Here is a 288358-nt window from a genome sequence, read left to right as displayed (position 1 = left end):
TTATTAGCTCATAGTGATATTAAGATAATTCATTAGCTCAAGCAATCCTATACTAGAGTGCGGTTTGGCTGTCGAAAAAAGCAGGGTAATTCATAGAATTTCGCAGAAAAGTGTCGCAAGCGGCTGGCGCAGAGTGTCCGCGTGCGATTGACTGCGCCAGGCACGTGCGCTAAAACCGATTTCCGCGCACAGCGTATTCATGGATTTCAGGCTTCCAAACCAGCCGTGGCGCAGAGAATCGCAACGACCTTGCAGCAGCGCCAGTAACGCCCCCAAGAACGCCCTCGCGCAAGGAAAAGCCGTCAAAATCGCTAAATCATCGCAAAGGGCTGCGCTAACCCTGGACCAGTTCACCGGGCTGGCAAACAGCAAACGCCAAGCGGGGAACGTGTATTGCAGGGGTGCGCGGGAAGTTCCACACGCGACTGGCCCCGTGCAAGCAGGGTACGTGAATTTCAGGGGTGCGCGGGAAGTTGCACACGCGATTTCAGCAGGGTCCGTGTATTTCAGGGGTGTGCGGCAAGTTCCACACGCGATTTCTGCAGGGTACGTGCATTTCAGGGGTGCGCGGGAAGTTCCACACGCGAATGGGCCAGTGCGAGCAGGGTACGTGTATTTCAGGGGTGCGCGGGAAGTTCCACACGCGATAGTCCTAGTGCGAGCAGGGTACGTGTATTTCAGGGGTGCGCGGGAAGTTCCACACGCGATTGTCCCAGTGCGAGCAGGGTACGTGTATTTCAGGGGTGCGCGGGAAGTTGCACACGCGATACCAGCAGGGAATGTGTATTTCAGGGGTTCTGGGGAGTACTACACGTGAATTGGCCGTGTGGGTCCTCCCAGGTGTACGCTCCACAACCTCCACGGCCCCTGCAGGCAGCCCACACCACGGGGGACTACCCTGCACCCCTGCTCATGTCCCGCAGGCAGCCCATCCACCATGGGCATGCCCCCCAGCCAACCCACATGTCACCTTGCACTACTGATCAACAATGCATGTCTACCACCACCCCCACCCCCCAGCACTGTGGGGCACCTGCCAGCAGGCCCCCACCCATGTCTCCCACCACCCCCACCCCCCAGCCACGAGGGGCAGCCTCCACCAGGCCCCCACTCATGTCTCCCACCACCCCCACCCCCCAGCATCCAGGGTCACCCTCCACCAGGCACCCACTCATGTCTCCCACCACCCCCACCCCCCAGCCACCAGGGGCAGCCTCCACCAGGCCCCCACCCATGTCTCCCACCACCCCCACCCCCCAGCAGTGCAGGGGCAGCCTCCACCAGGCCCCCACTCATGTCTCCCACCACCCCCACCCCCCTGCCACCATGGGCAGACTCCACCAGGCCCCCACTCATGTCTCCCACCACCCCCACCCCCCAGCCACCAGGGGCAGCCTCCAGCAGGCCCCCACTCATGTCCCCCTGCACCCCCACCCCCTGCCACCATGGGCATCCTCCACCAGGCCCCCACTCATGTCTCCCACCACCCCCACCCCCAGCCACCAGGGGCAGCCCCCACCAGGCCCCCACCCATGTCTCCCACCACCCCCACCCCCCAGCAGTGCAGGGGCAGCCTCCACCAGGCCCCCACTCATGTCTCCCACCACCCCCACCCCCAGCATCCAGGGTCACCCTCCACCAGTCACCCACTCATGTCTCCCACCACCCCCACCCCCCAGCCACCAGGGGCAGCCCCCACCAGGCCCCCACCCATGTCTCCCACCACCCCCACCGCCCAGCAGTGCAGGGGCAGCCTCCACCAGGCCCCCACTCATGTCTCCCACCACCCCCACCCCCCAGCAGTGCAGGGGCAGCCTCCACCAGGCCCCCACTCATGTTTCCCACCACCCCCACCCCCCAGCATCCAGGGTCACCCTCCACCAGGCACCCACTCATGTCTCCCACCACCCCCACCCCCCAGGCACCAGGGGCAGACTCCACCAGGCCCACACTCATGTCTCCCAACACCCCCACCCCCCAGCCACCAGGGGCAGCCTCCAGCAGGCCCCCACTCATGTCCCCCTGCACCCCCACCCCCCTGCCACCATGGGCATCCTCCACCAGGCCCCCACTCATGTCTCCCACCACCCCCACCCCCCAGCCACCAGGGGCAGCCCCCACCAGGCCCCCACCCATGTCTCCCACCACCCCCACCCCCCAGCAGTGCAGGGGCAGCCTCCACCAGGCCCCCACTCATGTCTCCCACCACCCCCACCCCCCAGCATCCAGGGTCACCCTCCACCAGGCACCCACTCATGTCTCCCACCACCCCCACCCCCCAGCCACCAGGGGCAGCCTCCACCAGGCCCCCACCCATGTCTCCCACCACCCCCACCCCCCAGCAGTGCAGGGGCAGCCTCCACCAGGCCCCCACTCATGTCTCCCACCACCCCCACCCCCCAGCCACCAGGGGCAGCCTCCACCAGGCCCCCACCCATGTCTCCCACCACCCCCACCCCCCAGCAGTGCAGGGTCACCCTCCACCAGGCCCCCACTCATGTCTCCCACCACCCCCACCCCCCAGCATCCAGGGTCACCCTCCACCAGGCCCCCACTCATGTCTCCCACCACCCCCACCCCCCAGCAGTGCAGGGGCAGCCTCCACCAGGGCCCCACTCATGTCTCCCACCACCCCCACCCCCCAGCCACCAGGGGCAGCCCCCACCAGGCCCCCACCCATGTCTCCCACCACCCCCACCCCCCAGCAGTGCAGGGGCAGCCTCCACCAGGCCCCCACTCATGTCTCCCACCACCCCCAACCCCCAGCAGTGGAGGGGCAGCCTCCACCAGGCCCCCACTCATGTTTCCCACCACCCCCACCCCCCAGCATCCAGGGTCACCCTCCACCAGGCACCCACTCATGTCTCCCACCACCCCCACCCCCCAGCCACCAGGGGCAGACTCCACCAGGCCCCCACTCATGTCTCCCAACACCCCCATCCCCCAGCCACCAGGGACAGCCTCCAGCAGGCCCCCACTCATGTCCCCCTGCACCCCCACCCCCCTGCCACCATGGGCATCCTCCACCAGGCCCCCACTCATGTCTCCCACCACCCCCACCCCCCAGCCACCAGGGGCAGCTCCCACCAGGCCCCCACCCATGTCTCCCACCACCCCCACCCCCCAGCAGTGCAGGGGCAGCCTCCACCAGGCCCCCACTCATGTCTCCCACCACCCCCACCCCCCAGCATCCAGGGTCACCCTCCACCAGGCACCCACTCATGTCTCCCACCACCCCCACCCCCCAGCCACCAGGGGCAGCCTCCACCAGGCCCCCACCCATGTCTCCCACCACCCCCACCCCCCAGCAGTGCAGGGGCAGCCTCCACCAGGCCCCCACTCATGTCTCCCACCACCCCCACCCCCCAGCCACCAGGGGCAGCCTCCACCAGGCCCCCGCCCATGTTTCCCACCACCCCCACCCCCCAGCCACCAGGGGCAGACTCCACCAGGCCCCCACTCATGTCTCCCTACACCCCCACCCCCCAGCCACCAGGGACAGCCTCCAGCAGGCCCCCACTCATGTCCCCCTGCACCCCCACCGCCCTGCCACCATGGGCATCCTCCACCAGGCCCCCACTCATGTCTCCCACCACCCCCACCCCCCAGCCACCAGGGGCAGCCCCCACCAGGCCCCCACCCATGTCTCCCACCACCCCCACCCCCCAGCAGTGCAGGGGCAGCCTCCACCAGGCCCCCACTCATGTCTCCCACCACCCCCACCCCCCAGCATCCAGGGTCACCCTCCACCAGGCACCCACTCATGTCTCCCACCACCCCCATCCCCCAGCCACCAGGGGCAGCCTCCACCAGGCCCCCACCCATGTCTCCCACCACCCCCACCCCCCAGCAGTGCAGGGGCAGCCTCCACCAGGCCCCCACTCATGTCTCCCACCACCCCCACCCCCCAGCCACCAGGGGCAGCCTCCACCAGGCCCCCACCCATGTTTCCCACCACCCCCACCCCCCAGCAGTGCAGGGTCACCCTCCACCAGGCCCCCACTCATGTCTCCCACCACCCCCACCCCCCAGCATCCAGGGTCACCCTCCACCAGGCCCCCACTCATGTCTCCCACCACCCCCACCCCCCAGCAGTGCAGGGGCAGCCTCCACCAGGCCCCCAATCATGTCTCCCACCATCCCCACCTCCCAGCCAGCATGGGCAGACTCCACCAGGCCCCCACTCATGTCTCCCACCACCCCCACCCCCCAGCCACCAGGGGCAGCCTCCATCAGGCCCCCACTCATGTCCCCCTGCACCCCCACCCCCCTGCCACCATGGGCATCCTCCACCAGGCCCCCACTCATGTCTCCCAACACCCCCACCCCCCAGCCACCAGGGGCAGCCCCCGCCAGGCCCCCACTCATGTCCCCCTGCACCCCCACCCCCCTGCCACCATGGGCATCCTCCACCAGGCCCCCACTCATGTCTCCCACCACCCCCACCCCCCAGCCACCAGGGGCAGCCCACACTAGGCCCCCACCCATGTCTCCCACCACCCCCACCCCCCAGCAGTGCAGGGGCAGCCTCCACCAGGCCCCCACTCATGTCTCCCACCACCCCCACCCCCCAGCATCCAGGGTCACCCTCCACCAGGCACCCACTCATGTCTCCCACCAGCCCCACCCCCCAGCCACCAGGGGCAGCCTCCACCAGGCCCCCACCCATGTCTCCCACCACCCCCACCCCCCAGCAGTACAGGGGCAGCCTCCACCAGGCCCCCACTCATGTCTCCCACCACCCCCACCCCCCAGCCACCAGGGGCAGCCTCCACCAGGCCCCCACCCATGTCTCCCACCACCCCCACCCCCCAGCAGTGCAGGGTCACCCTCCACCAGGCCCCCACTCATGTCTCCCACCACCCCCACCCCCCAGCATCCAGGGTCACCCTCCACCAGGCCCCCACTCATGTCTCCCACCACCCCCACCCCCCAGCAGTGCAGGGGCAGCCTCCACCAGGCCCCCACTCATGTCTCCCACCACCCCCACCCCCCTGCCACCATGGGCAGACTCCACCAGGCCCACACTCATGTCTCCCACCACCCCCACCCCCCTGCCACCATGGGCAGACTCCACCCAGCCCCCACACATGTCTCCCACCACCCCCACCCCCCAGCCACCAGGGGCAGCCTCCAGCAGGCCCCCACTCATGTCCCCCTGCACCCCCACCCCCCTGCCACCATGGGCATCCTCCACCAGGCCCCCACTCATGTCTCCCACCACCCTCACCCCCCAGCCACCAGGGGCAGCCCCCACCAGGCCCCCACCCATGTCTCCCACCACCCCCACCCCCCAGCAGTGCAGGGGCACCCTCCACCAAGCCCCCACTCATGTCTCCCACCACCCCCACCCCCCAGCCACCAGGGGCAGCCCCCACCAGGCCCCCACCCATGTCTCCCACCACCCCCACCCCCCAGCAGTGCAGGGGCAGCCTCCACCAGGCCCCCACTCATGTCTCCCACCACCCCCACCCCCCAGCCACCAGGGGCAGCCTCCACCAGGCCCCCACCCATGTCCCCCACCACCCCCACCCCCCAGCAGTGCAGGGTCACCCTCCACCAGGCCCCCACTCATGTCTCCCACCACCCCCACCCCCCAGCATCCAGGGTCACCCTCCACCAGGCCCCCACCCAGGTCTCCCACCACCCCCACCCCCCAGCAGGGCAGGGGCAGCCTCCACCAGGCCCCCACTCATGTCTCCCACCACCCCCACCCCCCAGCATCCAGGGTCACCCTCCACCAGGCCCCCACTCATGTCTCCCACCACCCCCACCCCCCAGCAGTGCAGGGTCACCCTCCACCAGGCCCCCACTCATGTCTCCCACCACCCCCACCCCCCAGCAGTGCAGGGGCAGCCTCCACAAGGCCCCCACTCATGTCTACCACCACCCCCACCCCCCAGCAGTGCAGGGGCAGCCTCCACCAGGCCCCCGCTCATGTCTCCCACCACCCCCACCCCCCAGCAGTGCAGGGGCAGCCTCCACCAGGCCCCCACTCATGTCTCCCACCACCCCCATCCCCCTGCCACCATGGGCAGCCCCCACCAGGTCCTCACAATCCCCAATCATGTGCGTAATGGTCAGCCTCCACAGCCAAAAAGCCCTACCAAGTAACTCATTCAGCCACATGGAAATGGAAATCACATGTTACACCCCCAATGTTCATGAAGCTAATGAACCCATGTCCGTCACACACAATGGTTGCAATTGAATGGGAAAACACACAACATGACATGCATGAAACCAATGAGATGATACCACACAGTGAAGTATGGAAACAAAATTGTATTGGAAAAAATAAAGAATGCTAAAGAAAGAAAACAAACTACAATGTGAATGAGAAAAAAAAAGCTGCATGTCCGTATAAAAACACAAAACTGCAAATCAGAATCCCAAAAATTTTTGTCCAAAGTCAAATGTAAAAAAATCTCCATGCAATAAAGAACTATGAACAAAACTACCAAGGGTCCATGAGCCCAACTGAACAAAGGAAACCTACTAAAAAACCTACCTAAAAATCAACTATATACAAAAAGTGGAGCAGTGTCCGTCGACTCCAAATCATAATAAGAAAGAAAGGAAACCTAAAACTAAAGAACTATATACAAAGGCGGCGGGCAAGTCCAGCGGCTCACTCCGTGGTGTCCCGGACCAGGGCATCATCGAACTCCTGTTCGATGTCCCAGAGGCGGTCCAGTTCCATGGCCCCGAGGGTCCGCAGGGACGACGCCGTGTCCTCCTCCAACCCCCTGCGGATTGCCTCGAGGCACTCGGCCTGCCTCAGGGCCCTCCGCATGGAGTTCTCCGCCCTGACCATTGTGACCCGCGCCTCTTCCGCCCGCCGCCGCTCCGCACCTATGGCGTGGCCCAACCTCTGCCACACGGAAGACACTCTCTGTCCTGGGTCCCCCTGCCCTCCAGCTGATGCCTGCCCCTCCGATGTCGAAAGCCCCGAGCCTTCATGTCTCCCACCATGTTGCTGCTGCTGCTGCTCTGCCTCTGCACGTGCACTGCCTCCTGCTGCCTGCACATCCTCCGCCGGCTGGGGTGCAGTTGTTGATGTGGCCACCCCTGCTGGACCTCCGACTCCCGACTGTGGCAGGGATGCCTCCTCCACCAGCCTGGCCGCACCGTCAGAGACAGCTCCACAGAGCACCCAGGTGACTGATGGGTGGGAAGATGGCACAGAGGATGACTGGCGCGTAGGGGGTCCAGTTGAGGAGGGGGTCGAAGCAAGCCCCATCAGACAGCGGAATCCGGCCTGGGTGACCTGTCCCAGCAGGCTTACGTGGTCAACGAGCCATTCGAGATGACGTGCAGTCTCTCCATGAAAAGACTGCAGGTCACCTCGCATGGCCCGTTGACGCAACGCCACACCAGCCAGGACAGGCTCAACCCGGACCTGAATGGCCACGTCCGCAGGCAGAGGAAGGCCAGTTGACGTCAGCTCATCCCCTGCCTGAAAACGGGTCTGGACGTAGGCATCCCTGCTGGTGCAAGATGATGCAGGGACAGGATCGGGGACAGGATTGCACACAGGCACCTCCGCGGCCGCCTGTGCTGCCTCCTGTCCCTGGTTCTGCACTGCACCACTAGCACCAGTGGGATCCCCACCTCCAGACCCCGTCTCTGGTGCTTGCACGGCCTCCTCCTCCACCAAACCCCCACCAACCTGGATGACTCCGTGCCATCTTCCCCTGTTGGGCCCTGTGGGGTCCCAGCTGCCCCTTCTGCTGACGAGGAGTCCAACTGCAACCTCCGCCTCTTGGACCTCCCCCTGGCAGCTGCGGCCTGGGACGCGGCACCGGACTCCTCACTCCCCGACGAGATGACAACACGGGAGGGGAGCCGGGCCTTGCGTCTCCGGCTGGCGGTCGGATCCCCGCCGCTGTGCTCCACAGCACCTTCTCCGCCCTCTTCATCAGTTGACGCTGCAGACAGGGAAAAACAAAACACAGGCATCAGGGCACTGTACAATGGACACATACACGCATAACAGTTGCACATGAGTGGCATTGGCAAACCTCAGACATGTCATCACAATCCCCAACACACATGTCACTGCAACTCGCACACATGAGCCATACCACAGCCATATCGCAACTGCCACCACCATCCATACACATACAACAGCATGAGCAGCCAAAGGGGAGCCAGACATCACATGCAACACAGGAAGTGCACCACACATGTACACACACCACCACACTTGCATGCATGTCTACACCTCTGCCAAGTGTCGCACTGTTCAGACGGGCATCCATGTCACATCTGCCAATCAGGCTTCCACATACCGCTGTCACATGCATCCATGTTGCATCACTGTTGCACCCTTGTCAAATACACACACATGCACATGTACACAGTGCTCATACATGCAGCCGAAAACAACATACATGCCTGACATGACGGACATGTCTACTTACATACACATTCATCCAAACATGTGTGCACGCACAACTGCATTTGCCATGCAAGTCCACACACACAAGCACCATCCATGTCTCACACATTACAGCCCTGGCATGTGTCAGCCCCACGGCCCTGTACACCCCCACCCATACTCAACCCCATACAAACAGAGGTGCAACCGGCACAATGCCGAATAATCACCACACGCACTGCTCACAATCAGGATGCATGTACACTCACCGCTCGACTCCAGACGGGTCTGCTTCTCTAGGACCTGGACGTGGAGCGCTGGGGATATGCGTTCCAGGACCCCCATCTGTTCTTCCGACAAGTGGCCCCGGCGCCCCTTGGCATCCGCTGCCTTCAAGAGGCGCCGGGCCTTGTTCAGGGTCCTGGACCTGAAGTCCTCCCAGCGCTTCCTGACATGTTGTAAGTCCCGGACTGCCACCCCCTCCGCGTTGATGGCAGTCACGATGTAGGTCCAGATCCGAGTCCGTCCTTCCTTGTCGGCGTGGAAACTTCCGAAGAGGGCATCATACTGCCCCAGGACTTGCTCCACCAGGACACCAACTTCGGTGGCACTGAAGCTGGTGCCCCTCTGCCTCTCTGGCCGGGGGTTGTCAGTGGTCACAGATGGTGTTTGCCCCGACATGACAACCCCAGAGGCAGGAGTGGGTGGGCAACTGGGTCCTGGGGCTGGGCTGTGGAGCGATGGAATTCCAGTCGGGAGTCTTCGGTTCCAGCAGGGGTGGTCACAGCAACAGCACCCCTGGCTGATGTGCAGGCAGCAAATGGCAGTGCACGTGGGCAGCAGGCAGTCAGGCAGCAGCAGATGGCAGGTGGGAGCGTGCTCGGGGCTCTGGGGGGCAGTAGTTCGGCCTTCTGGGCAGGAGCGTGGTCTTCCGTGTGCTTACGCGTGGCCAGCTTGGTACGGAGTGATTTGGCACGTGAAAATCCTGCACGTCAGCGTGAAAACCGAGGAAAGGCCCTTAGCGCGTAAGCGCGTCAGCACGCATACGCGATTCTATTGGACCAAAGGCCCTCAGCGCGTAAGCGCGTCTGTGACGTGACCCGCACGGGTGTTTCCCACACAGCACGTGATGACAGAGCACACGTGGAAAGACTGCACGTCAGAGTGTCATCGCGTGTGATTGGTGGAAATGGCCCTACACGCAGAAGTGACAAAGCGTGTAATTGTGTGAAATGGCCCTACACGCATAAGTGACAAAGCGTGTAATTGGTGGAAATGGCCCTACACGCCTAAGTGACAAAGCGTGTAATTGGTGGAAATGGCCCTAGCGCGTACACGCTGCGTAAGTAATGCTGGATGTGTGGGCCTGTATAAAAGGTACGCGTAGAACACCATTTCCTTGTACGTGCTTTTCGTGGAGAGCGAGTGGGTGAATTCTGTACTTCTTGTCGTTTCACACGCGATTTACCTCACTGCGTTTCAAGTTCGTATTCCCTGTTACCTCTGACAGCTTTTTCTCATTTTTCTCTTTTACTGGTTTACCTGGGCCTGTTCCCTCAAACAGTGTTCCCTTCTACTGTTGTCCTGTCTCCTCAGACAGCGTACAAATCTTCTTTTGGCGGGGGTGTTGCCAACCAAACGCGCTCCTTTTTCACGCTCTTTTACCTGGCAGACGGTGAGTCACGCACGTATCTAACATCTGTGCTTGCCCCGTGTGTAGCCTACCCCTTCAGAGGTCATTCTAGGCTGCGTGTGACACGCATACGTTCATTCTTGTGTTACTGGGTGCCACAGCGTAGTGCAGGTTTTTCTTTCTGCACACGTGGTCTAGGAGGGGTTGCGTGCACGTCATCTCCCTTTTTTGGGGCTCCTGTGCGTAGCGTGACCCGTCATCTTTCCCCAGGGGTTACAATCAGCCTTGCAAGAGCACTAGGGTACAATTACCATCTGGTACCCAACCCCTTTGACCCCCAATTGCCCAGGACAATATTTTACAGCCACTCCCATACGCACATTAACATCAGTGCCATGGCTGGGAGGCGAGGATTCCGTAAGGGTGGCAAAGGTGGAAGAGCCACAAGTGGTGGCCGTGGTGGATCCGGTAGGGGACGTGGTCGTTACTTGCAGGGTGAGCCTGTCCCCCCATGTGTGGAGGACCAGTCAAGGGCACCCATAATCCCCCCCCTCCCGTTGAGGCTGATGTGGCTGACACCATCCATGCTCAGCCCTTGTTGGACCAGCCCATTGTGGCACCAGACCTGGCTGACTCCATGGCTGACTTCCAGGTCAGCAGGCCTATGACACGTGCGCTGGTGCACGTTGATGTCACCATGCCACGTGCATCTGGGGCAGCAAGGTCATCTGCTGCACCAAGTAGGCAGGGCGGAGAGGCTGCAGGGGCAGCTGCGGCTCCATCCACCCCAGCCCTCACACACCCAGCCCGGACAGTGTCGGTCCTAGTCCATGCTGCTGACATTCCCCCTGTCACCATCACACTAGAGCCAATGCCTGCACCAACTCCCATGCTGAGTGTGCAATCCCACACTCCTGATACAGAGTCCACCAGGGCTCCTGCCCCTAGTGTCCAGAGCGGCGCAGGACACTCAGGATCACCACCACCTTCCAAGCGGAAGAGGAAGAGTGCTCGTCCGGCACAGGCTGATGCCCCAGACACGGCTACACAGTTCGGCCCATCCAGGAAGCCCAGCGTCACGGATGACGAACTGAATGCACTTGTCGAGTATGTGTCCGCACATCACAACGAGATGGTCATTGTTGCAGGATCCAAGACCACACCTGCACAACGCCAGGCACACTGGCAGACCATTGCGGACATCGTAAGTGCCCTTGGATTCGTGAGGCGCACAGCCAATGATTGCTATAAGCGCTGGAATGACCTAAAGCGCAGGGCAAAGAGTAAGCTGGCCTCAAGTCATGCCTCAACTCTAGTGACTGGAGGTGGGTCTCCAGTAGTAGACATGGAACTCACTCCACATGAGTCAGTCGCTGGGACCTACGTCACGGAGGAACAGATCCAAGGCGTGGGAGATTTGGCTGATTACGAGGCATTGTCCGGTGAGTGCACATGCATGTGTGTGTCATCCATGTGCATGGTGTGTGTGAGGGCTTCTGTTTGTGTGCCAGGTGAGAGTGTGTGCGCCTGAGTCGTATGGGTCAGCCATGTGCTTCATGCAATACATCCTGCGCAGCTGCATTTGGCCATAGCAGTATCCCTTCTGCCAACAGTAGACATCTAGCCCAACTGCACGCCAGTTGCCCTTGAAGTGTCACCTTGCCACAACATTGTTGCTTAATTTTTCACTGTTCATTTAGTCAGATTGTTTGCATTCCACCACTTTTACTAGGCATGTCGCAGTCCTCTAATCACATGTCTGACATGGCTATGGTAAAGTGGAGTGACTTTGTTACCTGGATATCATTTGTTCAAACATGTCCCTGTGCAATTGCACCATTTCGGACTGACAGCTCCAGGTGAAGAATCTGACCTGTTTGAATTAGAAAAGCTATTACATGCGGGAACTGGACTGAATGAATAGGTGCTGCCCTCCTCTCCATCTTCACTCAATAGCAATGGTACATGCCATCTGTGTGATGGCATGTGTGTTTCACCTGCCAATCACAGGCCAATGTGTGATGCCACTGCCAGGCAGCATGCAGAAAATGTGTTTATCTTCCATCTTGGTGTCATCAGTGTGTGCCATTTGCCTGCCCTTCATACGCAGTGAGGGTGCATGCATGGGAGGGTTTTAGTCATGTGGGACATGTCTCAAACAAGTACTGGTTCTCTTGCTTCTCAGCCCTCATTGTGTGCCATGGTGCTAATGCCTGTTTCCATTTCATTGTTTTTATGTCTTTGCAGGGGAAGACACACCTGATACTGCTGGGGTTGTGGAGATGGTGCAGACCCAGGAGGGGTCCGAGGGCCGACCAACCACCAGTGAGGGACGTGGTGTGGTGGTGGGTGAGAACCCACAAGTGCTGCAGGTCCTGCTCTCAAGGGGTGTCTCTGGCTGCACCTCCCCCGAGCTGTACTCAGGTGTTGATTCGGATGAGACCTACGTGCCGTCGCAGGTGAGTGTTCCAGGGAGGGATTCTGTTCTGTCTCACCCACCTGCACCAGGGTCAGAACCCTCAATGGGGATGTCAGTGTTGGCAGCTACGCCTTTGGTTGTTACGGATGCAGGGTCACACTCCGCGACATCTGATCCTGTTCCTGGGCCAGCAGATCAGAGGGGGAATGCAGTCCTGCAGCCTCAGGCAGTGCCGGCACAGCAAGGCGCAGTTCGCCTTGCCCCAGACAGGTGTGGTGCCCGCCGACGTGGTGGCCGTACGCCACCTGGCAATACCACATGGGAGCAATCCATTTACGGTATGGCAACCCAACAGGCAGCATCATCCGAGATGATGGCTCAGGCCATGGATAGGGTGGCCACTTCCATTGTCCCCCCTGAAAGGCTGATGGAGCGACTAGAGCAGGCAACCGACTCCATCTGCCAGTCACACAGGGAGGACATGTTGGGGTCCAACAGGGACAGGCGGGCGGCACTGGCGACTCTGCAGGAGGCCATCTCCATTGAGTCCCAGGGCCACAGGGAAGCCCTGAGGCAGGAGCTCCTTCACCTCAGGACGACTCTTGTTGAGCTTGAGGCTTCAACACACCAAAGGACAGAACAGCAGCTGGAGCGTCTCACCCGTACGCTCTCAGCTGAGATGCAGGCAACGAGGGCGGAGGTCCGGGCATCCCGTGAGTTGTTGCATGGTGACCTCCGCACACTCATCCTCCAGAACCAGACCTACCACACCCGCATGCTTGCAGCCATGGAGGAGCAGACTAGGGCCTTGCGTGGGCTGCCTCTCATAGTGCAACCACCTCCGGATGCAGCTGCAGAGGGTGATAATAGCGACAGCAGTGATACTCCCACAATAGGGTAGCCGTGTGGGCCATGAGCCCATGGAGGTGTTTTATTTTCCCAGGATCCACGCAGGTGGGTTCTGGTGTGCATCCTGTCCTCGGACCTCCTGGGTGGCCTCCCCAACCCCCCCGGGCCCTTCAATGGCCATTTTTTATTTTTTTTTATTTTTATTTTTATTTTTATTTTTATTTATTTTATTCCCAATATTTTTGGGACGATTTGTTGGCTTCCGTGGTTCCTGTGGGCATACGCTGCATTGTGGCTGGGCACATGCAGGCTTGTAATGTATTTGGTTCAGATGCTTGGGTTTGAGTCACACACATCCCTCCTGCTTCCCGTTTCCATGGGCTTGCAAAGGGTGTGCCCAAGTGACAGTGAATTACACAGTGACGTTGGACTCCCATGAGCTGTGTGGGCAGTCTGTAGTCAATACTGTGTATACATTCCTAGTGCATATTGCTGTTGTGTTGTACACTGCATGTTGCATTGATGTGTAACTCATCTTCTGTGTCTACCTCCCAATTTGCAGGTCCCTTCCTCATGTCTACACAAGGACCTCTAGTCTGGAGATGTGGTCCATGTTGGCAGCAGTGCACCTACAACTCTACATGGCGCCAACACTGCACAGTTGGTAGTGGTGGGAGTGCAGGCATTTCCAGGTGGTGAGACTACTAATATTTAACATTAGTGATGTCATGTTAATGGTAGTACGTGCTCAAGTTTGTTGTTGGTCCGGCATTACTGTGAGCATTTCAGGTGTTGCAAGTTTCTAAAAGGGACACTGTACATTGTGACACTAGTGTCATGTTGTGGGGATTACTTTGTTGACCTGCAAATAGCATGACATGGCACGGTGTGTCGTGTGGCGGTGCTGGGGTTGGGTTGGCTGACATGGCACTGTCCTCTTGTTGCATTTTGCAAGTGGGTATTCATTTTAGCTGCTTGAATGTGTAACTTCACAAAACTGCATTGGTGGTGTCTGTGTGGGTAGGGATGCACACATTGTGACACTTCCAGGTGAACAATCTCAGGCTGATATGGTTTTCACGGTTCTTTCTCCAGACATTCAGGATCAGTGTCAGGTTGAGTCATCATTGATTGTCAGATGGAATGTGCCAGGGCAGTGTGCACTCCACAGGGGTGTGATTTCTATGTGAAGTAATTAGCCACTAGCTGTGTACGGGCTGCCTCCCCCCGTGCCCTTTCCCCTCCCATGCGCAGCGGCTGTGCATGTGGTTGGGGATGGGGGGGCACCACCATGTCCACGGCCAGGCCCCGGCGTGTTGCAACGTTGTGCAGGACACATGCTGCCACTATGATCCTGCACACTACTGGGGGAGCGTACAACAGCTGCCCGCCAGAACGGTCAAGGGAGCGAAAGCGTGACTTCAGCACTCCGAATGTGCGCTCCACTATGCCACGGGTTGTAATGTGGGCTGCGTTATATCTTACCTGGGGTGGCGTGGTGGGGTTCCGAATTGGCGTCATCATGTGGGGGCTGAGAGGGTAGGCACTGTCCCCTGTGGAGGTGGTGATTGGTATCATTGGTGGGGTTGTGACCTTGCTCAGTATCTGACATGCATGCATGTGCAGTGGCATTCATACTCACCAAGCAGCCATGTATCGCCATGCCGCCCAGCTTCTAGGTCCCGGCTTAGGATGGACATTCGGTAAATGAAGCTGTCGTGGGTTGACCCGGGATAGTTGGCATATACTGAGGTGATGATTCCCTTGGCATTACATACTACCTGCACGTTGATGGAATGCCAGTGCTTGCGGTTCCTATAGATGTGCTCAGATGCCCTGGGGGGACGTAGAGCCACATGGGTGCAGTCGATGGCACCTAGCACTTTGGGGAATCGTGCCACAGCGTAAAAATCCAGGGCGGCAGCATGCCTTTCTGCAGGGGTTCTGGGCAGGTATATGTGCCTGCGGACTGATGGGCGTGCAGTGATGATGTTCAAGACCTGGTGTAGGCAGCGTGACTGGGTGGCCTGTGATACACCACCCACAATGGCACTTGTCCGCTGAAATGATCCAGTGGCTAAGAAGTGCAGTACATTGAGGACCTTCTCCAGGGGGCTGAGTGCTTGGGAGCACAGGGTGGGTGATGTGAGGTCATCCTCCCACTCACTCACCAGGTCCAGTATGATGTGTGGTGGAAACCTGTACCTCCCATGCACCTGGTCATCAGGCATCCCGAAAAGGCTGGTTCTGGGTGTGAGTATTCTGGCCCTGACTATCCTCCTCCTCCTCCTTTGGTAGGCCACGCCCACTGCTGCTAGGAACGGTATGTTCATCCTGGGTCTGAGCATGTTAATTTGTTAGCGTGCAAATTAATGCATTGCGCGTGTTGTAGGCGAGCGTGTGACCCGCGCACCCCTGAAATCCAGTACCCAGTCCAATAGCGTGTGGAAATTCCCGCGCACACCGGGATACAGGTGCGCTGACGTACTTGCGTGTGTAAGTGTCCGCGCACACTTGATATACACGTACATAGGCCAATCGCGTGTACGCGCACTTTTGTCCAATTACACGCGATGACACCCTGACGTGCTGTCCAATTACACGCGATGAGACTCTGCCGTGCTGTCCAATTACACGCGATGAGACTCTGACGTGCTGTCCAATTACACGCGATGAGACTCTGACGTGATGTCCAATTACACGCGATGACACTCTGACGTGCAGTCTTTCCACGTGTGCTCTGTCATCACGTGCTGTGTGGGAAACACCCGTGCGGGTCACGTCACAGATGCTCTTACGCTCTGAGGGCCTTTGGTCCAATAGATTCGCGTATGCGTGCTGACGCGCTTACGCGCTAAGGGCCTTTCCTCGGTTTTCACGCTGACCTGCAGGATTTTCACGTGCCAAATCACTCCGTATCAAGCTGGCCACGCGTAAGCACACGGAAGACTACGCTCCTGCCCAGAAGGCCGAACTACTGACCCCCAGAGCCCCGAGCACGCTCCCACCTGCCATCTGCTGCTGCCTGACTGCCTGCTGCCCACGTGCACTGCCATTTGCTGCCTGCACATCAGCCAGGGGTGCTGTTGCTGTGACCACCCCTGCTGGAACCGAAGACTCCCGACTGGAATTCCATCGCTCCACAGCCCAGCCCCAGGACCCAGTTGCCCACCCACTCCTGCCTCTGGGGTTGTCATGTCGGGGCAAACACCATCTGTGACCACTGACAACCCCCGGCCAGAGAGGCAGAGGGGCACCAGCTTCAGTGCCACCAAAGTTGGTGTCCTGGTGGAGCAAGTCCTGGGGCAGTATGATGCCCTCTTCGGAAGTTCCCGCGCTGACAAGGAAGGACGGACTCGGATCTGGACTGACATCGTGACTGCCATCAACGCGGAGGGGGTGGCAGTCCGGGACTTACAACATGTCAGGAAGCGCTGGGAGGACTTCAGGTCCAGGACCCTGAACAAGGCCCGGCGCCTCTTGAAGGCAGCGGATGCCAAGGGGCGCCGGGGCCACTTGTCGGAAGAACAGATGGGGGTCCTGGAATGCATATCCCCAGTGCTCCACGTCCAGGTCCTAGAGAAGCAGACCCGTCTGGAGTCGAGCGGTGAGTGTACATGCATCCTGATTGTGAGCAGTGCGTGTGGTGATTATTCGGTATTGTGCCGGTTGCACATCTGTTTGTATGGGGTCGAGTATGGGTGGGGGTGTACAGGGCCGTGGGTCTGACACATGCGAGGGCTGTAATGTGTGAGACATGGATGGTGCTTGTGTGTGTGGGCTTGCATGGCAAATGCAGTTGTGCGTGCACACATGTTTGGATGAATGTGTATGTAAGTAGACATGTCCGTGATGTCAGGCATGTATGTTGTTTTCGGCTGCATGTATGAGCACTGTGTACATGTGCATGTGTGTGTATTTGTCAAGGGTGCAACAGTGATGCAACATGGATGCATGTGACAGCGGTATGTGGAAGCCTGATTGGCAGATGTGACATGGATGCCCGTCTGAACAGTGCGACACTTGGCAGAGGTGTAGACATGCATGCAAGTGTGTTGGTGTGTATACATGTGTGGTGCACTTCCTGTGTTGCATGTGATGTCTGGCTCCCCTTTGGCTGCTGATGCTGTTGTATGTGTAGGGATGGTGGTGGCAGTTGCGATATGGCTGTGGTATGGCTCATGTGTGCGAGTTGCAATGACATGTGTGTTGGGGATTGTGATGACATGTCTGAGGTTTGCCAATGCCACTCATGTGCAACTGTCATGCGTGTATGTGTCCATTGTACAGTGCCCTGATGCCTGTGTTTTGTTTCTCCCTGTCTGCAGCGTCAACTGATGAAGAGGGCGGAGAAGGTGCTGTGGAGCACAGCGGCGGGGATCCGACCGCCAGCCGGAGACGCAAGGCCCGGCTCCCCTCCCGTGTTGTCATCTCTTCGGGGAGTGAGGAGTCCGGTGCCGCGTCCCAGGCCGCAGCTGCCGGGAGGAGGTCCAAGAGGCGGAGGTTGCAGTTGGACTCCTCGGCAGCAGAAGGGGCAGCTGGGACCCCACAGGGCCCAACAGGGGAAGATGGCACGGAGTCATCCAGGTTGGTGGGGGGTTTGGTGGAGGAGGGGGCCGTGCAAGCACCAGAGACGGGGTCTGGAGGTGGGGATCCCACTGGTGCTAGTGGTGCAGTGCAGGACCAGGGACAGGAGGCAGCACAGGCGGCCGCGGAGGTGCCTGTGTGCAATCCTGTCCCCGATCCTGTCCCTACATCATCTTGCACCAGCAGGGATGCCTACGTCCAGACCCGTTTTCAGGCAGGGGATGAGCTGACGTCAACTGGCCTTCCTCTGCCTGCAGACGTGGCCATCCAGGTCCAGGTTGAGCCTGTCCTGGCTGGTGTGGCGTTGCGTCAACGGGCCATGCGAGGTGACCTGCAGTCTTTTCATGGAGAGACTGCACGTCATCTTGAATGGCTCGTTGACCACGTCAGCCTGCTGGGACAGGTCACCCAGGCCGGATTCCTCCGTCTGATGGGGCTTGCTCCGACCCCCTCCTCAACTGGACCCCCTACGCGCCAGTCGTCCTCTGTGCCATCTTCCCACCCATCAGTCACCTGGGTGCCCTGTGGAGCTGCCTCTGACGGTGCGGCCAGGCTGGTGGAGGAGGCATCCCTGCCACAGTCGGGAGTCGGAGGACCAGCAGGGGTGGCCACATCAACAACTGCACCCCAGCCGGCGGAGGATGTGCAGGCAGCAGGAGGCAGTGCACGGGCAGAGGCAGAGCAGCAGCAGCAGCAACATGGTGGGAGACATGAAGGCTCAGGGCTTTCGACATCGGAGGGGCAGGCATCGGCCGGAGGGCAGGGGGACCCAGGACAGAGAGTGTCTTCCGTGTGGCAGCGGTTGGGCCACGCCATAGGTGCGGAGCGGCGGCGGGCGGAAGAGGCGCGGCTCACAATGGTCAGGGCGGAGAACTCCATGCGGAGGGCCCTGAGGCTGGCCGAGTGCCTCGAGGCAATCCGCAGGGGGTTGGAGGAGGACACGCCGTCGTCCCTGCGGACCCTCGGGGCCATGGAACTGGACCGCCTCCGGGACATCGAACAGGAGTTCGATGATGCCCTGGCCCGGGACACCACGGAGTGAGCCGCTGGACTTGCCCGCCGCCTTTGTATATAGTTCTTTAGTTTTAGGTTTCCTTTCTTTCTTATTATGATTTGGAGTCGACGGACACTGCTCCACTTTTTGTATATAGTTGATTTTTAGGTAGGTTTTTTAGTAGGTTTCCTTTGTTCAGTTGGGCTCATGGACCCTTGGTAGTTTTTTACATAGTTCTTTATTGCATGGAGATTTTTTTACTTTTGACTTTGGCCAAATATTTTTTGAATTCTGATTTGCAGTTTTGTGTTTTTATACGGACATGCAGCTTTTTTTTCTCATTCACATTGTAGTTTGTTTTCTTTCTTTAGCATTCTTTATTTTTTTCAATACAATTTTGATTCCATACTTCACTGTGTGGTATCATCTCATTGGTTTCATGCATGTCATGTTGTGTGTTTTCCCATTCAATTGCAACCATTGTGTGTGACGGACATGGGTTCATTAGCTTCATGAACATTGGGGGTGTAACATGTGATTTCCATTTCCATGTGGGTGAATGGGTTACTTGGTAGGGCTTTTTGGCTGTGGAGGCTGTCCATTACGCACATGATTGGGGATTGTAAGGACCTGGTGGAGGGTGACCCTGGATGCTGGGGGGTGGGGGTGGTGGGAGACATGAGTGGGGGCCTGGTGGAGGGTGACCCTGGATGCTGGGGGGTGGGGGTGGTGGTAGACATGAGTGGGGGCCTGGTGGAGGGTGACCCTGGATGCTGGGGGGTGGGGGTGGTGGTAGACATGAGTGGGGGCCTGGTGGAGGGTGACCCTGGATGCTGGGGGGTGGGGGTGCAGGGGGACATGAGTGGGGGCCTGGTGGAGGGTGGCCATGGTGGCAGGGGGGTGGGGGTGGTGGTAGACATGAGTGGGGGCCTGGTGGAGGCTGCCCCTGCCCTGCTGGGGGGTGGGGGTGGTGGGAGACATGAGTGGGGGCCTGGTGGAGGCTGCCCCTGGTGGCTGGGGGGTGGGGGTGGTGGGACACATGAGTGGGGGCCTGGTGGAGGCTGCCCATGGTGGCAGGGGGGTGGGGGTGGTGGGAGACATGAGTGGGGGCCTGGTGGAGGCTGCCCATGGTGGCAGGGGGGTGGGGGTGGTGGTAGACATGAGTGGGGGCCTGGTGGAGGGTGACCCTGGATGCTGGGGGGTGGGGGTGGTGGTAGACATGAGTGGGGGCCTGGTGGAGGCTGCCCCTGCACTGCTGGTGGGTGGGGGTGGTGGGAGACATGAGTGGGGGCCTGGTGGAGGGTGACCCCGGATGCTGGGGGGTGGGGGTGGTGGTAGACATGAGTGGGGGCCTGGTGGAGGCTGCCCCTGCACTGCTGGGGGGTGGGGGTGGTGGGAGACATGAGTGGGGGCCTGGTGGAGGGTGACCCTGGATGCTGGGGGGTGGGGGTGGTGGTAGACATGAGTGGGGGCCTGGTGGAGGCTGCCCCTGCACTGCTGGGGGGTGGGGGTGGTGGGAGACATGAGTGGGGGCCTGGTTGAGGGTGACCCTGGATGCTGGGGGGTGGGGTTGGTGGTAGACATGAGTGGGGGCCTGGTGGAGGGTGACCCTGGATGCTGGGGGGTGGGGGTGCAGGGGGACATGAGTGGGGGCCTGGTGGAGGGTGGCCATGGTGGCAGGGGGTTGGGGGTGGTGGTAGACATGAGTGGGGGCCTGGTGGAGGCTGCCCCTGCACTGCTGGGGGGTGGGGGTGGTGGGAGACATGAATGGGGGCCTGGTGGAGGCTGCCCCTGGTGGCTGGGGGGTGGGGATGGTGGGAGACATGAGTGGGGGCCTGGTGGAGGCTGCCCATGGTGGCAGGGGGATGGGGGTGGTGGGAGACATGAGTGGGGGCCTGGTGGAGGCTGCTCATGGTGGCAGGGGGGTGGGGGTTGTGGTAGACATGAGTGGGGGCCTGGTGGAGGGTGACCCTGGATGCTGGGGGTGGTGGTAGACATGAGTGGGGGCCTGGTGTAGGCTGTCCCTGCACTGCTGGGGGGTGGGGGTGGTGGGAGACATGAGTGGGGGCCTGGTGGAGGGTGACCCTGGATGCTGGGTGGTGGGGGTGGTGGTAGACATGAGTGGGGGCCTGGTGGAGGCTGCCCCTGCACTGCTGGGGGGTGGGGGTGGTGGGAGACATGAGTGGGGGCCTGGTGGAGGGTGACCCTGGATGCTGGGGGGTGGGGGTGGTGGTAGACATGAGTGGGGGCCTGGTGGAGGCTGCCCCTGCACTGCTGGGGGGTGGGGGTGGTGGGAGACATGAGTAGGGGCCTGGTGGAGGGTGACCCTGGATGCTGGGGGGTGGGGGTGGTGGTAGACATGAGTGGGGTCCTGGTGGAGGCTGCCCCTGCACTGCTGGGGGGTGGGGGTGGTGGGAGACATGAGTGGGGGCCTGGTGGAGGGTGACCCTGGATGCTGGGGGGTGGGGGTGGTGGTAGACATGAGTGGGGGCCTGGTGGAGGCTGCCCCTGCACTGCTGGGGGGTGGGGGTGGTGGGAGACATGAGTGGGGGCCTGGTGGAGGCTGCCCCTGGTGGCTGGGGGGTGGGGGTGGTGGGAGACATGAGTGGGGGCCTGGTGGAGGCTGCCCCTGCACTGCTGGGGGTGGGGGTGGTGGGAAACATGAGTGGGGGCCTGGTGGAGGGTGACCCTGGATGCTGGGGGGTGGGGTGTGGTGGTAGACATGAGTGGGGGCCTGGTGGAGGCTGCCCCTGCACTGCTGGGGGGTGGGGGTGGTGGGAGACATGAGTGGGGGCCTGGTGGAGGGTGACCCTGGATGCTGGGGGGTGGGGGTGGTGGTAGACATGAGTGGGGGCCTGGTGGAGGGTGACCCTGGATGCTGGGGGGTGGGGGTGCAGGGGGACATGAGTGGGGGCCTGGTGGAGGGTGGCCATGGTGGCAGGGGGTGGGGGTGGTGGTAGACATGAGTGGGGGCCTGGTGGAGGCTGCCCCTGCACTGCTGGGGGGTGGGGGTGGTGGGAGACATGAGTGGGGGCCTGGTGGAGGCTGCCCCTGGTGACTGGGGGGTGGGGGTGGTGGGAGACATGAGTGGTGGCCTGGTGGAGGCTGCCCATGGTGGCAGGGGGGTGGGGTGGTGGGAGACATGAGTGGGGGCCTGGTGGAGGCTGCCCCTGGTGGCTGGGGGGTGGGGGTGGTGGGAGACATGAGTGGGGGCCTGGTGGAGGCTACCCATGGTGGCAGGGGGGTGGGGGTGGTGGTAGACATGAGTGGGGGCCTGGTGGAGGGTGACCCTGGATGCTGGGGGGTGGGGGTGGTGGTAGACATGAGTGGGGGCCTGGTGGAGGCTGCCCCTGCACTGCTGGGGGGTGGGGGTGGTGGGAGACATGAGTGGGGGCCTGGTGGAGGGTGACCCTGGATGCTGGGGGGTGGGGGTGGTGGTAGACATGAGTGGGGGCCTGGTGGAGGCTGCCCCTGTACTGCTGGGGGGTGGGGGTGGTGGGAGACATGAGTGGGGGCTTGGTGGAGGCTGCCCCTGCACTGCTGGGGGGTGGGGGTGGTGGGAGACATGAGTGGGGGCCTGGTGGAGGGTGACCCTGGATGCTGGGGGGTGGGGGTGGTGTTAGACATGAGTGGGGGCCTGGTGGAGGCTGCCCATGTTGGCAGGGGGGTGGGGGTGGTGGTAGACATGAGTGGGGGCCTGGTGGAGGATGCCCATGGTGGCAGGGGGGTGGGGGTGATGGTAGACATGCATTGTTGATCAGTAGTGCAAGGTGACATGTGGGTTGGCTGGGGGGCATGCCCATGGTGGATGTGCTGCCTGCGGGACATGAGCATGGGTGCAGGGTAGTCCCCCGTGGTGTGGGCTGCCTGCAGGGTCCGTGGAGGTTGTGGAGCGTACACCTGGGAGGGCCCACACGGCCAATTCACATGTGGTACTCCCCAGAACCCCTGAAATACACATACCCTGCTGAAATCGCGTGTGGAACTTCCCGCGCACCCCTGAAATACACATACCTTGCTGAAATCGCGTGTGGAACTTCCCGCGCACCCCTGAAATACACGTACCCTGCTCGCACTGGGCCAATCGCGTGTGTAACTTCCCGCGCACCCCTGAAATACACGTACCCTGCTGAAATCGCGTGTGGAACTTCCCGCGCACCCCTGAAATACACATACCTTGCTCGCACTGGGCCAATCGCGTGTGTAACTTCCCGCGCACCCCTGAAATACACGTACCCTGCTGAAATTGCGTGTGGAACTTCCCGCGCACCCCTGAAATACACATACCTTGCTGAAATCGCGTGTGGGACTTCCCGCGCACCCCTGAAATACAGGTACCCTGCTCGCACTGGGCCAATCGCGTGTGGAACTTCCCGCGCACCCCTCAATACACGTACCCTGATGAAATCGCGTGTGAAACTTCCCGCGCACCCCTGAAATACACATACCTTGCTCGCACTCGGCCAATCGCGTGTGTAACTTCCCGCACACCCCTGAAATACACGTACCCTGCTGAAATCGCGTGTGGAACTTCCCGCGCACCCCTGAAATACACATACCTTGCTGAAATCGCGTGTGGAACTTCCCGCGCACCCCTGAAATACACGTACCCTGCTCGCACTGGGCCAATCGCGTGTGGAACTTCCCGCGCACCCCTGCAATACACGTACCCTGATGAAATCGCGTGTGGAACTTCCCGCCCACCCCTGAAATACACATACCTTGCTCGCACTGGGCCAATCGCGTGTGTAACTTCCCGCGCACCCCTGAAATACACGTACCCTGCTGAAATCACGTGTGGAACTTCCCGCGCACCCCTGAAATACACATACCTTGCTGAAACCGCGTGTGGAACTTCCTGCGCACCCCTGAAATACACGTACTCTGCTCGCACTGGGCCAATCGCGTGTGGAACTTCCCGCGCACCCCTGCAATACACGTACCCTGATGAAATTGCGTGTGGAACTTCCCGCGCACCCCTGAAATACACATACCTTGCTGAAATCGCGTGTGGAAATTCCCGCGCACCCCTGAAATACACGTACCCTGCTCGCACTGGGCCAATCGCGTGTGGAACTTCCCGCGCACCCATGAAATACACATACCTTGCTGAAATCGCGTGTGGAAATTCCCGCGCATCCCTGAAATACACGTACCCTGCTCGCACTGGGCCAATCGAGTGTGGAACTTCCCGCGCACCCCTGAAATACACGTACCCTGACGAAATCGCGTGTGGAACTTCCTGCGCACCCCTGAAATACACGTACCCTGCTGAAATCGCGTGTGGAAATTCCCGCGCACCCCTGAAATACACGTACCCTGATGAAATCGCGTGTGGAACTTCCCGCGTACCCCCTGAAATACACGTACCCTGCTAAAATCGCGTGTGGAACTTCCCGCGCACCCCTGAAATCCACGTACCCGGCCAAATCGCGTGTGAGACTTCCCGCGCACCCCGGTATACACGCACACGTATTTTTTGTCAGCGGGTGTCCGTGTTTGTGGGTACCCCTTTGCACGTCATTTGTCCTGGAGGGCCACAGTATAGGACATTCATCCTGGCAGTATATAGGTGCTATTTGTTGGCGCACCTTTTGGCGCACATTTCTTACAGCCGCAGAGACGCTACCGCCTGCTTTCTTGTGGCGGTCGTGTTTGTGCCTGTGCGCTGGTTTGAGCGTGCGCTTTTTTGCCCTATTCTATTCCATGAATACGTGTTGTAGGCGAGCGTGTGGGCGTTCCGCGCACTTGTGCCCTGTACTTCCCCCGTGACGCCCACGTTTTGGCAAGTTGTTCCCCATTCCGAGTGTTACGCCCGTGTTCCGCCTACTTTTGTTGCGTGCGCCGCGCTATGTGCGAATTTCGCTGTGGCCTGTGCGATTTTCGCTGTGACCTGGCGCACGCTGTTAGATGGCCTGTGCGCCAACGTGCGCCGCACACTTTTTTATCGCACATCCGCTGGTTTTTTCGCGCACGGACTTCCATGAATCGATGTGCGCTGCTTTTCGTGCGATTTTCGCACTTGCACTGCGATTTTCGCTATTCCACTGCGATTCGCACGTTTTTGCCCACTTGCGCCGCGCTAATTATACCATGAATCGGCCTGAAAGTTGCTGATGTTTATAAGGGGACATGCTGCCTTTTATTTTATATGAAAACGCTCTCTGTCACTTGTTACTCTGTGAAATTTTGACTGTTTGGGCTCCATTTCTCCCACAGCCTAGTGCCCGGATAATGCTTGTTGCCAACTTTGTCAGCAACATTCTGGATACCATTTCTCACTGAACTCTGCTGCACCTCATCAGACAGTGAGAATTGTGTTCCAAAATTCTAGAGTGGTAGTCAGAGGGAAGATTGACCATACATGGTGTCCCTTATTGTGGTTCACTGAGGGAACTGTATTGGTATGAAGTCACAAATGAATATGCAGAATGTGGTCTGGAAAATGGGGGGTTGGGCTGGGATTTGTAGTTTGGGGCTGTGTAATATGTTTCTAAATTAAAGGGGTCAGAAAGGAAATCTGTTATTTTGTTTTTTTTTATTTTAAAAGAGTTTATTTTTTTAAATTCCACAATTGCACATTTACAATCTGAGTGTATATGAGCTGTCAATTGTGTGACATAACATTTAAAAACCTTCACAATACTTTCTATAACATAATAACTAAAAACTAATATAGCATGAATTTATTTACACATGAATGAGTTACTCAGATGCATTGAATAGAGGACTGAATAGAGGGAAGGGTGAATAAGAAGGGTGGAGAGGGAGAAAAAAACTGAAAAAAACAGATGAGTAACAAAATAAAGCGAAAAACAATAGAGATACCAGTACAACAATAAATATTGTCAACAATATATCAGTTATATAAGCTAAACATTTGTATTACAGAAATAATTAATAAAAATATGCCATCTTTTGTCATGTTTGAAAAAGAGAGAGGGTGAATTAGCAATACATTATTCCTGTCGATGAACATGACATACATTATTCCACAAGCCTTTTATGGCGATTTTATCAAAATCTTTCCTATTAGATATAATTAAATGTATTGCAAGAAGTATAAACCGGTCGAAAATAACAGATTTAATCTTACCCGCATTGAAAGCAAGGCTACCAAGTAGGATTTTGGTTATATTTAAGGGCATAGAGACTTTAAAAATCTGTCGTATGAAAGTCCAGATGTGGTTTCAAAAAGTGTTTACCAAGAGGCAATCAAAAAACATAGGTCTAAAGGACCCAGTGGTTGAATGACAGGACCAGCATAAATCAGTATCTGCCAATTTAGATGAAAAGAGCTTCTTGAGAGTAATAAATGCTCCATGTGTAAAAAAGTAAAGGGTCTGGGTTAGATTCACAGATGTGGATATAACTTTAATCTTGGACCATATCATGTCATGGACCACAGTTCATCCCCAAAGTGTATTCCACAGTCTTCTTCTCGTTGCAATTCAGACAAATAGAAAATATTGGGGATCTTTCTGACAATATAACTTTATAAAAGATTAATTATTTGATGGTGTCAGGAGATTCTATGATATGCATTCTAAGAAGGGTCCACAAGTAATTGCTAGGAATCGATTCTACTGCTAGCATTTAAAAACACACCAATTAGATTAAGATATTGACAGAGAGGAAATGTTAGCAATGAGAATTTGGGTTTAAATTATTCTGCAGAAAGGATATTGCCTCCCACAATTATTTGATCAATACATTTAACACCTTTTTTAATCCAGACTTTGCGGAGTATAGATCTGTCATAAATAGTTATATATTTATTGCACCACATAAAGGGATAGAAAGCCTTAGCCGACTTATTGATTTGATGAAACAAAAGGTCCTTCAAATAAGAGCTAGCAAGACAACTTGTTTTTAGAAAAGCCTATCTTGGATCAATTGAAAAGATAGATCATGTCCTTGATATCAAATGGTGAAACAAGACACTTTTCTACAGTTAGCCAAGTAGGTGGGTTTATGTCATCATTAATGGGGAATCGATTTTTGGCTTGTTTGAGAAAGAAGGCTCTATGATATATTTTAAGATTCCAAAAATTGACACCACCTTTGGCATATTGATATTTTAGTTTACTAGAAGCAATTATTTGATTTTTCCTTAGGACCCCATAAAAAATCAATATGTGTCTTGTCAATAGATGTAAAAAAATGAGTGTGGTAAAGGAATGTGAAGCATTTGTAAGTAGCATTAAATCACAGGTGTGAACATTACTATAATTGCCTCTAATCTTCTCACCATGACAGGTCTAGGGGGAACCACATGGTTACAAATTCATTTAATTTTGATTGTTGTTTTTGTAGGTTAATTTTAATCATTTGAGGAAGTGAAGAGGCAATTGAGATACCTAGATACTTAATGTAGACAGGATTACAATGGAGATCAAAGTGGGTGGGATCTTCTTTAACACAGTAAGCCTTAAGTGGAAGCATTGCTGATTTATCTTTGTTCCACCTATAACCCGAAAACTGGGAGACAAGGTTAATCATTCTAGTAGATGGTAAGTGTTGCAGTCGGATTGTCAAGGGAGATCATTATGTCATCCACATAGGCAGCTAACTTAAACTCAGATCTCCTGCATCTAATAGCAACAATGTCTCTATTATTTCTGATTAGTTCTAATGGTGGTTCAAGGGCCAATTTAAATATAATAGATGAAAGGGGACATCCTTGTCTATGGAGGGAGAAACTAAGAGAAAATTGATTATTGATCAAGATTGAAGTTTTTGGATCTGAGTATAAAAGCTGAACTAATTGAATTAACCATCTCCAATACCATGCCATTTTAAGGCTTGAAACAACAATCCCATTCCACGTGGTCAAAAGCTTTTTCTGCATATAGTGCAATTGACAAATAGGGTTATTTAAGGTGATTCTTCCTATTTATACCGGGCAAGAGGTTCATAAACAGTCTGGAATTCACTGATATAATTCTGCCTTTAATAAAGCCTACTTGATCAGGGTTAATTCATTTATACATAGAGGATTCTATTCTATTGGCCAAAATCTTTGCAAAAATCTTACAGTCAGAGTTAATTACCGAAATTGGCCTATAGGTCTTGGGTCATTCGCTATCTTTATTATGTTTTGGAAAGAGGGTCAGAATGGCTTCCGTAAAGGAGCCCGATGACTTTCCTATTTTAGAGAAAAATGTGTAAAGATATTCTAGCTTAGGTGAAGGGTAGAAGAGAAATGTGCAAAAAAATCCATAGAAAAAAGTTCCCGCCCAGGGGCTTTGCCTTTCTTAAGAACATTTATGACCTTAGTGATTTCATTGATATGAACAGGACCATCCAAGCTACTTAAATCAATATTAATAGGGTGGTTGTGTTCCAGCAGCTGAAGAAATCATTGAAGTGAATATTAGATAGAGTGTGATCCGAGGCATATACATTTTCATAGAATTTGGTGAAGACACCAAGGATATCTGCATTGGAGGATAGTATTTTGCCTGAGTCGTTTTTGACAGCAGATATCCAAGATCTTTTATTTGAGATGCAAGGCTAAAGCTTTACCAGCTTTATTTAATGATTGATATATTTTGGATTTAAATTTAAGCACTTCACCGCAAGCTTGCTCAGTGAATTCTCTGTTTATAGAGAAACAAAGAGTCAGAATTTGTTTAAGCAAAGCATCACTCGTTTTAGCATTGTATCCTTTCTCCAAGGCACCTAAATCTTTTTTGGCCTCTTTCTTTCTTTTAACTGCAAATTAGATAATATGTCCCATAGGGCTGCTTTTAAGTATCCCAATTGTTGGCTGGAGAGGTGTTATCATCTTTATTAATATGAAGGAAAAAGTGATGAAATTTGAGAAAGGATTTTTGAAAGTAGACGTCCTGAATTAGTGAGTTGTTAAATCTCCATCTGCATATGCAATTTTTAACGCAACCCAATTCTATGTTAGCAATTACAGGAGAATGTTCTGATATTAGTGAGCATTCAATAGTGGAGTAAATTATTGAGCAATCTAAGAATTTTGCGACACAAATGTAATCAATGCGCGAAAGTGAGCTATGTGAGGAGGAGTAAAAGGTGAAGTCAAGATCTGTAGGATGTGAGAACCTCCATGTGTCAACAACTCCAATTTTCACTAAACATTTTGTAAATTCAGTATGTGGTTTGCTGTATTTGAATTGACATGGGGACCTTCTATCTAGAAAGGGACTGATCACATTATTAAAGTCCTCACATATTATCACATTGGAAAGATCTGATTGTAAAATTATTTGTTTCAACTCCCTCCAGAACTTGGGGTCAGGGTTAGTGGGCCCATACTCATTAGGAATTGAGACAATTTGACAATTAATTGATAATTTAACTAAAAATCATCTATCATAGGTATATGTGTCCTTATGTAGGACCTGACAATTAGTACCCCTTTTGAATAAAATTGCCACACTGCTATGTTTACCATCTGCCTGACTAGCCAATACATTGTCTACCCAAAATCTCTTCAATTTCATGGATTCCTGTAATCATATATGCATTTCTTGCAGGCAAGCAACAGTTGGCTTACATCTATTAATGTGAGCTAGGACCCTTTGTCTTTTAATTAGGCTATTAAGACCTTTAGCATTCCATGTCATACACTTCAAAGCCACAATCTAGGAAGGGATAAGAGTAGTAATATTAACAAAAAGTAAACATTCACAACTTGCATACTCCGGAGCAAAAGGAAAGAACCAAAAGTTGTTATAAAATGCTAAAAATGGGTATAAAAAATAAAAATAAAAAGAGCAACATTGCAACATCTGACAATAGGGTGTTGTCGAGTATGAACTTGTGGCTTGGTGGTGCTTGAAACATTCACACTCGGCGAATATGAGGAAGTGAGATAGAGCAAAAATAAAAGGCTCCAAGATCAGAGTCACAATGCAAAGTACCATACGGGGGTGTAGGCGCATCCTGCAAAGGGTGAAACAGCGAACAAAAAAACAGAGAAAAAGACCAATCCAGAAAATCCATAGATTGACAGTTCCAGAAGGGTGAATATTCCAAGAGAAGTTCCTTTTAAGGTGAATCATAAGAGAGAAACTGGTGAGGAAAGAATGAAGATCATATGTTACTGGCATTGCCTGTGTCCATCGCTTCCATCTTTTGCAGTCGTATGTATTTCTTTATTTATTTTTTATTTTATATGTGGCTTTACATTGTTATGCATTATAGCAAAAACTTTTGCCATTTCTTCCTTTACATTTAAAATACTTTAACTGAAATCCAGTATTATTCGTTAAGAATGTCATCCAAAAAAACCATTAAGACATTTTCATCTGTTTGCAACATCAATCCTCTTGAAAATTTGGTAAGTGCCAGAGTTATTGAGATTCTATCTCCGGCCAAAAGTGTTGGCCAACAGTCGTCCACCGACCTAGGTCCATGCTTTCTAATCACTTTGTCGGGGGGAAAATTCTCCCGGGGGTCGGCTGGGCCGCCTGCGGACCTCCGGGCAGGGAGGCCCCAACTCCTCCCGCGTATCCCAAAAATGAGCATGAGGCACACACAAGAAGCAAGGTGGTTCTGCTGTTTATTGAACAACGGCAGGGATGGGTCTAGGATCGTACGCGTCCGTCCTGACTCTCGAAATTCGTGGGGCTCGCAGGCCCCTTTTTGCTTCAGTATGACGCGCTACTTGCGTCACCTGGGAAAGTTAGCAAAAAACCTATCGCCACTCTGGATTGGTTCCTCGAGTGGTAGGGTTAGTATAGCATACGTATAGAGGAGATTGTTAGTGGTTAAGGGTCAGTCAGGTGGTATACTTGGGTTGTCCCTTCTATTAGATACATGAAAATTATTACACAAAGACCCCTGATGATTGGCTAATGTTAGTGGCGTCAGTGATGAGTGCCCCATGTTCTGATTGGTCCACTCGCGAGCCCCCCAGCCTGGGACCATCGTTGTTCCCAGCTCGCGGTGTACCTGTCATTCGCAACAATATGTGACTAAATGTTTATGCAGACAATGCGTGGATGTGCTCATATGCCTGAGAGCAGACTATTCCCACCGCTGTAGGTGTCCATCGGGTCATTTCATTGTTGCAGTCTGTGTCTGAAACGTGGGACCCAGGCGACTTCTCTCTCCTGGGCTGGCACCCTGTCAGGTTCGGCTTGGTCACGTGAGGAGAGACCGTGATTGAGGCAGAATTCTGCACATTTAATGTTGTATTTTCCACTGTGTGTCTGGCTTAGTTTGCAGGTGTGACCTTGGCTTTGGCTTGTGGCATGCGAGTTGCAACATTGCCCCCTTGGCTGTCAGTTCTCGCTGGGCTCATTCTGCAGGGTCAGCAATTGTACTCTTGCTCGTTCAATGTTCGTGGTGGCTCTTGCTTGCGGCCTACTTGGGCCTGGTGCATAGGTGGGGATGTTCAATGTACGGCACTTTAAGTTACGGTATCATATTGCTTCATATCCAGTATCATGTCTTCGTTGCATTTCTCATCACAATGCATGGGTTAGGAGAAGCGTCAGCAAGCATTTTAGATGAGTTCTTTGTGCGTCCTGCGTTTCTGCATTTTGAAAAACCTATGTGAAAAATAATAAAGATGCGCGTCAGTGGGTGTGTCCGTCACCTACGTCATAGCACTGAATATGTTCTTCGTGTGGATTGGTGTGGGAGTGTCCAGTGTGCATGGTTGCACGGGTGTTCTGACCGTTGGCTAGGTCGTCATGGCATCTCTAACGATGTGTTTATTTACTGTTGAATGGTTCAGTCGAGTTCATCCATGCCGCAGGTGTCGGCTTGAGCAGGGCAGGATGGTGGGCAGGCTGGTGGGCACATCCGTATGTTCCTGTACCAGGGTATTTGGTCGTCTGGTAAATAGGCAAATTCCTCTCGTGGCGGGTGTCTGGGCCGCGATCCTCTAGGCCAGGGGCGCGAGGGGATTGGGGGGAGTCTTTTGTCCCATTCTCCCACTTCAGTCCCCCCTCTGGTCGACTTGTCGACCACAAACATATCTTTTTCCTTATCTCCTCGTACTCTCCATATTTTAGTTACTCCTCCCAGGTGTCCATAGTGGTTGACATGGTCTTCAAATGACCAATACATATACACACAACTTCCTCCAGGTGTGCAGTATACCCATTTCCCTATATAGCTCCTCGGGTTTCTTGGGTTTTCGAGCTTCACGGATGGCGGGTCCAGGTGGTTGGTGATGATTTGTTTGCGTAGTTTTTCTCTTTCTTTTATTATTGTGTCTGTGTGCTGGCCATCATCAGTCGGCATCAAGGGGTGCATACCAACCATTTCGATCATTTCGTCTGTAGTGCGTGCTTTCCGGGCTTTCCAAAACCTTATCATTATCAGTGCAGCTCCAGCCAGTATTATGCATCCAACTATAATCTTCAGTCCGTCCGACAGCCATGATGGCATCATGACCATAACATTGAAAACCAGCTGTCATCCTTCTTCACTCCTTTACTTTCTTCCATCATTTTGGAGTGCATCTGGGCCAGTTGTGATACTGCTTCGGTGAGTGTACCATTGTCAGCATCATTAGCAGGAATAAATGTGCAGCATGATTGTCCTATCTTTGCGCAAACTCCTCCTTCCATTGCTGTAAGGAGATCTAATACGTATCTGTTCTGCAGTGCTACCATGCTCACTGCTCGCAGTTCCTCTTTTATCGCGTTGAATCCATTTACTGTACAATTAATTGTCATCATCAGCTCCCATCGGGTTATCTGAAGCCATTTTGCGTTTGCGTAAGCTTGTAGTCCCGGATGTATTATTGACGAGAAAAACATTGCTGCTCTGCTGAATAGTCTGTGTTCTGGTGGGATTGAAGTGAGTGCTGTTTCCGACCTTCCCCATAGGTAATTTCCTGTCAGAGGTTCTCCTTGTCTCTTTTTTCTATTCAGGACATTATTGTTGTTGTTGTTTTCGTTCTCTGACTCCTTCTGAGGTTGTACAGATCTCTTCTTCCTCTTGTTTCCTTCATCCATTTTGGGGAAGTTCGCCATGTTCACGTGTTTCTGGGGCACCACTAGTGATGGTACATTAATTTGTACCATTGTGCATATACCGTTCCACAGAGGGAGCAGTGTGTGGTATGCCTTGTTTCCGCAGGCCCAGTAGTGGTCCATTAGTACTGCTGTTCCTGCTCCCCCCTCAGGTAACTCTATCACACTGGCACAGTTGGTGTTGTTCCCACGTCCACTTCTCCTCTATGTTGGTAGCATATCTTAGGTGCAGACAGCGGCAGTATGCTCATTGGGTCTTCATCCTTCTCCATCCACGTCAGCATGGGTACGTACTTGCCCCAAATCGTCCAACATCTGTTATTGTGTTCATCAATAGTGGTCATATTTTCTCTTGTTACCATGTTGCTGCCAATCACCCCTATGTCCCATTTGTTGTCCATGTACACCTTCCCTGTTATTGTTACCAGTGGTCTTTCCCAACATCCTTGTGTACTAGGTACTTCAGTGGCGTACCAGTCACATGGTAGGTATTGTAGTGTTACTTTCTTCGTTTCTCCCTTTTCAGGACCACTTGTCATGTATCTGAATGCTTCGGCATGCAAACTGCTCTTGTGGTAACTCAAATAAGTCTTGAGGAAGTTGTTTTCGTATGGATATGTGTCTCGCGTTTTCCACACCAGTCTCACCACAGTCCCTTGAAATCGCCCTCTCGTTTGGAATAGTGCCAGGTATATTATACATCGTGCTGTCTTTTCATCTATTTCCGTGGCAACGAATGTTCGAGAAGCGCCTATGGCGTATGGGATCAATGAGCAGACGTAGCAGCTGTCTTCTGTTGTCTGCTTACCTATTTGGGTCATGTGTTGGTACCACATGTTGTTCGAGACGTGTGCTGAATCTGTTATGTAATTATCAATGCCTTTATTATCTGAGTGTGTGCTGCGTTTAACTCTATTTCCCTTATGTGGAGGTTTGCTAGTACCACCTGACGTAACACCTGTTGCAGCCGTGGGTGGGGGTACATTAGGTTTGGGTGCAGCCAAAATATTGATAGCGTAACTTTTCTGCCATACAGAGGCAGCTAAAAAACCAGTGATCATCAAAACCCCTATCATCTTTATTGCAAAAGCTAGTCTCACCGGCATTTTGTTCTTACCTTGCTGCAGTCCGGCAGCTTATTCTTGCGACGTTAAAGTTGCCCGCCTGAAAATTCTCAATAAGCTTCTTATTATTGTTAGTTGTTGTTGTCAAGCCCTCCCTATCAAGCAGTCGTTCAGTGCCCAGGCGAAGAGCTGTTCTCACGCCAATCTAAGCGATCTGTCTCTTAGGGCAGGTAAGTGCTCGTGAAGGTGGGGCATTGATTGTTCTATGGCCAAGATAAATGCGGTGTAGTAAACACGTATCCTCCTTCTTTTTAGGTACTTTGGCCTTTTTATGTAATATACAAATTGGTGTGATAGGGCTTCAGGGTAATTATCGTCTGAGGGTAGCAGCTACTCCTGGGCAATGTACGCTGTTAGTTATCTATTTCCTTAGCAATACAATAATACACGGTACCTGCATGTGCGAGAAAGAAAAAAAAGAACATACAAGTGTTTACATGTGTATATGTGCAAAAACAATGTCCTTCAATTGGGTGGTGGCCGTAGTGGGTAGGGGGTTTGTGGGCAGAAGGTTTGGGGCTCAACTGCCGGAAGTCTCTTTGCTCTTTGATCGTGTGACCATGGGGTGGGCACTATGGGAATTACCAGTTTTTATTTCAGTACTTGTCTCTGGGTATTCTTGGGGGTTACAGGGTATGGAGACACTGAGGTCGTCAGCTGTGGTAGACGTCTCTTTCTCCGTAGGTGACGCTGTCGTTGTTCTTCCAATTGCCCTGTCGTTGACGCTAGGGCGGGCCTGGAGTTTGCAGATCTTCACGTCGTGTAGGTGATTCCAAGCACGTTTATCCTGCAACTTTACTGCTCTCGTAGATACCTCCTCTACCAGGTGGGGGCCAGTGAAGCGTGGGCTGTTCCACTTTCTATTTAAATTGCGGAGTAGCACGTGGTCACCTTTAGCAATTTTGCACAGTTTTTCCTTTTCCACTTCTTTATCCGCGTCTTCTTGTTGATCACTCTTAGACCCGCCCCGCGTGCGCTCGAGCTGTTGGGACACAAACACTACACTAGTAATCAAAGAAGACACATATTGGTACATTTCATCACCAAGAACAGTTGCAGTGTTTTCATGGTCTATGAATGCTCTTGATGTTGGCGTTAGAGGAAGGCACATTTGACGTCCGGTCACCACCTCGTGAGGATTGAGGTGGTGGTCGGAGCCTGGTCTATTCCTTAGCTCAAATAGAGCCAGTGGAAGACAATACAACCAACTCTTTTTTGTCATTTGCTGTATCTTTGCAATTGCCTCCTTCAATAGGCCATTCAGGCGTTCGCATATACCGTTGGCCTGCGGGTGATATGCACACGCAAATTTATGCTTGATGTTCAATAAGGATGTGATGTGCTAGAACATTTCATTAGCGAAATGCGGGCCGTTATCCGACCGCAGTATCTCACATACTCCCCACCTGGGGAAAACTTCCCTCACTAGAAATTTAGCTGCTCTAAATGCATCTGGATGTGAGCAGGGTCCTGCTTCAATCCACCTGGAGAATGGGCATACCACTACGATCATATACCTATTTCCTTGACATACGTTGATCATATCAACGTAATCGATATGGATGTGCAGGAAGGGTCCCTCTGGCCGGGGTATAGTACCTTTTATCACTTTCAGCCTGTGACCGGCCGTAAACTGTTGACATGTGAGACAATTGCTGATAAAATTTGTCACATGGGAATTTAACTCGGGACAGAACCAATCTTCCCTAATTCGTGCTGCAATAACTTCCTTGCCTGTGTGGGCTGGGTGGTGGAGTTGGCTCAGGGCAGTGTTCAATAGTGCCAACGGCATTACCGTCTTTCCAGTGTTACCCTGGTGCCATAGTGCGTCAGTTGGCGACATCGTACATCCTCTTTTTACCCATATTTCTTTTTCTGCCATTGGTGCAGCCGCTTGTAACTCCATTATTTGTGTGGCTGGGAGATGAGTGTACCCTTCTCTCATCAACATCTCCTTAGCTATCCCCCTCCCTCTCCCTCTCTCTGACTCTGGGGGGTTCCATATCTCACCAAAATATGCGGCATACTTCGCATGTGCGTCTGCTGCCGCATTACCTTTTGAGATATGATCTTCTCCGTTAGTGTGTGCGAGACATTTTACTAAAGCCAGTTCTTGGGGATCATTTATTACTTCAATTAACTCAGCTAATAAGAGAGCATGTTGCACTGGGGTGCCGTCAGCTCTCCTAAACCCTCTTCTCCTCCATTTTGTCAATCCTGAGTGGACAGTAGACGTGACATATGCGCTATCAGAATATATAGTAACTCTTTTGTCAAAGCTTTCCTTCAATGCCAAGATCAATGCAACCAATTCTGCTGCTTGAGCAGAGTAATGTTGTGGTAATTGTACACATTTCACTGCCACACACACCAATTCCTCTGTCATTTTTACAACTGCTGCCCCAGTTCTCCTTATCCCATCACTCTGGTCTATTGTTGATGACCCATCAATGAACAAGAGCTCTCCTCCATTCAGCGCATCCTCTTCAACTTTTCTAGTACATGAGTACATTTCGATAGTCTGCGTACAATCATGTGCATAGTCGCCTTCCTCAATAACTTCCGCTATAAACCTTGCAGGATTAACTGTGCTGCATCTAACAATGGATAATTCTGGTCTAGATAAGATGATCTCATAACCTGACGCCCTCTGTGTGGTTAGTGTGGACTTTGGCTTGTTCAATATTGCAAATAGGGCATGTTCCACAAATAGTGTCGTTGGGCACCCCATTGTAATTGATGATGCTTTCTCTACCGCGAAGGCAGCTGCGGCGAGACCTTGTTCGCAAGGGAAATGACTTAACATAACAGGATCCAAGTGACCGCTGTAAAATGCTACTGGTTTGTATCCCATGCTTGTCTTTTGAGCCAACACTGCTTTCATTACTGCTGAGTCGCAATGTGAAAATATAAAGAATTGTCGTTCATAATCTGGGGTGGCCAGCACCGGAGCAGTTGATATTGCGTCTTTCAGTTCATCAAAGGCCTCTTTCATTTCCCTTGTCCACCCCAATTTTTTCTCCCCTTTGTTAGCCTCTCGCAATGCTTCAAGTAGGGGTCCTATGTATGAGCTGTAATCAAATACCCATGCTCTACAGTAGTTGCACAATCCCAGGAACTGCTGCAGCTCCCTCACTGTTTGTGGCAATGGCGATTTTGATATAGCCTGTGCTCTTTGTGGTGCAATCTTTCTTCCATGTTGGGATATCAGCTGACCAATGTATAATACCTGTTCCTGACAGTACTGTAACTTTTCTTTGTCTACCTTGTAACCCTTTTCAGCCAATATTGTCAGCATTTTCAATGAGTCCTCCCTGCATTTATTTTCGCTTGTGCTGCAAATTATTATGTCATCAACATATTGCAACACTGTGCTTTCCAATTCAATGTTTCCCAAGTCCATCTGTATTATTCTGTTGAAAATTGAGGGTGACTCGCAGTACCCTTGTGGCAATCTGGTGTGCTTCCATTTTGTGTTTCTGTACGTGAAGCTTGTCAGATCTTGTGAATCTGGATGCAGGGGTATTGAGAAAAAGGCATTTTTGAGGTCAATCACTGTAAATCGTGATGCCTCTGCTGGAATTCCACACAATATTGTGGCCGGGTTTGCTGCTATGGGGTATTCTGCTTCCACTATGTTGTTCAAGGGCCTGAGGCCCTGGATGAAACGCCAAGACCGCCCTTTAGCTTTGCGCACTGGATATACGGCTGTGTTACATGGTGGTTCTGATGGTACCAATATGCCATTATTTATAAGGGCCGTTATTGTTTCATATATGCCCTCATCTGCCTCTTTTGATAGTGGGTATCATTTCACTCTAGGGAGTATTGCACCTTTTTTCAATTTAATTCTTACTCCCCCTATACTTTTTATACATCCCACGTCATAGGGACTAGTAGTCCACAATGACGTTGGAACTTTTGCCATATCCTCTTCAAAAAAGGGAACTGGGGTGGATGTGGGTGCTTCAAGTGCCATTGCAATTTTCTGTGCCACTTGTTTGTATGTCACTCTTAGCCATACATCTACACTCATCATAAATACCATTTCTCCTTCTTCCTTTTCTTCAGAAAAGAGCTCCTCGTCTGACACCTGGGTGAGCCTGCATCCCTCAGCTAGGGCTATTACTGCCCTCCATGCTCTGCCTTCCCTATCTTGGGCATGTACTGCGATGTAATCAGCAGTCGCTATAATGCTCTCCATGCTCACTGAAATCACCTTTCATTCTGGTTCATTGGCTGGTGTTTCTGGTCTAAACAAATAGGCTGTCGGCCTCCTCCAGACCTTTCCTTCTATTCCTGGCATCCATGCGAATGCCATGTCTGTTCCGTACTGGAACAGTTCGCCATCTACTGGCTCGGCCCTAATTACTGTCTGTCCACAGTATGCTTGCATAATTTGCCGTGCAGTGAGCATGTTGATTCCAGGAGTGGAACAAATTATGCCGTCCTCCGTGAAGGAGATCGTCATATTCAACCTGCTCATTATGTCTCTCCCGAGTATGTTTACTGGCGAGTCCCTTGAATATAAAAGCGGGACGGACATGTCATAATCCCCTATCGATAAGGGGATGTTATCAGTAAAGGAAACCAACCCCCTAGCCCCAGAGAATCCTTGGGTGTTCATGGCCTCACCTGACATCTTAAATTTACCTTCCCTTATGCAAGACCGGGTCGCCCCGGTGTCAACAAGGAAAGATAATTTTTTGTCACCTATCGTTACCTCTATGCGTGGTTCCTCCGCACTATTAGGTGTTACCGACAGGATGGGACACACCAAGGTCGTCTGTGGGCTGTCCTATTGTGGGTATAATGATTGACCACTTCCGGTGTAAGGGTTGTGTCCCAGGACCGTCACCCTTCCCAGTTGTGTTTGCTGTAACTGTGTATTGGTAGATGTTATTTTATGGTCTTGAATTTGAACGGGTTGCTGTACTTGCTGCACTTGAGGTTGTTGTGTGATCGCTACCTGTTGTTGTGGTAGTGAATATGTCTGTGGCTGTGGTTGTGTTACTAGTTGTTGCTGCACATTTCCCTGCAGCAGTGCCTGCTGTTGTTGCTGGCCCTGCTGTTCCCTTGTAGGCCCTTGTTGTCCCTGTTCTGCCCATGCTGGTGTGCCGGGTCTCATTCTACATGTGCGTGACATGTGTCCCAATAATCCACAAATCCAACATACCGGTGGTTCCCTGGTCTGCCATGGGAAACTTCCTGAATTGTCCTGGTATACTGGTTGCCCAGTGGGGTAGAAATTTCTGAATCCTCCCCCTTGCTGTTGTGTGTTATAGCCGTATCCCCTCCCCCTCATCATTCCTCCCCTTCCCCTGATATAATTATAATATCCAGCTCCTGATGTTGGGTATCCTCCTCCCATGTTAGTCGTGTATGGTGGGGGTGGTGGCAGCTGTTGTGCTACAATCTGTGGTGATTGTATTTGGGATGGATCTTGTGCAGCAACTACTTGCGTGGGGTTTTGTGTCATTGTTGTAGGTGTAGTTATTAGTGCACCTTCCATCGTGTATTTAGTAAGTTTTTTCTGCACCAATTTAGCCTCTTCTGCTTTTCTATCCTCTTCCTTTTGTTTCATCTTTTCTTGCCATGTCCTACAATGATGTACTATCGTCAGTTGTATTTCCGGCCATGCTTTTGCTTCCATCCCCACTACTTTCTTCAGTTGTTTCTGCACTCCTTCTGGGAGCCCTTGTATTAGTATATGATAGAATATTGCTGGTGTTTTGTCCCATTGTTCTCTGGTTTCCATACGCCACTTCTCTTGAATTTCCTGGATATAATCAACAGGATCTTCGTTCTCACGCATCTTGCGTGATGTAATCGCTCCTATGTCTGATGTGTCTGGGTACTGTACCCTCAGCGCTTGCCATAATGCATGTCTGCAGTTTGCGAATGGTGCCCCATCGTGTGATGTGTTTGTTATTGTGACCCCGGGGAAGCCTGCTCTCTTCCAGATGTCATCTGCTGCATCCCCCAATATTGATATTAGGAGGCCCTTTACATCTCCTACTGCCAGTTTCTGTCCTGCGGTGTGTTTTTCCATTTCATATATCCATTTCCCCGCACCCCCACTTAATGATGGGAGCCTGCACTTTATGTTTTCTTTGTCTGCATGCTTCCAAGGGACGTATTGTGGTCTAACCCCTCCCCTCTCCAAAAGTGGCATTAGGTTGTGTCCTGTCTGACCCACTGGGTTCCCCAGAGTCGAGTCCGTGTACCCCTCCTCTTCTTCCGTGTCGTCTACATCGTCTGTTGTGTCCATATTTCCCCTGCTCGTAACTGTTTCTCCTCCATCTCTTCCCCTTCTTTTATCATTTCCTTTATTTAATGTGGGCGTGTGTATTCGTTCTTCCTGCCTGCGTCCAGGGAGGTCTCTAAGCCTGCCTGCATAGGGTGTGTGTTCGTGAGGGGCGGGTGCGGGTGTAGGTGGGCATGTTGCACGGGATGAGCGTGGGGTGGTGGAGCATGTTGGACGGGATGATGAGGGTGTAGCTGCACGTGTCTGCCTTCCCGCCATTCCTTGCTCTTCCTCCTCACTTCCCCCCAGTTCTTCCTTTCTTCTGCAGGCCCATGGTGATTCCCTGTTTGTCCGGGTGATGTACAATTTATCTAAGCTTTCCCTTTCCCTATTTCTTCCTTCCTTCTCCATTCCTCCTTCTTCCTCACTACAAAAGTCATCCAGGAGCGACAATCCCCAATCTGTCTTTTTCCCCCTAATCGTTACTGTTTTTAAGTCTATTAAATCCGTTCCTCCCGTTTCTTCTTTACCAATTGCTCCCCTTTGTGCTGATGTTGTTGCTACTTCTGTGTCTCTGCGTACATATCTCCTTACTTCTCTCTCCCCTTCTTCTTTCTCCGCTATCTCTCTACCAATTTCCTCTCTTTTCTTTATTAATTCCTCCATTACTTCACTACTCATCTTTTCCAATATCCTTTCCTCTTCTCTCTTCCTCTCCCATCTCTCTCTTTCCCGCTCTAATATGCTTTCTATCATCCTCCCTTCTTCGTATTTCTTGGTCGTTTCTGATAGTATTCTCCTCTTCCATATTTCCATTTCTTTTTCTTTCTCTTCTTCCTCTCTTTTCTTGTCGCGCTGTGCTGCTCGGGATACCCTTTCTGCTACTGCCTTTACTCTTTCAGCTTCTCTCTTTCGCTCTTCTGTTCGTTCCCTCATTTTTTCCAACTCGTTCTTACTTTCTTTCCTTTCCCGTGCTCTCTCTCTTTCCTCTCTCTCAAACTGCTTGATCAGGGCATTTTGCTCATTTCTTAATTCTGCTAATCGTTCCTCCAAAATCTCTTCTTTTCCTCGTGATAGCTCTTCCTCCTTTCTTTTTCCCCCTTCCCCTTTCATCTCGTTCTTTCTCTCATTATCCTCGTCCATTTTCCTTACTACCTCCTTTTCTTCTCCTGTTAATGAACCTTGTAATTTTAATAATACCTGCGCAGCTACCCACTCATCATGTCCTATTGCTGCTATTTGTTCCTCGCTAGTCCTCCCCTCCCCTGCGGGCATCTTCGTATAATTTGGCTGCGCCGTACTTGTCTGCTCCCCTCCCGTGTGGCCACCTGTAGCTGTATATGGTGGTGGGCTGTATGCCGGGTTCGAGTACCCCTCAGCCGCCCTTAATTGTTCTCTCACTATTTCTCGTAGTTCCGTTAAAGGATATAACCCCCCTTCCTCTTTTGTCACTACCTTCGCTAGGGGCATGTCATTGCTCGGTTCCTTTTTTATTTCTTTTTCATTTAGGTTGCTACTCTTTTCTCCTCCCTCTTGTCCGTTCCCCGTGCACTGTGTGCCTTCACTCTCCTTTTCCCCATTCTCTTCTTCCTCCTTAATCTTCTTCTCTTCCTTTGTTTCCCCCACAGTGAACATTCCGTTTGGTCCTGGTCGGGACCCCTGGAACATTCTCCATAAGTTAAACACCTCCACGTGGTGTGTCAACTTCTTTCCCTTGTATGTGTTATGCAGATGGGTTAATAGTGAGTGTTGGGTATATGGGTCGAAACTGCCATTAGGCGGCCATGGTGTCGTCATTTTGTTGTCCGTCCCCTGTGTCCATTCTATGCTGTATTTGATCAGTTTCTCCCTATGGGGTGACAGTGTTTTACATATGTGCTGTAGCGGGGTAGTGAGGGTGTTCCCCCACCCCTCCCGACCCTGTCCCGTATGACATAGTAGCACTAACTTGTTATCCTCCCTCTATACGGTAGCGGTTATCTTGCTAATAATGTACGCTATACAATTTCAGATGTTTTACCTGGCCCCGTAATTTTGGGGACTTGCGATTGTCCGCTAAAAGAAAATAGTAAAATATAGCATTTGTATATTCTTTTCTCTCTTTTTCTTCCTTCTCCTAACACCGTTACGGCCCCCTACGGCCGAGGCGCACGTAGCCCCCTGCGGCTGCGTGCCCCGTGTGACGTTCTTATATAGCCGTCCCACTTTATTTCACCCCTCCTCCTCTTTCTTCACTTTTCGTGGCCGGCGTTCTCCGTGCGTCCTTCTCTTCACCTTGCCCCGAACTAATCGTTACCGTTCATCTCCGTCTCCACTCCCTCACCATTACTCTCCTTCCCACCACTCTCCAAAAAATGCCTTATGCTCGAGATATCCTATGAAAGCCCTACTGGTGACGTCACCGACCTCTTCCAAAACTACCGGTAAGTTCTTTACAAGATTTTTTTTTTTTTTAAAGTTTGAAATAAGTTTGCAATCTACCCCCATTAACCCCACAGCTGTCCTCTTGTCACGCCTGGAACAAGGTAATCAACAATATAATCAGACTGCGCACGCTGCGTCGCCTCGCGTGTGATACGCCCCTCGACAGGAGGGCTTAACCAGCCAATTATCTTCCATATTAGGCAACCAGCTAGTTACCGCCTACAGGGAAACGTCATCTATCTATTGAGTTTTTTGCTCGAACAATAGGGATCCTCATCTACTCATTGATCAATAATCACCAATTCGTAGGAAACCGCACACACACACACCCTTACAGGTGGTCACGACCTAGGCCAATCCGTGTCTGCAAGCGGCCGCACGTGATGTTTTTGTGCTCCGCCCCCTCCTTCTTCGTAACGTAGCGGACTGCTCTCGCACTTGTCCAGCTACCATTCACTTCACCGTCAACACTAATTTATCAAACCTTTGCCGCGCACCTGTGTAAAACCTCCCACCTCCCGTATTCTATTCCTCCCCCCTCCCTCACAATTTCACATTGCTTGTTGGGCGTGGCATACTCACCAAGTTCTCTTGATGCGGGGCCGCTCGACTGCGTGCACCCCTCCAAGCGGCTCGCCACCTCCCCTCGTCTGGACCACGCCTGGACACTCGCCAACCGCGGGCGGGATACTTCTCTACCGGCTCCCGAAGGCCAATATCCAGATTGCGCTGTCCGGTCTTCTCGCAGTTCCGCAATGGTCCTGTAGTCCTCAAAAGGGGGCAGCGGCAGAGGGGGCAGCGCCGCCGGGCCTCCTCGCAACCAGAGCACTCGGAAAAATAAAATAAAAAGCAGATCTTAAACAGATCTCAGCAGTGCCTCCAACTTGTCGGGGGGAAAATTCTCCCGGGGGTCGGCTGGGCCGCCTGCGGACCTCCGGGCAGGGAGGCCCCAACTCCTCTTGCGTATCCCAAAAATGAGTATGAGGCACACACAAGAAGCAAGGTGGTTCTGCTGTTTATTGAACAACGGCAGGGATGGGTCTAGGATCGTACGCTTCCGTCCTGACTCTCAAAATTCGTGGGGCTCGCAGGCCCCTTTTTGCTTCAGTATGACGCGCTACTTGCGTCACCTGGGAAAGTTAGCAAAAAACCTATCGCCACTCTGGATTGGTTCCTCGAGTGGTAGGGTTAGTATAGCATACGTATAGAGGAGATTGTTAGTGGTTAAGGGTCAGTCAGGTGGTATACTTGGGTTGTCCCTTTTATTAGATACATGAAAATTGTTACACGAAGACCCCTGATGATTGGCTAATGTTAGTGGCGTCAGTGATGAGTGCCCCATGTTCTGATTGGTCCACTCGGGAGCCCCCCAGCCTGGGACCATCGTTGTTCCCAGCTCGCGGTGTACCTGTCATTCGCAACAATATGTGACTATGTGTTTATGCAGACAATGCGTGGATGTGCTCATATGCCTTAGAGCAGACTATTCCCACCGCTGTAGGTGTCCATTGGGTCATTTCATTGTTGCGGTCTGTGTCTCAAACGTGGGACCCAGGCGACTTCTCTCTCCTGGGCTGGCACCCTGTCAGGTTCGGCTTGGTCACGTGAGGAGAGACCGTGATTGAGGCAGAATTCTGCACATTTAATGTTGTATTTTCCACTGTGTGTCTGGCTTAGTTTGCAGGTGTGACCTTGGCTTCGGCTTGTGGCATGCGAGTTGCAACATTGCCCCCTTGGCTGTCAGTTCTCGCTGGGCTCATTCTGCAGGGTCAGCATTGTACTCTTGCTCGTTCAATGTTCGTGGAGGCTCTTGCTTGCGGCCTACTTGGGCCTTGTGCATAGGTGGGGATGTTCAATGTACGGCACTTTAAGTTACGGTATCATATTGCTTCATATCCAGTATCATGACTTCGTTGCATTTCTCATCACAATGCATGGGTTAGGAGAAGCGTCAGCAAGCATTTTAGATGAGTTCTTTGTGCGTCTTGCGTTTCTGCATTTTGAAAAACCTTTGTGAAAAATAATAAAGATGCGCGTCAGTGGGTGTGTCCGTCACCTACGTCATAGCACTGAATATGTTCTTCGTGTGGATTGGTGTGGGAGTGTCCAGTGTGCATGGTTGCACAGGTGTTCTGGCCGTTGGCTAGGTCGTCATGGCATCTCTAACGATGTGTTTATTTACCGTTGAATGGTTCAGTCGAGTTCATCCATGTCGCAGGTGTCGGCTTGAGCAGGGCAGGCTGGTGGGCAGGCTGGTGGGCACCTCCGTATGTTCCTGTACCAGGGTATTTGGTCGTCTGGTAAATAGGCAAATTCCTATTGTGGCGGGTGTCTGGGCTGCGATCCTCTAGGCCAGGGGCGCGAGGGGATTGGGGGGAGTCTTTTGTCCCATTCTCCCACTTCAACTTCACTAATGAGGTTCACTCTTAAGTCCTTTCTCACTGGACAATTCATTACAAGATGCTTCAATGACTCAATTGAGGGTTCTACTAGGCATAATCTGCATATTAAAGTTACACTGGTGTCTTTTCTTGGCCTCAATATTTTCCTGGTGGGAATTAAATTCAAACAAAATCTCATGAACTGTTCTCTATGACACCAGCTTGGAAAGAGATGGAGATATTTTGTTAGAGAGTGTAGACTTCTTAATTATTACAGAGGTTTCCCATATAAAATGTATACTTGTCTTTCGTCCTGTGTGATAATCCAATCGTGCATGTACAATCTGTTTTAACCTTGTCAGGATTGTGTAGCAAGGTTTATTCAAATTCACCCAGGTCAGATTACATCGCTTGGCAAATTATTTTCCATTCTGACAGTGTGGTTTCCGTCATCTCTTCTAAAGCCTTTTTTGGTACCACAAAACCTCCCTTTGGCTGATCTTCGATACACTTCCTGAAGTGCGAGAGATTTCCAGGTTACTATGGGCTTCCATAATGTTAGACCCAGTTCCATGCAAATTGCTTGTATTGGAATAATTTTTGGAACGTGGAGTATTTTTTCCAAAAGATGCCTTGGATCTTTGGCCAGTCCTCTGCCCCAAAAGAAAAGGAAGTTTCTGCTCCATAAGTTAAGATGGGCATGACCTTCATCTGATAAAATGAGATCAATGGAGTCATTGAGTATCCACAGAATCTTTTGAGGAGTATTCTGTCTTGTCCTGCCAAACTCTTTGCTTTCCTTCTCAAGGACTCTAGTCTTTGGGCATCCCTTTTGTTTGTATTTAAGCAGACTCCAAGGTAGGTAAACGACTTCACTACTGGGATTTTCTCTCCCAGTAGATGCCATACCTTGGGTGTTTTTGTTCTTCGTCCCGTGGTTATGTAGTTCTTTAAGTAAGTTGGGTCCTCAAATGAAGATGTGTTGCCATTAATGGGGACCTTGAAAGTGCTTGGATGGATCAAAACATATATAGCATTTAATTGCTTGAGTGCAAGATGATATGAGAGTAGGTCTTTTCTCTGCTGAGCTGTTATTTTGGACAAATCTTGTCAAATAAAGATCCTGTGGCCGTTCCAGGCAAGATGTTCTATTCATTTAGCTTTCTGCAGAATCAGTTGGAGTTGAGTGTATACAAGAAGCAAGAACATTCTTGGTACATTTTTCTTATATGACTGTGCCCTTTTAGGTCCAATTCTGTGAGCCCTTTGAATATTTAGCAATGGAGCTGTAGATTCAAGATGTTTGGAAGGGTTTTCTTAAGGAAGAGAGCGACATTGTCCACTTCCACTCCTTCTTGAAAACCAAAGACGTGAAGATTATTTCTACGATTTCTATTTTCCAGGTCTTCATTTTGATTCTGTAGAATAAGTATGGATTGCTCCATATGAGCAATTCTGGTGGCAACGTCTTCAGCCCTGCTAACTCTTTTTTCTACTTCTTCAATCCTGTTCTCAAAGCTTACTCATCTTTCATCTAATTGTTGAAGTTTGTTGTTAGTGGTCTCCATAAAGGTTATGAGTGCTCTTATTTCTAATTAAATAGTCTCCATATTTGATTCCAAGATAGTTTGAGTAGGATGAGGGGAGTCACTTTTAGGCCTTTTTAAGGAAACCATTGCTGCTTCTTTATTAGCAGAGCCTTTTGCTTGACTTTTTTGTGACAACATATTGAGAGGTGTGTCAAGGCAGGAAGGGGGTCTTGATAGTGTACCAGGAGCATCAGAGTATCTTCATCTTCTGTTATATCTAAATGTTATATCTAAATGTTAAGGTCACCGCATATTATCCATATAAGACTGTAGGAAAATAGTCATTTGTAGGAGACCATCATTAAATAAACTTCAGTAGTGAAAGTGTATGGTGCAGAGAATCACAATATGCAGTTTTCACCCCCAAAGATTAGCTAACCACCTCCTTTATGTGAACATACTGGCAGACTTTTCATTTTAAGAATTTATTTAATCAAATAGCCATTTGTGAACAAATAGTTTCATGAATATTGATGATAGCAGCGTTAAGGAAGGGCTGAAGGTAACTTCATTAATGTTTCTTAATGTCTAACACCAATTTTGAGGAGATATTTCCATAAAAAAGAGAGGTAGTAGCCCTAATAAAAGGCTGAAAGTACCTTAGTTGTTAAATTCACTGTAGAAGAGCTGTGAATGACTTATGCTTCCATGAGAAAGAGCAGCACCACATGCCATAGCCTGATCCACTGTCGTTGACAGGAAATGCTGCATCAGTCACTGCTGGGTACCAGTGCTTCAGGCCTGTCGCTGCGTTGTTCACAATCATGGAATGGAGCCGAGAAAGTGTTTCTTTGTACCTCTGAGTACTTGTATTCCAGGAAGGACCAAGAGGAAGGTATGTATTTATAATAAAAGTCCCTCCAGACTTCATCAAATATGAAGGGAGCTTCGATTTAGTCTGCCATTCCATGACACGCTTTGCCATACCCCCCTCAATCTGTAATCCTTTATTTGTAATCTGTAGATTTCCCACAGAACTCTGTTGGGAATGTTTTTAGTAAGTCAGCTAGTTACATGGGTCAGTCGGTTGGGGTCACAGTAATCAGTAAGTATGTGCTGAAATGTATATCAGTCAGTAAGTAATGAAATGTACGTCAGTCAGTAAAATGTGCAGTCTCCTTCTGAAAGCCAGAAGGCAGGATGGATGAGCTGGTGGGGATAACCTTGGATATCAGAGATGTGTAAATGGGACTGTATGAAATCGCTGTTGTCTGGGGCTACTTTAGAACCCACCCTGGAAGCGGGTATTAAAAGCAAGCGGGAGCAGGGCAACATCAATGACTGGATGGCTTTCCCTTTGTACCTTCTGCAGTGCCTTCAGAAGAGAACAATCTCCTCTCCTATCTCATGGGATACATAACTGGTGTTCCTTTTTCTTAAATATCCCAAATTCACCTCAGTGAAGGCTGCATAAAAGTGGAATTTGTGTGTGTGTATAGCGTATTCGAAGGAGGTTCTCTTTTAAGACAGTCTGAGTTTTGGCATGTAGCACCAGTGTTAGCAAGGCTAACCAGGACAAATGGGAACGGTTAAAGACTGGAGGGTGTATCTGTAGGCTGGTTCTTAGGTACAGTGAGTTCCTAAGATCACCCAAAGGAATGTCCACATATTATGTTATGTGCTAATACAGTTATTTTATTAAGTAAATAAGGTTCAGGTAATCTTATACCAATCAATAGCACACTTTGTACTCAGTCAACACTCTTCTAATAATGGCAATAATATATACAACTCTATTTAGTTCACATTGGCAGAATGATATCTTTAGAATCACACATGAATAACTGTGCGTGGTTCCCTCACCCGGGTAACCTCTAAGTAAAAGTTAAGGTGTACTTTATGTTGAATATTACAGCCCAGGCCAAACAATTTCATTAATGGTCTGCTTTGTTCTCTACAGATCCCACTAGCCCAATGTACCTGGGAAGCCAAAGGAGAACTGGATCCAAGATGAATCTGGGACCCCTGGATGAATCCGATTATGGAAGTTGCTCTTCCTTGTCACAGTTCCTTTTGGAGTCTTGGCAGGCAAAGTGTTGGACTTTCTTGGCTTTACTCGATGAGTACACTCAAGGATGGACCCCCATTGAAGAAGGAGTCACTGGTATGTGGTGCATAGCAGAATAAGGGAATCAGGCAGTATCAGAAAGTATCAGAAAGTCAGCAATGCAGGTCTGCCATGGTGGTCTACATCGTTGGGTTGCTACACCGGCTGTGGATATGCCACAAAGATGAAACTCGCTGTTGACCTTGACAAGGCTCGTATGAAGAAGGTAAGTCCTTTGGTGGTCATTAATGACTTTCAGTGGTGACAGGTGCAGTGGTAGTAGCAGGTGTCGGGTTTCGGTATGTCGTGGTTGGCTGCCTTTTGCTTTTTTGGTGCTGCAGCCGCAACACGGATGACATGGTTGCTTCTAGTGACTTGAGCTTGAGCATTGGACTGGCCCCTTTCTTCCACACTCAGTTTCAGAATACAGTCATAACCAGTCTGAGGTACCCTACTCAACAAACACTTAGCCCAATCCTTCTCGTTAACATCATGGATATCACAAGCAATTGAAAAACCTCTAACCATTGGAGAATATCTGAACCCTCCACATACACACCGACCAAATATTTCATGAACTTGGTGGAGGAAGACCTGACACTCTTAACTGGTCTAGCTGAAGTCTCCACCTTAGCTTTCTCCAGCTGGGTTTTTTGATGTTCATTGTCTCTGTCTTTAAGTATCACTTATGATATGATATTGTATTTGTATCGCGCTCATACACAAGTGTTTTAGAGTGCGACGAGGCAAGTGAGGGGAACAAGGGAGAACAAAACAACAATCTTACTAGGCCCAGTGACATTGAGAACGCACAAGTGCAGAGCAGAGGGAAGATGGATAGTGCAAGGGAGATGGGAGAAATGGAAAGTGCTGAGCAATGGATAATAATAAAAACAAATGGTAGTGCAGCCAGCAAGGTGGCAAGTGCAGGTGTATAGCGTAGACAAGGGGTGTCTGATAAGTACAGGTAAGGGGTTACAGATACAGACCCAAGTGCAAGAGTTGCCAGGAGGCAGGGCGTAACCTCTAAGTAAAAGTTAAGGTGTACTTTATGTTGTATATTACAGCTCAGTCCAAATATGATCATTAATGGTCTGCTTTATTCTCTACAGATTGCACTATCCCAAAGTACCTGGGAAGCCAGAGGAGAACTGGATCCCTTGTATGAATACTGAAGATGGAAGATTCTGATTCTCTTCCTTGTCACAGTACCTTTGGTGCCTTGGCAGACCATGTAGTGGAGTTTCCTGTCTTTATTGGTCGAAAACCCTCGAGGATGGACCCCCCGCTAAAATATGAGCCACTGGAATGTCAGTGGCAAGCAGAAGAAGGGAACCAAGTGGTGGCAGAAAAGTGGCAATGCACGTCTGTCACAGTGGTCTCTGTTGTTGGGTTGCTACACCAGCTGCAGATGTTCTACGAAGATTAAACTTGCTGTGGACCTCTAAAAGGCTTGGAGGAAGACGATAGGTCCATTGGTGGTCATTGATGACTTTCAGTGGTGACAGATGCAGTGGTAGAAGCAGGTATCAGGGTTTGGTATTTCATGATTGGCACCTTTTGGTTCTTCGGTGCTACAGCTGCAGCACAAATGTCAGGGTGGCCTCTGGTGACAGACTTGAGCACTGGACTGGACTGTGGACCTTCACCAAGTCTGGATTCTTCATGGATCAGTGGTGGAAAACACACCGGCTAGCACTTCTATTCTGGCAGCAAACCTGGATCTTCTCTTGCACAGAAAAGTTTGCAGATGTCAGTGCCAATTGAAGACTTCTTATGTTTTTTGGAACTTTGGCGGCTCCGGTTGTCAGACAGCACTATGCCAGCATACCCTCTCTTCTGTGCGATACACAACTTGGCTCCTATCAGTCACAAACACTTCTCTGGACTCTGGGTGACACAGATGGACTTCTTGGCTTCACGATGTCCAGGCACTCCTCTTCTGGACCCCAGAAGATCCCTTCTCTGGATGGCAGGCACACACGACTGGTTTCCCGGAAGCCTCGGGTGAAAAGCAGCCGTTGAACGACGGACGTCCTCTTGTAGCTACTGGAAGAGGTCACCTATCCAGGTCCTTTCTAGTTCAATCCTTAAATCAGCAAGAAAGCCTTTTGATTTCTTGAAGAGTTGCAGCAGCAGAACCTCTTCCTCCAGCTGGATTCCAGGAAACAAGCTTCTTGAGACTTCAGCTTCTTGCTTCCTTTTTGACTTTCAGCTTCTGAAAAAGAGGTAAGTGTGGGCTCCCTTGTTATACAAACCACTCCCCATTCACTCTGGCTGAGCCAGGCTCAGCCAGCCAATCACACACCAGTGCATTCATGCAGGCAGCACCCAAACATACTCACAGGCATTCAGGCCATTCAACCAAACCCAGACACCCACAACACAGGATGTGGATTGAGGGCAACTCCCCAGCCTTTCAGAACACACACTGCATTCATTCAAGTTTCTGTCAAGGCTTTCTCATGCATTGTGTCACTCACCCAAACCCAGACACCCACAACACAGGATGTGGATTGAGGGCAACTCCCCAGCCTTTCAGAACACACACTGCATTCATTCAAGTTTCTGTCAAGGCTTTCTCATGCATTGTGTCACTCAGCCATATCCAGACACACACATCACAGATTGTGATTTGACTACATACTCCCTTCATCCTGTTCCCACCCAAAGGGTGCACGCACAACAAGCAGTCCCTGGGATGTTTCCAGCAAGTGCGGGAGAAGGCAGCCCCAGAGCCATATATGGTAATTCCACCCAACAGCCACTCAGTGGAAGGGAACATAGCCAGGGATATTCAGAACTTTGAGAAAGAAGGGGTAAAGGCACAAGAAACCAAGAGGCTACATTGGCCATCTTGCCTTCGTGTAGGAATCCATTGTTTGCCATGGCAGGGCCTGGGTATCCAAAAAATGGAGGATATCCAGAGTCAATTTCAAGTCAGCATGTAGCTGCCACTAGCCCATACCCTGCTCTATGGGTAACACACATGTGCCCAAACACATACACTAACTGAACTATTGTGCAGAAAACACACAGAAAAAACACACAGAGAGGGGATAGGACAAGGACGAGGAGGCCCTGTCCCTCCAAACACGTTTCCAGCATCACAAAAGGTCAGTTAAAAAATGTGCCCATATTAACTATGAGCACTGCAGAAAACTACATTTTCATAAAATGCACATCAAGACATGCAATTTCGGGGTTGATGAAATATTACATCGGAAGAGAGTACTTGATTCTAAAAAGGGCAACATCAACCCAAAACAATGGGTACCTATTCTGGTTGGTACAAAGAGGCGACAAGTAGACACGAAAATGCTTTTCCACTACTTCATCACCCACAGCACGCTGTTTCCCAACATACGGTCCAGATGGTTCACCAGCCTGACCAGCCTGACCAGAAGCTGCCCATTGACCATGAACCTGTTGCCCATTATCTGCCCCCCTATCCACACCAACTCTCAAACGTCCCGTTCTCTCCAAATCATCCACATGCCTATTCTCCAATGAGGTGCTTGGATAAGTAGCCAACACAAGGTTAATCAAGGTCCTTGAATACTCTCCTTTCCCAGAGTCTGTCACCAGAGAAGGCACCACTTTTAAAAGTGGGACTTATCGATAATTCAGGCCCCTCTGAGCCAGCAACCAGAGAAGCTGATGAAGGAAACCTTTTAGTTGCATTGCACACACAGTTGACAACATGCGCCCTCAGAGACTCAGCGAATTAGACAAACAATTTCCAAATATCAAGGAAAAACCACTACAGTTTTCTGAAAAGCTTGAGGCTGTGATAGAGTGCTACAACCCCTCATGCACTGATATCAAGCAGATTAGCTTATGTGTGTAGTAATGCTCGCTGAGGTTCGGCAGAGATACATTCAACAAGGTGGCTTTCTAGTGACTGAGCCTGGGATAGGTGCAGACTTGGTACGTCAGAAGGAGGTATATACATTCCACCCCTGAGGCTTGCCCCCAAAAAGTGGATTTGGACAAAATGTACAATGGCAAAAAGAACACAGGGGACTCCCTTGCAGGTTATCAGTAACAGCATTTTGTGGTTTTGTGCAGGGGTTAGTGCCAAAACAGCAGCAGCTGTTGAAGATGATATACTCACGTGGAGAAACTAGGTGGCAAACAAAGCCTTTATTTGGAATTGATTAAGTTAGCTAATAATTGTCTCACTTGGCAAGAGAAGGAAGCACTGAAAACAAGAACGCATGGCCTTGCAGCGGCACACTATCTAAGGGCATTAGACTCAGGAAGTGGAAAAGGTTTTCAGTGGGGAGGTGGGAGAGTCCAATGGAGAGAGAGATTTGGGGGAATGGTACATATCTTCATTGCGGCTCCGCAGGATTCATACTGCCGGCCCTACCCTATCAGCAGGAGAGCGTCCATCTTTTGGGAACACAGCTCCCACACCACCTAAAGCCCTCCCAGACCAACTACTGGTGTGACCTACACCACTACCAGCACCTCACAGCTACGCTTGACAGCGAGCACGTTATGCAAGCAGCCTGATGCTGCATTGAACAACCATGGACTATGATAACCACACTTTACATTGGTGGACCGCTAACTGAAGGATCCACATAGCGATACTACCCCCAAGAGAGACCTACTCCAGGCTCTAGATGAATGCACCTTGCCGAAACGTCTGAGGACCAGCACCCCAGTGTGCACCATTTGGCCCTCCCAACTACCTGAATCACATCCAGACGTCGACCATGTGTTAGGTCACCCTCTAGCCTGGCTAAATACAACCAATTGTGACACCATTAACTGTCTTTTTGTTTGGTTGTATCCTGTATTTGAACTATCACTTGTCACTATAGGTGGTGGTTATACACAAAAATCAAAAGCACACATTTGTTTTAGTTATGTACAATTAAATTGTGTTACCATTTCAGTTAATATAAAGGTTTTTTGAATGTTAAGAAACAAACCACACTTGGTAAACTGAATTTAAAAAAAATCATAAAAAAGTTTAAATGCATGACTATGAAATGCACGAACAGCTAAATAAATCAAAGCTGTATCTATTTTCTATTTTTGTCTGCACTCTCAATTGATTGCTTGAGTACTACTCCATACAAAAGATATCTGAATGTATGCTACATGACAGAACAACTTCAGGTTTACAGTAAGAAGAAAGTAGACCGCAGAAATACAGTGGTCAGGACAACCCCCTTGTACCACATATCTTCATTTTAACAGATTTACACACTGTAACAGATTAGGAGCCCCAAAGCATATAATTATTTTAAAGAGGAGTGTGACTGGAATAACAAATGCCCCAAAATATTCCAACAGAGTTTTCAGCCTCCACTCTCAGATCCACACACTTTCTTTAATCCAGGTGCACCAGCATTTATTTAGGAAAATACAGCACCTAGTTCTCCAAATGAAGATCGGCATTAAGCCAGTTTGAGAGATAACTTCATTGTGAGTCCCCTGATACCTTTTGAACAAGGTGGTCCCTATATGCAATGTGTTATAGAGGGGCAGTCCATTTCAGTATTAGTGAATTTTGGGGCTAGAAAATCAGTTAAAGGATTAAAAAGCGTTCTATTTCTCTTTCTTCTCTCACTAACAAATATGTTGGTATATCTAATCAATCTGTGCCTTATCCTGTCTCACACGTTACCCCATTACAGACATGCATGCATTTTTATTGTGTCCCTCTGCTCTGGCTCATTTGTTGGGGTGGTATCATTAATATGAAATGAATTGCACCATATAATTCACATCTGATAGAGACTTCATACAATCTACACTTGTCACTAGAAGTCACATAACTATTTTCCCAGGCCCCTGAATGTCTATGGTCCTCACATGATAATGGGCCTCATTACACAGTAGGCAGTAACCATGGCGCTATTAGCGCCATGGTTGCCGCCGGTACCGTACCGAGTCCGCCTTGGTGAATGGCGGAATTACCGCCACATTCCAAGGTGTGTGGGGGCGGTAATTCCCCATTCACCATGGCACTTCCCCATTCCCATTTGAGCCCCCATAGGGCTCAATGGGAATGGGGAAGGCAGCAATTACGGTACCGAAAATTGCGGTACAGTAATTGCCTCCAAGGTCCCTTTGCGGGCCCGTTCCTTAACGGCTGGTGAAACCAGCCGTTGAGGTCGGGTCCCGCAAAGGGACCTCGTAGTAAGGCGGTAAGGGTTTACCGGTACCCTTACCGGTAACGGTAAACCCTTACCGCATTCTGTGTAATGAGGCCCAATGAATTAGGGAATATTCATAATGCCTAACCAGTCCGAAGACAAGTTGCCTACTCCGAGCGACTACTTTGGATTCCCCAATTTCAGTTACAGACTGTGGCAAAGGAAATAATTATCACTGTATAAAAGTCATTGCTAAATGAAAAAATATGGGCCTCATTACAAGTGCTCCGTTCCGGAATTAATGCTGCCGGTATAACCATACCGGCACCATTTCCGCGTCCGCCCAATCATGACCCGCTGCCCCGGAAATAGCAACTCCCCCAACCGCCACCGCGGAGTTAAGGGTCCCGTAAAATCCACCTCCACGGAAACCCCTCCGTTAACGGCAATACGAAACACGAGAGCATCACAACTAGCGCGGACACGGAAACACCGCCAGAAAAATGGCGTTAAAACCATGATCACGGTGGTGGTACCGCTTCCAACACGAACATGACGTTAAACAGTGCCTGCTGAACTGAATCAGGGCACAGGTGCACCAAATCAGCCCAGCTGGACCCAGCAGCACACTGGGAGCCTACAAAAGGGCCACACCCAGCCCAACACAACACAAAACCATGCAGGCAGCAGCTCTAGTAGCACTTGGACTGGGCCTACTCAACCAACAGGCAGTACTGCACATGATGGCAGTAATGGTGCAGAGAAGGAGGCGGAGGCGAAGGAGGCGCATGCGCCAACCAGCCAACCCTGCACCTATGGCAAACCCCATTGTCCAGCCGGCACAACCCCGCAGGCATCCTGCAATACCACGCATCAGGGCCTCACCCTGGAACCTTACCCCAGGACAGATCCACACACTATACCGGCTGGACCATCCAACAATCCTGTACATCAATGCCATGATTGAGGACAACATCAGCAGCCACATAGACACCCCCACCGCTACCCCCCCCCCTCCTGAAGGTTGTGTATGTGCTGCATTTCCTTGGCACTGGCACCTATCAACACACGGTCAGTGAGCTGCACGGCATATCACAACCGTTTTTCAAAAATCCTGGTACAGGTACTGGATGCCCTGTTGCGCCATGTGCCGGAACACATAGCCCTACTCCATACCCTCCCCGAAGTCATTGCCACCAAGTTGGCATTCCATGCCATAGCAGGCATGCCAAATTGCATAGGTGCCGTTGACTGCACCCACATTGAGCTGACAGTACCACGTGCAATTGAGATGGTGTGCCGCAATAGGAAACAGTATCACTCGTTGAATGTACAGATGGTATGTGATGCCACGCTACTGATTACACACTGCTGCGCACGTTTCCCAGGCTTAACCCATGACTCAATGGTACTGCGGAATTCCACGTTGCCACAGTACATGGAACACTATACTGGACAAAACACATGGCTATTAGGTGAGTACAGCTGACAATGGTCCGACCAGTGTGAAGTGGTGTGTGTGTCTTCAGGCCAATGAGCAATGTGAGTGTGCCACTATGAACGCACATGCATCACCCCCCCTGCCATCAACCAAATAGACAGCGGAACCCAAACATCACAAAGGAAGACATGACAGGTCAACACAGTGTGCCCGTACACACCCTGCCACATGACACACACACAGCCGATACTGTCACTGTCCCATACACCTTGTGCCACTGCAAACACCCACCCACAAATGGAACACTGCCCTCCCAATGCACATGATGCCTGTAAATGAGACATCCTGCATTAACTACTTCATTACAGTGGAGTGACTCTGCCATGTGTGCACATCACTGCACTATGCCATACTCACAATCAAATGTCACCCGCAGGGCAGAGTACACATGCACGTAAATGTGTAGGTCAATATCCATTTGGCTACATCCACTGTGATGGCTGATAAACACTTGCAACCACTGCATGGCACACATGCATGAATGAACAATTATACAAAATAGCACAGCATCAGATGAAGACATGATGCAACAAACACTGATATGTCCGCCCATCTACATCCCATGTAGGTGATTCTGGATATGCACTCATGCCATGGATGATGACACCTGTATGGAGACCAAGGAACAGGCATGAAGAGGCGTACAATAGGGAACATGTCCGCACACGTGGACTGATTGAGAGGACATTTGGACTGCTGAAGGCCCGGTTCCGCTGTTTGAGCAGAACTGGCGGATCACTGCTGTACAGCCCAGTGAAGACGGGTAAAATCACGCTCGTATGTGCCATGATGCACAATCTCTGCCTGCGCAGGAACATCCCAATGCCCCCAGACGCAGATGAAGACGATGGGGATGGGATGGCACCACCTCTCCCTGGGGGTGCACTTGATGGCCAAAGAGCACGGGATGAACTGATTCGCATTTACTTTTGAGACACAGCACATTCACATCAATTCATGGACATGGTGATGACAATAAATGATTTGTTGTACTGCAAATTAAATGATAGATGTCCACACATGTATGTTTTGATTTTAAATGATGATATATTGATGAATTAACAACAGGGAAGGAGGTGCAATGGTTAGGGAAGCTGTACACCCGTGCCCACCCCCCACCCAAACGTACCCACCCCCACCCAGGCCCCAGTGTTCAAACACCCAAAACAACCTCCCCCACCAATCAAACTTACCCACCCCTCACTCCCTTCAAGTCCACGTGTGTCCTGCAGTGCCCCACACACATGCCATCACTTTTGTGTGCGCTTCGGTGCCTGTGCATCCTTGCCCGGGAGCCCCGTTAGCCGACTCGAGCGCCTCCTTGGACTGGCAGTAGTGGAGATGGATGGGGTGGTGGTATTGGATGGCACAGAATCAGGTATAGATGGCATATGTGCAATATTTGCCTGTTGCCCAATCAACATGGACTCTATGAGCCTGGAGGTGTTGTCATTACCCTCCCGCACATGGCGTGCCAGGGTGACAATAGTGCTGGCAAAGCTTCCAATGGACCTTGATAGGCGATGCACTGACGTGCTGTAGCACTCCCTCTGCAGCATAGATTCCTCGAGCTGCCTCTCCACCAGCTGGGTGAGGGTAGCCTGCTGCTCCTCCATCCGCTGCATGCGGGAATTAAGCTCTGCCATAGATGGGGTGGGTGACCTCATGGGACTTCGGAGTGATGTGGGACTAAACTCCAGCTGATGGAAGGATCCCAGGTCATCAAATGTGGGCATCTCCCCCTGTGGCCCAGTATCAGAGTGCTCTGCCGGGGCACTGTTGTCACTACAGGCCGCCTCCTCTGCAGTGCAGCTGCCTTCTGTGTTGGTTTGGGTGGGTACGATGGGTTCCCGTGGCATCTGTGTTAACACAGGCAGCGTGGAGACGCTGGGGATGTTGGTGGTGGTGGCCAGCACATTTGTTGCAGTTGGTACTGGGGGCAGAGATGCCGAACTGCTGGCAGCATCCTCTTGTGCAGGGGCAGTGGCTTGGACACGTGCCGGTGCAGATTGCCTGGCCTGTTGTCCAGTATCACTGTCACTGGACACGGCTGTGGGGACACAGAGGACATGCGATTAGTGTTGTGGTGGTGGCTGATGGGTGCATCACATGCATCATACAGGTTGATCATTCAATAGTGTTAGTTACATGCATCTGATTGTTGGGGGTATGCATTGTTGTGATATTGGTTGCCATACGGATCATGATGGGTCCTTTGGCCCAGTCATGCACTGTTTGGGGGGGGGGGGGGTTGTTAATGGGTCCTTTAGCCCAGTCATGCCATCAACATATTCTCATGCGGCATTCATGTTTCACCACTTACCAGCATCTGCAGGTGGGCTCACTCCTGCCTCAGCCTCCCCGATCCCATGGATGCCCTCAAGGTGGAGGACACTGCTGTAACACTCCTCCCATGCTTGCACCCTCAGTGGGGAAGGGGGTCCTCCACCTGTCCCACTGCTGCGTTGGCGGTGTGTGGAGATCAGGTTCCGAACCCTCAGCCTGAGGTCGTCCCACCGCTTGTGGCAGTCCTCGCCCACAGCAGTGCACTTGCGTGCTGCTTCCGCCCACACTTCCTTCCTCCACTGCTGTGTGGCACGCCGTTGATCGGCACTGAACAGCATCTCTGCATGCTCCACTATATGCTCCACCAGAACAGTTAGCTCCGCTCACTAAAGCGCTGTTTGCGCTGCCTCTGAGCTGGAATCCTGGCAGACATGCTGGTGGTCCCTTTTGCCTTCTCACAGTGTGGATTCTGCTTGTGCTGACTCTGGATGGCAATGGATTGTGCTTTATATGATGGCCGCCTCTCTGTTTCCTGTTTTGGCGATCATGGTATTTCCGGTTCCGTGTCCGTGGCGACGGAGGCGGACACGGTTTTTGCGCTACTTGTGGCAGCGCTATGTCCATTTCCGCAGCTTTTTACGTGAAGGCGGTAACAACGTTTCCGCATCCGTGTGGTGCGCGCAACTGACAGCACATAATCGGACGGTCTTTCCGCAACCTTGCGGACACGGAAACTTTGTTACCGCCGTCACGGAATCACTGCGGTTCAAACCTGAAAGGTTGTAATGAGGCCCTATGAGTTCCAATACGCAGGCCGTTTACTATTCTCCCAGTAAAGAAGTCTGGGATGCACAGCTATCATTTTGTGTGGACATCTGCGCAGTAAATGCAGTTGTGTTGCTATAATTCTCAGTGGTCTTGAATCCTGCAACAATATTGTTATTTATTCCACCCTCTGCTATCTGCTTTACAGTTGTAGATCCCTACTCTGTTTTCTTTGCCATCACTGTATCTCCTGCTGGCTTTTTTGATACCATGGGTTACAATACACCTGGACCCACCTCCCCCAGATGTACTCTGCGTCTCCCACCTTGTTTCCCAGCACTTGAAGAAGGATTTAGATGATATTTCCAAGGAAGTTTTCATTGTTTCAGCGCATAGATGAAATGCTTGTAGCTTTAAGATCCTATTATGCATGCAGAGAGGATACACTGAGCTTACAGGAGTCGCAACGCATCCGAACAAAAATGATGCATAGGTTTAGAAAGAGCACAACACCTAGGACAGAACTCACCATGAAAACACAGGTACACACATTTATATGGTTGACATCAGTGGGCACTAGGTTAATCAGCACCGGTCAAAACCATTACAATAATGTACATAATTACATTCACCAGAACCACTGCCATAGTTAGCAGAGCCTCAACAGTCAATATGAAAGTTCTAGAGTTGACAATTTAGATGAACAATTTCACTTTGTGTTGTCGTAAGAGAAATGGGTTTTCATTAGCAGTCCTAACTCACAAACATGGTGAAAAACACTATCCACTTTTGTACTATAGCAAATCTCTTGCCACTGTAGCTCCAGGTTTCCTCCCTCGTCTTAAATCTGTCACTGCAGCCACACTAGCAATACCTCAAAGGGAATGTATTGTTCTAGGTTTCCCACTTGATGTTGCAGTACTGCATGCTATGAGTGTGCTGTTTTTGAAAAGGAAAACATAACACCTATGATTCTCTTGCAAAAAAGTGGTCAGGGCGCCCCTCTGCAAGAACACAACATGGCATGATAACCTGTTCTGTAGGAATATACCCACTCAGAGTCTACAGCCACATGTTTAAGCTCACTGTACCTTTCACAATGCAGGAATATATTAGTCTTTGTCCCGCCCACTTGAGTAGCCCAGCACCAAAATGCCATGGCAATCCTCCTTTGAGCAAGAGTACCAATAGCAACCCCAGACAAGTGTTTTGACCTAGTCAGGCCTCATCAATGAGGCGGAGCTGTGCATCTCTGAGCATAGTGAAGAAGGGGTGCACGTCTGGATAACCCTAGGTAACTTAGGGGGACCAACCCCAAGTTCTTTTTACATACAAAAAAGACTCTTTTGCTTAACAAAATATGAAATGTTACCATTGAATTAATCTTTTTTTACAATGACATGTGGCTCTTTTTAAAACCCATCATCTTTGTTACCTAGTCCAATTGATGGCGAGACCCATCATGTTTTATCTAGTACCAATAAACTTGCACAACTGAGAAGAGACCTCCTTGATGTGTGCTGTTTTTTGATGCCAAAGGAAAACAAATTGGTTACAGGATATGCAGGTTGCTCTTCCACACTGTATCAGAGAGGGCGCAGTTGTCAAATGTGTTATCCCCTAGGTTGTAGAATTGGTAGGTCTCAACCGAGCATCCCTGTTATCTGATCAACAGAGTGCTACAGTTCACTGATTCACATTATGCCTTTCAGATAGCAAATGTCTTTGGTCTGTTATATCATTCGGTTCACCGATTAAGAATAAGGCCTACGTTTCTGATACGTTGATCGAAGATCACTATTGTAAATTGTGCAGCCAACCAACCATTTTGTGATGAAAATGTATAAGAAAACACTTTAGAGAACACATTGCTAGACAAGTTGCCGTTTCCGGCTCACATGATGAATTTGTGTTTAGAATAATGAGTCGGGAACACACCTGACCATTTTCTAAATTGGATGATTTAGCTATTATGCAAGTTACAGCCTCAGAATCGGAGAAAAGCTCTTGTTGGGAAAGACAGTTAAAGCAACCCGAGGAGTGGCGAAGCGCCGCTGGGGTCTGTTTGTAAACATCCAAATGGGCTTTATTCAACTCTATACATACAGGGACCAATTCATGAAATTATTTGTGTGTGAAATAGTGAACTCGTACGCCAAACTGTGTGCAAGATCCGGTTTGTCGATTCATGGAATCGCATGCGTGGGATTTTTCTTGGACTTGCGTGGATTTTGCAGTAGCTGAGCACACCCCTGTTAGCGGACGAGTGCCTTGTACGAGCCACCATGCAGATCACAGGCGTGGCTTGCGCATAGGGCTGGCAAGCGGAACACAGAAAATGGGGGAAAACATGTGAAAAAGTGGGCGTTACGAGTGACAGGCTGCAGGAAGTCCATCACATGCCCACTAATGCGCGGAACGATACGTATTCATAGATCTGACTGTGATGCTGGAAATGCATCGGAGGGAGACGGCCTCCATATCCTTGTCCTTTACTGCCTTTTTATCGTGTGTTCTGTTGTGTTTTCCGCGCAGGAGTTCATGTGGGACTCCTGGCGGTGCAGCTCTCTCTCTTTTGGTTTGGTGAACAGACCCATGGGATACCCTTACCGCACCCATGGGTAGGGGTACAACCCTTTGCCCCTAGTGTATGTTTTTGGGCACCTGTGAGTGGCCCACAGAGCAGGGTATGGGCTGGTGGCAGCTCCATGCTGAATTTTACAGGTGCCCTGAGTATCCTCCATTTTGGGATAACCAGGCCCTGCCATTGGAATCAGTTGATTCCTGATGGAAAACAAGATGGCCCCTGTTGCCTCTTGCATTCTATTGCCTGTTACCTTGTTTTCCCGAAGTCCTGGGAAGCCCTGACTCTGTCCCTTCCCCCTGACTGGCTGTTGGGTGGAAGTTCCATATATGGTGTTGTTGTGAAGTCCAGTCCAGAGTGGCTGGAGCCTTCCCAGTGACTGTATGTTGTGGGTACACCCTGTGTGTGGGACCTGGGTGAATGGAGTGTGTGACCAATATGCACTTCTTGTTGTGGCTGTCTGATTTCTGGTATGGGAGACAAAGATTGAGAGAGCCCTGCCCGAAAGTGGCCTGAATGCTGTGTGTAGTGTTGAATGGCTGGGTACTTGTCCCAATCCACATTCCTTGTTGTGAGTGTCTGAGAGGGAGGAGGATGGCCTGAATGCACTGTGTGCCTGATCGGCTGACTGACTGCATGAATGCCCTTCTGTATGATTGGCTGCTGAGTGTGACCCAGCAGTGTGGATGAGAGACAGGATAATATATCTGGGGACCTCTCACCACTGGAAATTGTTCAGAAGCTGTATCTACACTTGAAGAGTAATTGGAACTGCTGATCCTCGACGCCCAGCTGGAAGAAGAAGACTTGCTGTTGCATTTGCTTCGACCTGATCTGAAAGCTGCCGAATTCGTCGAAGACTGATCTGAGAGAGGACCTGGTAAGGCGCCCTCTTCCCATGCTCCGAGGGACCATCGAGTGTTAAGATGGATTTCTGAACTCAGACCTGGAAGGGCAGAGGTTCAGAAGGCCAGCGTAGTTTCTTGGAACAGGGTAACCTCTGGACAAGCCAGACCAATTAGGGTAGCGATGGCGGCGGTCAAGACTAAGTCTGAAGAGGGGTGAGGGTGACGGAAAGACCTCAATGAGCACGCAAAGCAAGGACACTTACAAATTACTCCAGACAGGTGTTATATTAAAAATATAGACACATTTATTACAAGGCCTTTGTAACATCGACCATAGCAAAGAATCACGATAATACTAAAGTAAACCAACACATTTCAATCAATACAATATATATACAAGACCGAGTGGTCTAAGAAGTTAGGAGCACGTAATATGTACACCACCTAGATGGGGAGGAAAACAGGCAGTGCAAGTAATCATTAGACCGAGTTCGACATCTGAAATACACCTAACTAGGAGGAAATCTGAGCCCTACGAAGAGAGGAGTCTTATGCTAAAAAATACGTGCACGTGCTGGTGCCAATTGACAAAGAGGGCCTCTTCGAGGATATCAGGCAGTTCAGGAAGGTGAATGAAGCGATGCAGAACAAGTCCCCACTACTCAAGCAAGGCCTCCACTTGTGGGGAGAGGCAGGGTGAGAGTGTGGGATAGAGTTGCTATTTTGTAACAGCGGTAGAAAAGAAATGGTCTCCTGCGCGAGGGGCCACCGGTTGGGGTATGGACTACTCACCGGTCCCTGACGCAGGCCGACCCCGACTTCTCCAGTTCAGTTTACGTTGCTGACAGGTTCAGCCGCGATGATCAGGACGTCTTGACACAGTGTCGATTCTGCGTAGCAGGATCGAGGGTGTCCCAAATGCAGCCGATGTGCACAGGTTGTTATCACAGCAGGGCAACACGGCACCCGCGTTTACTCTGGTCCGGGCGCAGTCGTCTCACTTCAGACCTGGGAATGCCAAGTGTACGAATTCAGTGTGAGGGTGCCGTGGACGCAGAGCAAGCAGTACACCAAGTTTCAAGGGCTTCACCGAAACGACAGTGGTGACAGAGCAAAGCATCCTGCGTAAGCTGGTCAGCCCACTGGTTGGCCCAGGGACACTTCCGAAGAGGCTTACTTGCAAGGTTTGATGAAGGTGCGGGAATAGTTGATCCCACTATTCCAATGGGTCGAAGTGCCTTTGCAGACCTTCTAGGACGATCAGATGCAGAGGGGTCTCGCAGGACGACAGCGGCTCAGGGTGCCAAACCTTCAACGGGTCACCAGCGGTTCCTCGACTCAGCTTCTTGTTGCAGGATACTTGGCTCTTTATCCCTTGTTCGGTACTCAGGGAACTCAGGAGATCGACATGGTAGTGGTGTTTTCAACCTCCTCTTATCCAAAGTTCCCTTTGCGCCAAAACGGAGAGGACCCAATGGGAAATCTGCTCACAAACACTCACACCATACGTGGACCTATCACAGACCACAGTGGTCCTAGGCATTCAGGACACTCTAGACTCTCTGGCACCCAGGATGTGTATTGGGACCAGACATCCCAGCCCACATCCTGGAGGCACACACAAGGCATGCAAAAGTCTGCAAAAGCGTTGTGTTTCGCGGGAAAGTGCATGACCAAATAAGGACTGCCCCGGGTCGGCTCGACCTGGGGGAAGGTGAAGGGGCAAGACGGTCAGCGGACAGGACAAAGAACCTCGTGGCATGGCCATTTTGGAGCCAGGCCACTCATTTCTGCGAAATGCGGTAAGCGCGGATAACATGGTGAAAAAGGGTTCAAAACACAAGAGAAACAATAGCTGCCACCAGCCCCGTCCGTGACACACTTGCACATTCCATAATCAGTCCAGCGAGAGTTTCTAGGGCCTTTGGAATGACTAGAGACCCAAGAGTGTGGTAAAGTAAGTTACGGTGCACTCTTGTTTCATGTTGCACAAAAGCTGCAACATGAGGAAACAAAGTCTCCCAGTACTGACTATCTTAAGGGCATGTCAGTTTCCCCATAAGAATTGAGTGAAAGCCCAGAGGAGTACAGCGGAAGGCTGCGCTTCTCTGGCAAAGTCTAGAACAAGGTGTAAAAAAACAGCAAAAAGTTTGGGGGTTGCCACATGGAGGGAAAATTACATACAATATGAAATCTTTCCTAACATCGAGCACCGCTGACCTTTGCCGAAGCTCCCTGGAAGTCCGACCCCCGAAAGGCTGCCGACCCGAGACAGGACCGCTGAGGAGAACGAAGTGAAGCACCAGGGCTTCGCCGCTGTCGAAGTCCATTGCCGTCGACCAGGGTTCGCAGGTTTGTGTAACCGCTGAAGGCCCGTCAAAGTCGTGTTGCCCCAGAAGAGGGGACCGATTGATGCCGTGCCGCCGACAACCGGAGCTGTCCGTTCCTTTGCCTAAGAACATTTGAATCGAAGGACTCCCTTGTCCGCACCGTTGACCGCTTTGTCCCGCCAGAGAAAGTCAAGGCCGCTGACGCGCAGAGGAGAATCCGCCGGTGGGTTTCCCGCCACCCAGAGACCACAAAGACTTTAACCACTCAACGCACTTGCTGGGCCACAGTTCTTCAGAAACTCTTTGCGGTCCTGACCAATCAATCGCCGAGGTGCCCCGCACACCTCATCCTTGTAGGATGTCACCGACGAGCACCGCCTGGATCGACGCTGTGGTCTCGGCACCCTTGAACTTCTCATTGACGCCATCGATGCCAGGTTCACCTTCTTCGACGCCTCTCGATGATCCGTGACTCCTGCTTTAAAGGGGGTCACTCAAGAAGGATCCGTCAACGCGTCTTTGAAGAACTCTACTCCACCAGGAACATTGAGGGGGTAAAAACATTATAGGAGAGAACAAGACTATTGAGCAATATATGGACTGGGCTTGTGCTATATCTTTATTTTACAGGTTGCCCAGGTGGGGGGATCTCCACACAGAACTGTGTCTAGTGGTAGGGGCCAGTATTCTGCCAATTGTGTCAACCATCTTGCTTGCCTTCCTATCTCTATTGCTGGTTTCCTTGTTACTGATCTGTGTGACATTCTAACAGTATAGTTGATGCACTTTAATGAGATCTGATAATATTGGTGGTACCACTTTAGAATTGTATATATTTACCATTGTTGATTTCTGAGTACAAAGTGCGTTATTGTGATAGTGTACATACCTTTGAATATTAATTATATAAAGACTGTGTTTTTGTGGGGGTTCGGGGACTACACTGTACTTAAGAACCAGCCTGCATCACCTCCTGAGAAGCTAGGCCTTGATTGCTCGACCACGTCCCAATAATAGAGAATCTTGGCTGGGGTCCTCTGTGCCTCTCCTCTACCATATAGAGAGCAGAAGTACAGACACCCCTCTCTGGTCCTTTACACTGACCACACAACATCTTGGCAGGGAAATGGCCAGGCAAAGCCCTCATACTATCCGCCACCCGAAGGCATGCATACAGACACTTGAGCATGAGATTCACCATGCAAAGATAAGATCGAGTGTCAGATTTAGGTGTGCGTGGATGCATCCAGGGTTCCGATCTAATTTAGGGGTGCGCGTACGCAGTGTATCGGGTTGCAGGAACGGTTTAAGGGGGATCGCATGCAGATTTTCTCGAGTTACGATAAATCGTACGCATGTTGTCGGGGTGCCGGTAACAGTTACGGGGGACCACGCACAGGGTCCCCAAGATGCAGGCCTGCTTGTGGAGGACCCGACGCACTGTTTGAAGGGGCGTGTATTCGCGCCCAGGAGAGCACACAAAGGTAGCTGTTTTGGCTGTATTTGCTTTGCGTGGTATGTGTTGGGGCATTCATGGTGCAACTTCCGTATACGTTACTTTTGTGCTAACAATTCCATGAATATACAGAGCACTAAATTTTTGTCGTTCTCAGCGCGTGGCCCATGCAGAATAAATGCGCACTTTGCCATGAATCGGGCCCATAATAGGTATCAATATGTTTTAGTCTTAGTGTACACTTGACCCGTTTGGATCAAGCCATACCCATGTTCCCAGGCTGACACAGGGGCAATAATTAAGCTCTTGATAAAAAAAATGTGTGCCCGGGATTTGAGGACCTACTACTAAATTGTGATAGAGACACCCATTTCAAAGACCAGGTCACTAAGGAACTCTGCACAGCCCTACAAATACATCATAAACTACAATGCCCACGCTGCCTTACACGAGAGGGGCAGTTGAGAGGTAGAATTTCACCATCAAAAATAAATTGGCGAGGTTATGCGCTCAAACCAGTCTCAAATGGCCATACATTTTTAGCATCTAAAGGGTTGTGAATAGAAAAACTTGAGTAAGTGCACATGAAGTATTAATGTGCCCTCATATATCAGCCTTCCCTCATCACCACCAAAAAAGCTGCATGTATAAGCGTGCAGTTGTTGGGTGACATGATGTTGGACTACTGCATGAAACTCTTTACCTGTATTAAGTCTGTCCACTCTTAGGGGAGAGAAGCCTTGAGAAAAGACAATGGGCTTCATTACATGGTAGGCGCTAAGGGAAAAACGATGCTGGTAAAGGATTACCGGCATCGCTAACCACACCTGCCAATTACAACCCGCCTACCCGCTATTAGCGGCACAGCTAAGTGCGGTGCCTCTAATAGCGGCATGGTCGCGGGCGCGTGACCCCTCATGGCGGCAATAGCGGCATGGCTGAAATAGGAGTCCATCACAAGACATGCGAACATGCAAATAGCGGCATGGAGCAGGCCCAAAAAGCCCATACCGGCATGGCAGAAATACCGGCATCGCGAACCACCCGTAAAGGGCCATGTGCAGTGTTCCCAACTGCCACAGGTGCCCACAATCAGCACAGATAGAGGCAATGGAGACTGGGCCAGCACAAAAGGAGCACACCACACCCCTTCCCACACCCATTCACACACCAAAATGATTCCAATACTAGTAGCATTACATGGGCTGGAGGACATGATTGCATTGCAACAGCAACAACAACAGGCAGCACAGAGGAGACACAGGAGGAGGAGGGCGAGACAGGCACAGCAAGCCCCACCAGTGCAGCTAGTTGTACCACAGAGACAGCCACCAATCCCCAGGACCAGAGCCAGTCCATTCAACCTAACCCCTGAGCAGATACACACCCTGTACCGTCTGGACCGGGATACCATCACCACCATTGTGGACATGATACACGACGACATCATCAGCCTCATAGACATCCGTACTGCCATCCCCCCTCTACTGAAGGTGGTTACTGTGCTCCACTTCCTGTCCACAGGCACCTACCAGCATACGTTGGGCAGATGCATGGCATATCACAACCAGTAATCTCACGCACGCTGAACCAGGTGCTCGATGCCCTCTTGAAGCACACATATCCCTGCCACGGACTGCCCAGGAGATCTCCAACACCAAAGTTGGCTTCCATTCACTGGCAGGCATCCCAAGTTGCATCAGGGCTATCGACTGTACCCATGTGGAATTGGTGGTCCCAAATGCCAATGAGGCAGTCTACCGAAACAGAAAGCAATACCACTCCATCAACGTCCAAATGGTATGTGACTCTAACAAGATCATCACACATTGTTGTGCCCGATATCCCGGATCAACCCATGATGCAATGGTCCTGCGTAACTCAACGATACCCCGCTACATGGAGCGACATGCTGGACAACATTTGTGGCTACTTGGTGAGTAGCATGGCAAGCACATGGCAGTGTGATGTGGGGAGTAGATTTGGGGGGGATGCATACTCCAACTGGGTGTGATTGGGGGAGAGATGCATACTCCAACTGGGTGTGATTAGTTGTCAGGATAAACAATGCCCATACAGAATTACACCACTGTCCCCCGAGGCAGCCCACACTGGACCTGACACATGAAAACCACATGCAAGTAGTAAGCTGCACAACAATGAAATGAAGCCATTACCCCAACCATGCCATATCCATCCACATGCACATTGCAAATCAGACCATACCCTCTATAACACAATGCAGCTACATGCAGCCAATATGGACAATGGAAATGTACGCTGAACAGCATCACAATAGAAATGTGACCTTGAGTGCATACAAAGGGATCACATGTAGCCATTATACTGATTCACACCTGTACACCACTACAGAAGTGCCGCATGACAGCATGGGGACATCAACTTCGGAATGGCAGTTCACTGGCAGTGTGGTTCAAACGGTGCCAGGACCAAAAGACACAAATGACTGGACCTCACCCAGTACATGGCAATAACTGCTGTATGCATGCACAGTGCATGTACACTTGCATGGACTACATCACCTTCCCACATTGCAGTTACTTTGATTACCTCCATGCAAGTAGAGATTTGTGGATGACATTCACAATGCTAAGTTGAATTGTGTGATATGTACTGGTTCCACTTGATGTAATCACTTACACATACCCATTGTTGCACCCATGCAGATGATGCTGGCTATCCCCTGAAGAGGTGGCTCCTTACCCCTGTACGGATCGCACAGATCAGGCTCAAAGAGGAATACAATCGTGCACATACCCGTACCCTTGTGGTAATTGAGTAGACATTTGGCCTTTTGAAGACACGGTTTCGGTGCCTCAGCAGGTCGGGTGGGGCACTCCTGTACAGGCATGAGAAGGTGGCCAAGATCACGATGGCATGTGTCATGCTGCACAATATGTGCATCAGACGGAATGTGCCACTGCCCCCTGACATTGAACTGCAACCACCTGGTGAGGATGATGATGAAGATGAGGAGGAAGAAGATGGGGCTGCACGTCATGCAGGTGGCGATGCACAGTAGGGACGTGCTGTGCGCCAGCATCTGATAGACCGATATTTCTAATATACAATGATGAAGAGTGTGCAACGGATGTGGGTATTGGGGCACTGGGTTATGTGGGGAAATTTACACTGTGCGCTGTCCACCAATAAAGCACACATACACAAAGAAAATTGTCCACTCCTGTAATTCATCATGTCACCAGTGTGTATTAAGTATTGTAAGTATAAGAAGTGCATGGATCCAACTACACAAACACCCTTTCACCCCTCCCCCCACAACACTCCCAAAAACACTTTCCCCGCTCCCCCACAACACTCCCAAATATACTTTGCCCCCTCCCCCCACAACACTCCCAAAAACACTTTACCCCCTCCCCCCACAACACTCCCAAACATGGCTTGCACATCAGTGCAGCATTGCAGTACACGTGTCAGCAACATCAGGCTGGCCCTAGTTCCCACCCCCTCTGGCACCATTGTGGGGTTGTGAGGTTGTGCGCCGCATAGCTCGCATGGCCCTGCGCAGGGGGCTGGTCTGCCTTGAGCTGGCAGAGGAGGGGGTGCTCGGTTGGTCCGTTGCCGGTGGGGGGTTCTGCCTATCCATTGCGTCTGCGATGCGTGTGAGGACCTGCCTCACAGCTGACATTTCCTCGCATATGCGGTTGGTACAGGCTTCTATGGCTTGTCTGATGCCCCTGGCATGTTCCCTGCACTCCTCCCTCGCCAGGGCAGCATCGCCCACATGCTGGCCGACCAGCGCAGTGATGTCTTCCTGGCGCTGTCGGATGATGGCCATGTCATGGCCTCTGTGTCTGCGTTGTACGGTACCTGCCGCACCTTGTGGCATATGTCCACCATCCCGTGATGTCACCGATTGACTACAGCACCCTGCCACAAATTCATCCCCAGACTGCTTTTGGCTGCTGCCATGTGATGTGGGGCGTGGGCTCAGTTGGTTTGACTGCTGCGGGCTGGGTGTATGGTGTTCAATGGCCGTGATACAGGTGTCCTCCACATCGGAGATGGGTGCCCGTGGCAGCTGCCTTGCTGACGGAGCTATTAGCGGCGGACAGTGTCCCTTCCACAGGTGGATCGTGCGTGGGGGGAATTGCTGGAGTGGGTGCTGCAGTTACGTCTGGCAGACTTTCACGTCTTGGTGACGTGGGTGGCTTTGTGGGTTTGGCCCTCTGCAGGATGCAGTCTTTCCAGTGCCTCTCGATGTGCTGGCCATGGTGCCTGCTTCCATTCCCCTGGCCTGTTTCTTGGGAGATGGGCCCTGCGTCGCAGTGTCCTGCTCCTCACTGTCAGATTGTGAGCCTGTGGGGGACAAAGAGAGGGATAGCATCGGTGATGGGTCAACGTGCTTCATGCAGATGTTGTTGTTCCTGATGTTCTATGCATTTGGACTTCATGTTTGGACATACAGGTCGTTAGACAGATGGGTGGGTCATTCATGCATGAGTCTGGGTGACACGTGTCTGGGGTGCTGCATGCATGTGTTTGTGTGGGGATGTGCACAGCATATGGGCAGGGTTGTGTGCATGTTTGTTTGATGGCCCCATCCATGAGATGATTTCAGGGTCACATTTGGGGGAGTACCTCATGTTTCACAGTGCAGTGTTTTGTTTGGACACTCACCTTCATCTGACGATGACGGCACACCGTGCTCTATTTTGCCTACTCCCTCAATTGATTCGACCCCAATGGTGCTTGCACAGGTCTCCTCCCATTCCTGCTGTTTTATAAGGGATCCTCCACCGCCTCCTGTACCCATGGCCAGGCTCCGATTGGCAGCTAAGATACTGCATAAACGGAGGCGTAGATCATCCCACCGCTTGTGTACATTCTTCACAGTGCGGGGGATGGAGCCCACCACACTGACTTTACGGGCCACCTCTGCACAGATCTCCTTCTTCTTAATAGTGTGGAACGCTGCATGTCATTTGCAAACACGACCTCTGCGTTGGCAGCAAGTGTGTCTGATAGCATTATCAGTTCTTCATTTGAGAAGCGCTCCTTGCGCTGCCGTGCTGCTCCTTTTTTTATGGCCTTGGGCATTCTCAGTGGTTGTATGGACGATTTTGGCAAGCTGTGGTGTGGATGCAGGTCCTGGGGGCAGAGGATGGCAATGGATTGTGTTTTTAAAGATGGCCGCTGTGCTATTTCCCGTTCCTGTGCGATGACGCTACTTCCGGTTCCACTTATTTACGGTCACCGCTATTAGCGGTTACTGCTATTAGCGGTCAGCGCTCGTAGCGGTCTCCGCTAATGCCGTATTCTAGGACGGCGGAAGTGCAATCAGCGCTTTCCTAGGTCCCGCTAAGGGACTTTTTGGGGGCTTTAACGGCATGCTGCTATGGTCCTTACCGGCATGGCGCTAAGCTCGTGCCCACGTACTCGTGATGCCACGCAATTAGCGTGTAATGAGGCCCAATGTATGAGTGTAGGAGTTTGCGGTGGTTGCGAAAAAGGTCTATCATGACATGGCAGGGCTGAAATTGGGCCTTTCTTGGTTCTTGGGAGTGTGGAGAGGACCACCTATTAGGTTGTATTCCATCTACATTAAAATGAAAAAGTAGGCAGGTTCTTCTTTCATGCTGTGCCATTCCAAACAAGATCTCAGATGATGATTATAAACAATCAAATTCTGCCATTACTCTCAAACAACAAAAGCCCACATAGGCTATCCCCACTGCACCTGTTATCATCATCTTCCAAATGATGCCTACATAATTTGATGAGCTTATATGGACTAGACCATTCCATATGACTAACCTTTCCGAGTATTGTCCTAATACTTCGTATTTTTCAGAGAAGTCAAGGTTATTAGGAAAAGGTAATATGGTGGCATGAATGCAGTAATGTTCAGGTAACTAGTATGAATACAAAACATCAAAGCATACATAAAGAAGATACAAGACTTAGCTTCCATTCCAAAAGTAGTGGACATGGTGGCTGTCCCTGTTTTCTTGTTGTTTTGTATTGGACACTATCTAGATACTGTGAATGGTCCCTATTTCTTTTTAACAACACATTTATTAAAGAAAAATGGCATCAACATAGACATGATGTGTTCTGGAAAATGTTGTTCATATTGTACACAAATATGTTTAGAACAGTATGTGCATATGTGCATGTAATAGGTTACATATGATTATTTGGAATCACAAAATAACTAATCCAATTACAACTAATACCAAAATAACTAAATCGAAAACAACAGATTCCTTTTTTGTTGTTTTTGGGGGTATTCCCCAAACCAACCCCTCTTTTCTTTTGTTCCTAATACTTTTCCCCCACAACCAAAACCACTATTGCCACTCCAAACCTCATTTTATTTTGTTCCAAAATTCGTTATTTTGGAATTAGTTCTTTTGGATTTGTTGTAATTGGGGTAGTTATTTTGGGATTTAACATAATCACTGCATACCGTTTAATATTTATTTTATTTGTATTTGTAGAGCGCACTACAGCCTGCGGGCATCAAGGCGCTGTGAGGAGGCGTAAGAAGGCTTGATTCAGGGTTACAAGAATGCGGCCCCAACAGAAATACTCGATACAATGAGCTAGTTGCAGTTATCAGTGCAAATACAAGTAAAATGAAAGTCAGGACATTCAATCCCTTTATCAATGGCAATCAGAAATGCCTAAAGTAGGTATTAGAACATAATAAGCTTAACATTATTTCTACCTATGAGTATTTAGGGATTACTGTTGATTGTAAGCTCTCTCGGGTCTCCCAATTAGAAAACATTGAGACAAAATCTCAACAGCAACTTGGTGCAGTCCTCCCGTTGATCCGTGAATGCAGTGGGTTCTCTATTGACTAGCTGAAGAAATTCTACTATCATGATAGTGTGTTATTTTTTAAAAATTGGACTATTTTACGGGATATCATTTTATTATTCTTATTAACTGTTTTAATTGTATGGGACTAGTCTTGCAATGATTAGTATATTCTTGATTGCATTGAGTTAGTTTCACCATTGCTGAAAGCGGTTGTTGATCTCTTTTATGGATCAACACTGCATGGTGTTTATAGCTTGAACTACAAGCCCTGTGATTCTTTGTGTCGCACACCCGTTCTACGGAAGCTGTGTGCGACACAGGCTATACGATTGAAGTGCAATACAAAGTGCTGACATGAAGCCTGTTTTAGCCTGTTTCTGCCTGGGTCGGCAGGAGATGCTGCCGCTGGTGACATTGTCCAGTAGGGTTACCACTGATTACTGACAGCTTCATCTCTGTGGTAATATACATGCGTGTGATGTAAGGTTTTAGGCACAGAGCTACCTTTTTGAAGGATTTAGACAACTCCCATGGCGATATCACTTTGCGACCCTTCAATAAAATTAGGGACTTGGACATTATCAATCACACATTAGGATCTCATACAGTGTTTGAGGGAAATACTGTGGCAATAAGCCACAAGACTGCGGGCCAATACCGCCCCAGGTAATGCCCCTGGGGCCGTAGTTACAGGCCAGAGCGTAGCGAAAAAAAAATGTCTTACCTGAGTCCCCGGCGGGGGACGAGGGAAGCCTCCAGCCATGGGGAGGCTCGGAGCGGGGATTGCCCCATTTCGAGCCTCCTGATTGGCTGAGGGGCTGCCACGCCCCTCACCGGGAACAGAGTAGCCGGCATGCACGGTGTGGACGGGAATACCGTGTGGTATGGCTCGCAAATGAGCAAATCACCACACAGTATTCCTGTTCAGCTGCGTGTCCCGGGTACTAATGTGAGTTGTAAAGCTACATTTATCAATGCAAGGTCAGCTGGTGCTCATGCTACGGAAGTAGCTAAGCTCATCAAACATCATGACCTGGGTTTATTGCTAATCACTGAAACCTGGTTTACTGTGGTTTCTCAGAGCTCATTTCATGAGCTGGTTCCAGAGGATTATTTGATTAAATATATTAACAGGGTTGGACAAAAAGGAGCCGGTATTGCATTTATCTACAAGTCTGCACTGCATATCTCACACTTACACGTTCTTGAGTGGGGTGGTGATGGTCAGGTTGGTCAATTCACCTTTCTCATTTCACCTAAAGCCTCTATTCATATCATTTTGGGCCATTGACCACCGGGGCCTTGTAAACTTTTTCTGGAGAACCTTGACTCCTTCCTTAGTAGTGAAGGGAGTAAATGTAAGGAACAACTACAGATGGGTGACTGGAACATCTGGTTGGATGATCAGACTAAACCTGATTCTAGAAAATGATGGGATCTACTGAATACTCTTGGTCTCTATCCCTTGGGGGTTCAATATTCACACATAAGGGGCCATTTGTCTGCATGTAATCATAGCCAGAGGTACTGATGCCCTTATGAAGGATATCTTACCTGTTCACTGGTCTGACCATTTTGTGCAGTGTTCCTACTTGAGCTTGCCCCAGGGGGACAAGGTTAATTTCACAGATAGACTGTTTATCCATTCTCGGAAAGCCAAAGATTTGGACAGAATTAAAGGGCATGACATTAATGAGGCGCTTGCCAGTGTTGATTCTCTGCTCCCCTGTGAAGAATTTCTAGTTGCCGGGACCTTGAACTTGGGTTCTATTTGCGCCAAGACTGCCCCTTTAAAATCCCAAAATAAGGGAAGCTCTTATCCATGGTTTTCATAGAACTTAATTCCACTGCGCAAGTTTGTTAGTAGGACCAATCAAAAATGGTAGCAGAAGCATACTTTGGAGACCAAAGTGAAGGTGAAGAGTGCACTAACGGATTATAAACTGGCCATTTTTCGAGCCAAGAAAAAGTTTTTGGGCAAAAAGTTAAAAGCAGCCACTAATCTTCTGAGGGAATTGTTTTCCCTTGTCTCACATGTCTGTAATCCCAGTTGTAAAGCTATTTCAATCAACCATTCTGCTGTGCAGGCCAATCTTTTTAATTCTTTTTTTATTGAAAAGTTTGATTGCATCAAGGCTGGCATTGCTCAGGCTACTGTCACAAGTCCTCCTATACTACTAGATCATCAATCTGTGTTTATTTTGACTGACCCACAGAATCCGACTCTTCGGCCTACTTTTGATTTTCATTTAGTAGGAGAAAATGATATACATCAATAGGAGGAGACCCTTAAATCCACCATTGGTTCTCTGTCTCCCTTCCTGCATATGCAACAAAGCGCCTTGCACTTGACCTGACTTCTTTTGTAACTAAGTTTGTTAACAAGTCACTGACACATGGGGACCTGATAGCTTAAAGCACTCTATGGTCAACCCCCTATGAAAGATGCCAACGTTGGACTCTGAGTCTACCCAGAACTATTGTCCCATTGCAGGGCACCATGGCTGGCTAAAATCCTTGAAAAGCTAGTCACAGGTCAATTGTAGAAATTTTACAAACTGCTATCGGATAAGTTCCAATCCCGTTTCAGACCAGGATTTGGAACGGAGACTGCTCTTCTATCTGTACAGGATGACTAGTTAAGGGCTGCGGACCAAGGTGAAATTTCTCTCTTGGTAATGCTGGATTTGTCAGGGTCCTTTGACACAGTGAACCATCACATACTCCTTGAGGGACTGCAAGAGGTAGGAAAAGTCTCTGATCATGCTATAGTCTGGTTTAGGTCATTTTTGACAGACTGTCAACAACAGGTGAGATTGGGTGAGTTTATTGCAGATTCTATCAGGCTGAATTGTGGAGTCCCGCAGGGATCATCCCTCTCACCTTGGCTGTTTAACTTGTATATTCGGCCTCCTTTGGAGATCTTAAGATCCCACGGGTTGAATTTTCATTCCTATGCGGATGATACCCAAATCTTCATTAGAATGGTAAACTTTGTTGAAGCCTTTACTAGATTGGGGCAGTGTCTGGTAAAGTAAGCGGTGGATGTCCAAAATTCAACTACAGCTAAATGGAGCTAAAACCAAACTCATTTTGTTTGGTCCAAGGCATTTTCTGACTGCAGGCAAGAAACTGCCCATTCCAACCCTTTTAGGAAAGAGTTTAAAATGTGTATCCAGGGTAGAGAACCTGGGCTGTGTTTGGCAAGATGATCTTTGCAGCGAAGGTCAGGTGGGAGCAAAGGTTTGGGCTGTGGGATATTTTTACCCATGCCGATGCGCCCCACTGCACCCCTTTGCCAATGGGGAAAGAATCAGCCAAAAATGGACGCGCTAATGCCTGTGCATGCAAATATCTGCAAAACGGTGCATGGTTTACCATCATAAAAGGCTGCACACCCCTGCCACACTCAGTCAAAGTTAGTGTAAAAACAGAACTCAGTGCAGGAGAATGCCAGTGGGTGCTGTTACATGTAACATGAAGCAAGGCCACAGAAGTAGGCTAACAACCGAAAAATGCTTTTTAAAAATGCAACCAATTGCAACCTTCAAAGTGCTGTTTTGGCGCTAAATTCAGTCATTTTTCAAGTGAACCATTGAAATTAAAAGTGTGCCGAAATCACAGATCCTCAAGGAAGGCTCAGAGAAACCAGGCCTCACTGACTGACAGCAGCTAAGAAATGTATTTAATGAAAAACCAGTCCAGCAACAATTTGTTTTCGAGACAAATGTGGCTAAAAGTGGAAACATATAATAATTTCAGCTGTGCAGAGAAAACTCCAAGCAAAGGCTGAATATTTACCTCCAGATTGCAAACAAATTCCAGCACTCAAGGACAGAAATGGTGCTGAGTAGATTTGTATGCTGCAAAGGAAACTCTGATGTAAAAGATTCAGTTTAAATGTGTTTTTTCCATGAAGAAATTGCAAAATTCGCCTGTGTAAAAGCATTTTTTGTGAAGGGCTTAATTGCTTTAATTGTCAATATCCCACATAAACTCCTTTCATTTTATATCTTTTAAATATCTTAAAGTAACCCAGTTTGGAGTTAACTGGTTAATTCTGATTGGACAGTGCCCAGCCTGGGAAAGATGACACTTCATGTTGACACTAGGCTGCTATCAGGAATGCTTAAGTGATGCTGGAGGGTCTCACATATTTAGAACAAAGACCTCATTAGCCATTCATCTTTGCCTGAGCCAAGGACAAATGACAGGATAAGCATTGATCCCTTTGGGGCATGGGCAGGAAACTTCCCTCTACACCCCACCATGATCAAAGGGATTTGACAGCTGTTGTTTGTTGATAGGAGAGAAAAAAACTGCTCAAAGCAATTTGTTGTTTAAAATGCATATTTGTGATTAAGTTTTGAAAACCTTTAACTATGCAACATGAAGGAGGACAAATCTAAAAATTGGTAGTTATAAATCCAATTGTATGCTCTTTCTGTGGAGACGTTAGAGAACACTGTACTACATAAGGAACCAAAGTTACACCAAACCCTAATTGTAGCAAAACTATTGATGTTGAAAATATGATATTGTATACCCATGTTCCCTGGGGTAATCACCCAGATATCTATTGAATTAGAAATTGCTAGGCCAAACCGTTATGATTAAAATACACAAAATTCCACAGAACAACAAAGAAAGCTTTCACAGAGATGGGAATTGGACGTAAGGATAACTCACAAAATATATAATGTATGTATCAGATTTTATAAGGGGACATAATTATAGAAATGTACATTTGTGCAACGGTTAAATCGTAGTTCAAATCAATGTGGGAGTTCCTAAATCACATCATAAAGATGACAGCTCTTTTCTGACTTCCAACCAGAACAAGGCAAGTGCCTTTGACCACTCACAGCCGTGGGGGTGTGATTGGAAATTCTGCCCCTACCAGAAACCTTGTGATGTTACTTGGCATGATAAATATAGGAACTTCACCACACACAGACACACACTGATTCCTGACTACCTCCTGATTTCTGCGCAGCACTGTGTTCCTGACTTCTTCATCCTGTCCATAACTTTTCATCTTGTCCTGATTCCAGACCTCTTTGCAAAAACCAAGGCCTGGCAATTGCTGAACTCTTTTCATCTAGGCCCAAATCCGGAACCATCCAAAAAGAACTTAAGGGAAATTAATTCTGATCCAGTCTGGCTTGCTACCATTAAGGCTTGCCCGTCAGCATGCGCATCCCGCTTATCTACTGTGTACAGTGACCAGAAGGGCCAATCCAAATCCAGTCTGTGGTACAGTCCAAATTGACCAGAACCGTCCAGCTGACCATCCTTCCAGAAGTGCCCTGCTGCCTGTAGACCCGATCTGGATGACCAGAACCCCGACAGTCCAATCTGAAATTACAGTGGACTGTAAGTACAAACGGGAATCCTTGTAACCCATAGTATATTTGCATTGTCCTATGCCAATCTCAACCTATCCCATCTTTAACTTCAGAACCCTAATATTGTCAGAACTATTCTTGTGCTGTTTTTTTCTCATTTGACTGATTAAATCATAACCCATTAGTGATTTGAATTAAATAAAGTAATTCCCATACAGAACAGAAATCAGAGTATCATACATGAAGAGTTACAATCGGCCGTGCGTAACTGTGGAGATTCATGGGTGGCATTCTCTTTTTCCTAGTCATTAATATAGTTTAAATAACCCAATCTGTAATTTTTAAAACAAATTTCTACTTTTCTCTGTTCTAATTTCTTCAAAAACACCTCTCACTAAAACTTCCATAACTTCGTCAATTTTATAGCTAGAGACTCCATTTCAACTCTCAGCTAAACCTCAGATCTGTAGCTACATACACAACCAAAACCACATCGCGGGACAGTATATTTTGTAAAAGTTTTACATGTGTCTTTTCCCATCCAAAGTGTTTCTTAACTTCCATTCCTATCTACAGTGTTTACTGTTGTTTATTTTGTAGCTCATGCTTGTTAAGACCTGTGTGCTATCATAGGAGTTTTTATCAACTTAAACATTTTTGCACACTTTGCATTGTTCACAAAGCCATTTCCAACTGTCAGTTTTTAAAAGTGTCCAAGTTCCAAAAACATTTTCTCTCTTGATTGGGGAGGGAAGATAATATTCCAACACTGTATTCTGTTGTTCATTCCTGAATACCTGTTGTTCACTTACATCTGGGTAGAATTGCTCATATGTGAATTAAGAACTTTGCAGGGGGAAATATTAACCTAGGCGCTATCTGTTAACAAACCAAAACTGTCTTTTCCCTGTGTTTTATCTTCTGTGCTGCTTAAAAGTGAATTCAATAGCCTTACTTATTTTCTGATTGTATTGTCACCACATTGGTGATTGCTGCCCTATATATATGCAGTAAATCATGACACATGTAATCTTTAATGTACCAAAGGGAAGCCTTTTATGCACTAAGCACTTTATTCCATATTGAAATGGAGAATTTTAATGAAGGTCATTAGATGCACTAAGCACTTTATTATCCGGAGTCACACTCCGTGGAGGCTGCTAGCACATAGCACTTTAACAGCACTAAGCTGTACAGAGCATATTTTGCACAACAATTCCAATAAGGTACTACTGTATTAGAATTTGTAATTTAAACATACTTGTGTCTTAAAAATGAAGAGTTTGTGTGCACTATGCACTTTAATCCTTTCTTATTTTTATCAAATGCGTAAAATAACTGCATTGATTCAATTACGTTAAAAACTTAAAAATCAAAAGATTTAATATTGATGTGACTTGAATATGTTTCCATTTATGTTTAGAAATGGTCGTTTTGAACACATGTTCTATTTGAATCTACTAAAATATGTGCGAGTTTTTAACTTTTTACCTTTTGAACCCAACGTAAAATGGTGGATATGTGAAACGAACGAATAGAGAATGAGCGTGACTTTCTACACTGCAATCATAGAGTTTCAATGTGGATAAATTGTCCTTCCTTAGTGTTCATTGCCCTGAACGTGAGCAAGCGGCCAGTTGCCGCGAAACGCATCGTTTACCGTGTGTTTTCTTTTTCTGTCCTGGACATATGTCCAAATAAAGTACAATTTTTTGACTGAACTTAATGGATTGCTGCCTCAGTGTTTTGCCGTAATTGTTACCAGCAGAACTCGCTTCCTGGAGTGCCTTCCGCTTTCCCTGCACTCGCGTACAGGGTTGACTACTTATATATATATATATATAAAAACCTATGTATGATTTGAATTTTAAATAAATAAACCAATATTTACCTTTACAAATCAGCCTGATTCCTGGTCCACTGTGCCCTGGGGGGTATTTTGAGACGGGTGTGTTATAAGTGGTATATCACTCAGAATATTGAACCTACAAACATAATAAATAAGTATTTCATCTGTGCTTTACATGCTAGGTGACACCTGGTTGTATTGCCTGATTGAAAGCCTTAACAGGGCAGTGCATTTTCTTTTAAGACTCCTACTCCAGGCACTTCCCTATATCCCTAAAGAAGATAATGCGTCTGTGGTTGGTGCTTTGACCAGCTCTCATTTGGATTATTGTAATAGTCAGCTGATAGGAATTCCATCTAAACAAATCCAAAGACTCCAAAAAACTCAAAATGCGTCAGTCAGGATGATCTTTAAGTTGGGCAGAACGGCTCATGTGTGATCATTCCGCCATGACTTGCATTGGTTGTCGATAGAGGATCGTATCAGATTTAAGGCATCTTGCCTTATTTTTGAATGTGTAAATGATATAGCCCTTCAATGTTTGAGGGACTTGATTCATCCATACCAGCCTGCAAGACAGTTGCTCTCTTTTGACTGGCATCTTCTATCTTTACCTCACTCAGGGTACAAGTCACGTGGAGAAAAGTTTTTCTGTGGTTGGTCCAAAATTGTGGAATTCCTTACCACTAGAATTGAGGACCCTTAGGTCACTCTACCAATTCCGTAGAACACTGAAAACATTTCTGTTTAGCTTGGGTTCTTTTTAGATTATTCTTTGGTCCTGTATATGGGTTTAGCTGTGTTCTGTTCGAATTATGTTTCCACCCGCACCGCTATATGGTTTGGTCCTTTATAAATTCTCAAATACAAAATACAAATTGACTCCAGTCTACAGATATACAAAGCTAAAATTAGAGCTTTGCTACTGTAGGGCTCTGAGCTTTGGGGGAGGAAACATCTATTTAAATTAAAAAATGATCGCCAGGATGTGCCTTACAGCAATCACCAAATGTTCCATACAAACATCAATAGAATATATACTTGCTGAATGTAGGCTATCTAGTATTTGTGGTGCGCTTTGGGTGAGGAGCAATCTACTATATTGGAAACCGATACATTGCCCTGAGAACACACTGCCTAATATCATACAGTTAGTTCATTACATTTCTGTTAGAGGACTAAGTGGAACGTGCCTTAAATCAATAATGGACAAAGGGCGCACATGGAGTGTTCCTTTTCCTGCTGACCCAACAAGCAGTTCCTATCTCCACTTCAAGTGTGCTATTAAACAAGTTTGTTATGCCACAAACCTTGAGCAGACCAGAGTGGATTTGGCAACTATAGCCGAGAATTTATTCTGCAGCTTAATAAACAGAATGTTCCTACTTGTTATTTACTGGATTTTCCTAATAATCAGATTATTACCAAATATTTGCGGTTGAAGTTTAATCAGGTTAATACGCTGGAAGTTTCTGGGTGTAGGATGGGCCTGGACAAACATCACAGACTATGCAGGCTTTGTGGAACAAGGTAATTAGAGTCTAGTAAACATCTGTGCTCTATTGCAAAAGCCTAGCCCACATGATTAGCAGGACATTTTGGTCCATAGGAATACTGGATCTTAATCCTGAAAGTGTTGAATGGACAAGGGTCCAAATTTTTTGTTGTGTTTTCAATATACCACTTGGTAAAAATGCGAATCACTATCAGATTGGTTTTAGACATACTCATATTTTAATTTTATTATACTAATGTTCTGTGTCTTATGTCGACTAATCTAAAATTGATATTATTGGTTTGATACTTACATAATTATTATTTTATATTCTTCTTTATTGAAAACCTTACTGGCTGATGAACATTGTGTGGTAGTGAGGGATCGTTCGGGCCCCTCTTACACCTTCAGCACAAAGTGGACCACTTGCTCGTGCAATAGCGGGGGATGCCTCCATTGCCCGTATGCTAACATTAGCACCAAACAGGGCTATTGCGGGGGACACTTGGACTCCATTTTGTGTGCCCTCGACTCCATCTTTGGATTATGCCTCACTTCAATAATACGAGAAGGCTTCTCTCCCCTCTGCAGCGCTGCGCACCCCGTGCTCATAGGCCCCACCTTTTCTCACTCTGTCTGAAAGCCCTTTCTCACGGATGTGCTGGGGATAATTGAAACAGATATATGAATGTAGCATCTCACTCTTCCTCTGAGATCACTGTCCTGTGTGTGAACCGGTCTGAATCCTGCCTTGTAGCTCATTTATATCCACAAACCCGCCAGTGCCCTCTTAACCCCGAGTTTGGAAAATTACTCCCACTATAACCCTGTGCCCTCCTAAGCTATTCTCTTGATGTACCAGAAGTGTGACCCTGCTGTGCAGCCCACCACAGAGTGCCCCCTACTAAAACCAGACCTATGTCATCATATATTGTACCCTAGAACTAAAAAATGTCAGTGTGCCCCATGACTGCTTTGATGAGCACAGGCCCGCCCCATAACCAAGGTTATCACGCCAACCAAGACCCCTAAACCCGGTACCCCATATAAGTCCTAATGAATGATGTTATGATTATATGCATGCAATTTAGAGGTTTACCAAGATTTACTCAAAGGTATACCAATGATCATTGTTTATCGTGTGTCTAGTGATAGTTTTTCATGGTAGCTTAGTTAGCGTCTGCCATATCACACCATGCCCTAACCCTCACCCCTTCTGGACGGTGGCAGCCGGACCACGTGATGTTCACCCTCCCGCCAACTGGGCAACCAATCTGGACGAAGCAGCGCCTACGCAGACATATGTATTTATATTGCCTATCCAATCCTGCACTGATCTAGTACCCTATGTTAGCTGTGTCATCTATGACGCTGTTTTACTTTATATTGTCATGTAATTGTATTGTTTGCCAGAGCGCTCGTGAGGCAGCAGAGTTCTCTGGATGACAACTTTATATAAAGCAACTAAACCTTGCAACCTGTTCTCTTATTCTCATTCCCAATTGGGTTGTCTCCTATTTTTCGGATTTGCATGTGTAAGTTGGGGAGTGAGCCTTTACATTTTGTGACCACCGCGAAGTGATCGGGAAAGGTGCACTGAGGCCCTGAGCCATGCGGCAAGATCCGGGACGCCCCCAGCAAAACCATTGCCTCTGCGGTTGACTAGTGTGCGCACAAAACAAAAGGTTTGAAGGGTCCCTGTCATCTTTGCAAATACCCAACTAACTGCTCGCCAAGGAGGGTCACGGCTTGGTTGGGTGCGGACCTGATTGTGGATAGACCGTGAACAGAGGCTCTCGGACCACCCTGCTGAACACGTGAGTACTGGTTGCAAGACTCTCAGGGGTAAGGGAGAATATTGAGAAATAAGGGTAACAAAGCAGTGGGAAAGGTACAACTAGAATGTGGGCTTAGGGCCTGTGTGAGTGAAACTGTGAGGCTTTTTCTTATCTATCCTTTATATGGCCATTAGGTTGTTGTGAAAAAGAAGATAAAGAGGAATACGGGATCATAGCACCGAAGGGGGGTAGAAGGCAGTGCTGCGTAGCATTGTCTCGACCAGTGCAGGGAATAAGTGGAAATAAAAGAGAAAAAAGTCTCATATATTTAGCAGGATCAGAGTAGTAATTTAGAAAGGCTCGACCTAAAAACAAAAGATAGTACATGTTACATGTTCAATGTTGTTGGCATACACTGTGTTGGTTTGTCGATAAGTACATGTGTGTCTAGGTGTAAATAAGGTTTGATGAAACGTGTTAGTAACATTTTGTAATTTGTGCCAAAACGTATAAGTAAAAAAGGTAATTGATATTTGTGATAATGATGACAGTGAAATAAGGTTGGGTAAAGGTGCCACGACAGGGTGTTTATCTGATAGATCGTATTGTGTAAGTATACTCAGAAGAAGAGTGAATACCTGTAAGGATACCAGATAAGGTATCATGGGGGGGAATGAACCGTTAGCACATATTTGCCAGCATCTCCCTTTGTATAGTGAAATAAAACAGCAATATCACGAGCAATGGTTAACAGAAATAAGAGGAGCAGGGGTATCCCCAATATGGCCAGAGGCAGGGTCCTTTGAGAAGAGAGTGTTAGATCTTGTAGCAACTCATTTGCTAGCCAAATATAGGGGAAAACAATTGCAAAATAGACAGGAAGTATTAGACTTGTGGAGAATGTTTGAAGAGACAGCCCCAAATGGTGAGGTAAGTAAGGAGACATCCCTAGAAAAACCCACAGCCCCGGAGGTGGGAGGGGGAACTATAGGGGAGGAATGTATGCTAAAAACAGGAGGGAATGACCTCACTAGGCTTTACCCGCTACTGGCAAGGCCTGCTGTAGGGTACAGCGAGCAGTGGTATATGCCAGCACCGAGCACCCCGGCAGCAGCCAGTGCCACAGCCCCGCCACCCTATGAAATGGGAGGGGTATATGGACCAACTATTGCCCCTCCGGTGAATCTAGCACAGTTAACTGGAGATTTAGATAGGCAACTTGCTCACTCTCAAATGGAAATAACACGATTAAGAGCATTGTGCGATAAGGGCCAGATGTTGCCAGGGGGAGGAGAAGTACCACCATTGGCATTAAACATTTTTGACACCCCCGCCGAGTATAGCGGGAGGATCTACACCGTCCCCACCGATACCGATAGGGCAAGAACAAGAGTGGTTATCAGGGGAGTTCCTCTTCCATTTAAACGGCAAGCCTGTAAGAATAATATGACCCAAAACACCAGATAGCCAAGGAGGAGAGGTGCAGGGAAGAAGAGAGTCAGAAGAAGAGATAGGCGAAGTCTTGAGTGATCTAGATGAATACGAAGATGGGGCAGCAGCGGACAGGGCTCAGCTACCATTTAGATTTGACCAAAGGAAAGAAGCCTTCCAAGGTGGCAAGGAAGGTTAAGGCAAAGGGTAGGTAACATGTTGGTAAGTAAGACAAAGAAGGGAACGGTAAGTAAAAGAGGAGGTAAGGCCAAACTACAAATGCCTCTGATAAGGGAGCAGGGAGGCCACATTACATACCATGCGCACAGATGGACAAGAATAACTTGGTGAAACATACTCCCTCCACTTTCAGATGGGGCGGGGAAGTGGATATATGCATTTGAGAAGATTACAGCAGGGGTACCATTAGCAATAGGGGATGTAAAAAGTTTACTTGTGTCTGCCGTTTGTGACCAAGCTGACAGAGTGTGAGTGAAGGCAGGTTTCCCGGGAGTAACAATGAACTGCCACCGCCATGATGGGTCGTCATTTAACAACGTAATGGCGCAAGTGTGGGATGCATTGCGGAGAACCTTCCCAGATACTACAGATTTACATTTAGTGATGCAGTGCACTATGGGAGAGGAGGAAGAGCCTATGCAATTTATGCTCCGGGTGCAAGACCTGTGGAGATCTGAAACGGGCACGGGGTGGGATCAATCCACTGCCCTGTTCTACTTTATAATTAAAAAAGGGACCCCGAAAGAGGTACAGAAGGACTTGGGTAAAATAGCTGAGATATTAGCCAAGGGCTGGCCAGAGATTCAGAGCATAATTGTACACCATTGTAGGAGGATCAAAGAAAGGGAAAAAGAGATAGCACAGAGAAGGTCGGCAGACGAAGCAAAGTTAGTGCAGAATAAATTAGTGAAGGTCGTGGCAATGAATTCAGCAACATCCACTGACAGGCAGGGGGAAGGAGAGGAGTAGTCAGGGAATGCACCAGCGAGGATGGCAGCAACTTGGGCTGCAAACAGACAGGAGAAATGGGACGGAAAGGAGCAGTACGAAGGTCCCCAATGGCAGGGCAGACCCGCAAAAGGACGAGGTGGGTACCGGGGCAGAGAGGAGGATTTGGAGGAATAGAAAATAGAGGATTTGGGGTCAAGGAATGAGGGGAGGGCCCCAAGGATAATGTTGGAATTGCGGGAGGTGGGGGCATTTTTCAAGAGAGTGCGGAATGCGACCAATGGGATATTACCGAGGGCCACCTCCCATGGAAAATGAACAGACATACGGCCACCAACATCCAGGCAGTCCCTATGGGTTATCAATGGGTGGGAGTGGACAGAATGAACAATGCATTAATGAACAGCATCAGAGAGCCCAGCTAATGCAACCAAGACAGCAACCACAACAGCGAGAAATGCTACAACAAATAGCATGGCAGAACACAATGGGAAATACAAACACTAACATTTTTGCAACAGATGCAAATGGTGCGCCATCACCTTTTCGCGGCGCAGCCGTAGTGGGGGACAATGTATTCTCTGTTCCAGGAACAGAGACATATGCTGATTAGGAGAGCCCACAGAAAGCGATTGCATGTCCAGTCCTATCAACTTCCCTACGGCCAGAAGAGGAACCACTGGTGGGGGCAGAGATAGGCAACAAACAATTCATATTTATGGTGGACTCAGGAGCTGAGAAATCGTGCCTCATGGAAGCCTGGTTCCCACTCTCGGGAAACAATTTGGAAATGCAAGGGTTCTCTGGGGCTTTTTTAAAAGTTCCTTACACAAAATATCTTGACATAACGGTGGGAGGAAAGACAGTGCGAGCACCCCTACGATATCACTAAGACTCACCAATAAATTTGTTGGGAAGGGACCTCCTGAGCAAGTTCAATATGACAATTTCATTCACTGAATGGGGGATAACAAATTACTCATGTTCTTTTGGACGAATTAGTCTTTATTTAAAAGGGTGTGCCCAGTATGAGCAATGTTGACTATAAGCACTATGACTAATGAAATTGCAGTAAGGGGGGTGCCTATAGACATGGACATGTTTGTTTATGGAATACAGGTGCTTGCTAGAGTGGTACCTGAAATAACGCTTAAGGAATGGAAAGTGCCTTCTGATTTTGTCTTCCCCCCAATTGTAAATACGGATGTTGTACCTGGCACAATTTTGTCTATCGATTTAAAAGGGGTACAGGTTTCAAGCAAACATATTGCAATAATAGGACTGGACACACTTGGGTGCGAATGGAGAACAGTGCTACGTAAAGACCCCAACACATCTTTACGTGATTTAACTGATGAGGAATTGTTCACTGACAATGATACTGATGGGGAAATAATAATGGAAATAAGTGCACCTTGTGACATCATGATCCAACACCAAGAAATACACAACCCTCTCATGGCTAGTGTTAATGTGCCACCCACTATATCTGAGGAAGATATGGAAAAGGTACTTCCAGAATTATGGACTACAGGCCCCCATGACGTAGGCCTCTTACAAGAGGTCACGCCCATAAAAATAAAATTGAAACCAGGTGCAATACCGCCCAGTGTAAAACAGTACCCACTATCAAGAGGAGCAGAAGAGGGAATAAAAGAAACAATAAACGCATTGTTAGAACAAGGTATTGTAGTACCATCAAATTCTCCTTGTAACACAGCAATTTTCCCGAGCAAAAAAGCAAGAGGCGGGGCTTGGAGGATGGTCAGGACCTACACCCACTTAATTATGTCATACAGAAATAATTCCCTCTAGTGCCAAATCCTGCAGACATTTTATGTAGCATACCTAAAGATGCTACCTGTTTCACAGTAGTGGATTTGAAGAATGCCTTCTTCTCCGTGCCACTTGACCTGAGTTGTCTATATCTCACAGCATTCACATTGGGGGCAACAGATATGAGCATGGCAGATTACCAAAAGGATACTGCGAGAGCCCCAGCATTTTCAATAGAATATTGCATGAAGATCTTGGTAATGTGGACGTAGAGAGCACAATAATGCAGTACGTTGATGACCTGCTCATCTGCAGCAAAAGTGAAGAACAGTGTAGGGATGATTCAATATCATTGCTACATTCACTAGCTTAGAAAGGGTACAAAGTAGAAAAAGGTAAGCTGTAAAATTGTTTAGCTAAGGTACTCTATTTAGGACAACTGATTTTGAAAGATGGCAAAATAATTATACCAGATAGAGCAGCAGCAATACGCTACCTGATAATACCAAAAACAGTTAAAGACATGCAGAAATTCCTCGGCATTTGCAATTACTGCCGCGCATGGAAACTTGACTATGCAGAATACACGCACCCACTATTACAGGCCTTAAAAGAAGCACAAAAGGACAATGTCCCCCTGAAATGGACACACGAAATGATGACCCAGTATTTCAAATGAAAAGACCTCATTGTGCATGCACCAGTTTTAGCGAACTCTGATTATGATCTGGAGTTCTACCTGTTTTCACATAGCAATGGTACTCTAATGACAGCAGTTCTAACACAAAAGACATCTTTGGGCCACAAGCCATTGGCCTACTACAGCGGCACACTAGACTTGGTAATCAGGGCCACTTCACGTGCGAACAAGCCCTCGCAGCAGCACCCTTCGCTATAGAAAAAAGCGCCACCATTGTAATGGGTTGTTCGCTGACACTGTACACGGAACACTACTGTTTGCCATTTTAGAAAGGTCAAAATCCACCCTCACCACACAAAGGGCAACAGCATACGAAATAATAATATTGAGTCCAAACATTCATGTGGTTAGATGTAAGACAGTGAACCCAGCCACATGCATTACTGAGCCATGCACGGTAGAAGACATACAAGCACATGATTGTGCCACATATGAAGGAGAAGAAGATGATATTCCAAAAACAAGCGAAAATGTACTGAAAGAAGGAGAAGTTTATTTTGTGGATGGGTCAGCATCAATAGACAGTGAGACAGGTGAAAAACATTTAGGGGTGGCAGTAATAAGAATGGAAGAAGAAGGGTATGAAGTGATTTTGCAGAAACGCCTCCCCTCACATTATTCAGCACAGGCAGCAGAACTAATAGCGCTAATTGAAGCACTACATACAGCTAAAGGGTGTGCTGTGACCATATATTCTGACTCAACATATGCAACAATAACGGTGCATTCAAGGTTGTCTAGATGGCGAAGAAGAGGGTTCAGAAGGGCAGACGGTTCACCAGTACAACATGCAGCACTATTGAACAATCTAATAAAAGCACTCGCAGAACCATCAGTGGTAGCATTGTTAAAGTGCCAAGCACATACCAATAACATGGACGCGATCTCACTGGGGAACGTGGCAGCAAACTTTAATGTCCCATAACTTTTAGAGTGTATTGTAAAAAAAACCATTTCAGACATACAAGAAAAAGGATACAGCCACACACCGATCGCACAAATAATTGAATTACAAAAACGTGCATGATTAGAGGAACAAGAATTAAGGGCAAAAAGAGGTTGTAAACAATCATCAACAGATTTGATATGGCGACAAGAAATAACGGGGAAGGTAGTGATGCCAGTAGAATTGTTAGAAATAGCATTTCAACAACTGCACTTCTCAACACATGTAACTAAAGAGCACATTGCAGCAGAGATTCAGGAAGAGTGGTTTGTCCCGAATCTGCAGGAGCATTTGTCCAAGTTTACAGTAGAGTGTACTACATGCCAAACATACAGCTCAGGGATGACTCTTAGAACATTACGAGGAACACTGCTGCGTCCTGTGGGGCCTTTTAGAGAGCTCCACATTGACTACGCGGATATGGGAGAAAGATGTAATGGAGCAAGCCATCTCATTGTAATAGATTGTCCATTTTCAAGGTGGGTGGACGCTGGGCCATGTCCTCACCCACACGCAAAGTGCGCTGCAAAGTTTTTAATGAGAGAGGTGTTCTCCAGGTGGGGCATATGTGATGTAATAAGGTCAGACAATGGCACCCATTTTGTAAATTATCTTTTTAATAAAGTGACAACTTTGTTGGGTGTGAAACACAAATAATGTTCGATTTATCACCCCTGCAGGTGAACGGAATGGTGGAAAAAAATCAACAGCCTGCTGAAAAGTAAATTGTCCAAGTTGTGTAACACACTTGAGAAGAACTGGGTGTATTGCTTGCTCCTAGCACTGTTCCAACTCAGAATTCAGCCAAGTAAGGACCACCATTTTAGCCCGCACGAAATAGTGACGGGTTGGCGCATCCATACGCCACTCTCACCAGTAAGGAGAGCATCAGATGCTCACAGAGCTGCCACATTTCTGGGGGATGAGTTTAAGGAATACATTACCCAATTGACACGAGAGTACTGTAAAGCGCTTTAACCTCAATAACCCAATTACCCCAAACTCTAAAGCTGCTAGTGAATTAAGTGATACAACATGGGCAGTTGTCTTTCCCATAAATAACCAGAGACTGAAGATGATAAACAATAGGGAAGGGGGGAGGAGGAGACGGAAAAAGGGGCAGGAGGGAAAAGATATGATGAATACCATGGCCTGGGACTAGATGAAATTGAAGACCCTTGCCACCCAGATTAATCTAACAAATGGTACTCAGACATGAGTGCAACAGCAAAACAAGCCACAAATGAGAGCTGCTATGTTTGCTCTCTCATACTGCACGCCTCAGGCACACCTAAAATACTTACACCTCAAGAAGTGCCCTTGTCGGATGCCCAATGTTGAATTCATCTCGTATTAGGATTCGGAGCACCTTCCAGTCACTTACAATTACAATAAAAATGCTGCAGAATGAGAGAACCTGTACAAGTAAGCCGCAAGGAGTGATTTGCATCAAAGAACCATTTTTTGTTATCAGAGGGACACGGTTCGCAGAAAACAATTGGCAGGACAAGACAATTACGTGCAAGGCAGAAGCATTGCGAGGACTTACTGAATAGGTCAAAGAGACATGCACTCCAGTCTGGTCCCAGCACATCGCGAAACTCACATGGATCACTGCCCTTGAGAAGCCCATCAAAATTCAAAAGGAAATAGAGCACAAGCTCTGCTTGCATGGCAAAGGGAAGGAACGAATGGGCTCAAACAGACAATGCAACAAAACAATCATCATCTCAGATATGAAAAAGGGCACAGCAGCACTCATGGACATGTATTGGGTGTGTGGCAAAGAAGCCTACCTGCATTTGCCATCAACGTGGAAGGGCACCTGCGCCTTGGCCACCCTGCACTCAGCGCTGTTGGTGATTGCAGAAAGCCATATCCGAGGGGTGAGAGAGTCTGCTGGCATTTCGGCAGCGCCCCAGCCAGCAACAACAGAGCCCACCACCTATGACATCCTTTCTGAAAATGAGCTATAAGAGGCCTCATTACGAGGTCGGAGGTAGCCATGGAGCTATTAGCTCCATGGCTGCCTACAAGACCCTTCTGACTTCGACCTGGTGAATGGAGCAATTACCGGTCCATTCCGAGGTCGGAGGGACCGGTAATTCCCCATTCACCAGGGCCAATCCCCATTCCCATTTGAGCCCCCATAGGGCTCAATGGGAATGGGGAAGGCTTTAATAAAGGTACCGCAAATTGCGCTACCATTATTAGCTCTAGAGTCCCTTTGCGGTTCTGTCCTTAACTCCTGCAAAAACCAGGCATTAAGGAAGGACCCGCAAAGGGAACTCATAGTAGGGAGGTAAGGGATTACCGGCACTGGGGCCCTTACCGGTGCCGGTAATCCCTTACCTCCCACCTCGTAATGAGGCCCAGAGTGTCCCGCAAAAAGAGGTCTTCCAACTATATCTCGAGCAAATCATCAGCTGCTGGTGGAGATTCCTGACAAATGCAAACTTTTCAACTCCACTGAAACTTTCTTTGCTTCCATCCTGATGCCAGGACTTCAGGCGCAAACAAACACCAAATGGGTGCAGATCGTCCGCTGGGAACTGATCCAACTGGCCAACGACACTGAAGAAGGATTGAATGTGATCCAGGTGGAACTTCGCGCCTTGCGCCTAATGACAATGCAAAACCGGTACGTCCTGGACCTTCTCACAGCAATGGACGGCGGTGTTTGCTGAAAAATCGGGAGTGCATGTTGCATATTTGCACCTTCTGAAGACACGGATAATGGGACCCCATACCACGTCATCTCAGCAGTAAACAGCCTGGGGGGGAAAATGCCTAAGGAAGGAGGAATAGAGCCAACCAACTGGTTCGACAACGTTTTCAATTGGATACCATCGTGGTTCAGCATCATGATGAAAATGTTTGTTCCAGTCATCATTTTTGTTTTGCTATTTTTCTGTGTGTGCCAGTTGGGCATACAATGTTGTGCAAAATCTATGCCTAGTTCAACAATGATGATGGTAACAATGGGCAAATCGACAACGGTGGCAACTATGATAGATGCTTAAATACAGAATGGGGAGTCGAATCCACCAAAGTATCGCCTGACAGCAGTATATCACCAACATGGGGACAGGCTAGATAACTTATACCACACCACAATTAAAGAGCCACGTGAATTGCAATGGTACAGGGAGGTGTGGGTGGATATAGATATGGATGGGGATGGGGGAATATACATGACATGCACACCTGATGACTACGCTAGGAGAGGCCAAAGCCTAAGAAGTGTTTGTAGGGCCTAGATGCCTATCAAAGGGACACCGGCATGGGATGAGGCAGTACAAAAAGCAGAATATTATCGGAGTGAAAACAATCAAAATGATTAGTTTGTGTCAGGACTCCTGCCCGTGGCCTTGGCCGTCAAGCCATCTGGACTGCACCAGGAACCTCCATCCAAGGCCTCAAGGGCCTTGTAATGTTTCCCCAGACTCTCTTGGAGTCATTCCTGGTGCCTTTGGCGCCAGGCTCATATGGAAAGCCAGTGAATTGGGGCCCATAATGTCATTTTTACAACATGGATGCTCCCACATGGCTCAGTTCTTTAACTGAACCATGCGGCCTAGCATTTTAGGTGTGGCCAGGCCCAGAGGCACCTGGGATACCTGCAGGCTACTTAAACCATGCCCAAGTTGTAGAACACACTTCACGTTGCTCTGCTAGTCGCAGCGTGACGTTCACCGCAGTCTGCTGGAATCTTCCTACGCACGCCGGACCCGATTACCTGCAAGAACAAGGATAAGACACCGTTAGCATTTGCTTACCTTCTAGCGAGCCCTGCTCTCGTACTCCGCTCCAGTAACCCAAACATCCAGCATCTCGGCGTACCTCGCTCCATCAAGGAAACTGCAACCTGGGGGAAAAAAGAGACAGAGAAGCAGCATTAGTAAGCGTTTATTCTTCACATCAAAAAACAGCAAAGGAGCTTGCTTACCTGCATTGAACTCGTTTTGGGTCCACAACCATTCCAGGCCTTCCACCACCTGCAAGATTAAAGAAAGGACTGATTACTATGCAGAGTCTCAGTAGGCGGTTCGCTCAACACTACTCACCGCTCTCCATCTTCTCGGCACGCACAGTCTGGATCAGCATTGCGGCCTGCAAGCAAGACAATAAACAGGTTAGCACAAGAAAGGCATATAGCGCCACGCTCCGCGCTCACTTACCATCTTGTGCACAACTCAGGCAGCACAACATCACAAGAACTTCATCCGCACCTGCAAACAAAGGAAAGACATTGATAGAGACAATTGCAAAATAAAGGACAAACTGTCAAAGCAAGACTTACCTGACAACGGAGTCGCAACAGGTCTGGACTCTGAAGGACCCCCATCAGTGAAGCAACTAGGCAGCAACGTGCCCATCGCCAATGCACCGCTGCACTGAGCGGCAGGACGGAGAGCGCAACTTATCAAAAAGCAAGGTGAGAGTGCACTAATTGGTCATTGGGCCCATGAGGGAGGTGGGCTCCGGGTTGGAGGAGACAATCAAGCTAAATCTAACTCCTGTATTTTCAGACCTGGTCTTCAGCCAAATAAGAGTTCAAGGGAAGGGGTCCCAGGGTGGAAGCAGTCCGGACTGGGTGGCGCCCCCGTGGATACCAGGTGAGCGTTACAGTTTGTTACTTTAGATGTAATGAAAGGGGTGAATGTGTGGGAGTGAGGGGTGGTTTGGGCCCCCCTCACACCTTCAGCACAATGTGGACCACTTGCTTGTGCAATAGCGGGGGACTCCTCCATTGCCGTATGCTAACATTAGCACCAAACAGGGCTATTGGGGGGGGCACTTGGACTCCATTTTGTGTGCCCTCGACTCCATCTTTGGACTAGGCCTCATTTCGATAATACGAGAAGGCTTCTCTCCCCTTCGCAGTGCCAAGCACCCCGCGCTCATAGCCCCCATAGCCCCCACCTTATCTAATTGAAACAAATATACAAATGTAGCATCTCACTCTTCCTCTGCGATCACTGTCCTGTGTGTGAACCGGTCTGAATCCTGCCTTGTAGCTCATCCATCTCCACAAACCCGCCAGTGCCCTCTTACCCCCGCTGTTGGAAAATTGCTGTCACTATATCCCTGTGCCCTCCTAAGGTATTCTCTTGATGTACCAGAAGTGTGACCCTGCTGTGCAGCCCACCCCAAAATGCCCCCTACTAAAACCAAACCTCTGAAACTATATATTGTACCCTAGAACTAACAAGTGTCAGTGTGCCCCATGACTGCTTTGATGAGCACAGAGCCGCCCCATAACCAAGTTTATCATGCCAACCAAGACCCCTAAGCCCGGTACCCCATATAAGTCCTAATGAATGATGTTATGATTATATGCATGCAATTTAGAGGTTTACCAAGATTTACTCAAAGGTATACTAATGATCATAGTTTATTGTGTGTCTAGTGGTAGTTTTTCATGCTAGCTTAGTTAGTGTCCATATCTCACCGTGCCCTAACCCTCACCGCTTCTGTACGCTGGAAGCTGGACCACGTGATGTTCCTCCTCCCGCCAACTGGGCAACCAATCTGGACGAAGCAGCACCTACGCGGACATATGTATCTATATTGCATATCCTATCCAATTGTGCACTGATCTACTACCCTATGTTAGCTCTGTCATCTATGACGCTGTTTTACTTTATATTGTCATGTAATTGTAATGTTTGCCAGAGCGCTCTCGAGGCAGCAGAGTTCTCTGGATGCCAACTTTATATAAAGCAACTAAACCTTGCAACCTGTTCTTTTAGTCTCATTCCGCATTGGGGTGTCTTATATCTTTCGGATTTGCATGTGTAAGTCGGGGACTGAGCCTTTACAACACTAAAAAAATCAATAATAATACACTATATCATCTGGCATTTTATAAACACAAGACTTTTACTGCCTTTCTTCTGTAGAATGTCAGGAGCTTGTGGTACAATACAGCAGCTAAACTAGATTCGTCGGGACGTAGGATATCCACCCTAAATGTCATTTTAGGCACTATCAGCTGCTAATTTCATTTACCTCTCTTCCACGTAACCTTCCAGTACCTACACTGTTCTAAAGGTGTGGCAAAACGTATGACACAAAAGAAAGCTTTGTTCATCACAAGACATAATCATGGTGCAGAGGAATGCGTGTGGAACAGAGCAAATTCTCCCCTTGTAGTGTGAAGAATGTACAAGGACGAGTAACATGAAGATTATTTGGGTTGGTTGGAATACATGATTGGCCTTGTAACAGGTGCACATGCTTCTAAGGTTAATGCCAATGTCCGAGAGCTTTGAGTAATTTCTGCACTGAGCACTGTATCCAGAATCTGCTGACAAGCTTAATCTGGAGTGTCACAGGGGCTGGGAAGCAATATAATGGAATATCACCTTTTCAGAGGTCCAGTATGTCTCAATAAGCAGTTGATGAGAATCTGCAAAGCTATTCAACATCAGCTATTGCCAAGAAAACTCACAGAATGGTTACGAATTCCTCAACTATGGCAATGGCTGCTGCTCTGAAGGAACAGCAGTTTGTGCTGTCAGCAATGTCAATGCTCCTTTGAAGTGTACGGGTCCATGAAAGGAATATGGGCACCTGCCAATCAGATAATGCTCGGTCCATGGGCACGTTGCTAATAGAACTGGATCTTTCACAGGGATGTTTCTCACATCAAAACTGTCTCCTCGAACTGCAGTGGAAGCCAGGCCAGATAGAAACAAAGGGTACAGGATATGTTGGGAGGGGTTGGGCCATGGATTTTCAATGGAGGGATCAGAATTATTTAGCATTGGTGATAGGTGTGTTTGGGTTAGCAGTACACCGACCCGAGATTTACACTTTACACTGCAGACATGGTTGGTAAGTGTTGTAATGCCATGAAATGCCATGTAATTGGTAAACCTTTCTTACACATTGTATCTTGCACCTGTTAGGTGTTATAGCCCAGCTCCAAAAGATCACTATATAAGTAGACAGACACAAAATATTTTTAACACAGAAAAATGAGCTTTCAAAACAGCATACAGAGGTGCCATCTTTGCAGGAATATTATGCATAGCTGTGGATGGTATTACAAATACATGTTTTTATTCCCTCTGAGCTGCCATGATAATATTATTTGTAGTATTGATGATTGTAATGTTGTTGTTGTTGCAGGGGCCATTCTAATAAACCCCACATGAAAGGGTCTTTATGAATGTGGTATGTGCACAATATGCAGAAAACACAACGGACAGATTCACTGATGCTGCAGGCAGAACATGGCTAGTGACAGACTTTATAAACTGCCAAACGACGTTTGTTGTTTATGCAATTACGTGTGTGTGCGCTAAGATTTACATTGGGAGTACGATACGCAATTTAAGAACCAAAATCAAAGAGCACATGTCATCAATCAATAGCCAGGATCCACAACTCCCGCTGGCAATGCATTGGCAGAAGAACCACCAATTAGAGCACAACAATGACACTAGGTTTACAGGTTTGAAGAAAGTATCATTGACCAAGAGAGGGGGTAACAAAGAGAAACTCCTGAGGCAAATGGAGGCGAGATTAATTTGTCACTTTTGAGCAACAGAAAGAGGCTTGAACTTCGATCACGAACTGAGAGTATTTCTTTGAAGTAACTTTGGAAGAAGTGAAACTCTTAACTGCCTGATTCATGGAATTATTTACGTGAAAAAACGCAGATTTGCTCGCCTTTCTGCCCGAAAATCTCCATACTTCAAACAGGGATTTTTGGGCAGAAAAGTGTGCAAATCTGCATTTATCACGGAAATAATTCCATGAATCAGGCTGTAAATCTGTTTAAATCCGTTACATGTAATTATAAGTGCTCAAATAGGGTTACATGCGTTGTGGGGGGTATGGTATAACCGTATGAAGACTTTAGGAATATGAGTGCACCAAATTATCAATATATAGGATGGAATTTGTTAATTGTTCTTTGGAGAAGGTAACTGATTGACAAGTTTGGTACAAATATGTATTAGGCATGAATATGAATCAGGTCTTTCAGTGATGTTTGCATCATGATGAACTTTGTTTTTTTACAAAATCAATCTCATTTAATTTCCGACCTAACGGAGTGAGAAGTAGGATATCTGGTAGCAGGGTGTCAATGACAGGACCCAAAGGTAAATAATGACTGATGAAAATAAGCTTCGGGTATGCTCAGGAACAGCTGCACAAACCCTAAAGTAAGGTTTTGAGCTCACTGAAAATGACCGGGCAACTTAGCGTTTAGAAGAGGTTTATACTAGCATGTATAACCTTAAACTTGCAGGAACTTAAAACAAGTTTAAATGCCCTAAAACGAACTGGCAATTTAGCGTCTAGATGAGGTTGACACTAGCATGTATAACTTTCCCTGAATGATCACATTTGTTTCCAACAAGAATAAGTAAACATAATAGGCTAATTTATATTAAAGATAGAAGTAGTTTGCATAATCACCGTGACTTGGTACGACCGAGAGGGAGGCGGGCCATAATACTGGGACAACATATAAAGACTAGCTAAAATGGCAGCCGCAATTCCGACAGGGATCGCGGCCGAGTGGGGATATTAGCTCCAGTTATTGTGGTAAATAGGAGTAAGAGTGCTTGCTTGACTAAGTAGGAGGTTATTATGTAGCACTCTTAATTATTGCACCACAATGGTGTAATGGGAGGTTTTTGGAGACACTGAGCCTCATTACGATAGTGGCGGCCACGGTAGGAACGGTGCCGGTAAGGCACTGGCACGTTCAAACCGGGCCGCCACATTACGAGTTCTGCTCGCGGGTGTCGCTCTGCACGCCTGGCCAGACCAGGCGTGCAGAGCGGCACCCGCGAGCAGAACAGGATGGTTGCAACGATACCATTATGAACGGTACCACTGATACCATCCTCCCCATTCCCATTGAGCCCTATAGGGGCTCAATGGGAATGGGGACGTACCGGCTCCGGGTCCCGTGCAAGGGGAATTACTGGGCCCGCTGAGGTCGGAATGGCCCAGTAATTCCCCTTTCACGGGACAGGGAGCCGGACCCGAGTTTGGGGGTAGCCATGCCGGTATAAACTGCATGGCTACCTGCAACCTCGTAATGAGGCCCTCTGTGCTGAAAGGATTCATATTGTTTATAAACCTGTAAGGAGATTCGTCGGATGACATTATTTGCTCATAGAGTATTCTATGTGAGGCTATGCTGAATCTGGATCTATGAACAACTAAGTAAAATAAGGTGCCTTAAGTAGGCCGTATTTTGAGCAAAGGATTTACGTGGCTCGATAATTCATGATTTGCACAATTTCCATGCACATCATCTAGGCGGGGAATATTTCCGCTCAGGCATGCAATATTATATATATCTCAGTGTTCTCTGAGTTAGGTAAGCTTAGTAAAAAGGAGGCAACTCAATTGGGCTGTAATCTTAACAAAGGAACTCTGTGGCGCCTTTTGTTATGAATCGCATAGTTATTAGGTGCATGATTATAGGATGGACCAGTTCTGATTCGGTAAGTGTTAATATACATATCTCTGTGATATTCAAGTCAAATATATACAATTGGTACCTGACATTTTTCTCAACAGAGTAACAAGGGATTAACCCGGGACAGGGGAACGTGGAACGCTAATCTCATTCTTTTGCTTGAGGCAGTTGTTTAATTCTTTTTGGTGAGTAATGCCTTTACATTATGATTGGTGAGAACTGAAGAAATGAATTGTGTATTGACATGTTCAGATAGGATTAAGGAAAGCAGTTTCGTATTGCTCCATTCGTTTAAGCTATGACATATGAATCTTGAGTGGACAGATATGTGAAGGTGAATTCAATACAAATCATGGAATGATTAATACTGACTGGATTCAATTGTTTATTGAGGCAAGAGGGTAACCCCCTGTTTTTGTTTGTATTAGGTTGACAGTATGGACTATATTATTTTAGGAGAACGGCATAGTTATTTAAACAGCACACTTGATATATCTGCATCATTAGAAATACACTGGCAATGATGTTGCTATGGTGTTAATTTTATAGTATGATAATTGTATATCTTACTTTTTCCATAGCAAGTAATTCATGTGTCTTTTGTTTCCTTATTATTTTCTTTTACCGATTAATCCTACCCTACTACAACCCCTCATTCTCTGTCTTGTACATGTTTTCTTGATCATGTTGTATATTGGTTATGACTGAAAAGTATTTGTCCGGTTTTGAAAAAGGCCACAAGGCCGAAACACGTGTTAACCAATGGGCATAACTAACATCAATAAATGAATGCGTGGCTCACTATACAAAGTGTCTTTTGTACATATAGCTTTTTATGGAATTTGGGGAACACTGCTGTGACATTATAAATGCGACACAGTTCACAGATTAAGTCAACCAAGTAGATCATAATCCTGTCACAGAGAATCTTCCTAAATATCCCAAATCTTGTTATACCATCGTGCGCATGTGCCTTCCGCACACTGCCACAGACCAACCTACTCCGTGACACCTCGATTTTCAAAAACAAATTGTGCACCTCCTTGTGCTCTTCTAGTCCTATACACAGACCTTACTGACATCATCTCTACAATGTGTAAGTGAATGATAGAAATCACTAACAGAGCTCACAACGACATTGTCCCATTTACTGACATTTTCACAAACCCACCCAACATACACACACAGCCATCGTCCTGCATCCTAAAAGGGGATACCAATGTTTCACATGCTCAATCTCGACCTACAGCGTTGCCTTGAAGATAAAATGCCTCCACAAGACTTAACCAGAAGAACACCTTCAGTGGTTCAAGCTAGCCTCAATTGCTAAGTCCTATACTCAGGGATACCATCTTCCATGACCCGAGCTAAAAAGCCCAATCCACAGGAAATCAAAAATGTACAGAACTTCTGTCACCCGTACCCTTAAGTCAATAGTCTTGGCTAACCACCTGGAACATTTACCTCAAGATCGAATGTTCCCTAACCATCCACAAATGACATCTACCTCCGCTCCTTTATCAATAATGAACAATACTCATCACCACCCCACACTCATCTTCTTACCGCCCCCCTCAATTGCTGTGTGGCTAAGCCAATACTTACACTTCTTGATTCACTGAAGCTGCTCGGCCACTGGCTCTCTCCAAAACGGTCACACTGCCCTTCAGGTCTGCTGGGTTCCTCACGGACTGCTGGCAGGATATTTTCCAAGGTGGCTCGTTAGGCCTCTGCATGGGGTGCACCTTCATGTGATCCGTGCTCCGTGGGTCACCTTGCAGCTCTCCAGGCTTTGCGAGGGAAGAGGCAGTTCCATGCTGAACAGGGATAGTGAACTGTCCACTTTTAAGAATTTGTAAACTATGGTATACCAGAGGACCGAGGTTCGTGCTACACAATCACAGTTCAGCAGAGTACCTGGGGCCCATCGAAACCTCCCCATGTAAATGACGTAGGACTCAGACATGGGGAAGTTAGAATTGTCCTTTATTTTCCATAACAGACAGGGATCATACAGGAAAACAATTCTCCAGCAATCACAGCTCCCGAGCCTGTGTCAAGAGTTTTTGTTATCAAACGGTCGTCACAATGAGGAACCATTTCCCAAAAACCTACGAGCCCATACTATAGGGTGGCTGGGCTGGTTGTACCTATAGCTGACTGGTGCTTTCATGTCGGGTGGTCTCGCCTGAGACTTTCCCAAAAACGATCTATTACATTGTTGCAGGATCGCAGGACTACCATTGGCCCTTGACCATTACCCTCCACCATAGGATTTGTGTTCCCTGATTGACTGGAGTGGGTCTCCTTTTTCCTGGGACCCCACTCTGTTCTCAGCGCTCTGTGTACCTTCTCAAGGTGATGAGAAATACTTTGGGCCTCATTACGAGGTGACGAAATGGGTTTAACGGCGCCGGTAATGGTGCCGGTAAACCCATTCCGCCCTATTACGAGGTTCCCTTGCGGGACCCGCTCAGAATGTCTGGTCAGACCAGACGTCCTTTGCAGGTCCCGCAAGGGGACCAGGGAGCTAATATTAACTCCATTCCCATTCCCATTGAGCCCTATAGGTGCTCAATGGGAATGGGGATGGGTTTTTTGAGTGAGGAATTACCGGGTCCTCCATGGTTGGAATGACCCGGTAATTCCTCATTCAAGAAACCCGGACGCTGACCCGAGTTTGGAGGCATCCATGGCGCTAATAGCACCATGGCTACCTCCAAAATCGTAATGAGGCCCTTTGTGTCCCCATTGTTGCCACTGGTATATCCACCTAGCTTGAGATAGTGCCTGCAGGTTACAAGATTGTTAGACAACACATGTATCAGTTCTTGTCTTCTTCGCTTGGAACTGCTCCTCTTTGCTCTGTGGGTAAATGGCTATTGTTTGGTTCAGCCGCACCACGTGGGGGAGGATAACAAGACTGAGCTTTTTGGTCTGCAATTAGTGAGGATTTATTATGTTATTTTGCAGGTGGCTCCTTGTCCCTGGAGCCAGGAATATTCTGCTCACCCCTGACCTTGGCTACGAGCACCAGTACTGAGCAGCATGCTGTAACATCTGTTTTGCTGTGTCCCTTGTTATGAGGCCTGTAGCTTTATGGAACTCTACTATAGTTCTGCTATGATTTCTATATGTCTATATTGCACTATTTTCCTTATGGGTTAGTGGTACTTCGCTCTCCCAGGCTCCTTGTACGATCCTGTAGTTCCATGTGGTTAGTTGCAATAAGCGGCTTCAATCTTGCTCTGCATCTCTTGCTTTTTTGCATTTCTGAGTTTTTGCTAATGAAAGAAAATAAAAAAGATTTCTGACAGGATGTATATGTATCTGTCCTCTATTTACAGGACTGTGTAACCATGTTCTTCGCGTGTGCCCATGGGTGTCCGTGTAATTTGGTGCAGGGGCAATAGTTTGCTTTGTGGCTAATGTTGTGGTGTCTCTAATGATGTCAGCATAGATAGATATTTATCATTAGTCAATCAGGTCAAGTATTGAGGCACCTGTATCCCCAAAGATGTCAGCTGGATAAGGTTTGAACAGTTGTCTAAGAGAATATCTACTCACATATGCAAAAGTTACTGGCCTTCCCGGGGCCTGGCCAAACAGTGACTTGAATCTCTCGTCTTCGGGCTTTCATGCATTTAGGGGTCACCAGGGGCATCCCAGGGATACTCTCTTCACTGGCTTCTGATTGGGTGAAGGACTACCTTCAAATTCCTGTTCATTAATCAAAATCAACGAGTGGTGCACAAAGTTTGCCCTAAATACCTACAAGAAAAGATTACACCTTACCAACCAAGTCACACTCTAAAGTCAAGCTCTGCCCTCCTCCTAGTTGTTCCCGCCTCCAATTCAGCTGTGATCGGAGGGTCCCCCTACTCAACCCTGGTGTCAACAATGTGGAACTAAGCGACTCCCCTCATTTGACACATCCAAGACTACATTGCATTTTGGAAAACACTCAAAACCTGTCTGTTCCCTTAAAATGGTGCAAAGGACTGATTTGGCCTTCGATGCCCCACAAAATCTGCCCTCCCTACTAACCCCCCACAGACAAGAAATGGCTTAGAATCCATAACTATGGGGAGGTAAGAAGGACAGGGACATGGAACCTGGTTATGAGTAACAATTACGTTTAACATTATGAACCTGCTGGCCTCTTACATGTTCAGCAATGAAAGCCTAGTTGCACTCAAGCCTCAATGCGTTCATTGTGTTTACCCTAAACTTGTCTGGAAATTCTAATTGTAATTGGTTATTTATAATGTGCTTAATACCCAGAGGTTTCTAAGTGCGGACCTGGGGATCACACCTGTGTTGCTCCATCTTGTCTTGCTTCCAAGGTGAGCGTTTTGCCCCTGAGCTATCCTCCTGAAAATGAATGCCCAGGACTCCAAACCAGGTGGGCCTAGTAGCACTTATGTTCTTACTCTATGACTGGGCTTGATCTTTGTAGTCCGTCAGGTATGGACTACGCTCTCAGACCAGGTGATGTTTATCTTTATTTGTCTGGAGGTTAATGTGCAGAACGCCAAACCTGGAGCCTAGCAGCACTTATGTTCTAATGCTTTGTTTGGGCTTGATCTTGTCTTCCACAGGTATGCACTTCTGTCTCTGATCAGGTGATGTTTGCCTTTATTGGCCTGGAAATTAATGTACCAAAAATGAATTTGTACTGTCACTTGAGTCCTAATTGTGTGTGGTGTTCCCAAGGGGTATTGCATATAATTCTACCTAACACTGGTGTACAGCGGTGAGGATCAGGAATAGTGATTACACTTACAGTGCTGCTATTACCTTGGATCAACTAACCAGAAGGCTAAACATCACTAAAAAGCAATATTAATCATGTCTGATATGGAAAGCTACAGTCAGGAGACCCTCCTTAGTTACACTGTGGATTATCTGAAAAATCTGTGTAGAGAAAGGAATCGCTCTGTTAAAGGCAAAAAGTCTGAATTGATTGAAAGGTTGTTAGAGAAACAAAGTCTGGAGGGTGGGTCTGAAATATCTAACCACTGAGCAAATGTGGAAAATGATGAGGATGATAAGGTGTATATTATTAATGAGTTAGATGAAACAGGTGTGTCCCACAATGTAGGCCTCACTGCCCCTTTACCTGCTCAGCAACCTCAACCTTTGTCCACTGGGACCCCTAGAGGTCCTACACCCAGTCCTAAGTTCATTGCTCTCGAAAGGATGAGGCTTGAATTGGAATTTAAACATTTAAATGTTCAAACTGAACAAAAGCATTAAGAACTTAAGCTCAGAGAAATGGAGATGAACCATGCCTTAGAAATGAAAAAGTTGTCTATTGAAAATGCTTCTCTCCCATAGTCTTCTAGGTATTCCAGTTCTAAGAGACCCTGGATGCCTAAAGAAATTGTGGGTATGTGTGAGGTTAAGCTTGATATTTTGGATTGGTTGGCAATGTTTGAATATAACCATGGGATTCAAGACATTACAGGGAATCAGTTGCTTCCTTGGCTCTTCTCTAGACTACCCACTGTTGCATCTGATGTTGTGATGGAGTTGGGGGAGGTGGATAGGATGGATTATGAGTGTGTGAAGCTAGCTTTAATTGCTAGATTTGGGAAGACCCCTTCCCAGTACCTTAAGAGGTTTAGGATCCTCAAAAAGCATGATGGTTCCCCTTGGGCTACCTGGGTATGTGACTATTTGGAAAACTTAGATGGTTGTGTTAAGGGTACAGAGTAAACACTTATGAAGGTATGAGGAATCTTGTTATGTTGGAGTCAATTTATGATGCCTGCTCTCCTGAGCTCAGACAGTACTTGCATGATTCTAAGGAGATAGATCCAAAGAAGTTAACTAAGCCTGCTGACTTGTGGGTTGCCAACAGGGCTACTCAGACGGATTCTTGGGCAACTCAGAAGAAGGATGAAGGAAAGCAGCCAAAGAAAGATAACAAGGAGAATTCAAATACCTCCAATCCAAAAGAGGGCCACAAACAGCGACGTAAGGGTAAACCACAATGGAAACCAAATCAGGATAGTGCACCATCTGGACTCAAACCAGATGGAGATCAGAACAAACCCCCATTCATCAAGACATTTGGGAAATGTTATGTTTGTGGGTCAACTGACCCTGTGAAAGGGGATCCCAAATGTAAGGGCAAACCTTCATAGGTCCACACTGTCTCCTTAGCCTTCTCCCCAGAGGAAGAAGTACCTATGGCAAGTGGAAACTTTCACCTACTGGCTGATGAACCCATGAGAGTCTCAGCTAGTGTTTCTTTAGTGTCCCTGGGCTTGTGGGAACAACATAATTTAGATGTCTATAATTCCTTCCCACATAATACTAAAGAGTATTATAAAGATAGTGTTCTTGTGAATGGAGACTCCTCCCATCAGAGACACTGGAGCCAGCATAACTGTGGTGGATGAATCATTTTTCAAGGTGGAGGATGTTGCTAAGGCACCTAAGCACATCAACAAGTTAGCTGGAGGCCCTGTGCAAATGCTTCCCCAATTACCAGCTCTCATCCAGTGTAATGATATGGATATGCAGTGATAGAATTGCGGCAAAAATGTCGCCTACCCAAAAAATCGCAGCAAAAATGCAGTGGTTTGACCTGTTATATGTGTACCCCATTACACCATTTAATGGGAGCAGGGGTCGCGGGGGTGTCCCCTGCTCCCCTTGAATGGTATAATGGGTCTGGGGGTTGCAAGGGTGTCCCCCGCATCCTTTACATTGATTGCTGCGGCAAAACCACAGCCTTTTTGCTGCAATATTTTGTGTTCACGGCCATTTATGCCGCGATTTTAACACATGGAACCATGATATGACTTTGAAAATACCTGTTAGTGTGCAGAGTGAAGTGCCTGGGAGAGTGCTGTTGGGTAATGACCTGACAACTCTTGGAGTTGTGTCAAGTACCCCCAGGCCTCCCAGTAAAAGGAAACAGGAGTTCACTAAGCCTGCAAGGGAGAGGACCGTGAGAGGCTCCCCAGAGGAGTTGATAGAGTAAACTATCCCTCCCTCTCCACAGGAGTTGCTCACTGATATTTCTGGAAAGAAAGAGACAAAGGGGAAACCCAAGACGTCCAAGAAGAAGACAGAATGCACCACTGTGCTACCAACAAAGACATCCCCAAGATTGTCCAAGGTTACACCTTTGACCCCTCCACCTGCTGAGGCAGTGTGTGAGGTACAACCCTGTGTGGTTCATCCAGTTTATCAAGAGTCAGATCTGGAGGAAGACACTGTTTTGCTTGGAGATCTTGACCCTGTTGACCATCCTGAGCTGCAGTCTTTACTGGCAGAAGCTGGACCCAACAGGGCAGACTTCAGCAGAGGACAACAAGAGTGTCCTACTCTCAAAGGTCTTTGACAACAGGCTGCTTCTCAACTTGATGGGCAAGAAGCTGGAAAGCATATGTTGATCTGGGAAGATGGCCTCTTCTACAGTGAACCGACTGACTCTATCCCTGGGGACTGCAAAAGAATTGTAGTGGCCCTAGCAAACAGACTCCAGTTCCTACAGTTGGCCCATGAGATACCTTTTGCTGGTCACTTGAGTTTCAAAAAGACCAAGGAAAGGCTCTCCTTATACTTCTACTGGCCTAAGATGGGTTCAGAAGTTGACACATTCTGTAGGAGCTGTCACACTTGCCAAACCTCTGGCAAGAGGGGAGTCAAGAATGTGGCACCCCTGGTGCCTCTCCCAGTGGTGGGAGTTCCTTTTGAAAGGGTGGGCATCAGAACTAGATTTTAAAAATACATTTTTATCCTTGTTTAAATTTGATTTATTTTAGCCCGCAACAGTATTGATTTTAGCATTTGTGTGTTTTAATAATTAGAGTCTTGAATTGTTGTGCCTAAATACCTGCTAATAGTGGGGGGAGACGCTTGAAGTGACCTTCTTCCATGTTTTAGCACGTAGCTTCCACAAATTCTATCTTTGAAGAGGCGAGCGTAGCACGTGCTAATTTCAGTAAAGTATTACAATCCCCAGCAGGATGGTAGTTCCTGAACTCAATTAACCTTCAAAACCGGCGCAAACGCGCTGGCGCGCAAGGGCAGGCTCATTCTGATCCAGTATAAAAGACAGCCTGACAGGGAACTAAGGTTAGAACTAGATTTTAAAAATACAATTTTATCCTTGTTTAAATTTGATTTATTTTAGCCTCCAACAGTATTGATTTTAGCATTTGTGTGTTTTAATAATTAGAGTCTTGAATTGTTGTGCCTAAGTACCTGCTAATAGTGGGGGAAGACGCTTGAAGTGACCTTCTTCCGTGTTTTAGCACGTATCTTCCACAAATTCTATCTTTGAAGACGTGAGCACAGCACATGCTAATTTCAGTAGAGAACTACAATCCCCAGCAGGATTGTAGTTCCTGAACTCAATTTCCCTTCAAACCCGGTGCGAACGAGCCGGCGCGCAAGGGCAGGCTCATTCTGATCCAGTATAAAAGACAGCCTGACAGGGAACTAAGGTTAGAACTAGATTTTAAAAATACAATTTTATCCTTGTTTAAATTTTATTTATTTTAGCCTCCAACAGTATTGATTTTAGCATTTGTGTGTTTTAATAATTAGAGTCTTGAATTGTTGTGCCTAAGTACCTGCTAATAGTGGGGGAAGACGCTTGAAGTGACCTTCTTCCGTGTTTTAGCACGTATCTTCCACAAATTCTATCTTTGAAGACGTGAGCACAGTACATGCCAATTTCAGAAGAGAACTACAATCCCCAGCAGGATTGTAGTTCCTGAACTCAATTTCCCTTCAAACCCGGTGCGAACGAGCCAGCGCGCACGGGCAGGCTCATTCTGATCCAGTATAAAAGACAGCCTGACAGGGAACTAAGGTTAGAACTAGATTTTAAAAATACATTTTTATCCTTGTTTAAATTTGATTTATTTTAGCCCGCAACAGTATTGATTTTAGCATTTGTGTGTTTTAATAATTAGAGTCTTGAATTGTTGTGCCTAAATACCTGCTAATAGTGGGGGGAGACGCTTGAAGTGACCTTCTTCCATGTTTTAGCACGTAGCTTCCACAAATTCTATCTTTGAAGAGGCGAGCGTAGCACGTGCTAATTTCAGTAAAGTATTACAATCCCCAGCAGGATGGTAGTTCCTGAACTCAATTAACCTTCAAAACCGGCGCAAACGCGCTGGCGCGCAAGGGCAGGCTCATTCTGATCCAGTATAAAAGACAGCCTGACAGGGAACTAAGGTTAGAACTAGATTTTAAAAATACAATTTTATCCTTGTTTAAATTTGATTTATTTTAGCCTCCAACAGTATTGATTTTAGCATTTGTGTGTTTTAATAATTAGAGTCTTGAATTGTTGTGCCTAAGTACCTGCTAATAGTGGGGGAAGACGCTTGAAGTGACCTTCTTCCGTGTTTTAGCACGTATCTTCCACAAATTCTATCTTTGAAGACGTGAGCACAGCACATGCTAATTTCAGTAGAGAACTACAATCCCCAGCAGGATTGTAGTTCCTGAACTCAATTTCCCTTCAAACCCGGTGCGAACGAGCCGGCGCGCAAGGGCAGGCTCATTCTGATCCAGTATAAAAGACAGCCTGACAGGGAACTAAGGTTAGAACTAGATTTTAAAAATACAATTTTATCCTTGTTTAAATTTTATTTATTTTAGCCTCCAACAGTATTGATTTTAGCATTTGTGTGTTTTAATAATTAGAGTCTTGAATTGTTGTGCCTAAGTACCTGCTAATAGTGGGGGAAGACGCTTGAAGTGACCTTCTTCCGTGTTTTAGCACGTATCTTCCACAAATTCTATCTTTGAAGACGTGAGCACAGCACATGCTAATTTCAGTAGAGAACTACAATCCCCAGCAGGATTGTAGTTCCTGAACTCAATTTCCCTTCAAACCCGGTGCGAACGAGCCAGCGCGCACGGGCAGGCTCAGTCTGATCCAGTCGGTGCAAGGGGTGTCATAATCGTAAGTCATACATACATTATCACATTCTTGTACCCTCACTCTTGTGATCTCTATCTACCACGGTTCTAGATAGGAAGACAGAATAGGAGGAGCCCCATGGCAGAGACCAACAGAGCTCAAAATGGTAATACAGCCATCAGCGGAAACTCAACACGGCCTAAGAATCCCTCCAGAGCACCTGGAAGGAGAGTAGGAGAGAGGAAACCAGATAATACCGGCAACATAGCAAAGTTGCAAGTAGGGCTGGTTAACACGCGGTCATTAAACAAACATGCTCACAATGTTCACAACCTTATTGAAGAGAAGGACCTAGATCTACTATGTGTAACTGAAACCTGGCTGAAGGATCTCATCGGCCCTGTGTGCGAAAATGCGGTACCAGAGGGGTACATAATATATAATGAAAACAGAGAGAATGGTATAGGTGGAGGAGTTGCCATCATAGGCAGAGATACCCTGAAGTTATATAAGGCTGAATCTGTATGCTGAAGCTGTGAGGCAATCATTGTTCTTTATAGACCACCCTCCTTAATCTCTGATTTTTAAAACAAAGTCACCTCTCAAGCAACTAAGCTTATCTTGACCAACACATCTACGCTGTTGGTAGGAGATATGAATAGATGGAGAGGAAATATTGAGGATAAAGAAGCAATACTGCTGGAGGGAGAAGTCCATGAAGAATCTGGGTTTCCCAGTATTAAACAACAAACCAATGGCTCCCCAAGGGAATCAGCTAGATTGGATCTTTACCAACAACTTGAAGTGTCTCATTGTTGTCCCCGAACCATGTATATGGCACGATCATCACTTAGTCACTTTTGGAATAGAACTGAACACACCGTCCGTACAAACTAAAAATCCCCATATCAGAGTATGGCTCTGAAATATTGAAACCATGCCTACAGAAGATCGCAGAGTCCTTTCTTGAAAAGGAGGATTGCAAGCGCATGCTAAAGAAATACAATATACATATGCATGCTTTTGTGAAAGAAAATGCCCCGCTGAAACAGAAATTGGTGAGGGAAAAGAATAACCACCGTATTTGGTACAGTGGAGATCTTAATAAACTAAAACAGGAGAAACGAGCTAAAGAAAGGATATGGAGGCAGAACCCCAACCAAATAAATAAAGAAAATTGGAAAAGAGCTGATCACAGCTATAGGAAAGGGATCAGGGAGGCTGAGAAAAATTACTATAATAAAGAAATTGAGGCAGCCTCTAACTCATCTAGCAACATTTTTGACATACTTAAGGGAATGGAAAAACCTAGGATGTTGACACCGCCACATACTCCTACCAGTGCAGACTGCGATAGGGTGCAAGAAGCTTTTGCAAATAAGATTCAAAAGGCCAGAAACAATATTATCACAGCCAGAAAGGAAGGAGACAGCCCTGTTACCCATGTTGAAACCACTAACGTGGAAGTAAGAGGGAGCTTTAGGTTCTTGCCCATATCGGAGGACAATTTATGTAAGGTTATGACTAAAATGAAACCGACTTCGTGTGCAGAGAATATTCTGCCCACCAAAATCATCTTGGAGCATAAAGAACTTTTCTCCCCGGTTATGACAAAGGTAGTCAATGCATCTTTTAGTGAAGGTGTGGTGCCTATGGACATTAGGGATGTAACTATTACCCCACTAGTCAAAAAAGCAGGGTTGGACACTAAAGATCCCAGGAACTTACGGCCCATCACAAATTCGAATTTTATTCTAAAGGTGCAAGATAAAATTGCCACAAACCAATTGCAAAAACATGTGGAAGACCTGAAGTTACTGCACAATCAACAATCAGGTTTCCTTGCCTCCCATAGCACCGAATCTGCTATGTTGGATCTTCAGACACACATGTTGGGCCTGAGAGACAAAGGTAAAGCAGACATTCTCATGCTACTAGACTTAAGCGCAGCCTTTGACTTGGTGGATCACCAGCTCCTTCAGGAGGCACTGGCTAAATTTGCAGGTTGTTCTCCCTGGGCGCTGGCTTGGTTGTCATCCTTCCTGAAAGATCAGAGTGCCAGAGTACATTGGGGTGATAATTTCTCCAAGACCGCTCTCATTTTTAATGGAGTCCCGCAGGGAGCAAGCCTGTCACCTCTTTTGTTTAGTTTATACTGGAGAAGCCTCTGTGAACTTTTGGAACACATCGGCGTATTCTTCACGAACTACGCTGATGACACGCAGCTCATTTTTGAACTTACGGGCGACTATATCACTGACAGTGCGAACATTTCCGAGGTATACCAGGTCATAGATCATTGGATGCAACATCACTGGATGTGTTTAAACAATACTAAAACCGAATTGTTGATCTTTGGAACGCGACAGGCCAGATCCAAGTTGGGGTTGGAATATAAGAACTTTACCATCAAAGACGCCATCATCCCGGTGATGCCGCATGTTAAAACTTGCGTCTCTTGAGAGCGATAGGACCCTTTATTAATGAAGTTAAAGCTGCGACAATTGCTAGAGCTATCATTTTGTCGCGGCTTGACTACGGCAAGGCTCTACTGCTAGGAGCTACGAAGAGAGAGAAGTCATACAAAACGACGCAGTTCGCATAGTTAAGAATATAAACAACAGAAAACATGTGTCAACAGGGAGAAGAGCACTACATTGGTTAAGAGTGGAGGATAGAGTCAACTTTAAGGCCATGGCAATAATCCATAGATGTTTATATGGAGAGGCCCCGAGCTATTTCAAAAAAACATTTCTCCTTTTACACACTCGGAAGATGCCTAAGATCAGCCAACAGGGGCACATTGAATATACCCTGTGCAAAGCGTGCAATCGGGCAAGGTAAATCCTTCCCGGTGAAAGCAGTAGATGACTGGAAAAAGATGCCGATGTATTACAGCTAGAAGCGAACTACCAGAGTTTCAGGAAACTGCTTAAAACCTCACTGTTCCAATGAGTAATGCAGTCCCTTCTTTACAGCATCCAATCTAACTCAAAGATGATAGCAACGTGTTTTGATTTTCTTGGTTCCCGCGTCCTGATGCCTGCGGGCTATCGGCGCGTAATAAGCAGATACATAACATAACATAACATAACATAACATTGTTGGTCCCCTTGACCCTCCCACATCTTCAGGAAATAGGTTTATCCTGGTTGAAGTAGATGATTCTACTGGGTATCCTGAAACAATACCTATGAGGACTGTTATGGCTCAGGCTGTGGCTAAGGTTCTACTTGGTATTTTTACCAGAGTAGTGTTTCCTAAGGAAGTGATATCCGACAGGGGATCCAATTGTATGTCCCACTACATGCAACCATCCACAGACAAATTGACTGGTAGAGAGGTTTAATCGTACTATGAAGAACATGATAGGCACTTTAGAGGAACCCCTTAAAAGAAAGTGGGACCTTCTACTGCCATGCCTTCTCTTTGCTTATAGAGAAGTCCCTCAGGAGGGAGTTGGTTACAGTCCATTTGAACTTCTTTATGGCCATGCAGTCAGAGGCCCATTGCCCTGATTAAGGAGGGGTTGGAGAGTGATACTTCCCCCAAGCCAGTCAGAGTGACTGACTATGTGATAGGTCTCCAGAGGAGAATGTCACACATGATGGCAGAAGCTAGTGATAACTTAAAAGCAGGACAGGCTCTGGTCAAACATTGGCATGATAAGAAGGCCAGCATGGTTGAGTTTACTCAAGACCAGCTTGTATTAGTTATGGTGCCAACAAGGCAGAGGGCCTTGCAGGACAAATGGATAGGATGCTTCAAGGTTGTGGGCAAACTTGGAGAGGTGAATTATTTGGTGGACTTAGGCAGACCTAAGGAGGCTCCCAGAGTCTTTCACACCAACCATTTTAAGGCATATGTCTCGAGGCCAGAAGTGGGAGCTTTGCTTCTAGCTTCAGCTCAAGAGTAGGAGGAGAGGGAACCTCTACCTGACCTCCTGAGAGGCCAACCTTTAGATGGGAACATAGAATGAGTCAATCTCTCTTCTCAACTGACATCTGAACAACAGGAGGAGTGCAACGTTCTGTTAAATCTGTTTGCCTCTCTGTTTTCACTTTCACCAGGCTTGACCCCTTGGGGACAGTATGATATTCTCACTGGTGACTGTCTACATGTGAAAAGCAGAGGTTACAGAATGTCAGAACATGTGAGATCCCACATCAAATGAGAGGTCAACAAGATGCTTGATCTCTGGATTATAGAGCCCTCTACAAGTCCATGGTCTAGTCCAGTTGTTCTAGTACCAAAGGCAGGATCCAAGGAGTTGAGATTCTGTGTGGACTATAGAGCTCTAAATGTATTCACTAAGACTGATGCCCATCCTTTGCCAAGGACAGATGAACTGATGGATAGGTGGGTTTAGCCAAGTACCTCAGTACATTTGATCTAACATCAGGCTATTGGCAAATAGCCCTGACAGACCATGCCAAGGAGAAAACTGCATTCTCAACCCCAGCAGGCCTCTACCAGTTTAAGGTTATGCCTTTTGGATTAGAGAATGCACCTGCTACATTCCAAAGGATGGTCAATCAAGTTCTGAATGGGATGGAGGACTTCTGCATGGCATACCTGGATGACATTGCAGTGTTCAGCCCTACTTGGAAAGAACATGTTGATCACTTAGGATATGTGCAGGCTCGTGAGCAGGCCCATCTGACCATAAAGATAAGCAAATGTCAAATTGATCAGAGCAAAGTCATCTACCTTGGTCATGAGGTAGAAGGAGGTGAAATAAGGCCATTGCCGAGCAAAGTACAAGCTGTACAAAACTGGGACACCCCTACTACTCAAACCCAAGTGAGAGCCTTCCTAGATCTCACTGGGTACTACAGGAATTTCATAGAGAACTATGGGACCATAGCTTCTCCCTTGGATGTAATCTCCTCTCCAAAATTCCCTAAAAAGGTTAGATGGAATGAGGAGTGCACTCAAGCCTTTGAAAACCTGAAGCTTTGTCAAGCTCCAGTCCCTAAGCTCCTGATTATCACCAACCCTTCATTGTGCAGACAGATGCATCCAATAAAGGTATAGGTGCAGTCCTTAGTCAACTGGATGAGAAAGGTAGGGAGCACCCCATGTGCTTCATCAGTCGGAAACTGAAGGAACCAGAAATAAGGTGGCCAACCATAGAGCGTACATGTTTTGCCATTGTGTGGTCTTTGAATATGTTTAGACCATACTTGTATGGATCTACTTTTGTGATTCAAACTGACCACCAATCCTTGAGATGGTTAATGCAAATGAAAGGGGGAAACCCCAAAACTTCTAAGATGGTCAATCCGCCTGCAAGGGTTTGATTTCACCATTGAGCATAGAGCAGGATGTCACCAACACAATGCTGATGGTCTCTCTAGGATATTTGTGACTGACTAAAGTGAAGAGATTAATCCTCCTGTCCCTTAGTCTGGGGGTGTGAGGGTGTTAGGGAGAACAGGGAGAATTCTCCAGAATGGCTAATTTCCCTTATCTAATGAGTCTCTCAGCAGCTTTGCTGGATTTCTAGGATTTCTTATTTCACCTGGTAAGAGTGTAAGCCTTTTTCCCCCTCTTACATGTGTTTTGCTGTGTGTATTTATTATTTTTGTGTTCATAGACTGTCGAGCCTCACCTACTCCATAGGCATCATCTTTTTACTGTGTGTTACACAGCACCTTCAGTGCAGTGACACAGGGTTGTCTTTTTAGACTTCCCAACTAAGACTCGATTTTCTGGGACTGACTACTGTCTCCCTGAACATGTAAAGTTGCCATTGACTTGGTGCAACAGACCCAGTGCAAACTATCTTACATAGAGTACTGGGAAGGGTTAATACTTATCCCTTTTTGTCTGTCTCTCATGGAACATTGTTTTGTTCCCTTTTCATTAAGACTTGGCTGGTGGCAGTGGTATCTACCCTATTTTTTCTACCGCAGTTATTTTACATATCCTTGGTATTGTTTTAGGCTATCTTGGTAGCCTCAAACTTAAACCCGCTAGACCATATACGTTTTTATACGGTTCTGGCAGGGTTTATTCACCATTTCTTTTTGTAAAGGTCTTTCTCGTATTTTACTCTGCGCGCCAAACCTGGTTTGGTTCCATTGTTCGGCAAACTTTTGCGGGCTTCTCCACAGAAGCCTTACTTAGGCGCCTGTATGTCTGGGGTGGACAGGATGTGAGGGAGGGGTTTATAACTCTCTGCACACGGTGTCCTTGGAGATCCATGTCACACTCTGATCTGATTGGCTGTGGTGACTGTCTCGGCGGGACAGCCACCCTGCTGTGTGATTAACAGCAAGGCTGTATGAATGGGGGAAAACTGCATAAAAAGCAGGTCTCTGGGGCTGGAAAGGCAGTCACCACTGGAACGAGAGAACCGAAGAGGAGCTGACAGAAGAGAACCCCTACAATGACTGAACCACCCGGTGAAGCCCTGCTGCGGGTCAGAATCTTCATACTCCAATGACAGGGAAGATCTGCAAGGAATCCTCTCCCCTTCAGCTGGTGGGAACATCCAGTTCGTCAAACTTCTATCCAGGCCTCTCTCCTCTGGAGGAATTTTCTGTGCACAGCTACAGTGAATTGGATAGCCAGGATGAACAGACCCTGCTTGCGTTTTAAGGAGCGTACCTTTTATTAGTCGCTTTGCTCTGCTGCTGGTTTCTTCCCTGGGCAGTGCAGGACCCTCCAGTCTTCCTCCTTCTTGTCAGTCCGACAGTCGCTTCAGGAACCGTGAGCCTGCAGGACCTACCAGGAATGTCTGCCTCAGCCACAGCATTCTTCTGCTCTAAATGTACCGTGCTAACCCGGTTGTTTGTTTCGTCTAGCCGCGGTGAAAGTGTGTGAAATCTTTCGCCAATCTGAGAGCTTGTCCTTCTCTATTCTTTAAAGTAACTTTTTTGTCCGACCAACTTCGTTCTGAACTCTTGATCTGAAGAGTTCTGAACTGTGTGAGCATCTGCAAAGACTTTGGTCCATTGACTTTGGCCCTGGCCTCTTGATTTGATTTCCTTACTGTAGTTCCTTTTTTCTAGATTGCCCTGCTTACTGACTTGTTGGTGCTGCTCAACTTCTGTCTTTGTCTTTCCCTCCCTTTTTATTACTGGAGTGCCATTTTGCTCACAATTAATTTTGAGCCTAACTTGTCCAGAATCTATTGTGTGTGATGTACTGTATTAGAAACATGATTTTTCAACTGCTTGATAATAGTGAAATGTTTAATAACTGATATGTAAATGAATGTATATTCTTTTACTCAGAAACATGGAGTCAGCGTTTGTTTGAATCATATTAATTACTATCCTTTGTGTAACTATTGATACTGCTCACGTTACTTTTGAGATAAGTCTGGCTGCTCAGCCATCGGTTACACTTTACTGTGTAGTACAGGCTTGTACCAAAGGTGAATTTGTACTGTCACTTGTAGTGCTAATTGTGTGTGGTGTTCCCAAAGGGTACTGCATATAATTCTGCCTAACAGTCTCTGATTAGGTGAGGTCTCTAGCACGTTCCGCTTTCATAAGGTCAAATGATGCAGTGTAACTCACAACTCAAACCATAAACTAGTACGGGAATACTCAAACATTTGCTGTAAACAAATGCCAGGGACATGGAACCATGAGCCCATTAGCACTTATGCTCTAACATTAGAAATGGACTGGCTCTCTGTCACTGTCAAGGTAGTACACTCTTATATCATGTGAGGAATCTGGCAAGCCAATCTCCTGCAAGTGACAACGATGTGCTGTTGTCTATTAATCAATGCTCAAACCATACACTAGACCATGATATGATATAAGTGATTTTTAACTCGCCTGTCCACAAGTGTTTCTAGGTGCGACAAGACCAGGGAGGGAAGACAGAGGGGGGACAAGACACACAATCTTACTAGGCCTCGTGTTATTCAGATCATGCAAGTGCGAAAGCAAGTGCAGGGGGAAGGGAGAAGGGGAAATTCAAGGGAGAGGGAAATGGGGAAGTGCAATAAGGCAGCATTGCTTTGAGTAAGTGCAGCTAGGGCAGAGCGGGTCTCGGTAAGAGGCAGGGACAGTAAAGATAACAGTTACAGCCCAAGTGCACTGTGGCCCAGAAGCAGTGCAAAGGTGACTGATCATAGAGGAGCCTGGTAACCAGTGTGACTCTGAGGGGAGCCAGCAACCAGTCGGCAGATCAGACAGGTAGGTCGGCAGGGGTGGAGAGTTAGAAAGCAGTGGAGAAAAGGAAGGTCTTTTGCTGCTTCTGGAAACTCAGGTGGTCCAGCTCAGGTTGAGAGGGGCACGGAGGCACCCACAGAGGAGAGAGATATACCCCCACTCTCTGCCTGGAGAAGCGTCTGACCCTCAGAGACTTAGAGGTAGCTGATCGGAGGGCTCAAGGAGGACAGTATTTTGCAAGAGAGAGCTGGATGTAGTACTGGCCCTGGCCCGGGCCCAGAAGGCTTTGTGGATGATGCAGAGGGTCTTGAACTTGTTCCTTGCAGCCACCGGGAGTCAGTGGAGAGATTTAAGGGCTAAAGAGATACAGTCTCAGGGCACGGGGCCAAGGATAAGTCGCACAGTCCTGTTCTGGATTAGTTGCAGAAGGCGGAGAGTAGATAGAGGCAGATTGAGAAAGAGGCTTTTGAAGTAGTCTAGCCTAGAGAGAACCAGGGCTCAGTGAGCTTCTGGGGGAAAGTGTGAAAAGGAATAATCCATCTGAGGAGGTGCAGTTGGTAGTGTGCCTTCTTGGCAAGGTCTGTGATGTGAGGAGAGAAGGAGAGAGTGGAGTCAAAAAAGACACCAAGGTTTTTTGCCTTACAGGAAAGTGAAGGAAGAGGGCAAGTGGGAGCAGGGGTCCCAATGAGAAAGATCTCAATTTTACTGGCATTAAGGCAGAGATCATTTGATGCGCAGACAGTCTGGAATGAGCAAGAGAGGAGAGGAGGCTGAGGGGAGCCTAAAAGAGAGCTGAGTGTCATCCACATAATACTGAAAGTTGGAAGAGAAGGTGGAGAGTATGTGGGCCAAAAAGACATGGAAGTGCTAGGGTGAGAGGGCAGAGCCCTGAGTAACACTGCATGTGGAGAGAGAGGTGATGGATAGGAAGGACTCAAGTTGTACCTGGGGAGGTCGGTCCAGGAGGAAGGAGGTCAACCAATCCAGGGGCTGATCCATGATGCCCAGGTTCTCACAGAGTCGATTTATCTGGATGGTGTGGTTGAACATGTCAAAAGCAGAGGAAAAGTCAATGAGAATGAGGACAGAAGGAAGTCTGGAGTCGGGATTAGAGAGCAGATCTGCACAAGTGTTCAGGAGAGCAGTTTCTGTACCACTGGCTGCTCTGAAGCCAGTCTGATGGTCATGTAGAGAACCAACAAATTCCATGTGGAGGGCAAGTTGAGCGATGCCCAGCTTTTCCACAGGTTTTCCCAGGAAAGGAGTGATAGAGATCGGGTGATAGTTTTCCGGACAGGTAGGACCGGCTGAAGGCTTTATAGAGAGGGGGTGCACAAGGGAGTGCTTGAGGAGAGAGGGGAAAGTTCCAGTGGTGAAAGAGCGATTGCAGAAATTGGCCAGGGCTGGAACAAAGGTGTCAATGTGGTCCCTGCAGGTTCTGGAGGAGCAGGGGAGTACCTGTTTGGACGGCAATTTCATAGATTGGACTTGTCTAGAAACATTGTCAGTTGTTGTCGGAGAGAACTAGGAGAAAGGAGCAGCATAGGGAGAGGCGTTATGAGGGGTGCCGAGAAAGGGTGATGAAGTGAGAAGCCAGATCCATGCAGAGGGCCTGGGAGGGAACAGGAGAGGTGGAGACTGCACAAGGATTGGCCAGCTCCTTGCAGATTTTAAAGATTTTGGCCGTGTTATTAGAGGCGGCAGAGACACAGGCTTGAAGTTGGACTCTATTCTTAGTCAGGACAGAGAGTCTGTATTGCCTTTGGTTTAGGCAGCAGGGCAGTTTGTCAGAGGATGTGCTTGGAGCCATCTACTTCCTCTGAGCCACCCTGCACTTGCGTTTGAAGGCGGCAAGGTCAGGGTCATACCAAGAGTTGCACTTGGAGGTAGGCATCAGAAGGATTCTCATGACAGGGGCAAGGATGTCCAGAGTGTTGGAGATAGAGAAATGCAGGTAAGAGAGGGCTGTGACAGTCAGCTGCAGGAGTAGGGGAAGCAGAGAATGTGAAGGCAAAGGCCTCCTCTGAAATACGCTTTATGGGCCCAATGACCGAGAAGGTAGGTGGCAGTGCTGGGGCAGGCTTTGCCTGAGGGACAAAGAGTTTCAGGTGAGAGGAAGCAGAAAGTGGTTGGTCCAAGAGAGAGGAGTGTTGAGAGGGTTAAAGGGTGCATGAGGAGATGAGAACATCCAATGTGTGTCCGGCAGAATGTGTTGGACCAGAGGGTACAATGGTGAGGCAGAGAGAGTATCACAAAGGATGGATTAGAAGCATCAAGGTGAATGTTGAGGTCTCAGAGGAGGAGAAATTGAGAGGTGGAAACAAGTAGAGAAGAGAGATTGGCCCACTCTGACAGGAAGAGGGCAACCTGGCCAGGTGGCCCGTAGATGGTGGCCACAGTCAGAGAGAGGCCAGGGGAGAGAGAAAGCCTGCAGACCAGGCTTTCAAAGGAGGAGTAGGCCTGATTACAAATAACAGAAGCAGGGACCCACTCCAGAAAAATCAGGGCCACTCCACATCCGTGCCGGTAGGTTCTGGGATGGTAGAGGACCTTGTAGCCCTCAGGGAGGAGGGTGTCAAAACCTGTGATGGAGCTGGCTGTAGCCCATGCCTCGGTAAGAAAGAGGTGATCCAGGTCAAGTTCTTAAAGGAGGTGGCAGATGTCAGAGGAGTGGTTGACAGCTGAGCAGGAGTTTAGAGTTTAGAGTACAATGTGGAGCAGGTTGACATATTTTAAAGACTTCCGGGGTGGGGTACAGGAGGGAGGTACACTCAGCAGAGGCTGTAGAGGGGCCCTAGCATGGGCAAAGGCAGGAGATGGAGTCGGAAGGTGGTCAGAGAGGAGAAGAAGGTAGGTAACAGAGAGGTGAAGGAGGAAGGAGGTGGCAAAGGAGGCAGAGAGGTTTCAGAAGGAGTAGTAGGAGGGGGGAGGAAGTTGACAAGATGAGGGAAGTGCCTTTGAAATGTTGTTGAGTAGGATGAGGCAATGGTTGGGGAGACAGAGCATGATGTGAAGATGGATGTGGCTATCAATCTATAGGAGGTTGTGTTAGAGACAGATGAACTCGAGGAGTACCTGTAGAAGGTGGGCAAGTACTTTGACTTTGGAGTCCCTATAGGGCAGCAGGGAAAGGCAACCAAACACAAAGGTGTAAGTGGAAGAGGTAGCTACAGAGGTGCAGGTGTATAAGGGATAGGGGGGAGGAACTAGTGGTGCTTCAGGAGTCTGAAAAGCATGAGGTGGGGGAGCCAGAGATACTCACTCATGGGATGGCTCAGGAGACTGGAGCCACTGCATAATTTCCTGCAGAGGCAGAGAGTGAAAGGTGGCCTCTGTATTTCCTCAATAGGGTGAAGTCTGGCAAAAGACATCCCCAGACTTAGCATCACCACCCACATGGTCATTCATTTGGTACTATTTCAGCTACTTCAGTGGTAGGGTGTGAATGTTAGGATGAAGCAGGTAGTGAAATATGAAACCTCTGCCAGAAGAGTTTTCATTGGGGAACCAATTGTAAGCGTGCCTTGGACACCTCCTGGATATTCAGGTACTTTAAGCAGTGGCATAGTATTTTATTCGAGAAGCATAAATCATGAGCCACACATGCAGCACCCTCCTGAAGGGATGGTGGTTAAATATCAGCTGACACTCCAGCTCGTCACTGATTAGGCTATGTTGAGAAAACTCCATCCCCTCTGACTCTGGGCTGGATCAGACATCTTCCTGACCCCCAATATCTGACAGAGCATAGCCCAGTAGCGCCAATGATTAGCAGGGCCACTTTATCACTAGCAGCACAGCCTGCTGCTGGTGGTGGTAGAATGCAGGAGGTGATGTCATTTGGGCAGAACGGGTGAGGCAGGGTAATCAGCTTTAATTGATGGAACACTTGTTAGTTGGCTTTGATGCTGCCATCTTGCCTTTAAACCGTTAGTCTATAAAAGGTGCAATGATATACTGCTCATTCCCCTGCATCCCAAAAATGCTGGTTCCTGACAGAAAGATAAGAGACAATTCATAGTGAGTTACCCTGCTTCTGCATCACCAGAGAGTTCACTCTTATTTATATGTTGGATAGTTATAATTCCATATGACACTCCAGTGCCAGCCCCTCAATGATTGCAGCAAAGAACAAACATTTTCCAACATTATTTACCAATGTATTGTTATTACGTAGGCACCATTTAGTTGTGAGCCCTGGTTATTTCAGTAGGCGGCCTCTGCATTGCCCGGTTTTCGCAGATGCTCCTGCCCTGTGTGTAATTGAATTGCACTGATTTAAGGGAAATGGGGCACAACCACAGGTTTCCTATCATATCCTGAGCCCTGTAGGAGTGTCTAAAATGGGCCCAAAACATCTGGATCACTCAAACAATCTTATCTAGTTGGAGGAACTGGCTTATAAAGTGAATGACCACAAGATAGAGAATATGAAAGAAACGTGTCACATGCATGGATTTGCCTATCCTCAAGGAAGCTACAACATTAGATCTGTTGTCAGCTGCCACAAAGACCACTTTTAAACCATGATCAGTGAGCCAATTTTCTAAAACCTCCTTTACCTTCTCCCAGAGAACATCTCCCCTCAGGCAACTGCTGTCAAATCCGTCCATATAGAAGGTGTGCTGCAGGCGAATGACATTTGGTGGATGCTGGTCAAGTCTTCGCTGACAAGAGATACAAAGAAGGTACTCCAGTGTCCAGTAACAGCTGTGAAATCTGTGCCTTGAATAATGGTCCACATGGTCATTGCTAAGTGGATCGTCTTACCCTCACAGTGGACCAGTTCAGTTTCCACTGCTTCCGCCACATGCTGGTATCGACATGTTGCTGAGGGTTGCATGAAGTACTGGTAACTCCGAAAATTCAAGCAGGGATCAATGAGTCCAAGGAGATGTCTGAATCCACAGTTTTTTGCAAGTGAATAGGGCCATAAAATTATTGCTAACATTACAACAATGATGTGAATGGATAGACATTGGGCCTCATTACAACCCAGGCGGCCACGGAATGAACAGTGCTGGTAAGACATTGGATTTTGTGTGGATAATTCTGACTGAGGAGACAGTGCTTTTGATGTGACTGACAGCAAAGCTGTTCTAACACTAGCATGTGCTTATTTGTACAGTTTTGGGAAAAGACTACACATTGTTGCACCTGGAGTGTCTGAACCCTTTCTTCCTGTGTAAAGTGCTTTCACTTGACAGTTATATGGGCTAATCAATGCATGTATCTTCTTCTTTTGTCTCTTGGTCACATGCAATGTCATCAAAGTAAATGTGTCTCGATCTGGGGATGAAGCGTCATCTTTTCCATTTCTTCACTGTAATCTGCTTCCAAGGGAAGAAGGATCACATCTTTTTCATCTGTGGATTTCTCTCCTTGTTGCTGATCTGATGACACATCTGTTCCTTCTTTCATAGTGAATGGAGGGACTTCATTCTCCTCCTCCTTCTCCTGAACTCCATCCCCTGTAATGTGATCCCTGTTCATAGGCACTGCATGCTAAATTACAAGTGTTCCCAATGCACTAGGTTGTTTTGAGACAGATACCAATGTTCTTGAAGCGATCTGTGGGTAGTGATTGACCAGCATGGCAGGTGCAGAGGCCCACATACTATCTCAGCTTCTACAATGCAAACAAATGCTGCTGTAGCAGGTAAAAATGCCCAACAAACACATTCCTCCCCCAACACGTTCCCATCTGCTACTGTGTTTGAGTTCTGAATTAGATTCAGAGATGTTAATTCAATTCACAACTCCCTTCAATAAATACTTGTTGGGTTCTCGATGCTTTGGGCTTTTTCTACCCCTTGTAAATATGTTTGTGATTCACATTGCTTTACCTTCTCCCTCACCTGCAAAATGCACATGTGTTTTTCAGTGCTTTGGCTTCCCACTATGCCTAGTAAATGAATGCAGGGTTCTTAGTGCTTTGACTTTCCCCTATTCCTAGTTAAGGCACATGGGGTTCTTAGTGGTTTGCCTTTCCTTCTGCCTTCAAATTGCACATGTGGTTTTCAGTGCTTTGGCTTTCCACTATGCCTAGTAAATGAATGCAGGGTTCTTAGTGCTTTGGCTTTCCCCTATTCCTAGTTAAGGCACATGGGGTTCTCAGTGGATTACCATTCCTTCTGCCTTCAAATTGCAGATGTGGTTTTCAGTGCTTTGGCTTTCCACCATGACTAGTAAATGAATGCAGGGTTCTTAGTGCTTTGGCTTTCCCCTATTCCTAGTTAAGGCACATGGGGTTCTCAGTGGTTTGCCTTTCCTTCTGCCTTCAAATTGCACAGGTGTTCTCAGTGCTTTGGCTTTCCACTATGCCTAGTAAATGAATGCGGGGTTCTTACTGCTTTGGCTTTCCCCTATTCCTAGTTAAGGCACATGGGGTTCTCAGTGGTTTGCCTTTCCTTCTGCCTTCAAACTGCACATGTGGTTTTCAGTGCTTTGGCTTCCCACTATGCCTAGTAAATGAATGCAGGGTTCTTAGTGCTTTGGCTTTCCCCTATTCCTAGTTAAGGCACATGGGGTTCTTAGTGGTTTGCCTTTCCTTCTGCCTTCAAATTGCACATGTGGTTTTCAGTGCTTTGGCTTTCCACTATGCCTAGTAAATGAATGCAGGGTTCTTAGTGCTTTGGCTTTCCCCTATTCCTAGTTAAGGCACATGGGGTTCTTAGTGGTTTACCATTCCTTCTGCCTTCAAATTGCACATGTGGTTTTCAGTGCTTTGGCTTTCCACTATGCCTAGTAAATGAATGCAGGGTTCTTAGTGCTTTGGCTTTCCCCTATTCCTAGTTAAGGCACATGGGGTTCTTAGTGGTTTGCCTTTCCTTCTGCCTTCAAATTGCACATGTGGTTTTCAGTGCTTTGGCTTTCCACTATGCCTAGTAAATGAATGCAGGGTTCTTAGTGCTTTGGCTTTCCCCTATTCCTAGTTAAGGCACATGGGGTTCTCAGTGGTTTACCATTCCTTCTGCCTTCAAATTGCAGATGTGGTTTTCAGTGCTTTGGCTTTCCACCATGACTAGTAAATGAATGCAGGGTTCTTAGTGCTTTGGCTTTCCCCTATTCCTAGTTAAGGCACATGGGGTTCTCAGTGGTTTGCCTTTCCTTCTGCCTTCAAATTGCACAGGTGTTCTCAGTGCATTGGCTTTCCACTATGCCTAGTAAATGAATGTGGGGTTCTTACTGCTTTGGCTTTCCCCTATTCCTAGTTAAGGCACATGGGGTTCTCAGTGGTTTGCCTTTCCTTCTGCCTTCAAACTGCACATGTGGTTTTCAGTGCTTTGGCTTCCCACTATGCCTAGTAAATGAATGCAGGGTTCTTAGTGCTTTGGCTTTCCTCTATTCCTACTTAAGGCACATGGGGTTCTCAGTGGTTTACCATTCCTTCTGCTTCAAATTGCACATGTGGTTTTCAGTGCTTTGGCTTTTCACCATGACTAGTAAATGAATGCAGGGTTCTTAGTGCTTTGGTTTTCCCCTATTCCTAGTTAAGGCACATGGGGTTCTCAGTGGTTTATCATTCCTTCTGCCTTCAAATTGCACATGTGGTTTTCAGTGCTTTGGCTTTCCACTATGCCTAGTAAATGAATGCAGGGTTCTTACTGCTTTGGCTTTCCTCTATTCCTAGTTAAGGCACATGGGGTTCTCAGTGGTTTGCCTTTCCTTCTGCCTTCAAATTGCACATGTGGTTTTCAGTGCTTTGGCTTTCCACTATGCCTAGTAAATGAATGCAGGGTTCTTAGTGCTTTGGCTTTCCCCTATTCCTAGTTAAGGCACATGGGGTTCTTAGTGGTTTGCCTTTCCTTCTGCCTTCAAATTGCACATGTGGTTTTCAGTGCTTTGGCTTTCCACTATGCCTAGTAAATGAATGCAGGGTTCTTAGTGCTTTGGCTTTCCCCTATTCCTAGTTAAGGCACATGGGGTTCTCAGTGGTTTATCATTCCTTCTGCCTTCAAATTGCACATGTGGTTTTCAGTGCTTTGGCTTTCCACTATGCCTAGTAAATGAATGCAGGGTTCTTACTGCTTTGGCTTTCCCCTATTCCTAGTTAAGGCACATGGGGTTCTCAGTGGTTTGCCTTTCCTTCTGCCTTCAAATTGCACATGTGGTTTTCAGTGCTTTGGCTTTCCACTATGCCTAGTAAATGAATGCAGGGTTCTTAGTGCTTTGGCTTTCCCCTATTCCTAGTTAAGGCACATGGGGTTCTCAGTGGTTTACCATTCCTTCTGCCTTCAAATTGCAGATGTGGTTTTCAGTGCTTTGGCTTTCCACCATGACTAGTAAATGAATGCAGGGTTCTTAGTGCTTTGGCTTTCCCCTATTCCTAGTTAAGGCACATGGGGTTCTCAGTGGTTTGCCTTTCCTTCTGCCTTCAAATTGCACAGGTGTTCTCAGTGCATTGGCTTTCCACTATGCCTAGTAAATGAATGTGGGGTTCTTACTGCTTTGGCTTTCCCCTATTCCTAGTTAAGGCACATGGGGTTCTCAGTGGTTTGCCTTTCCTTCTGCCTTCAAACTGCACATGTGGTTTTCAGTGCTTTGGCTTCCCACTATGCCTAGTAAATGAATGCAGGGTTCTTAGTGCTTTGGCTTTCCTCTATTCCTACTTAAGGCACATGGGGTTCTCAGTGGTTTACCATTCCTTCTGCTTCAAATTGCACATGTGGTTTTCAGTGCTTTGGCTTTTCACCATGACTAGTAAATGAATGCAGGGTTCTTAGTGCTTTGGTTTTCCCCTATTCCTAGTTAAGGCACATGGGGTTCTCAGTGGTTTATCATTCCTTCTGCCTTCAAATTGCACATGTGGTTTTCAGTGCTTTGGCTTTCCACTATGCCTAGTAAATGAATGCAGGGTTCTTACTGCTTTGGCTTTCCTCTATTCCTAGTTAAGGCACATGGGGTTCTCAGTGGTTTGCCTTTCCTTCTGCCTTCAAATTGCACATGTGGTTTTCAGTGCTTTGGCTTTCCACTATGCCTAGTAAATGAATGCAGGGTTCTTAGTGCTTTGGCTTTCCCCTATTCCTAGTTAAGGCACATGGGGTTCTTAGTGGTTTGCCTTTCCTTCTGCCTTCAAATTGCACATGTGGTTTTCAGTGCTTTGGCTTTCCACTATGCCTAGTAAATGAATGCAGGGTTCTTAGTGCTTTGGCTTTCCCCTATTCCTAGTTAAGGCACATGGGGTTCTCAGTGGTTTATCATTCCTTCTGCCTTCAAATTGCACATGTGGTTTTCAGTGCTTTGGCTTTCCACTATGCCTAGTAAATGAATGCAGGGTTCTTACTGCTTTGGCTTTCCCCTATTCCTAGTTAAGGCACATGGGGTTCTCAGTGGTTTGCCTTTCCTTCTGCCTTCAAATTGCACATGTGGTTTTCAGTGCTTTGGCTTTCCACTATGCCTAGTAAATGAATGCAGGGTTCTTAGTGCTTTGGCTTTCCCCTATTCCTAGTTAAGGCACATGGGGTTCTCAGTGGTTTGCCTTTCCTTCTGCCTTCAAATTGCACATGTGGTTTTCAGTGCTTTGGCTTTCCACTATGCCTAGTAAATGAATGCAGGGTTCTTAGTGCTTTGGCTTTCCCCTATTCCTAGTTAAGGCACATGGGGTTCTCAGTGGTTTGCCTTTCCTTCTGCCTTCAAATTGCACAGGTGTTCTCAGTGCTTTGGCTTTCCACTATGCATAGTAAATGAATGCAGGGTTCTTAGTGCTTTGGCTTTCCCGTATTCCTAGTTAAGGCACATGGGGTTCTCAGTGGTTTGCCTTTCCTTCTGGCTTCAAATTGCACATGTGGTTTTCAGTGCTTTGGCTTTCCACTATGCCTAGTAAATGAATGCAGGGTTCTTAGTGATTTGGCTTTCCTCTATTCCTAGTTAAGGCGCATGGGGTTCTTAGTGGTTTGCCTTTCCTTCTGCCTTCAAATTGCACATGTGGTTTTCAGTGCTTTGGCTTTCCACTATGCCTAGTAAATGAATGCAGGGTTCTTAGTGCTTTGGCTTTCCCCTATTCCTAGTTAAGGCACATGGGGTTCTCAGTGGTTTACCATTCCTTCTGCCTTCAAATTGCACATGTGGTTTTCAGTGCTTTGGCTTTCCACCATGACTAGTAAATGAATGCAGGGTTCTTAGTGCTTTGGCTTTCCCCTATTCCTAGTTAAGGCACATGGGTTTCTCAGTGGTTTGCCTTTCCTTCTGCCTCCAAATTGCACATGTGGTTTTCAGTGCTTTGGCTTTCCACTATGCCTAGTAAATGAATGCAGGGTTCTTAGTGCTTTGGCTTTCCCCTATTCCTAGTTAAGGCACATGGGGTTCTCAGTGGTTTATCATTCCTTCTGCCTTCAAATTGCACATGTGGTTTTCAGTGCTTTGGCTTTCCACTATGCCTAGTAAATGAATGCCGGGTTCTTACTGCTTTGGCTTTCCCCTATTCCTAGTTAAGGCACATGGGGTTCTCAGTGGTTTGCCTTTCTTTCTGCCTTCAAATTGCACATGTGGTTTTCAGTGCTTTGGCTTTCCACTATGCCTAGTAAATGAATGCAGGGTTCTTAGTGCTTTGGCTTTCCCCTATTCCTAGTTAAGGCACATGGGGTTCTCAGTGGTTTGCCTTTCCTTCTGCCTTCAAATTGCACAGGTGTTCTCAGTGCTTTGGCTTTCCACTATGCCTAGTAAATGAATGCGGGGTTCTTACTGCTTTGGCTTTCCCCTATTCCTAGTTAAGGCACATGGGGTTCTCAGTGGTTTGCCTTTCCTTCTGCCTTCAAACTGCACATGTGGTTTTCAGTGCTTTGGCTTCCCACTATGCCTAGTAAATGAATGCAGGGTTCTTAGTGCTTTGGCTTTCCCCTATTCCTAGTTAAGGCACATGGGGTTCTTAGTGGTTTGCCTTTCCTTCTGCCTTCAAATTGCACATGTGGTTTTCAGTGCTTTGGCTTTCCACTATGCCTAGTAAATGAATGCAGGGTTCTTAGTGCTTTGGCTTTCCCCTATTCCTAGTTAAGGCACATGGGGTTCTTAGTGGTTTACCATTCCTTCTGCCTTCAAATTGCACATGTGGTTTTCAGTGCTTTGGCTTTCCACTATGCCTAGTAAATGAATGCAGGGTTCTTAGTGCTTTGGCTTTCCCCTATTCCTAGTTAAGGCACATGGGGTTCTTAGTGGTTTGCCTTTCCTTCTGCCTTCAAATTGCACATGTGGTTTTCAGTGCTTTGGCTTTCCACTATGCCTAGTAAATGAATGCAGGGTTCTTAGTGCTTTGGCTTTCCCCTATTCCTAGTTAAGGCACATGGGGTTCTCAGTGGTTTACCATTCCTTCTGCCTTCAAATTGCAGATGTGGTTTTCAGTGCTTTGGCTTTCCACCATGACTAGTAAATGAATGCAGGGTTCTTAGTGCTTTGGCTTTCCCCTATTCCTAGTTAAGGCACATGGGGTTCTCAGTGGTTTGCCTTTCCTTCTGCCTTCAAATTGCACAGGTGTTCTCAGTGCATTGGCTTTCCACTATGCCTAGTAAATGAATGTGGGGTTCTTACTGCTTTGGCTTTCCCCTATTCCTAGTTAAGGCACATGGGGTTCTCAGTGGTTTGCCTTTCCTTCTGCCTTCAAACTGCACATGTGGTTTTCAGTGCTTTGGCTTCCCACTATGCCTAGTAAATGAATGCAGGGTTCTTAGTGCTTTGGCTTTCCTCTATTCCTACTTAAGGCACATGGGGTTCTCAGTGGTTTACCATTCCTTCTGCTTCAAATTGCACATGTGGTTTTCAGTGCTTTGGCTTTTCACCACGACTAGTAAATGAATGCAGGGTTCTTAGTGCTTTGGTTTTCCCCTATTCCTAGTTAAGGCACATGGGGTTCTCAGTGGTTTATCATTCCTTCTGCCTTCAAATTGCACATGTGGTTTTCAGTGCTTTGGCTTTCCACTATGCCTAGTAAATGAATGCAGGGTTCTTACTGCTTTGGCTTTCCTCTATTCCTAGTTAAGGCACATGGGGTTCTCAGTGGTTTGCCTTTCCTTCTGCCTTCAAATTGCACATGTGGTTTTCAGTGCTTTGGCTTTCCACTATGCCTAGTAAATGAATGCAGGGTTCTTAGTGCTTTGGCTTTCCCCTATTCCTAGTTAAGGCACATGGGGTTCTTAGTGGTTTGCCTTTCCTTCTGCCTTCAAATTGCACATGTGGTTTTCAGTGCTTTGGCTTTCCACTATGCCTAGTAAATGAATGCAGGGTTCTTAGTGCTTTGGCTTTCCCCTATTCCTAGTTAAGGCACATGGGGTTCTCAGTGGTTTATCATTCCTTCTGCCTTCAAATTGCACATGTGGTTTTCAGTGCTTTGGCTTTCCACTATGCCTAGTAAATGAATGCAGGGTTCTTACTGCTTTGGCTTTCCCCTATTCCTAGTTAAGGCACATGGGGTTCTCAGTGGTTTGCCTTTCCTTCTGCCTTCAAATTGCACATGTGGTTTTCAGTGCTTTGGCTTTCCACTATGCCTAGTAAATGAATGCAGGGTTCTTAGTGCTTTGGCTTTCCCCTATTCCTAGTTAAGGCACATGGGGTTCTCAGTGGTTTGCCTTTCCTTCTGCCTTCAAATTGCACAGGTGTTCTCAGTGCTTTGGCTTTCCACTATGCATAGTAAATGAATGCAGGGTTCTTAGTGCTTTGGCTTTCCCGTATTCCTAGTTAAGGCACATGGGGTTCTCAGTGGTTTGCCTTTCCTTCTGGCTTCAAATTGCACATGTGGTTTTCAGTGCTTTGGCTTTCCACTATGCCTAGTAAATGAATGCAGGGTTCTTAGTGATTTGGCTTTCCTCTATTCCTAGTTAAGGCGCATGGGGTTCTTAGTGGTTTGCCTTTCCTTCTGCCTTCAAATTGCACATGTGGTTTTCAGTGCTTTGGCTTTCCACTATGCCTAGTAAATGAATGCAGGGTTCTTAGTGCTTTGGCTTTCCCCTATTCCTAGTTAAGGCACATGGGGTTCTCAGTGGTTTACCATTCCTTCTGCCTTCAAATTGCACATGTGGTTTTCAGTGCTTTGGCTTTCCACCATGACTAGTAAATGAATGCAGGGTTCTTAGTGCTTTGGCTTTCCCCTATTCCTAGTTAAGGCACATGGGTTTCTCAGTGGTTTGCCTTTCCTTCTGCCTCCAAATTGCACATGTGGTTTTCAGTGCTTTGGCTTTCCACTATGCCTAGTAAATGAATGCAGGGTTCTTAGTGCTTTGGCTTTCCCCTATTCCTAGTTAAGGCACATGGGGTTCTCAGTGGTTTATCATTCCTTCTGCCTTCAAATTGCACATGTGGTTTTCAGTGCTTTGGCTTTCCACTATGCCTAGTAAATGAATGCCGGGTTCTTACTGCTTTGGCTTTCCCCTATTCCTAGTTAAGGCACATGGGGTTCTCAGTGGTTTGCCTTTCTTTCTGCCTTCAAATTGCACATGTGGTTTTCAGTGCTTTGGCTTTCCACTATGCCTAGTAAATGAATGCAGGGTTCTTAGTGCTTTGGCTTTCCCCTATTCCTAGTTAAGGCACATGGGGTTCTCAGTGGTTTGCCTTTCTTTCTGCCTTCAAATTGCACATGTGGTTTTCAGTGCTTTGGCTTTCCACTATGCCTAGTAAATGAATGCAGGGTTCTTAGTGCTTTGGCTTTGCCCTATTCCTAGTTAAGTCACATGGGGTTCTCAGTGGTTTACCATTCCTTCTGCCTTCAAATTGCACATGTGGTTTTCAGTGCTTTGGCTTTCTTATCTCCCTATCAAATGAATATGAGGGTCTCTGGACGTTGGCCTTCTCCTTTGCCTAGTAAATGTATGTGGGCTTCTCAGTGATTTAGCCTTCCTCTACACCTAGTATAGCTATGTGGGGTTCTCAGCACTGTGCCCTTTTCTCTACTTACAAACAACACGTGGGGTTCTCCATGATTTGGCTTTTTCCTCTGCCTGTTAGATGCATGTGGTGTTCTCAGTGCTTTGGCCTTCTCCATTGCCTACAAAATGCTAGTGTGTTGGGCTGCCCTTCACCCACAATCCACAAATGCTAGCCGGTTAAGCTACCCCTTGAACCACAATTCACAGTGCTATCCACCCACAAATCATGTGCCCCAAAATGCATCAGCATAATTTCATCCCCTTTACCTATGCCCTATTATCAATTTATTTTCACCATAACCTAACCCTGCCCAGCCTAAACTGGTCATGCCTCTTCAAATGCCAACCATCCACTTTTTTTGAGTTTCTACTCGCCTAAATGTACATAGACGCGAGGTTGAAACCAAGATAACTTGAGACCCCGGTCGTCTGGAAAAACAAGCAGGCAAAGTTTTACTAAATGAAACCCATAACAATTCTACTAGTTCAAGTTTGGTAATAATGTTGAGGCATGTACTGGAATCAAACATGTGGCAATAATTTGAAATTGGTTATGAGTAAACTTAAAAAGTTCTAGCAAAAGCAAAAACAATATTCAGAATGGGTAGTGGGCATGGCTTCATAATAATGAAAACGATAGGTGCAATTATTAACATCTCACTGCCATTTATTTGATCGATCTCCATAGACTGAAAGGGTGAGTTGACCCTGCTTCCCTTCAGTCAGCGACCTGGTGGTTGCACGCTCATTTCTGCACTGAAGGAATTAACATCCTGATTTATCCTGCCAGAATATTTCCCAGCTATGCCACCAACATCTTATTGCTTCCAAAACAGAGGTTTAATCTATTCCCCCTCCACTCCTTTGCTTGATCGTTCCTTCATTTACCCGTTTTTACCTTCCCTTTAATCCTTCTATTCATAACCTACTTGTTATGTTCGATCCTACTATCTCTTCTCCTCTCCGTACTTCTAATGCTGCTCACTCCTGTACTTTTCATCTCTGTAATATTCATAAGTCTTGTTCTTTTCTTTTTTTTCCCGAACTTCAAAGTTGCATATTACCTATCTCTTCTTTTCTCGACTTTTTTGCTGCTCTGCACTTTTAATTGGACGTCGAGCTTTCAGCATACTCCTCTTCATTCTTGTGATAATTCTGATATTCTGCTGCACTTGTCTTTCTCCTGACACTTCTATTACGCCTTCTCTCCTCTTCCTTTCTTGGCTTTCTCCCGACTCTTGTCATCTTTCTCATTGTCTTTGTATTGTCTACAAATGTATGCACTGAGCCTCATTACAAGAATGGCGGTCCGGGAACTACGGTATCGGTAAGCATGCCGGTAGCGTAGTTCCTGGGCCGCCATACTACGGGCTATGCCCGCGGGTGGCTAACAGCCCGCCACGTTTTTCCTGGTGGGCTGACGGGCACCCGCGAGCACACCTCTGCATGTGCCGGTGCATCCAACGTCCCCATTCCCATTCAGCCCTATGGGGCAGAATGTGGACGAGTAGGCCCTTGATTCCGGCACCCGAAAATGGGCAATACCTGGTCCGCCTAACTCTGCATGACCCTGTTCTTGCCTATTCACAGGTGCCAGAAGAAATGCAACTCCGGCGTCAGCCGTGCCATTTTTAACGGCACGGCCACCGCCAGAGTTGTAATGAGGCCTTGCTCCACCCTATCCCTCTACTCTTGCATAGATCTATAGACCTGCTCTATCTCTACACTCTCAATGTCAATGTCAATGTCTTGTTGTTACTAAGCATCCATGTACTCAATCTCACTTTTCTTCTTTGTGCCGAAGACCTTATACACTGTTCCCCTGTCTCTCATGTCTTCTTCCCTTTCCGTGTTTCGTTCTTGTCTTAAACCTTATCTTCTTTCATCTTCATCATAACTTTATGTACTTATTTGACTTTAGTTTACACCATTGCTTAACTATTCATTTATCTTGTTGAGAGTGCTACATACATTTAATAAATATAAATACCTCATCGAAAGTTGTTTAATGGTTAAAACTGACAGTGGGTGGCGATGAGAGCAACTGAGCTGACATTTTGTCTCATCAGAATGGCGTTTGCCATAAATGCATAATGAGAGCTTCGTTAATGCATTAAACATACCTAAGCATTTCATTTTCACATGACACGACTGACGACGCGCGTGCTGTGTGAGTCTTTGCGTGGAGTGGGCAGAAGAAGAAGGGTGGCATTTGTGGAGGCCCGCATTCGATATCCATCCGCCTGCCAGTCTCCCAAATGCCAATTACGATTTGACATTTTCTAGAGATTAAATCCTATTTGCTGGAGAGATAGCCTGGGTTCCAGTATTTCACACTTTGCAGAAAGGATGCTAGGAGGAGTCAGGAAAAAGCCTACGATGGTGTTATTTGTTGCTGGCGTGTATTCCAAAGGAAGTAGTCAGAGCATGTTAATTGGATTTAAAGTGGGAGGTCCTGCATTCCAATCCTTTACATATATCTATTTCGAGAACAAACTGTCATCGTTTCCTTTAATGCTCTGGTCACATCACAAAATGAGCCAACATTCTATCTTAGTCACTTAGCTTCCTGTGTATTATAATTAAGACTTCCGGTTTTATGGTATTTATTTTTCCACCATTTCCGTCTGTATGTATCCATATTTATGTTTTGCCCTTTTTTCTGCATTTATTGTTTGGCATATAAAAGAAAATCATTTGCAAACGGTAGTTTTCTGCATTTATTCTAATTTTAAAAAATGTGTTTATTAAAGCACACATGCAGCCATACAGGAAAGAAATGCAAGCTTCAATGTTTCCATAACAACAAAAGGTTGATACCGTGACCGCTGCTGCCTTATGGTATATGCTGTCAGAACTTTAATACCATTTTTATACAACTTTTACACTCTACATTCTGCCAATTACAGGCCCATCGCACTGCAGATGTATGATTACATCGTATTGAACCAGACAGAAAAACCTGTTTTTTCAGATTTTTTCCATTTTTATAAATAAATACAGACAGAAAGCAGATTGATTTTCGTCTGTATTTATGTGTACAAATCAGTAAAAACTGAAAGCTGGAGGCCTTAATTATAACCCGCCAGAACAAATAACTATAACAGCAATCTGCTATGTGTGCAAGAATTACACATAACTGTTGTACCACACACACTCTAATAGTGCGGATCGCTGTTAGCTACTTCGATGGTGTTCACTTTTTAGGAATTGGCAGGATGACATAGTGGGGATAATTCATAGAATTTAGCGCAGAAGTAGCGCATGCGGCTGGTACAGAGTGGGAGCGTGCACCAGCCTGTGCCAGCCCTGTGCGCCAAAACCCATTTTCAAGCACAGCATATTCATGGATACTTACATCCATAACCAGCCGTGGTGCAGAGTGGTGCAGCGACCCTGCAGCAGCGCCAGTTACGCCCCCAACCCCGCCCCGTGCGCCAAAAACATCGCAAAAATCCACTACATGACGCAAAGGCCAGTGGACCAGCATACAGCTGCCCAACCACAAAAACGCGCTAAAAACGCCACTCAGGCCTCACGCACCAGTGAAATCACGTGTAAAACTCTCTGCGCACCCCTGGAATACGTGGACCCCACTTGCACCAGCGAAATCTCATGTAAAACTCCTTGCGCACCCCTGGAATAAGTGTACCCCACTCGCGCCAGCGAAATCGCGTGTAAAACTCCCAGCGCAGCCCAAGAATATGCATACCCCGCTCGCGCCAGCAAAATCACATGTAAAACTCCCTGCGCACCCCTGGAATACGCGTGCCCCGCTTGCACCAGCGAAATCGCATGTAAAACTCCCTGCGCACCCCTGGAATACACATACCCCGCTCGCCCCAGCCATATCGCGTGTAAAACTCCACGTTCGCCCGTGGAATACGTGTACCCGGCTCGCGCCAGCAAAATCACATGTAAAACTCCATGCACAATCCAGGAATACGCGTACCCTGCTTGCGCAAGTGAAATACCATGTAAAACTCCCCGCGCACCCCTGGAATACGCGTACCCCGCTCGCACCAGCGAAATCGCATGTAAAACTCCCCGCGCACCCCAGCAATATGTGTACCCCGCTTGCGCCAGCAAAATCACGGGTAATTCTCACTCTCGTACCCCCAGATTCACACAGCAGTGTGGTGAGAAGCCACATGAACCCCCTGCAGCCAGACCACGCCACAGGGGTCCACCCTACACCCCTCTCCATGCCCCACAGGCAGCCCATCTGCCCTCCCCATGCCCCGCAGGCAGACCATCCACCCTGACCATGCCTCTCAAGCAGCCCATACACCCTCCCCATGCCCCGCAGGCAGCACATCCACTCTGACCATGCCCCGCAGGCAGACCATCCACCCTCCTCATGCCCCGCAGGCAGCCCATGCACCCTCCCCATGCCCCACAGGCAACCCATCCACCCTGACCAGGCCCGGCAGGCAGCCCATCCACCCTGACCATGCCCCGCAGGCAGCCCATCCACTCTGACCATGCCCCGCAGGCAGCCCATCCACCCTCCCCATGCCCCGCAGGCAGACCATCCACCCTGACCATGCCCCGCAGGCAGGCCACATGGCTCCATGCACTTGGGAGCCCAGACTCATGTCCCCACCCCCAATTGACAGGCACTTGCCAGGAGTCCCCGACTCATGCCCCCCCATTGACGGCACCTGCCAGCAGGCCCCAACTCATGTCCTCACCCCCCCAATTGACAGGCACCTGCCAGCAGGCCCTGACTCATGATTGATGGGCACCTGCCAGCAAGCCCCGGCTCATGTCCCCACCACCACCCTCCATTGACGGGCACCTGCCAGCCGGCCCTGACTAATGTCCTCATCCCCCAATTGACAGGCACCTGCCAGCATGCCCCGACTCATATCCCCACACCCCCCATTGACGGGCACCTGCCAGCAGGCCCTGACTCATGTCCCCACCCCCCCCATAATTGACAGGCACCTGGCAGCAGGCCCGACTCATGTCCTCCCACCCCCATTGACGGGCACATGCAGCAGGCCCCGACTCATGTCCCCCCAAACACCACATCATAACTATACAGATCCAGGGCCCTAATGCCAAACCAAACCCCATACCCCCACCCCCAGTACAAACACCCAATGATCCACTGCATCCACTCCCTACTAAATGACCCACTCCATGATAGTCTGAAAAGAACCAGCATGCCCATCAACAAATGTCCTACAGAGCCACACAGTGGCAACCCATGACTGAGCCAATGCCCATGGAGACATGCACAAATGAAATCATAGTAGACCACACCAAGAATAAAGAATTATGAAATGTATTAACAATAAAAACAAATGACAATATGAAAATCACACATACAAATAAAGAAATAATGAAAGCAATATGAAAAAGAAAGTGAAATCCAAGGAAAAATAAAAATCCAAAACCTGTAAAAATAAAAGTGTTCCATACCCAAAGTCCATAGAACTAAAGGCCAAGATGAAAAGCATAAAAAAACATTACTCCATGTGAAAATAAAAAAAAAGAATGTACAAGTCCGTAATAATGAAAACAAAAGTCTGAAGGGTCCATTATCTCAAAAAAAAGGAAACATACCTAAAACCCTATCTAAAATACAACTATATACAAAAAGTGGAGCAAAGTCTGTGAACTCCAAATAAAAATATAAACCATATGAAACCTAAACCTAAATAACTATATACAAAGGCAGCGGGCTAGTCCGACGGCTCACTTTTTGATGTTCCGGGCCAGGGCATCATTGAACTCTATGTTGATGTTCCGGAGGCGGGCCTCTTCCCTGGCCTTGAGGTCTCGCAGGGATGCAGCCATGGCCTCCCCCAACTCCCTGTGAGTTGCCTTGAGGCACTCAGCTCACCTCAATGTCTTGTGCATGGAGTTCTCTGACCCCCTGACCATTGTGAGCTGTGCCCTCTCCGCCCGCCGCCGCTTTGCACCTATTTGCTGGCCCAACCGCTGCCACACGGAAGACACTCCCAATCCTAGGTCCTCCTGCCCGCCGGCTGATGCCTGCCCCGATGATGTAGATGGCCCTGAGGCCACATGCCTCCTACGCCGAGCCTGCTGCCGCCTTTCTCCTGCCTGCCACTGCCACCACGACTGCCTCCAGGTAGATGGCAACACCTGGGGCTGTCGTGCCGGTGCCCTGCTTGAATGTGCCTGCACATCGTCCGTTGCCAGGGGTCCAGTTGCTGGGGTGACCACCTGTGCCGGAGCTCCGACTCCCGACTGTGGCAGGGATGGGATCTCCATCAGCCTGGCTGCATTTTGGGGCAGGTCCACAGGGGGCCCTCGTGTTATCTGGGCCATAAGACAGCACAGAGAACGACTGGCGTATAGTGTGCACAGAGGTGGAGAGAGCCGCAGACTGGCTGACACATGGAGGAAACCCTGACCATGTTCCCTCCCAACTGGGCAACGTTTGCACACATCTCTTCGTGATGACATGCGCGGTCCCCCCAGCAAGTACGCACGTCATCATGAATTACACGTGTGCACAACACAACACCAATCAGGACAGACTCAATCCTGTCATGGGTCCCCACGTCCGCAGGTAGAGGAGTGCCAGATGACGTGGACCTCCCCCCTACCTGCGGACGGGCCTGGGACGGGGCATCACTGCTGGTGCATGGTGATGCAGGCACAGTGCCAGGGACAGTGACATGCGCAGGCCCCTCCGCGGTGACCTGTGCTGCCTCCTGCCCCTGGACTGCACCACTTGCACCAGTGGTACCACCCCCAACAGGCCCCATGTGCAGCTTTGATGTGGCCTCCTCCTCCTTCGTACACACCACCAACCTGGATGTCTCTGCACCGTCGCCCGCCGTCGCCAGCCCCTGTGGGGGCTCACCCACCCCTTCCGCTAAAGCCATAGTGGCGGACACGGCACCAGTCCCCTCGCTCCCAGATGATGGAATTTCCTGGGAGGGTGACTGGGCCTTGCGTCTCCGGCTGGTGGAGGCATCCCTGCCGCTTTCCTCCACAGCACCGTCTCTGCCCTCTTCTTCACTCGCCGCTGTGTGAGAAATTGAACACAAGCATCAGGGTACTGTACAATAGTGCCCTAGACACAAAGCAATAGCACATGAGTGGCACTGTCAAACGTCACTTCCATCATGTCCCTCCACAACACATGGGTCAGTGCAGGCAACACACATGCAGGAACAGGCATGGCACATGCAACAATCATTTGCATCCATGTCCAAGGCACCGTAGAAACATCCAATGGTGGGTTGAAACTCACATGCATTATGGGACATGCTGATCACATGCACACACATCACCGGAGGGTCATGCATCTGGCCCTGTATGCCCACAGACACATTGGATACAAGGATGACTAGGCTGTATCAGTGAATCAACACATCGTCACGGACATGTGTCATGTATCCATGGTGTTTACCAGTCACTCACACACTACTCAGACACACGGATATGCACACCATGCATGTCCATGACAGCAGCACCCATCTCTCACACCCCAAACAAGTCCAAATACAGACACAGGCATGCATACATGTGTGCATTCCGCATGCTGCTCCGCATGATGCATTGTAACAAATACACCATCCATGTGGGTCACGCCTGACTGGACTCACATGCAGCACCATCATGTCCCTGCGCACACACATCCATACATGACCCATTTCACACATACAGCCAAGTAGCTAACTACCATCACACTGCAACATGCACTGTTTTAAACGGGAATGCATGGGCACTTACCGTTCGACATCAGACGGGCCTGCATCTTGAGGATCTGGTGGTGAAGCACTGGGCGAATGCGCTCCAGGACCCTCATCTGCTGGGTGGTAAGGCAAGAGGCAACGGGCCTTCTTGAGGGTCCTGGACTTGTAGTCCTCCCAGCACTTCTGAAAGTGTTTGATGTTGCGGGGTGCCACCCCCTCTGCATTGATTGCACCCACTATGTACGTCCAGATCCTCCTCCGTCCTTCCTTGTCGGCGCGCGATGGTGATAAGAGGGCATCATAATGTCCCAGGACTTGCTCCACCAGGATGCCAACTTCAATGGCTGTGAAGCTGGCAGCCCTCTGCCTCTCTGCTGGGGGGTTGCCACTGGTGCCAGATGGTGTTGGTTTGGACATGGCAACCCCCGAGGCAGGTGTGGGTGGGCAACTGGGTCCTGGGGCTGGGCTGTGGCGTGATGGGACACCAGTCGGGAGTCTTCTGTTCCAGCAGGGGTGGTCACAGCAACTGGACCCCTGCAGATGGCCAATGTGCAGGCACCAAATACCAAATGGCAGGGCACTGTTGGCAGCAGGCAGGCAGGCAGGCTTCAGCAGATGGCTTGTAGGAGGCTCCCCGGAGCACTGGGGGGCAGGAAAATGGCCTTCTGGGCAGGAGCGTGGTCTTCCGTGTGTTGTCGCGTGGCCAGCTTGATGCGGAGTGAATTGGCATGTGAAAAAACAGCATGTCAGTGTGTAATTCGAGGAAAGGGCCTTAGCGCATAAGCACGTAAGTGACGTAATGCGCGCAGGCGTTTCCTTCTGCATGTGTAAATGGTCCGTGCAGGTCTGCAGTGCACTGTAAGTGCTTTCAGTGGAGTCCGACGCATGTGTTTTTCCTACTTTGGGGTTCACACGTGATTACTTCACAGCGGTTACAGTGCCTACGCGTATTTCTTTTCCACGCAGACGGTGAGTCGCGCATGCTATTGCACGCTATTTTTCCCACTGCGGGTGCCCCTGTTTGTCGTGTACCACATTTATTGAGGTCATAGTAGCCCGCGTGTTAATCGCATACACTTTTTTGTGTTCCTGGGTGCCACAGCGTACTACGTGAGTTTTTTTTACACGCACGTGTGCTACAGGGGTTGCGTATACATTTTTCCTGTATTTTTGGGGTGCCTGAGCGTTGCATGAATGTCATTTATCCCCAGAGTCCACAGGCAGCCTTGCAGGAACACAGGGGTGTGTCTACCATCACATACCCTGCCCCCTTCACCCCTATTGACCAGGAAAACTGTTCAGTGCAGCTCCCATTGGCATTAGTACATCCGTGCCATGGTTGTGAGGCCACAAGGGTTAAGGGGGGGCTCAGCTGGGCATCCTGCCAGTGTTGGAGTGGTCAGGCATGTGGCTGGGGTGACTAGGCAGTACGTGGAATCCAGGGTGGCCAGGGTGGCTGCAGAGCGGGAAAAGGCAGGGGTGCACCACAGGGGCAGGATGTCCAGCCACGTGCTGGTGCAGCCATGCCACCACCTCCTGCCGCTCCAGGCGATTCTGCTGTTGCATCCGACCCTGGCACCCTTGCGACCCAACAGTAAGTAACATGATGTACTGACACGGGCCCACCGGTAGTGGTAGCTGCAGGTGCAGCTGTGGCGACCACCACACAACCCGGCACTCGCTAGGGTTACTCGTAATATGGCGATACAGTATGGACAGTGCCAGTGATGTACTGGCACCGTCTATGGCATACCACCGTACTCATAATGACCCCCTTTGTATGTGTGGGAGATTTTTGCCAAGTGAGTTCATCAGGTTCCATGTCAGGTGTGAATGTCTCATGCCTGTTTACATTTCTCACGTTGCACTTAATGACGATAGTGTTATGTGTTGTGCATTTGGTTGGCTGTTCAGCTGTTGCATGCCATGGCATGGCATGGAGAACAGGGGTCATGGGTGTTGGGAGGGTTTGGATGACATACCAGTGATTTACTTGGCCTGTTTTTGCAGGGGGGTGGTGGGATATGCACCTTACATGTGTTCCTTTTGGTCACACCAGATTGGTTATGTTTAAGTAGACAGGGATGCATACAATGTAGCACTTCCATGAAAACATTCTCAGGGTGGTAAGGATGTGACAGTTGACTGTCTCTTTGTCTTCACCGATTGTCACCTGGTATGTGCCACGCCGGTGTGCACTCCAGAGGGGTGGGAGTTTAGTTGAAAAATGTGGCCACAAGCTGGTCCTGGGCTGCCTCGCCACATACCATTTCCTCTCCCATGAGTAGCGCCTGTGCCTGTGGTTGGGGATGTGGGGGCACCACCATGTCCACGGGTACGCCCGGCCGTGTTGCGACATTGTGCAGGGCACATGCTGCCACAATGATCCTGCACGCTACTGGGGGTTCATATAGTAGCTGGCCACCAGAGTGGTCAAGGGAGTGTAAGCGTGACTTGAACACTCTGAATGTGCGCTCCACTATGGCCCTGGTTGCAATATGGGCTGTGTTCTATCTTACCTGGGGTGGTGTGGTGGGGTTCCATTTTGGCGTCATCATGTGGGTGCTCAGAGGGTCGGCACTGTCCCCTGGGGAGGTGATGATGGTTGTCATTAGTTGGGTTTGTGTATTTGTCTGTGTGTGACATGCATGCATGTGCACAGGCATTTGTACTGACCTATGAGCCATGTGTCACCAAGTTTCCCAGCTTCCAGGGCCCTGATCAGGGCGGACATTCTGTATACGAAACTGTCATGAGTGGACCCTAGATAGTTTGCATAGACAGAGGTGATGATTCTTTGGCTCCGCATACAACCTGCACATTCATTGAATTCCAGTGCTTGCGGTTGTGGTGGATGGTTTCAGTGGCCCTAGGTGGACGTAGGGCCACATGGGTGCAATGTATGGAACCAAGCACTTTGGGGAAGAGTGCCACCCTGTAGAAGTCCAGGACCACAGCCTGCCTTTCTGCTGGTGTTCTGGGCATGTATATGTGCCTGCAGACTGAGGGGCGCGCAGTGATGTTTGCCAACACGTGGTGTAGGCAACGTGACTGCGTGGGCTGTGAGACACCCCCAAATATGGCAGTTGCCCCCTGAAATGACCCAGTGGCCTAAAAATGCAGTACATTGAGCATCTTCTACTAGGGGCTCAATGCTTGGTAGCACAGGGTGGGTGTTGTGAGTTCATCCTCCGACTCAGTGACCAGGTCTAGGATGATATGAGGTGGATACCTATACCTGCCATAGGCCTGGGCATCCTAAAAAGTCTGGTCCTGGTAAAAGAAAATGTGCGACCTGGCTATTCTCCTCCTGCTGCGGTGTCCCATGATCACTGCTGTGAGAAATGATAGCTGTATATGCTTGTTTGTTGTTTGCATGCACTTTTATGCTGCATGGGGGAACTTCCGCCGGCTTTCGTGTGGCGGACAAATTTGTGCATGTGCGTGTGTTTTGACTTGCGCTGGTTTTCCCTATTTGATTCCATGAATACGTGCTGTTCACTTGGGTTTGGGCGTTGCGCGTGTTTCCCAGCGGTACTTCCCATGTTACGCCTACATTTTCACGCATTGTTCCCTATTCCCCGTGTTCCACCCCCTTTTCAGGTGCGTGTGCGAGAAGTTGTGCGTGTTCCCCGTTCCTGTTGTGCATGCGTTTGGAAAGTCACAGTGACATGTAAGGTTAGCGCGGCTTTGGCGCACATCTGAGGAAAAAGACGCGCAGGTCCTTCCATGAATCGCATGCGTGCGATTCGCACGCGTGCACTAGCTTTTTCACGCTTGCGCCACAAATTTTGGCGCACATTTATTCCATGAATTACCCCCAGTGAGTGCGGTCAGCTAAAGTTGGAACAAGCAACGTGCACGTTGAATCAAGATTTCCGCAGACTTTGAATCGTTCTTCGAGGCGCTGTTACCATGAACACATTCCTGCTGTCCCTATACGGGGAGAAAGAATTGACAGTGTATAAGGATATTAAGGATATGGATTACTAATAGCCTCAAAAACCCTGAGTTCAATGGAAGAGACATATACCTATTAGTTTGTAAATATAGAGTACATCATTTTAGTAAATTATTATAATCGTCTAGAATCTGCGCCACGTGACATAACAGATTTCTGATTCCACCCAAAGGCATTCTGGCTTACTTGCAAGTGATGATGATCTGAAAGCAGACATGTTGGAGCCCCTTCCTTCCAATGTGTGGCATGTGTTTTAGTTCAACTATAAGTGTAAGGGGTCTTATTTTGGCTGCTGTGCTTGAGACATAAGGAAGAACGTTCTGTGGAGATTACCCAGGCTACTAGCTATCAGTTTTCCAGTTGGGACACATATCCAAAGACCCTTAAGAGTTCTGAAAATGATTGCTGGGAATGCACTTCCAAATTATAGATCTTCCATCAAGTCTGGGCTATGCCCCTTTGCGATTTAATTAGGTGATTTCCTTGTTTGTGATCTCGGCAATGCTGAGGGGTTGCACTTCTCGTCCAACTTTAACTGGCTGGGATATACCTACTGTGAACGTTTCAGTGCCACTCCATAGAGTATTGAACCTTGGTTCTGGGGTTTGCAGTATTATAAATAAACGCACCATCAGTCATGTGGGATTTGTCAAAAGAGGAGAAACAAGGTGGTGCTAAATGTGCCTTTACAACTACCATCTGTTATCAACATGTCATTTGAACCAATTGCCATAACAGCCATGGACTTCATTGCAACTCTCAAGCCATCTAAGAGAGGGCTCTGGTAAGCCCCTTTAGGATTGGACTACAGAACTTACTACCAAGAAATGTTCCCATGATGCCCCAATACTACTCCATAAATATTTCTAACCTACTTCACTAACATCAGTTTCACTTTGGACTTTTTGACAGACCAGGGTACATCTTTTGAGTCTTGCTGAATCGAAGAGATGAAAGAACTCTTATATAGCAAAATGCTACAGACAACTGTATTTCACCCTCAGACCATTATATACTGCATACCCATACATTGAAAAATCTATGGCCTTACACCCAAGTCTGTAGCCTGTGGACACAACTACTGCAGCATATGACAGGTATAGGTACACTCGTACTATGAAACATCATTCAGGTGGTTGTGGGGAGGGTGTAGACCATGCACCCAAGACTAAACTTATAATAGTCAAATTAGAAGCACCATGGTTTTGATATGCAGCAATGGTTGTGGTAGGACCTATAATCTTGGTTGCTTGGCCGTAGGGTGTAGCTGGTAAGTTATACATCGAAGATGCTAGGCCCAGCCTACAGCCACTGCACCATATTACTGCCATAGACTAGACGTGCAGATTCGCATATGTATGAAATGACTGTGATTATACTTAATGTTTAATTTGTTCAGAATCCATATATGTCTTACATGACTTTATTACTTGGCGGAACTATCCTTTTTTAATTTCTGCGATAAAAGAAAAAAGCATGTTAGTATTTGCATTTTATGAAGACTTATTACATTGTATAATAGACAGTTTAGCTTTTTTTTTTTTTACCCTCATATTTAGTTTACAAACCAGTATACTGTGCATTTTGCTCAGTTTCTGTGTTTGTTTTTCAAATCCTTGTGTCTGGGGGAAACAAAATCCTTGTCGGATTAAAAAAAAACTTTATTTGCTATGCTACAAACTATTTCTTTGTTCTCTTTGAGTGTTTACTTGTTCTTTCTGATTAATGTTATGTTTGTTGCCTTGTTGCCGATTTTTAACAACAGTTAGATACCTGTTGTCGTATTCGAACTGTGCATTAGTTGTTACGGTTCTGTGGTATTCATTTATTTGTGTTGTTGTTATACACTCTTGGGCAGTTAAATACCTGTTGGGTATTCTAACTGTTTGTATTCTTTCACTTCATTTTTTGGTAATGTTGAAGTACACATTAGTTATAACATTTTGGCTTTAAGAAGATTAAATACACATTTGTAAGATTAGCTGCTTTAGAGTAATGGTGCTATCATTACATTCCACCCATCCACATTTCTTTTTAATGTATGCAGTGTACTGACGTGCATTGGTTGTAGCTCCTGCATGGTAGATTATACCTACTGTTGTAAAGGTTTTCTTTCCAAGTGACACTTGACCGTGTGTGAATCCAGTCAGCTCGCAGTTGTTTTTGGTACCATCTACATTATAACGTAGAAGCATAAGTATTATGTAGTTCCTATGTGTTTGTATCAGTAAGGTGGAGCGATTGTCTGAATTGCACATAGTACATAATCTGCCATGGTTTGCATTCTGTACAAGTTGCTGAAATAGAATGGATTCACAATTAGGTATGGATACATACACAAATCGCTCATTTGGGATTTGTTCCTGTATAACATTGCTACAGAGAGTGCCTGTATGTTTCCACCTGTATGAAATCTTGAAGATTTCATTTATAGGTATGCTTTTGTTTTCCAGTACTTGTAGTAAGTACATCAGAAATTCTTGTCGATCTTCTTGTGAGTTTATTGTGAATCTCACCATTCCAGCAACGTAGTCCAATGCTTGTCTTATTGTGTGAACACTGTACGTGTTGTCAGGATTGTCTGTTGCGTTTCTATGAAGGACTAACATTTGCAAACACAATTGGTCTGTACTGTATAAGTAAATATTGTTAACAATTGGTGGCAATTGAAATACAATATTCATTGCTACATTTGCATAGCAACTTACACCAGTTTCATTTGAAAATTTGAATGGACCAGCTAGTTCCGTATCTGAGTTCTTTTTTCAGAGTTTATCTTCCTTCTTTGAAGAAGTATCTGGTTTTCTTTCCCTAATAGGTTCTTCTTTGCTTTTGGTAATTGATGAACCTTTACCTTCTTTTGTTTTCTTTGAAGGATTTGCTGTCAGATTCTGTTGCATTTCTGATGGGATTAGTTTTCTTTTATCACGTTTTACTTTTTCTGGAACAGGATATTGTTTCAGATGGGGGGTGTACAGTGAACGCAGTCTATTGGATTCTAAAATGCAATGAATATCAGCGTTCACTTTACTTGCATCAAAGTTGATTAGAAATAGACAGTCAAGTGTACGTAAGCGTGATAGTGCAACGTAGCTCATGCCTTCTTTAAAGACTGTGGGCCTCATCACGAGTTGGGCGGTAACGCCGGCGCTAATAGCACTGGCGCTATCTGCCCTACTGCCAAACCCACCGGCGCTATTAGTGCCGGATCACGGGTTTGGCGGATTTGGATTCTGTACTGTGTAACTAAATACTGTTAACAATTGGTGGCAATTGAAATAGAATATTCATTGCTACATTTGCATAGCAACTTACACCAGTTTCATATGAAATTTTGGATGGACCAGCTAGTTCTGTATCTAAGTGCTTTTTTTGGAGTTTCTGTTCCTTCTTTGAAGAAGTACCTGGTTTACTTTCCCTAATAGGTTCTTCTTTGCTTGTGGTAATTGATGAACCTTTAGCTTCTTTCGTTTTCTTTGAAGGATTTGTTTTCAGATTCTGTTGCATTTCTGTTTGAATTAGTTTTCTTTTACCACGTTTTACTTTTTCTGGAACAGGATATTGTTTCAGATGTGGGGTGTACAGTGAACACAGTCTATTGTATTCTAAAATGCAAGGAATACCAGCGTTCACTTTACTTGCATCAAAGTTGATTAGAAATAGACCGTCAAGTGTACGTAAGCGTGATAGTGCTACGTAGCTCATGCCTTCTTTAAAGACTGTATTTCCTGTATCTATTAATGCTTTGTCTAGGGTAAGACCTTGGGATTTATCAATGGTGACTGCATATGCAAGAGTTAGAGAAAATTGTTCACTATGTAGATACATGTCTTTGAAGAGAAGGAATCGAGCAGTTGAGCGCCCTATTCTTTTCACTTCTGAAAGTTTGTCAAAGCGAATATTAACAAACTGAATGTTGTTGTCACGTGGGTAACATTGAAAGCCAACAACTGAACCCAGTGCCCCATTAACTAGCCCTTGTTCCACGCCAAGGTTACGTTTAAGCATTACTCTACAATTTAATGATAATTTTAATATTTTTTTCAACCCAGCTGTGTTGGAGATTGAATTTTCTAAGCTATTTAGTCTTGTTGTGGCTTGCTCACACATGGGTAGTGTCATACCATGAACGGCGCAAATTAACAAGGGGGTCCTGGGAGTCTCTCTGCCAGACATTAGTCCTGGTTACGAGAGACTTAGCCAGAGTCTTTAGCTCACTATCTTTCACAGAGAAGAAATATCCCAAACATATCAGTCTTTGTCCTGCCCTGGGGCAGTCCAGCACCGAAATGCTAGGCAATTCTCCTCTGAACAAGAGTACCAACAGAAACCCCAGACACGTGTTTCAGTCTGGTTGGACCTCATCAGTAGGGTGGATCTGTGCCTCTCTAAGAATAGTGAGCAAGGGGTCCACGTCTGGATTCCCCTAGTAACTTAGGGTGAGACCCAAAGTTACTGAAATATGCAAATTAACAAGGGGGTCCTGGGAGTCTCTCTGCCAGACATTAGTCCTGGTTACGAGAGACTTACCCAGAGTCTTTAGCTCACTATCTTTCACAGAGAAGAAATATCCCAAATATATCAGTCTTTGTCCTGCCCTGCTTTGTCTGTGGCGCAAAGTTCCATTATTGGTTGCATTTCTTTATTTAGCATTGTTTCATTGAATTTGAAAAAGCTTGCAAGAGTTGGCATTATGGCCATACAATTGACATTTTTGTGCACTAATTGTTCTATAACATCAGTAGCGCATGCATTATCGCCATAAAGTGCATGAATGTGCCGGTTTTTCAATATTGCTTGTGCTTCTTGAGATAGTACACCAACTGTAATACTTTTTAGGATGTTGACATAAGTGAGATCTGCAGATTGCCGCATGTTTTCTGTTAATTCTCTGTATTGGAAATGTTACTAAAGGTTGACATTTCCTATGCTGCCAACAGTTTGGCAGAGTTTGTGTCCTAGGGTTTTAAAAATAGGTTCACCTTTCACTGGTGTCAATTGTAGAAGATCTCCGAAAACGATAATGTGTTTCCCTGCAAAGAGTTCTTCGTAGTTTGTTTTAAGTACTTCTTGCAATCTGAGGTGAATCAAAGCCAACATTAGGTTGGAGACCATGCTCACTTTATCTATTAGTAGCATTTTCATTTGCTTTAATACTCTGCTTATTACCATTGCAGCATCTGCAGAAAGTTTGTAATAGTCTAATTTGTTTTGGTGTTCTACTGGAAGAAGTAGTAATCGGTGTAAAGTCACACCGCCTATCTTGTAGGCAGCTAAACCTATGGGGGCAGTTACAACAGCTGACTGTCAGACTTGCTGTGTCGTGAAGAGTAATAGGGCCTCTGTCCCCAAGTTCCCCACAGAGAGGTAACAAAATACTCTCTGTGCGAGCCTTGAAGCCACAGGTGTTGGTGTTGTTCAACAGGAACCAGGCGCAACCGCAGACCCCAAGGCTGTGGGAAGGAAGCCAAGTATTAACACAAACAGGTACAGTATAAGAATGAAAACAGGCACACTCTAAATACCCAAAGATCTTACCTAAACCCGATAAGGAAGTGGCTGGGATCGGGAGTGGTGGTGCAAGGGTGCGCGTAGACAGTCACTGAAGCCTGGTAGTGCTGACTGTCAAACCTGGATGTCTCATGGCACTTGGTATGAAACGATGCTTGAGCGTGACTTTAACAGATGGGGCAAGGCAAAGGCAAATCCAATATGCAGTCCAAGGTTCGATTACGAGTGCAAACAAAGCAAGAGGAAGATCCAAAGGCAGTCCAAAGTTCGTAATCCAAGGGTCAGTATTCCGTGTATCCGTGCCGAACAAGTAGTGGTGCCAAAGGTTGAATGAGGAAGCAGTCCGTGATCCGTGAGCCGAGGTCGAGTACCGTGAAACTTGAATCCTGAGACGAGACGCTGAACAGTGTTACGGAAACAGCTGTGAAGCAACGAGCTATTCGAATAACCCGGCTTTATGTGTGGCTGCCTATCACGTGAGCGGATGACAAGTCACGTGATCAGGAAAGTGTCCCGTATCCAGGAAGCGAACGCGGTCAGCGGAGTCTGCATGCTCGCAACCTCCAAGGAAGCTGCCAATGGAAGCGAGGAACGTAGTGAAGGCGGGCGCCACCCCGATCTTGCAACAAGGACCGCCCATGCTTCCCTCGCACCACAGGTAGCCTAGAACCCTGAACTAATTGTGATTTTGGAAACTTAGCGCTATTACTGGTCGAGGAGGTATTGTGAGTGTGAGAGGTGGTTTTACTCCTGGTATTGGGTTGTGTGACTTGTTTGGAATCCCTATCGCACATGACAGAGCCCCCCCTAATGGCCCACGATCACAGGGGTAAGAGGGATGTGACAAGTGAAAACGGGAGACAAGGCGCGGTGCAATGACATCAGCCTCAGGAACCCAACACCTCTCCTCTGGGCCATAACCAACCCAATCCACCAAGTACTGGAGACCACCTCTGACCACACGAGAACTCAAAATGTCAGCTACCTCAAACTCCTCAGAAGCACCCACAGAAACAGGACCAGGGGAACCACTAAAACAGGTGGGATTGGGACACGGTTTTAAGAGGGAAGAATGAAAAACAGGGTGTATGTGCCAAGAGACGGGGACTGCCAGGTGGAAAGCCACCGGGTTGATCACCTTGCTGACCCTATAGGGATCCACGAAGTGGGGCAGCAATTTCCGGCACCCAGGCAATCGGAGATGTCGAGACGAAAGCCAAACTCTATAACCCACAGCGTAGGAAGGGCCCTCCACCCTCCGAGTGTCAGCCGCAGACTTAGCGGACACCTGAGCCTCTCAAATATGCGCAAGCGTCTGAGCATGGATGGCCGCTAAGTCACGAACACAAGCCACAGCAGCGGGATTGGCAGAGCAGGAATAATCGGGGATGGGGAGAGTACGGGGGTGCTGACCATACAGGATGTAAAAAGGAGAGGAGCCAGTAGATGAGTGTGGAGCATTGTCATATGCGAACTCCGCTAGGTGTAAGACATTGTACCATGATTATTGATGTTGTAAAATGAGACAGCGTACATACTGTTTCATGGACTGATTCACCCTCTCGGTTTGGCCATCTGTCTCTGGATGATATGCAGACGAAAATCAGGAATCAATCCCCAGGAGACCGGTAAGTGCCCCCCAGAACCTAGAGGTGAACTGAAGCCCTCTGTCCGAGATGATCACAGTGGGCAACCCAAAAAAACAAAAGACAGACTTGAAAAAGAGGTTAGCCAATACGGGAGCCGAGGGAATGCCAGAACAGGGAACAAAGCGAGCCAATTTAGAGAATGAATCCACCACTACCCATATTGTATCGAACCCCTGGATTCGAGGAAGGTCTGTTACAAAGTCCATTGTAATCGTGTGCCAAGGTCTAGGGGGTAGAGGCAATGGCCGTAACAACCCGACCGGGCGACCGTGGCGATGCTTACACTGGGCACAGATTGCACACGTGTTAACATAACATTCCACGTCCCGTTTCATGGACGGCCACCAACACCAACGTTTAAGGAGTGCCAGCGTCCGTTTCTGGCCAGGGTGACCATTAATGGCGCTGTCGTGGGACCACTCCAGAGCGAAATTGCGCGTGTCTGTTGTGGGTAACAGTAGTTTGTGCTGAATAAAGGGCAAGCCCTCATGAATCACTGGATCCCATTCGGAGACTTGCTTGGGGTGTTGTGATACCCAAGTGTGGATGGAGGAGAGAAGGGAAACTGGTGGGGTACATAGACATATGACATGTTGCTCTAACAAGGTCTCGGGAAACACAGGTAAGGAAACCCCCCCAGGAGAACGAGAGAGAGCATCCGCCTTCCCGTGGGACAGGCCCGATCGATGTCTGATCTGGAAGTCATAGGCCGTAAAGAATAAATGCCACCGCACCTGACGACTATTGAGGCACTTGAGTGAAGCCAAGTCCTGGAGGTTCCTATGATCTGTGAACACCCTGACTTGATGTTTTGCCCCCAATAAATGATGCCGCCAGACTTGAAAGGAGTCCTTGATGGCCATCAGTTCCTTCTCGGTCACAGTGTAGTGGCTTTCCGCAGGGGAGAATTTCCGAGAATGAAAAGCCACCGGATGGAGTTGACCAGAAGAAGGACAATGTTGGGACAACACAGCGCCTAAGGCAAACGAAGACGCATCTGCCTCCACAATGAAAGGAAGTTCCGGGTCTGGATGCTTCAGAATGGGGGCAGTAGTAAATGCTGATTTCAATGCATCAAAAGCTGCTTGATGGTCCGTCAACCATAAAAAGTGTACACTAGGGCTAGTCAAGGCTGTAAGTGGTGCTACAAGAGTAGAACAATCCTAAATAAACCATCGATAGAAGTTTGAACCCAGGAATAACTGTAGAGCCTTAAGGGTCCTGGGTCTTGGCCACTCCAACACAGCTCGAACTTTGGACTGGTTCATGGCTAGTCCCCCTGGAGTGATAAAGAATCCTAGAAATTCCACGTTGTCAGTATGGAATTGACACTTCTCGGGCTTAGCAAAAAGAGAGAAACGGCAAAGGCGAGACAATACCTCGCAAACATGTGTCACATGCTCCTTCATAGAATGAGAAAAAATGAGAATGTCGTCGAGGTAGACTGCGACACAGATATCTAGTAGGTCATTAAAAACCTCATTCATAAAGCACTGGAATGTGGCATGGGTGTTGCACAGCCCGAATGGCATGACCACATATTCAAACAGGCCGTATCGTGAACAGAAGGACATTTTCCATTCGTCCCCGGGGCGAATCCTGATCAAATTATATGCACCCCATAGATCAAGCTTGGTAAATACCGTAGCATGACTTAGAAGATCCAATAACGGAGTGATCAATGGTATCGGGTACCGATTCTTTATGGTGATGGAGTTTAAGCGGCGGTAATCCACACAAGGGCGCAAGTCGCCTTCTTTTTTGGGAACAAAGAAAATGGGACTCGCCACCGGGGAAGTGGAAGGGCGAATGTGACCGATCTTCAGGGCCTTCTGAATATATTCCTTTAGAGCATTCTTTTCTGAGGGGGACAAAGGGTAGATACGACCTGAGGGAATAACGGAATCGGGGACTAAATCAATAGGACAGTCATAGGGCCGATGTGGGGGAAGAACTTCGGAAGATCCCTGGTCAAAGACAGACTGAAAGTCCTGGTATTCAACAGGAACACCCGTTGTAACTGCCCCCACTAAGTGTGAATCGGTGGGAGATGGGGTGTCATCACTGAGGGTCAGTTGAGCGATGGCCCCCAAAGCCATCGGTGGAGATTCAATCCCCTCAGGTGTGGTGAGACATTAATTCTGACACAACTCTGACTCGAAATGGACTTCTCCTGTCTTCCAGTTAATCAAGGGGTTGTGTTCTTTCAGCCATGGAATGCCTAATATCAAACCAAACTGTGGCATTGCAATTAGATCAAACATGATTGTTTCCTGGTGGACGTTGTGTATGTGTAACGTGAGTGGAGCTGTCTGTTGCCTGATTGGGCCAGAAATCAGTGCAGTGCCATCTACTGCCTGCACGGGTTCAGGATGATGTTTGTTGACCAGGGCCAGATTCAGAGACTCAGTTAGCTTGATATCCACATAATTGCCCGTGGCACCTGAATCTATTATGATGGATACTGAGTGGACAATGCCCGGTGTGGTTGTTAATGTAGCCTGTACGACCACTGGTCTGACACGACCAAAGGCAGGTACGGTTTCCGAGAATGCAGGAGAAATGCTCGACCTAGCCCGAGGATCTAGGTTCGAGCAATCCGAAAAACCGGGTTCTTTAGCTTCGGACGTCGTGGACAGGTTTTTACAAAATGTCCATTTAATCCACAGTAATAGCATGCATTGTCACTTCTTTGTCGCTCCCTTTCTAATGGTGAAATTGGGCTCTGAATACCCCCTATCTGCATAGGCTCCCCACCTGTTTCTGGAGAAGGGGACACAGGAACCGTATTAGAAAACCCAGTCTCAGATCGATGTTCAGAACGTCTTGCATCAATCTGTAGGGAGAGGTCTACTAGCTCAGTATGTTGAGGGGGTAAGGAGGGAACAACCGCCATAGCATCCTTCATGGAATTACTTAAACCCCTGTAGAACACCACTGCCTTCTTAGTATCGGGCCATGAGGTCTCAACAGCCAACTGATTGAATTTGGTGATGTATACAATTAATGTACCTTTCCCCTGGATTAGGTCTAGTGACTCGAGATCCCGAGACTGGGCTTTATGTCGTGTGTCAAATACCATTTCAGTCACGAGCAACTCTAAATCATAAAGGGCCGGACTGTTGGTTTCGAGTAGTGGGTTGGCCCATGCTGCAGCAGTGCCAGCTAAATGAGACAGGGTGAATGCAGCCTTGGTGGTGGAATCAGGAAAGGCCTGTGGTCTACAGAGGAAATGTAACTTACATTGATTTAGAAACGTGCAAAACCTCCTGGGGTCTCCATGAAATCTCTCTGAAGCTGCTAGTGTAAAAGGAGTGGGCATGATTACGGGGACCTGTGGTGAAGCGGCTGAGGCTGCAGGCTGAATCACCGGGGTTTGGGCCACGGCATCCCCAAACTCTGCATCAGAGGTTAGTGAGTGCTGACCACTTTGGATGGAATCTAAGCGTTGGTGTATAACCGTATTAGTGGCTGCCATGTCTGCTCTTAATACTGTAATTGCTTGTACCAACGCAGCCACAGGGTCGTCGGCTGCAGCCTCTAGACTCATCACGAACACACTGGCTTCACAGTCTGTCAGACTTGCTGTGTCGTGAAGAGTAATAGGGCCTCTGTCCCCAAGTTCCCCACAGAGAGGTAACAAAATACTCTCTGTGCGAGCCTTGAAGCCACAGGTGTTGGTGTTGTTCAACAGGAATCAGGCGCAACCGCAGACCCCAAGGCTGTGGGAAGGAAGCCAAGTATTAACACAAGCAGGTACAGTATAAGTATGAAAACAGGCACACTCTGAATACCCAAAGATCTTACCTAAACCCGATAAGGGAGTGGCTGGGATCAGAAGTGGTGGTGCAAGGGTGCGCGTAGACAGTCCCTGAAGCCTGGTAGTGCTGACTGTCAACACCTGGATGTCTCGTGGCACTTGGTATGAAACGATGCTTGAGCGTGACTTTAACAGATGGGGCGAGGCGAAGGCAAATCCAATATTCAGTCCGAGGTTCGATTCCGAGTGTTCATGAAAGGCAAACAAAGCAAGAGGAAGATCCAAAGGCAGTCAAAAGTTCGTAATCCAAAGGTCAGTATTCCGTGTATCCGTGCCGAACAAGTAGTGGTGCCAAAGGTTGAATGAGGAAGCAGTCCGTGATCCGTGAGCCGAGGTCGAGTACCGTGAAACTTGAATCCTGAGACGAGACGCTGAACATTGTTACGGGAAACAGCTGTGAAGCAACAAGCTATTCGAATAACCCGGCTTTATGTGTGGCTGCCGATCACGTGAGCGGATGACAAGTCACGTGATCAGGAAAGCGTCCCATATCCAGGAAGCGAACGCGGTCAGCGGCGTCTGCCTGCTCGCAACCTCCAAGGAAGCTGCCGATGGAAGCGAGTAACGTAGTGAAGGCGGGCGCCACCCCGGCCTTGCAACAAGGACCGCCCACGCTTCCCTCGCACCACAGGTAGCCTAGAACCCTGAACTAATTGTGATTTTGGAAACTTAGCACTATTACTGGTCAAGGAGGTATCGTGAGTGTGAGAGGTGGTTTTACTCCTGGTATTGGGTTGTGTGACTTGTTTGGAATCCCTATCGTGCATGACACTGACAGTTTGTTGTTTGTCAATTGTTGAAGGAACTTGCTGATGATTTTGATTAAGAATGTTTTTCCTGACCCACCTTCACCACTGATGTACAGCAGTATAGGTTTGTAAGTTTGCAGGTACATTCTTTATTTTCGTGTTGTACACCATGTGCAATTTGTTTTGTTACGTCTTCAAAAATGGTGCGCTGATCTTTGTTAAGTTTTGCTCGTTGAACAGCTAAGTCTTCTATATCTTCTTGATATCGACACATGTGGCCTCATTACAACCTGCCAGTCCGGGACCGTGCAAAATCTGCGACGGCGGTAAAAGCGTTTCCGTGTCCGCAAGGTTGCGGAAAAACCATCCGATTACACGCTGTCGGTCGCGCGCACCACACGGACTCGGAAATGTTGTTACCGCCGTCACGGAAAACCCCACAGAAATGGAAATAACGCAGCCACAAGTGGCGCAAAACCCGTTTCCGCCTCCGCCACCACGGACAAGGAGCCGGAAATACCATGATCGCCAAAACAGGAAACAGAGAGGCGGCCATCATATAAAAGCACAATCCATTGCCATCCAGAGCCAGCACAATCCTAACTCTGAGAAGCCAAAAGGGACCACCAGCCTGTCTGCCAGGATTCCTGCTCAGAGGCAGCGCAAACAGCGCTTCAGCGAGGCAGAGCTAACCGTCTTGGTGGAGCACATTGTGGACAATGCGGAGATGCTGTTCAGCGCCGACCAACGGCGTGCCACACAGCAGCGGAGGAAGGAGGTGTGGGCCGAAGCTGCACGCAAGTGCACCGCTGTGGGCGTGGCAGTGAGGAGCGAGAAGGACTGCCACAAGCGGTGGGACAACCTGAGGCTGAGGGTACGCAACCTCATTTCCACGCACCGCCAACGCAGCAGTGGGACAGGCGGAGGACCCCCTTCCCCACTGAGGCTGCAAGCATGGGAGGAGCATTGCAGCAGCGTCCTCCACCTAGAGGGGATCCATGGGATCGGGAAGGCTGAGGCAGGAGTGAGCCCACCTGCAGATGCCGGTAAATTCCCAAACATGAATGCCACATGTAAATATGCAGTTGTGAGTACTGGGCCAAAGGACCCATTAACAACCCCCCACCCCCCCAGGCAGTGCATGTGTGGGCCAAAGGACCCATTGACAACCCCCCCCTCAGGCAGTGCATGTGTGGGCCAAAGGACCCATTAACAACCCCCCCCCCCAGGCAGTGCATGTGTGGGCCAAAGGACCCATTGACAACCCCCCCAGGCAGTGCATGTGTGGGCCAAAGGACCCATTAACAACCCCCCCCCCAGGCAGTGCATGTGTGGGCCAAAGGACCCATTGACAACCCCCCCCAGGCAGTGCATGTGTGGGCCAAAGGACCCATTAACAACCCCCCCCAGGCAGTGCATGTGTAGGCCAAAGGACCCATTAAACCCCCCCCCCCCCAGGCAGTGCATGTGTGGGCCAAAGGACCCATCATGATCCGCATGGCAACCAATATCACAGAATGCATTCACCAGCAATCAGATGCATGTGACTAACACTATTCAATGTACAATCTTAATGACGCATGTGATGCACCCATCTGCCACCACAACAACACTAATTGCATGCCCTTTGTGTCCCCACAGCCGTTTCAAGTGACAGTGATACTGCACAAGAGGCCAGCCAATCTGCACCGGCAAGTACAAAAGCCACCGCCACCACACAGGAGGATGCTGCCGGCAGTTCTGCACTTCTGGCCACATTACCAGCCACTACAGATGTGCCGCCCACCACCACCACTGACGTCCCCACCGTCTCCACACTGCCTGAGTCTAGACAGGTGCCACGGGGACCTATCATGGCCACCCAACACAACACCGAAGGCAGCAGCACTGCAGGGGGGGCGGCCTGCAGTGATAACAGTGCCCCGCAAGAGCACTCGGAAACGGGGCCACAGGGGGAGATGCCCACATTTGAAGACCTGGGCTCCTTCCATGAGCTGGGGTTCAGCCCCACATTACTGGGGAGTCCCATGAGGTCGCCCACCCCATCCATGGCCGAACTGAATGCCCGCATGCAGCGGATGGAGGACCAGCAGGCTACCCTCACCCAGCTGGTGGAGAGGCAGCTAGAGGAATCCAGGCTGCAGAGGGAGAGCTACAGCGCCTCAGTGCGTCACCTGTCGAGGTCCATCGGACGCTTTGCGAGCACTATAGTAACCCTTGCACGCCATGTGCGGGAGGGCAACGACCACACCTCCAGGCTTGTTGAGGCCATGTTGGTTGGCCAACAGGCAAATCTGGCACGGATGCCCACAATCCCAGATTCTGCGCAATCAAACACAACCACCCCATCCAGCTCCACTACTGCCAGTCCAAGGAGGCGCTCAAGTAGGCTAACGTGTCCCTCGGGCAAGGTGGCACAGGCACAGAAGCGCACACGGAAGTGATGGCATGTGTGTGGGGCAGTGCAGGACACATGTGGACTACAAGGGTGTGAAAGGGGTGGGCACGTTTGGGTGGTGGGGTAGGTAGTTTTGGGGGTTTGAACAATGGGTCCTGGGTGGGGGTGGGCACGTTTGGGTGATGGGTGGCCCCGGGTGTACAGCTTCCCTAACCAATGCACCTCCTTCCCTGTTGGTATTACATCAATATATCACCATTTCCAATCAAGACATACATGTTTGGACATTGATCATTTATTTTGCAGTGCAACTATTAATTAATTGTTGTCACCATGTTCGTGCATTTCTGTGAATGTGCTGTGACTCAAAAGTAAATGCGAATCAGGGCATCCCGTGCTCTCTGCCCATCATGTGGACCCCCAGGGGGAGGCGGTGCCATCCCATACCCATCTCCATCCCCATCTCCATCCCCATCCCCATCTCCATCCCCATCCCCATCCCCATCTTCCTCATCTGCGTCTGGTGGCATTGGGATGTTCCTGCGCAGGCATATATTGTGCAGCATGGCACATACGAGCGTGATTTTACCCGTCTTCACTGGGCTGTACAGCAGTGATCCTCCAGATCTGCTCAGACAGCGGAAACGGGCCTTCAGCAGTCCAAATGTCCTCTCAATCATTCCACGTGTGCGGATATGTGCCCTATTGTATGCCTCTTCATGCCTGTTCCTTGGTCTCCGTACAGGTGTCATCATCCATGGCGTGAGTGCATATCCCGCATCACCTACATGGGATGTAGATGGGGGAACATGTCAGTGTTTGTGGCATCATGTCCTCATCTGCTGCTGTGCATTCTTGTGTCATCATTCATTCATGCATATGTACCATGCAGTGTATGGAGGTATGTTTTGGGCATCACGATGTATGTCGCTAACTGGATATGGGCCTACACATTAACTTGCATGTTTACTGTGCCCTGCGGGTAACATTTGTTTGTGTGCATGTCACGGTGCAGTGCTGTCCACACATGGCAGAGTGACTTCACTGTACGGAAGTAGTAAATACACGTCGTCTCATTTACACGCCTCTCGTGCCTTTTGAGGCAGTGTTTCAATTGAGGGTGGGTGTCTGCAGTGGCACAAGGTTCATGGGACAGTGACGGGATTGGCTGTGCCATCGTGTGCACGGGCACATTGTGGTGCCCTGTCATGTCTTCCTACATGATGTTTGGCTTCCGCTGTGTATTTGGTAGATGGAAGGGGGGTGATGCATGTGCGGTCACAGCGGCACACTCACAATGCTCATTGGGCTGGACACACACACACCACTTCGACAGGGTTGTAGCATCGTCAGCTGTACTCACCCAATAGCCATGTGCTTTGTCCGGCATAGCGTTCCATGTACCGTGGCAACGTGGAATTCCGCAGTACCATTGAGTCATGTGATGATCCTGGGAAACGTGCGCAGCAGTGTGTAATCAGTTGCATGGCATCACAAACCATCTGGACATTCAAAGAGTGATACTGTTTCCTATTGCGGAACACCGCCTCAATTGCACGTGGTACTGTCAGCTCAACGTGGGTGCAGTCAACTGCGCCTATGCAATTTGGCATGCCTGCCATGGCATTGAAGGCCAACTTGGTGGCAATGACCTCGGGGAGGGTGCGGGGTAGGGCTATGTGTTCTGACACATGGCGCAACAGGGCATCCAGTACCTGTACAAGGATTTTTGAGAAACAGGGTTGTGATATGCCGTGCAGCTCACCAACCGTGTGTTGATAGGTGCCAGTGCCAAGGAAATGCAGTACTGAGACAACCTTCCGGAGGGGGGGGGTGGCTGTGGGGGTGTCAATTTGGCTGCTGATGTTGTCCTCAATCATGGCGGTGATGTGCAGGATTGTTGCACGGTCCAGCCGGTATAGTGTGTGGATCTGTCCTGGGGTGAGGTTCCAGGGTGAGGCCCTGATGCGTTGTATTGGTGGCTGGCGGCGGGGTCAGGCTGGCTGGGCAATGGGGTTTGCCATAGCTGCAGGGTTGGCTGGTTGCCGCCTGCACCTCCTCCGCCTACGCCTCCTCCTCTGCGCCATTACTGCCACCATGTGCAGTGCTGCCTGTTGGTTGAGTAGGCCCAGACCCAGTGCTACTAGACCTGCTGCCTGCATGGTTCTATGTTGTGTTGGGCTGGGTGTGGCCCTTTTGTGGGCTCCCAGTGGCCTGCTAGGTCCAGCTGGGTTGATTTGGTGCACCTGTGCCCTGATTCAGTTCAGCAGGAAGTGTATAACGCCATGTTCGCGGGGGTGGCGGTTCCGCCACCGTGATCACGGTATTTGCGCCATTTTTTTCCCGGTATTTCCGTGTCCGTGCTAGTTGTGATGCTCACGGTGTTTCGTGTTGATGGTAACGGAGGTGTTTCCGTGCAGATGGACTTAACGGGACCCCTATTTCTGCGGTGGCGGTTGAGGGTGGTGCTATTACCGGGGCCGCGGGTCATGATTGGGCGGACATGGAAACGGTGCCAGTATGGTTTTACCGGCAGTGTTAATTCCGAACCGGAGTACTTGTAATGAGGCCCATGGTGTTTTCGACTTCTGTCATAGCTAATTCTGCCTCATTTGCTATTAGTGGCTGTCATAGTGGTTCTTGGCTTCCTGTTACAGAAGGTTGACTACTGTCGGAAGAGTCCTTATCTAGTTGGGCCTGAAGTTCTTCTTCGTGTTGCTGTTCATTGTGCAACATTGTTTTGTACTGCGTAAAGTTCACATCGGTGATAGCGCTTACATTTGCTTTGAAAGCATCTTCATAGCAGTCATAGTTATCTAATATCTCTTCCTCTTTTCTCCATGGTTTAAAAAGTTGTAGCAGGGACATGTAATATACTTCTTTCTGTTGAGGAGTTTTTAATGACAATTTAACATGATTAATTAAGCTCTGTTTGGTAAGTTTCACTAAGCTGCCTTCACAATCTATGACTCTATATCTGCCTTTGCTTTCATCAGGTTTTATATTATTTTTGTATGCAAAGTTTTGAGCTATGTGGTATAGACACATGCTTTCCAAAATGCTACTCCTGTTCGGATGATATGTGTCCAGTAAATTGTTTTTTAAAATGTCTTGGCTGTTGGGATCATTTCTGGCAATTGTTTCTATGTCCTCATATGATTTCAGAAGTCTTTTTCTAGATTTAGCAGGACCAAGACTTCGCCATACTATGCTGTCTGATTTACTGTACAAAGCAGTACCGGTTAAACGATCTGCTGCTTCATAGGTGCCACATTCTCTATGAGAGAGCATTTTCATGCCTAGGCTGTACAATTTCTGAGATAGTGTTTTGTCTGATGATAGGTCATCCCAGAGGTCTTGAAGCTCTGTTTTTTCTGCGTTTGTTAAGTAGGCTGTGACATATCGTACAACAGCAGTGGAAATGTCTGCAATGTACTGCACATCTAAGTTTGCATTCCATAAGAGGGCAATGATTGCATTGTAATCATTGATATATTTTGATTCTTTTGTTCTTTTTATGTAATACGTGTTCTTAGGTGATTTACCTTTAACACTATGTCGAACTGAAGACATGAAGTTGTTCACTTCACCTGTTTTTGTAACTGGTCTAGGGAAACCAAAGCGGCATTTGGTGTAGTATTTCCCTTTGTTTTTGTATTTGCAACGACAATATTTGCCACATTTGTGTCTTTAAAATTGTAAAATCTGCCCATGCAGGTTACTATTTGGCCGTTGTGAAGGGATTTCACAAGTGATATATTTTTGGATGGACTGCAAAACAGGGGCATCAGTGTTGTGACCAAATTTAGGCGCACCTTTGATCCATAAAAGCATGTGAATATGTGGTGCTCCTCTCGCTTGGTATCTTTTCTCCAAAAGAAGTGTTGCACTTCTCCACGGGGAGGAACAGTTTTATTGTAAATAAAGTGTAGCATAGTAATGAAACGATGATGGAAATATCTTGACACATTAACTGGATCTAGAGAGCAAGGTTCTCCAGGTGTTAATAAATCTATGTTGGTTTTGTTGTTGTTTGATATGCGTAGGAACTCATGTAAATCGTCCCATGCATATTCTGCGCAACTTAGTGCAACAAACCAAGTCGGTGGTCCAAGGTTTCTGATCATACAACGTACGTCTTCGTGCCATCGGAACCAGTATTCTTTTGTACCACACATGTTTGCAAACAAATTTGTTATACTTGAGTGTAAAACCTCAATCTTTTTCTTGTACTTTTTGTATTAATTGCGTAGCTGACATATTTTGAAAGTGAGTTCCAGATTTCAAAATGTGTGCAACTCCGTAACATAGGGTTGCTAGTTCATTTTCCAAGAGTAGGTGGAATATGTATTACACATTTTGTCTAAATCTGGGATCTTGCGAATACATTCGTAATGAGCGGTATTCTGATGCCGTAATGTGAGTGGGTCTATTATTGTATCTTCTACCTTTTCCAGTAAGAAATAGCAGTGGAAAAGCACGTGCTTCTACACTCTTTTCCCATATGCTCATTGGTGAACCTTTGGTTTGTCGCATTTGGTAAGTTTCTAGTGCATCATCTATGCTTTCATTGGAATGCAATGGATGAATTGTGTACTGGTCCAAAAGAGTGGATACTGCAGTAGGATCTAGAAGTTCGAATTGTCCAGTTTCTGATGACTCTTCAATTATTTCAGTTTTTCCCTTAAGCTTTCTTCAATATTTATTTCCTTGTAGTATTCGTTATTGTCGTTTAGATATTGCAAGGCTTGTCTAACTTTATGTAAGTCCACCAGTTGTTGCCAATTTTTTTGTCTTTTGTTGGTACACCATTTACCAAGACAATTAAAGAATGCTCTATTGAACGTTGCACTCCTAGAGCGTGTACATTTTCTCTTAGATCTAATGGCAAATAAACTACTTTGCCACAAATGCCTTTCACCAATTCAGAGGGAGGTAATTTTACTGTTTTTGGGCGAAGGCGTATAATTGCTTGAAATAGGTGAACTGTTTGAATTATGATGCTCTCATACACATTGAGTTGTTGTAGGGTTTTTGGTAGTGGGAACAATTCCAAATTATTTGTGATAGCATGTGAAGGAGTTTGGTTGTTGTCTAGTTTTGTAGTGCAGTAACTGCAACATATTAGGAGTTCACTTATTTGATATTTATTTTCTGCTAAAAGGTAGAGAGCTAATTCAAACCATTTGGAATCTTCATTGTCTTCTATTTTGTATGCTGTCTATTTTCTTTGTGTTCCTTTTGTAAAATGTTCTGCGGCAACACACACACACATGGTTTGGTATTTCAGCCGATGCACTTTTACATTTTAGTATTTCTTTTTTGTATGTGTGTAATAGAAGATTGCTATGTGCAGAATTGTTGCTAGTCTGTTCTAAAACTATTGCATTTTGTAAGTGGCTTTCACTTCCAAAATATTTTCTCTGGATACGGTCAATTTCTTCTTGTAGGTATTTGGGTTTACCAGGCAGAAGAGTGTTATTTAAATTGGCTAATTCTGAAGCTGGACTTTTAGCATAGTATATTTTATACACTAGATTTCTTACATGTGAATGATGTATTGATATCCTTTTAATATCATGAAAGGTGCTTTTGCAAATAGGTCCAGAAATTCAGGCTAATGAATGTCCTTGTAGTCCTGTGTATTTGAGCACAGGACAGATATCCATATTTTGCAGCACTTTCATTTTAATTTTGTCTTTACCTTTCACATATTGATTGAGGAACTGACGTAAAGATTTGAAAGATTTGTTAGGAATGGCACACATTGACATGCATGACCATTTGTATACTGGATGGTCTGGTTCAGTCGAATTGAGAGTTGATTCTGAGTTTTCAGGGGATACTTTTCTAAGCAGTGTTTCTTGTTTCATGATGCTATTTTTGATTTTTTCATACCCTCGTCCACTGCTATGGATGGTAATTGTGTTTGTTTGATTTTGTTTGTATGCTTCTTCATTAAAATATGGTTCTGTGGTTGTTGTGTGACTCCATTCACCTCTACAAATATGTAAGAAGTTATGTTTGTTCACATTCCGTTTATTGATAAGTTTATTTTGTAATAAAATACTTAGTTTTGTTAGTGGTTTCATTCTATTTAACACTAATATAAACAACTTCCTTTTGAGAAGGATCGCACTGTCCACGAGAGCTTGTAGGATACATTTTCTACGGTAGGTTTTAAGGGTTGAGAATGATTTCGGTCCTCTTCTTATTAGATTCTGAAGGACTCTGTGGTGAAACATTTTTGATAAAATACTTTTTTACTATAGGTTCTTGTTACTATATCAGGATTAATAGGAGCATTGTTAGCAGTACTGGTAGCCAATTTTTGGTGAAGAATTTTGTGTTTCGTGACACATTTTGTTGGAGGAGGTAACATTTCGGTAGTTGAAGCTTCCTTTGTTTCATTAAACGACTGTATTAGCTGTTTTGTTCCAACGTTCTCTACAAACTCTGCTACAGATGCATGCTTAGGTTGGAAACTTTTATTTGTATTTGCTCTACTTCTGCGTTCCTTTCTACGGACTTGCTTTTTGGTAGGCATTCTTTGGGGTCTGTTGAAAAAAAGAAAGCATTGTTTGGTCTCTTGTACAATGTATGTGTGCTGTATACATGCGTGCTTGAGTTTGATGGGGAAGCTCTTTGTGGTGGTGTGTGAATGTGCATTGGCCTCTTATAATGATTTGGGAAGGCTATTTTGCTGTTTGTATACTACTACAATGTGCTTCAGATGAGAGTACAAAGTGGGCTAGTGGTGAGGAGAAGCATTAATAGTAAACGTAATGGCATAAAATTGAAACAGCTATTTGTTTTCTAGTACTAACATTCTAAGGCTTCTGTATGTTATTTGAGTTCCAAACACACAGGGATTTGTGAGCCATTCTGCCTGTTATTCTTTGTTTAATAAATGGGGATTTGTGGGTAGAATGGTTCGGAAATCACTGTTTGCTTTGGTGGCAAATTAAATACATAACCCACACAGTCTCTTTGAGGAACAGTTAGAATATAAAGGTAGTACTGTACTTACTTTTTTTTGCAGAATGACTAGGTTTCTTCGGATATGTCGTTTGCAGTGTAGATGTTGTTGATTTTCAGGACAGTAGTCTTCACTGTGATTGTAAAAAGAAGAAGTTAGTAACTGTGTGTGTTTAAAGCAGTGACGTTACTGTACAAGTTAATTTTCCATCTTTCATCAGAGTATTTTCCTTTGATATTTCAACACAGTGCATGTGTGCATTTCACTTCACTATGTGCTGCCTTTGTATGTTACTTGCAGTATGTTAGTTGCACGTGCTTCAGAAATGAGTATCATTTTTAGGTTATGAAAATGCCTTGTTTCTTTTAAGCTGTGTTATCTATAGCAGAGAGGTTTGTAAGTGATAGGTCATTATAGTAGATGGGAAAAATGTCTCTACTTTATATTATGAGTACGATCTCGAAAAATCGGGAGACCCACAGAAGGAGATGTCACCACAGCAATCGGGAGTGTTTATTTTTCTCATAGGATCGCGTTGGAAGTAGCATTAATGTAGGCGGTACACAGTAAAACAATTGTGCCATTTTCTAATGGAAAATTGAGTTTCGCGCTAAATAGGGAGGATTGCAACGTATGTATAGGTTATGCAGGAGACAGTAAGAAGTAGTGCGGTTTGTCAATGAAAAATCAGACATCTTGCACTTAAAGGGGGAGCGTTGGTATGTATTGGCTTTGCAGATTTAGTGGCATTAATTTGTTTAAATGAAATCATAAGGGTTGCACATGTTCTCTAATTGAAATATGCATACATGTAGTTTATACTCATGCATGTGCGCATGCATGGAGCTGTACGTAGAAATCCGCGACACTTGCACAGTAGGTTTTGAAGTAGGTGCTTTGCAGAGATATGCGACTTGCATTCAGAGTGATCATCAGCGAAATTTTGATGACAGAGTTAGATGTTGAGATGTTGAATGTGATTGGTGGATGGTTGTGTGACTGCTTAGCTGTGTCCAATGAGGGAATGGATTCCTAAGTGATGTGGAAAGGGCAGAACGACTGGCTAAGAGTTACGTGCCGCACATAGACAACGCTTGTCTGCGGGTAGGGCGTGTCACATACGGGTTTCTACAGCAAATCCAGCATGGAAAGGGGACTGTAGGCATCAGCCAATCAGATGTTCACATTGCTGTTTTGTGTCGAAAGACGGTGCATATACTGAAGATGGCAGAGGTGCAGAGGGTCAAGGTTTTGGTCCTTGGAGATATTTTTGTCCATGGCTTACAGCACTATGCTGAAAGGAGGCATGTGGCACAGAATTTTGATGTGAGAGGAGTGGAGGTGGTGTGGAGCACTGAGACTGATCGCAATGTTGCGGCAATTCTCCAAGTTTGCACAAAAATGCGTCTGATGACCACTCCTCATGTGGTACTTTTTCACTACGGTGCTTGCCATTTGGGCTACGTGAGTTCACATACATTTTTAGAAGATTTGGAACAGTTGGTTCAAGCAGACATGAACATCTTTCCAACTGAGAAATTATTTTTTTCTGGGTTACTCCCTAGAGGAAAATGGGACAACAGTTTTGTTTTCTGTCCTGATCAAAGTATTGGGAGGTGTAACATCAATCGCGGCATGCCTGCTTTTATTTTACATGCTGGTATGTTTTTCTGCAGCCACGAGAACATTGTTCCCAGTAATGCGGCTTATTTTGAAGCAGATGGTGTTGCGTTATCTTCTTTGGGAAATGCCACGTTCTTTTGGAATGTAAGGCTTGCTTTGGAGAAGGTTCTGAAATGGTCATAGGAGTAAAGTAAGAATAAAAAATATTTAAAAAAAACAAAATAACAGGTGTCTGTAAGGCATCTGCCAAACAAAAAAAAAAACAGCGCTTTTCAGAGCCCACCTTAAAGGGGAATAATATTTAAATGTACAGTTGTCACGCTTTGATCGTGTACGTGTCCGCAGACATGGTGGTAGTTTGTAGGCAGTATGTATTACCAACAGCGATTCTGGGGTGGAGACGCATGCAAATGAGAATGTGGGAAGGTAGGGATTGTTGAGTAAAGTTCTGTGGGTGTGTTCTGAATGGAGAAATTTAGTGAGAAGGTCTTCTCCCTGACAGGAGACCAGACAGCCATGGTTCTCTGTGCTCGAAAACAGATTATCTGGATTTTGGGAGACTCATGGATCCATTGGTTGAAGGTGCATGCAGAAAGTTGAGGTCTATGTGCACATCTTGGACTTCCTCATGTGGAAGTGCACTGGCATGGCGTGACTGGAATGAGGTGGCTGGACTTGGTACCTCTGTGCAACTTTACAGACAGAGCGTCATCCTGATATACTTATCATTCATTGTGGAGAAAACAGTTTGGGCCATGTCTCTGGAATTTCTTTGCAATTTGCTATGAAGGAAGGACTTGCGAAGGTCATGGACATGTTTCCAAATTGCCAAATCGTTTTTTCCCGTATTGCACAAAGACAAATATGGCTGCGTTCTTCTGCATTTGGTCCACAAATGGAGAAAGCCAGGCGCAATGTGAATAAGGCTGTTTGTTCCTTTCTAAGAAATGTTGGCATGTCCTTATTCCACAATGAAAACACTTCCTTTCGGAGCTCTTTCATTTTTCGCAGAGATGGAGTCCATCTCACATAAGCTGGCAATCAGATTTTTCTTCACAATGTACAAAATGCATTGCAACTTTTTTAGGATTCATAGTCACCTATTTGGCAATCCGTTTTTTCCAACCTACAGTTTTTGAAGCACACAAAACACCACCGAAAGGCTCTTTTTAGAGCCACCACTTACTCCCCGCGAAAAGTCTATTGGTTTTGCTATGATTGCACCCTCCATTTTTGTGTGTCCTATGACTGTCCGCTGACTTTTTCAAAAATGGGTGGGGGCCTACAACGGTCACTTGATAGTTCTATTGTTAAACTGAGAAAGGGGGCTCTGAAAAGAGCCTTTTTTGTAATTTTTGTTATTTTCCAGTTTACTGCTTTTGTGCACACAAAACACTATGTAACGCTCACCTGATTCCCACGGAGGCACCGAACCGTTCTGGACTGCTACAACTTCTTCCACGGTAAAGCGTAGTGCTTGGAAGATGGACTGGACTGGACCCCCAAACCTCGTCTGTCTGGCTCGTAGAATAATCCTTCTGTAGATGGGAAAAGGGAGTTAACTGTCTGCTAGATTGTGTGTGAGATTCCCCCCTTTTTCCCCTTCTCACCCTCCTCGAACCCTAGCTGTGCCTTCCGCAGACTCTCACCTTAATTTCTGTATGGACGAGCTCTCCATCCTGCTATTGATGCAGGGGCGCGTAGATTTCCAGTTACTTCACTGGATCTCGGATTTGGCGAGGGTTCGATGTCTGCTTGCCTTTACCAAAATGCTGCCGTAAGTATATAGTTCAAAAGATCAAGTCTTATTTGTCCCTTGGCCTTTGTTTAATTTTCAGGGACTAGGTGAGGAATCCGTGTGGAGGAATGGATTCGCCGAGGTAAGCTCAGGTGAGTACTTTTAATGAAGGTGTGCCGTAGTGGTTTGCTCTGACACCTTAATTAGTGTGTCTTATTTCCCCAAAGGGGCCGGGGTACGGAAAAGCCAGAAAAGCCGCTCCGACCCGAAAAGGGAACTGAGGTCCCAACAAAATTCAGGTAAGACTTAAGGTGAGTAATCTGTCCTTTTGCAATTAGTTTGTTGCTCACCTTGTTTTCTCCTTTTTCTCCGTGGGTCTTGAATGCGACCGATGTCGCCTATGGGCGCTGAAAAGGTTGCCGGTGCCACGTGAAGGTAAGTGGAAGCGGCGCGGCAGCGTGAGAAGCGGAGCGCTTCTAACTATTGTCTTTCTTTTCTGTAGGTGCTGGGATGCGGCCGATGTCGCCTATGACCGCTGAAGAGCTAGGCAGCGCCACGTGAAGTTAAGTGGAAGCGGCGCTGCAGCAAGCGATGAGATGCGTTTCTAAACCTTGACTTTCTTTTGCACGATCGACGGAGTGAAGAATCCGGATGCTGGATGAAGGTGGGTAATGTCCTAATGCTTGCCTTTCTCTCCTTGCAGGTGTTCCAGGTTCTGGTGGGCTGGCAGGAGCCAGGATGCAGGAGCCGACTCGGTGAGCGTCCTGCTGCAGATGCAGAATAACGCGAAGCACGTGTGGCCATCCGGGCGTGGTTTAAATAGCCTTGGAAGAGCTTCAGGTGAGTGTTCTTCCACTGGCCCCACCCGAGTAAGAAAAGAGTTCCTGAAAGAAAATAGTTCCTCCCCAACCTTAGTTGGCTTGGAGATTCAGGCAGCATGGTCTGCCTCGGGTGAGTATGCAGAATGGTCTGCCTCAGGTGAGTTCACCCAAGCATTACCATATGTTCTGCCATGATGAGCCTGGCGCCTATGGCGCCAGGACAGATGCCTTTTATGAGCCTGGCACCAAAGGCGCCAGGACAAGGTCCAAAGGGCCCCTATAGGGGTTTGCTGGGTCCTGCTTGGTGAGTATAAAGTCTGCTTCCGGGGACGCTGGGCCTGACCTGGCTCCTCGGGAGCAGGCATCATGACACACTAGGAGAGGAGGGCAAAGGAGGGTAAGGAAGGGACACCAACCACGGGGATAAGAAGGGCCAGGTGGAGAGACAAAGATATAGGGTGGGCTTTACTTAGGTAGGGAGCAATTCTTTTGGTGCTCCGTGACCGTAGTCTCAAAAGCACTTCGAAGACTCTGCCCCCTGCAGAGTGCTGCATCGCAGTACATACAAACGATTGTGACCTTTGAAAGGTAAGGGTCAACAGCATCGCAATGGCTTGTGAGGCAGCTAGAGGGATGCGCTCCCCCACAGGAGTGTCTCTTGTGGTGAGAGGATCGGACACGGAGGAAGCTGTGGAGGATCTCAATCTACTACGTTTTTCACATGGCACCACCTTGTGAATGTCTGCACTGTGGAACAAAGTTAGGTGTCGCTTCATGGTTGTCGTACCAAAGCTGTATGCACCAGGTCTCCCGCGATTCAACACCAACTGGCACTTGTTACACCTGACCAGGTTCGAACGTGCTTTTGGTCCGTTCCCAAAAACGGAAAACAACCGCCACACCCACGACTTCCGGCGAGTGATTGTAGTGAGGAGTTCCTCCACCTCATTCTCTTCTTCCTCTTCTTCGTCGATCTCTACATCCTCACCCGTATATCCCTCTGCAGGCCCTTGGGGAGGTGGTGGCGGTGGAGGGTCTTGGGGTTGTGGTGAGGCTAATGAAGCAACAGTAGCCATGGATGCCATATGGATTACTTGCCTAATGGTCGCTACAGGAGTAAAGGCATCACAACTCACTCTGCTATTGCCAGAAGCACAATGAAGATGAGCTTGGGGGTGTGGCCATTTATAGGGGTGGCGGGGTGCGCCTCATGACCATATTGATCATTCAAAAGCGCTGCAAAAATTCTAAACAACACGTTCACAGGTATAGCTATTGTATGGGACATGTGAAATGGTGATTTATACTGTAAAATAATTTCCCATGTGCGTATAAGTTCTTTTGCAATGTTGCGGAAGTAGACAAACTGCGCAAATTAGTTCACACGCTCAGCGTGGGTGCGGTCACATGATGACGTCCTGAACACATCTGCGAGGGAAATGGGTGCCCGCTGGACAGCAAATGCAGACTAACAAACGTGCGCATACGCGCAAGTGTTCTACGGACAGTGTTCGGGTCCTGAAACTAATTAAAAGTGCGACACAAGTGAGACGGACAGTTAGGGACAGGCACGATGTTTGCAGTACTTATGGGTGTACTGCGCATGTGCGTACATGATCTGCTGACTGTACGGCCAGGTCCAGTGTCCTTAGGACACCTCCATTTTGTTTGACTACGAACATGCCGGGCCACCACGCCTGTTCTACGGACGGTTCCATCTTGGCTGCGGATGGTACGGACAGGTATAGTGTCCTTAGGACACTCCCATTTTGCAGATTTAGAGACAACCAGGACCCCTGGTCTGTTCTAAGAACATTTTTTATCTCATTTGTGAGCGGTACGGAGAGGTATAATGTCCTTAGGACGCCCCATTCTGGTCATTTACGCACAACTTGAACAGATGGTGCGTTCTAAGATCAGTTCCATCTTGGTTGCCATTGGTACGGGTAGGTGTATTGCTGTTAGAACATCCATATTCCATTGCTTACAGCTAGCTCGAACAGGCACGCTGTCCGTGGACATTTTAAGTCTTTTTAAAAAACTTTTTTTCCTCAATCCCTTCGACTACAATTAATATAAAAAAAACTTTTTAAAAAAACACACACACATCAATCAACAGAAATACAGGGGGAAGCAGATACTGATCCGAATATAGGGGAATTAGGGTTCAACACGGGCTAGTTGTGAGTGGATGATTTGTGAAGGGATGAGGGGATGGATGTTTCATCAAAACATTTATTTTCTTCTTGAAGGTTTGGGGATGGTTCACTAGGAAATGGAGAAGGAGGACAGGTACAGGTGGGACAGTGATAACGTATTTTTCCTCTCACAAATTCCTCCACAAATTGTCTTAAACTGTTAAAATTGTCATTTAGTGTGTCCCTTTTCAGTTCTATCTTTTTCAGCCTGTCTTCCTCTGTGTCATTTGTTGGCCTTTCTTCTTTTTTTTCCTGGTCTGTTAATAATAAATATATGTATGTTAAATGCCCATAAAATACTGACCATTATTTTGCCTATGCAGAGCAGTGTGTACCATTATTATCGCTATCTTCGGACATTTCCCCATGCAGAAAATTCTCCTCCAGCCACTCCAAAGTACTGCACATTTCTGTGTCAAAACAACTGAAAGAAATTATTTTTTCTGCCCCTCATACCAAAAAAAGTACACACACATATAAGAAAAATGAAGTTCACTTACTATTTTGTTGTTATTTGTCTTTGTTGTAATGCGTGCGTCTACTGTCGGTCCTGGCTGCAGAGTTTCTGTGAGATAATTACGTTGGAGGCATACTTTTTTTTGTTATGGTATAATCCATTTCATTCTACATGGTCATTAAATGCATGGTTTTTGTTTCAGACGTTTAGGTTTCCCTATTTATTTACTAGTACTTATAATGTCTTTATGTGTCCTTTTTCAAAGTTGAGAATTTTTTGTTTAACGCAATAGCACAATTTCAGATACCCCCTCACTGTTTGGGTAGTGTTGTCCTCATCCGCGCCCGTCTGCAGACAGGCGCTCAATCCGTGCCTTTCAAATATCAATAGCGAGGGGTTCTGTATGTTCTATGTTACATGTATATAAAGTAAGCAAATTATACTACATATCTCCCAATATCACATGATGATAGTGTATATTCAGCAAAAAAACTTTATTAATACGATGTTAGGATTAAGTTCCCTTCGAAAAACCTTGAAATTCAGTGAGAAAATCTTTGTTAAAGGGACGTTATGGTTAAGTTGCCCTACTAAAAACCCGTAAGATTCACACAAAAAAAACTTTGTTAAGGGGACGTTATGGTTAAGTTGCCCTACCAAAAACCTGTGCACTTCACTAAAAAACTTTTCATACGTGCCATTATAGTTCAAAGTGACATTTCCCAGTTATGGTAGGCTAAGCGACCACAACTGCCCGCACCACTGTGCTCTGCTAACACTAACACCCAGGACATGAAAGATGGCATCACAAATGTTATCGATGACATCACTGATGACATCACATGCGTAGCTCCTTTGTTTTTGTTCACTGCCATATACTGCTAGGTGGGTGTATTTACTGACAGTCAGAACGTACATTTTCAAAAGGTATTACATTTATAGACATTGCTATTCTCACATGTTCGTACAATACTTTCCTTCCATTTTAATCACATTTTATGATGTACATATATAGGGGAAGAAGCAGGCCTGAAACACAGAAATCATTTTTGTGCGTGAATACAATCATGTAGATTATACACAGTTGGTAATGATACTCCGTCTTGTATGCTTACTTTACTCTCCATATATAAGCCCCATTTATTTATGTTTTGTGTGTTTTAGTAGAAATATGTGGTAAGTGATGCATTATTAGCAATTTAGCAGATGTTTCACAAACCAGAAAAGTGTGATACAGAAACATTCACGTTTTTATTATACAACTTTGGAAAGTACAAACATAGCACCTCTGTAGTGTATGATGCAGCCAATACGTACATTTCTCTATGAGTAGGTTCCTGTACTAGAAAGAACACTGCATTGGAATTTTCTTTAGAACACTACATTGCGTGATGAAGTATGTACTTTATTACACATGTCTCCATAATCCCTGATACTTTTTTACTAAAATTACATTCATAACCCCTCATCTGAAAAGTAAATGCACATGTGATGTCATCAGTGATGTCATCAATGACATTTGTGATGCCATTTTTCATGTCCTGGGTGTTAGTGTTAGCAGAGCACAGCGGTGCGGGCAGTTATGGTCGCTTAGCCTACCATAACTGGGGAATTTATGGGGTTTTTCGATTTTACTTTGAACCATAATGGTAGTGGCCGTGTAGTTATGGTTAAGTTGCTGTTTCCATAGGAAGAGCACTTTTTGGGCAGCTTATAACTTCGCTCCCCCCGTACGAATCCTCACCAAACTTTGCAGAAAAAGTATATGGGCCACTCTGGATTTTTTTCAAAGTTTGGTGATGTTTGGTCCAGGGGGGAAACATGTTTTTTCCCATAGACTGAATGGGGGAAAAACGTTGCGCACGCCTACAGCCCAAACCGCTGGATGGATTTTCACCAAATTTGCGGCAGGAGCTTGGTCCCGAAAGCGTGCTTTTGTAAATGTGGTGACAATCCGTCCAGTAGTTTTCTTTGAAACGACCGAAAAGTAGGTCTAAAATAATTGGTGATATCTATGTCCGCTCCGCGGTCACACTTCCCTGTTCGCTCCGCGGAAAAGATACCGATTGGCTAAGGGGCTGGCATCCTGACCGCGGACACGTGACGTCTCTGCTGATTGGCTGCAGTGAGACGTGTTCTGTGTCAGATTGTTTGGATGCCCCCGACATCTTGGATCCGCCGACAGCGCAACTGCGACCAGTGGCAACATGCTATTTCAAAACCTATTTTGCTGTGTCATAGTGCTTGGGGAGGTTCACACAGTAAGAGATGGGTGAAAAACTGTATTTGTTCAGGCGGTAGGTGTTAATGATGTATTCTCTATGCATGCCTTGTTTGGAATGTTTGTGCGTACAGTAAATTAGTGTTTCAATAGGGCTAGTATTTCAGTCTGTGCTGTGCACAGGCACCTTAAAACTGTTCTAAGGACACGCGTGGTGTTAGAAAACATTGAAATTGAGTACATGTCGTTATTACATTACTTTTTTCCTATTGGCATGCTATTGATTAGTACGCCGCCATGGGTGTGACATACTGCAGTGGTTTTGGCCAGGGCCTGTCTTGGTTGCATGGCCATAGGCCGAAGGCCATATTTCCAAGACTCTAGGCCCTGGCCATAACCACTGCAGCATGTCACATCCATGGATACACCTGTAGTATTGATTATCGATTACAAGGTTGTGGGGAGTGTGTACAGTCTTGGGTGCATGGCCGAAAGCCATGCACCCAAGAACAAAGTTATAAGCACTGGAGGTATAAGCCACTGCTCACCCATACATTGTAATATCTATGGGCATACAGGTAGGAGTCTAGCCTCTGGAAAGAACCACGGAAGCATACCACAACTATCGATACACCCCTACTACCGCACATCACTCAGGTGGTTGTGGGGAGGATCTGCAGTCTTCAGTGCATGGCCGAAGGCCATGTACCCGAGAACAAACTTGTCAACTCTAAAGTTATAAGGGAACATGGATTTTACATAGTGCGGCCGTTGTGGGCAGGACATACAGTTTTGGGTGCCTGGCAGCAGGCTGTAGGCTATACACCGAAGAGTGTAGCCCCTGCCCACAAGCAGTGCAGGATATCACATTCATACATCACACCCATACATTGAATTATGTATCTGGCAGGTGTGGCCAGGGCCTAGAGTCCTGGGTATAAGTTGAGTGCATGCTACACTTATAATGTTTGATTGTATGGGTGTGTCACTCATGTATAAGCAACCATGAGTGTAATATGCTGGAGTGGTTGTGGCTAGGGCATAGAGTCTTGGGTGCATGGCCATAGGCCGTAGGCCATACTTCCAAGACTCTAGGCCCTGGCCACAACCACCGCAGCATGTCACGCCACTTACCTGGAGACCGGGATTCTCTACACCCGCTTTCCCCTCCACCTCTTGGCGTGTCTACCCGCGCTTTCGCGCATGGGGATCTGCCACGGGGAGAGCTTCGGGGGTCCGTGCTGGAACTCCACTGCGCATGCGCGGGAGACCGTGGTCACGGTTCCGCGCATGCGCCGTGGATTGGGCGCTCGGGTTTGGAAGGGCTTGCCTTCCAAGCCTCTCTCTGGGTCCGCCGGCGCCCGGCAACGAAACGGCTTGTGTTCCAAGCCTCGCGGGTGCCGGCGGCCCATAAAAGGGAGCAATGATTGGGAGCAAGTCGCGTCTCAACACGGTTTGTTCCGGATCGTGTTGCCCGCTCGCTCGGCTCCCGAGTTTTCCTGTTAGCTCCTGCCTTCTACTCTGGCCCTGGTTTCTCCCCCATACCTATTCTTCCTCTCCAGTGGGTCCCTGGGCCATTTGCCTCTTCAGCCCTAGCTTTGCTGTGGGTTTCCTCTCCCAGTTCTGGGATTTCCTTGGGTTCCCAATCCAGTCTTCAGGCTCCCTCCTTGATACTTGGGTCTTCCTGCTCCTGGATCAGTTCCCTTCCTCCTGCCTGTGTCCTCTCCTGTTTAGGTCTGGATTTTTGGACTATCTGGTGTTCACCTGTCTGGCCAGTCTCCCCCAGACCAGTTTCCTGTTGCCTGCAAGATCCTCGCCTTCCTGTGGACAGTGTTCTACCAGCCCCTGTCTTCTCCTCGTGATCATCATTGGCCAGCCTTGGACTTGAGTCGGCCACAGCATCTGCTTAATTTCTCCTGGGATTGGCTCTTTTGGATTTCACCCTTTGGCAAGAATCTTCAGACTAAGGACTTTGAACTTCCGCCTCTCCTGCCTGTGCCTGCACAGTCCCTACATCACACTATAAGGAGAGTGCATCCCGTGACGTTGGGAGTCGGTCCATCTTCCACCCAGTATCAATCTTGGGTGGTGGAGAGGCTGGTTCCTCGTGTCACTTGCTCATCTAGCAACTGGTGTCAGTCTGGCTGCCTCATCAAGATCAACAACCAAGCAGACAGGAACGCAGCATTATCGTGATACACACCTTAACAGATTGAGACGCCTCCCTTCAGACTTGGAGATGGAGGACTCACATGACATGCGGAATGAGTTGCAAGCGCTCAGAGCTGAGATGACCGCTTTACACCAGGAAAATCAGACATTACGCCAAATGATAACACAAGGGGCAATGAGTGCCTCACAGGCTGAAGGATCCCTGGCACACACAACTCCAATCAAGTTTGATGGAGATCCGCGACGAGTGGCAGAATTTTGTAACCACTGTCGAATTCATTTTCTTTTCAGGTCTACTCATTTCAATAATGATAAGGCCAAGATTGGATACATCTTGGGTAATTTAAATGGGAATGCTCTCGTGTGGGCAACACCTTTTGTGGCCACAAACAGTCCTATATTAAATGACTTTGTAGCCCTTGAGAAGGCTTTCCTGGAGGTTTTTCAAACGCCTAACCTGGCCTCAGCTGCGCAGAATCAACTGATGGATATAAAGCAGGGGAGCGCCGACATAATAACATATATTAGTCGCTTCCACCAACTGGCAACTGACTCTCAATGGCGAGAAATCACACAAAAGACCCTGTTTCGCTGTGGGCTGAGAGAGGAGTACAAAGATGAGCTACTCCATATTCCTGAGCCAGAGACCCTCCAATACTTAATCGATCAGGTGCTCCGGATAGATCAAAGACTCGCCGAACGAAAGGCAGAGAGACGTCGGTTTGAGAGAATTAATCCCAGAATTACCAGTTTACCTGCTGGATCGTTTGGTTCTACGGAGTCTGGAACAGAGCCTATGCAATTGGGAGCCATAAGGGGTCCTTTATCAGAGAAAGAGAGGAGACGGAGAAGGACATTACATCTGTGTCTTTACTGTGGAGCCGCTGGGCATTACTTGGGTACGTGTCCTTTATAACCCTCAGAAGAAGAAGGCGGAAAACTAGAGGACCTGTTGTGTATTGGAAGGGCAACGACAGGTCCCATCCCTTATTCAGACCTTTCCACCTCTTGTTCTGTGCTCCATCCCATGCAACCAACTGTTTTACTGACTATGAAGATTCAAATACAATTGCCAGGCAAAACTCTGGAAGTTTTTGGGCTGTTGAATAGTGGGGCTTCAGGCAATTATATTGATGAAACGTTTGTTACCATCAACAAGATACCGCTCCTGTCGAGACACACAGCTCTACCCGTGGAAGTCATCGATGGTACCCTTTTATCTTCTGGACCTGTCTGACTGTACACAGTGGGTCTGACTCTTCAGATTGCTGACCACCTGGAAAATCTCGCCTTGGATGTGATTAAGTCCCCTACCTACAAATTGGTCTTGGGATTACCTTGGCTGCAACATCATAATCCAGTTATTAATTGGAGAACTCACACCTTAACCTTTTCCTCCACTTTTTGCGCTCAGAAGTGCAGTTTGTCAGTTCAGACTCAGGTCTCCCCAACTCCCTTGGAATCCCTTGGCAGAGGGGTCAGTCTTTGTTCCATTTCTCTGATCCCATAAGAGTATGCCGAATTTTAACATGTATTTTCTGAACCAGGAGAAACACCCTGCCACCTCATCGCTCGTTTCATTGTGCTATAGAGTTGTTGCCTGGCTTTGAGATTCCCCATGTGAAAGTGTATGCCCTAACACGGGACGAGAGACAAGTGCTACAGGACTATTTGTCAGATTGTCTAAGGAAAGGATACATAGCACCGTCCAAGTCGCCCGCAGGATTCCCCATGTTTTTTGTGAAAAAGAAAGAAGGCACTTTGAGACCCTGTGTTGATTACCAGCAATTGAACGACATAACTACAAAGGACCAATGTCCATTACCTTTGATTCGCAGTATCCTGGAAACCCTGCACACGGCCCGGATTTTCACCAAGCTTGACTTACGAGGAGCCCATCATCTGGTTCGTATCAAGAACGGAGACAAATGGAAAACTGCATTTAAGACTCCTTTTGGGCATTTTGAATATAAGGTTATGCCCTTTGGTCTGTGCAACGCCCCAGCTATTTTCCAATGATTCATGGATAACATCTTCGGTGGCCTGATTGGCATATCGGTCTGGATATATTTGGACAATATTTTGGTCTTCTCCAGATCTTTTGAAGAACACGTAGGGCATGTATGTGAGGTTCTTCGTTGCTTATCTCTCAATCATCTGTTCGTCAAGGCGGAGAAATGCTTCTTTCATCAACCTAGAATAGAGTTCCTGGGATTTGTGATCAATCATACTGGCATAGAAATGGATCCCAAGAAAGTTCAAGCTATACAAGATTGGAAACAACCCCATGATGTAAAATCTCTACAACGCTTCTTGGGATTCGCTAATTTTTACAGGCTTTTTATCCCCCATTTCTCTCAAATCACAGCGCCTCTCACCAGGTTGACCAGCAGCAAGATTAGTTTCAAGTGGGATTCTCTTGCTACACAGGCATTCGACATCCTGAAGTCAGCTTTCATGACCGCTCCAACTCTGCTTCACCCTCCGGATGAATTACCCTACATTGTGGAGGCAGACGCTTCGGACTTCGCCGTTGGGGCTGTTCTCCTGCAGAAGGATCCTGTGACGTCTGTTGAACATCCAGTGGCTTACTTCTCATGCAAGCTAAACCACAGTGAGAGAAATTATGCGGTTATCGAGAAAGAACTGTTGGCCATTAAAACCGCTTTTGAAGAATGGAGGCATCATCTACTTGGAGCTCGCTTTTCTGTGGAGGTCCGTACGGATCATCGCAATTTGCAGTACTTGCGCTCCTTGCAATGTCGAACTCCTCGCCAAGCCAGGTGGGCCTTCTTTTTCTCCCCATTTGTGTTTCATGTCACTTACTTCCCCGGTACTTCAAACCTGAAGGCGGATGCCTTGTCCCAATCCCTGGAGAAGGAGGAAGAGACTTCCAGCCCGGATCGACCGCTGACATCTCCTCATCATTTATTATTGACGTTGTCTCCTCAACTACAGTCGATATCAGATGCCACTCGAACGGATCCCGAAAGGCCGGCTCTACTTCGACAAACATCGGTATCTGAACATGATGGCCTCCTGTTTTTCCTGAAGAGGCTTTACATTCCCAAGGGGGCGATTCGAGATGGCATTTTGCATGGCTTTCATGATTCATCTATTGGGGGTCATCGAGGGGTTAGAGCAACGCAAGAACTGATATCCCGACAGTTTTGGTGGCCTGGATGGGCTGGTGAGGTCCAGAAGTACGTCGAAAGTTGTCCCATTTGTGCCCAGTGCAAGGTTCCTAGCAGACAGCCTATGGGATTGCTTTTACCGACGGAATTAGCACCATATCCGTGGCACACCACTGCCACTGATTTTATTGTTGATCTGCCTCCCTCTGACGGGTATACTTGCATAATGGTTGTGGTGGACTGTTTCACTAAATTTGCTCATTTCATCCCTTTCAACAAGATACCTATGGCTACCCAAATGGCTTCTGCCTTTCTACATGAAATATATCGGTTACATGGCCTTCCCGAAAAGATTATTTTGGATCGTGGTTCCCAATTTCTCTCTTCTTTCTAGAGCAAGGTGTGTGGCCATCTTGGTATTCGCAGAGCTTTGAGCTCTGGTTATCACCCACAAACCAACGGCCTCACTGAAAGGACTAATCAGACTCTGGAAGAGTTCCTCCGTTGTTTTGCTAACGCTACTCAGACCAACTGGAAGGCGAGTCTAGACCTTGCTGAGGTATCCTTCAACAATTCTGTCCATTCTTCTATTGGAGTCAGTCCGTTCTATTGTTCGACAGGCCAGCATCCGAAATTGATGCCTTTCCATCCCGTGCCTTCCAGTGCAGTTCCATCTGCTGATGCCCTGGTTTCAAGCATCCAACAGCAACATGAATTGGCACGCAAGACTTTGAAGGAGGCTAAAGATCGATATGAAATCTCAGGCTGACAGGAGGAGGAGTGTGGAACCTGATTTTCGAGTTGGGGATAGGGTTTGGTTGTCCTCTAAGAACTGCCCGCTTCACGATTTGCCTGTCAAGCTGGCTCCCCGGTATTTTGGCCCGTTTAAGATTACCAAGCGTCTGTCCTCTGTGGCCTTCCGCCTTTAGTTGCCTCATTCTTGGCATGTACACCCTGTTTTTCATGTCTCCCTTTTAAAGCCCTATGTTGACGACACCTATGGTCGTTCTTGTCCTCGTCCAGCCTCTGTCCTAGTGCAAGGTGTTCTCGAATTTGAGGTTCAGGAGATTTGTGATGCCTGCTATCGTAGGTGGGTGCTCCACTTTTTGGTGGATTGGAAAGGGTACCCGGCTTGTGATCGTACTTGGGAACCGCACCAGCATGTGCACGCTCCCCGCCTTGTGCGTGCGTTCTATGGTCGGTTTCCTTGGAAACCTGGGGCCCCAGGCCTTCCTGGGAGGGGGCATAGTGTCACGCCACTTACCTGGAGACCGAAATTCTCTGCACCCGCTTTCTCCTCCACCTCTTGGCGTGTCTACCTGCGCTTTCGCACATGGGGATCCGCCACGGGGAGAGCTTCGGGGGTCCGCGCTGGAACTCCACTGTGCATGCGCGGGAGACCGCGGTCATGATTCCGCGCATACGCCATGGATTGGGCCCTCGCGATTTGAAGGGCTTGCGTTTCAAGCCTCGCGGGTGCCGGCGACCCATAAAAGGAAGCAGTGATCAGGAGCAAGTCGCGTCTCAACGCGGTATGTTCCGGATTGTGTTGCCCGCTCGCTTGGCTCCCGAGTTTTCCTGTTAGCTCCTGCCTTCTGCTATGGCTCTGGTTTCTCCCCCCTTACCTATTCTTCCTCTCCAGCGGGTCCCTGGGCCATTTGCCTGTTCAGCCCTAGCTTTGCTGTGGGTTTCCTCTCCCAGTTCTTGGATTTCCTTGGGTTCCCATCTCAGTCTTCAGGCTCCCTCCTTCATGCTTGGGTCTTCCTGCTCCTGGATCAGTTCCCTTCCTCCTGCCTGTGTCCCCTCCTGTTTAGCTCCGGATTTTTGGACTATCTGGTGTTCACTTGTCTGGCCAGTCTCCCCCGACCAGTTTCCTATTGCCTGCAAGATCCTCGCCTTCCTGTGGACAGTGTTCTACCAGCCCCTGTCTTCTCCTTGAGATCATCATTGGCCAACCTTGGACTTGAGTCGGCCACAGCATCTGCTTAATTTCTCCTGGGATTGGCTCTTTTGGATTTCACCCTTTGGCAAGAATCTTCAGACTAAGGACTTTGAACTTCCGCCTCTCCTGCCTGTGCCTGCACAGTCCCTACGTCACGCTAATCAGGAGAGTGCATCCCGTGACGTTGGGAGTCGGTCCATCTTCCACCCAGTATCAATCTTGGGTGGTGGAGAGGCTGGTACCTCGTGTCACTTGCTTGTCTAGCAACTGGTATCAGTCTGGCTGCCTCATCAAGATCAACAACCAAGCAGACAGGTACGCAGCATTCTCGTGATACACACCTTAACACAGCATATTACAGAAATGGATACACCTGTAGTATTGCTTATCGGTCAAATGGTTGTGGAGAGTGTGTAGAGACTTGGCTGTACATTGTAATATCTATGGACATACAGGTAGGAGTCTAGCCTCTGGCCAGAACGACTGAAGCATACCACAACTATCGATGCACCCCTACTACCGCACGTCACTCAGGTGGTTGTGGGGAGGATATGCAGTTTTGGGTGCATGGCAGCAGGCTGTAGGCTATACACCGAAGAGTGTAGACCCTGCCCACAAGCAGTGCAGGATATCACATTCATACATCACACCCATATGTTCAATTATGTATCTGGTAGGTGTGGCCAGGGCCTAGAGTCCCGGGTACAAGTTGAGTGCATGCTACACTTATAATGTGTGATTGTATGGGTGTGTCACTCTTGTATAAGGGACCATGGGTGTAATATGCTGCAGTGGTTGTGTCCAGGGCCTAGAGTCTTGGGTGCATGGCCATAGGCCGTAGGCCATACTTCCAAGACTCTAGGCCATGGCCACAACCACTGCAGCATATTACAGAAATGGATACACCTGTAGTATTGCTTATCGGTCAAATGTTTGTGGAGAGTGTGTAGAGACTTAGCTGCATGGCTGAAGGCCATGCACCCAAGAACAAAGTTATACGCAATGGAGCTATAAGCCACTTCACACCCATACATTGAAATATGTATGGACAGAAATCTAAGACTTTAGGCCCTGGCCACAACCACTGCTGCATATCACAGCTATACATACGCCTGTAGTGTTGCACATCACTCAGGTGGTTGTGGGGAGGCCCTGCAGTCATGGGTGCAAGGCAGAAGGCCATGCACCCAACAGCACATTTATACGTAGTGTTGTTACAAGCCACAATGGGTGTGATATGGTGTGGTATTTGTGGCCACGACGTAGAGTCTTAAAGGCCATGCACCCAAGAACAACGTTGTAAGCAATGCAGTTGTAAGCCACTATGGATTTTATACACTGCATACCAATACATTCAAAAATCTATGGCTTTACACGCAAGTCTGTAGCCTGTGGCCACAACTACTGCAGCATATCACAGGTATAGGTACACTCGTACTATGAAACATCATTCAGGTTTTTGTGGGGAGGGCGTAGCGTTTTGGGAGCATGCCCAAAGGCCATGCTCCCAAAACCAACTTTATAAGTAGTGAAATTAGAAGCCACAATGGTTGCGATATGCTTTGCTGCTTCTGGCCAGGACCCAGAGTCTCATGCACCCAAGACTGAAGTGATAAGCAGTGAGGTTATAAGTGAACATGGGCGTGGTGTGGTGGTTGTGTGCACGTTCTAGTGTCTTAGCTGCATGGCTGCAGACCATGCACCAAAAACTAAACTTAGAAGTAGTCAAATTAGAAGCACCATGGTTTGGATATGCAGCGATGGTTGTGGGTAGGACCTATAGTCTAGGTTGCTTGGCCATAGGGTGTAGGTGGTAGGTTATACATCAAAGATGCTAGGCCCAACCTACAGCTACTGCACCATATTACTGACATAGATTAGCCTTGTAGATTTGCATATGTATGAAATGACTGTAATTATACTTACTGTTTAATTTGTGCAGAATCCATATATGTTTTACATGACTGTAGCACTTGGCGGAACTAGCCTTTTTAAATTTCTGTGATAAAAGAAAAAAGCATGTTAGTGTTTGCATTTTATGAAGACTTACTACATTGTTTAATAGACAGTTTAGCTTTTTTTTACCCTTATATTTAGTTTACAAATCAGTGTACTGTGCATTTTGCTCAGTTTCTGTGTTTGTTTTGCAAATCCTTGGGTCTGGGGGAAAAACATCCTTGTCAGATTAAAAATAAACTTTATTTGCTATGCTACCAACTATTTCTTTGCTTTCTTTGAGTGCTTCCTTGTTCTTTCTGATTAATGTTATGTTTGTTGCCTTGTTGCTATTTTTAACAGCAGTTAGATACCTGTTGGCGTTTTCTAACTCTGCATTTGTTGTTATGGTTCTGTGGTATTAATTTATCTGTGCCGTTGTTATACACTACTGGGCAGTTAGATACCTGTTGGCGTATTCTAACTGTATGTAGTCTTTCGCTTCATTTTTTGGTAATGTTGAAGGACAAATTAGTCATTAAATTTTGGCTTTAAGAAGATTAATTACGCACTTGTAAGATTAGCTGGCAATCTCTGCTTTAGAGTAATGGTGCTATCATTACATTCCACCCAGCCACATTTCTTTTTAATGTATGCAGTGTCCTGCATTGGTTGTAGCTCCTGCATGGTTGATTATACCTACTTTTGAAAAGGTTTTTTTTCCAAGTGACACTTGACCGTGTGTTAATCCAGTCAGCTTGCAGTTGTTTTTCGTACCATCTGCATTATAACGTAGCAGCATAAGCATTATGTACTTACTATGAGTTTGTATCAGTAAGGTGGAGCGATTGTCTGAATTTCACGTAGTACATAATCTGCCATGGTTTTCATTCTGTACAAGTTGCTGAAATGGAATGGATTCACAATTAGGTATGGATACATACACATATCGCTCATTTGGGATTTGCTCCTGTATGACATTGCTACAGCGAGTGCATGTATGTTTTCACATGTATGAAATCTGGAAGATTTCATTTAAAGGTATGCTTTTATTTTCCAGTCCTTGTAGTAAGTACATTAGAAATGATTGTGGATCTTCTTGTGTGTTTATAGTGAATCTCACCATTTCAGCACAGTAGTCCAATTCTTGTCTTATTCTGTGAACACTGTATGTGTTGTAGGATTGTTTGTTGCGTTTCTATGAAGGACTAACATTTGCAAACACAATTGGTCTGTACTGTGTAAGTAAATATTGTTAACAATTGGTGGCAATTGAAATACAATATTCATTGCTACATTTACATAGCAATTTACACCAGTTTCATTTGAAAATTTGAATGGACCAGCTAGTTCCGTATCTGAGTTCTTTTTTCAGAGTTTATCTTCCTTCTTTGAAGAAGTATCTGGTTTTCTTTCCCTAATAGGTTCTTCTTTGCTTTTGGTAATTGATGAACCTTTACCTTCTTTTGTTTTCTTTGAAGGATTTGCTGTCAGATTCTGTTGCATTTTTGATGGGATTAGTTTTCTTTTATCACGTTTTACTTTTTATGGAACAGGATATTGTTTCAGATGGGGGGTGTACAGTGAACGCAGTCTATTGGATTCTAAAATGCAATGAATATCAGCGTTCACTTTACTTGCATCAAAGTTGATTAGAAATAGACAGTCAAGTGTACGTAAGCGTGATAGTGCAACGTAGCTCATGCCTTCTTTAAAGACTGTGGGCCTCATCACGAGTTGGGCGGTAACGCTGGCGCTAATAGCACTGGCGCTATCTGCCCTACTGCCAAACCCACCGGCGCTATTAGTGCCGGATCACGGGTTTGGCGGATTTGGATTTCCCCATTCCCCACTGAGCCCATTCGGTATGAGTGTGAATTTTCGGCGGATTTCCCCCCAGCTCAGAGCTGGGGAGAAATCCGCTGAAGCCCTGATTTGGCGGACCCTTAAATCCGGTGGTAACAGCGCTACCGCCGGATTTAAGGGTTACAGCCAAACTCGTGAAGATGCCCTGTGTTTCCTATATCTATCAATGCTTTGTCTATGGTAAGACCTTGGGATTTATGAATGGTGACTGCATATGCAAGAGTTAGAGAAAATTGTTCCCTACGTACATACATGTCTTTGAACAGAAGGAATCGAGCAGTTGAGTGCCCTATCCTTTTTACTTCTGACAGTTTGTCAATGCGAATATTGCCAAACTGAATGTTGTTGTCACGTGGGTATGATTGAAAGCCAACAACTGTACCCAGGGCCCCATTAACTAGCCCTTGCTCCACGTCAAGGTTACGTTTAAGCATTACTCTACAATTTAAGGATCATTTTAATATTCTTTCCAACCCAGCTGTGATGGATATTGAACTTTCTAAACTGCTTAGTTGTGGCTTGCTCACACATGGGTAGTGTCATACTATGTACGTCTAGTTTGTCTGTGGCACAAATTTCAATTATTGGTTGCATTTCTTTATTTAACATTGTTTTGTTGAATTTGACTCAGCTTGCAAGAGTTGGCATTAAGGCCATACAATTGACATTTTTGTCCGCTAATTGTTTCATAACATCAGTAGCACATGCATTATCGCCATACAGTGCATGAATGTGCCAGTTTTTCAATATTGCTTGTGCTTCCTGAGATAGTACACCAACTCTAATACTTTTTAGGATGTTGGCATAAGTGAGATCTGCAGATTGCTGCATGTTTTCTGTTAATTCTCTGTATTGGAAATGTTGCCAAAGGTTGACATTTCCTATGCTGCCAAAAGTTTTACGGCAGAGTTTGTGTCCTACGCTTTTAAAAATAGGTTCACCTTTCACTTGTGTCAATTGTAGAAGATCTCCAAAAACGATAATGTGTTTCCCTGCAAAGAGTTCCTTGTAGTTGGTTTTAAGTACTTCTTGCAATCTGAGGGTAATCAAAGCCAACATTAGTTTGGAGACCATGCTCACTTCATCTATTATTTGCATTTTCATTTGCTTTAATACTCTGCATAGTTCCATTGCAGCTTCTGCAGTAAGTTTGTAATGGTCTAATTAGTTTTCGTGTTCTACTGGAAGAAGTAGTAACCAATGTAAAGTGACACCGCCTATGTTGTAGGCAACTAAACCTGTGGCGGCAGTTACAACAGCTGACAGTTTGTTGCTTTTCAATTGCTGAAGGAACTTGCTGATGATTTTGATTAAGGTTGTTTTTCCTGACCCAGCTTCACAACTGACGTACAGCAGTATTGGTTTGTAATTTTGGCAGGTACATTCTTTATTTTCGTGTTGTACACCATGTGCAATTTGTTTTGTTACGTCTTCAAAAATGGTGCACTGATCTTTGTTAAGTTTTGCTTGTTGTACAGTTAAGTTTTCTATATTTTCTTGATAGTGACACATGGTTTTTTCCACTTCTGTCATAGCTAATTCTGCCTCATTAACTATTAGAGGCTGTCCTAGTGGTTCTTGACTTCCTGTTACAGAAGGTTGACTGCTGTCGGAAGAGTCCTTATCTAGATGGGCCTGAAGTTCTTCTTCGTGTTGCTGTTCATTGTGCAACATTGTTTTGTACTGCATAAAGTTCACATTGGTAATATCGCTTTCGTTTGCTTTGATCTTCACAGCAGTCATAGTTATCTAGTATCTGTTCCTTTTTTCTCCATAGTTCAAAATGTTGTAGCAGAGACATGTAATATAGTTCTTTCAGTTGAGGAGTTTTTAATGACAATTTAACATGATTAATTAAGCTTCGTTTCGTAAGTTTCTCTAAGCTGCCATCACAATCTGTGACTCTATATCTGTCTTTCATCAGGTTTTATATTATTTGTGTATGCAAAGTTTTGAGCTATGTGTTATAGACACATGCTTTCCAAAGTGCTGCTCCTGTTCGGATAGTATGTGTCCAGTAAATTGTTTTTTTTTTAATGTCTTGGCTGTTGGGATCATTTCTGGCAATTGTTTCTATGTCCTCATATGATTTCAGAACTCTTTTTCTAGAATTAGCAGGACCAAGACTTAGCCATACTATGTTGTCTGATTTTCCGTACAAAGCAGTACCGGTTAAACGATCTGCCGCTTCAGAGGCACCACATTCTCTATGAGAGAGCATTTTTATGCCTAGGCTGTACAATTTCTGAGATTGTGTTTTGTCTGATGATAAGTCATCGCTGAGGTCTTGAAGCTTTGTTTTTTCTGCTTTTGTTAAGTAGGCTGTAACATATCGTGCAACAGCAGTGGAATTGTCTGCAATGTACTGCACATCTATGTTTGCATTCCATAGGAGGGCAATGATTGCTTTGTAATCATTGGTATATTTAGATTCTTCGGTTCTTTTTATGTAATATGTGTTCTTAGGTGATTTACCGTTCACACTATGTCGAACTGAAGACATGAAGGTGTTCATTTCACCTGTTTCTGTAACTGGTCTAGGGAAACCAAAGCGGCATTTTGTGTAGTATTTCCCGTTGTTTTTTTATTTGCGTCGACAATATTTGCCACATTTGTGTCTTTGAAATTGTAAAATCTGCCCGTGCAGGTCACTATGTGTCCGTTGTGAAGGTGTTTCACAAGTGACATATTTTTGGATGAACTGCAAAACAGTGGCATCAGTGTCGTGACCAAATTTAGGTGGACCTTTTATCCATAAAAGCATGTGAATATGTGGTGCTCCTCTTGCTTGGTATTCTTTTCTCCAAAAGAAGTGCTGCACTTCTCCGAGGGGAGGAACAGTTTTATTGCAAATAAAGTGTAGCATAGTAATGAAATAATGATGGAAATATCTTGACACATTAATTGGATCTAGAGAGCAAAGTTCTCCAGGTGTTAATAATTGTATGTTGGTTTTGTTGTTGTTTGATATGCGTAGGAACTCATGTAAATCTTCCATGCATATTCTGCGCAACTTAGTGCAACAAACCAAGTCGGTGGTCCAAGGTTTCTGATCATACAACATACGTCTCTGTGCCGTCGGAACCAGTATTCTTTTGTACCACACATGTTTGCAAACAAATTTGTTATACTTGATTGTAAACACTCATCTTTTTCTTGTACTTTTTGTATTAATTGCGTAGCTGACATATTTTGAAAGTGGGTTCCAAATTTGAAAATGTGTGCAACTCCGTAACATAGGGTTGCAAGTTCATATTCATAGAGTAGGTGGAATATGTATTCTACATTGTGTCTAAACCTGGGATCTTGCGAATACATTCGTAATGAGCGGTATTCTGATGCTGTAATCGGAGTGGGTCTATCATCATATCTTCCACCTTTGCCAGTAGGAAATAGCAGTGAAAAGAGCGTGCTTCTATATTTTTTTCCCATATGCTCATTGGTGAACCTTTGGTTTGTCGCATTTGGTAAGTTTCTAGTGCAGCATCTATGCTTTCATTGGAATGCAATGGATGAATTGTGTACTGGTCCAAAAGAGTGGATACTGCAGCAGGATCCAGAAGTTCGAATTGTCCAGTTTCTGATGACTCTTCAATTATTTCAGTTGTTTCCCTTAAGCTTTCTTCAATATTTATTTCCTTGTAGTATTCGTTATTGTCTTTTAGATATTGCAAGGCTTGTCTAACTTTATGTAAGTCCCCCAGTTGTTGCCAAGTTTTTTTGTCTTTTGTTGGTACACCATTTACCAAGACAATTAAAGAATGCTCTATTGAACATTGCACTCCTAGAGTGTATACATTTTCTGTTAGATCTAATGGCAAATAAACTACTTTCCCACAAATGCCTTTCACCAATTCAGAGGGAGGTAATTTTGCTGTTTTTGGGTGAAGGCGTATAATTGCTTGAAATGGGTGAACTGTTTGAATTATGATGCTCTCATACAAATTGAGTTGTTGCAGGGTTTTTGGTAGTGGAAACAATTCCAAATTATTTGTGATAGCACGTGAAGAAGTTTGATTGTTGACTAGTTTTTTAGTGCAGTAACTACAACATATTAGGGGTTCACTTAGTTGATATTTGTTTTCGACTAGAAGGTAGAGAGCATATTCATACCATTTGGAATCTTCATTGTCTTCTATTTTGTATGCTATGTCTACATTTTATGTGTTCCTTTTGTAAAACGTTCTGGGGCAACACACACACACACATGGTTTGGTATTTCAGCCGATGCACTTTTAAATTTTAGTATTTCTTTTTTGTATGTGTGTAATAGAAGGTTGCTATCTGCAGAAATGTTGGTAGTCTTCTGAAACTATTGCATTTTGTAAGTGGCTTTCACTTCCAAAATAATTTCTCTGGATACAGTAAATTTCTTCTTGTAGATATTTGGGTGTGCATTCAGAAGAGTGTTATTTAAATTGGCTAATTCTGAAGCTGGACTTTTAGCATAGTATATTTTATACACTAGATGTTTTACATTTGAATGATGTATTGATATCCTTTTGATATCATGGAATGTGCTTTTGCAAATAGATCCAGAAATGCAGGCTAATGAATGTCCTTGTAATCCTGTGTATTTGTTCACTGGACATATATCCATATTTTGCAGCACTTTCATTTTAATTTTGACTTTACCTTTCACATACTGATTGAGGAACTGACATAAAGATTTGAAAGATTTGTTAGGAATGGCACACATTGACATGCATGACCATTTGTATACTGGATGGTCTGGTTCAGTCGAATTGAGAGTTGATTCTGAGTTTTCAGGGGATACTTTTCTAAGCAGTGTTTCTTGTTTCATGATGCTATTTTTGATTTTTTCATACCCTCGTCCACTGCTATGGATGGTAATTGTGTTTGTTTGATTTCGTTTGTATGCTTCTTCATTAAAATATGGTTCTGTGGTTGTTGTGTGACTCCAGTCACCTCCCCAAATATGTAAGAAATTATTTTTGTTCACATTCCGTTTATTGATAAGTTTCTTTTTTAGTTTGGTACTTAGTTTTGTTAGTGGTTTCATTCTATTTAACACTAATATAAACAACTTCCTTTTGAGAATGATTGCACTGTCCACGAGAGCTTGTAGGATTAATTTTCTATGGTAGGTTTTAAGGGTTGAGGATGATGTTGTATATAAGTATATCAGGATGAAGCGCTGTCTGTAAAATAGCGCAGAGAGGTACTAAGTCCAGCCACCTCATTCCACGCACGCCATGCCAGTGCACTTCCACATGAGGAAATCCAAGATCTGCAGATATACAGCAACTTTCTGCATTCACCTTCAACCAATGTATCCATGAGTCTCCCAAAATCCAGATAATCTTTTTTCGAGCACACAGAGCCATGGCTGTCTCGTCTCCTGTCAGGGAAAAGACATTCTCACTGAATTTCTCCATACAGAACACACCCACTGACCTTTAATGACCAATCCCTACCGTCGCACATTCTCATTTGCGTGCGTCTCCACCAAGAATCCCCATTGGTAATAGGCACCACCTGCAAACTATTGCCATGTTCGCGGACACGTACAGGATCAGAGCGTGACGACTGTATATTTAAATATTATTCCCCTTTTCCTCTTTAAGGTGGGCTCTGAAAAGAGCCATTTTTTTTTTTGGGCAGATGCTTTACAGACACCTGTTATTTTGGTTTTTTTTAAATATTTTTGTTCTTACTTTACTCCTACAACCATTACAAAGCCTTCTCCAAAGCAAGCCTCACATTCCAAATGAACATGGCATTTCTTTGGGCAGATGCTTTACAGACACCTGTTATTTTGTTTTTTTTAAAAATATTTTTTGTTCTTACTTTACTCCTACAACCATTACAAAGCCTTCTCCAAAGCAAGCCTCACATTCCAAAAGAACATGGCATTTCCCAAAGAAGATACCACAACACCATCTGCTCAAAATAATCTGCATTACTGGGAACAATGTTCTCGTGGCTGCCGAAAAACATACCAGCACGTAACATAAAAGCATGCATGCAGCGATTGATATTACACCTTCCAATACTTTGATCAGGACAGAAAACAGAACTGTTGTTCCATTTTCCTCTAGGGAGTAACCCAGAAAAATTTTTGCAGTTGGAAAGATGTTCAGGACTGCTTGAACCAACTGTTCCAAATCTTTCAACAAAGTACGTGAACTCACGTAGCCCAAATGGCAAGCACCGTAGTGCAAAAGTACCACATGAGGAGTGGTCATCGTACGCATCTCAGTGCAAACTTGGAGAATTGCCTCAACATTGCAATCAGTATCAGCGCTCCACACCACCTCCACTCCTCTCACATCAAAATGATGTGTCACATGCCTACTTTCTGCATAGTGCTGTAAACCATGGACAAAAATATCTCCCGCATAACCTATACATACGTTACAACCCTCCCTATTTAATGCGAAACTCGATTTTACATTAGAAAATGGCACAAATTTTTACTATGTACCGCCTACATAAATGCTACTTCCAATCGATCGTATGAGAAAAAGTAAACGCTCCCGATTGCTGTGGTGACATCTCCCTTCGAGAGTCTCCTGATGTTTCAAAATCATACTTATAATATGAAAGTACAGCCATTTTTCCCATTTACTATAATGACCTATCGCTTACAAACCTCTCTGCTATAGATAACACAGCTTAAAAGAAACAAGGCATTTTCGTAACCTAAAAATTGTACTCATTTCTAAAGCACGTGCAACTGACATACTGCAAGTAACATAGAAAGGCAGCACATAGTGAAGTGAAATGCACACATGCACTGTATTGAAATATCAAAGGAGAATACTCCGACGAAAAATGTAAAATTAACGTGTACAATAACATCACTGCTTTAAACACACAAAGTTACTAACTTCTTCTTTTTACAATCACAGTGAAGACCACTCTCCTGAAAATCAACAGCATCTACACTGCAAACAACAGATCCGAATAATCCTGGTCATTCTGCAAAAAAAAGTAAGTAGAGTACGACCTTTATATTCTAACTACTCCTCAAACAGACTGTGTGGGTTATGTATTTAATTTGCGCACCAAAGCAAACAGTGATTTCTGAACCATTCTACCCATTAATCACCATTTATTAAACAAAGAATAACATGCAAAATGACTCACAAATCCCTGTATGTTTGGAACTCAAATAACATACAGAACCCTTAGAATGTTAGTACTAGAAAACAAATAGCTGTTTCAATTTTATGCCAGTACGTTCACTATCAATGCTTCTCCTCATCAATAGCCCACTTTCTACTCTCATCTGAAGCACATTGTAGTAGTATGCAAACAGAAAAAAGCTGTCCCAAATCATTCTAAGAGGCCAATGCACATTCACAGACCACCACAAAGACCTTGCCAATCAGATTCATGCACGCATGCACACAGCACACATACATTGTACAACAGAGCAAACCATGCCTTCTTTTTTCAACAGACCCCAAAAAATGCCTACCAAAAAGTAAGTCTGTCGAAAGGAACACAGAAGTAGAGCAAATAAAAAAAAGTGCAAAATTCTCCTCTGGCCACTCCAAAGTACTGCACATTTCTGTATCAAAAGAACAGAAAGAAATTATTTTTTCTGCCCCTCATACCAACAAAAAGTACACACACATATAAGAAAAATGAAGTTCACTTACTGTTTTGTTGTAATTTGTCTTCGTTGTAGTGCATGCGTGTACTGTCGGTCCTGGCTGCAGAGTTTCTGTGAGGTAATTACGTTGCAGTCATACTTTCTTTATTTCATGGTATAATACATTTCATTCTACATGGTCATTAAATGCATGGTTTTTGTTACAGACGTTTAGGTTTCCCTATTTATTTACTAGTACTTATAATGTCTTTATGTGTACTTTTTCAAAGTTGAGCATTTTTTGTGTAACACAATAGTACAATTTCAGATAACCCTGACTGTTTGGGTACTGTAGACCTCGTCCGCGCCCGTCCTCAGACAGACGCTCAGTCCGTGCCTTTCCAATATCGATAGCGAGGGGGTTCTATATGGTCTATGTTATATGTCTATAAAGTAATCAAATTATACTACATATCTCCCAAGATCACATGATGAGTGTATATTCAGCAAAAAAACATTATTACTGTGATGTTATGATTAGGTTCCTTTTCAGAAAACCTGTGAAATTCAGTAAAACAAACTTTGTTAAAGGGACATTATGGTTAAGTTGCCCTACTAAAGACCCGTAAAATTCACTAAAAAAACATTGTTAGGGGGACGTTGTGGTTAAGTTGCGCTACTAAAAACCTGTATAATTCACTAAAAGAAATTGTTCAAAACTGAAAAAGCCCTGAAATTCGCCAGTTATGATAGGCTAAGCAACCATACCTGCCCACACCACTGTGCACTGCTAACACTAACACCCAGGACATGACAGATGGCATCACAAATGTCATTGATGACATCACTGATGATATCACATGTGTAGCCCCTTTGTTTTTGTTCACTGCCATATATATGTTACGGTTAAGTTGGTTTTTCCATAGGAAGAGCACTTTTTGGGCGGCTTATAACTTCGCTCTCCCTGGATGAATCCTCACCAAACTTTGCAAAAAAGTATTTGGGTCACTCTGAATCGTTTTGCAAAGTTTGGTGAGGATTTGTCCAGGGGGGGCAGAGTTATAGGGGGGGTCCAACAACTTTTTTTTTCCCATAGACTGAATGGGAACAAAATTTTGCTTGCGTCTACAGCCCAAACCGCTGGACGGATTTTCACCAAATTTGGACCAGGAGCAGCGGCTTGGTCCCAAAATTTGGTGAAAATCCATCCAGTAGTTTTTTTTTTTTAAATGACCAAAAAGTAAGTAAAAAACAATTAGTGATATATGTGTTCGGTCCGCGGACACACTTCGCTGTTCGCTCCGCAGACAGTGTCCTGATTGGCCAATCGGCTTGCGTGATGTTCGCGGACATGCAACGTGTTCGCTGATTGGACGGCGTGGAGCGTGAAACGCATCAGATTTTCGGTAGCGCCCGCCATCTTGGATTTGCGGTCGTCAGCGGACAGCGCAGTGAAACTTTATTCAAAATGTGTATTTAGTAGAGTGTGTTGGTGTGTAGGAGTGTTTGGGTAGGGTGGGAGTGTGTGGGATAGGATGAAAGTTGTGTTTTTTATGTGTTAGACATTCTTTTTGTGTTCGATTTGTCTGCGGACATCACGGGTGTTCTGAAATGTTCTAAATAAACTGAATGGGGGGTGTTCTGAGGACTCAATATGTGTCCGTTTTGTTCTCAAGCAAACTGAAACTGTTATAAGAACACTCGCAGTGTCCTGAAATGTTCGCAAATAAACAAAATGGGGGTGTCCTGAGGACGCTGTCCGTATTGTTCGTTGTCAAGTTGAATATGTTCTAAGAACACTCGCGGTGTCCTGAAATGTTCGCAAATACACAAAATGGGGGTGTTCTGAAGTCGTTGTCGAACACTCGCCGTGTCCTGAAATGTTCGCAAATATGAATGGGGGGTTGTGGCTGGCAAGTTGAATGTGTTCTAAGAACACTCGCGGTGTCCTGAAATGTTCGCAAATAAACAAAATGGGGGTGTCCTGAGGACGCTGTCCGTATTGTTCTCTGTCAAGTTGAATGTGTTCTAAGAACACTCGCGGAGTCCTGAAATGTTCGCAAATAAACAAGATGGTGGTGTTCTGAAGATGCTTCTAAGAACACTCGCGGTGTCCGGGGAATGTAGTAGGGGGTGTCCTGAGGACGCTGTCCGTATTGTTCTCTATCAAGTTGAATGTGTTCTAAGAACACTCGCCGTGTCCTGAAATGTTCGCAAATACACAAAATGGGGGTGTTCTGAAGACGTTGTCAAACACTTGCAAATATGAATGGGGGTTGTGGCTGGCAAGTTGAATGTGTTCTAAGAACTCTCGTGGTATCCTGAAATGTTCGCAAATAAACAAAATGGGGGTGTCCTGAGGACGCTGTCCGTATTGTTCTCTGTCAAGTTGAATGTGTTCTAAGAACACTCGTGGTGTCCTGAAATGTTCGCAAATAAACAAGATGGTGGTGTTCTGAAGACGCTTCTAAGAACACTCGCGGTGTCCTGAAATGTTCGTAAATAAACAAAATGGGTGTGTCCTGAGGACGCTGTCCGTATTGTTCTCTGTCAAGTTGAATGTGTTCTAAGAACACTTGCGGTGTCCTGAAATGTTCGCAAATAAACAAAATGGGGGTGTTCTGAAGACATTTCTAAGAACACTCCCGGTGTCCTGGAATGTTCGTAGGGGGTGTCCTGAAGGCGTAGTCTGTATTGTTCGCTGGCAAGTTGAATGTGTTCTAAGAACACTCGCGGTGTCCTCAAATGTTCGCAAATAAACAAAATGGGGGTGTCCTGACGACACTGTCCGTATTGCTCTTTGTCAAGTTGAATGTGTTCTAAGAACTCTCGCGTTGTTCTGAAATGTTCGTAGGGGGTGTCCTGAAGATGCTGTTCATATTGTTCGATGGCAAGTTGAATGTGTTCTTAGAACACTCATGGTCTCCTGAAATGTTCGCCAATTAATGAAATGGGGGTGTTCTGAGGACACTGTCCGTATTGTTCGCTGTCAAGTTGAAAGTGTTCTAAGAACACTCATAATGTCCGCGGACATTAAAAGTTTCCATAGACCATAGTTGAAATGTTTGACTCTATGGATGTGATATGCTGCAGTGGTTGTTGCCAGGGCATAGAGTCTTGGGTGCATGGCCATTTGGCCTATGCCCTGGCAACAACCACCGCAGCATATCACATTCATATTTGCTTATAACTTTGGGTGAAAAACAAATGTATAAGGAACAAAGCTATTAGATAATATGGATGTGATATGCTGCTATGGTTCTCCTTATTATTGTATACTTACTGTTTGGTCTAGTAACCGGAGTACATGTATTTCTTGTTAATTTCTGTGATAAAAGAAAATAGCATGTAAGTATTAGTATTTTGTAATGACTTATTACATTGTATAATCAACATACTTTTTTTTTTGGACCCTCATATTTAGTAGATTACAAATCAGAGTACTGTGCAATTTGCTCAATTTCTGTATTTGTTGCTAAAATCATTGGGTCTGTGGGAGAAAAAAAAATCCATGTTGGATAAAAAAAAAAACTTTTTCTGTTATGCTACAGTTTATTTGTTTGTTTGATTTCAGTGTTCACTTATTGTTTCTGGCTAATGCTTTATACTTTGGCTTGTTGCATTTTTTTGGAGCAGTAACATATTATTTATTTGTTTTGATATTATAAAATTTTGGAGCAGTTAGATACCAATTGGCGTATTCTAACTGTCTATTTTTTTTATATATTTTAGTGGTATTGATTTATCTATTTGGATATTGTTAAATTTTGGGACAGTTAGATACCAATTGGCGTTCTTAGAAGAGTTTAAACTTGATAGCGAACACTACGGACAGATATAGTGTTCTTTAGGACACTTTAATTAATTTTTTTACGAACATTTCAGGACATCGCGTGTGTTCTTAGAATAGTTTCATCTTGCTAGCGAACAGTACGAACAGGTATAGTGTTCTTCAGGACACCTCCATTTCCGTTTATTTACGAACATTTCAGAACACCTGCACTGTCCGCGGACACCTACATTGTTTTTAAAAAAAAACACAAAACTATTTACAACACAATATAAAAATTTAACTTTATTTAACATATATTAATAATTTATGACAGAGAAGGTGAGGCAGAAACAGAAACAAAAACAGGAGAATTAGGGGTTTCAACATGATTGTTATTAGGTGAAAAAGGGATGGAAGTCTCATCAAAACATTTTGGGTTATGGAGAGGGTTTGGGAAAAATTGACTGGGATATGGTGAGGAGGGAGAAGTACATGTGGGGCAATGGTACGAGGTTTTTGGTTTAAAATGATCTTCCACAAAAGTTTTCAAATTATTAAAATTAGTCAACAATAAATCCATTTTTTCTTCTATACTATGAAAAGTGTTATCCATAACAGGTTTTTCTGAAGTATTTTCTATTTTGGTATGCTCTGTACAAAAAAATATATATATAAGTTAAATGTAAACAAAATAATGATAATTAAATGGTTTATATTATAAAGTGTTTACCATTAGTTTCACTATCTTGTGACATTTCTTCATGTGGGAAATGCTCCTCTAGCCATTCTAGAGTACTAGACATTTCTGTGAGAGAAAAAAAAAAAGATAACATATTTTTTTATCTAATACAGAAAGTTTATAAATATATGAATAAAATTAAGTACACCTACTATTTCAGGTAAGATATGTCCTATGTACTCAGTGGGTCTGCTCTTGTTCTCAGTTTTGTCGTGTTTGTGAGGTAATTATGTTGGAAGCCAATTTATTTTCTTGTGGTATTTTCCATTTTAGAACATAGTGCATTTAAATTAATGGTTAGTGTGTTGTATATATGGGTTACATTTCTTATGTATTAGTACATATAATGTGTTTGTGTGCGTCTTTTTGAATTTGTTAAATGTTCCTATGTTATGATATAACAATCAAACATACCCGCCCAGAGCTTTTAGGTAGTGGTACTGTTCTTTGAACATGTCCGCGAACATTAAATGAGTTTGCGGACCTCAAGTACAGTAGAAGAGATTCAGTCAGTGCCATATGATATGTATATAAAGTCAAAGTCATTATTGTTAAGTTGCATGTAGGGATTTGGTATTATCCTGCATCCTAATGGAACCTTTAGTCAGTGTCTTGATTGACAATGGAGTGTTAAGGGTTCGAATGTTTATGTGTGACTGGGGTTCTATGTGAGTCAGTTGGGAGATGTAAGCCTACCTGGGAGGATGCAGGTGTATGTTGCCCTGAACCCAGATGTACTTGACATTATATGACTATCATAATGTACTGGAACTAAATAAAGAAGTTACTGGAACTTCAACCGAGGTCATGGTCATCTGTGGGGAACAAGGAGTTTTACATTGGCGACGAGGATGCTGGATGTGCTGGGAGGACAGCGTTGAAGAAGGCACATACACCTCCCCCCAACCCAAGAAGAAGACCTTCCAGGTAGGGCGAGCGCTTAATGCTGTAGGCGCAGAAGGGCCCAGCGCATGGAACACAGGCGCAGAAAGTAAGTGGCTGCGCCAGAGCCAGGGGCCAGCTGGCCTGTCCCTAGCAGGACAGGTCAAGCAAAGAGGAAAGCAAGAGACTGAGGAGGGGCTGAGGGCCCAGAGACGGATTGCTTAAGGGGTATGGGACCACTAGCTGCAGCATGGAGGGCTTGGTGCCCATGGCAGTAGCAATTTGAAGAGGCCTGGGGTCTAGTTACGCCTGGAAATTTTGAGGAAGCCATGCTGTGCAGCTGAGGGCTATAAGCCCCAGGCAGTAGCAACAGGAGAGGTTTGGAGCCTAAGCTGCGCCTGGAAATTAAACAATGAGGAGTCATGTTGTGCAGCTGGAGGCCTGGAGTTGGGGCAACAGCAATAGAAGAGGTTGGGAACCTAAGCTGCGCCTAGATGTTAAATGGAATATTTGTGGCTAATGTACAAAGTGCCTGGAGCAGAGGTGGGTCCTGGGGGAAATTCCAACAAACAATTTTAAGTGGTCGTACGCTGAGGAGCATAGATAAAGGAGATTTTAAGGTGACATTCTTGATGTGAGAGATAGTAACATGGTAATTTAGAAATATTCTAAAATGTTTCTCAGTATTCATGTGGTAGGAACATTTTTTTGAGAGGTCTTTCGCAAGTGGTGGTGCATGATTTATGAACTATAGGTGTGCACGGGTGGAATATTAAGGTTGTGGCCTCTGTTAAAAAATGTTTAGTAGTGAAATATGGTGGATGTTCGACTAACACACTTTTCCTTCCACAGATGGACTTTTAATTGCTGTATAAGTTGCACATTCAGCATTGCTAGAGTTTGGTATGTAGAAACTGAAGTAGAGTTATGTGCACTAATGTTTTATTTCCACAGGTGGGACTTTTGTAATCCAGATGTATAGAGACCTTATTTAATGCTAAAGTTTAGAGTGCTAAGTGTTAAACAAAGTTTTTTGTTTGGTTGTTTTGTTTAGAAACCATGCAGTGTTTCATGATGATACAGTAAAGACTTTAGTAGAGTTATTGATGTTTGTATGATGCTGGTGTGAATGAAGTGTGGTTTTTCCTAATAGGAGCTGTATTGTATTGAGGAATACTTTCAACATGGGCAATTTAGGGGTAATGGTGTCACTAGTAGTGAAGTAGTTACCCGGGTATCTGGGATACTCAGTCTAGTTGGAGGTGGTGTGTGTTTAGGCACATAGCGGTTTGCATTGTTGGGTGTGAGGGAGATGTGTGTGTGTTCTTTTGTGGGATGATGAAGTCAAGTTTAGGAAGAGAGGTATGGGTGCCTCTCTGTGTAAAAGTATTAGTAAGGATGTTTGAGCAGTTGGGTGCCTTTTCTTCACTTGGTAGAAAGAGGAAGGGGCATTTATTATAATTGTTGTCCCACGGCTGTGAGGACGATTTTGGAACATAGAATGAGACTAGCAGAATGTTCTCAGTTAGGAGTGATGATGCAAGTGCATTGAACGTGGGGTTGTTTGTGTGCGTGTTGTTTTTTAGCCGTTATGGTTGAGTTATCTACTTGTGTTTTATGTCCCTAAGGAAGGGAGATATGTAGGGATTTGGTTTTATCCTGCATCCTAATGGAACCTTTAGTCAGGGTCTTGATTAACAATGGAGTGTTAAGGATTAGAATGTTTATGTGTGACTGGGGTTCTATGTGAGTCAGTTGGGAGATGTAAGCCTACCTGGGAGGATGCAGGTGTATGTTGCCCTGAACCCAGATGTACTTGGCATTATATGACTATCATAATGTACTGGAACTAAATAAAGAAGTTACTGGAACTTCAACCGAGGTCATGGTCATCTGTGGGGAACAAGGAGTTTTACATTGCACTACTAAAAACCTATAAAATTCAGTGAAAATAACTTTGTTAAATGGATGTTATGGTTAAGTTGCACTACTAAAAACCTAAGAAATTCAGTGAAAAAACTTTGTTAAAGGGACGTTATGTTTAAGTTGCGCTGTTAAAAACCTATGAAATTCAGTGAAAAATCTTTGTTAAAGGGACGTTATGGTTAAGTTGCGCTGATAAAAACCTATGAAATTCAGTGCAAAAACTTTGTCAAAGGTACGTTATGGTTCCAAGTAAAACCAAAAAACCCTTGAAATTCGCCAGTTATGGTAAGCTAAGCAACCATAACTCGCGCCACCACCGTGCACTGCTAAGACTAAAACCCAGGACATCAAAGATGGCACAAACTCCTCCTCCCATCACTGTGATCATATCAATGACATATCTGTTCTGAAGGGTCATTAATCGTATGGCCCTCAGCTCTTCCTTGTTAGCGTTGAATCCCTTTATGATAGCATTGATTGTCTGCCGAAGCTCCCATCTGGTGATCTGTAGCCACTTGGTGTTTGCTACTGTTCCCAGGCATGAATATAGTCATAAATATTGTAGCAGTCTATCTGAACAACCTGTCTTCCTCAGGAATGGAGTAATATGCTGTAATTGATTTGGCTGAGAAATAATTATCTCTTCTTGTCTGATGAAGAAGTTCAAGCGATCTTCTTTTTCTCAAATGGGCAGCCACTTTTAGAAATTCACCAATGTTCAGGTGCCTTTGAGGAATCACTAATGCTGGAACATGGATGAGCACCAAAGAACATACTCCTCCCCAATCCTTGGGCAATTTTATGTAAGCTCTAGATCCACAAGCCCAATATTGGTCCATAAGGATGGCTGTCCCTTCTCCCATCCTAGGAACGTTAATTGTGGTTTTGCATTCCGTGTTATATCCCACATAATTCTCTCAGTGTCTGCGGAAGCACAGTGTCACATTAGCCAATGGGATTACACCTACTGGGCCCGATTCATTGTGTACCCATGTTAGTATTTTGGAGTGTTTGGCCCATGACTTTTAACACCTATCATTCACTTTCTGCACCTCTTGTACGTAATCTGTTTCAGCAGGTGAGCTGTACAGGACATTATTCCTTCTTCCCATCCCTTCTTGGAATTCACTCATCCATAGATCAATAGTTGAGTTCATTCACAACATCCAGGTGATGCGGCTATTTCTGTCACATCAGGGAAATTCATTCTCTTATTCTCTTCAATGATCACCTCATCCTGTCCTGCAGCAGGATACACAAGCATCTTGCTCTTCCATCCAGGCTTCATTTGTATTTGTAGCATTTTGATATAGTCATCGAGGTATGAAAACAACCATTTTGATCTCCATTGCAAGGCAGCTTAGCTTCCTTGAAATTCTCCTTGAGTAGTAAATGTTGCAAGATGACCGAGGCACTTTGCATCATGCTCTGGAACCTCTCTGGCAATAAAAATGTGTACTGTAATCATGGCATATGGGATAAGAGAGCAGACATAGCAAACCTCCTTAGATGCTCTCTCCCCCACATGTTATTCCCCAGGTGAACTGTGCTATCTAGATAGGTATTTATCCCTTCACTATCTTCCTCTGCATCTCTTTTGTACCTCCCATAATCTGTATAGTAATCATAAAGTAAATCAAAATTAGTTTTCACAATAGGGAGAACCATAGGGACTTCTCCTTCAGCCGAAGTACTAACATGATAGAGACTGTGAAAGATGAGGAACAGAAAGACAAAGAGAACAATCATGCAAGGGTATATTATGTATAAGAACATAGCCATCCATCTCTCGCGCCAACCGTTTGTTGCACTTGTTCAATTTCTAGAACCGTGCTAATCTATTCATTAAACATTTCAAATGCAATCATCAAGTTTCTTTATGTTTTGTAACTGTAAACTCTGTTCAATTATAGCAATAAGGAGTTTTCTTATCACTGGGCTTTTATAGGATCCTGCAAGAAAGTGTGAATTGTAACGTCTCTTCTAACAAGAGCTGGGTAAGACTGAAGTATGAACACAAAGACAGTAAGCACAAGCCGATGAACGTCACTATCGGTAGGTACCATATGTTTGATCACTTAAAACAAATATTCTCCTTGAAATTAATCTGGATACTGATCTTGTTTCCAATTCCTGATCAAGAAGTGACGTTTAGGCATAACTCTGATGCATTATTTTCTGCTTCAATATGTATTTCTAAAAGTTCAAAAAGGGAAATAACTCCATAACCACTACCAACCACGCCTACAACAAAACAGTAGCAGAGATAAAAGGTGCACTAAGAAAACTAAAGCGCCAAGCAAAAACAAAGAACACCGAAGTGGCTTGGAAAACATGGACCAAAGAAACAAGAAACTACAAAATATGGCTACGGCCGTTTAAAGCAAAACTTTACTAAAACAACACCGAAGAAATGTTAAGAACCCTGACGACCAAAAGATCTAGTGACTTCTGGGCCCTAATAAACAGATCAAGTGGAAACTCAGTGACTCAAATGGTCAACTCAGTCCCCGAAACAGTAGGGGTCAGGGTCTTTACTGACCTCTTCATGGCACCATATAGCGGTGAGAGTCCACCTGTCGAATCCAACCAGACACCTTGGATCGATCTCTCTGCAATGGACAACATATATAGAGCCATCAAAAAACTAAAAACATCAAGCGCTCCGGACCCTGATGGCCTCACCAACATCGATTTAAAGAACCACATAGACGAATGGACAATCATTGTCGGGAAGCTAGACTTATTCCTCCTTCATGGACAAAAGCAACTGTTGTCCCAATCTTCAAGAGGGGAAACAGGGAGGACCCGGCAAACTATCGCTCAATAGCCCTTCTGGATATTATCGGTAAACTTTTCGCCACATTTCTGCTACAGCACTTCCAGAAATGGGCAAAAACAGCCCCATCTGTAGACCATTTCCAGATGGGATAAAAAAAAATGGGAGTAGTGCAGTTAACATTCTGCTCCTAAACATAATTAAGCTAAAAATAAAACAAGGTGCTCCAACAGTCTATGCGGCCTTCATCGACCTGTCACAGGCATTCGACAAAGTTGACAGAAACCTCCTATGGAGTAAATTACAAGCTTGGAACTGTCCAGTGGAAGTCTTAGATCCAATAAGAGCGCTACATACGCAAACATCTGTACGGGTTCGGCTAAATCAACAAGGCTTACTCTCAAAAGAAACACCAGTGGAACGAGGACATAAGCAGGGCTGTCCTTTGGCGCCGGCCGTGTGTGTGGCTTTCTTAGGAGATTATAAAGAGTCGGAAGCCACTGTACGTTCTTTCCCCCCGAAAATAGGAAATGTGGCAGTTTCACTGATCCTCTACGCAGATGATATGATTTTACTTGATCAGACGCAGATAGGCCTCAAACGGCAGTTGGACAATCTGGCTGAGTACATGTCATCCAACAACCTGAACATAAACAACAAAAAGACTAAGATCATGATCTTTACTAAACACCAGTAAAACGGCCGCAACTTGGCTCCTAAACAAAGTAGAAATCGAAGTCATCATTGACGGCTCAGCGAAAGAAACTCAAATGCAACAACACTTGTGGATCAAAACAAAAAACCTGGCATCGCAAATGAGGTTGATCGATAAAAAATACAGCACATTTTCCCTTCTTCCTGTGATTAACTTCTGTAAAGGAAAAGTAGTGCCGGCATTGACGTCTGGAATGGAAGGAACAATCACCATGCCAGCCGAAATCTGGCTGAAATTGGAAGGCTATCTTTGGAGAGCAACACTTGGCCTGCCAAATTCTGTAGCGATCTCAGCCTTAAGAAGAGACTGGGACTGTTGTTAATGGGAGCGTCAGTCATCCTGTCCTCGATCATGCTCTACAGGAAGACCTTGATACAGGACTGTCTACCTATTTACAAACTCATTGACGATGAGGTGAAAGTGAACAGCTGCGAAGTATTAAAAATCTGGGCCGAATGTCAAAAAACCAAATTGATGAACTGGCATGCACCCGAGAGGATCTTACAGATAATCCACAAAGAGTGACATACCAAGTTAAAAACCAAGACTGGATCAATACAGGAGAAAAAGCAGTCGTGAACAAACTCCTGAGGCATCTTCCGCCGACATTCAGCACATTGAAATGCCCCTTGGCCTACTGCATCAAGTTTCCAGATAGAAACTTCAAAAAATCTTTCTCAGAGCACACTAAACCTACTGCATACCAGGGAGATCCTAGCAATAAGATCACAATCTACCTACACGACTTGCAGACTGTGTAAAAATCCAGACAAACAGGAAACTGTTCACCATCTGGTCCTGAAATGCGCTACTCTAAATGAAGAACGCATGGCTTTCCTCACCCCTCTTTGGGCTAACTCAGCTGAAGCCGAAGAAGAAATATGGTGGTTTCGGTTGATCTCGGGAAAAATCAAAATGGTCAGTGGCTACTGCACAAACCGCAACAATAAAATAAGGAGCAGCTTCACCACCGCCCCCTCTATGAGGAAACCTACAAGAAAAAACAACTCTAGCAACTGAATTACTGCTAAAAATTGGCTATTCACAAATAGCACCGACCATCCATGACCATCCATGTGAGCTGACGTCACGACTCATTTGTTCTCTTCTTCATCTTCTTGTAAAAGTCAAAAACTTCTTTTGACTATATACAAGTAATAAAAAAAACATTTAAAAAAGAAAGAAGTTCATTTCAAAATTCCTGGCATTCTGCACCAGTCTTTTCACTCTCAGCTAAAATATCTATAAGGAGTGTCCATTGAATTCCAGTCCAAATAAAGCATGTTTTAATCACTTGTTGTTTTATCATCCTTCCTCTTGCTCATCGATTGAGTCTGCACATGCTGAAATTCTTCTTCTTATCTTGCTTTTGGATTGGCAACGGTGGGAGGCAAAGTCTTGCCTTCATAAAACATCACATCACCCAGGTGTAGCCAAGCTCTTCTTACTTGTATCTTGGTAGTTGAAGGGGAACCATCTTCATTGATAAAAAGGACCTGGAAATCGTGGCTCATGCTCTTTCTGGTAACATATTTAATTAGTACTTGGTCCCCAACATATAAATTAGGTGGTGGTAATAGATTGTCTGGATTGGTTGATGAATTATCTTCTTCTGTGTTCTTAGACCGACCCCCTGGCGCTTGACTTGATCTGAAATGAAAGAAATACTAGAGGTTATGCATGTCAAATAATCATGCATCTCATCACCTAAGGTTTTTGCTACACTCTGGGCATCACTCTTACTCCTAGATGGAGGTGTAAGGCATGTTCTCATTCAAAACACTATAACTAGCTCGTTTGGGGAAAGGTGGTGGTTTGATCCTGTCAGATTCCGCAGGGCATATCAGGCTAGGGGTAGGCAATACAGCCATCCCTTTTTGAAACTCAATTTGATCTTGCAAACCTTTCTTTCAGGAGGCTGTTGAGTCTTTCACATATTCCGTTCGCTTGCGGGTGATAAGCAGAAGAAAACTTGTGCTTTATATTCAATAAAAGCCCTATCGGTTCAAACAGCTCATTGACAAAATGGGGTCCATTATCAGATCTTTGCACCTCAAACACAACCCACCTCGTGAACACTTCACACACTAAATACTTCAATGCACAAGTGGCATCAGGGTGTGCACACAGACATGCCTCGATCCACCTAGAAAAGGGCCATACCACCAATAACAGATACCTATATCCATGACATACCTGCAGCATATCGACATAGTCAATATGTAAATGTTGAAACTGACCATTCGGTCGAGGTATTACCTTTCTAATCATTCTCAGTGTATGCCCAGCAGTAAACGTTTCATACACAATGCAGTTCACCATAAATAGTGCAATGTGTTCCAACCAATTAGGAATGAACCATTCTTCTGCAATCGCAGCAGCAAAACTTTCTCTAGTTACATGTGTGGGCCAATGCAGCTGTTTGAGCGTGACTTTGAATAAAGTTACTGGTATCACTGGCTTTCCAGTGCTGTCCTGTCACCTTAATGTGTCCATGGGGGATAAAGAACACCCCCTTTATTTGCATAATTCTTGCCCTACCTGCGGCACACTTTCTTGAATCTCTATTAACTGGGTTTTCAACAACTTATTAAGCCCCTCTTGCACTGGCATTGGTGTAACTACATTTTCTTCAAATACTCTCAGTGTCAAAACTCAAAATGTCTGGGGAATATGCTACCCTTTTTGCTTCTTCTGTTCGCTTAGTATGCGCTGCACATTTAACAACCGCTATGGCCACTGGCAGTTGTAGTACCTTAATAAGCCTATCCACTAAGGATGCATACTGCACTGCAGAGCCATCTGTGTGGAGGCGGCCCCATATTCCAACATGCTAACCCTGCATGTATGGTTGATGTCACGTAGGCAGAGTCACTGTATACCTTCACTTCCTGCCCTTCATGTTTCTCAAGTGTGACAATAAGTGCCACTAATTTGGCTGCTTGCGCTGAAAAATGAGACGGTAGCCTTGCACTTGATACTACTTCAAATTCTCCATTTAATCTGTGTCTTATCACTGCAGCACCTGAATGCCTTTACCCACTAGTCCATCAATAAAAGAGAATCTCCCCCCCCCTGCTAAAGCATTCTCTTTCACACGGACTATATCAACATACAATTCAACATAATTATCAGTCATGCACATGACATACTGGCTGGGCTAGAAATGTGTCAGGGTTCACTATTTTACATCTTACAATTTTAATCGCTGGGTTAGAAATTATTACCTCATAAGCTGAAGCTCTTTGGGATGTCAATGTTCCCTTGGGTTTCTCTAAAATGGCAAATAGACCATGTTCTACGTAATAGATTGTCATCTCATAACTGGGTCTAAAATACCACTGTAATATGCCAAGGGTTTATACCCCAATGTGGTAGTCTGTGTATGCACTGCTGTCATGACTGTCCCATGTGTGTGCGAAAACAAATAGAATTCCTCAGCATAATTAGGAATTCCTAAAACAGGGGCAGTGCTAATTGCTTTTTTCAACTCTTCAAATCCTTCCTCCATTTAATTAGTCCATTTGCGGTTTGTTTAACCAACTTGTGCTTTCTTTAATGCTTGCAGAAGTGGCTTTGCATATGTACTATAATCACACGCCCAGGCTCTAGCATAGTTCCATAAACTGTAACGCTTACCTCTGGTGCCCTGCATGAGTGCCTGGTCTGGACTGTTGGAAGTGTAGTCTCAGGTAGAAGCCCAGCAGGTATAAGGTTGAGAGTGGTTTGGTTTTGACGGTACAACTCTTCAGTGTAGCAGGTCCTTATTATTGAAATTGTGCTCAGGTCTTCAGACAGACATCAGGTTCCAGTTTCTTAACTGGTACTGTGGCTCAGACCAGCTGCGGAACACCTGAGGCATTGTGAAAGGTAGGTTTCCTGCTTGCACATTGTAAACTGTCCTTCACAATGTCCTTTTCACTCTATAAGCATCATTGTGCGTGTCCTATCAATGTTCTTTGCTTTCCTTTCTACTCTCAAAGTGTCCTTGGCAGCGTTATCAATGAACTCCAAATGTTCGAGTTTCTTCCGTGAAGAACGCACAGTTCGTTCTTAAAATAATGCCTCCTTACTCTTTGCAGGTCCGGTGAGGGAATGTCAGCTGAACACTGTTGTTGCTGAGCACTGTTGCAGGAGATAATCCCAGCAAAGTAAAGACAGCTGAGCGATGTTCCGAAGGATGATGCCGGTCCCCTGAGTGCAGAGAAACAAGACCCGTGGAATGTCGTATAATGGTAAGTGGATCTAGCAGGGACTTCTTAGAATGCAGATGGTATTGCAGTAATAACACTTACAGAGTTTCTTTTTTAGGTTCCGTAGGACGTCTCTGGAAAGCGCAGTGGCCACCGAGAGGTAAGTATGGAGATTGCAGCCAGCTCCGGATGCTCGCAGATTCAGACAGCTGCTCCGGGTTCTTGCAGAATTCTAACGCCGGTAGCAGCAGACAAGCTGCCTGCAAAGCTGTGGTGATTGTAGCACGTGTGGCAAACGTTATGCTACTTTCTCTGTGAGCTGGAGAAAATGCTAAGTGCCGGGTGTGGCCCGGGGGGGCTTATAAAGCCCTGGGCTGCACCCAGCACCACTAGACCACCAAGGAAACAAATTGTCAGGGGTCCATATTGGTTCCTGTATGGCATCCTGCTCTGGGGGCCATTTTGGTGGTGGCAGTTGCCAGTGTTTATGAACTGCAACTTGCGCCAGCACGCAAACCTCAGTGTCCTGGCTCTGCCTACACTATGTGTTGGCATTTTGCTAGGGGTCGTGCTAGGGGTCATGACATAAACCAATGAACTGTTGCATCTATCTAATTGTGTTTGGTTTTGAGGTTTTCATAATTGCCTCAGATCTCTCAGGTGTCACTTTCTTTCCTTCATGTGAAATCAACTGACCTATATATAACACCTCTTCTTGGCAGTAGTGTAGCTTCTCCTTGTCTACTTTATATCCCTTATCTGCTAGAATAGTCATCAATTGGGCAGAATCCTGTCTGCACTCATCTTCTGTAGTGCTGCAAATCAAAATGTCATCTACGTACTTTATCACCACGCTTTTGAGATCATTATTCCCTAGATCCATCTGAAGGTCTCTGTTAAAGATCGATCAGACTCAAAGTACCCTTGAGACAGCCTAGTATTTTTCAGTCTTTTGATGGTAAAATGTAAATGAAGTCAGGTCTTCTGAGTCCTTGTGCAACGGGATTGAGAAAAACACTTTTTTCAAATCAATCACTGTAAAGCATCGAGCTTCCATCGGGATACTGCATAATATTGTCGCCGGAGTAGGTACTAAAGGAAACTTGGAGTCTACAATCTGGTTAATCGCTACTGCGATATTACACAATCCTCTGATTCATTAGCACTGAAATAGTCTGAAATATACCCTCATCAACTCGAGACATGGGGTACTGTTTTGCTCGAGGTAAAATCGTTCCTGGCTTAAGCTTTATTTTAACCTCTCCTATCCCCTTCAATAAGCCTACGTCATAAGGGCCTTTGGTCCAAAGAACAGTTTGCATCTTTTCCAAATCTTCCATAAAAAATGCTGGTCTTTGCCGCATTATTGCCATTCGCTGTCGGACTTTTTTCTATCCAGTACATAATGCTCATGAAGAACACCCTTCATCATCACTTCGGTCTTCCCCAAACATATCATCATCAGTTATGTCAGTCAATCTGTACCCTTCCTCAAGAGCTATCACTGTTCTCCATGGTCTACCCTCATCGTCTACCCCTTTGAGCATTGGCATTTCCCTTCATAGAATTGCAGCTTCCAATTCTATAGGGATAGTCTGTCCACCTTCCTAATCCATAGGTATTTCTGGTCTAAACAGAAACTCATCAGGTATTTTCCCACCTGGCCAGGCAGCCATATCAGTAAAATGCTCACTCTGTCTAAAAACAATCCCTGGATCTACTGGAACGCCTCACAGAGCTACTTGCCCTGTAAATGCAAGTATAAACTCTCCCACGTTTAAATAGTGTATTCCTGGAGTGGAGCACACTATTCCTTGATCAGTAAATGAAATTGTCATGTTAAGTTTCATCATTAAGTCTCTTCCCAAAATATTAACTAGTGTCTGTCGTGAATATAACAAGGGAACAGACATGTCACATTCTCCTAAGGAGACTGGTAATTTATCACTAAAAGGAACTCAACTCGTAGCGCCAGAGAACCCTTGAGCACTCATGGCAATACCTGACATTGGATATTTTTCCTCTCATATACACAAATGTGTTGCTCCGGTGTCAAAATGAAAAGGATTTTCCTCCTATTGTCACATTGACCAATGGTTCCTCTTGGGGGTCTGGTGTCACAGATAGTACTGAATACATCATGTCACCCTGTTAGCTGTCCTATTGTGGATACCGACTCATCTCCGTTCCTGTGAAAGGATTTTCTCCTACCACAGTGATATCTCCAATTCTGGGTGTCAATACTTGTCCTGTGTTCGCATATTGCTGTGTCTGCATAGGGGCTTGTTGCGATTGCCCTTGTGGTGGATTCATTTGTGCTTGTCCCTGCTGTAGCACTTGTGACTGATAAGATGTGTGATCTTGGGCAAAGCCCTCTCTAGTCTGTGTGCTGTATGGCGGAGGATAAACTGACCTCTCTGGAAACCTGGCCATTTTGTACATTCCCTCAGCTCTAGCATATGCGCACACTTTGTCCTGTCATTCCACAATTCCAAAATACTAGGGGAAACCCTTCTGCCACTCCCTCCTTGGGTATAGCCTCTCTGAGCACTCTGGTTCTCATTCTGTGTGTTGTTAAACCCACCTTGGTTATTCTGAAATCCGCCTCCTCTTCCCTTATAACCCATACCTCTGCCTCGTGACGTAACCCATAAATCTTGTCCATTGGGCGCAAATTATTTACCTAAGATGTACCTAGTGATTCCTGCATTCCCAATCCTTCTTTGCTTGTAAATACCTACACTTCAATGGCAATTTTTTACAATTATTTCTGAACTAACATGGCTTCCTCGATCTTCCTATTCTCATCGTTCTTCTTGTTTTTCTTTTGTAATAATCGACAATGGTGCACTATTGTCAACTGTATCTCAGCCCATGGCTTCGCTTCCATCCCCATTTGTTTTTTCATCTGCCTCTGTACTGGCTCAGGCAATCCCTGACATAAAATATGGCAAAATAATGCCACTGTCTTTTCCCATGGCTCGCGAGTTTCAAGCTGCCATTCCTCCTGAATATCTGAAATGTAAGCAATAGGGTCTTCATCTTCCTTCATTTTACCCATATCTGATGTGTCGGATACTGTACCCTGAGAGCCCTCCAAATGTCTGCTCTACAATGATTAAATGGCGCGCCATCATGCGTGGTGTTTTGTGCAGTCACACTTGAATATCCCGCTCTGCAAATTTTTTATGAGGATGGAATGGTTCACTGTGTCAAATGCAGAAGAGAGATCAAGGAGGATGAGGACAGCAGGGTATTTTGGATTGAGGGATGCAAGCAGTTCTTCACAGGTGTTCTGGAGAGCAGTGTCCTTGGCTCAGGAAGTTTGGAATCGACACTGGTGGTCATGTAGACCGCCAATCAGTTCAGTATGGGCGTTGAGTTGGGGGAGTGCCAACTTCTTGAGCAGTTTTTCCCTGAAGAGGCTGATGGAAATGGGGAAGTAGTTGGCTGGGCAGGAACGGTCTGCAAATGGTATTGTACGGATGGGATGCACAAGGGAGTGCTTGAGGGAGGATGGAAAAGAACCAGTAGCAAAGGAGTGGTTACCGAGATCAGCAAGAGCTGGGGTGAGAGAGGAGATGTTGCCATTGAGGTTTCTGGATGAGCATGGGACAACCTGCATGGAAGAGACCTTCATGAAGTTGACAACTCTGATGACTACTTCAGGGGGGACAGGAGGCGTGGGTTGTGTTGGAAGTGTGTGTTACAAGGATGTTCAGTATGTCCATGGTTTTTTAAAAGAAGTGAGAGGCAAGTGCATTACAAAGGGACTGTGAAGAGTAGGGGCAGAAGATACTGCCGATGGGTTGGCAAGTTCCCTGCAAATTTTGTAGAGTTCAGCCCTGGTGCAAACCACAAGAATACAAGTACACAAATACTCACCTCTTGCACTCCTGGCAGGATTATGATTGATGCATTAATTCACAGAGGCTGATGTCAGAATGGAAGGCTGGCCAGCAAGGCAACGGCCATGGAAGACATAAGCTGACAACACAAAGCAATATGATACATCGAGCAAGGATAAAAGCATTCTAAAAGTAGGATGCAAACAAAAAGTGCATGGTCAATGCAGACTTAATTGTTACAGCATACAATTGGTCAGATACTGCATGCAATTGAATGCAGCAGCACCATGGACCCAGGTGCAGTCAAGTTAAAGCTGTAAACACCATGGTGCAGCATGCATGGTATAAGATAAAGGAGATAGAGTACAGGGTACAGGGAAAAAAGGTCAAATTGCACAAAAATGTTACTCTTTGTATTGAAAAACAATAGAAATATTTTAATACTGAAAACACTGGTTAAAGCAGGATTACATATATGCACATAAGAGAGCAATAAGTCTTGCTAATACACACAAAAAGTCTAAAAACCAGTAACATAGGAAAACGTCAGAATCAATAGATGATTAGTGTCGCAAAAATAAATGGGACATGTATGTGAACACACCAACACCACTAAACGTAGTGTGCTGGTACACAACATAGCATCCCAAAATTGCCATCAATGTTCACATGGTTGTGGCTTGTAACTGGTGTTGCACACCATAATTTGGGAACCCTAAGCAAGAGAGTGCAAATGTGCTGTCAATCCATAACTCTACAGGGGCGGAGTACTTGCAGCTTAAGAACTCCTGCCTTGCTGAGGCATGTCTGTCTGGCCAAGCTCTAGGATGGTTTACGGCTTTTCTGGCTGATCGTTCACAGTTGTTCTCTATTCCTCCTTTCCGGTCAAAACCGGTATTGCTTTCCTGTGGAGTCCCCCAGGGATCTGCGCTCTCTCCCATATTGTTCAATGTCTATATTAGATTTCTGTTGCATGTCATTCAGTCTTCTGGGTTTCGCTATTAATCCTATGCCGACTATACATAGGTGCTGGTACATCTGGATCTCACTAGACCTGACACAGCCGCTCGGCTAAGGAGGTGTTTGGAGGAGATGGGTGTATATGGCAACCAATTGGTTAAAGCTAAATGACAATAAGACTGAGTTCTTGGTCATTGGCACTACCTCTCCCCTTCTGTTTTGGAACACAGCTTTTTGGCCACTGTCACTTGGCCCTTTTCACTCTGCTGTCACCTTCTGCGAGAAATATGGGGATTAAAATGTCCTCTTCTCTCTCAGTGGATGAACAGGAGGGGGCTGTTAGTCATATCAGCCACTTTGAGCTCCATACTTTGCAGAACGTTCTACCGTTTATTCCAGCACACTGTCAAGCCCCAGTGGTGACAGCACTTGTTTTAAGTGTAATTGATTAGTGTAACTCACTCTACCTGGCTCAGCCCCGCATTCTTATTAACCGGCTCCAACTTCTACAAAATGCTGCAGCTAGAGAGATATTGCATCCCCATTTGGTGCGCATATGTCTCCTCTATTGAGTCAGATTTACTGTGGAGAAACGTATTCTCTTCAAGTCTATGGGCCTCATTACACGGAAGGCGGTGAGCCATGGCGCTATTAGCGCCATGGCTCATGCCGGTAAAATACCGGCACCGCCTTGGCGGAAAGGGGATTTACCGCCCCATTCCAAGGTTGGAGGGGCGGTAAATCCCCCTTCCGCCATTGCCCTTCCCCATTCCCATTTCTGCCCCATAGGGCTCTATGGGAATGGGGAAGGCGCTAATTACGGCACCGCAATTTTGCGGTGCCGTAATTAGCTCCGAGGTCCCTTAGCGGGTTGGTTTTTAACGCCTGCAAAAAGCAGGCGTTAAATCACCAACCCGCAAAGGGACCTCGTAGTACGGCGGTAAGGGTTAACGGTCACCGTTGCCATTAACGGTGACCGTTAACCCTTACCGCCGTCCGTGTAATGAGGCCCTATGTGTATCATTCATCGGGCATTCTATGGTTCAGGGGCGGATACTTGCAGGTTAAGTTTCCGCACTATGTTCCTGCTCATTGTCTCCACTCCCAGGCCGCTCTCCAAGTGCTGGTGCCTTGTGTTAGATTGTCTCACATGGATGGTCGCCCCTTTTCGGTGGCGGGCGCTAAAGCTTGGAACACTTTGCCTTTTTCTATCCATGCAACAACTGACCACCTTGGATTTCAGCAGTCACTGAAAACGTTCTTGTTTTAAATTCCTTCAATAGGAAACTCCATATCTCTGCTTCTAGAGCTAAGGTGCCTCCGGGCGTCTGTGCACTTAATAAATACATGTAACATAACATAACAGAACAAAATATAACATGACATAACATAACATACAACCATAGCAAGAGATGTGAAGTGTCACTCAATACACATGGTCAAAGTGCAATGAGACACACACCAGCACAACCATCAATACCTGTCACTGGCCACAAACAGCCAGCCAGCCAACCCACTTCCAAACACTGAGGAAAGGCTGACACAGTTTGAACTTCCACAGTTTTGAATATGAAACCAGTGGCCCCACCAATCCATCAAAAAAAACACCATGCTCAGACCTATGACCAGAAGGACACCCTGTGAAAAATGCACCCATGAAGAAGTACTGGTGCCCCACAAGACACGTCAATCCCAAGTGATCACACACAGTGCAAGACTCCCATGCAAACACCACACAAGCATCTGTTCTTGCCCTTCACTTACCTGCACAGGGTACCAACCTTATTTGCATACAATGCACACCATGGGGAGATGTTTCCCCTAAATGCAATGACATGCATAGTAACAACAGAAAGAACATGCACATCCATGACAACGCATGAATTGATACAGAAAATATGCAGAGAGTACCCACTGCAGAAGCAACATGGGATGCAAGAGGGTGACAGGACATAGATTGTGATCTGCCCATGAGTGCAGCATTCCACACCAGAGAGAGAGGGAGGGAGAGTGACACTGAGAGGGAAGACCAAGGAAATGCCACATCAAGGAGTACATTGCCTGGATTGGAGATGGCCAATGACATGCACTACACCACAGTAGGTGCGGCCATAGTACCACTTAAATAAGCATACTGGCATGGTAGCATGCAAAGCACATATATGTTAAGTTACACATGCAGCAAACATGGTGACCAATCACACATGTTCAACATGCCAAACAGTGCTCATGATTACCCGCTGACTGCGTCGGCATGGTGTGAATCCTGCATTACTGAAACAACATGGGAGAAGACATTACAACAGGCATAGTGAAGTATCATTAACACAGCACACATGTGCATGGAAACACAGAACCCATAGTTACCTTCACATGCCATCCTGTGCACCACCATGCAAACATGCACGTTGACCTCACTATGCATGCTTGCATGTCCACCACTGCAAACGTCATGGCCTTGAGAGGTCAACAGCACACCTCAAGGAAGAAATGATAAAAATATAAAAAATGAAACCTGGAAAGGGCAATTCAAAAATAAAATGCCAACATCCAGGACTTCAAACCAATACATGGGAGTGTGGGCTTGCAGCCAGAACCACCACAGATCACTCTGTCTCCACCGACTGGCCTTGCGAAGGCACCTGCTGACCCCATGCAGACTCATGGGACCCAACTTCTCCACTCATTGGTGCACTCACCTCTGCCTGCATTGAAGACTGCACATCCAGTTCAGCATCAGAGCTACTGTATTCCATAGTGCCAGAATTGTCTGCAGCAAGGGTCAGGATGGTATGTAGCACCAGTGGATTATCACAGCCTGCCATGCCATGTCCTCCACTGGTGGTCTGAAACACCACAGACTCTTCTTCACCCTCTTCCTTCTCTGCATCTGGTGCCTCCTCACCTGCACATGGACAGAAAAAGACACGTGGAGTCATGTGCAACGTGTCTACAGTAAACATGTGTATCACATTGCTGTCATGCAACAAAATGCAGGGTATGTCACCATAAAATAAACAGCATCCACACACGATGTACACAAAGCTATCTGATCATGGTATATGTAGACTGCCAACAACATTCCCTGCTCAGGGCCATGCTGCCAGTGGACACTTTGCCAACAAACAGGGTCGTTAACAAGCACACTATATCACATGGCACAGATAACTGTTGACTAATACCAGTGAAATGGGCATGACCATGTGACTCTTTGAGGTGCAATTACATGATATGATATGGCATTTATAACGCGCCTATACACAAGTGTTTCAAGGCGCAACATCACATGGCAACAGGCAGTAACACATATCCACATCCAAGTCTGCATCCATCACATGCCACACCAGTGCTAACCTTATACAGGAACTGTACACAATGGGAGCATCCCGTAAGTGTGTAAAAGAGGAAACAATCACAGTTGATGTATGACTGTAAGAGTACCAACTAGCCAAGGTCTGTGAAGTGGAGAGAGTACGTTGATGGAGTTGTGGATAGGAACAAGGTACAGTGACCCGCAAGAGGCAGAGGAGCATGGACCCATGGTGTGTGCTGAGTGTGGGAGGTTGACAGGGATCAGGACTCACAATGATTTGACTCAGGAGTCATTGCCATAGCGACAGGGGGATGTGCACAGTCTAGGTGTATGGGAAAAATGCAAGGCACACTAAGCAATTGTCCTGGGCAATTAGAGTGAGGGGGCAGTGTATGTGATGGAAGACGTACTTCTGTTCTCCAGCAAGGCTCAAAAGTACCCCAGGTGTCAAAAATACGGTATCCGTAATGCACAGGCACCTCAAAAAAACAAAAAAATGCATATGCGAGACCAGGATAGCTTCCAGAAAAACAAGAAAGTGGTACACAATACGCAGTGGCACCCAGCAGCACAAAAAATGCATACGCAAAACCAGGAAAGCTACCCAAAAAGTAAGAATAGAGGTACATGATAAACAGGGCACCCAGAGTTGGAAAAATGCGTACGCAACTCACTGTTAGCCCCGCAAAAAAGAAAAGTAGATGCGCGTATGCACAGAGGCAAATCCCCAACCAAAAAAAGAAGTTTGTACAGTCCCTGAAGTGAACAGATTGCGTGGCACCCCAAAATAGTCCCATCACTCTGTTTATGGCTGCCATCCATAGATATACATGGAAGACTCACATTCGTGCCTCTGTGCCTTTTTACCTGCCTCCTACTGTCCTGTGCTGCCTCCTACTTAGCCATCTAATGCTGCCTGTCCAGTGTGTGTGCCTGCTGTCCACCTGCGCTGCATTTGGAATGCCTGCTGTCCAGCCAATGCCTCTGCTCCTGTCCTCAGCCCTGTGACCACCTCACTGCTTCATCAGACTCCCAATATGCCATACCACCACCACCGTCCACAGCCCAGCTCCAGGACCACCTTGCCCACCCATACCTGCCTTGGCAGTTGCCATGTATGCACCATTATCTTCAGACCAGAGCGGCAACCCCACGACAGCGAGGCAGAGGGCTGTCAACTTCACTCCCAGTGAAGTTGACATCCTGGTGGAGAAGGTCCTGGAGCATTACGATGGGCACTTCCACCCTGTGAGTGATGCAACACCCAAGGAAGGACATCAGCAGATCTGGGATGAGACCCACAGCACAGCCCTGCACTACATCCAGGCCGGGCCACTGTGGAGGTGCACCGTTCACACAGGTGCCGGATCTCAGCTACCAACATGCTAGTCCTGCAGAAGTTCTACCAGGCGCTGCACATCCAGGTCTGTGACTTAGTGAGTGTCCGGAGTCGACTGGTGAGTAGCCATGTGGTGCAATGCTCTATGGTGCAAGTGCTCTGTGCATGCTCCAGCATGTTGGCAGTGAATCCCTTAGGCTTGCTGCAAGTGTGCATCTAAAACAGATATCTGCCTGCGTGCCACAGCGATTCCATATGTTCACTCAGACGATATGTATTTATAATGTGCTATCACTTGCATTGTGTGTTGTTGTTCTGTCTTTCAGACCCTGACCATGCAATGTTACTTGTGCCTGAGACGTGCCAGAGTGACAATTGAGGTAGTGTTCCCTGTGAGATGTGCATGACAAGGGTACACACGGGGGGACAGAGTCCACCCACTTTTTCAGAGGGTGGACTCAGTCCTCCCAGCTAAAATGAGAAACATTGAAGGTCCTCTTTTAATGTATGCATTAAAGTAGACCAAGGGGATCGAACCACAGTCTGATTTGTAGGCCGGACACTTCACCACTGTGCTACATAACGTGATGAAGAATAACAAACAACTAAAGATACATTGTCCCAATTTGGTACTGCACGTCTCAGGGAAACATTTTTATTGGTTCTTAGAGTTTAAAACATGCACATCTTTTAACGTTTTCAAAAATACTATTAGAAGAAAATATCCTCTCTTGGTTTTATGTGTGTGTTGTTTTTATGAAAAGCAAATGCCATTTTTCCTGCACAATTTGGGTGGTTATGCAAAGCAAATTTAATGAAATGTGCATATTTTATCTCGATCTGCTAATTTCTGGTGACTTCACATCCAATTGCATTTGTTGATGAGTCCCCCCACTTTAATTTTTAGGACTTGACCCCTGTGTGCATGCATGATGTTCTTGTGTATGTGCCAAAAACGGGAATGTGTGACTGGTCATCACTCACTCCTCGATGTAACACATGCATTTGGATGGCTGGCTTAGTCACATGGAGGCATTACAGTTCACAGGACTCTGATGTGATTGGTCATCACAATGCTTGGGGACTCTCAGTTGATGTGTGTGCATGACATGTGAATGTGCTTTTTGCTGTGGCATGATGACATGTGCATGTGCCCATGAGGCATGTGTGTGGAGCATCCGCAATTGATTGGTTGTGGCAGTGGCAAGAAGCCTGATGTGAATGTGTGGAGCGATGGCCAGGCATGTGTCTGCAGGTATATCTAAGTTGGTGTGGAGGTTGTTGGTTGTTCCCTTGACTAGTCATGTTCATGTGAATGTTGGTGTTGCCAGGCACACATTGGTGCAGTACACTGATGTTTCAGTTTGTGTTTCCTTTTCTACAGTTGCATCTGATGAAGAGGGTGGATCCAGTGCTGTGGAGCATGGCAGCAGGGATGCCTCCACCGTGGAAAGAGGCGCAGGGCCGAGCAACACCCCCATAAAAGCACATCTTCGGGGAGCGATGTGGCTGTGGCAGCGCTGATGAGATTGGGCATGGCTGCTGGGGTAAGTTCATGAAGGTGAAGGTGGAAGTGGACTCCTCAGCAGCGGTGGGGACAGGTGATGCCACACAGGGGCCATCAATGGCGGAATATGCCCCAGAGTCATCCAGGTTGGCCGAGTGGGGGGAAGTGGCCATTGCAGCCCAGCCAGAACTGGAGTTCCCTGCCCTTTAAGATGAGGTTGCAATACCCTTGATATGTATGGTGGATGCAGAAATTATTCAAACATCAATAATAGGAAAGACTCAGGTAGTTGGCAAAAGGATAACGGTTTAATATCAATGATCTAAAACAGGGAGTACAACAGACATCAGCAGACGTCCCTCATCACGATCTCAATGCATTCCATAAAAAAGCTTGTTTATATAATAAAACATTGTCATAGGTGCCGTTAACCCACTTACTACTAACGTCATCCTATGTGGCAAACTACAAAAACCTAGTGGCAAGTGTGATAGGGTCTAACAGGATCATCTAAGTATATAATCCATACTTATCTAGGGCAGTGGAATAATGTGATAGGCTTCTTAACATCAGGTTGGGCAACTAAGCCCTCCCTTCAAACAGGTCACTATGAACGTCACTAAATACATGACGTACCATTGGCTAAATAACTATAGGACCCTTGTTCGTGCGGTCCTCTATCTGGTTATTTCAAACCTCAGTTAGTACCTTTCCACCTACGTATAGCAGCATGAAGGCTGGGCGTCCAGGTGCTGGAGAGCTCATTTTAACCATAGCTTCCCACCAATAAATAAATCCATCCATTATCACCTTAGTGGTCTGCTGTCAATTAGGACTTAGAACTTGTCCTTGAGAGTGTTTGTTGCTCTGGGAAATTCAGGGGAGTGAAGGCACGCTCTGCCCTCGTGCATAGGTGTGACCATCATGATCGTCCAACTTCTTCTCCCCACGTGACTAAAGACCACGAAATCGAGCTTCTAGTGTATTAAAATACTATTTTCTAGTAGACCTCCGACATCTTCTTGTTTTTGTCCATGCCTTCTGTGCAGGAGCTCCATTGGTTCACACGATTTGTATCCAATATCAGCTCAGTCCAGCCTGATAGGGCCTTGGCTTCTTGGCTCATCCAGCCTCGCCTTTCGGAGATTCACCTGTAATTCACTTGTTTTTCTAACTGCACCATACTGGAAAAGTGGCCTTACTTCTTTTGCTCAGCTCTGTATATTCAGTAAAACAACTTTGTTAAAGGGACATTATGGTTAAATTGCGCTACTAAAAACTTCATAGGTTTTTAGTAGCACAACTTAACCATAACGTCCCTTTAACAAAGTTTTTTTACTGAATATACATTTTCATATTGTAAATTAGATAGATGCTTACTAGGATACCCTTACTTTATATACATGTAACAAAGAACATACTGAACCCCCTGCTAATGATGTTGATGTCCGCGGATTATACGTATGTCCGCGAACTGCCGCGGACAACAGCAGCAATACCCAAACACTCAGGGGGTATCTTAAATTGTTCTAGCATGCCATATAAACGCTACACAAGTTCTAAAAGCAGCAATTAAACACATTATATGTAATAATAAATAAGAAGTGCAACCTATATATCTAACACATCAACCATCCATTTAAATACCACATGTACTAAAATGGAATATACCAAAACAAAAAAGATATGCTTCCAACATAATTACCTCACAGAAACTGCGCAGCTAGGAGCAACCTAGGTCTGTTGTGCAGACCTACACAACAGTAAGAATACAATTTACCAGAAACTAGTAAGTAAACTTTATTTTTCTTATATATTTCTAAACTTTTTGTATTGGGTACACTAAAATAAATACATTTTTGTTTATTACACAGAAATGTCCAGTTCTTTGGAATTGCTTGAGGAACATTTCCCACGTGAGGAAATGTCTGAAGACAGTAATACTAATGGTAGACACTTCTCTTTATAAGAAAATTAATAATCATTACTTTATGTGCACTTAACATATATATTTTTTTTGAACAGACCATACAAACATTGAAATAATACACCAAAGGACACATTGGAAAATGCTCTGCAGCGCATGGAACAAAAAAATGGACATGCTCATGGAAAATTTCAATCTTTTGAAACATTGTGTGGAGGACCACATAAAAGAAATACCATTTTCCCACATGTACCTGTTCCCCCTCTCCATGCCCCAGTCAAGTATCCCCAAAACCTCAACACCAAGAAAAACGTTATGATGAGACTTCCATCCCTTCATCCACTCCCATCCATCCTCTCCAAACCCCTAATTCCCCTATATTCGTATCAGTTTCTGCTTCCCCCTCTCTTTCATAAATTGTGTATCTTTATATAATAAAAAAAAATAATATTATGTGTCTTTAAATTCAATCCTTTGTGTCTTATTTTTTTTTAAAAGTCAGCTGGGGTGTCCGTGGACAGCGCGCCTATCCGGAATGTTCGTAAACAGCCAAAATGGGGGTGTCCTAAGGACACTATACCTGTCCGTACCGTTCACAAGCAACATTGAACTGTTCTTAGAACACACTTGTGTCCGGGATGTCCGTAAGTGAATAAAATGGAGATGCCCTAAGGACACTATACCTGTCCGTACCATCCGCAGGCAAGTTGAAACTGTCCTAAGAACATGCGCGGTGTCCGGGATGTCCGTAATTAAACAAAATGGAGGTGTCCTAAGGACATTATACCTGTCCGTACAGTCTGTCGAACATCTACGTACATGCGCACCACCCCATAAATCCTGCGAACATCACGCCTGTCTCACTTATGTCGCACTTTTAATTTGTTGAGGACCCAAACACTGTCCGTAGAACACCCACGTGCATGCGCATGACAGTTCCCGTGCATTTGGTGTCCTGCGGAGACCTGTTTTCTTCGCGGACGTGTTCCTGACATCATCATGTGACCACACCTATGCTGAGCGTGTGTCCTGATTTGCGGACACTGTCCAGTTCCCCAACATTTTAAAAGAACTTTTTCAGACAATCCAAATTATATTACAGTAAAAATTCACCATTGCACATGTCCCAGACAATGACCCTGGCTTTCCACATACGTTTTGGAACTTTTTGAACCTTTTTGGTTGTGTTCGATCTGTCCGTGAAGTGCACCCCTCCACCCCTCTACCCCTATAAAAGGCCATACCCCAGAGCTGATCTTCATTGTGCTACTGGCTATTGCAGATTGACTTTTGCTGCCTTTGCTGCTCTTGCTGAGATTATCTCATCAACCCTGATGGCATCCATGGCTGCTGTTGCTACATCTGCCTCAGCACCACCCCCAAACCCTCCACCACCACCACCTCCCCAAGGACCTGCAGAGGGGAACAGGTGTGAAGATGTAGAGGATGAGGATGAAGAGGATGAAGAGAATGAGGTACTACTAGCACTCGCCGGGAAACTTGGGTGTGGCGGTTGTTTACCATTCATGGTAACATACCAAAAGCATGTGTGAACAAGGTCACCTGCAACCAGTGCAAAATGGTGCTGAGTCGTGAGAGACGTGGTTCGTAGAGCTTTGGTACAACATCCATGAAGCGACACCTGAAGTCGTTCCACGGTGGGGCCGTACGCAAGGTTGTACCTTGTGATGAACATAGTAGGTTGAGTTCCTCTACCACATGCTCCGTTTCCGCTCCTTTCACCACAAGAGACACTCCTGTGGGAGAGCACATCCCTCCAGCTGCCTCACAGGCCATTCACGATGCTGTTGACCCTTACCTTTCAAGGGTCACAATATTGTGCATGTACTGTGATGCAGTACTTTGCAGGGGGGAGACTCTTCGAAGTGCTTTCGAGACTGCGGTCACGGAGCACCAGAAGACCTGCTACCTACCTAAGTAAGGCCCACCTTACATCTTCCTCTCTCCACCTGCCCTTTCTTATCCCCCTGGTTGGTGTGCCTTCATTACCCTCCTATCCCCTCCTCTCCTAGTGTGTCGTGTGTAAAAAACAAAAAATATATAAAAGATAAAAATCCAAAAAAAAGGCTCTTTTCAGAGCCGCCTTTCACAGTTTAAAAATAGAAGTGGCAAATAAACAGTGCAGGGCTCTGTGCATTTTTTAGAAGTCCGCGGACAGTTCTAGGTCATATAAAGTTTTAGGGTGCTGCCCTAGCAAAACCAATGCACTTTTCTCTGGGAGGAAGTGGTGGCTCTAAAAAGAGCCTTTTGGTGGTGTTTTTGTGTGTTTGAAAAACTTGACATCGTCAACATCTAATGCAAAATAGATGACTCTAATTCCAAAAAAGGTTGCAATGCATTTTGTACATTTTCTCAAAAAAATCTGATTGGCAGCATAAGTAAGATGGATCTCTGTGAAAAATGTATGTGTTACGAAACATAATATTTTCATTGTAAAAAAGGACATGCCAACATCTCTTAGAAAGGCACAAACAGCCTTATTGACATTGTGCCTCATTTCTCTATTTGTGCACTAAATGAAGAAGAACGCAACCACATTTGTCTTTGCGCAATACGAGAACAAATTACTTGGGAATTTGGACCTTCCCAAGTCCTTCTTTCATTGTAAAATGCAATGAAATTCCAGGCATATGTCCTAAACTGTTCCCTCCACAATGAACTATAATTATGTCTGGATGATGCTCTGTCTCTAAAGTAGCACAGAGAGGTACCAAATCCAGCCACTTCATTCCACACACTCCATGCCAGTGAACTTCCACATGAGGGAATTCAAGATCTGCAGCTACTCCAAAGCGTTCTGCATGCACCTCCAACCAATGTATCCATGAGTCTCCCAAAATCCAGATAATCTGTTTTCAGAAACAAACAGGCATAGCTATCTGTTCTTCTCTCAGGAAAAAGACATTATGCCAAACTCTCTCCTTACACAACACACCCAGTAAACATTACTGACCAATCCCTAGCTCTGCTCATTCTCATGTGCATGCCTCTCCACCCCAAAACCCCAAAATGTGATACACGTAATCCGCGGACTACCGCCATGTCTGCAGACATATCGAAAACCTGAGTGTGGTGAGTGTAAAATTAAATAGTGTGCCCCATTTCCCCTTTGAGGTTGGTTCTGAAAAGTGCCATTTTTTTTGTTTTTTTTGCAGATGCTTGATAGACACCTGTTATTTTGTATTTTTTTTCTTCTTACTTTACTACTAAAATCTTCACATGACCTTTATATTCCAAAACAGCATAGCATTTCCCAAAAAAGATAAGGAAATTCCATCTTCTTTACAATAAACAGCATTACTGGAATCAATATTCTCATTATTACAGAAAAACATACCAGCTCTAAGCATGAAAGCACACATGCCTCGGTTGAATGCACACCTACTAATGTTTTGCTGAGGACAAAAACAGAACTATTGTCTCATATTGCCCATGTAGTAATCCAGAAAAAATTGCTTTCGCATTTGGAAGGATGTTCAGTACTGCTTGAACCAAGTGTTCCAAATCTGCCAACAAAGAGGGGCACTGACGTATCCCAAATGGAAAGCACCATAGTGCAAAACTACCAGATGTGGACTGTTCATCCTGCCTATATCTGCACAAACTTGTACAATTCCCTTTACATTGCAATCAGGCACAGTGCTCCACACCACCTCCACTCCTTTAACATCGAAATGGTTTGCCACATGCCTGCATTGAGCATCCTGCTGTAAAGCATGCACAAACATATCTCCAAGCCCCAACACCCTGACTTTCTCCACCTCTGCCATCTTCACTGCACACTATCCCTTTCAATACAATTCCACAACCTCAACATCTGATTGGCTAATCCCTACAGTCCCCTTTCCATGCTGGATTTGCTGAACAACCCTGGATGTGACATGCCCTGCCTGCGGACAGCCGCGGTGTCCACAGACCATGTAACACTTAGCCAACCTGTCTACCCTTTCCACATCACTCTCGATGCCATTCCCTCATTGGATACAGCTAAGCAGTCACACAACCATCTACCAATCACATCCAAGACCTCTACATCTAACTCCATCATCAGAAGTACTGTTGATCACTCTGGGTACAAGTTTCATATCTTTGGAAAGCACCTACTACAAAAACTACTCTACAAGTCTCCAAGATTTCTACTTACAGCTGCATGCATATCCACATGCATAAATACAAACTACAGGTATGCACATTTTATTCACAGTACATGTACAACTCTTATGAATTCATATAAACAGAGTAATGCCACTAAACTTGCATAACCTATAAAATGAACGTATTGCAATTTTTCCCATCTACTATAATCAACTGTCACTTCCATACCTGTCTGCTATCTACAACACAGCTTTAAAAAACCAAGTGAATTTCATACACTTAAAATTCTACTCATTTGCAAACCATGTTGAACGAACATATTATAAATAAAAGATAAAGGCTGCACATAGTCAAATGAAATGCATGCATACACTATGTTCAGATATCAAACAAGAATACTACTACAAAAACATAGAAATCAACGTCTAAATTAACATCAGTGCTATAAAATTACAAAATGACTAACTTCTTTCTTTTACAATTGCAGTGAAGACCACGTTCCTGAAAATCAGCAGCATCTGAACTACAAACAACATATCCAAAGAAACCTGCTCATTCCACAAAAAAAGAGTAAGTACAATACTACCTTACTATTCTTACTGTCACACAAAAACACTGTGTAGTTCATTCATGTAATTTGCGCACCAAAAAAAACAGATATTTCTGAACCATGCTGCCCACAAATCCTCATTTATTAAACAGGGATTAGCAGGCAGAATGGTTCACAAATTCCTGTTTTTTGGAACAAAAATAACATAACTCAACCCCTAGAATGTTAGTATTACAAAACAAAGAACTGTTCTAATTGTATACCATTAGATTTACTTCCCAACTACTTGTAGCTGCCCAATGCACAATCACACACCACCACAAACATCTTTACCATCATACTCAGACACTCATGCACACAGCGCACATACATTGCAGAATGGCCCAACCCATTCTTTCTTTTTTTTTCAACAGACCCCAAAGAATGCCTACCAAAAAGCAAGTCCGTAGAAAGCAACGCAGAAATAGAGCAAATGAAAATAAAAGTGTCCAAAATAAGCATCCATCTCTAGCAGAGTTTGTTCAAAAGGTTCAAACAAAACAGCTAATACAGTCATTTAGCAAACAAAAAGAAGCTTCCAGTACAGAACTTTGCCTCCTCTATCAAAATGTAAAATGAAACAGAAAATGATTAACAAGAATTCGCTACCACTACTGCTAAAACTGCTACTATAAATCTTGATATACTAGCAAGTAACTATACCAAAAAAAGTATTTTAACAAAAATGTTCCACCACAGAAGAAGCATACAAACAAAACCAAACAAACACAATTGCCATACATAGAAGTGGACGAGGTTATGAAAAACTTAATAATACCATAATGCAACAAGAAATACTGCTTACAAAAATATCCCCAGAAAAGTCAGAATTACCTATCCATTCGACTGAACCAGAACATCCAGTTTACACATGGCCATGCACGTCAATGTGTAACATTCCCAAAAAATCTTTCAAATCTTTATGTCAGTTCCTCAATCAGTATGTGAAAGGCAAAGACAAAATCAAAATGGAGCTGCTGCAAAATATGGCTACCTGTCCAGTGCGCAAATACACAGGAGTACAAGGACATTCATTAGCCTGCATTTCAGGACCTATTTGCAAAAGCACCTTCCATCATATCAAAATGATATCAACACATCATTCAACTATAAGAAATCTAGTCTATAAACTGTACTATGCTACAAGTCCTGCTTTAGCACTAGCCAATTTAAATAACAATCTTCTACATGGCACAGTCAAAGACCTACTCGAAGAAATCAACCATATCCAGAAAAAATATTTTGGAAGTGAAAGCCACTTACAAAATGCAATAGCTTTACAACAGACTAGAAACAATAATACACATGTCAGCCTTCTTCTACCCACATACAAAAATGAAATGCTAAAATTTAAATGTATATCCGCTGAAGTACCAAACCATGTGTGTGTGTGTTACTGCAGAACTTTTAATTAAAGTAACCCAAAAACTATATATGTAACATACAAAATAGAAGACAATGAAGATTCCAAATGGTTTGAATTAGCTCTCTACCTTATAGCAGAAAACAAATGGGAAATAACTGACCCCTTCATAATTTGCAGTTACTGCACTACAAAACTTGACAACAACCAAACTCCTTAACGTGCTATCACAAATAACTTAGAATTATTCCCACTACCAAAACCCCTCTAACAACTCCTTTTATATGAGAGCATCATAATTCAAACAGTGCACCCATTTCAAGCAATAATACGCCTTCAACCAAAAACAGCAAAATTACCTCCCTCTGAATTGGTGAAAGGCATTTGTGGCAAAGTAGTTTATTTACCATTAGATCTAAAAGAAAATGTGCACACTCTGGGAGTGCAAAGTCCAATAGAGCAATATTTAATTGTATTAGTAAATGGTGTACCTACAAAACACAAACAAATGTGGCAACAACTCGTAGACTTACATAAAGTTAGAAAAGCCTTGCAATATCTAAAAGACAATAATGAATACTACAAAGAAATAAATATTGAAGAAAACTTAAGGGAAACAACTGAAATAATTCAAGAGTCACCAGAAACAGGTCAATTTGAACTTCTAGATCCTTCTACAGTATCAAATATTTTAGACCATTATACAATTCATCCATTACACTCTAATGACAGCATAGATGATGCACTAGAAACGTACCAAATGCGAGAAACCAAAGGATCACCAATCAGCATATGGGAAAAAGTATACATGCTTTTCCTCTACTCTTTCCTACAGGCAAAGGAGGAAGGTACGAGGAAGGTATGATGATAGACCTATTCAGATAACAACAACAGAATACCGCTCGTTACGAATGTTTTCTGAAGATCTCAGATTTAGACAAAATGTGGAATACATATTCCACCTACTCTTTGAAAGTGAACTAGCAACTCTATGTTACGGAGTTGCACACACATTGAAATCAGGAACCAATTTTCAAAATATGGCAGCCATGCAATTAATAAGAAAAGTGCAAGAAAAAAATGATGTTTTACAATCAGCATTACAAATCTGTTAGCAAACATGCGTGGTATGAAAGAGTACTGGTTCCGACGTCACAGAGATGTACGTTGTATGATAAGAAACCTTGGCCCACCCAATTGGTTTGTTACATTAAGTTGTGCAGAATATGCATGGGTAGATTTACATGATTTCCTACGCATATCAAACAAAAACAAAACAAACATAGATATACTAACACCTGGAGAACTTTGCTCTCTAGATCCTGTTAACGTTTCAAGATATTTCCATCATCGTTTCAACTCTATGCTACACTTTATTTGTAATAAAACTGCTCCTCCCCTCAGAGAAATGCAATACTTCTTTTGGAGAAAAGAATGCCAAGCCAGAGAAGCACCACATATCCACATGCTTTTATGGATTAAAGATGCTCCTAAATTTGGTCAAGACAGTGATGCCACTGTTTTAGAGTTTATCGAAAAATATGTCACTTGTGAAATTCCATCGGAAGCAACAAATAGTGATCTTCATGCATAAATTGTACAATTTCAAAGACAAAGGCAAATATTATCATCGCAAATACAAAAACAAAGGGAAATACTACACCAAATGCCGCTTTGGTTTCCCTAGACCAGTTACAGAAACAGGTGAAGTGAACAACTTCATGTCTTCAGTTAGACATAGTGTTAAAGGTAAATCACCTAAGAACACATATTACATAAAAAGAACAGAAGAAGCAAAATATATCAATGATTACAATGCAATCATTGCCCTCTTATGGAATCAAAACATAGATGTGCAGTGCAGACAATTCCACTGGAGTTGCACAATATGTTACAGCCTACTGGAATGATCTATCAGCGGACAAAACACTCACAATCTCAGAAATTGTACAGCTTAGGCATAAAAATGCTCTCTCGTAGAGAATGTGGCTCCTATGAAGCTGCAGATCATTTAACCAGTACTGTTTTGTATGGAAAATCTAAAAAGATAGAATGGATAAGTCTTGGTCCTGCTAAATCTAGAAAAAGAGTTCTCAAATCATACAACGACATAGAAACAATAGCCAAAAATGATCCCAACAGCCAAGACATTTTGAAAAACAATTTACTAGACACATACTACCCAAACAGGAGTACCACTTTGGAAACCATGGGCCTCATTCCAACTTTTGAGGTAACCACACCGCTATTTGCGGCATGGCTGCCTCCAAAATCGTTCCGACTCCGACCTGGTGAATCGAGTAATTACCGGTCCATTCCGATGTCGGAGGGACTGGTAATTCCCCATTCACCAGGGCCATTCCCCATTCCTATTTGAGCCCCCATAGGGCTCAATGGGAAGGGGGAAGGCAGCAATAATGGTACCATAAATTACGGTACCGTTATTGACCCCGGTGTCCCTTTGCAGGTCCCGCAAAGGGAACTTATAGTTGGGCACAAAGGGATTACCGGCACCGGTGTCATTAGCGGTGCCCGGGATCCCTTTGCGCCCTACTTGTAATGATGCCCCATGTGTCTATACCACATAGCCCAAAACTTCACATACAAAAATAATATAAAACCCAATGAAAAAAAAGGTAGCTATAGAGTGACAAATTTTGAAGGCAGCTTAGTGAAAATTACAAAATGAATGTTAATTAATCATATCAAATTGTCATTAAAAACACCTCAACATAAAGAACTATATTACATGACCCTACTACAACTTTTTAAAACATGGAGAAAAGAAGAAGCGATACTAGAAAACTATGACTCCTATGAAGACGCTTTCAAAACAAATGAAAGCACTATCACCGATGTAATCTTTACACAGTACAAAACAATAATGCACAATGAACAGCAACACAAAGAAGAACTCCAGGCCCAACTAGATAAGGACACACCCGACAGTAGTCAACCTTCTGTAACAGGAAGCCAACAACCAATGGGACAGCCGCTAATAACAAATGAGGCGGCATTAGCATTGACAGAAGTAGAGAACACCATTTATCACTATGAAGAAGATACAGAAGACTTAACTGTACTACAATCAAAATTGAACAAAGAGAAGCGTACCATTTTTCAAGAAGTAACAAAACAAATTGCACATGTTGTACAACATGAAAATAAAGATAGTATGTGCCAAAATTACAAACCTATACTACTGTATAGGTTCAGTGGTGGAGCTGGTTCAGGTAAAACATTCTTAATCAAAATCATCAGCAAGTTCCTTCAACAATTGACAAACAACAAACTGTCAGCTGTTGTAACTGCCCCAACAGGTTTAGCTGCCTACATGCCTACAACATAGGCGGTTTCACTTTACACCGATTACTACTCCTTCCAGTAGAACACCAAAACAAATTAGAATATTACAAACTTTCTACAGAAGCTGCAATGAAACTACGCAGAGTGTTAAAACACATGAAAATGCTAGTAATAGATAAAGTGAGCATGGTCTCCAACCTAATGTTGGCTTTGATTCACCTCAGATTACAGGAAGTACTCAAAACAAACTACGAAGAGCTCTTTGGAGGAAAACACATTATTGTTTTTGGAGATCTTCTTCAATTGACACCAGTGAAAGTTGAACCTATTTTTAAAACCTTAGGACACAAACTCTGCTGTAAAACTGTTGGCAGCATAGGAAAAATCAACCTTTGGCAACATTTCCAAAACAAAGAATTAACAGAAAACATGCACCAATCTGCAGACCTCACTTACGCCAACATTTTAAAAAGTATTAGAGTTGGTGTACTATCTCAAGAAGCACAAGCAATATTAAAAACCCGGCACATCCATGCACTACCCATGTGTCAACAAGCCACAACAAGACTAAATACCTTAGAAAATTATATCTCCAACACAGCTGGTTTGGAGAACATATTAAAATTATCCTTAAACTGTATAGTAATGCTTAAACATAACCTTGACATGGAGCAAGGACTAGTTAACAGAGCACTGACTACAGTTGTTGGCTTTCAAACATAGCCACATGAGAACAACAATCATTTTGTCAATATTCTCTTTGACAAACTTTCAGAAGTGAAAAGGATAGGGCGCTCAACAGGTTGATTCCTTCTTTTCAAAGACATGTATGTACGCAGAGAACAATTTTCTCTAACTCTAGCATACGCAGTTACCATGCACAAATCACAAGGTCTTTCCCTAGATAAAGCATTGATATATATTGTGAACACAGTCTTTAAAGAAGGCATGAGCTACGTAGCACTATCACGCTTAAGTACACTTGACGGTCTATTTCTAATCAACTTTGATGCAAGTAAAGTAAACGCTGAAAATCCTTGCATTTTAGAATGCAATAGACTACATTCACTATGCACCCCCATCTAAAAACATATCCTGTTCCACAAAAAGGAAAACACTGTAAAAGAAAACTAATTCAAACAGAAATGCAACAGGATCTCACTGCAAATCCTCCAAAAAGAGTGAAAGAAGCTAATACTTCATCAATTACCACAACCAAAGAAGAATCTATTACTCAAAGTAGCTCAGGTACTTCTTCAAAGAAGCAACACATACTCCGAAAAAATGACTTGGACACAGAACTATCTGGTCCATTCAAATTTTCAAATATAACTGGTGTAAATTGCTACGCAAATGTAGCAATCAATATTCTATTTCAATTGCCACCAATTGTTGACAGCATTTACTTACACAGTACAGACCAATTGAGTTTGCAAATGTTAGTCCTTCATAGAAACGCAACCAACAATCCTAACAACACGTATAGTGTTCATGGAATAAGACAAGAATTAGACTACTGTGCTGGAATGGTGAAATTCACTATAAACTCACAAGAAGATCCACAAGAATTTCTAATGTACTTACTACAAGTACTGGAAAACTAAAACATACCTATAAATGAAATTTTCCAGATTTCATACTTGTGGAAACATACATGCACTCTCTGCAACAATGTGGCAGAGGAACACATCCCTAATGAGCACTTTGTGCATGTATCCATACCTAATTGTGAATCCGTTCCATTTCAGCAACTTGTACAAAATGCAAACCATGGTAGATTATGTACTACCTGCAATTCAGATAATCGCTCCACCTTACTAATACAAACACATAGTAAATACGTAATGCTAATGCTTATACGTTACAATGCAGACGGTACCAAAAACAACTGCAAGCTGAGTGGATTCACACACGGTCAAGTATCACTTGGTAAGAAAACCTTCACACCAATAGGTATAATCTACCATGCAGGAGCCACAACCAATGCAGGTCACTACTCTGCATATATAAAAAAGAAATGTGGATGGTCTGAATGTAATGATAGTACCATTTCTCTAAAGCAGAGATTACCAGCAAATCTTACAAATGCTTATTTAATCTTCTTAAAACCAAAATTGAATAACTAATGTGTACTTAAACATTAACAAAACTTCAATTAGAAAATTATGAACAGTTAGAATACACCATCAGGTATATAACTGTTCCAAGATTTTTCAACAACCAAAAGAAATAAATCAATACCACTAATAACTAATCTGTGCAAAAACATTAATAAAACTTCAATTAAAAAACTATAAACATTTAGAATACGCCAACAGGTATCTAACTGCCCCAAGATTTTGCAACAACCAAATAGATAAATCAATACCTCTGAAAAATAACAAAAAATAAACAGTTAGAATACGCCAACGGGTATCTAACTGCCCCAAAACTTTGCAAGAACCAAACAAATAAATCAATACCACCAATAACTAATAATTAGAAAACTATAAACAGCTACAATACGCCAACAGGTATCTAACTGCACCAAAATTCTGCAACAACCAAACAAATAAATCAATACCACCAAATTATAAAAAGAAATAAACAGTTAGAATACGCCAACATGCATCTAAAGGCCCCAAGAATCTGCAACAACCCAACAGATAGATTAGCATCTTGAGAATATAAATAAAAAACTATAACCAGTTACAATTTGACAACATGTATCTAACAATCTGCAACAAGCCAACAGATAGAACATTTGCCAGAAACAACAAGTGAACACTGAAAACAAACAAATCAATATGCTGTAGCATAACCAAAAAAGTTTTTTTTTAATCCAACATGGATTTTTTTTTCCCACAGACCCAATGATTCAAAAAACAAACACAGAAACTGAGCAAATTGCACAGTACACTGGTTTGTAAACTACTAAATATGAGGGTCGAAAAAAAGCTGAAATGTCTATTCTGCAATGTAATAAGTCTTTATAAAATACCTACACTAACATGATCTTTTCTATTATCACAGAAATTGAAAAAGAATATCTGCTCCAGCTACCCAACTCATGAAAAAATATATCCAATCACAAAAAATCAAACAGTAAGTATATTCTAATAGAACACATAAATACTGCTGCATAACAGAACCATTGAAGCAAACATCTAACCATACACCACAATACAAAATGTTTACTTCCATGGATATGTTATAATGCAGTGCTTGTTACCAAACTCTACAATCTTAATGACATAATGTAGCCAAAACTTTACATACAAACTATACAAATCAAACAGTACACAAACTGTAGATTTGCAAATATTTGATAGATATTTGATTCTATTGGTGTGATCTATGGGTGTGATATGCTGCGTTGGTTGTGGCCAGGGCCTAGAGTATTGGGTGCATGGCCTACAGCCTACGGCCTTCGGCCATGCACCCAAGACTCTAGGCCGTGGCCACAACCACCGCAGCATATCACACCCATAGATCACACCCATAGAATCAAATATTTTAGCTATGCCAAATGGGCATTTTTATGTCCGCGGACACTGCGCCTGTCCTTAGAACAGTTTCAACTTGCCTGCGGATAGCACGGACGGGAATAGTGTCCTTAGGACAGCTCTCATTTTGACTAATTATGGACATCCCGGACAGCGCGGGCATGGCCAACACATCAGGGGCACCTGCCACCTAAAAAAATACAGTATTTGACCCAACTCTTACTCCCCAAACCTCCCCAAGCACTCTTGCACACCAAAACACTCCCCAAAATTGCATTTTGCCTCTGTTCGTTGCTGCGTACTCAGCGGATCCAAGATGGCGGGCGCATCAGAACAATCTGACACACTTCGCGCTCTTCACCATCCAATCAGTGAACACGTCAAATGTCCGCGGACATGATGCGAGCCGATCCGCCAATCGGTTTCCTGTCCGCGGAGCGAACAGGGAAGTGTGTCCGCGGAGCAGACATAGAAATCACTAATTTTTTGTGACCTACTTTTTGGTGATTGTTTTAAAAACTACTGGACGGATTTTCACCAAATTTACAAAAGCACACTTTCGGGACCAAGCTGCTGCTCCGGCCACTAATTTTGTGAAAATCCATCCAGCGGTTTGGGCTGTAGCCATGCGCAAAGTTTTTTTGGGACTCCCCTATAACTTTGCCCCCCCCCTGGACCAAACCTCACCAACCTTTGCAAAAAAATTCTGAGTGGGCCATATACTTTTTTGCGAAGTTTGGTGAGGATTCGTCCAGGGAGAGCGAAGTTATAAGCCACCCAAAAAGTGCTCTTCCTATGGGATTAGCAACTTCACCATAACTACACGGCCACTACTGTGTATAGTGTGTATGATATACATATATATGCAATTATAGTTAAGTTGCTAATGTACCGTGGCTGTGTTATATATATACATATATATATATAACACAGCCACGGTAGTGGCCGTGTAGTTATGGTTAAATTGCTAATCCCATAGGAAGAGCACTTTTTGGGTGGTTTATAACTTTGCTCTCCCTTGACGAATCTTCACCAAACTTTGCAAAAAAAGTATATGGCCCAGTTTGGTGAAGTTTTGTCGAGTGGGGGCAAAGTTATAGAGGGGGGTCCCAAAATTGATTTTTTTCCCATAGACTGAATGGGGAAAAAACTTTGCTCACGCCTACAGCCCAAACCGCTGGACGGATTTTCACCAAATTTGCGGCAGGAGCAGCGGCTTGGTCCCAAATTTGTAAAAATACGTCCAGTAGTTTTTTAAAAAATGACCAAAAAGTAGGTCACAAAAAATTTGTGATATCTATGTTCGGTCCGCGGACACACTTCCCTGTTCGCTCCGTGGACAGTGTCCTGATTGGCTAATCGGCTAATCGGCTTGTGTCATATCCGCAGACATGTGACATGTTCGCTGATTGGATGGTGAGGAGCGTGAAGTGCGTCAGATTTTTGGAAACGCTCGCCATCTTGGATTCACGGACAGCGGCCGCTGATATCGTGGCAAAAACGTATGAAAAAATATACTTTTTTTGCAAAGTTTGGTGAGGATTCGTCCAGGGAGAGCGAAGTTATAAGCCACCCAAAAAGTGCTCTTCCTATGGGATTAGGATGGGATTGCATGCCGCAATCTATCCACTATAAAGCTAGCCTCACAAATACTTTGCGTGTGTTTCTTTTCATATGTACACGTGTAAAGCAGTTTGATATTTTCCTTCTATCTCGTTAGCATAAGCTTCTTCATCTTGATCCTAAAATGACACTTATCTTCGATACTTTCTTGATGCTTTATATAATTGCCTATATTCTCTTGTCTATGCATCTCTTCTATACATGTCAGTCTTGCTTTGTCGGACGTCACCATTCATCTTCGTCATTCATTTGTCCTGTTTCTTCTGGAATTTCATTCAAATGACCATCGTATTGCCTCGTATGCAGATATGGCGTTCTCAGTCGGAACCTTGCTTCCCAGATTCTCCTAGGTATCACTATTTTCACTGGTCCTGCACGTGTCTCACACCCTGGCTCCCAACATATAGGCGCTATGGGTGAGATGGTTGAGGTGGGGGTACTTGGCTCCTTCTCTACAAGCCCATGGGGTCAGGTGGGGTTGTTGAGGTGGACGTGCCTACTGCAGTCCTATCCCAGTGACACGAAGCTGTGTAGGCCACCATGGAGGTACCTGTGACAATCTGGTCTCTGGGCTATCGGATGCAGCAGTATGCACCTGCTGGGATGTCTCCACCCAGATCCACCACCCGTTGTTGGCTGATGTGTCCACCCAGACCGACACCCCCTTACCATCCGGTGTTGCCTTCCAGGATTATGTGCTACCCCTGCATGCCGGGTTGGTGAGGTGGACAGCTTTCATTTGTGATGATGTGCAGGATATGCATAGTCTGCTTGCATATGATCACAGTGAGCTATCACGCCTCATCGGCTGGCTTGAAATCTGCCTGTTCCGTTTTGTGCTTCATGGGATGTTCACTGCTGCGATCCCCTCCTCATCTTCCTCTTCTGTGTGCCAGTGGTCCTCTAGGGTGCCTTCCGGACCAGATACCACCAAAGCTGCCTGTGCACCAGTCCCACTCACATTGCCCAGTGTCTTGGAGCCAGCATACCTGCCCTAGTTGGGTGTCCAAGGCAAATCAACTGAGGTGGTCACTGTGCCTATCCAGCAGGCACCCAGAAGTAGTGCATGTGCCGTACGCCCTCGGGTAGCGTCATCAGTTTGGAGGGTATACACACATAGCAGGTACCGGGCATTGTGGCAGCAGGTGGCAACAAGGAGGAGATTATCTTTTTCAGGGCAGAACATCCAAAGGAGGCAGGTGCACGATCTGAGGCAGGAGGCACACATTACCTTGAGGGACAGGATGCACAGGATATGTAAAGCAGATTGGGGCAGAGCAGCAGCGGGCTTGGGAAGCGAGGGTTGTGTTGGCCAGGGCTGAGATTGCCCTGCGTAGGGCGAGGAGGCGGCTTGCCATGCTGGAGGCCACTTGCAGCAAGGCCGAGGTGATAGAGACATAAATACTGGAGTGCAGGCGAGAACTCCAGGCAAGAGAAAAGAGGCCCACATGAGGAGTGAGGATGTGGCGCTGGACTCATCCCTGGTGGAAAGGCAAAGTGAGATTGGCGAGGAGGAGTTGGAATAGTCTGCTGCCTGTGTACATAGTTCTTTAAGTGTTGGTTTCCTTTTTTATTTATTATTTTCCACAGACTTTGAAGACATTCCTTCACCGTTTTTATTGTATATAGTTGTTATGCATAGGATATTCATTTTATTACATATTTCCCATGGACTACTTTGCGCTTCATTCCCAGTTTATTTTTGTATATATAAATACAGCGTTCTATTTGTTACATTCCGCGCTTCATGCAGTTCATTTGTTTGTCAATAACAACAAATATGCCCACGCTGCAAACAACTCAATATGTTGTGTACGTTCTGATTATTTAACAGATTCAAGATTGTGCTAAGGAAGTCATGAAGAGTATCTCAAATAGTTATCAATGATCTTTATTTTATTTTAAAGGCATACATATCCAGCTAAAAATAAAACTATTGCACATGATATAAATTGTGAGACAAATATGAAATCAAAACAGTGTTACTATAGCCATAGTATAATATAACGACACAGATGACAACAAAATAAAGTACAAGCTTTAACCTAAGACAGAGTTCTACAAAAAATGATCAAACATACATAAATGCTACTCAATCTGAAATGTGAGTTGCTACAGGGTATATTTGACACTACCCTGTTGTTCATCATTAATCATACCTGAAAGATGCCTACAGGGTATATTTGACATTAACCTGAAGTTTAGAACACGATCAATCAATAATCATGCCTGTAAACTGCCTACATGGGTGTTTCAAATCGAGTGTTTGACAGTGCCCCTTCTCATCTAGTGGTTATTAGTACATGTCTTGGTTTGCCAATAATGATATCATCCTTAGACACCTTCCTCGGGGCAGGAAAAGGACCCTAGGGGGGCAGAAAAAACGGAAGGGGGTTTAGTTAAAAATGATCTTTGAAAAGAGAAAAATAGGTTTGAGCTACTCTTACACTGATGGCTTAAACTGCCCCATGTTTTATCAAGATACCCCTAATGCCACCTAGCCTGTGTTTCATGCAGGGGTTTACGGGGGTATTTCCAAAATTGCGGCTGCCTTACAGTGGAGTTAATTTGTTTTTCGGCCTCTTTGATAGTTATATTTTCATCCAGTGCATCTCTCCATTGCAAGTCGTGTGTCTTATCACAGAGGAATATCACTTTCCTTAGACCTTCTTGATGCCCCAGGCCGTGTCATGACTAGTCAATGTTCACTTAAAAATCAATCATACAACAAAAGTGTTCACCTGGGTATATATACCCCCACACAAATCCCTATATAATGAATGGGAAAAGGCGATGTTTGGGATATACAAGAAAACAGCATTTGCGAAACCCCTTTTGTCGTGCTAGCGAAAAACAGCATTTTGTGATTTGAAGGAATCGTTTGTGGATATTTTCAGTGAACGTGGCAGTGCCAAGCAGCTGTCACAACAAAAGGCTGAGCAAGGGCTTTGGGGAACGTGTGTAAAGTCTGACACTGCACAAAGCTTAGGTGAAATGATTTCCTAAGAAGGGATTTTTACACATGGTGTTGTGCTGTATAAGCCCAAAGCCTAAATGAAGCATGTTTAAAGAATCATGCGTGTATGGTGGTCTGTGTGAAACAAGTCATGCCATGTTGGGACGATCTTTTTGCTGACTACATTTTTGTAAATTGAATAAATACAGAGTTAGAACTGAGCCAATATGAGATCTTTTCTTGACAGTCCTGTGTGACTGTGCAAGTATCCCAGCCGTAACAAAGGCCTCTTTTGTTGCCGTTTCGTTTGTACTTATTTTGTTTTTGATATTCTAGTTCAATACTAAAATCGATCTTGAATGCACAACCTTAAAAGCACTTTTATTCACAATTTACACCTGTTTAAAAATTCAAAATACCACCGAAATGATTATGACGTATTCATTCCCGTGTCAACAAATCATAGTACGTGGACATGCCACTTTGTTCTGCTTATATTCATTCTACATCATGTAAGGAGTATACATTCAAAGGTTCTGCCTATTCACACTCTTCTCTTTCCATGTGCCTAAACCCTGCAATATGTTGATCCTCATCTAAAAGCCTAGTTTAGTTCTTGGGAAGAATGTGTTTAGTTGCTTAGCCACACTTGACACGCTGTATCCCTTGCATGAATTCACAGGACTTCATCCTGATCCAGTACATAGTATACACGAGTTCAATGTCTATGGGCCTCATTACGAGTTCGGCGGTAACCGAGCTGGAAAAACTGGCAGGTTACCACCGGACTCGTATTACCATTCCGCCTCCTTGATTGCTGGAATCACCGGGGCATTACGACCCCGGTGACCCGGTAATTCCGGAGGCGGAATTCTGTTAATCCCCATTCCCATGGAGTCCCATAGGACTTTATGGGGATGGGGAAGTAGAAACACCGGCACCATGCTGTAATGGTGCAGGTGTTCCCACGTCCATCTGCAGGCGGGTGGTGTTACTTCCGCCAGGTCAGACATGGCGGGAGTGACACCACCTGCTAGCAGAACTCGAGATCAGCCGGTCCGGAAAGAACGGTGGTGGCGGTTTTACCACCACCGTTCTTTCCAGACCGGCAGGGTCGTAATGGTGCCCTATATCTTACTACAATTATGTGAGTTCTGAAAAACCAAGCATGCCCATGTTACAAGTTAGAATTAAGGTGTATGGTTCCCTTAACATGAGCAAAAGTACAGGAAGTAAATACATAAACTTCCACACCTGGGTTTCCTAGTTGTGCTCTTCTTCATCTGCAATATTACACTCCTATCTTCCACATAGGATTTTCAATCCACTGAGAGTGTCTCCTTACATGTGTGCTCCTGTGTCTCAAGAGGGAATACATGAAATATATAACTATGTTTAACTATATATACAAACCCAATATCAGATGTTATATAATGTAATATCAATAGAGAATGACGTTCGATGCAGGATAACGCTCAGTAACATCATCACAAATCTTGGTGTTCCATAATGAGCCTGCTCAGACTTCCGTGATACAATAATGGAATCAACTGTTCTTATGTTTTCCCATGCTCTGAATTGTATAGCAAAATTAAATTGAGGTGGACCCTAAACAATGAGTTGATGCATGAATACTATAATGATCACACCCCATTTACTTACCAAGCGCTTAAGGGCTATATCTTATACACAGGAAGGGCGCTCAGCCAGTTAGGTGGCTGGAAACACAGGCATGAAATGCCAGTGTCCTGTCTGTATCCCGCAGCCACCCTAACCCCTTCCCCCAGTGAAGCCACTTATTGTAAGGTGCCTCAGCACTTCTGCTCATCTGACAGCTCCCCATCCTGCCCACCCTCCCACATCATCTCCCAAGCAACCTCCCCACTCTCATCTCCCCTCCAACCTTCCCCTTACTGTACTTCCCAGTTGAACGTCCTGGCTCTGCCACTCCTTCAGGTAGGCCCTTTTCTATTTCCATGGCAGAGGCCATCTTTTTTTTTACGGTAGGCTGGGGTAGCACAATAGGCGCAGAATGCATATCATGTAAAAAAAAAAACACACACAAACAGTACGTGCACCCCACACAGAGCCATGGGATGCAAAAGCTATCATCCCCTTGTCAGGGAGCATACAACGTGAAGTTAATGGCCCTGTCACACCACCTGTGCAGGGATGATTGCTATAAAACAGCATGAAATAAATATCATTCTCATGTTTTTCAATCCTCATAATGTGTAGCCCTCATGATATGTGAGCCCTCAATTCAATACCTCATCTCCGTAAATCCTGGGTCACTTCCCGTTAATGAAAGCAGGATTTTCTCTGCATGTCAGAATGCAACACTCTTACTACAGTTAAGTGTTGACTACATTTGCGTGTCTCCAGCACAGAAGCGTCATCATGTGATGATGTGACTTTAAGCTTCCACCCGAGCTGGATGAGGTGTCCAGTAAACCACGTATTGTACCCACGATTGTCTCGCCTCTGTAATTAAGCAGAATATATATACCTCACTGCAACAGCGCCGCGATGCCTAAGGCCTGCTTTGTGCGCTATACAAATGTAAACAAATCATTTGAAAAAATAAAAAAATATCGTAAACCTTATACTGTAAGGCTGCCTCTAGCGTATCTTAAATGATCTGCTGATTCCAGTCCTGCTCTCCCACACAACAAACCCGCTGTGTTCTTCAATCCTACTCGGTCATTTCATGAAAATGCAAGCATCCTGCAGTCCTCAATCTCTGTAAAACAAATGGCTTTGTGTTTCTATGTGTCATGCATTTTGTGTCATCAGCCATTTGCGGAAAACGTAAACACTTACATTTCATTAAAACTCCACTAAAGGACTTGTTTTTGGATTCCTGCGATATTGGCGCTGCGTACAAAGTTTCTCAAGATCTCAGTTGTTTATTAGCCAAGCTGGGTCACATTTGATACAAAAAATGGGAGCACTCATGATCTAGGGTTGTGCCATTGGGTCTTTTTTTGTTGCTAAAGGTGCTGACACGTGTTTTGACCACACAAGGGTCTTTTTCAAGGCAAATTAAGTATTGCTGAATGTTCTGAATAAACAAGCAGTTGCCTAACGACGTGCTTTCATAGTCTGCACTGAATAGTGCTTCTGAAGAGGTAAAGCGCCTCGGCTGTCAGAGTCTCCCATGGTCTGCGTTCAAAAATATTGGTTACTGCACCATTTGCTTTCCACAAACGCTGCTAGGATATTTTTTTTAAGATCATAGTTTTTATTGAATTTTCATACAGACAGACAAACAGACAAATAGTTGTTTAATTTCCTCACACCAATGGTCATATAATGTTTTTAATATCAACCTTATCTATCCAGTGATGGTTACAACTGGTCCACATAGTAAACTCAATGCATGTATTACGCAGAAAGGACAGTATGTCATCTACCCTTAGCTTCTTTGCTGTTGTCAGCCAAATACTATGCCCATTCCCTCCCTCCCCCACCGGCTACCACCACCAACTCCCTGAGTCTAAGACCTTAAACATAAGACATTGGGCAATTCGCCACTACCTCCTGCTCCACATCTTCCTTTCCAGAGTCTGATCAGCGGCCCAGGTATAAGGGAACAGACCAGATCATAACCAAACACATAAAGGATCAGGAAACTGAAACAAACTGAAACAAGCTAACTAACTAACACAGAGCTAGACTCAACCCGACTAATTTCCCAGACCTGTGAGCCATTTTCCCAGATAATATCCAAGCTGGCCCCTTCTTACTGTAGTTTTGACTGTTGGGAGTCTTGAGAACGTTCCCACAGCTCCCCTGCACCCCTTAGAAGAGGGAGAGATTCTTCAGCATCTTAAGACATCCTATTATATGCCTCCAGTCTCGGACAGCAGCCTCAGGTACTTGCCCAGATGCATATGAACTCTGCTTCTCTGTCCTGCATCCTATAGATTAACCTCCCATAGGCTGCTATTTTCATCATCTCCTAGGCCTCTGCTATTGGCTTAGCTGTTATGCCCCACAGTCACACTATCCTACTAGCAGCGCCATAGTGAGCCACTTCACCTTTTGAGCCGTAAGGTGACATTCTTGCAACATGTCCCCTAGTATGCCCGGAGCTGGAGTCGAAGCGACCCCTCTGCCCAGCGCTGCTTGTCCTAAATCACGTATACTCTCCCAATACCAAGACCAGAGAACATGCAGAATTTCTGCTTCTGATGCATCATACTTCCAGCACGTATCTTGCTTCTTAAGACTGCTAATCACAACCTCTTTAGAGTCCAGTACCACCCGTGCATAATCTTAGATTGTGTCAACTTGAGCCTTGCTTCTCTGCAAACCATGGCATAATCCTCTATGATGCTATCAGTTGAGTGTTCACTCAGCTGAACTTCCAGCATTCCTTGCCATCTTCGCACATCCCCCTCCTGTGTACTGTCTTCATATAGTGTATCCCTGAATGTGGTGTACACTTTTCCTATCTGGGTCTTCTCCCCGGACTTATTTATGAACATTTTCACCACCAGCAAGCTCTCTGGCCCTTTCCTTCCCTCACTCAGTACCGTTGCAATGCAGTGTGATAGTTGAATGTATTGCCACCTTTCTGTGGGGCTCAAATGAAACATGGAAGATAGAGTTTCGAAGCTGAGCATGCAACCCCCTTCCCATATATCCTTAACCTGCCATATTCCTCTCGTCTCTCACTCTACCCACATTACACTCTGCCCTCCCCACCCCCCATTGCGATGGCCTTGTTATTCCATATAGTGGCTTGCTCCTGCTAGTGACTATCCACTTTGAGCAATCTGTGTGCTCGACCCAATGCCTTCATCATAGCACTGAACATTGGATGATTCCTGTGCTCTTACTTCTCCTCGTACACTATAGCCCCCCCTTTTGCACCCTATAAGCTGCTCCAGCTGCACCCAAACTGGCCTCCTATCTTGCTCCCTACAAAAGGCTGCTGTCTGCGACAGCTGTTGCACTAGGTAATACAGCTCTGCGTTGGGCAGGTTAAGGCCTCCTGCATTTACAGAAACATGCATTTGTTCCAGTTTAAGTCACAGTCTCATGCTACCCCACACAAAATCCTTCATTCCCTTCATTATCTTTCGCATGAGTAGATGTGCCACTTCTTGGGGCAAAATAGTGAAAACATAGCTCAGCTTTGCTATCACTGTCATTTTAAAAAAAAATTTGCAGCCCAGAGTGACAGGTTAATCAGCTTCCAGTGAGCCATTTCCACACATATTTTGTTTAAAACATTTTATGTATTATCCCTCACCATATCTATTAAGCCCAGATTTAGGTTTATCCCTAGGTATTTCAACCCTTTGTCAATCCATCTGAAACCATGGCTTGAGACATTGGCTTTAGAAGTACTTTTGTTTGGCGGCATCACCTCGCACTTATCAGAGTTCTCTTGTACCTGCGAAGGAGAAGTCTTTAACCACTTTTGCTAGTGCCGCTATGGAGGAAGCAGGATTATCCAAGGTTAGCATGATGTCATCGACATATAATAAGGCGTTTACCTTCTTAGAGGCATTATCCCTTTCCTCACATTTCCCCAGAAGCTCAATGTTTCCAGAGCCCTGGCCCTCTCTCGGCTGGACTACTACAACAGCCTCTTCCTCAATATCCTCCTTTCCTCCCTACGCCCCCTTCAGCTAATCCAGACTAGGGCGGCAAGACTTATCCTCGTCCTCAAGCCCAGGTACCATATCTCCCCAGCCCCAAGATTTCTCCACTGGCTCCATGTGGCTGTGAGGATCAAATTCAAGACCCTCTGCATCATCCACAAGGCTTTCTGGGTCCTGCGACCATGATAACTCACACTTTCTCTCCCTAAATACCTCCCTGCCAGAGCCTTCCACTCCTCTAACTCTAACACTCTGCTTGCCAAACCCTTTTTTAAGCAGAGAGTAGATGGCATGTCTCTCTCTTCGGATGGTGCCTCTCTTTGTAACATCCTCCAATCCCCTCTCAGACCTGAGCCTGATCTCCTCAAGTTCCGGAAATATCTCAATCCTATGCTTAGGATAGGCATTACACCAACCCAATACACTTCAATAAAGGTTTTCACACTATTACCCTTGTTGTCTTTGTCATCTCTTGACACCATGCCTGTATCACAGCTTCTAGTAGGTGTTGCAGATGTCCTTCCCTTGGGTTATCAGATTTGTCAACAAATGGGTCTAACAGTAAGTTCCAATCTCCCCCTATCAAAATTGGGCTTTACCCACTTTCACCAGGGTGCTCTGAAGGCTTAGTATATAGTTTTGCTTTTCCGCTGTTTGGGCTTAGGTCGATCTGAGTTTGTCATCGCCTATATGCACTTCAATCACAATAGCTAGTTGTTTGGTTGCCAAGTAGTGCAGGATCTTTTTCTGCTTTGTCTAATGTTGTAAACCATTGACATTCAGTGATATTACCCTCAAATCATCCCCACCATCACTGCTGCCTTCTATGTTCTTGGCAATAACTTGCTCCTCCACAGATCCTACTCCTTCCTCTACTACCCAGGTAAGCAACTGTCTATGCAGCTCCAGTTGTGAACTCAAACATGTATAACCCATACAATTGAACATAGTGTGAACTCCAAACTTGCAACAACGACCACCCATACTCATCACCGTTTATGTTTCTCACCATTATATTCTCGACTTCTCTCTCCTTCCTCATGAAGGCTGACTTTGGGTTATCCCTTTCCATGGTAAGCAGACCAACCCTTTACTCCTGGCCCTCCCCAGCCTCGGACTGTCCCCTTTGCCCTCAGTTCTCTGTATACCAGTACCTCCACATGCAAGCCTCCACCTCCTGGTGGAATGTCTGTCCATTGTTCCAGAGTATGCCCCAAGTCCCTGGCTCCTGGGTTGCCAGCTTAGTCCTGCACTAGTTCCTTCTCTCCTTTCCCTTGTCAGAAAACCATCTCCTTCCTGCATCAGTTCTTCAGTGTGGATCATGATTTCTCCTGCTGCTTGTCTGCACTGGGAGCCTCTCTCAATAACTGCTTGTCATTTAGCAGATGCCGATGATCCCTATGGCCCCTTTCTGACATTCCTTCTTTACGCCTCCCATGCCAGCCCTCCTGGTCATGTTTGCCTGCCGATCAACATCCATCAGTTGTGCGGTGTCCATCGCTTGTGCTTCGAGGTCTTGTAGGTATTACCAGAGTATGGGTGTTTCCGTGAATGGCATGGTCTTCTGGTCTTTGGTGACCAGCATCCCAGCTGGCTCCACTAACCCATATCTCAGGTCCCATTTCCTCATCATGAGTGGCATGTCCAGGAACCGTTTCCTCTTCTCTAGCATTTCCCTGGAGAAATCTGACGCAATGAATATCGTGTGACCATCCCACATAATCGGGCCCTCGCCTTGGGCAGCTGCTAATATTTGACAAACGTGTGTGTGATGCAGAAGACAGGCGATCATGGGTCTGCTTGTGTGTTGCCACCGTTTCATTTTCATACCCTGTTTGCCCTTTGTATTTCTAACCCCCCTAGCGAAGTCGATCTTTCAGATTAGCCAGGATCCATTTATACAGAAAGCTAATCGCATCATTCACCTCCAGCGCTTCTGTGAAGCCAAAAAAAACATAGGTTACTGCGCCTACTCCTGTCTTTCAACTCATTATTGGTCTCCTGTAACTTGCCCACTTCCGTTTGTAGGGCAAACACTTTATCCACCACCTCTTCAACATTCCCTACTCTCTCCTACATCTCTACCAGTCTGTCTGTAAATGTGGTCATCTCAGCTTTCATTTGAGGACTTCCTCATGTGTTTCCTTTGCCCTTGCATCCATGGCCATTACAACTTCATTAAGCTTCGCAAACAGTTGTAAAATGAGATCTAGTTTTGAAGTGTCCTGGGAGGGATTATGCCTGCCCTGATCCCGACTCGACATTCTGCTTAGGGGAGGTGGTTTGGTGATGTTCTTGCTTTGACCTTCTTCCTGTCCCAGTCGGTATTCACCTTTCACCCCCACTTCTCAGGTCACACTCTCTCTTTCTTCTCCTCCTCCTTGCGTTACTCAACACCTCCCTGTATCCAGCCCAGCCTCACGGGTGCCACCCCACAGGTGTTGGTCCCAGCTGTGATCCCTGATTTGCCATAAAGGCACTGCCTGAAATGGTTATCGTGTCCACCCCAACTTTTCTGGGGATTTGTGTGCTGTTTCTCTCCTTTGTTACTACAGAACATTTTGGCCTCTCCTGTCTAGTGTTTAGGAGCAATGCACAGGGACCATTTCAACACTGCATTCTTCTTTGTTTTACATCCACTGGAGTGCTTGCAGCTGCAATCAATATAGCTTTTCAAGCATGATGTGCCTTCACTGCAGCATGCCCCCTGTCTCGTGCACCTCCACCTCTCATATGCAGCTCATCCTTGGATCTAGGCAAGCCGTTCTGTGCCTTCGTTGCAACATGCCCCCTGCCTCCCTCACCTCTGTCTCTCCTAGGCAGGGCCTGCCGTTAGTCCTTCCTCCATTTCCACCACTACATGCTTGACGTGATCTCCTCTGTCACCTCGCTGCTAGGCCTCCTTCCACTTCACTGCCTCTGCACAAGTCTCACAGTCTCTGGCCACTGGACCATCCGGCTGACCATCCGCTGAGGCTGGAGCTTCCCTTCTCTGCTCCAGCATTCACTGCAAGAACTCCGGAGCGCAGGCAGCTCCCTCTCCACATAAGTCCTGCTTCTCAGCACCAGCTTCCACACTCCTCTCGCCCAGTCACATCCCCACTCAATGTTGGGTAAGTGCACCCTGTTGACTCGCTGCCATTAATTCTCCGGACCGCCAGTCTGGCACCAGACAGTGCCGCTCGTGGTACCATTGCCCCATAGCCACTGCTCTCACTTTGAATCATATCATTGTGTGCCCGATGCTTCTTCCATCACTCCTGCATGAATGGGGGTGAATGTTCCACTATCACTGCTTGCATTTTGGGATAGCTGATTAGGGGAGCATGAGAGTCAAGCCCAGGTGGCCATTTACACGGGCAATTGGCCAAAAACCTCCCCTTCTATGACCTTTTTACCGTGGAATATCAGAAAATTGTAGTGCAGTAAATGTGTAAATACTTCAAACCAAAACATGTTACTTCCATCAGTTAGCTCAGTGTTATTCATGAACCCACTTCAAATGTCCCTTCAGGTACACCTACACAGACTCAGGCTACATCTGAACCAAAAGAAAACCCCGGCTCTCAATATATCCTTATGTCAAGAAATGTTTTGGATCATTGTCCATATTTTCCATGCATTTCAGGTGTCTTAGGATAAAACCTTTTCACATGTGGGAACAGCGCCCCACAGAAAATGTGCTCCTTGAAGAAAATTGTCTCTGTTTTTCTTTCGCACATGACTATGGGGACATGGCCATGTTTGGAGCTGCAACTAAGACATGAGCTTTCATTGTGGGTTTCAGTTGTAGTTTACTATACAGTTGCTCTCTCTTCCAAAACACTATACAAGCATGGCCATGAATGTCATGCCTGTCTCAATCCACTGTTTTGCGTGCAGCACCTGCTTCTCTTTATTCATGGCATATGTCATAGGTGAACACCTATACTGTAGGAAAAACATACTATTAGTTCACTGTACACACGCTAATACACGCAAACAATGCATATCAGCACTTCACAAAACATAAGCAGGTTACAGCCCCATCACAGCCTAACTTCCCAATGTACCAGAACCTTACTAATTCCGACAAAACACACCATTGCTGTACTGTACATAACTGGTGCAAAGCAGCACACATTTTATGGAACTTCAAATTCTGCTTTTCCCAGTAGAAAACCAGGACTACAAGTCTGAGAATGAAAACCAAAAGCATGAATGGATAAGCAACTATAGATTGCAATGGGTCATGTTGGCAACTATGTTTCGAATCGCAATGCTACATGCTGGGCGGCTGTTGGATAACCGCGAATAATAACAACAGCACCATCGACCAACTAGAAAGTACAAAACACACACATCATACATACCCTGCGCATACAAACTACTAGACATTCAAACTAGGAATAATTTTGTCCGGAAAACAGAGAAATACTGCAGATATTATGGCTGTGCGGCTTATTGGAGACAGTTGGCTGTTTTGGTTGCTGTTTTTTGTGAGAAATTAAATGTTGACATGGCCCTGGGTTTGAGAGATTTTACAATAAATGGTTTGGATTGCGGGGAATGCGATGGTTCCAGGTTTCTCCAAAATTGTTAAGTCCGAGAAGTACAGGGCACCCAGATGTCACACTACTTCATTGTAAATACATTGTGGAGGCAATGATTTGGGTAATGCATGAGGGCTGTCCCTTACTTTAATGATGAATCAAGACATGGGAAAACTAATGGAACTATTTCCTCACACCATCTTTATCTTTTCCAATCTCACTCAGAGGCAGAAATGGAGATGGACACCCCAATTTAATGGTGAAATTGAGAAATCCCGGAGAAATGTATTAATAAAGCAGTTTCAGCATTCATGACAGACCACAACTAATTACGGATTGTGAACAACAACATAAAGTTCTACATGGCCAATTTCTATAGACATGATGGAGTACACCTAACCTCAAAACAGTTCTCCTAATGTGCTAAAGGTCTACTCAGTGTACCCCAAAACAGTCCTTTTGTGGACTACTTCTCATATAAAAATACAGAAATACAATAAATAATAACAAGAAACATGTTTTATTATAACCGCGGCTACAGTTCATTGACTTTTATCATAACCACGGTTACAAAAAGTCAGTTGACAAGGGACTGACTTCAAGTTTTATACTACAATCCAATTTATATGATCAATACAGAACAACAATACTCACATACTTATGTAAAGTAACTGAAAAATAAAAAAACATAGAAAAATAACAGTAAACAGATAGGCAAACACTGCACACCCACACAACATAATACCATAAGTGAGAATACACAACCTAGAATACATTGTATGCTGCATCTAAAACTAGACTACAAATGCTCCTTTTTATATTAATTTTGTTAAACTATTTTCCTCTATCTTTCTCAAAAGCCTCACATGCTCAAAAGTCTGAAAATAAAAAAGACTCTCTAATACCTACCAAGTCACTGACCATTTTTCACCCCCAACGTCACTATACCTAAACAAAGTACTTTCAAATAAATATAAAACACTGACACCCCAAACTATATTGCCAATGATCCTGAACTACACATACCCTCGGCTATCTGTAGCCCTTTGTAGCCTTGGATATAGCCGCGAATATCAGCAAAACAGACGGAAAGATAACTGCTTTCCTGCCCCCCACACTTCACCAAGTGCCCCCCACATCTGTGCCAGCTCCCTCCACTCCCCAGATGGGCTTCTCACCTCCCCTGCCCTCTCCCTTTCCCCCCCACAACACATGCTGTTTCTGTGATGCAGTTTGCTATGAGATGTCGGCTATTAGTGGATGTAGCTTAGGCTAAAGAAGGTTTGTGTTGCAAACTCAGTGCCTGTACCCCCTCCAACTTCCAAATTTCACTCAGTGCCCTCTAGCCACCCCCCCAATTCTACCCTGATGGCATGTGTCTGTTTTATGACCTGCAAATAGCTTTTTACTGCATTTCATTGTTTAATAACCTCGGCTATAGATGCAGATATCCCTCGCATCAAGAGAAAAACAAGTTGGCGGTCGTTTCATTTCTGAAAACCAGGATCCTGCAATGCACCATGGGAGATATAACTATACATTTTGGGGAAGGGGCACCCCCTTCTCAGTCACATTTTAAAATAACTATGGCACGGAATAACCCCAAACCACGCATGGATCGTGAGTCAACGCTTTGTGCCCAAGTTGTTTCAGACCTGCTCCAAATCCGTCCAGTGGTTTAGGTTGTGCGCTTTGGCACAAATGTACCTTTTTTTGTCTATGGGAAAATGAATGGAAAGCAGGCTGCACTTTTGGAAATAAATCTATTTTGTTTATGCTTAAGAACTTTTACATTTTTTAACAAATCTTTATGAAACATTGCAATCTGTGGTGGGGCGGGAGGGGAAGACTTTTGATCAATTTTGGAATTTCATCCAAATCTGTTACTCGAATCAAAAGTTATTAACAATAGAATTTTGAGGGGTTCCTATGTGTCTCTCACTCACCTTAACTATAGGGTGGCGACTGTGACCAAGCTACACGCAGTAGCGAAACGCGTCATCTTTGGTGGACTTCCATCAGCCTGGGCGAGGGTTGGAAGAGTCCATGCTAATTTCTAAACATGTTGTTAAATAAAGGATAATTGTTTTAATTTACTCGGACTGTGGCACGATTTGTGGAACACGATTGTGTGCAATTTGAAAGTGGCATTTCCCTCCGGGAATGCGGCATGCCATTTTTACAAAAAGCATAATAATTAGGACCATGCAATTTACTTCCCACATTCCTAATTTTGCCCTCCACAAGACTGCCAACTCTCAAATTTGAAACACATTCAGACCAGCCATGACATCTTTTAGCTAGTCATTATAATTCCCTAAATCAAAGGTGGATGAATTTTATTTCAACAAAATCACCTAGACATTTTCTTAAAAATTACACATAAATAAAGGCAGTACGATGGTTGCTGAGAAAAATGCCTACATGATAATAGTCTGTTCAAATTAATAGCAAATCTGCCTGGTATGCATTTGTATTGTATTTGTATTTATTAGTCTTATATAGTGCTTTATACCAAAGCGCTGCACATTTACAACAGGGTACATTTAACATAACAAAAAAACAGTAACAACAGAAGCAAATTACAATCATGAATCAGTCACCAAAAAACAGTATGTAGAGCAATTAGACAGAGGGGGAAGGAGAGAGGATGGGGAGGGCTAGGTGGAAGAGGGAGGGAGGGTAGGAGGAGGAGGGAAAGGAAGGGGTGGGGCGAGGATGGGGTGGGGGAAAGTGGGGGGAGAGGCTAAGGGGGGAAGAAGGAAAAGGGGTGGGAGAGGGGAGTGAGAATAGGGGGGTGGCCCGGCGGGGAATGGTGAAGGAAAGATTTAAGGGATGTGAGGAAAGAGGAAAAAGTAGGAGTAGAGCAGATAGAAAGAGGTAAGGAGTTCCAGTGGAGGGGGGCCAAGAGTTGGAAGGAGCAGAAACGGGAGGGGGCACAAGGAGAGGGAGGAACAGTGAGGAGGAAGTGGTCAGCGGAACAAAGGGGACGAGAGGGAGTGTAGAAAGAGAGAAGGGAAGAGAGATAAGGGGAGCAAGATTGTGGAGAGATTTGAAGACCAGGCAGAGGAAGTGAAATTTAAGTTGAGAGTGAAAGGGGAGCCAGCCAATGGAGGATAGGGAAGCAGAGATGGAGTCTCGGGGGGAGAGGAGACAGAGGGTACGGATGGCAGAGTAATAGATATATTTGAGGGGGACAAGATGTGAAGTGGGAAGACCAAAAAGTAAGGAGGAGCAATGGAAGAGGCGAGAAAAGATAAGGGAGGAGATTAAGAGTTTAGTAGCATGGAAAGTAAGGGAGAGGCAAACTTTGCGAATATTGTAGAGGTGGTAGCGACAGGCATGAGAGGTAAGTGAGATATGGTGGGAAGAAAGTGAGAGAAGAGCCGAAGTGAAAGCCTAGGTTACGAGCATGGGGGGAGAAAGTAAGATTAGATGGAGGAAATTTAATGAAAGGGGGAGGAGAGGGAGGAGGAAGGGAGTTGGAAGGGAAGACAACTACTTCAGTTTTGTCAGAGTTAAAGGAAAGAAAGTGAGAAGCCATCCAGTTTTTAATAGCAGTAAGATAGGAGGAAAGTTTAAGGTGGAGGTCAGGAGAGAAGGAAGAGAAGGAAAAAAAGAGCTGTGTGTCGTCGGCATAGAAATGGTGAGAGATGCCAAAAGATGAGATCACAGGGGCAAGGAGGGAGGCGTACAGTGAGAATAGGAAAGGACCAAGCACCGAGCCTTGGAGAACTCCGTATTCAAGAGTGTGGGAGGGAGAGGAGTGGCCTCCCCAGGAAACAGTAAAAGAGCGGGAGGAGAGGTAAGAGGATAGCCAGTTCAGTACAGAATCTTTGAAACCAAAGGAGGAGAGAGTGTTGAGAAGATGAGGGTGATTGACAGTGTCGAAGGCAGCTGAGAGATCAAGAACTATAAGGACAGATGATTGCTTAGAGTGTCGGGCAGAAAGCAGGGAGTTAAGGATGTAAGTGAGGGCAGTTTCAGGAGAGTGTTTGGGGCGCAATCCAGATTGAGAGTGGGGAAGGAGAGAGAAATTAGTGACAAAGGATGAGAGCTGCGAGTAGGCAAGGCGCTCAAGAAGTTTAGAGAGGAAAGGGAGAAGTGAGATAGGGACGAAGTTAGAGGCGAGCAGGGGATCAGCAGTAGGTTTCTTCAGAATCAGAATGATAGTGGCATGCGTGAAAGCAGAGGGGAAGAAGGCGAGGAAAGGCAGATAGTGAAGAAGGAGGTTAGGTAGGGAATAAGAAGAGGGAAGATTTTAGGAATAAGGGAGGGGACAGGGTCAGATGGGGCAGACGAGGGATGGGCTTTGGAGAGGAGGATAGAAACGTCAGAAGGGGATACTGGGTAGAATACAGTCATGCAAGTAGAGGGTGCGGAGGGAGAAGGGGGAAGGGGTGAGAATGAAGATGAATTGATTTTTTGTCGAAGGGCAAGAATCTTAGAGGAGAAGAAGTTTGCAAAGTCAGAGGGAGAGAGGGTGGAGGAGGTTGAGGGATCAGGGGATGAGGGAAAGAGAAGACGAGGGAGAGTTTGGAAGATACGATGGGGGTGGGAAGCTTGGGAATGAAGAAGGTTTGAGTAGTAGGAGTGTTTTGCTGAGGTGAGACAGGAGACATAGAGGGAGTGATAAGAGAAGTAGGAGGATTGGTTGGAAAGTGATGGAGATTTAAACCAGAGTCTCTCAAGACGTCGGAGGAGATGTTGCATGGAGAGGAGTTGAGGGGAGAGCCAAGGTTGAGAGGGTTTTCGGTTTGGACGGAAGAATGTTGCTCTCTGCTCTCCCTGCAATTTGCCACTCTGGGCCAGCCTGTGACCAGAGTTTATTTGTATTAGCCTCTTTGTTGTTTAATGTGCAGGTTGAAATTGGTAAATACCAGCCACTCTGTGCAGACATCTGGCATCCTGTCCTCTAATCTGAAGGGGACCATCATTTTAATCTACAAGGCTTCTATTTTCCTGTATTTTATTTCCAGATTTCAGCCTTGATTGCAGCCCCTGCTGTCACACCTCCCCTCTATGTTCTGGTCATGCACCGACTAGCTCATCTGCCCTGTACAGAAATGAGCTTTCAGAGACTCCCAGTCTGGTGAAAGTTTGTTTTTAACACTCTTAGTGGCCACACTTTATTGCCTTTGTAGACCGCTGGGATGCAAGCCCGGCTTTCAGTGGGGGAGTCCTTGATGACAATTGCCTCACAACAAGCAAAGGGTCTGCTTAGGCCCTACGGGAATTATTCATGCAAACAAAGTGGGCTTTTCTCTTCATATTTTTGCCGGTATTTTGCATTTGAAGCATAACAGACATTACTTTTTGTCAACACACCCCAAGCCTTTTCCCTGACATCTTTATGTTAGCAGGGGTAGATTGTTCTCATGTCTTTCTTTAAACTCAAACACACATGCAGAGCCATTTTGGTGTCAGTGTTTAAAAATCCTGTTTCTCATGTAAAAGTGACCTTTGAATTTCTTCTACCTTTGAGAATTAAAATGCTGCTTTTCCTTTTGTAATGGCAGACAAGCTTTTTTCACATTACCCTTCCCTGTGTTACTTACAAAAACCCCACAGTGTGCCTTAATAGGCCTGTTTTCAGTGTGAAGGTTTTGTTATAAATGCTGGCAGGTCATTATTTTCAGTGGGCCCTTCAGTTCCATTGGTTTGGGTCCTTTGATTACACCCCACACAACCCAGGTAGAATAGAAATCAAAACATTTTAAAAGGTAAAAACACCTTTTAACAGACAGTGGTGGTATCAGGGACGTAATTTGGGGGTCACCATGGGTCTCAACTGTGACCGCTATAGTCTCCCTTGCTACCCCTGTGGTCTTCCTTGCTAGCCCCAAAAATATAATATTTTTTTTTAATAGAAGCTCCTCGACTGTGGTCACTGCCATGTGGCTCTTTGTTTCTGGAGTAGCTGGCTTTCTTGTTCAGGACTTTAAAAAAATAGGGGGTTCCATAAATGTAGCACTTTGAGCAGTGACACTAAACAAGAAAGAATAGGAATAACAAATAATGTGTCTTTCTGGAATTCTATACACTAATTGCTAGACTCATTAAAGGTTTATTTCAGGCACACTTCAGGGGCTGAGTCACTGATTTTGTCTGTTTTTAAACACCTCAAATTCACAATGCATATAAAAACATCCAAAATGCATGTAGAGTAGAATAAGCATACCTTTCAGACTATGTATTTTGCATTTTGCAAATTGCAGTTATAGCATGTTTTCTTTCTGCCATTGTGTCTATTACGATCATCACAAGGCATTCCATCTCAGTGTTCTCGCTCTGTCGTTTGACTAAATGCTTGTGCCTAAAGGCGTGTGTAGAGTGTAGAAATGTTTAACCATAGCACATAAGGTGACCCTTGATTTCATTGTGCCACAATTAATGCTTTGTTGTAATGTGCCTATATTTCCTATCCCCATGGCATGTTGTTCAGGATGTTAACATGTATACAGTAATGAGTGCCCAGAGTACAGGATGCCATGTGAGTGTGCTGCTTTCCCTGCACTACTCTAAATTCTTTAATACACAGTTATGACCCCTCCCAATGGTATGTATTTTACCACCCTCTGAAGCCTGAAAAGTCGATCCACGCAGGCTTCACATGTGGGCAACTTTGCACCAGACCTGCAGATGAACTGGCCCGCTGTTAAATATCAGTTAGCAATTTAATGGTATCCACTGCAGAGTGTAAATTGCTTTCTGACTTTGACAATATTCAAACATGTTATTGCTAATTTTACTATTGCTGGTAAGACAGCAATAGCCGGTAAGATAGCTAAGTGGGTTGAGCGCTGCTGTGATGTGTGTGTGATCTGCATGTTAAAATCCCTGCAAGGCCAACTCAGCCTTTCATCCTTCTGAGGTTGATAAATAAGTACCAACACAGGTTGGGTGATATTGTATGCATATTTGTTCTATATAAAGCACTTAGGCATAAGTCCTATATAATAACACATCATTATCATTTGCCCTTGGCTGTTTGCTTGCATTCAGTCATTTGGTGATATGGGCCTATACACACTGATATTAATGATACATATAGTGATCCATTTTTGCATGAAATGTATATCAAATTACAGTGATATTGTTACCATATTCTTCGTAGTGTACTTAGGAACAATGCTATGTGATGCCACGTCCTGTTTTGTCAAGGGGTGAAAGGTCGTGTTCCATCACTTCCTGTGATGTCACGTTGGGGTGTGGTCAAATGACATCACTTTCCGTGATGTCATCAGAGGGAAAGGGTCATGTGATGTCACTTCCGCTACCCCTGGCATTTTTGGTGAAATGACGTCCCAAGGGTGGTATCAGGCACTCTGCAGTAGGTTACATTATTCATGTCTGCAATGCCCTCAACCCAGAGCAACCCAACCTTAAATTCAAATGAAAAAATGGATTTTAAAAACATCCCAAACAATAATGCACATTTAAATAAACGACAATATTAAAATATTCAAAGTGTAACAAATAGAGAGAAAAGTAAGAGATACCTTATATGTCAAGGTATGCAGGATACTTTAGAATAGTTAGAGCTCTTCACGCAAAACTGTGAACATTCATGGCAAACACATTGCAATGCACTGAGTAATTAATGGGTTGCTGTGACCTACAGTAAATCAATCAAAAATGAAAAAAATGAAAAAAGGGAGCCACACAATTAGCACACATTTCAATAAAAAAATATATTTTTGAAATCTGTACTAATTAAAAAAAAAGTTTGCATATAAGAACATTTTTTTTTTTAAAAAAAGACAGCTTTGGATGTCAAGGGGCTTAGAACTTGGTTAGTTTTGCTCACTGGTTGGATTATTTTAACCTGTCAAGTATCAGACAGCAGAGCACAGGCACCGACCTCTGAAGAAAATGCTTGCGCCATGCACGAGGGCAAATCAAAATGTCATTGGTGATGTTGAGAGTCGCACCCAGCTCCCATAGCTTCTCCCTTTTCAGAAGCAAGTGTCCAAACTACTTCGTAGCCAACACCATAACTATGAAGCCTGTAGTAGCATAGGTAAATATGATCACAATATCATATGCTACCATGCACTTAGCACAGCCAAAACCTCATGCATGGGCAATGTGGTTTCTGTCGTGCCCCACAATCTGGAGTGAGTAGTGATATGTGTTAAGCCCCACTTTAGGGCTATTGACAATAGGAAAAAAGAAATACATCAATCAATGCTCACTTGCAGAGACTATAAGCACCTAATTCACAGAAGCGTTTTATAATGGCAGAAACCCAGAGGAAAAACGCTCTGTGAATTAGGCCTAAGACTCTAATTTCTATACACAGATCTTAATGCATGCCAAGGTTGCTTCAAATGAAGGAATCCCCACACTTGAATGTGAAAAAATGTATAGACAGAAAATCCGTATTCCCTCCCACGCAATTTCACACCCACCCCTCCCTGCTCTGACCCTCCTATCGCTAGACGGACTCTTGCACAATGCACCAAATATGCATCTACAACTAGACAAACAATTATATTGTCTATTTTTCAAAGTAGAGTGATCAAAAGGTTGAATGATCAATTCAATATAAAAGCTTGCCAGTGCTTAACAACTTTGCAGCAGACATTTAGAAACAACTTAGGGGGTAATTCATAGAATTCAGCGCACAAGTGGCGCACGCGGCTGGCGCACAGTGTGCGTGTGCGAATCCCTGCGCCAGCCGCGTGCGCTAAAATCCATTTCCGCGCACAGCATATTCATGGATTCCAGCCACCAAAACCAGCCGTGGCGCACAGTGGCGCAGCGACCCTGCAGCAGCGCCAGTTACGCCCCCAAGAACGCCTCCAGCGCAGGGAAAAGCCATCAAAATCTGTAATCCAGCGCAAAGGGCTGCACTAACCCTGTACCAGCACGGCAAGCGGGCTACGTGTCTCACTGGGGTGCGCGGGAAGTACCTCACGCGATTGGCCCTGTGCGAGCAGGGTACGCGTATTTCAGGGGTGCGCGGGAAGTTCCACACACAATTCCCGCAGGGTACGTGTATTTCAGGGGTGCGCGGGAAGTTCCACACGCGATTTCAGCAGGGTATGTGTATTTCAGGGGTGCGCGGGAAGTTCCACACGCGATTGCAGCAGGGTACGTGTATTTCAGGGGTGCGCGGGAAGTTCCACACGCGATTGGCCCCGTGCGAGCAGGGTACGCGTATTTCAGGGGTGCGCGGGAAGTTCCACACGCGATTCCAGCACGGTACGTGTATTTCAGGGGTGCGCGGGAAGTTCCACACGCGATTGGCCCCGTGCGAGCAGGGTACGCGTATTTCAGGGGTGCGCGGGAAGTTCCACACGCGATTCCAGCAGGGTACGTGTATTTCAGGGGTGCGCGGGAAGTTCCACACGCGATTTCAGCAGGGTACGTGTATTTCAGGGGTGCGCGGGAAGTTCCAAACGCGATTTCAGCAGGGTACGTGTATTTCGGGGTGCGGGGGAAGTTTCACATGCAACATCAGCAGGGTACGTGTATTTCAGGGGTTCGCGGGAAGTTCCACACGCGATTGGCCCTGTGCAAGCAGGGTACGCATATTTCAGGGGTGCGCGGGAAGTTCCACACGCAATCTCATCAGGGTACGTGTACTTCGGGGTGCGGGGGAAGTATCACATGCAACATCAGCAGGGTACGTGTATTCCAGGGGTGCGCGGGAAGTTCCACACGTGATTCCATCAGGCTATGTGTATTACAGGGGTGCGCGGGGCACCACACGTGAATTGCACGTGTGGGTCCTCCCAGGTGTTCCCTCTACACCCTCCACGGCCCCTGCAGGTGGCTCACACCACAGGGGCCTACCCTGCACATGTCCTGCAGGCACCCGATCCACCATGGCCATGCCCCCCAGCCAACCCACATGTCAACTTGCACTACTGCCCAACAACGCATGTCCCCCTGCACCCCCAGCCACCAGGGGCACCCTCCACCAGGCCCCCACCCATGTCTCCCACCACCCCCACCCCCAGCAGTGCAGGGGCACCCTCCACCAGGCCCCCATCCATGTCCAACTCATGTTCCCCACCACCCCCACCCCCCAGCATTGCAGGGGCACCCTCCACCAGGCCCCCACCCATGTCTCCCACCGCCCCCACCCCCCAGCAGTGCAGGGGCACCCTCCACCAGGCCCCCACCCATGTATCCCACCCCCCCAACCCCCAGCAGTGCAGGGGCACCCTCCACCAGGCCCCCACCCATGTCTCCCACCCCCCCACCCCCCAGCAGTGCAGGGGCATCCTCCACCAGGCCCCCACCCATGTCCCTGACCCGCCCACCCCCCAGCAGTGCAGGGGCACCCACCACCAGGCCCCCACCCATGTCCAACTCATGTTCCCCACCCCCCCACCCCCCAGCACTGTGGGGCACCTGCCAGCAGGCCCCCACCCATGTATCCCACCCCACACCCCCCAGCAATGTGGGGCACCTGCCAGCAGGGCCCACCCATGTCTCCCACCCCCCCACCCCCCAGCACTGTGGGGCACCTGCCAGCAGGCCCCCACCCATGTCCAACTCATGTTCCCCACCCCCCAGCACTGTGGGGCACCTGCCAGCAGGCCCCCACCCATGTCTCCCACCCCCCCACCCCCCAGCACTGTGGGGTACCTGCCAGCAGGCCCCCACCCATGTCTCCCACCCCCCCACCCCCAGCACTGTGGGGCACCTGTCAGCAGGCCCCCACCCATGTCCAACTCATGTTCCCCACCACCCCCACCCCCCAGCAGTGCAGGGGCACCCTCCACCAGGCCCCCACTCATGTCTCCCACCACCCCCACCCCCCAGCAGTGCAGGGGCACCCTCCACCAGGCCCCCACCCATGTCTCCCACCCCTCCCACCCCCCAGCAGTGCAGGGGCACCCTCCACCAGGCCCCCACCCATGTCTCCCACCCCCCACCCCCCAGCAGTGCAGGGGCACCCACCACCAGGCACCCACCCATGTCCAACTCATGTTCCCCACCCCCCCCACCCCCCAGCACTGTGGGGCACCTGCCACCAGGCCTCCACCCATGTCCAACTCATGTTCTCCACCACCCCCACCCCCCAGCAGTGCAGGGGCACCCTCCACCAGCCCCCACCCATGTCTCCCACACCCCCCACCCCCAGCAGTGCAGGGGCACCCACCACCAGGACCCCACCCATGTCCAACTCATGTTCCCCACCCCCCCTACCCCCCAGCACTGTGGGGCACCTGCCACCAGGCCCCCACCCATGTCTCCCACCCCCCACCCCCCAGCACTGTGGGGCACCTGCCAGCAGGCCCCCACCCATGTCTCCCACCCCCCCCCAGCAGTGCAGGGGCACCCTCCACCAGGCCCCCACCCATGTCTCCCACCCCCCCCCACCCCCCAGCAGTGCAGGGGCACCCACCACCAGGCCCCCACCCATGTCTCCCACCCCCCAACCCCCCAGCAGTGCAGGGGCACCCACCAATAGGCCCCCACCCATGTCCAACTCATGTTCCCCACCCCCCCACCCCCCAGCACTGTGGGGCACCTGCCACCAGGCCCCCACCCATGTCCAACTCATGTTCCCCACCACCCCCACCCCCCAGCAGTGCAGGGGCACCCTCCACCAGGCCTCACCCATGCCTCCCACCACCCCCAACCCTCAGCAGTGCAGGGGCACCCACCACCAGGCCCCCACCCATGTCCAACTCATGTTCCCCACCCCCCCACCCCCCAGCACTGTGGGGCACCTGCCACCAGGCCGCCACCCATGTCCAACTCATGTTCCCCACCACCCCCAACCCCCAGCAGTGCAGGGGCACCCACCACCAGGCCGCCACCTATTTCCAGCTCATGTTCCCTACCCCCCCACCTCCCAGCACTGTGGGCACCTGCCACCAGGCCCCCACCCATGTCCAACTCATGTTCCCCACCACCCCCACCCCCCATCACTGTGGGGCACCTGCCAGCAGGCCCCCACCCATGTCTCCCACCCCCCCACCCCCCAGCAGTGCAAGGGCACCCTCCACCAGGCCCCCACCCATGTCTCCCACCCCCCCACCCCCCAGCAGTGCAGGGGCACCCTCCACCAGGCCCCCACCCATGTCTCCCACCCCCCCACCCCCAGCAGTGCAGGGGCACCCACCACCAGGCCCCCACCCATGTCCAACTCATGTTCCCCACCCCCCACCCCCCAGCACTGTGGGGCACCTGCCACCAGGCCCCCACCATGTCCAACTCATGTTCCCCACCACCCCCACCCCCCAGCAGTGCAGGGGCACCCTCCACCAGGCCTCACCCATGTCTCCCACCGCCCCCACCCCTCAGCAGTGCAGGGGCACCCTCCACCAGGCCCCCACCCATGTCTCCCACCCACCTCACCCCCCAGCAGTGCAGGGGCGCCCACCACCAGGCCCCCACCCATGTCCAACTCATGTTCCCCGCCCCCCCACCCCCCAGCACTGTGGGGCACCTGCCAGCAGGCCCCCACCCATATCTCCCACCCCCCCACCCTCCAGCACTGTGTGGCACCTGCCAGCAGGCCCCCACCCATGCCTCCCACCCCCCCACCCCCCAGCACTGTGGGGCACCTGCCAGCAGGCCCCCACCCATGTCCAACTCATGTTCCCCACCCCCCACCCCCCAGCACTGTGGGGCACCTGCCAGCAGGCCCCCACCCATGTCCAACTCATGTTCCCCACCCCCCCACCCCCCAGCACTGTGGGGCACCTGCCAGCAGGCCCCCACCCATGTCGCCCACCCCCCCCACCCCCGAGCACTGTGGGGCACCTGCCACCAGGCCCCCACCCATGTCTCCCACCCCCCACCCCCCAGCACTGTGGGGCACCTACCAGCAGGCCCCCACCCATGTCCAACTCTTGTTCCCCACCACCCCCACCCCCCAGCAGTGCAGGGGCACCCTTCACCATGCCCCCACCCATGTCTCCCACCACCCCCAACCCCCAGCAGTGCAGGGGCACCCTCCACCAGGCCCCCACCCATGTCTCCCACCCCCCCACCCCCCAGCAGTGCAGGGGCACCCTCCACCAGGCCCCCACCCATGTCTCCCAACCCCCCCACCCGCCAGCAGTGCAGAGGCACCCACCACCAGGCCCCCACCCATGTCCAACTCATGTTTTCCACCCCCCACCCCCCAGCAGTGCAGGGGCACCCACCACCAGGCCCACACCCATGTCCAACTCATGTTCCCCACCCCCCCAGCACTGTGGGGCACCTGCCACCAGGCCCCCACCCATGTCTCCCACCCCCCACCCCCCAGCACTGTGGGGCACCTGCCAGCAGGCCCCCACCCATGTCTCCCACCCCCCCCAGCAGTGCAGGGGCACCCTCCACCAGGCCCCCACCCATGTCTCCCACCCCCCCACCCCCCAGCAGTGCAGGGGCACCCACCACCAGGCCCCCACCCATGTCTCCCACCCCCCAACCCCCCAGCAGTGCAGGGGCACCCACCAATAGGCCCCCACACATGTCCAACTCATGTTCCCCACCCCCCACCCCCCAGCACTGTGGGGCACCTGCCACCAGGCCCCCACCCATGTCCAACTCATGTTCCCCACCACCCCCACCCCCCAGCAGTGCAGGGGCACCCTCCACCAGGCCTCACCCATGCCTCCCACCACCCCCACCCCTCAGCAGTGCAGGGGCACCCACCACCAGGCCCCCACCCATGTCCAACTCATGTTCCCCGCCCCCCCACCCCCCAGCACTGTGGGGCACCTGCCACCAGGCCGCCACCCATGTCCAACTCATGTTCCCCACCACCCCCAACCCCCAGCAGTGCAGGGGCACCCACCACCAGGCCGCCACCTATTTCCAGCTCATGTTCCCTACCCCCCCACCTCCCAGCACTGTGGGCACCTGCCACCAGGCCCCCACCCATGTCCAACTCATGTTCCCCACCACCCCCACCCCCCATCACTGTGGGGCACCTGCTAGCAGGCCCCCACCCATGTCTCCCACCCCCCCACCCCCCAGCAGTGCAAGGGCACCCTCCACCAGGCCCCCACCCATGTCTCCCACCCCCCCACCCCCCAGCAGTGCAGGGGCACCCTCCACCAGGCCCCCACCCATGTCTCCCACCCCCCCACCCCCAGCAGTGCAGGGGCACCCACCACCAGGCCCCCACCCATGTCCAACTCATGTTCCCCACCCCCCACCCCCCAGCACTGTGGGGCACCTGCCACCAGGCCCCCACCATGTCCAACTCATGTTCCCCACCACCCCCACCCCCCAGCAGTGCAGGGGCACCCTCCACCAGGCCTCACCCATGTCTCCCACCGCCCCCACCCCTCAGCAGTGCAGGGGCACCCTCCACCAGGCCCCCACCCATGTCTACCACCCACCTCACCCCCCAGCAGTGCAGGGGCGCCCACCACCAGGCCCCCACCCATGTCCAACTCATGTTCCCCGCCCCCCCACCCCCCAGCACTGTGGGGCACCTGCCAGCAGGCCCCCACCCATGTCTCCCACCCCCCCACCCTCCAGCACTGTGTGGCACCTGACAGCAGGCCCCCACCCATGCCTCCCACCCCCCCACCCCCCAGCACTGTGGGGCACCTGCCAGCAGGCCCCCACCCATGTCCAACTCATGTTCCCCACCCCCCACCCCCCAGCACTGTGGGGCACCTGCCAGCAGGCCCCCACCCATGTCCAACTCATGTTCCCCACCCCCCCACCCCCCAGCACTGTGGGGCACCTGCCAGCAGGCCCCCACCCATGTCGCCCACCCCCCCACCCCCGAGCACTGTGGGGCACCTGCCACCAGGCCCCCACCCATGTCTCCCACCCCCCACCCCCCAGCACTGTGGTGCACCTACCAGCAGGCCCCCACCCATGTCCAACTCATGTTCCCCACCACCCCCACCCCCCAGCAGTGCAGGGGCACCCTTCACCAGGCCCCCACCCATGTCTCCCACCACCCCCACCCCCCAGCAGTGCAGGGGCACCCTCCACCAGGCCCCCACCCATGTCTCCCACCCTCCCACCCCCCAGCAGTGCAGGGGCACCCTCCACCAGGCCCCCACCCATGTCTCCCAACCCCCCCACCCGCCAGCAGTGCAGAGGCACCCACCACCAGGCCCCCACCCATGTCCAACTCATGTTTTCCACCCCCCACCCCACAGCAGTGCAGGGGCACCCACCACCAGGCCCACACCCATGTCCAACTCATGTTCCCCACCCCCCCAGCACTGTGGGGCACCTGCCACCAGGCCCCCACCCATGTCCAACTCATGTTCCCCACCCCCCACCCCCCAGCACTGTGGGGCACCTGCCAGCAGGCCCCCACCCATGTCCAATTCATGTTCCCCACCCCCCCCCACCCCCCAGCAGTGCAGGGGCACCCACTGTCATGATCACTGCTTCCAAGGAGCCAGGACCAGCCCAACGTCCTTGGAAGCAGGCCCCCAACCCTAATCCTAGGCACCAGCCGGTCCCCACTGGGACCTTTTGGACCTTGTCCTGGCGCCGGTGGCACCAGGCTCATCAAAACCATCGGTCCCGGCACTGGAAGCGCCGGGCTCATAATATGTGTGAAGATGCTTGGGTGGACTTACCTGCAGCAGACCATGCTGCTTACTTACCAGCCACTTAGAAGTCCTCTGTGAACAGGAACTACTTTCTTACCTGGGTGGGGCAAGCTCCACTCCCTGGATACAGCAATGGAACTCTTCTGGAACTGGAACTCTTTTCTTACCTAGGCGGGGCCGTGGAGGAAGACGCCTCATCACTCCAAGGCTATTTAAACCACACCCGATAGATGAAACGTGCTTCGCGTTATTCTGCATCTGCAGCAGAACGCTCACCGAGTCTGTTCCAGCCTTTCTTCTTTCGATCCTGAACCTGCAAGAATATACTTACCATTCCTGTATCCAGTCAACAGCAGCACCTGCAAAGAGAAGAAACAACAGGTTAGCAAGGCAACCTTTACTCGCAGTGCTTACTCACCTGATCCAACCGCTGCAGCCTTTTCTTCACGCTGCACCTCCGCCTGTGAAGACAAAAGCATTGTTATTACTTACCGGCACTCCGCGAATTCCGGAATTCTTCACGCTGCATCGCCGCCTGTGAAGACAAAAGCATTGTTATTACTTACGGGCATTCCGCGGACTCCGGCGCTGCAACCCAACTTCTGAAAGACAAATGAAGAGACATTAGACAGGTATTTACTTACGCCCATCGCGCTCGTCGCAATAGAACGCCTGCCAATACTCCGGCGTCTCTTCAGCACGAATTAAGCTGCAAGGGAAAAAGACAGTTAGAGCACTTGCATTTACTTACGCATTTCCAGGTGCTCACTCCATCTTCCATCTCAAGAGTCCTGCAAGACAAAAGGGAAAAGCATTATACAGAGTCCTGTTCAATATTGACGTGCCATGCACCTAAAGACTATAAAGACTAAAAAGGTTTCTGGAAACTCACCGCTCGTGCAGTTAACGACGGTAACGATCCTCTGAGTTCAAGAGGCGTATGTTTCACCAGTGAAGGAACTGGCAATGGCACCCTGCACCAGACGCAGATGGAGAGTCCAGCATTCACCTATCTAAGGTGAGCACGTTGACCTGGGGGCTCTACGGAGAAGCTAGGAAGAGAGAGAGAGAGAGGGGCATTCAACAACCCAGACCATTAACCCCCATATTTTTTCACCTGCAGAAACCTCACCCTACGAGTTCGACACACAGTGCGAAGAGGTTCGACCCCAGAAGCCAATCGAGTCCTGCACATCACTTTTCGAGTCACAGACACCTTCCTGCCAAGACCAGCGCCTCCGTAGGAATCAGGTGAGCGTTACACCCACCACCAGGCCCCCACCCATGTCCAACTCATGTTCCCCACCCCCCCACCCCCCAGCACTGTGGGGCACCTGCCAGCAGGCCCCACCCATGTCTCCCACCTCCCACCCCCCAGCACTTTGGGGCACCTGCCAGCAGGCCCCCACCCATGTCTCCCACCCCCCCACCCCCCAGCACTGCGGGGCACCTGCCAGCAGGCCCCCACCCATGTCTCCCACCCCCCCACCCCCAGCACTGTGGGGCACCTGCCAGCAGGCCCCCACCCATGTCCAACTCATGTACCCCACCCCCCCACCCCCCAGCACTGTGGGGCACCTGCCAGCAGGCCCCCACCCATGTTCCCCACCCCCCCACCCCCCAGCACTGTGGGGCATCTGCCAGCAGGCCCCCACCCATGTCCAACTCATGTTCCCCAGCCAACATGTCATCACAATCTAGATCCCTGGTCCCTATGGTCAGCCTCCAAATGCAAAACACCCACCCGAGTATTGCATCCACCCACTCATAATTGGCAATTACATGACAAAACACCAATTGCAAGTTCCGAAACAAACACATTTCCCTCACATACACCCAATGGGTGTCAGTGAATCTCAAAACCCATATCATGATATGCATGAAACCAATGAGATGATACTACACATTGAAGTTTGATAAAAAAAATATGTATTAAAGGAAACATAAATAGAATCAAAAATAAAGAAACATAAATGGGAATGTACAAAAATGAAAAGAAGCATGTCCGTGAAAAAAAGCAAAGCCAAAAATCAAAATCCAAAGTAATGGTGTCCAAAGTCACTGTCCACAAAACAAAATCCAATGGGAAATAAAATTGAAAGCCATTGCTCCATGTTTAAAATGTGAAAGAAAAATACAATCCAACAGTGAACTATGTACATACGAACAAGCCAGGGTCCATTATCCAAACAAAAGAAAGGAAACCTATCTAACTACACTAACTAATAAAATAAACTATATACAAAAATGTGGCCAATGTCCAAAAGGTCCAAAATAAATCCAAAAAAAAATGAAACCTAACACTACCTACATAACTATGTACAAGGGCAGCGGGCTAGTTTGACGGCTCACTTTTGGATGTCCCGGGACAGGGCATCATCGAACTCCTGCTCAATTTCCCGGAGGCGGTCCTCCTCCATGGCCCCGAGGGTCCGCAGGGCCATCGACGTGTCCACCTCGAAACCCCTGCGGATTTCCTCGAGGCACTCGGCCCGCCCCCGGGCCCTCCGCATGGAGTTCTCCGCCCTGACCATTGTGAGCCGTGCCTCTTCCGCCCGCTGCCACTCGGCATCTATGGCGTGGCCCAACCGCTGCCACACGGAAGACACTCTCTGTCCTGGGTCCTCCTGCCCTCCGGCCGATGCCTGCCCCTCCGATGTTTAAGGCCCCGAGCCTTCATGGCTCCCACCACGTTGCTGCTGCTGCTGTGCCTCTGCCCGTGCACTGCCTCCTGCTGCCTGCACAACCTCCGCCGGCTGGGGTGCAGTCGTTGATGTGGCCACCCCTGCTGGACGTCCGACTCCCGCCTGTGGCAGGGATGCCTCCTCCACCAGCTGGCAGCACCGTCAGAGGCAGCTCCACAGGGCACCCAGGTGACTGATCGGTGGGAAGATGGCACGGAGGACGACTGGCGCGTAGGGGGTTCAGTTGAGGAGGGGGTCGTAGCAAGCCCCATCATACAGAGGAATCCGGCCTGGGTGACCTGTCCCAGCAGGCTGACGTGGTCAACGAGCCATTCGAGATGACGTGCAGTCTCCTCATGAAAATACTGCAGGTCACCTCGCATGGCCCATTGACGCAATGCCACACCAGTCAGAACAGGCTCAACCCGGACCCGGATAGCCACGTCCGCAGGCAGAGGAAGGCCAGTTGTCGTGAGCTCATCCCCTGCCGGAAAACGGGTCTGGACGTAGGCATCCCTGCTGGTGCAAGATGATGCAGGGACAGGATCAGGGACAGGATTGCACACAGGCACCTCCGCGGAGGCCTGTGCTGCCTCCTGTCCCTGGTCCTGCACTGCACCACTAGCACCAGTGGGATCCCCACCTCCAGACCCCGTCTCTGTTGCTTGCACGGCCTCCTCCTCCACCAAACTCCCCACCAACCTGGATGACTCCGTGCCATCTTCCCCTGTTGGGCCCTGTGGGGTCCCAGCTGCCCCTTCTGCTGCCGAGGAGTCCAACTCCAACGTCCGCCTCTTGGATCTCCCCCGGCAGCTGCGGCCTGGGATGCGGCACCAGACTCCTCACTCCCCGACGAGATGACAACATGTGAGGGGAGCCGGGCCTTGCGTCTCCGGCTGGCGGTGGGATCCCTGCCGCTGTGCTCCACAGCACCTTCTCCGCCCTCTTCATCAGTTGACGCTGCAGACAGGGAGAAATAAAACACAGGCATCAGGGCACTGTACAATGGACACATACACACATGACAGTTGTACATGGGTGGCATTGGCAAACCTCAGACATGTCATCACAATCCCCAACACACATGTCATTTCAACTCGCACACATGAGCCAAACCACAGCCATATCGCAACTGCCAGCACCATCCATACACATACAACAGCATGAGCAGGCAAAGGTGAGCCAGACATCACATGCAACACAGGAAGTGCACCACACATGTACACACACCACCACACTTGCATGCATGTGTACACCTCTGCCAACTGTCGCAGTGTTCAGATGGGCATCCATGTCACATCTGCCGATCAGGCTTCCACATACCGCTGTCACATGCATCCATGTTGCATCACTGTTGCACCCTTGTCAAATACACACAGATGCACATGTACACAGTGCTGATACATGCAGCTGAAAACAACATTCATGCGTGACATCATGGACATGTCTACTTACATATACATTCATCCAAACATGTGTGCCCACACAACTGCATTTGGCATGCAAGCCTACACACACAAGCACCACCCATGTCTCACACATTCCAGCCCTCCCGTGTGTTAGCCCCATGGCCTTGTACACCCCCACCCATACTCGACCCCATACAAACAGATGTGTAACCTGCACACTACTGAAAAATCACCACACGCACATCTCACAATCAGGATGTATGTACACTTACTGCTCGACTCCAGACGGGTCTGCCTCTCAAGGACCTGGACGTGGAGCGCTGGGGATATGCGTTCCAGGGCCCTCATCTGTTCTTCCGACAAGTGGCCCCGGCGCCCCTTGGCATCCGCTGCCTTCAAGAGGCTCCGGGCCTTGTTCAGGGTCCTGGACCTGAAGTCCTCCTAGCACTTCTTGACATGTTGTAAGTCGCGGACTGCCACCCCCTCCGCGTTGATGGCAGTCACGATGTCAGTCCAGATCCGAGTCCGTCCTTCCTTGTCGGTACGGGAACTTCCGAAGAGGGCATCATACTGCCCCAGGACTTGCTCCACCAGGACACCAACTTCGGTGGCACTGAAGCTGGTGCCCCTCTGCCTCTCTGGCCGGGGGTTGTCAGTGGTCTCAGATGGTGTTTGCCCCAACATGACAACCCCAGAGGCAGGAGTGGGTGGGCAACTGGGTCCTGGGGCTGGGCTGTGGAGCGATGGAATCCCAGTCGGGAGTCTTCGGTTCCAGCAGGGGTGGTCACAGCAACAGCACCCGTGGCTGATGTGCAGGCAGCAAATGGCAGGGCACGTGGGCAGCAGGCAGTCAGGCAGCAGCAGATGGCAGGTGGGAGCGTGCTCGGGGCTCTGAGGGGTAGTAGTTCTACCTTCTGGGCAGGAGCGTGGTCTTCCGTGTGCTTACGCGTGGCCAGCTTGATACGGAGTGATTTGGCACGTGAAAATTCAGCACGTCAGCATATAATTCGAGGAAAGGCCCTTAGCGCGTAAGCGTGTCTGCACGCATACACATTTTCATTGGACAGAAGGCCCCTCAAGCGCAAGCGCCCCTGTGACGTGACGCGTACAGGCGTGCATGGGCATTTCAGCGCGCGTGAAAAACTGCACGTCCGCGTGTAATACGAGGAAAGGGCCCATGCGCATAAGTGACGTGATGCGCGCGTGCGTTTCCCTCAGCACGGGTTAAAGGTGAGCGGGCCCAGCAGTTCGCTGTATGTGCCTTTCGTGGAGACCGACGTGTGTTGCTGCTTCCTGTTGTTTCGTGCGCCATCACAACTTCACAGCTATCAAGGACGTATCTCTTCTTTTGGCGGGGGTATTGGCTATGCGTGTTTTTCTGCATCGCGCTAGTCAGACGGTGAGTCGCCCACGCTCTTTTTCCCACTGCAGGTGCCCCTGTGTATCGCACCCATTTTCGATGTCATAGTAGCCTGCGTGTCCCACGCGTACGCGTTATTCGTGTTACTGGGTGCCACCAGCGTACTGCGGGAGGTTGAATCCACGCACATAGGCTGCAGGGTTGCGTGCACGGTTTTACTGCAGTTTTGGGGTGCCTGAGCATTGCGTGACCCGTCACCACATCACAGGGGTCACATACAGCCTTGCAGGTGCCGGGGGGCTGTTAACATCTTGCTTCCCACCCCCTTCACCCCAATTGCCCAGGTCAATTGTTGTGTACACCTCCCATTGGCACCACTCCATCTGTGCCAGCACTACTACATCAGTGCCATGGTTGGGAGGCCACCAAAGGTGAGGGGCGCCTCAGCTGGGTGTCCTCCTCGTGGTGGGCGTGGTCGGGGACGTGGCCGTGGTGACCAGGGAGTAGGGGTACTCCAGGGTGTCCAGGGCGGCCACAGAGGGGGAAGAGGCAGGGGTGCGCCACTTGAGCACAATGTTGTGCCATGTGTCGGTGCAGTCATTCCATGACCCCCTGTGGTTCCGGGGGATGCAGCTCCTGCATCTGGCACTGGCAACCGTTCAACCCGGAAGTCCGTTCCATCGACTTCCACCGGCCCAAGGGTAGTGGTAGCTGCAGGTGCAGCTGTGGACACCGCCACCCAGGCTCAGGGTCTGCCAGCGCAGGCTGCGTTGGCACTTGAAGAGCCCTTGGTAGATCTCCAACAGGCCAGGGGGGAAACCATAGGGGCAGGCCGGGCTGCTCAGACCAAGACACGTGTCCCTAGGGCAGTCATGTCATCTGCTGCCCCGAACAGCCTAGTGTTGGCAAGTGCAGGGGCAGATGCACCCAACAGCACCCCGGTTGTGAGTCTGCCAACCAGGACCGTTGCGGTCAATGACCCTGCCACAGCTGATGTTGCTGCGCAGGGTCCATTAGAGGGCACCCAGCTGCCACTGACACGAGTCAGGCCTTTGGTCATCCCTCCACCTGCCACTCCCTTGGCTCAATCCACCGAACCCACTGGTCATACTGGTCAGGGTGGCATTAGCCAGCCAGGGTCTGTGCCACAGTCCAAGAGGAGGAAGGTTGCACCTGCAGCACAGGCTGGGACCCCACACACAGCCACGACCTCCTGCACGTCGAGGAAGAAGCCTTTCTGTAAGCAGGAACTGGACTTCCTCATGGACTACGTGCGGGGCCACAGCCGTGACATGCTAGTGGGTGCCAATAGTCAGACTACGGCTGCCCAACGTGACACCCACTGGAAGCATGTTGCGGAACATGTCAGTTCATTCGGCCATGAGGTGCGCACGGCGCAAGAGTGCAAAAAGCGTTGGAATGACATCAAGCGCAGCACTAAGGCTAAGCGTGCCTCTAATTACAACTTGACTCTGGTGACTGGCGGTGGGCCTGCACCAGAGGAGGAAGAGCTCACTCCGCATGAGGCTCTCGTTGCGGAGTTCATACCACCTGAATTGGTCGAAGGAGTGGGAGAGATGCTGGACTTTGATGCGCAGTCCAGTGAGTGTTGATGCGTGTTTGTTGAGGACGTGTGTGTTTCACTTGTGGGATGTGTTGTGCATGATTGCTGCTACATGTGACGTGTACATGGTTCTGATGTGTAAGTAATGCAATGCTTCCTTCATGCATGTCTCCTCTGCCTGCATGCGGGACTCCATGTAGGCATGCTCCCTTGCCCCTCCTCTGCCACTCTGCACCCCAGTTCCACCTTTGCACTGGTCTGCTTCAATCTTACCAATGTGTAGTTTCTTGTTCATGTGTCCTGTGTAGATGCTAACTTCCAGCGTAGAATCTGCCAGACATATGCCGTGTGGTACAGCCTTAGTACTCGATGCAGGGTATCTCACTTGTACTGTGCATGGGTCAGATGTCACGCAGGGACATGAGTGCCCATTCATGCTCCATGTGCATTGCACGCATGCCCCTATGTATCCTTGACTGGATGATCACTGTAATATAAGTCCTTGGTTACATACATTGCCTGCCATCTCATCAGCCTTCCCATGTCAACTGTGGCTCAGTCCTGCGTTGCACACATGTTTAGGCTCTGACAACCTGTGTGGCTCACAGGCTTCAGCCTGTTCAATGGCCAATGACTCTGTCCAACTCTTGTGTCTTCTTCACACGTGGGCGGCCTCCGGAGTTTTCATCATGTGTCCTGCCTACTGTCCCAGCATCATTTGCAGTGTTGTCATTTGAATCACATTAAGCTGTTGATGCCAGTCAACACTGCCTGTCAATACACAGGTGTATGGTCAGCCTTTTGATACCATGCTAGGCATACCTGCTTTGGTACTGGGGTGGAGGGGTGCTTGGCTTCTAGATATGGTACACATTGAATGCACAATGCACGTGATGTCTGAATTTGACATTGCACTGCCTTCACATTTCCTGGCACACACCATGGAGTGCTTGTACATGTAGGTAGTGAGTGGCGTACACATTTTCTGCACTGCATAGACCCACTTCCATGGAAACTGCCACCTTTCAACAGGTCTGATCACAGAAGCTATTCAAAGTTGACCCAGCATGCATGCCAGGTTATATGTTGTGTGTCACATGTCTGCCGGATGTGTTTGCTCTCGGTGTGTGTGTGTCGTGTGCTTCTGACATGTGTAGTGACCTTTTTTCTCTCTATTTTTCAGGTGATGACGCAATGGAGGCGGAGGATGGTGTTGTCATGCCAGACACAGGGTTGGTAACACCACATCAACCCGGCACTAGTGGTGGTCGTGGGGTGGTAGGCCACGAAAACCCCCAAGTGCTGCAGTCCATCTTGTCTCTGGCTGCCTTGATGATGACTCTGACGTCCATGTTGAGTTGGATGAGCATCAAGTTCATGTGTCAGGGGTGAGTGATTCTGATGTGGACACTCCTCTGTCTGTGACTCCTGCACTGAGGGATAAGACAGTCTTGGTTCCTCCGCCCGTGGTGGATCGGGACGCAGGGTCACCCTCCACACCAGTCACTGATGTGCCTGGGACATCACGTCGACGGGGGCATGTAGTCGTGCAGCCGCGGGCGGTGCCAACACAGCGAGGACCCCCGGTCCTTGGGTCCCACAGGGGTCAAGCCCGGCAACGCAGTCACCACACGCAACCACTGTATACTGAGTGGGAGCAAGACATGACTGCCAATTCCAAACGGCAGGGGGCAGCAATGGAGAACATCGCTGAGAGCATGGAGCGTGTTGCCCGATCTGTGCTCCCCCCTGCTAGGCAGGTGCTTCTCCAGCAGCAGGCGGCACGGTCCATGGCCCGCCCGCTCAGGCTGGGCATAGCGGCCTCAGACAGGGCAAGCCAGGCTGAAATGTCGTCTCTGCGTCAAGCAATTGCTGCTCATGCAGAGGCGCACATGGATGCCCTGAGGGAGGAGTATGCTTCCCTCAGATCCACTCTGGGTGTCCTTTTGATGTCCCAGAGGCAGCAGGCAGAGGAGAGGTTTGCACAGCTTGAGCGTACCATCTCGGCTGAGCTACAGGCTTGCCGGGAGGTTTAGAGGTTGTCCAGCCAGGCCTTGCAGGAGGAACTCCGTGTTACACGTGCTACCTTGCAAGAGGAAGCACGTGTATCACGTGAGGTTCTGCAAGCAGACCTACATCACATCGCCACACAGAACCAGGCTCACCCGTCCGGCAGACTTGCTGCCAACGAGGGGCAAGCTGCGGCTAGGCGTGGCCAGGCTACTGTCCACGTCCTCCTTTACAAGATGAGCCAGACTCGGACGACCATCTATCTCCCACAAAGGTCGGGCTGTGCAGGCGTTGAGCACATGGAGGTTTTTTTTTTGGCTCAGCATCATCGCATGTGGATGTTGAGCAGCACCCTGTACCTCCCCCCTCCTAGGTGCCTCCCCTCCCCCCCGGTTCGTATGTGGCCATTTTTGATTTTTCTTTTAGTTTAGTTAGTTAAGTTCCTGTTTGATAGTTAGTTTAATTAGGTAATGTAGGTTTTCCATTGTTAGTGTAATTAGTTAATAGTTGATTCAGTTTAAAATTGCTAGTCTATTGTGCTTTCATGTGACGGTGCGGTGCTTTGTGGCTGTTGAAGGCATCCACTGTCTGTTCCAGCTGGGCCCCTCAGGCTTCTCTTGTGTATGTGTTTGCTGCTTGGGGGCCTTGACTCACATATGCCACTCCTGCCTCCCTTATCCATGGGCTCGCAAGGATGGTTCGGTGTTACAGAAAATTATACAAGGGCTTTGGACTGTCATATCTGTGGCATGTCTGGTGCTGTGTGACTTGTGTTGACACCCCTAGTGGGGATGATTTTGGTGTTATTGTCCACTGTTCAGCTTTTGCTAGATGGGGTGTGTCATGATTAATGTGTACATTGATTGTTATGCATTGTGTAATATGTTTCATATCTTTCCTGTACACGTGCTTGTTGCAATTCATGCTGTAGATAGTGTTCCACACTTTGGATGTGAAAGACGGACTGATGGTGTGATTTGTGATGTGACTCTCTGACATGGTCAAGTATTGAGATGCCTGATGAGACACACACAGATGACTTTGAAGCATTAATCATGTGTTTCATGCCCTTTCTGCAGGGGGATGAGCCTCCAGAGCACCTTTGCCAGCAGACATGGCCCATTGGATGACGGAATTCTGGACCCGTTTGTTGGTGCCCACATGCACATGTGTGCACAAGCAGAGGCACAGGGATTGCAGACCCACATCCTAGAACTGCTGACATGTTCCAAGGAACTCCAGGCAAGGTGAGCAGCACAGGGGGGCCACGACACAGCAAAGCTTGCACCAGGCGAGATGCACATGCAGGCTTAGTCACAGCACTGAGGGTGAGCTTAGACGAATATTGGTGTTGAAGCACACAATGCAGCTCAGATGTGTTGGTGGACTGATGGCTGTTGATAGTAGGGTTGTCTGGGACACATGCAGGGGCAGTGGCACATACCCTCCGGTACACCAAGGTCCATCGAGGCACTTGTATCAACCATGTAGCCTTCCGAGACATGGAAAGGGGCAGCTCACAGGGACATACAGCAAGGGACATACTCGGGTGCAGTGCATGTCTTTTCCATGTACTTTATGATAAATACACTGCCAACTTTGTTTCGGTCATGGTGGTACGCAACTTGCTCTGAAGTCATGGCTTGCTATATGGATCTGTCTGCTTACCCAGGGAACATTGCATGTTGTGTGAATTGTGACACATTGGTGTTCCATTTGCCATGCACCCACCAGCGGCTGACTTACTGCATTGACTGTGTATGACCCGTCACAGGGGTGATGTTATATATGGGTACGAAGCATCTACACCAGATTGTCTGTTTGTAGAGTAGTTTGTTGCTATGGGGCATGTTTGGTGTTGTGTTTTTGTGTAATTGGCACGTACAGGTTGTTGACTGTGGCTCTCTTTGCAGCATTGCAGTGCTCCTGTAACCGGACCTGAGAGTGCGCAGGCAGGAGGCCAGCACTCAAAACCAGAGATAAGTGTCTTGTTGTTTTTCTTTTGAACTGCTCTGCATAGGCTTGCTGGGGAGTGTACTAATGCATGGATGTATGTGTGGTTCGATTTGGTATGTTTTTCTCCCTAATCACCCGTGATCCTATGCAATTTTGAACCCTGTACCCTCTACCCGGTGTTCCTGATTCCCATACCTATCCAAGCAACGTTCCCTGTCCCTCTTTCTCCGCTGGGGTTGCGGATGCCTGTGTAAGCCCCGAACTTGCAGGCGCCAAAACCCTAGAGGGGGTGGTTGGTTCGTACCACTCCTGAGCCTGGACTACAGAAGGCCATGACAATGATGTCCAAGTTTGTTTGGATTGTGTATGTGTTCATGCAGGTAGTACATTTTCGTGCATTCCCTAGTTTCATGTGTCATTCCTCCTCCCCTCTCCTGCCACTCATTCCAGTCATCCAGTGTGTCAACACCTGTCCCGACTGCATATCCCTGAACCTCCTTCCACACCAGGGTGTCAGGGGCCTGCGTGAGTTTGACCTTGCAGGCACCCGGGACATGGTGGGGGTGGTTGTTTCGTGACACTCCCGCGCCTGTACAGGGGACCTGTGACAGTACACATCCGTTCATGGTGCATCATCCTATGTCATGTACCACACATGTTTCACATCCTGTCGTGACATTGTTTTACTGTGCTACCTTGGTTGTTGCATCATTGTGGTAGTACTTGGCCTTTGTGAGGTACTGCTACGTCAAGTCATCTACTGGAGGGTGTTCTGGTTTGTTTTTCTGGCTTGGATTTTGTGATTTTGGACATTGATTATGAGGGTGCAAGCACCTTTTTACACACAAGGTGGGAGATGGTGACGAAGGGTAAAGGTGATCCTGTGGCCAGGTGGAATTGAGGTTTGAAGGCAAGTTGTTCAGTGGGTCATGGTCATTTGTGAGGGAGGGGGGGTTGTTGTTGATAGTTGCCTTGCCCTGCAGTGTGATGGGAACTCTGATATTGTAATGGTGGTATCCTATGTACAAGTTGTGTTCTGCTGATCAATGCCTGTTCATGTGTTGTGTTTACCTTTCAGGTGCGAGGGGATAGTTGTGGTTTGACATGCTGGGGTGTACACATGGTGAATGTTCACATGTGATGTGTAGAGAGCACTAATGGTCACTTGAGTGCACATGCATATGTGGAGTGCATGTCCTTGCAGAACCACACACTTGCACTCTGTTGCACTACATGTACTCCCACCCTTGCATATCCACGTGTACACTGTTTGCCTTCTGGTGCCCACTGTGTCCCTGCAGCACATGTTCTGTGACCGATTATGGATCCTGTACATGCCTAATTTGCTGTTTGATGTGGTCTGTCACTTAGATGTGATGCTCAGGGTGTGCATCACACACAATGGCTGTTCACTGTGCTGTGCGCTGAGCAGTGTGCTGCAGGAGTAGGACACTGCACACATGAGCTGCAGTGTTGATTTTGCAATGCACAATGTGCATGTAGACAAGCATTCATTGTTATGTTACGTCTACAACTCTTGTAATGCATTTGGAAATGACTTATTTTGGGTGGGAGATTTTGTTGGTCTGTCATTTCATCTGATTCCGGGTCAGGCATCATTGTCTGATACCACTGTACATTTAGGACATGGCAATGTGTACCTTATCGTTACTGTGTTGGTGTATGGGTATTGCTTGCCATGTCATGTTGTGGTTTGGGAGGGTTTGAGTGACATGACAGTGATGGCCATGGCTTGTTTTGCAGGTGTGTGTGATGCACACCTTGCATGTCAGGGTCATCCGCTTCTCAGAGCAACTAGCTGGGGGTAGATCTCTCTCCGCGGCAGGGCCCTCCCTCTGGAACAGCCTTCCTGCCTCACTTGAACTTGAGGGGAACCATCTCCAGATCTGGAAGCACCTCAAGACCTTCCTCTTTGCTTCTGCTTTCTCTCTTCCTCTCCCTTGCAGAATTCTTCACTGGAACTGCACTGGAGCTGTAACTGGGCCACTCTCACGAACTCGGTCCCTGGCCCAGCCACTCTGCACTGCCTCCCTGGCAACCCCTGCATTGCGGTACTGTCTCTCTATCCCTACACCCCACCCTTCCCAGCACTTGTCTGCACTTACCTTTGCAGTTGCCACCAGCCGACCTATGTATTTTTTTTTTGGGCTACTTCCCCTGTACTGCACTCCCCCCCCTTCCCCTTGCACTTTTCCCTTCCCCCTACCCCTGCACTTGCACAATCTCAATGACACCTGGCCTAGTAGTACCGTTGTCTGTCTTCCCTTGTTCCCCCCTCCCTGCCTCATCGCACCTTGAAATACTTGTGTATAGGCCATATCATGTCTTATGTCATATGTGTGCCTTTTGGTCACACGGGATAGCTTGTGTTTAAGTAGCTAGGGATGCAGACGATGTGGCACTTCCATGGCAACTATCTCAGGGTGGTAGGGTTGTGACAGTTGACTGTCTCTTTGTCATCATCGATTGTCACCTGGTATGTGCCAGGCCTGTGTGCACTCCACAGGGGTGGGAGTTTAGGTGAAAAATGTGGCCACAAGCTGGGTCCGGGCTTCCTCGCCACGTGCCCTGTCCCCTCCCATGGGCAGTGTCTGTGCCTGTGGTTGGGGATGTGGGGGCACCACCATGTCCACCGGGACGCCCTGCCGTGTTGCAACATTGTGCAGGACACATGCTGCCACAATGATCCTGCACACTACTGGTGGTGAATAGAGTAGTTGCCCACCAGAGCGGTCAAGGGAGCGGAAACGTGACTTGAGCACTCCGAATGTGCGCTCCACTATGGCCCTGGTTGCAATATGGGCGGCGTTGTATCTTACCTGGGGTGGTGTGGTGGGGTTCCGGATTGGCGTCATCATGTGGTTGCTCAGAGGGTAGGCACTGTCCCCTGGGGAGGTGATAATAGTTGAGATTATTAGGGTTTGGATATTTGTCTGTGTGTGACTTGCATGCATGTGCAAGGGCATTTGTACTGACCTAGGAGCCATGTGTCGCCATGCTGCCCAGCTTCCAGGGCCCGGCTCAGGGCGGACATTCTGTATATGAAACTGTCATGGGTGGAGCCAGGGTAGTTTGCATAGACAGAGGTGATGATTCCCTTTGCATCGCATACCACCTGTACATTGATGGAATGCCAGTGCTTGCGGTTTTGGTAGATGTGCTCAGTGGCCCTAGGTGGACGTAGGGCCACATGGGTGCAATCTATGGCACTGAGCACTTTGGGGAAGTGTGGCACCCTGAAAAAATCCAGGACAACAGCCTGCCTTTCTGCGGGTGTTCTGGGCATGTATATGTGCCTGCGGACTGAGGGGCGCGCTGTCATGATTGCCAGTACCTGGTGTAGGCAGCGTGACTGCGTGGCCTGTGAGACCCCCCCCCACTATGACAGAGGTCCGCTGAAATGACCCAGTGGCCAAAAAATGCAGGACATTGAGCAGCTTCTCCAAGGGGCTCAATGCTTGGGAGCAAAGGGTGGGGGATGTAAGGTCATCTTCCCACTCCCTGACCAGGTCTAGGATGATATGGGGTGGAAACATATACCTCCCATAGACCTGGTCGTCAGGCATCCCAAAAAGGCTTGTCCGTGGTGCGAAAATGCGTGCCCTGGCTATTCTCCTCCTCCTGCGGTGTCCCACGATCAGTGCTGCGACAAATGGGGCATTCATCGTAGCTGTATATACGCGTTTGTTGTTTGCGCGCACTTTTATGCTGTGCGCGGGGACGCTTCCGCCTGCCTTCGTGTGGCGGACGCGTTAACGCCTGTGCGCGTCTTTTGCCGTGCGCGGTTTCCCGTATTCGGATCCATGAATACGGGTTGTTCGCGTGCGTGTGGGTGTTCCGTGTAGTTCCCTGCAGTACTTCCCCAGTTACACCTTCTTTTTCACGCGTTGTTGCCCATTCTGTGTGTTACGCCCACTGTCCTGCCCACTTTGGTTGTGTGCGCCGCACTATGTGCGCTTTTGCTGTACGCGTAGCGCACGCCGTGTATGCCTGCGTGCGCCATGGCTGGATTGGGCGCACGGACAGCGGGAAACATGCGCAGCGTCTTCCTTGAATTGCATGCATGCGCGTGCGCTGCGTTTCTCACGCTTGCGCTCCCTTGCGCCTGCTTGCGCATGGATTTTCGGCGCACGTTTGTTCCATGAATCGCCCCCTTAATTGAGTACATAATGAGATGTTTAATCTTCACAATGGAAGTGACCTAACCCGCAAATACATAGTCAAACTGAATGAGTAATTGAGGAGCGGAAGAATGTTCAATCTGTTTGGTACAAAAGAAAAGTGCAGTACGTCTACCTCCGTAAAAGTCCCTACCAGTCTTGAGCAGAAAAGTGCAGTACGCCTACCTCCGTAAAAGTCCCCACCAGTCTTGAGCAGAAAAGTGCAATACGCCTACCTCCGTAAAAGTCCCCACCAGTCTTGACCAGAAATGTGCAGTTCCTCCACCTCCGTAAAAATCCCCACCAGTCTTGAGCTGTTGTTTTGCCTTTTCTTTGCAGATCTGGTAACCAACTTACGATGCTCCATATCCCCAGGAGTCTTTAACTGCATACAATGTTACTAACACTACTAAGGTAGACAACAACTTGTTTACTGTATGCACCTTTGTTGATGGTAGCTCCAAATATGCAACACACTAAAAAAAATGTCTATAAGTGCTTTGAAGACGTAAACAGATGGCAGGCACCATTTACCTTTTAAGCAGGCACTTACAAATGATAATTTGTCAAACCATAAAATGCATGCTGTTTGTTCTGTTTGGCTGATCAGGTGAGCAGATTTATAGCTAATTATCTGAAGTCTCTCTGACAATGGATATCTCATCTTATGTTCTTTGTTTCTTTTTTTATTTTTGTTTTTGTTTACCATGTTGATATGTCATTACACCCATATCTCTTACCACCTCTTGTGGTGCCTGAAATCAACAACAATAAGTACAACTATTCCTGGCCTACTTTCTCATTGCCCTGAATTTGAATCCTTGCCTGACTAGAAGGGGCATGGAAAAGAGGAGTGGATATGGAATCCTGAAGCTCCACTTCACAAACCTGATGGGTAAATACTTGCCTGACTAGACGGGGCATGGAAAAGAGGAGTGGATATGGAATCCTGCAGCTCCACTTCACAAACCTGATTGGGTAAATACTTGCCTGACTAGAGGGGGCATGGAAAAGAGGAGTGGATATGGAATCCTGCAGCTCCACTTCACAAACCTGATTGGGTAAATACTTGCCTGACTAGACGGGGCATGGAATAGAGGAGTGGATATGGAATCCTGCAGCTCCACTTCACAAACCTGATTGGGTAAATTCTTGCCTGACTAGACGGGGCATGGAAACGATGAGTGGATATGGAATCCTGCAGCTCCACTTCACAAACCTGATTGGGTAAATGTGCAACACCCTGTATTTCTCATTCAGACAGGCCCTCTCCTTCCGGATTGGACAACTGTCAAGCCTATCTGCTCTTCCATGCTCCCTTTGCAGTTGTGTCTTACTCTGTAGCCCTGAGCAGTATTTTCACCTTTAAACAGGTCTCATACATACTCAGCAAAAGACAGTGTTAGGGTGCCATGCAGTGTTGGCCAGTTTTTACCCATTCGCCATTAGCAGTGGTGAGATCTAGCACACGCTGGCCGTGGACACTATCTGTGGAAGTCCCTGCCCCCGTGCTAAATAATCATCATGTCGATGGATGACCTGATTGGGTAAGGGACATCTTCAAGCACCAATGTATTGCTCTCTGACTCTCTGTGAATGCTTCACAGGATGCCTGGGTTGTTGTTTCTTCTTGCACCTGCTTCAAGCAAAGCCACATCGCATGCATATAATTGTGCATTTCCTTTTTCTGCGAGTGTAGTGCAGTAATCCCTGGCGTCTGTTTAGTAACATCTGGCTGTTTCACAGGTGCCTGCATATCATCTCATTGTCGCTCAGTAGAGATGTATCGTAATGCCTCTGCAACAATTCCTCTTGTATTATTACTGCATTGGTAAAGTTCCCATATCCGTGCTTCTGTCTCATCCCAGAGCTGCACGGAAACGTTGTATGGTCTACGTGCCAGATGTGGCGGGACTTCTGTTTTTTAGATCCATGATCCTGGGATGAATTCGTGGACCAGCCTCAGCAACACGACCTGCTTCCCTGTGCTATTCAGGTAGGGGGGCTGAGATTTCCGTATTTAGATAGTTGGTTTTAGACTTAGATCAACTCCCGTGGGATGCATGCAGCTTAACATAAGTATTACACCTGTTTGCATGGTTTCTCTCCTCACTGTATTTCTTGTGTGTTTGTGGGGGGTCACGAGAGGGTGGGGGGCAAGATCCATCGATAAGCAGTAGGGTGTTTTGCAAGATTTCCCTCGCTCACTTAATAGTAGCCTACCTGGCAGAGCTGTCCAGGGCAACTCTTAGGATGGCGATGGGGTGGTAGAGATGCAGTGTGAGACACATAGAGCATTCAATCAAAGGTGGTCCACACAATAACATTTTAATAAAAAATACATTAGGTAGATTTCTGCAGGTTGCAGTTAAGTTAACTGTTATAAACCGTCTTCGAATGTGTTTATGCTTATGCTTTGTGATTGGGCTTGTCCAAATAAGTATAGTCATATCATAGACTAATGCACATCTCTGGTTCTTGTGTGCTGCTTCCGGTTTCCCCACCAAAGATCGGCAAGGAAACAGGGTGACACCTAAACCATGAATTAAGGTGCCAACCCCATTACTAAACAAACCCTTCTAGCTAGGGTTGGTGCATCTGTGCTCTCAGGTCATCTGTATGGTTCCAGTACTATGCAGGCCGGGGAAGACATGTTTCAGCAGCAAATGGTGGACCCCTCTATGTCACAAGAGAAATGACCATGTCCCCGTCAGTTCTTGGCTTCTGTAATGGCAGTCCTTGTGCACAAGACATTCATGGGATTCATCAGATGGGCCTTAGCAAGTTCATACGGCAAGACTTCCTCGCAATCTCATTTGGTTAGGCACTTTCTCATGTTTCGGGATGCATCCAAAGGTTAGGTAAGGAAATGGAGCAAACTCCCCAGTTATATGGGAACATTGGCAACTGAGCACAAACTCGGAATCCAAACAGGAGGGCGCTAAGGGCCTTGAGCGCACTGAGGCCCTTGGGCGAACGACACTATATAAAAATAAACATAGCCAGTCCTACTTTTATGTTTATGGCAGGTCCCCTTGTTTGTTGTTTTTGAAAATCTGGTCACCATAGTATTTATAGAAGTGATACTATCCTGGGATATCCTGTGCTGCTAGCTTGTGGCCACGCAGGACACACGAACACAACCTGTATCTTATTTGGTAGTGGTTGGACTCTCAAAAAGAAAGAACTCGTCTATAGCATCCCTGTGTAACCATCTCCCCTCTTCATTATCACGATGGTGGGCTAGCATGCGCTTGTTTAAAACAACGGATTCAAATAACGCCATGCTACATATTGGTAACATACATTCATGTATACCAAGAATAGAAAACGAGCTAGGAAATGATTAAAATATCTGCAGTCAGATTGCTGAAATCACAGGTGTTGTGAATCAGTCCGCAGAGATTGCAACAGCACCATATGGGTAACAGCTGCTTATCCCCATCATTCCCCAAATGACGTGAATGATTCAGAACAGACATTTCACGAGCATCCCTCACTGAACATCATTGTGTTGCAACACTACATTGCGCTATACTGCCCCCTACTGGCTTATTTACTGCCATCTTCCGTCCTTTCCCCATGCAGGAAAAAGTACACAAAAAGCTTCAAAGATATTCGAATAAATATTGCAGCAGCACTTTAATGTACAGACACCTAGGCGACTCTAGCCCCCAGGAATTGAGAAAACCAGAAAAGGCGACTGTAAAAAATAATAATACAACTGCTAAAAGATACATAATTTCTCTGGCATTATAGCACTAAATTGCCTCAGCACGGTTGTGCAGGAAAATTACTGTGTTCAGGAAGGATCCCGGGAAATGGCTTGTTATTATCACCAAGATCTCTTCTTGGCATTCCGTCTTTAACGCGGCGAAGACGCTCACTTATTGGTTCAATTCAGCCCTTGAAATGGCCCTTTGCAGCATGTGATTATTTCTGATTGCTGTAATGTTTCGGGCGAACCAAGCAGGATTATTCCAGTTCACTGGGCCGCTCTCTATGGTTTGCTTCTTCTAAGCTGGGGTTTTACAATTGTGTGCACTACAAATATCGGGACCACGAAACAAAAGGTTGCTCATAAAAGCACGTACTGCCACTTTCGATGTACAATTCACATACGAGCAGAAAAGCATATGATTCACAAAGGGAACATACGTACATCTCACAGACCCATTATTAATCAGCTCCATAGGGCCGGTGTGCAAAGGTCCAGAAGAAGCGGAGTAATGCGCACTTCGATTTCCTTATGCGAATCTGCTGGATTTCGTTCATGGGTAAATTACACATCTGGGGTAAATGGAGTTGGAAATATTCTTTCATTTTGTGGCTCAGCCCCACAAAGCCAAGGGGGTCAATGCACCAAAAATAGGAGGGCTAGTGGGAGTGAAGTCACACACGTGGTGACATCAAGAAATACACAATCACGTGACCTTTGACCATGACGACAGCACAGGAAATAATGCCAGATGGACTTTAACATCACAAGAAGTTCCATCACGTGTACAAATAAAAGAAAGAAAACACCTACACCACGTGTCAGTTTAATAAATAACATATGGCATTACAGAGGGGAAAACTCTTAATTTCCAACTATTTATTGACTAGAATGCTAGCTAAATGTACCATGGTTGCACTTCAGCCATAATTTGCAAGGTGGACACATGAAGCTGAACCTTCATAGGACAAGAGCACTGCCTCCAAATGCCAGTGCATTCACATATGGTCATTTGCTACCTTCGGGTCTCGGGAGGATAGCTCAGGGGCAACGTGCTCGCCTTGGAAGCAAAATGGCAGGGAGCACCACAGGCCCGATCCCCGAGTCCGCGCTTAGAAACCTCTGGGTATTAAGAGCGTTATAAATAACCTATCATATCATACCTTACACCAGTTATATCCTTCTATGCCAGACGTAGTCACAATGCAGCTTTAAATACCCTTTTTCTTTGTGCTGGCTTTCAAGGTAATAGTGTGCCACCCTGCATCTTTGTAGGCCCTCGCGTAGTGTGATCCTCAACGAAGGTTCAGGGCTGTTACGGCCAGAGACCACAACCTTCAGAGTGCCCAAACCAAACCAACGTAATTTATTTCAGGAGAACAGAGCATGTTTCATTGAGAACTAAATAACTTTCTGATTGTGAGGGCCAGTGCACCAGGGTTCTCAGAGGCAGTGCTAGCACCACCATGGGGCTTTTCAGGGGGTAGCGGCTGCTATCCCTAGATGCCCCTAATTGATGGCCAAGCATAGAGCCCTAAACCAACTGTTCTATAATGTTCGTAGTCTTATCAGGCATTCACTTGCTTTGTTATTATTATTATTATTATTATTATTATTATTATTATTATTATTATTATTATTATTATTATTATTATTATTATATGATGGTGTTTATTGAGAGCAGACCTAGCTTCGAGAAGCAACAGAGCATTTTACAGAGGTATACAACAATACAAATGCATAATGCAGTGCTTTTCGGAGCTCAACACAACAGCCAGAGGAGGATTACAGCTGTACCGGTGGTGGGGAGGAGAGGGGCGTGCAGCGTCTAGCGAGTCAGGTGGCACGAGGGGCGACGTGATGGCCTGGGTGTTGAGGAGGAGATATTCCTTGAAGAGGTGGGTCTTGAGTTCTTTACTGAATTGTAGGAGCATGGGGGTGAGTCTGATGCTGATGGGGAGGCGGTTCCATAGTCTTGGGGCGTAGGCAGAGAAGGCTTCTTTTCTGGTCCTTTCTTTTTTGCAGTAGCAAAGTTCAAGTCTGCACTTGTCCTGGTTTCTGCTTTACGGCCCTAACTATATACCTTATGGATCTTCCAACAAAACTCTCCCTCAAGCAATAATTTGCGTACGAGGCATGCCTCATTAACATTTGAGAGGTATGCGCAACTCACTGAAGAGAGATACATTTATCAGGCATCCTCACCTGTGCCCTTCTCAAGGGACTTTGTTGGGTTCCAGAATCGAATTGTGATCTTGGAGCCCATGCCACTTGGACACTACAGACATCAGTATCTGAAATCCTTCCTATTGCAGGACCAGGTCATCCGTTTATGGTAGTAAGGTTTCTCAGTAGGGTGTGTGCTTAATTTAGAGTTCTATTTGTAAACTGCAGGTCACAAGCATGACTTCCATGAGGAATCACTCAGTCTTTTATTTTGTTGAACTGAAAGAAACCAGCGGACCAGTTGGGGATTAGTAGCACCTTTTTACTTTTATCAGGAGAATTTTCAGTTTGTTGATTGCACTGTGCAAATGATTGATTTTATAAGGGTTAAAAGTGCAGAGACGGGCACACTGGGGGTCATTATATAGGGACTCGGAGGCATAAAAACCACATCCCATAATTGAAAGGGTTTTCCTCCAACTTTGCACCCAACTTTACCCCACCTTTACTCTGTCAAATGGTGCTTGTCCAGAGCAAATACCAATTGAAGGAGTAAAGTGGTCCTCAAACTAGGTGACCTGAATCACATTAACAAGCCCTCCTAACTGAAAACACAGGCCACACAGGTGAAAAACATCAAACGAAAGGGGTGAAGCCACACATAAAAACAGGAAAACAACTTTGTAGAAAAATGAAGCGAGCAGGAGCTTATTCCGTGCATCTCAGTATGTTATGCAGACTTCTGCACAGACACCTAGGGGTCACAAGCAACTACAACAGGTACCCCATCAGGCTGCGCCCCAGCCCCTCCTCAAGCAGCCCATAAAGTTGTACCCCATCCACTAACACAGCAGCATCAGCCCAGGAGGAGGGTTAAGAGAGCCCAATGGCACTACACACCAACAGCGTACCGACCCAGGTTGTCCCACCATGACCACACAAATCAGCAGGACCGCAACCACCTACTGCCTGGACATGGCCACCATCTACAGTCTCCTGTCCGGAATTGAGCACTCTATACAGCCTGGCAGGCAGATCACAATGGCTATTCCCACATGTTAAAGCTTTTGAAATGTCTTAATTTCTGTGCCATAGCCACATTTCCACACTGTGGCCCTGGCACATGGCATAGATGAGAGGCCTCCACCACCACATAGCTTTCCGCATGACCCTGTTGACCTTGACCACACAAAGACCCATCATTATGCTATTACAGCTGTCTCAATGTTCTGGGTGCCATTCACGGCACACATGTGGCCCTTTACCACCAAGGTCAACTGAGCAACTTTAATGAAACAAACGCCTACAACCGTCTGTACATGCGCAGATGGTTTGTGTTGCAGACCTACTCTTGTGTGTGATAGGTTTTCGAGATCCACCCATGACTCCATGATCCTGGCTCAGTGCAACCTGTCAAATATCATGGAGGGACTGCAACAATGCCGGGCATGGCTGCTGGATAAAACATGAACAACCTCCAGCACTCACTGCAATCCATTGTGCTGCCACACTTTGGCTAACCCAACACCATCCCACCATCCAACTGTACACACATGTCACTCTTTGACCAATATGAGAACATTTGGATTACAGAAGCATACCACAGGGAGACACACCACATGTACCCAGTGCACATGGGTCCATCATGGCAGGGACAGCTCCCCATGGGTCGAAAGCCATGAACAGGCTACAAAACTTTCTTTGGGATTGGTGTCATGCATTTTCATTAAAAAGAACCCATCACAGTGACACACAAGACCACTATGCAAGGAAGCCAACATAATTTTAGAAGGAGATGAGATGGCCAACATCATAAGAGAACTGGAGGACATGTACAATGGTGGACGTGAGCATGAGCAAGCTACTCAACACTAAGGCAACTGGCACATACACAAAGACAGAACTGGCAATACGATAGGTGTTTGCCCTTCACAATTCAACACCAACACAAAAAGAAGAAGGGTAGTGTGAATGCACAATATGTAAGGTAGCAAGGGCATTGGGGTTTACAGAGAAGACACAACCCAGTCAGATGGTCATGTGCTTCCGAGATGCCATATCACAATCCAAGAAATCAGGAAGGAAGGAGTAGTATGTAGAACCGAAATAGAGGCCTAGCAGGCAGAGTGTGAGGGTATGGGAAGGGAAGTGGAGGCAGACTTGAGGGGAGTAGATATTGTAAGACAACAGTTGCAAAACGAGTCCCGCCTAGGAGTATCGTGCAGCTGACATAAAGGTATTTGACATAGAATGGGGAGGTGGAGGGAGTACAGGAACCCATGAGAGGGCGCACCAAGGCAGTCATGCCCCAGAAAGGGTGAGGCCATGATGAGAAGAGGGACAGCCATTCTACAATAATACAAAAGACACCACAATAAAGCAAACGTTGCTGAAGGAATATATGATGGCTGGCTTAGGCAGCCAGCGAACAATAAAGAACAAGTTCCAGGCTATAGTCTGGGTACGACAAGACAGAGCAACATCAAAATCTATGTTCCACATTAATCAGGATATAAAATGTAGTCGGGGAACGCAAAATACACTTGCATGGAGGGGGCAACTGCAGTAGGGTGTCCATGTGCACACATTTAAATGCAATGTCCATCAAGGGATGTGTAATGAAAGCACTGCATCTCCATGGGAGACATATCATTTTCTACAAGAAATTGTTAACACTTATGCAATGCAAGTTTGCAGGAATGCCTGGGTACTGGGCATATGTTTCAGGCATGTACCCAGGGTGGCCTAATCATATGCCACATGATCCGACAAGCCACAAACTCACCATTGGGACAGATAGGAGTGCATACATAAATAGAAAACCTGGTGATCGAAGGGTGAGCACCTGCCCACCAGTGTGCTTGCCATGGATCCAACTATCTCCTGCATAGACACATGCCATGTGTGGTTTGTCCCAGCCAATGGCAATATATACGGACAGTCATGGAAATATAAACACAAAATAAAATGTTTAACTAAATATGTTGTATATGTTATAACATGCACTTGCAACTTGCACTATATAGGTTCAACGATAGGACCATTAAAACTGCTGATATTGCAACATTATAGAGCAATTAAAAATGGGGATCTAACATATCCATGAACAGGGCATTTCTTGGAAAAGCACTGTGGCAACATAAATGAGATGTCTTTTTTGAGTTTAGCCCATATACCCTTACATAAAAGATTAGGCATAGGGAATTAAAGTTGTGACGTTGCTAATTTGAGAATTTGACACCTTAAAACGGGGCTTATTTGACGGGGCTTAAACACTGACCCAGAATGATTTGTAGGTTATGGGTGTTAATCTTAGCAGTGCACAGTGGTGGCACAAGTTATGGTTGCTTACCTTACCATAACTGGCGAATTTCTGGGGTTTTTCAATTTTACTTGTAATCATGATATGGATAGATTGTTATTAGTCCAAAGTAACTATAACGCCCCTTTAACAACGTTTTTGCACTGAATTTGATAGGTTTTTATTGTGACAATGTCATGATTCCTGCCCCTCATGTTCCCAGCCCTCCAAGATGTCAGGCTGGAGCCAGGCCACGACCACCTACATGGCCCTCAAGGGCCTCTCCATCCCTCCAAAGGCCCACTTGGAGTCAGACTTGGCGCTTGTGGCACCAGACTCACTCACTCCCATAGGATAACATTGGGGATTTTACTTGTAGTGCATTGATGGGGACAAGATGGATGCCCCCACATATTTCGGTTCCCAGAACTGCATGTGTGTTCTAGTCTTTTGGGTGTGGTTCAGCCCAGAGACACCTGGGATACCCAGAGACTAGTTAAGACACACCCAGGCTGAGAAACATGCTTTGCGTTTTCTGCACCTGCAGCGTGACACTCATCGTGTTCGGATCGGTCTCCAGTAGGCCTGCATCTTTCTTCTGTGCTCAGCTCCTGCAAGAACAAGAACACAGTTAGGAACAGCCTTACCTTGTGGGGCTTCTGCCCATCATTCATCGCTCCTTCTGTTCTGCTGGCATCTTCGGCAGTGTCATTCCCATCCCGGTACCCCGCTTCCTAAGGAAAAGGGAAAAGAACAGAAAAAAGGCATTAGTAAGCATTCTGCAAATCTTCGCTTATTTTGAAATACTGTACGAGCTTCAAATGCTTAACTGAATCCCAGCTGCTCTGGGGGAACTCTGTCTCCGGAACTTCTCATCCATCTCCAAGAGGGAAAAGACACTCCAGTTTAGCGTGGAAACATCTAGAGGCGCTGCATACCATGCTTACCCACTGCATTTGTTCTTCATAACCGGCATTCACGCTGAAAACTTCGCGGCACCTAAAAGACAAAGAAAAAGAATTCAGTTCAATGCAAATACGAAAGGGGTGCTTCGCGCATCATGCTCTCACTCACCTTCAGTGCTACTCATCTCAGCAGCACGCCGCCATCCCCGGACGCCAGCCCTCATCTAAGGAAGGAAAGGAACAAAGTTAGAGAACTGTTCAAAAGACTCATTATACTTACCTGTCGGACTCTTGCCAGTGAAGTAACTAGGCAGCAACAAGCCTGCATCAATCAACACGCCCCTGCACTGAAAGCGGGACGGAGAGCACACTATCCAAGAAAACAAGGTGAGCTTTGGATCAAAGGGAAGTGTTGGACCCCGGGGAAGAAGGGGTTCAAGCACACAGAGACACAGGACTCTAACAATCCTGTGTTTCAGGCCCAGTCTCCAGTTGAATAGCCTCCAGAGAAGGGTTCGGGGTCGTAAGAGGTCAGAACAGGCTGAGTGACATCCCTGTGGATACCAAGTGAGCGTTACAGGCAACTGAACCATAACGTCCCTTTAACAAAGTTTTTTCACTGAATTTGATAGGTTTTTACTAGCGTAACTTAACTATTACATCCCTTTAACAATGTTTTTTCACTGAATTTGATAGGCTTTTGTTAGGG

The sequence above is a fragment of the Ambystoma mexicanum genome, chromosome 10 (genome assembly GCF_040938575.1).
Source record: "Ambystoma mexicanum isolate Mex_15411 chromosome 10, UKY_AmexF1_1, whole genome shotgun sequence".
Taxonomy (NCBI): domain Eukaryota; kingdom Metazoa; phylum Chordata; class Amphibia; order Caudata; family Ambystomatidae; genus Ambystoma; species Ambystoma mexicanum.
This window is presented reverse-complemented; position numbering follows the sequence as displayed.